The 288,358-nt window shown below is 40.5% G+C and overlaps 11 protein-coding genes and 3 long non-coding RNA genes across 29 annotated transcripts in view; 8 read left to right on the forward strand and 6 right to left on the reverse strand.

Moving 5' to 3' along the window:
- Positions 1 to 7,076: 7,076 nt before the first annotated feature.
- On the forward strand, positions 7,077 to 19,471 carry znf831 (zinc finger protein 831). Its single transcript, XM_034703661.1, has 5 exons — positions 7,077 to 7,093; positions 7,393 to 7,549; positions 9,115 to 13,369; positions 15,844 to 16,109; positions 16,936 to 19,471. Exons 3-5 carry the CDS (start codon positions 9,163 to 9,165, stop codon positions 17,773 to 17,775), a joined length of 5,313 nt encoding a protein of 1,770 aa, XP_034559552.1. The 5' UTR covers positions 7,077 to 7,093; positions 7,393 to 7,549; positions 9,115 to 9,162; the 3' UTR covers positions 17,776 to 19,471.
- Positions 19,472 to 50,536: 31,065 nt separating this feature from the next.
- LOC117815291 (endothelin-3) lies at positions 50,537 to 60,835 on the forward strand. Of its 2 annotated transcripts, none has more exons than XM_034686926.1 (4): positions 50,537 to 50,864; positions 52,091 to 52,334; positions 58,110 to 58,262; positions 59,614 to 60,835. In XM_034686926.1, exons 1-4 carry the CDS (start codon positions 50,795 to 50,797, stop codon positions 59,669 to 59,671), a joined length of 525 nt encoding a protein of 174 aa, XP_034542817.1. In that variant the 5' UTR covers positions 50,537 to 50,794; the 3' UTR covers positions 59,672 to 60,835. The 2 variants fall into 2 exon arrangements, with proteins under 2 accessions (XP_034542817.1, XP_034542822.1); XM_034686931.1 differs by having other exon boundaries at positions 59,617 to 60,835.
- Positions 60,836 to 62,967: 2,132 nt separating this feature from the next.
- LOC117823107 lies at positions 62,968 to 67,855 on the forward strand. 5 transcript variants are annotated; one of them, XR_004633318.1, is made up of 3 exons: positions 62,975 to 65,982; positions 66,102 to 66,256; positions 67,268 to 67,855. It is a non-coding gene; the product is annotated as an uncharacterized LOC117823107 (long non-coding RNA). The 5 variants fall into 5 exon arrangements; XR_004633316.1 differs by having other exon boundaries at positions 62,990 to 64,305; positions 64,726 to 66,256; XR_004633320.1 differs by having other exon boundaries at positions 62,990 to 63,250; positions 63,469 to 66,256.
- A 19,998-nt stretch (positions 67,856 to 87,853) lies between these two features.
- LOC117820124 lies at positions 87,854 to 88,556 on the reverse strand. The gene is made up of 2 exons (XR_004632701.1): positions 88,358 to 88,556; positions 87,854 to 87,924 (listed from the first exon to the last, which is right to left on the reverse strand). It is a non-coding gene; the product is annotated as an uncharacterized LOC117820124 (long non-coding RNA).
- Positions 88,557 to 104,771: 16,215 nt separating this feature from the next.
- LOC117819492 (adhesion G protein-coupled receptor E1-like) lies at positions 104,772 to 114,348 on the forward strand. Its single transcript, XM_034692886.1, has 18 exons — positions 104,772 to 104,787; positions 104,926 to 105,054; positions 105,829 to 105,975; positions 106,076 to 106,204; positions 106,727 to 106,736; positions 106,820 to 106,873; positions 106,978 to 107,015; positions 107,165 to 107,347; positions 107,438 to 107,551; positions 109,632 to 109,807; positions 109,880 to 110,092; positions 110,228 to 110,431; positions 110,515 to 110,756; positions 110,838 to 110,904; positions 111,496 to 111,587; positions 113,116 to 113,275; positions 113,422 to 113,484; positions 114,080 to 114,348. Exons 1-18 carry the CDS (start codon positions 104,772 to 104,774, stop codon positions 114,137 to 114,139), a joined length of 2,097 nt encoding a protein of 698 aa, XP_034548777.1. The 3' UTR covers positions 114,140 to 114,348.
- Positions 114,349 to 127,052: 12,704 nt separating this feature from the next.
- On the reverse strand, positions 127,053 to 132,797 carry pdrg1 (p53 and DNA-damage regulated 1). The gene is made up of 5 exons (XM_034687076.1): positions 132,666 to 132,797; positions 131,203 to 131,278; positions 130,749 to 130,823; positions 130,543 to 130,623; positions 127,053 to 127,392 (listed from the first exon to the last, which is right to left on the reverse strand). The coding sequence occupies exons 1-5, from the start codon at positions 132,747 to 132,749 to the stop codon at positions 127,310 to 127,312; spliced, it is 399 nt and encodes a 132-aa protein (XP_034542967.1). The 5' UTR covers positions 132,750 to 132,797; the 3' UTR covers positions 127,053 to 127,309.
- Positions 132,798 to 134,937: 2,140 nt separating this feature from the next.
- si:ch211-266k22.6 lies at positions 134,938 to 139,105 on the reverse strand. Of its 4 annotated transcripts, none has more exons than XM_034676528.1 (4): positions 138,815 to 139,105; positions 138,450 to 138,528; positions 137,071 to 137,138; positions 134,938 to 136,996 (listed from the first exon to the last, which is right to left on the reverse strand). In XM_034676528.1, exons 1-4 carry the CDS (start codon positions 138,928 to 138,930, stop codon positions 135,652 to 135,654), a joined length of 1,608 nt encoding a protein of 535 aa, XP_034532419.1. In that variant the 5' UTR covers positions 138,931 to 139,105; the 3' UTR covers positions 134,938 to 135,651. The 4 variants fall into 4 exon arrangements, with proteins under 4 accessions (XP_034532419.1, XP_034564469.1, XP_034535783.1 ...); XM_034708578.1 differs by having other exon boundaries at positions 138,450 to 138,534; positions 138,815 to 139,104; XM_034679892.1 differs by having other exon boundaries at positions 137,071 to 137,145; positions 138,450 to 138,534; positions 138,815 to 138,924.
- A 1,734-nt stretch (positions 139,106 to 140,839) lies between these two features.
- svbp (small vasohibin binding protein) lies at positions 140,840 to 142,983 on the forward strand. Its single transcript, XM_034684690.1, has 3 exons — positions 140,840 to 140,979; positions 141,323 to 141,453; positions 142,453 to 142,983. The coding sequence occupies exons 2-3, from the start codon at positions 141,340 to 141,342 to the stop codon at positions 142,537 to 142,539; spliced, it is 201 nt and encodes a 66-aa protein (XP_034540581.1). The 5' UTR covers positions 140,840 to 140,979; positions 141,323 to 141,339; the 3' UTR covers positions 142,540 to 142,983.
- Positions 142,984 to 147,164: 4,181 nt separating this feature from the next.
- fbxo2 (F-box protein 2) lies at positions 147,165 to 156,649 on the reverse strand. 4 transcript variants are annotated; one of them, XM_034684700.1, is made up of 7 exons: positions 156,520 to 156,649; positions 155,474 to 155,539; positions 152,426 to 152,509; positions 151,883 to 152,009; positions 151,321 to 151,413; positions 151,100 to 151,238; positions 147,165 to 148,257 (listed from the first exon to the last, which is right to left on the reverse strand). In XM_034684700.1, exons 2-7 carry the CDS (start codon positions 155,508 to 155,510, stop codon positions 148,123 to 148,125), a joined length of 615 nt encoding a protein of 204 aa, XP_034540591.1. In that variant the 5' UTR covers positions 155,511 to 155,539; positions 156,520 to 156,649; the 3' UTR covers positions 147,165 to 148,122. The 4 variants fall into 4 exon arrangements, with proteins under 4 accessions (XP_034540591.1, XP_034540605.1, XP_034540597.1 ...); XM_034684706.1 differs by lacking the exon at positions 152,426 to 152,509 and having other exon boundaries at positions 147,742 to 148,257; positions 156,520 to 156,648; XM_034684724.1 differs by lacking the exons at positions 155,474 to 155,539; positions 156,520 to 156,649 and adding an exon at positions 152,596 to 152,718 and having other exon boundaries at positions 147,742 to 148,257.
- Positions 156,650 to 159,534: 2,885 nt separating this feature from the next.
- LOC117818473 (integrin alpha-5-like) lies at positions 159,535 to 220,623 on the reverse strand. Its single transcript, XM_034691373.1, has 30 exons — positions 220,262 to 220,623; positions 211,926 to 212,050; positions 209,915 to 210,015; positions 206,510 to 206,633; positions 206,050 to 206,111; positions 205,843 to 205,888; positions 205,515 to 205,640; positions 203,506 to 203,550; positions 203,171 to 203,214; positions 202,953 to 203,009; positions 198,441 to 198,493; positions 196,536 to 196,744; positions 196,155 to 196,346; positions 196,023 to 196,068; positions 195,816 to 195,929; positions 194,785 to 194,840; positions 194,057 to 194,214; positions 187,709 to 187,846; positions 181,646 to 181,713; positions 172,999 to 173,149; positions 172,459 to 172,551; positions 169,857 to 169,936; positions 169,610 to 169,690; positions 169,398 to 169,503; positions 168,396 to 168,554; positions 168,160 to 168,267; positions 165,093 to 165,206; positions 163,394 to 163,495; positions 163,187 to 163,309; positions 159,535 to 161,190 (listed from the first exon to the last, which is right to left on the reverse strand). Exons 1-30 carry the CDS (start codon positions 220,459 to 220,461, stop codon positions 161,107 to 161,109), a joined length of 3,165 nt encoding a protein of 1,054 aa, XP_034547264.1. The 5' UTR covers positions 220,462 to 220,623; the 3' UTR covers positions 159,535 to 161,106.
- Positions 175,817 to 176,304, forward strand: LOC117818478. The gene is made up of 2 exons (XR_004632367.1): positions 175,817 to 175,966; positions 176,111 to 176,304. It is a non-coding gene; the product is annotated as an uncharacterized LOC117818478 (long non-coding RNA).
- A 15,819-nt stretch (positions 220,624 to 236,442) lies between the features above and the next one.
- bin2b (bridging integrator 2b) lies at positions 236,443 to 254,380 on the reverse strand. Of its 4 annotated transcripts, none has more exons than XM_034684522.1 (13): positions 254,356 to 254,380; positions 253,730 to 253,929; positions 247,442 to 247,522; positions 246,009 to 246,063; positions 245,445 to 245,539; positions 244,414 to 244,509; positions 244,177 to 244,284; positions 243,994 to 244,079; positions 241,583 to 241,658; positions 241,394 to 241,476; positions 239,789 to 240,470; positions 239,029 to 239,121; positions 236,443 to 236,914 (listed from the first exon to the last, which is right to left on the reverse strand). In XM_034684522.1, the coding sequence occupies exons 2-13, from the start codon at positions 253,829 to 253,831 to the stop codon at positions 236,801 to 236,803; spliced, it is 1,671 nt and encodes a 556-aa protein (XP_034540413.1). In that variant the 5' UTR covers positions 253,832 to 253,929; positions 254,356 to 254,380; the 3' UTR covers positions 236,443 to 236,800. The 4 variants fall into 4 exon arrangements, with proteins under 4 accessions (XP_034540413.1, XP_034540407.1, XP_034540421.1 ...); XM_034684516.1 differs by lacking the exon at positions 254,356 to 254,380 and adding an exon at positions 254,168 to 254,340; XM_034684530.1 differs by lacking the exon at positions 254,356 to 254,380 and adding an exon at positions 254,123 to 254,340 and having other exon boundaries at positions 236,443 to 236,911.
- Positions 254,381 to 259,814: 5,434 nt separating this feature from the next.
- LOC117820170 lies at positions 259,815 to 261,789 on the forward strand. Its single transcript, XM_034693857.1, has 5 exons — positions 259,815 to 259,923; positions 260,235 to 260,397; positions 260,583 to 260,655; positions 260,927 to 261,140; positions 261,401 to 261,789. The coding sequence occupies exons 1-5, from the start codon at positions 259,877 to 259,879 to the stop codon at positions 261,507 to 261,509; spliced, it is 606 nt and encodes a 201-aa protein (XP_034549748.1). The 5' UTR covers positions 259,815 to 259,876; the 3' UTR covers positions 261,510 to 261,789.
- A 5,999-nt stretch (positions 261,790 to 267,788) lies between these two features.
- The window catches only part of txnrd3 (thioredoxin reductase 3), a 21,955-nt gene continuing 1,385 nt past the window's right edge, over positions 267,789 to 288,358 (forward strand). The window contains exons 1-15 of one of the 2 annotated variants that reach the window (XM_034681955.1): positions 267,789 to 268,156; positions 268,698 to 268,758; positions 271,223 to 271,332; positions 275,682 to 275,789; positions 276,011 to 276,083; positions 276,181 to 276,363; positions 276,438 to 276,580; positions 278,392 to 278,507; positions 278,873 to 279,098; positions 279,321 to 279,413; positions 281,809 to 281,885; positions 283,355 to 283,511; positions 284,997 to 285,104; positions 286,192 to 286,287; positions 286,385 to 286,519. In XM_034681955.1, the coding sequence (XP_034537846.1) occupies positions 268,040 to 268,156; positions 268,698 to 268,758; positions 271,223 to 271,332; positions 275,682 to 275,789; positions 276,011 to 276,083; positions 276,181 to 276,363; positions 276,438 to 276,580; positions 278,392 to 278,507; positions 278,873 to 279,098; positions 279,321 to 279,413; positions 281,809 to 281,885; positions 283,355 to 283,511; positions 284,997 to 285,104; positions 286,192 to 286,287; positions 286,385 to 286,519 (1,803 nt within the window). In that variant the 5' untranslated portion in view covers positions 267,789 to 268,039. The remainder of the gene's footprint in view (positions 268,157 to 268,697; positions 268,759 to 271,222; positions 271,333 to 275,681; positions 275,790 to 276,010; positions 276,084 to 276,180; positions 276,364 to 276,437; positions 276,581 to 278,391; positions 278,508 to 278,872; positions 279,099 to 279,320; positions 279,414 to 281,808; positions 281,886 to 283,354; positions 283,512 to 284,996; positions 285,105 to 286,191; positions 286,288 to 286,384; positions 286,520 to 288,358) is intronic. The other variant, XM_034681963.1, reaches the window with a different exon arrangement.

A 288,358-nucleotide genomic window follows, 5' to 3' on the forward strand; every position in this document is an offset into this window, starting at 1 on the left:
AGTACTTTGAATACTTCAGTATTTTTAAAAGCAAGTACTCCAGCAGCCTGTTGCACCAGCTGTGTGTAAGTTGAGTCCTAAGTTAGGGTGCAAAGTCCACCCTAAACCAAACAGTGAAACTAGTTAGTTTGTAACTTAAGTTGTGTCATTGTTTGGTTGCACCACAGAGACGTAAGGTTCATCTTAACTAGTGGGCCGTACTGTCCAAACTAACCAAAACATTGTCGCAGATATGAAGTTTACACTTCCAACAGCCAATCAGAGGAAAGCACCAATTCTGATGCAGGGATTATATGTGTTATTTTTCATGCCTAATCTTCTTGGAATTGACCAACAGCTGAATCGAACTAGAGTAAAGTGATAACTATAGCCTAAATCCTTAATCTGCAGTGTCTATAATAACAGTGACATCGAGTGGTAAAATTATCAACTACAACATATGTTAATACTCAGGAGCGCAAATCTTGGTCATCATATTTTTCCAAAGGATGTAATCTCTCTCTCTTGGATATTGTGTTGCAGACATAATATAGCTGGGAGAACCCTCTGTATCTCCTCATCCTCCAAACCATCCCACCTTTCAAAACGACGCGCCATGTCAGCCGGTACTCTACGGAGGACTTTACACCTACTAGGAGCCAAATGTAAGAATTAAGTTGTAATTTAGGCTTACGTTGGAACTATCTCAGCTGGTGCAATGCCCAAAATATTAATAGAGTGTAAACTTCATCCTAAATGAGAAATTATGTTCAAACTAGGCTACGTTTGAACTTACCCACAGTGGGGCAAAAAAGTATTTAGTCAGCCACTGATTTTGCAAGTTCTCCCACTTAGAAAGACGAAAGAGGTCTGTAATTTTCATCAGAGGTACACTTCAACTATGAGACAAAATGAGAAAAAAAAATCCAGGAAATCACATAGTAGGATTTTTAAAGAATTTATTTGTAAATTATGGTGAAAAATAAGTATTTGGTCACCCACAAACAAGCAAGATTTCTGGCTCTCACAGACCTGTAACTTCTTCTTTAAGAAGCTCTTCTGTCTTCCACTCATTACCTGTATTAATGGCTCCTGTTTGAACTGGTTATCTGTATAAAAGACACCTGTCCACAGCCTCAAACAGTCAGACTCCAAACTCAACCATGGCCAAGACCAAAGAGCTGTCCAAGGACACCAGGAAGAAAATTGTGGACATGCACCAGGCTGGGAAGAGTGATTTACAATAGGCAAGCAGGTTGGTGTGAATAAATCATCTGTGGGAGCAATTGTCAGGAAATGGAAGCGATACAAGACCATTGATCATCTCCCTCGATCTGGGGCCCCACGCAAGATCTCATCCCATGGGGTCAAAATGATGATGAGAACAGTGAGCAAAAATCCCAGAACTACACGGAGGGACCTGATGAATGACCTGCAGAGAGCTGGGACCAAAGTAACAAAGGCTACCATCAGTAACACATTACGCTGAGAGGGACTCAAATCCTGCAGCGCCAGGTATGTCCCCCTGCTTAAGCCAGTACATGTCCAGGCCCGTCTGAAGTTTGCCACAGAGCATATGGATGATCCAGAAGAGGATTGGGAGAATATCATGTGGTCAGATGAAACCAAAATAGAACTTTTTGGTAAAAACTCAACTCGTCGTGTTTGGAGGAAGAAGAATGCTGAGTTGCATCCCAAGAACACCATACCTACTGTGAAGCATGGGGGTGGAAACCTCATGCTTTAGGGCTGTTTTTCTGCAAAGGGGACAGGACGACTGATCCATGTTAAGGGAAGAATGAACGGGGCCATGTATCGTCAGATTTTAAGCCAAAACCTCCTTCCATCAGTGAGAGCATTGAAGATGGAACGTGGCTGGGTCTTCCAGCATGACAATGATCCCAAACACACCGCTCGGGCAATGAAGGAGTGGCTCCGTAAAAAGCATTTCAAGGTCCTGGAGTGGCCTAGCCAGTCTCCAGACCTCAACCCCATAGAAAATTTGTGGAGGGAGTTGAAAGTCTGTGTTGCCCAGCGACAGCCCCAAAACATCACTGCTCTAGAGGAGATCTGCATGGAGGAATGGGCCAAAATACCAGCTACAGTGTGTGCAAACCTGGTGAAGACTTACAGGAAACGTTTGACCTCTGTCATTGCCAACAAAGGTTATGTTACAAAGTATTTAGTTGAACTTTTTTTATTGACCAAATACTTATTTTCCACCATAATTTACAAATAAATTCTTTAAAAACCCTACAATGTGATTTCCTGGATTTTTGTCCTCATTTTGTCTCTCATAGTTGAAGTGTACCTCTGATGAAAATGACAGAACTCTCTCATCTTTCTAAGTGGGAGAACTTCAAAATCAGTGGCTGACTAAATACTTTTTTGCCCCACTGTATATTGGAGTAATGTTTGACCAGGAGGATCTATACTTGGTCCACCACTGCTTTAATTGCAGTGATGATGAATTTCTAAAACACAACTTCAGATTTGTAGACCAACACTCATAACCCAGCAGAGGGTGCACATGTGCAGCATGTCAACGCTGCATAATGAACAGATCACCAAATAATGCATTCTAGAGTTTTCCTATATGCTCATTAGGAACCTTTTTTATGCCTTAACTTTGTTCAGGATTGGTTGTTTATGTGGAATACGAGAAACACCATACCTCTATTTACATCAACATGATCACCAGTGTTTTTTAGAGACAAAGCATGTTCTGAAACCAGGTTTGGTGCTTAAATTGCACAGTAGTCAATCATTTTTATCAGAAGATTTCAGGAGGCATAATCATCTTGGTTTCTGAAATGGGATATAAAGATTACAAATGCATCACATAATCAGTATACTTGAAAAAATCCATTATTACTAAGAGTGCAAATGTAAACCCACTCATGGTGGACTATTGTGGTTCATAGTGTGATACTTCCAGGTACATCGTCAGTTCTTGGCAGTAGGAAGTAGTGGTGTAATCTGTAGTGGTGCTGAGGACAAAAGTGGGGCATGAGACTGCTATTCTTTAGCTTCAGAAAAGGCACAGAAGAACATACAAGTGGATAGAGGCCTCAAGCATTTAGCACCCACCCACACACAGTCTCTCAGCTGCCACCTCCTGCAATGTGGCTCATCAGTTCAAATGCTGGCAAAAAAAAAGACAGAAGTGTAGTATAATACATGCAGATGAATGGTAGAGAAATAAACCTTTTCAAATCATACATCTGTTCTTCATCATTTCATGTGGGAAAGATGCAGCAGGGGACTCATTCAGACACTAATGAAGGGAGCTTGATGTTGCTCTGGAGGGCCATCAATCTAGAGCCTTAACCTGAAAAAGTGTGTCAGAGAGAAGAGTGAGGCAACTTGTTTTAAGACAATAAGGTATAATTTGAGAGTTAAAGTTACTTCTGTATGCAGACATCAGCTTTTAGAGCCTTGTTGAGATTTATCTGCAGATTCTGAAGTTGTGTTAGCTCTGAATGTGTCTGATAATCTCATCCCACACTGTCAAGAAGAATGCAAAAACATCTGTATTAACACGAAGGAAATCAGAATCAGAAATACTTTATTTAGGGTCATTTGGTCATTACAGAGCTCTTATAAACAGTATGTAACCAAAGTCAAAATATTAATAAAAGAAGAAATAAAACAAGATCAAATAAATTCAAATAAAATAAGATAAGATCAAATAAATTCAAATAAATTAAATTAAATTAGAATAAAATAAAATAAGATCAATATTTTTTTGAATAAAATAAGATAAAAAAATTAAAATTAAAATAAGATGAGATAAAATAATAATATGTACAGAAGCGCAGAATAGTTTGAATTACCTATGTACAAATGTGCAGGGAAGATGACATGATGACTCCAAAAAAGTCTTTAAACAATGTGGAGAAATTGTGAGGTCAGGCGGTGAAGCACAACACATTCTCCTGCTCTCCGGTCGCACCCCAATATCAGCTGTGAAACATGACATAACCTTGTATCCTGGTTATCAGGGTAAAATTGCCAAAACATCATCTATCAGCAGCATCATGCGCTGGCTCACTTTTTAAAGAGAACATCTGTAAGAACTCATGTAGTTTACACATTTTACCCTCACTGTGATCTTAAACATGTGATCTAAACCAGCCTTTAAACATGCAGTATGTCTGATGTATGCTCTCCCCCCCTGCAGGACTGGGATCTGTCTGTGGACGGTATGAAACGTGTGTGGTAGGAGGTGTCTTGTTACCATGTCAACAGAAAGCATGCTCTCAGTCAGCCTGCAGTTGCCTTGGAGACCAGCTTGAGTCTCACAGTGAAATGAAATAAAAACTATTTGTTTTCTTTCAGCAGATGTCATCCGATGATTGCACGCTCAATCCCAAACAATGACACACAGTTTGATAAGTGAATAAGAGTCTGGAACACATCACTCAATAGGAATGATCCAATGGTTCATCCTCTACTTGGATTAAAAGGGGACAGGTTACTTATTTTAATAAACTATAGGTAATGATGTTTCAGATTAAATGATGAGTCTGTGCTCAGATGTATGACAGTGGTTGTATTGACCGTGATAAATATCTTTTCTTTGCACATGTTCTCAGTTTCATGGAGCGTTTTAGCTTCTTGTCGTTCATTGTTTGTTTTGGTTCAGTCTCAATTCCCTCATCAGCACTATTTCCAGCTGCAGAAGGCAGATTATCTCTTTCCACACAGAAGAACAAAACTCTCTGTACTCAAAGAGCAGAAAAACAATCGAATCAACTTGCATATAGCCACCCAAGAGACATAGATGTGATCTAAGGAGTTGAGACCAAAACAGAGCAAAAAAAGAGTAAAATGTGAATCAAATATTTGTAAAGGTGCATCTCGACCAAGAGTTCCAGGGTCTTTGAGCCCCCAGAACTACTTTACCCTGAACTAAAAGGTTCCTGTACCCCCATTGTTGTCTGCGTTTCGACCACAGGCTGAAGTCCTGGGTAGTTTGTGCAAATCCGGCCAGTGACGTATGGAGGGGAAACAAAGTAAATGCACTACACCACCGGACCAGTAGAGGGCAGTACAACAAAGATGAATGCCATTCATCACAGATGACACCATAGAAGCAGACGGACAGGCAGGTATCATTATGAGCAATACAACAGTTAGCCTGTTAGCATGAAGAGACTCAGCTGGCGCTGTTTTAGATGGTGCTATATTTCATCACAGATGGATTCACTGAATCAACACGTGAGAGGAGATAAGCGCGAGTAGCAAAGACGTTTCAACACGGCTTTAAAATCCTTTTGAACTCAAAAAGCCGTGGAGGAGATCGGCCGGTGTTTTGGTTTAAACAGCGACCCTGTTAACTGGAGACTTTCAGCCGGATGCATCCCTCATAAACGTCTTTAGACGATCATTTAATATCTGATGAGGATATTTTGAAATCTTAATAAAAACTAAACTAGTTTGCATTCCCAGGAACTCCCTCTGTGTTTCAACAGCTGTGTAAACTCCACAAACACTGACACGTTCAGCTGAAGGTCTCCAGTTTACAGGGTCACTTTTAAAACCGTAACACCGGGGGAGACGCATTCACGATTGGCTGAGAGAAGACTACTGTTACAAGCTGCTAAATCAAGAGAATCACAGCTTCTTCTTTTGACAAGTACACACACATACAAAAAAGATAGAACAAATTAAAACTAATGAAAGAAAGAGAAATCAAGTGAATCACAGATGTGTGTGATGTTATTGTGGACTGCGGGCGGAATAAAAATACTGAGGTTAATCTACCAATCAGACACGTTCAGCATTGCAGACCCTGCCCCCCTCCAAAAGTCCTGGGACCTTTGACATGTACTACCCCCCTAGCAGGGGCTTTTTAGGGGGGAGATTATCTAACCCTGAACTAAATTCAGACCCTGGGTCCACCGGTCGAAACACAGGGGTAGTTCAGGGGTAAAGTCCCTGCGGACAAAAAATGCCATAAGGTGCTCGAAAACACCCCAAAAAATAATTTCAAATGTGACCAATAATCTGCCTGAAAGGTGGCAGCTTTTCTTAACAGGGAGGCATCAGCTTTGAAAGGTCATAAAATGTCAAGTTGGTGTATTCAGCTTCATGTGCAGTTTTTTTGGTTAGGGCTCTAAAAATGTAATCTGATGCAGTTATGGTTTGTATAAACCAAAGGTATGATAAATCTTTCCTAGCTAATATATCCCCTCAGTGTCTTTAGCTAGGTTCATACAAGGTCCAAAGTGAGTCACAGGCACTGAGATTGCTCATGTGGCTGCATGAGGACATACATTTGGTGCATATGTGAGATGGATCTGTTTGTGTTTCTTTGCTGCCTTAAATAATAAAAGGATTACTCGTGTGATATTCCGATTTACTGTCTGTCAAAAAGTTAGTTTGCCATGAAGATGTAGCATCACATTTTGCCTCATGTGATGACATTTTGGAGTTGGGAAATCATTGATATTCTTAATTCTCCTTCTTACTGGTGAAGTGTTTTTGTCTGGGTGGACACAGATGGATGTACATGTGAGAAGTATGTGTAGCATTTGTCTTTTCATGCTGTCATGAGCTGTAAAAACAAAATATATATGGTTAATGTTTCTCTTTATTATTCTCTTTGACATGTTAAGCCAAGCAGCCACTCTGAATAGATATTTTTATTCAATATTTTTTATACATTAGTGTTCTGAGTTCTCTGTGGTACATTTTCTGCACTTGAAATTCACAAATTTGAACAAAGAAATATAAGAACAAATGAGACATCTTCATCTAAAACGGCATGTGTGTTAGTGCACAAGCATGCAGGGTGTTAACTGGTCCACCACTACAAAATAATAATAACTGTAATGGGAGCTGTGGCTGGAGGTGGGAAATTCACTCCAGCCACTCACAACTCATCCATTTGTTCTCTTCCTGAGAGAGTGAGAGCGGTGCACGTGCAGCCAGGCGGCCACATCAACATTAGCTGTGCTGCACCCTTGTCTATGTGGGTGTATGAAATACAGCGTGTGGGAGGAAGTAGGTAGGTGGGGGAGCGAGAATATAAGAGAGCCAGAAGTCAGGTACTGCATCAAACTGTTGTTGGTAAAAGCCAGTCAGTCAGCCAATGAGACTGTTGGAGGTAAGCTTGTCTCTGTCACTGCACTTCCTCTGCCAAGCGGTCACTTTCACTTCTGCACAACACTTTGTATCAGTCTTAAATCTCTCCATTTGTGCTCAGGGCCTGTCTGCTCTCCGCTCTTGATTTTCACTAATCTAGTTTTTTTCTTCCAACTTGTTCTTTGTTTGACAGCCACACACCCACCCAGACAGCCAGCCCTTCTCCTCCTTCTCTCACTCTCCTCCTCTCTGCCTCACCACTTTCATAGTGCATCTTCTCTCTCATTTGCATGTGTTCCGCTTCCTCGTGACAAGTAACAGTTCATGTCAAAGAGCTGTGCAAGGAAATCAGACTGGAGAGGAGCACACAGGACCTGGAGCTCAGTGAAATGTGCAGGTATGCTGAAGAACGTGCTGTTCAGAGCTGGAGACTGCCTGAAGAGGATAATTGTTACTGACTGAAGCGCAAAGCAAGAGGGTGAGTGACTCCTGACTTCCCTTTTCTTGTGCTTTTCTTCTCTTAACTGTTGCGCCTGAGTTTTGGCCTAGTTACATTATGTTCTTGTTTCCTGTAGTGAATTCTTACCTTCAGTGTTCTGTGGCAACACCAGCAACTAATCCCCTTTTTGAACATGTTATCTTTGAAGTCAGATCATTGAGATTAAAAGAGATACAAGGGACTTTCATACTGTCATAGAGCATCGTAGAAAAGTTAAAACTCTTCATTATTATACATCTTTTATGATTCCTATTTTGGCTAATACTTGCTCTTTTAATAATCAGGAGCTGTGTTCAAACACCGCTCAGCTGAGTTATAAAAATGTTTGTTTTTTTCTGCATTTCATCCAGGACACAATTTCAAACTGAAAACTAGAGTTTGCAGGGAGATAAATTAACTTATTGAATTATTCTTGATGTTATCTGTTCTATAAAGCTGCAGCATGTGTAGCAATATGACATATTTGCATAGCTGTAAGGAAGTGAAAGCACAATACAGTATAGAGGTTTCTCTCACCAAGTTACAGAGTCAGCAATCTTTAAAATTAAAACACACACACATGGAGAGCCTTCTTTGATTTCTATGGAGATGTCACCAGAGTACAAACAGAAGCAAACTTTCCTCAGTTCTCAGCAGCACAGAAAGTCAAACGTAGGCGTCCTCATGCTGCACGGCTAACAAAGAGTGCGCTCTATGCCAGCTGTACCTCTGTGGCTGAATTATGCAAAATCACAATACATGCAGAAGCAGCTTCACAGCAACGGGAAATGAAATTTGCATGACTTATTATGAATCTGTCTTTTCCTGTAGGTGGATTTGCACTTTGATTAGATTGCTACACAAATGTTGCAGTCTGTCAGGAGACAAAGCGCCCGCATTACTTCTGTGAACATCAAGGTTAAGGCGTTTAATTGATGCCGACTGGTGACAGAGACAACAGCTAATGTCAGCAGACACGTTTTATTTGAGGAGATAAAAGCCTCTGCTGCACTGTATGAGTACCTGATCTCATTCCCTCACCCCACTCCTGAAGTGAGTCACTCTCCTACATCACCCCCTGTTTCTCTCTATTTGTACACATGCATTTCTCCAAATGTTTTATCTCCACTGCCCACAGACCACTTCTTAATGTTGTCTTCCTGCGCCACCTGCTATGGAAATCAAATGGCACAGATTCAGATGCCTCTACTTTCTTCTTTCTTCTGTGAGCACGGGTATTTTTGCTCGTCACTGATCCATTGTTCCCTTCGGTGCCGAAGACTTCCTCGGATTTTATTACCCTGCAAAACCGAGACTGGATTAATTTCTTTATTGGCCATCTGTCCTGAGGAGAACTGCATATCTGTCATCATAAGATGATTTGGTATTTTTATTCATTGCCATGCCCTTCTTCTCTGTTCCAGCTGGTGCAATAACAAATTATTCACCAGGAGAAAACTCTCCCTGTGTTCTTTAAAAGCAAGAGACACATCCACTTAAACAGACAAGCTGAGTTTAATCTGAAGAAAAGCAGAGGTCTAATGCAAACTGTTCTTATCTTACAGGTAATTAGAGACCTGGCACTGGTACATCACGACAGCAGCAGTGTTACCATGGAGACTGGCAAGCCAGGATTGGCGAACGCTCTAGTGCACAGCAACTCCGTCGCAGCGCAGACAGAGAGAAGAATGGACATCCAGGCCCCGCTGACGGCTGTTTACATCCACACAGGGCCCTCTCTCCCAGCACAGCCATACCCACAGCCTCCCGCAACCACCCACTCGCCAGCCACACTCCATCTGGCCATGCCGCCGCTTTACTCCAAGGAGACGCTTCCCTTTCTGACGTTCCATATTGCTGGTGGATTGCAGGCTCAGCCAGGATTGAGTTTGGCAGCAGCTGCTCCTGCAGTCAAACCCAAGTCAGCAGGAAAGCACATGTGTCCTCATTGTGGACGGGACTGCATGAAGCCCAGTGTGCTTGAGAAGCATCTCCGCTGCCACACCGGGGAGCGGCCTTACCCCTGCACCACTTGTGGAGTTTCTTTCAAGACACAGAGCAACCTCTACAAACACAGGAGGACTCAGGCTCATGCCCGCCTCTGGTCTGAATCAGAGCAAAGCAGCCTGAGTAGCCTGGACAGCTCAAGGGAAACTTGTACCTCCAGTTTGTCTCTGGATGAGCGGAACGATGGCTCAGGCAGCACTGAAAAGAAAGCTGCCGAGATCACCTGTTTAACTGCACAGGTCTGCTCTGAACAGACGCAAGGCTCTGTCAGTGCACGGACTGAGTTGACCCCTGTGGGTCATCAGACAGATTCAAATCCAAGTACAACAATAACACCAAAAGAGGAAAACCAGAGGAGGGAAAATGAAAAACCTCCCCTGACAGCCAGTCGACATCTTACTCTTCAGAGGCAGGAGGCGACTCTGTTCTCCAAGCAGTGGGAGAGTTCTGTATCCAGAGGGAAATCCCAGAGCCATGAGAGCACTGACTCAGGCTTCAGTGAGAGCAGTGACCATTACCCGAGCCCTGGCAGTGTCTTACCTGAACACAGCATGGACTCCCTCACAGAATCCACCAAAGAGCATCTTGAAGAAACCAGCGACACACAAATACAATCAAAACCAGGTCAAGGTGGACAGGAACCTAACGATTCTTCAAGGAAGCAGGAGCAGAAGATGCTAGAGGAGCGTATCTCCAAGCTGATTTCAGAGAACTCAGCTGTTGTGGAGGACAAACAGCTGGAGCACGTGAGGCCACGGAAAACAGTTCTATCAAAGCAGGGGAGCATCGACCTCCCCATGCCGTACACGTACAAGGACTCCTTTCACTTCGACATGAGGATCAGTAAGACTCCTAATGTTGGATTACAAGGAAACAGGAATCATGGCCTCTACAGTTCTGTGCCCACTCAGCGCTCCAACACCATGGATCATGCCCCCCTAACTCGCAGCAACTCCCTCCCCTTCAGCGTGACCCTCCTGCAGCCAGAGAACAGCAGCCAAGCCTCCTCCTATCAGAGCGATTATGTAACGCTCATTCGGAGGGGAAGCTCAGGCCAGATCAATCCAGCAGGTTTCGCAATGAAGCCTGTGAACCAGCAGTCATCCACCCACCGCCCACTGGTACGGCAGACTGCCGTAGACTGTAACCACGCAACAGACGGTCTCTTCATGAATTCATCAGTGGAGGAGGCCTACACTGGCAGTCTCAGCTGTGATGGGGATGGCGGTGACATTTGTGGTGAGCCAAGCAACAGAAAGTTCCGGAGGAAGAAAGCACAAAAGTTTGCCTACAATAAGTGGTACATGTACGGGGGAGGGACTTTTAGGAAGCTGTATAATGCTGAAAAAGGTGGCGATGAGGGTGTTGTGAAAGGCAGGAAATGCCTGACACACCCAGAGCAGGAGGTCATTCAGGGCTTACAGAAAAGGTTGTCAGCAGTGAACAAGGAGACAAAACCAGCAACAGAATCCACGGTCAACTTCACAAGTGCAACAGTTTGTCATCCAGGCGGCCCTCCTGCCAAAGTCTCCCTCGTCTCTGCTCTGGACTTCAACCAGAAACACAACAAGCTTCCTTCCTCCTGCAGCTCTCTCAAGACTCCACTGCAGAGGAATCTGTCTTTGTCAGTTCTACCATTACCTCCCATTGGATCCTTAGTTAGCCACAAAATAGACAGCATCAGCAGGGCAGAGGCTGAGAGACTGTTCAATGTGGATAAACATACTGACTCCAGCTCAAAGCTCTCTGGAGCCGCGGCTCCCTCGGACAGGAAAAAGCAGAAAACTGATGACAAAATAATTTGCCCTCTGGAGATGGAGACTGACCCAAACATGCTGACTCATCCTCCGCCCTCTGTCACTGGCAGCGCTGCTCAGCAGGATACAAATCTCACTTATATCAGCCTTCAACAGAATCAAAAACATACACAGCTCAAAGGAGTTCTCTTCCAGCCATGCATAATCAATGCAAATGCACCATCTGCTCACACCTCGCCAGCAACCTCCACCCACTCTCCTGCCAAGACCAGCTTTCTGCCCAAGTACCAGCTCAAGTTACCCAGTACTGCTGAGCCTGATTCAGACCCTTCACCACGTGTTGTGGATCACCCGACAGGAGCTGATGGCGTTCATTTCACCTCTGCTCCGTCGTCACATGCAGAGCGGGCGACACACTCGGTCACAACTTCTGTAAAGAAATGCAGCAGCCATCCTGTTGCTTCACCATTAACGCAGAACTCTGACATCCAAAAGTTATATTCTACCAGCTCCACACCAGGACAGCTCATCTTACCCTGCAGAGCTTCACACCTTTGTCAAGCTGAGACATCAAGACTTAAATATGTGACGTCAAGTGTCGCTGTAGCGCACAGGCAATTTGCAGAAACCACGACAACCACAACATGCCTTCGAGATAATCCTGCTAGGTTGTGCAGCACTTTAGTACAGCCTACGAAACCTGCAGGTGCATCAGAATCTATGCATTCAACCAGATCTGCTCCATCGATGCTCACCAACTCACCTGTCACAGCTACAATAACCACAGCAAACAGTCAGATATCTACTGCAGCAATTACAGCTCTGCCTCAACCTCGTCAACCTGACCACAAGCCTGCTCTCTCACACACACAACTCTGTCCCCTATCAGACCCGTCAGGACCTATCACCGGCTCAAACACACCAGTAGTACCCTGTCATATCGTACCACTGGACCAGTCGCAGTCAGCTGCTCAGAATGTGTTTCATGTCCACACAGCAGATCTGCAGATTTGCCTCCAGATCATATCTGACGAGCAGTTAGCTCTCATGGAGCCCCAGATCGAGAGGCAGGTAGCAAGTGCCCCAGAAGTGATTCAGAGTGAAGCCCAAAGTCCTGGTAGTAGCCGTGTCGAAAGGGACCATCAACAGTCAGGGTTTGGACAGGACTCACACCAAAGTAAGCCTTTACCCGTGGATACAGTGAAATCTCAACTATCTGTACAATCTGTGGAGACAGAGTCAAAACTGACTGAACTCAGTAACTCCACTCATGCCGGAGCATTAGCCGAATCAAAGCCTCCTAAAGCTCCAGATTCATCGCAAAACCCACGCAATTACATTCCTGTAAACACAGTCACAGAGACTCAGAGCTCTACAGGCAATGTTATGTCAACTGCAGCTTCACATGTAGGTGTAAAGTCAGGACGGAGCCAAACTTCACAAAAGGAACATGACCTCTCTCTGAACTGTTGTGGCGAGGGGCAACTTTCACCGGATATCAGGGTCAGCCAAGGTGGACTATTCTCTCAACAACTCTCAGGCCAACACAATCTCAGCGTGACCTCTCTCTCTCACAGCACGGCGAATCAGAAAAGCTTGAAAAGTGGAATCCTGGAAAAAGAAATCCAACAAACATGTATATGGAATGTAGACACAGGAAACACTGCTGCACACACAAACAGCAGCTTAGAAAGTGAAAGCCAGCAGCTTCCCCAGGATGTGCTCGCTCAGGCCTCCACTGCTGCAAGTGTGACTGAACACTCTGGTTCAGTTTTGACTTTTTCTGTTAATAAATGCAAAACCTCAATACAGTTGAACCCTCAAGCGTCGGTCCACTTCAGTGATCCAGTGGAGTCCACATTACCAGTGGCTGAGAGTTCATCCAAACATGCAATCCTGGGATGTGAAAGGGTGGGTCCTCCTGAGAAAATGAGCCTAACTGAATCAAAGAATGTAATCAGCTCAGCTCAATGTGGTACGATTCCCTCTAACACCAAGACGGAAACACTCAGAGACAACCAGGCTGTGCTGACAGGCATCCAAAGCCCCCCTGAAGGTATATGTAACCCCTTATTGTTCTATAATGTTCCCTCCTGCATGAAAGTTAAAGTTTTACAGTGCAGTGTGTGTTTATCTTAGATAGGACCCTCTGATTCAAACTTTCATTTATAGTCCCTACATTTTGGCAGCAGCTGAAAGTTCACTCCATGGACTTCACTGCCCTCAGAGCCTCAGTTCACTGGTTATTTGGGCCTTTGAATATTCCCTCTGTTTGATAAAACAATGAGGCTTAATAAGCAAAAGAGCCTTATGTCAAAACCAGGATTATATGGGGCGCTGTTTGTAAAGTTGCGCAAACTGAAAATAACAGCAACATTTCTCCACATTTAGTTCAAAAACATCATAAAAACGTAGTGTGAATTTTAAAAAGTCACTTTTTTTTAATCACATTTAGAGGAATATTTGTGATCTTTTTCACAATATATTTTGTTGTGACACATATATTTAAGTTAAAATCATTGTTAAATCTAAATGCTAAATATAAATCTTAATGCTAAATTTAAATGTTAAAAGTTAAATCCTAATGTTAAATTATAAATCTAAATGGGGCGCCGACGGGTTCCAGTCCAGCCTGCGTCCTCTCTCCTGCATGTCATTCCCCGACTCTCTCCACATTTCCTACACTATCAACTGGCCTCTCCTCTATAAGATAAAGGTGTAAAAGCCCCAAAAATATAACTTAAAAAAAACAAATAAATACAAATTATAAATCTAAGTGTTAAATGTTAAATCCAAATGTTAGGTTATAAATCTAAGTGTTAAATATAAATCTGATTGTTAAATGTTCAATCTAAATGTTGAATGTTCAATCTAAATGTTAAATATAAATATACAGATTAAATGTTACATATAAATGTTGACTGTTAAACATAAATGATGATGCTTAATGAAGCATTTATTTTGGTACTTCGACTAGGTGTGAATTTGCATATTAGCTAAATATTTAGGATCACAGAGCAACATTTAACATTTAGATTTAACATTTAACATTTATATTCACCTTTTACATTGATATTCATATTTAGCATTTAGATTCATCAGTGATTGTAATTTGAACATATTGGTCATAACAAAACTAAATGTGATCACAAATATTGCTCTAAATGTGACTCATAAAAATTCACTCTACATTCTAATGACGTTTTGGAGCTAAATGTGGAGAATTGTTGATTTATTTTCAGTGTGCACAACTTTACAAACGGCAGCCCATAGGTTGAAGTATCTATATTTCACACTATATTGATGTGGTGAATGTTGCAATACAAATTAGAGGACAGGGGAAGTGAAGCTTGTTGTCCTTGAGGTGTCAACACTGTGGCTCACATCACTTTTCCCTCGTGGCCTTGAGTACATTCAGTCCTGTGAAGACTTTCTGATTTGATTTAATCCCCTTTATTAGAAAAAAATAAGAGAATTAAAAAAGGCTAAATTCATGGAAACTCTAAGGTGGATGTGCAAAGCTGCATTAATACTTTTTGTCATGGATAACAGAATCAACAAAACGATACTGCATTTGCTTTCAGTAATAGATTTAGATTCAAGCACAGGAATCAGAAAGGGACCAGTTTCACCACAAGGTGGCAGTATAAGTCCAACAATGGGTAGAGTTGAGGCCCTGCTTGTTTGTCCTCTTTAAAGCCACTTTGTGTCGCCTTAATGAGAAACAAAACAACCTTCTGGTAGCTTGCTTTACAATCCAAGCAATGAAATGAGATTTCTGGTCCATGTGTGTTCCATTTTCACCTTTGTTTTCCTTCGTACTGGGATGTGAGCTGGCCCCAGCCCACACAGGGAACTCTCTTCTTTAAAACTGTCACTTGATCCTCCTCCCAGCACACGACTCCAATTAACTAAAAATGAGAGTTGAAGGAGCTTCAGTGATTACAGACAAAGAGGAAGTTCAAAGGCCGTCCTGGGGGGCACGGGGTCAACAGATGAGTTAGCCGTCTGGCTGAGGTGGAACAACAAACATAGAGACTTATCACTGAGACTAGACTCCAGACGCGTCATGGAACTGACAATATATTCACTTTAAATCCAATTGTTCTGCACATTAGCGTTTCTAATGCCAGGGACATTCCTCTGCCCCTTGTTTGCAGGAGCATTAAAGTGGCAGTGATGGGAAACTTTGAGTGGATGGGACAGAGGAGAAGGAAGAGCAAAGAAAAATCTGCAGAACCCATTTGTTTTTTCATAAAGACATAGACTGTTCTACCCTCTCCTTATATTACATCACATTTATTAAAATAATGTGACTTCTCTATAAGAAAAAAGGTCACGTTATGAGCTGGTCGTGTGCCATTAGCTTGACTCTTATATTAAATATATACATATATAAATATAAATATATATATATATATAAATATTTACAGCATAATCCCCTCCCTCGTTTCCAGGTGAATTAAACTGACTGAAGAGAGTTAACACTGTTGATTCACTTTACTAAAGATAATGTTTTCCTTTCCAAAGAGCTTATGGAGGGAGCCCCTCTGACAGGATCGGCGGCCATGGAGGGGTCACACACTCGGGGACAAGGAGAGGCCTCTGCCAGCACAGATGAGAGACTGCAGCAGAGAGAGGAGGCTGAAGAGACAAAGCAGCGATGCCTGAAAGAACAGGGGGTGATGGAAGAGGATGAAAGAGGAGTGATCGAGAAGGATGAACAGGAAGAAGAGCAGGGCGAGGCCGAGGCTGACCCCAGGTACACATGTTTACGAGAATCAACGACGCCAGAGGTGAGACTAATGACTTGTTACCACATTTAAAAGTACAGTCCAAACACACGAGATGACTCATTTTAAGATCCTAAAGATTAGTAACTGTGCAGCTGCTTCGTCCATCTGACCTCACACCTGTTTATTCTCACACACTATACAAATAAACACAAAGCTCTCCTAAAAGAGCACAAGCAACAGAGTTATGAAGCAGAATTTTCCCAAAGCAGACTCTAACAGTTCAGGACTCTCTCCAATCCAGCATTCCTTCTAAATACTCTTTTATTGATATTCTCAACTCCTCATAATCTCCATAAATCCCTCACTGCCAGATTTATTCAGATTGCTCTGATCGGAGAATCAAGTGGAAGCAGGTTGCAGGCTTATCTGAGTCGCTCCGACGTGGGTCTGTTTATCATTTTTGAAGACTTTTTCCAAAAGAAAGAATTAGACGTACACACAAGAAGTTCTGTCAAATACAGAATGTATCAACGAGCCACACACAGAGACAAGTCAGAGACAAATGACAAGGATCTATGAGTGTGTTACCAAAGTTTGACACATCAGTTATCAACAGCAGCTGACAGATGTTACTTTATCAGAAATGTGTTGAATTTATGAAGAAATATCATGGTTGAGGTTTAGCTGAAAAACAGTGCTGGTGCTCCACTAATCAGACGTGTCCCCGAGGGTGAGTCATCATAACTCCTACTCTCAGAGATATGACACATTAAGCTTTGTGGTATTTGAGCAATGCTGGAAGTTTACAAGAACCTTTGATGGAGGGATGACAATGATTGAATTCTTCATGACAATAATATTCCTCCTCATTTTCTGCTCTTATCAGAAAGGCAACAGAAAGGTCGAGGAGGATTCTTTCAGAGACTCTTCACTAACCAAGCAGCATCCTCAGGATCTTTCCCAGACGCACTCAGGAATGTCTGAATATCCTTCACCGCACGCTCAGCGAGCTTCAAGCGTCTCAAATGACTTTAATTTACCTGCAAGCTGCAGTCAGACGAGACCTCTTAGTTATCCGCAGCTCCCATTGGACACAAACAACTTCTACTTCTCGCAACAACACTGGGACAGCAATGCCATTCATAACCTTCAAACGCAGAACGTATGCAAATCAAATTCACGTCAGCATATCAAAGCACAGGTTCAATTCATGGACACACAGGACGCTTTGTCACAAAGTGAGACACATCTCCCGCAAAGTCAAACGTTTTCACAACAGGACCAAAAACAGGGAAACACCACTGCAGGTAACACCACAGAGGTCAGCTGTTGTTCACAGTTAACTCCAGAGAGTCACAAAAGTTCCACAACATCATCATCCACACAACCCAGCCAAGAGTGTGTTTCTGCTCAGGTCAGCAGAGCTACAGCTGGACTGACAGTGGACACCCAGGTGTCACACAACAATGTGCTGGATAGTAACACTGCACACCCTGTGACACATCCTGAGGATTACACAGCACTACAGGACCACATGAGTCAGAGCAGTCACTGCGAGAGATCAGACAGTACCAACAAATACCAGTCTTTCTTCTTGGCCGGCCAGATTCACGGCTACCAGCCAGAGTGTGTGACCGGCGGAGTGAGGCCGGTGCAGAGCTGCCAGGACTACACAGAGGACACCAGCAGCAGTGACGACGAGGGGAAGCTGATCATTGAACTTTGAGTGAACATACAGGCAATGCAACTTGGGTTTATTTCTGATGTACAGAAGTGTTTAAAGGCAAATTTGCTCTGGAGGCAGGAATAATAACAGTGGCTGAGGAAGAGGAAGGTGCACCGAGTCAGAATATGGATCAAAAACTTACTTTTCCCCCTTTTTCACATAGCTAGCAAGGAGAACATGACCTTATATTAGATTCATCCCTTTCCAAAAACCCTTCTCTTGTCATCCTCCAAGGTTTAGCTTTTACTTTCACATTGAGTCCATTATGATTATCAATAATGGTAATCTGATTTAATCTGATCTGATGGAAAATTGTGTAAATCAGTCTTTCTCTCAGTTTATCGGTGTCACCATAAAGTCAGCGATGTGTTAATCATGTGTGATTAACGTGGGAACATCCTGAGCTGGAATAATTGGAGGTGTTTTCATTCTTGCTGTTACGCCAACTTGGTAAGAATGAGACATGTAGGGACCTGCCCTAAAGATGGAAACCCCCAGAGAAATGCTCAAGGCATGTTTGTGAACACTGATTATTAATTTTAAAATATACACTACCAGTCAAAAGTTTGGAAACACCTTCTCATTCAAAGGTTTTTATTTATTTTAATTATTTGAAACACTGTAGATTAATACCAAAGACATCAAAACTATGAAAGAACATATGTGGAATTATTGAATGAACAAAAAAGTGTTAAACAAAGCAGAATATGTTTTATATTTTAGATTCTGTAAAGTAGCCCCCTTTTTCCTTCATGACAGCTTTGCACACTCTTGGTGTTCTCTCAGTCTGCTTCACAAGCAGAGTGGTTTACAAATATAGCTGCAAGCAGGTTTGGGAATCTCACTCATCCCTGTTTGCATAATCTAAACCAGGGCCCCATGTTTTAAATGCATCAAGGTCAAATAGCTGGTTTAAAATCTAAAATGAGCTGACATTGACATATTATTGCTCTGTTAGCAGGCAGCTTCACTCATGACAGGATTCCTCCTCTTTGACCTCTTCTTTTTTAACTACTCCGATGACTGTTTGCAGCCGCAGTGTGACTCCTGCTCTTGAACACACCCACTGAGATTACTCCTGCCCCAGAGAAATGTTGTACCATTTCCGTTCTGCTTACACATGCTTAATTTGCCATATTTATGTCTACCAACCCACACTCACTCTCGCTCATAAATTGCACTTTGTAACCTCTCCAGACAGCACCTGCGTGTGTGAATCACGCACACATGCTGCCAAAGACCCATTAAGTTGATCTCTGCTGCCAATCAGATCACACAGGTGAAGCAGGCTCTGGCTGGGGGGACGTGACCCTTTTCTAAGTCTGGCTTTTTGTAATGAGTCATCAGCTCTACCAGAGATCACAGCAGCAGGAAATGTGTGTATGTAACCCTATATGTACATACCCACAGCTATAGCTCCATGCTGACTTGCTTGTCAATCCTCAGCAAATTAGTGGTGATAAAGCTTTATGGACACGAGGGGTGGACGTGTTCATGTGTTCAGGCCTGTTTGACATGTTAGATAAGTTAATACTGATGTTTGACTCAGAGGGAAGTAAGAGCACAAAAATGTGAACATGTTTACTTCAAAAGCTGATAAATTATTGTGTTACAAATTAAATTGTTTTAATTTGATGTTTTTTTCATTTTCTAGTTTTATATCACTGCTCTATATTAAATGTACAAATAGTTTACAAAACAAATGAATCTTTCTTCATTTTTTTGCAGAAAGTTTAGTTTTAATCCATGCAAACAAAGAAAAAACATCAAACCAAACAAACTGAAAAACATTGTACCCTGAAATCATACACTGTCAAAACAAAAAAGCTGTGAAAACTCAAAATTTTAAGGCAATTGTCTGCACTAGATTTTTGAGTTTTGAGGCTAACTAGAAATCTTACATCTTACTTTGAGTCAGCTGATTAGTTTTTGTTGAGATAACTTATTCACATGTAGTTTAACTTAAAGTATTGAGTTCTACATACTAAGAAGGGAAAGTTGTGCCAACTTATTATTGTTTGTTCAGAAGATGTCCCTTTGTTACTGACCGTTACTGCACCATTTTCACACTTGCAAGGTAGCGAGCTAATGGTCAAGGCGGCTAACTATTGGTAATGACCATGCCTTATTAAACTAACTAAACAAATTAAAGTTACATTAACCGGTAATCAACTCACCATCAACTGACCAACTGTAAAGCTAGAGTTTCAATACAATACTCAAACCAAATACTCACCTTTAGGGCGATAACATCCACACAGGACAGGAGAGATGGCGCCACATGTGGGGAAAGTGTGGAAGACCCCTGGAGATTTGAGTTGGAGACCCCGTTCTTTGCCTGAAGCATACTCAAATAATTTAGCCGAGCCTCAAACCCATAATTTCAAGTTTTGCCAACCTAACTTATGAAATGAGACCAATTTTACACAATAAACTTCATACAGGTAGTTGAGATAACTACTTTGATGTAGCTAGAAACAAAATGGAACATTTTTAGTTTACTTAACCAAAAAAATCATTTTCCGGCCAACAATTTTAAGTTTACATTTTTACAGTGCAGCATGAGTCTGCTTCACAGTTAAACTACTGAATATTTTAATAAACAATAAAGTAATATCTACTTAAAATAGAAATTAATGACTCTCACAGAATATACAGTCATGGCCTTGGATGTTTGTAGGTTTATCCATCACATGCTACCATTAAAATGAAATTACAGTGAAATCTAACTCAATGGTTCCCTCCAAAAACAAAAAAAAACAGCATTCGAGTTACCAGTCTGTGATGGCCCTGTCATACCTTGACGATTTAGCCAGCGCTTGCCAGAGTATAAAAAAATTGGCGAGTACGCTGGCGTACGTTGCATAAGTTATAGGTAAGTTTTGTATAAGTTAAGAGCATGCAAAGCACGCTGGTATACATTGAGTACATCAACGTTTGGATTATACGTCCGGCACACGCCTGCCATAAGTTGTAGGTAAATTCTGCGATGGTTGACACACATTCACACATGTAGAACTGTGTGTCTGCGTGTGTGTGAGTGTGAGAGTGAGAAGCCTTGAAGCCCTCACTCAGTGTCAAACAGCAGAGCCTCTGAAACAGAAGCTGAAGCCAGCATGTCGGAGTCTGCCGGTGTTCAACGATAAATCTGATGTTGTTGAATTAAACAGTTCAAAATGTGATGTTTTTGAAAGCGCAGTCAACAAGTGTAACTTCCTGTAAAGAGCAGAGGCTGTGTTCCTGCTGGTTTCACTCCTCTGAAACTCTCCGTGGCTCTTACAAAGAGAGACTGCAGAGTTTTTAATAACACACACCTTTTTTAATCACCAATGAAGAGCATCTCATTTCAAAACATATACATCATCATTAACGAGCGGCAGCCTTTTATACACTTTGTCGGCATTATTACACTGCAGCGCGCTTTGCACAAGTGGACTTTAGTTGGGCATAAGTTATGAATATGCTTGAATATGCTATGTATACACCCAAAACTGGAAAAAACATCAGCGTATGTTAGTGTTTTGGAGGCATTTTGATACGTCAGGAAAACACTGGCTAAATCGTCAAGCTGTGACAGGGCCATTAGGTTGGATCTTTTTTTTTTTAAGTTATATTTTTTGGGCATTATTGCCTTTGTTTGATAGGACAGCTGAAGAGACACCGGAAATGAGGTGAGCAGAGAGCGGGGGAAGACATGCAGCAAAGGCCGGGAGTTAAACCTGCGATTGCTGCAATGAGGGCTATAGCCTCTGTATGCTTAGACTGCTAGACCAACAACGCCCCAAGGTTGGGTCTTTTTAAAGCCACATAGAGGCCTCAACCTTTTTCCTCTCTCCTGTCAGATCAGTATAAAAACAGGTTTAAAAGGCTGAATGGTGCCTTCAAGTTTGCTGGATAGTGCCTTGTTAAAAATGCTGTCACATCAAATGTTACGTCCATTTTAAGATAAGATATTATTTTATTGATCCCAGTGGGGAAATTCAGTTGATGCAGCAGCCCAGTACAATCGAGAATAAGTTAAAATAAGTAAAAGTAAAATAAGTAAAAAATAAAAATAGATAAATAAAAGAATACAGATTTAAGATATATACAAATGTTACAAATAGTAGTAATTTCAGGCAGTATTATAAATGATTCAGTAGTGAAGGTTGACATGGTGAGATTATGGTTTGGTTATGACAGATTAAGCAATAGAATAAATAGATATGTAAGGGATAATGTATGGTTAGTAGGTTGTTATGGAAAAAAGAATCCCGAAAGGGTAATAAGCGGGTGGTCAAGACCCACTTATTACTCGGCTTCTAACTTAAAATATAAACACGTTGGTAAAAACATTGATTAAAGATTATTTTATTGATTTAAATGATTTATGTTTACAGTTTTTAAAAATAGTCCCAGTGATTCCTCATCAGTGATAGTTCCATGGTGATGGATTCTTCTCTGCCTGTTGCGGTGGATTGAACATGAAACTGTCCTCATTCAGCTCTCCTTCTTCTCTGAGCTCTACGGTTCACACACCTTTAAAAAGAAACTAATGTCACAACTTTGAACCCTGCTGCTATCATCACCACCGCTCATGGTTTAAGTTTCTTTGTAGAGATCGCTAACCTAAAGTTTCTCTTGCCTGCTCCGCTCCTTGATCATATTGATGGACAGGATCCAATATGAAAACAGACTTAGCCTGCTGATTTAGCATGCTAACCGAAGCTAACGTTTTACCTCACCTCACCTATGGTGTGAACAAGCAGAAGCTCTTTTCCGCGGATTGATTTGACATGACGTGTGATCAGTTTGCCTCTGGTGTCGCTCATGTTAGTGAAAGTTAGTAACCGCTGTCAAGGGGTTTTGCAGTCAGCAGTCAGCATGATGCAGTCTGTGGTCTCCATTGCTGTTTAAAAATCTGATGGCGGTGGGCACAAAGGAGCACCTGACGTGTTCAGTCTTGCCCCGTGGTGGGATAATACGTTGACTGAAGGAGCTCCCCATCAGCCACAGCTTATCATGGTGAGGGTGAGAGGGGTTGTCCAGGATGGCTCGCAGTTTGTCCCTTATCCTCCTCTCAGCCACGGACTCCACACTGTCCAGTTCTAGTCCAGCCACAGAGCGGGCCTTCTTTACCAGCTTGTTGAGCTTGTTGGCCTCACCTGTCTTGATGCCTCCCCCCCAAGCACGCCACAGCAAAGAACAGAGCACTGGCCACCATAGACAGTTAGAAGGTCTTTAGAAGCTCGCTGCAGACACTGAAGGATCTGAGTCTCCTTAGGAAGAACAGTCTGCTCTGTCCTATCATGTAGAACAGGGGTTCTCAAACTTTTCAGCCAGTGACCCCCAAAATATAGGTGCCAAAGACTTGCGACCCAAACTGTCCCTCAAAGTGATAAATTGTTTCACTTCTTTGAGCTGGTCTGAAGAAAATTAGTCTACCTACATGCACATATGACTGTTTCCTGTGCTGCTGTGAATCAACCTGCTGTTACTGATGTTTTTGTTAATTAATTGCCAACTAACCCTAACCATAACCTTAACCTTAGGAGTAATCTTGCAACAAAAGTGCATTTTTAATATATGGGTAAAATCTGCAATTTTTGATTACTGAAACCAAATATAAATTCTGGTTTTCAGAGGACCATAAAGACAACATGAATGGGGAGAGGAGGAGGAGAATCCTTGATTCAGTAATTACAGCGTGAAAACCTCGGTCACATGACTCCAGCTGTCAAGCGGTCCTGCTCTGTGTTGCGTTCCGAAAATGCAACCAGGGGGTCATGACCCATACTTTGATAACCACAGCTGTAAATGGCATCAGTGGTGGTGGACCAGTCCAGTTTGTTGTTGATTTGGACCCCAAGGTACTTGTATGAGTCCACCCTCTCCACTTCCTCCCCCTGGATGAGGACTGGGGCTGGGGGGCTTCTGTATCCTTTAAGGGTAAACCCCTGAGTTTTATGACTCCATTACTTCTCTGTAATTCCTGACATACAGCTTTAAGTGTGCTGCGTGGAGAGAATATTATGATCTGCTTGTGTCACTATACCACTGGGATATCAGGCGAGGATAATTTTGACACACCGATCCCTACAAAGTATATCTGCCAGCTTGTGTTGGCAGAACACTTGAAGATGAGGCCAAGTTTTTATGAAACAGGAAGCAAAGCTGCAAACAATTCACCGGAGCCCGATTCACACTAACATAAACATCCCCAAAATACCCTGGGTGAGCTGCATGTGTGAACGCAAACATCCACATTTCTCACCCTGACTTTACCTAAATTGGTCCTGCCGGTACAATTTCAGGGCAAAGTCAGGGTGAGCTCGTAGGACTATGCAGGAGGAAATCTTCTGGGATATTCACTGTGAACAAGTGGGCAGGGGTGGATGTTTATAACATGCAGCCAAGTGTTCTGTCTACTTCTCCTGCTTGGTCGAAAAACAAGACTAAGTGTTAACTGATGATAGAGGCTGTGTTTGCTGAGGCTGTGTTTATGAATGTTTATTGATCACAAACCAGGCGGTGTGTACTGTAAGAATAAATCAAGCATGTTTCATACCCTAATATGAAATTTAATCAAAGATCTCACGAGACTTCATATCACACAACTACTTTCTCCATGTGCATCATCAGAGCAAGAGGAGCATGTTTTGATACTCTTTTACTAAATCCTTTAATTAGATTTCAGAAGAGGTGATGGACTGATATCCTCAATCAGATAAAAGTTAGAGAGGTGATAAGCGTCCAGGACTCTGTCATGCACAGAGCTGCATGGTGGCAAATCGTTCTTGGAACCACTATTTGATAGAACAGCCTGCGCCTCTTGAGCCTGGAGCGTGACATGTACCATGATGAAAAAACATCAACACAACGTGAGACTGTCATGACCCGGCTCAAGAGGTCACAACAGAGGTCACAACAAAAGAGGGGGAATAACAATGTTCAAATCAGAATCAGAATCAGAATCAGCTTTATTGGCCAGGTATGCTTGAACACACAAGGAATTTGACTTGGTAAACTGTGCTCTCTTCGTACAAGGCATAAGAATAAGACATACAAATAAAAATAAAAATATAATAACAATAACATCAGCTATAAATACAAAACATCAGCTATAAATACAAAAATAATACTTTATTAAACCAAATTGCAATTCCAAATGAAGTACATAGAGTGTGGTGTGGTGTGTGAGCACAGGAAAGCAGAGATAGTGGCTGTTTTTGAAACCACCTGCTGCATACTACCTTCAAACACAGTTCCTATTGCATACAGTGTTTGAAGGCAGCAGTTCGTATTGCATCTCAGCGGAGAGAGGAGAGACATGCAGGAGAAGTTCTTCATTCATTCAAACATTGATTGTTGCTTTGTTGGTTGAGGTGGTCACGGCCGACAGTGACCGGTTAGTAAAGATCAACGTGTTCACGAATCGGCTCATCATCCTTACAGTGTCTGGACAGATGTTACAATACATATACATTTTCTGTAGGACTCACTGAAAGTCATTAATTCTTTCGCTTGTCAGAGCCCCCGTGAGAGATTTTTAGACTCTGATCCGGACTACAGTCCTGAGCAAAGCACCTCATCGGGTCAGAGGGGACAGGCCCGAGGTCGAGTGAGAGGGCAGGGTTCCCACTCTATTCCAGAGATCATTTTCCAGGACATTTTCAGTGATGATCAAGCTGGTATGACAGTCTAAATTTAGTTTCTAATTTAGGTCCTAAATAGTCTAATATGTTCCTCTCAGCGGAAGTCTACACGGAAAGACATGTAGTCTATGGCTATCAATGAAATCATCTCTTACATACTTAAAAATTATGGCAAATTGATAATAGAATAATGCAACCACAGCTGTACAGCACTTTATTAGTGCAACCAAGTAACAATGATGGGCAACATCTCAGCTTTCTCTTTTCTCAAAAAATATAAAATGAGCTAAGAAAAAAACAAAAGAGCCTGCAAAGGAATCAGGAAGCTGCCTTACTGAAATAATTAAATAATAATAATGATCAGAGGATCAGTGCATTAATGACCTAAATAGAACTGAATGACAAAAATGGCTGCAAATGTTTCTCAACTCAACTCAGACTCAATATATACCTGCTTAATCCTGATATTCATCCTGCTAAGTAGTCGATATAAAACAAAGCAAATGTCAGGTTTTTTTATTTGAGTTACCGTAAACTCTGAAAAATTGGCCCCGGTGTAAAGACGCACTCTGTATTTGAAGATCTCTCAGAGATTTAAAAAATGTAAACTGTCTTCCTGCATGGCGATGTCTATTAGGATCAGCGATGTCTACATCGTGGAGCTGTGTCGCTCTTTTTGTTCTGTTTTTTTTCACTATCGGGATTTGGACTCCTACTAGCTAGAGAAGGGGTTCTCAAACTGTGTATCCTGGCTTCATCTGTTCCTTCACAGAGAGTCTTCTTGAAGACCGGGCAAATACTCACTGAGAGGAGAAATCGGATCAGCCAATCCAAGCTGACGCATCGTTTTTTTCTCAATGCCAACCTGAGGACATTAATAATGTTTGCTCCAGTTTGGTTCTGTTAGCATGAGTTTGGTTCTGGTTCTGTTGCCGAAATTTGGTTCTGGTTCTGTTTGCTTGAGTTTGGTTCTGGTTCTGGTTCTGTTTGCTTGAGTTTGGTTCTGGTTCGGTTCTGGTTCTAGTTCGGTTCTGATTCTAGTTCAGTTCTGGTACGGTTCGGTTCTGGTTCGGTTCTGGTTTAGTTCTGGTACGGTTCTAGCACGGGTCTGGTTCAGTTCTGGTTCTGTTTGCTTGAGTTTGGTTCTTGTTCTGTTTGCTTGAGTTCGGTTCTGGTACGGTTACGGTTCTGGTTCGGTTCTGGTATGGTTCGGTAATGGTTCGGTTCTGGTTCGGTTCTGGTACGGTTCTGATACGGGTCTGGTTCGGTTCTGGTTGGCTTTGCTTGAGTTTGGTTCTGGTTCTGTTTCCTTGAGTTCGGGTCTGGTTCGGTTCTGGTACGGTTCTGATACGGGTCTGGTTCGGTTCTGGTTGGCTTTGCTTGAGTTTAGTTCTGGTTCTGTTTCCTTGAGTTCGGGTCCGGTTCGGTTCTGGTTCGGTTCTGGTACGGTTCTGGTTAGGGTCTGGTTTGGTTCTGGTTGGCTTTGCTTGAGTTTGGTTCTGGTTCTGTTTCCTTGAGTACGGTTCCGGTTCGGTTCTGGTACGGTTCTGGTTATGGTTAGGTTCTGGTACGGTTCTGGTTCGGTTCTGGTTCGGTTCTGGTTCGGTTCTGGTTGGCTTTGCTTGAGTTTGGTTCTGGTTCTGGTTCTGTTTCCTTGAGTTCGGGTCCAGTTCGGTTCTGGTTTGGTTCTGGTTTTGTTCTGGTACGGTTCTGTTACGGGTCTGGTTCGGTTCTGGTTGGCTTTGCTTGAATTTGTTCTGGTTCTGTTTCCTTGAGTTCAGTTCTGGTACGGTTCTGGTTTGGTTCTGGTTTGGTTCTGGTACGCTTCTGTTACGGGTCTGGTTCGGTTCTGGTTGGCTTTGCTTGAGTTTTGTTCTGGTTCTGTTTCCTTGAGTTCAGTTCTGGTACGGTTCTGGTTCGGTTCTGGTTTGGTTCTGGTACGCTTCTGTTACGGGTCTGGTTCGGTTCTGGTTGGCTTTGCTTAAGTTTAGTTCTGGTTCTAACCCTAACCCTAACCCTAAGAATAACCCTAATCCTAATCCTAACCCTAACCCTAATCATAACCCTAACCCTAACCCTAACCCTAATCATAACCCTAACCCTAACCCTAACCCTAATCCTAATCCTAACCCTAGTCACAACCCTAACCCTAACCCTAATCCTTACCCTAACCCTAATCCTAACCCTAACCCTAACCCTAATCCTAATCCTAACCCTAATCCTAACCCTAACCCTAATCCTAACCCTAACCCTAACCCTAACCCTAATCCTAATCCTAACCCTAACCCTAACCCTAATCCTAACCCTAACCCTAATCCTAATCCTAACCCTAGTCACAACCCTAACCCTAACCCTAACCCTAACCCTAACCCTAATCCTTATCCTAACCCTAACCCTAATCCTAACCCTAACCCCTAATTACAACCCTAACCCTAATCACAACCCTAGGATCAGGGTGAGAATGGTTTTGTAACAGAATAAATGCACACAATTGGTTAATTATAAGTCTTCTCATAAAAACACTGTTAAAGGGTTTTCAACACAAACCATTATTTTTGCAAAGTTAAGGTAAAATATACGGCTACAAAAGATCCTAAATTAAGAGCCGTTCGGGAGTCGAAAGAGCCGGCTCTTCTTTTGGAGTCGAGTTGAAAGAGCCGGCTCTCTGAAAAGAGCTGAACTTCCCATCACTAAAGCACATGCTTACTACCATTTGCACTCTTAGTTGCCCTTGGAACTATTAGTATTGTAAAACGTATCAATGTAAATACTTCGGACCTGTACCATAGTGATAAACAGATAACACTTCAATTTGAATCAAGTAAATACCACTTGTATCCTTTAAAACAGAGGGTCATTTCATTCCTCGTGGACTCAACATGACAACATTTATACTTTTCAAGTAATTCATCTTAAACACTTTCAGAAAATTAACAGTAGCAAGACTCACATATCCCTTCGAGCCACCAAATGGTATCATAACAATGGTGTATATGCTGTTTTGTAATGACCAGGACCCCACTTTGAGAACAACTGAGCTAGAGTACGGTAATTGAGCTCTCAGCCTGCAGAGAAAGTTGTGAGGCACAGACCCCCAAGCTCTCTGCACGACTCCACTGGTCACACTATAACTTAAATATAAGACTCTTTGAATCAAAAGAGCACTCTACAAGGTTCATATACCATAAAACATAAACAATATACCCCTGTTTTCTGTGAATGCATGATTATGAAGTGAAGGACGTAAGATGTGAAAAAAGTTGCACAGTGTTGCTGCCTTTTCCAGCACAGCGTGAACTCAACTTTCAATGAATTGGGATGTGTTTAGTTAATCAGGTCAGGTCGCACGCAGCCATGTTGGAATAATTTTCTAGGACTATCTGTGATTTTCCAGGACATTTTACTTTTTCTCCCATTTTCCAGGTGTTTTCCAGTCCTGGAAAACTGGTCAACTGTTTTCCAGGTTTTCCAGGACGCGTGGGAACCCTGAGAGGGGCAGTAAATAGAGTCAGGGGAAGCAGAGGCAGGAGACGGGGAGTGCACGCTTGGGAAATGTACGTGCAGGAGGCGGGCAGAACGGCAGGACAGGATTTGATTGGTTTAAAATTTTAGATAGCAGCCTTTTTTTCACTCTTTTTTAAGAACACATTATGTATTGATTGCAATCGGGACATAAAGATCATTTTAACCAGTATAACAAAAAGTGTATCTAAATCTGACTACTAACCCCAGCTTTAACAACAGTCCCTCTAGACCTTCCAACTCCCGTCTGCTCCCGTTAACTTTTTATCCTGTACCGTCCCAATCACGTGATTAATAGCAAATTTGACTCCCATCCCACGGGAATCCTGTGACCCATGGGATTACCGGAAAAATGTCACCCTCTAATCCAGGTAGTTTTGGCATTTTGCTCTTGTTCACATACTACATACTGAATTTTAGCCAAATCATTACTTACTGCTAGTATAGTTGGCGGTCTGAAAACTGCAGGAGTTGAAGTAACTCAGCACTCTGGGCCCAGGTGCGAAGGAGAAGCACGTTAGACACACCTCCAAGATGACATCACTATAATCCATGACCCTACAGGGGCATCACACTGTTACTCACATCTGCCCTCTACTTGGTTCCTCTTCACTCATTTGTTGATACATGGACACGTTCAATTACTCAAAAGCATTGATATAAGAAAAAGACGTTGTCAAAGTGTGTAACCATGTTGTTTTGTCTGCCCACTTCTTCAAAGTAGCTTTATTGCAATCATTGACGACAACACAGCAGCAGTTTAAATCTTGGATAAAGTCATAAAACATGAAATTATGAGTACCGCAGATTATATGACATCATACCCAGCCCCAGACCCCTCCCACGTCCATCCAACAGTGAAGAGTTCTGCTGTGAAGAGATGTGTGAACAGTAAACTCAGGCAGAACTCCTGAAATTTGTGTGTCTGAAAACAGCTTAGGAACTGCAGGCACAGAGGTTTTTCCTCCAACCTTTAGCACAAGGTAAGCTAGCAGGATGCTAGGTAGAGACATCCCTTGTCACTGACAGCAGGCAGACAATTTGCCCTCAGTGTGTCCTCCCATGCTGAGGCGGATTCAAAATTGGTTGCAGGAGTGGTCTTGCTTGTCAGTGTGGTCAGCTGATGTCCTCTTGTTTATGTCCATGATGTTAAGATGGGCACATTTAAAATTAAGGCCAGAACAGAATCAAAGAAGGAGAGGTTACACAATGTCACAGAGCGTATAGTCACATTTCATCTTTGTCCAATATGTAACCAGTATTTGCAGAAATGAACACTCAGAGAACAACTTTAACAGTGCAAATAGACATGCAACATGACAGGTCTATGCACGGTGGAGTGTTTGTCTCTTTAATATCTTGATGATTTTAGAGATACTAATCTTAAAACATGCAGAAGTGAATGATTGGATCTGTATTGAGACATTAAAGGTTTGAATTATACTGACTTTAACAGACAACCAATATAAATATCCTTTAAATGTTGTAAAAGTTTCCTGTTTGATTTGTCTATGGTCATATTGTACCAGCCGTCCCAAGGTCCACAGATTGATTTCTAAGAGGAATGGAAATGGCATGACTGAAAACAGATGTCAATGAAACATGGCGCATCAGGTTGTGATTTTAGTCGGAACTTGTTTTGCACTCTTGTAACCGTCCCTAATCTAATAAAACAAGCGCACACTTAACATGAGCAGACTACACTGACCAAATCCCAAAGGGAGTATTGCTAGACAATATTTTAGCCTTTCAATACTTCAACTAATATTTGTTGCTGAGCATACAGGAACTACTTAAGAAAATGATTGAAGATGCTGGCCAGAAATACAAGAAAAAACTGCCTAGCAAAAGTTTCTATCATTTATGGTTCCCCGAGGTAATAAAAACTATCTGAGAGTTTGTTATTGAATACCAAAATTATTTGAAACCACTTCAAGGCACTGTGACAAACTTTCATTTGTGTTGAATCTGGTGACCCATTTTACCAGGATGAAGACTGCATTTCCCATGAGCTCCACCACCCACTGAGGCACAGATGTGAATGTCACCAAAGCGTCCATTTGCTGTGGAAGCAAAAGGCGACCAGGTATACCGGTTTAACGTTACCTGTCACAGTCCAGGGGTCATAATGTGTGCTCCAATGTCCCTTCAATGTAATAAAAATACACATGCGCACGGTTTAACTCTTATGCAAAATTACAATCTGATTTTACTATGTAGGTTATGAGGATGTATCAGTACAGTGTTAGCTTCTCTACATTGGCTCCCCATAAAATCTAGACTAGAATGTATAATCCTTCTTCTGACCTACAAAGCTCTGAATGATCAGACACATTCGTTTCTTAAACAGCTCATAGTGCCCTATTACCCCTCTAGAACACTATGCTGTTCCCAACATGCAGGCCTGCTCATTGTACCTAAAGTCTCTAAAAGTAGTATGGGAGGTAGAGCCTTCAGTTATCAGGCCCCTCTCTTTTGGAATCATCTACCAGTCAGGGTCCAGGAGGCAGACACCCTCTCTACTTTTAAGAGTAGGCTTCAAACTTTCCTTTTTGATAAAGCTTATAGTTAGAGCTGGATCAGGCTGGGGCAAGCTCTTAGTTATGCTGCTATAGGCTTAGAGTGCCGGGGGAACTGGCGCACTGATGCACTAGGATCTTGTCTTTCTCTCCCTCTCTCTCCTCTGTCTGCATGTCACTTGCTTTAACTCTCCCTGTCCAATTAAAGTTACTAACCATTGACCTTTCTGGAGTCCCTGAGCTCCCTTGTCTCGTAGGTTCCTCTGGATCTCTGCTGCTGTGGAGGTGCCAGACTCCAGCTGCTACAACTACTACTATCCGTCTTACCACTATCATCTCTCTCTCTCTTCATCTCCCTCAATCCCTCTCTCCAACACGGTCTCAGCAGACCATAAAGTATACCTGCTGGGGGGATGGTCCTCTTTATATTTAGTAGGACTTTCAAGACTAATCACTCTGATTGGTCAATTAGTTCCAGTCTTAAAACACTGGCTGTGAAGTAAGTGAATTGATGGATCATAGGCTGTCCCTCTCTGGTGTACGTAGTAGCAACAACAAACTCTGATTTTTGGAAGCTACAGTGAGAGAGAGAAACACCAGTCAGCTGATAAAACTACCCAAAACTTATTAAACTGGATTACAGTTAAAATGATCCTCAATTAAAGGAAACAAATGGTGAACAAGTTAACAATTGTTTTTTATTTTAATAAAATCACTCAATGCTTTGGCAATGAAGGTATATTCTTTGTGTTTGTGTAATCCTAGCTGACTTACCTTGCACTGGGCAAAGTATCTCAGGTGTTCATAGCACCTGCTGTATAGTTTTATTTTGCAGCCTGTTGAAAGTGCACTCAGACTCGCAGAGCTCTGTAGCTGTCCTTTCCTGAGTTCTTATGTATTCTACTTTATCTCTTATTGGCCTCATGATGTTTTCAATCCATATCAAAGCTCTACCGCAACTCTAAATCCAGTACAGTTAAGAACACAGGGGGGAGAGATGGAGACAGTTTTACTCCTTTACAGTGTGGTTGCTTGTATTGGATTTAATGTATTTTATTGAAGCTGATAGAGATCCAAGGGGCTCTACATGTAGTTTACGCTCTGTCTCTTACTCTAGATCTCTTCCTGAACTGTTAAGTGCATCATATCTTTGCACATAGTTTGACATACTTCAGTGGTATGCACGTTTCTCAATAAGGATAGGGGTTTTTTTTGGACAAGCACTCCTGGTAAGGCTCTCTGTCTCCCAACCTATGATCTCTAATCTACACCAGCACGACCTCAGGTGTGCAGGTGAATAACCAAAAACAACAAGCTTATTGTTGTTTCTCATTCCCTCTGTGAAGATCACTGATGTATGGAGCTGGATGTTATTCAAACTCAGTGACACTGTGTTAACTTTAATTGAGGAGGAAAATAATTTTTTTTCAGGTGTGGTTCAGTTGCCGGTTCAGACGAGTATTATTTCACTGTGGAAGGTTCAGGAGAGAGTGTGGAAGAAAATTAAGACCAGGGAAGAGAACTGAAAACATGAGGAGTAAGATTTTTTTTATATGCCTTTCAAGAAAAAAGTCAAAATGCTAAACTAAAGTCAGAATTTTGAGTAGATAGTCAAAAGAGAAACTCATGGCTTATATTTAGCACTTAGGTGGGTCAAAGCACATTTTCGAATATGCTGTAGTTTTATGTTCATTGATTTTTTGAACAGGTCAGAGTCTTTAAATACCCTTGTTAGTATTTTTTCCTGTTACAGTTTATCAAGACAGTCCAGCTGCAGACCTCCACCCTCAACTGACTCTCTTGCAGGCTCCACTCTGAGATCCCCTCCACCGTCAGAAGGAAGTGATGTCAGGTTTAAGCCGGCTGAGAGTGGAGGTCTGCAGCTGGACCCCTCTTGGTTTGATTACCTTGGTTAACCTGATTCCTCAATAGTGTCACATTGAAAAAAACAATGTATAAAATGCACGTCATCACTAACACAGTATCCGTTTGGTGTAATGATCTCGACCGTTTTCATTTCCTCCAGAGAAACACATTTGTTTGATTTGCGCTCCAGTCCCATCACAGCCTCTGTGTTTACATTCATTGTTGTTTTAACCATAAAACGGCGATAGAGGTAAGATCAATTCAAGGTTTAAAGATTCACAGCAATATGATTCACTTCATATTATACGAAACACATGAAGGTAAAATATGTTCATTGAAGTCAGTTTCATGATAGGGGAGAGTGGGGTAATGTGAGACATCGGGTAATGTGAGACACCCCCTGTATCTAGGCAACGGAACACATATGTGGTCATGTGACCATTATGTTTTCAAGACCCTCCCATTTCCCCTTGGCCATGAAGGAGAGGACGTCATGGTGCTGTGGTAAGCATGTTTTTACACAAAAATATTTTTTTGCATATAAAAGTAAATTGTCTTGCTGTCAACTTGATCAACTGTTGTGCCAAAGCACATTGATTCAGGTAGAAAAACTTATATCATACATGTTGATGAACTACCAACATTTAAAACCATGTGATGATGCTAGCTGAAGATTAGCCTGAATTGCTAAGAGAGGTCGTTTTTGCTAAAATTGTGGCAGTGGGGTAAAGTGAGACAAATGATGTGGGGTAAAGTGAGACAGTGTCTCACTTTACCCCACTATGAGGCACAAGTTACGTTTAGTCTTAAACGTATTTGAATTTAATATTACATTACATATGTTTTATTTTTTATATCATAAACATTGTAGAAAAGCCATCATGCCAAGGCAATACACCAGGAAGACAACCTGGGGCAAAACACCCCTTGAGGAGATGGAGAGTGCAGCCGCTGAGGTCAAGGAAGGAAAGGAGTCTATAAGAGCAGCTGCAAGGGATAGAAATATTGTCAAGTCAAGCCTCCTAAGATTCATAAAGAAAAAAAGAGAAAGGAGAAGTAAAATTAGTAGCCTGGGGTGCAGTAGCTGAGGCAAAGAGAATATTTACAGATGAGATGGAGAAGGAGCTTACCAAAAACTTGAAACAGCTAGCTGAACAGTTCCATGGCCTTCCTCCAGTTAAGTGCCGTCAACTGGCATTTGAATACGCAGAAAAAAACAATATCCCTGTCCCTGCCAATTGGACAAAGACACAATGTGCAGGTAGGCTAGGGTGTGCAAGAGATCACATGATTATGTAGGTTAACTAAGGCCAACTGATCTTGCCAAAAACCTAAATCTAATAATAATGAATTGTCTACTTTAGGTGAAGATTGGTTTGGCAGCTTCCTAGCACGTCGCCATCTCTCTTTCTTCTAATCCAGGTGGGTCTAGTCCTGGGTTTTGAGTCCCAGGCTGTTCTAGCTGGTTCTGATTGTCCTTTGCTCTGACCCCCAGAGACTAACTGGCCCTAAGGGTCCTGTGTTCTGACCCCCAGACTGCGTTCTAATCTAACAGGTTCTGTCTGTCATTTGAATGTTAATTAAAACATTTTGAATTATATTACATTGTATTTGATTTTGTTCAGAGTTACTTTCAAGTGTTTAGAAAAAAATGTACTTAATTGACCAAACCCCATGATTCTGTTACTAGTCCGGCATTAGTTCTGTAATGTGTGGTTGTCAAGATAGCTGTCAGGATTCTAATTGTTACAACATGTGTTATTAGGTTGTTTCAGAGTGGAAAAAGGAAGTGGATCAGTTAACCCCCTTGATTTCTCTGGCCTGTCTCAGTTTACCCCTAAGCTGGGGTAAAGTGAGACACAAGACCACTTTTTAAAAAACAATCTTATTTTCACTGCCCTTCGTCCTGAATACATTCTCATAATTTCCATTGTTAGGAGACATCCTGAATTCCACATAAGAAACACTAGAGATCACTGGAGGGAGAAACATTCAGGTAAGATTCAGAATGAACTGACAACCAAGGAAGGAAACAAGGTAACTGAATCCACAGAGGCTAATCTAACACAGGTGTGACGCAAGGCACAGGTGAACTTAATTAAGGTGCAATCAAAACTGGAGGGAAACACAAGGGCAGGAGGTAAAGATCTTAGCACAGCATTCAAAACAATTGACCATGAAATTTAATGAACAGACATGAGTCTCTCTGATCGTGTTTTATCCTGGTTTAGGTCTCATCCTTTTTAACAGACAGTTGTTTATCAGCCTCGGTGCTTGTGTGTCAGAGACACATGATTTTCAACATGGCATCCCTCAAGGAAGCATTCCTGCCTAATTCATTTTCCCTGTACGCATTTCCACTTGGAAATATCACTGCACATCTTCATGTCAGTTATCACTTATATGCTGTTGACACATATCTGTACATATCCATCTCACCACATGACCCAAAAGCTCTTCAGTCTCTTGTGTCCTGTCTCACTGACAGCAATGTCTGGATGAGCAAATCTTTTTAAAACTAACCAGGGAATAAAAAGAAATACTTTCAGCAGCCAGTGACTCTCAGTGCTGGGAGAGTTTAACAAGCAAATTGACACAAACAAATTTGGGAGCGGCTTCAGATTCAGTTTTTAATTTCAATCCTCATTTTGACAAGGTCATAGGAACTTCATTTTATCATCTTTGAATATTGCTAAAGTCAGAACTCCAAGAAAGACGGATACATTCTAATCAAGCGGCAACCTCCTGTATAAAAATATGAGTCCAATGCAGAAGTTTTTAAAACTGCAGTTCATCGAGGATCCGCTTGAGGCTGGTTCCGAAAGTAATTCAAAGAAGCTGATCTTTACAGCAGAAATAAACATGTTTACAGCCTGGTACAAAAGACGAGTGTAGCCTGGATAGCTCATTTCTCGATCGGCACATACTGTATGGGGGGTGAATTTTTTTCTAACGCAGCAATTTCGAAGATATTGAGATTAGAATCTTCCAATGAGAGGCACAGCTGACTTGATTGACAGGCGGGAACACTGTAGCTGTTGGCGAGGAGGCTCAAAGCCCGCCTCTTTAAGTCACAATCGCTCGACAGCAACAATATTGCTCCTGCCGACGATTGGCCTCAAAGCAGTGCTTAAGAAACAGATGGGTGACGTCATGGATGCTACGTCCATTTAATATATGCTTTTATCTCCAGCCACATAGACTAATGTAACTCGCTTTTACTGATTACCACAAAAAAGCTCTCAAAAAACTACAGCTATTCAGATTGCTGCTGTCAGAGTTTAAACATGGAAAATGAAAACAGATCACATCACTCCACTGGCTACATATTAGTTCTTCTCCATGTTTTTGAAGCTCTACACGGCATTGCTCCTCCTTACATTGCAGATCTTCTTTCATGTTATGTTCATGTCACTGAGGTCCTGGAAGGATTTCCCTTCTGAATGATCCTCATGTGTCCCTCACACCTCTCACCAGAGAGAGCTTTCTGCTTTTATGCACCAAAACTGTAGAACACTCTGCCTTTGGACGTTAAGACAGAAAGCTCTCTGTGTTTTAAAGACCGTTTTAATCTGGCTTTCAACTCGGCCTGATTTAAGGCTTTAGGCATAGTTTTCATTACTTACAATATTTACTTACAATTGCTTTTTTATTTTGTTTTATTCAAATTGTTTTGGTTTTAATTGATTCTATTTATTCAAGTGTTTTACTCTATTTATTTTGATATTTTATTTAGAATATTCTATTAAAATTATTTTTAAATTATTCATGTTTTTTATTTTAACTGTTGCTGTCCATTTATCCTTTTTTCTCTCTTTTGTTGTGAAGCACTTCGGGCTGCAAGCTTCTGTGTATGAGACCTTGTATGTACCTTTGGATAAAAGCGTCTGCTAAATGACATTGTAACATTGTAACATTGTATGAAAGGTTCTGTATGAATAAAGTTGAGTTAGCATGATGCTATGGGTGAATCTGTAAACGTGTCATAAGATACATAGTTGAAGAGTAAATGATTACAGCTCACACAGTGTGTGCCCAGTTCTTCTCCCTCTGCTGATGTGATTTACTGCATACATGTACCGTTATCAAACCGAGGAGGGGCTGCTGTATCTCAGCCAGCTGCTACAAAAATGTGCTAAATTTCAAGAGCAGAGCAACAACACAGAAAAAGACGGACTGAATAACGGCAGCTTTGTTTTTGTGAATGACCGATATTAGCCCAGATGGTATTAGCAGAGCTAGCATCTTGTGCTAGTTCAAACCTGAACAGTGTCTCATGTATGACTGTGCAGATGAGAAGATGTCATGTTGCATATCTACATGCTTACCATGTGTTTTGACCTATAAACAGCCTCCCAGTCGGAGGATCACATGCTGCTCAGATGTTTATAGGAGTAGTTTAAAAGGTTGTAAAGTTCTATAAGTGACATCTTACTCTTTCATCACAACCGACTAGAAAATGCTTTCATAATCCTCTCTAAAGTGTGTCGAACTTACATGGACATGAAACTCATCAAGACGAGATGGGCTGGGAAAGCTTTTGCCGCAGCAGTGAGTCAAACCCTTTTTTATAATCAAGACGAGTCATTATGAAAGACTCTGAAAATGTAGAATGGTAAAACTGTTTGTAATTAAAGTTGATAGTCTTGTTGAGCACTTTTGAAAGGAAACAATCTAACTATTAAAACCCTTGCATAAGACAAAGCTCGTGTTGTATTGGACCATTTTAAGACTGTGTAGGTGTGCCAGCCGTTCTGATTGACATCTTCTTTGTTTTGATGGACATCTCTCTGTCTCTACTCTCATAAAAATCACATAAGAGACAATTAATGTTGTGCATGCCTCTCAACACCCACTGTGAAAATGTGTCATCAATGGCCCACACTGAAATCCTGCAGCCAGAAAAGAACAGCTGCAGTTAACACGTATCTGTAAATACTGTGCACACCACCGATCAATTATGGACTCTCATACCGGGAGCAACATGCCAAAGAGATGCTGTGTAACTTTTCTTATGAATGGTTTGACAAATATACGGTTTTGGGATAAATCCTCAAACTTAACTACTCCAAATATAAACCCATTACCAAAAAAGTTTGCAGAGACCTTAACAACAATTTTCAACTTGGAATGAAACCAACTTTATGACATTACTGATGCTTGTGGCCCACAGAAAGGATTCCAGGTTTTCACCCAGGCGGCCCAGGTTCGACTCCCAGTATGGGAACAATATGTTGGGGTGGCAGTAGCTCAGTCCATAGGGATTTGGATTGGGAACTGGAGGGTATGGCCGAAGTTTGGCAAGTGGAGAGGTGCTGGTGCATTTGCCTGGGCACTGCTGAGCAAGGCACTGGACCCCTCCTCACTCTGACATCTCTCCATTTGTGCATATCTATAGCATGTTTGTGCATGACTGTATGTGTATATATCAAACTAGGTGTAATGAGCGAAAAAAATGTATTTCCCCTGTGGAGATTAATAGTGTGCTTACATTACCTTATTATGTGCACAAGGTCATATTTAGTTAGCAGACAATTCATTATTTGGATTTCTTGTGGCTTTAATTCAGATGGTAGTATGGCAAAATCTTGGAAACATGAATACTGACATGAGCATAAAAGAATGGGTGTTTCTTTTTTCATTATTTCACAAAACATGATCTTTTCTGTATCTTCCAAAAAGGGTTAAATTTGTTACACCTTAATGGATGCAGAATGCATGACTCAGCATCTATCTCCCCTACCTTTGATATCTGCAAGGTACAGGAACAGGAACATAGAACTTAGTAATGCACAAATGACGTGCAATGTCTCAGACAGTGTTGTCAGATCATATCTTCGACTTCTACTCTGTTCCTCGTGGCTCCTGTTGGTTACCAGGGTCAGACCGGGATAATGATTCAGGCTGGGAGTTGAACTTGATCCCAGGCCACCCTGTTTCGATGAAACCATTAAATGTGTATGCAATCTGTTTCCCTGTTGGTCTACATTTTACTTCTTTTTTAGAAATAAATCTTGTTTTTCACTGAAAGTCAGAAAACATCTAATCACCACAACTTTTTTACCCTTGTTGGATTATGGAGACCTGCTTTTTATAAATGCTCCTGCTCAGTTTTTAAAGAAATTAGCTACTGTATATCACTGTGCTTTGCGTTTTATTACTGGCTGCAGCTATCATGTACATCACTGTTCCTTATACGCTGCCGCACACTGTCTGCCTTTGTCTGGTCGTAGACTCTCTCACTGGCTGATCTTTATTTATAAATGTATTCTCGGACTTCTCCCTACTTATTTGTGTGTACACATGTGTAGAAACCTCAGCCGATATGGCCTGCACTCTCAGGACATCATAGTGTTGCAGGTCCCGAGAGTCAGAACTGAACTGGGCAAAAAGGCTTTTAAATTTTCAGCCCCGTTTACCTGGAATGATGTGCAGAAGGACTTGAAACTGACACATCTTGTAACTCTGGGGGAATTCAAGTCACTCATAAAAGACAGAGAAACAAGCTCCATTGGATCCTGTGATTGCACTGTGTAATCATATAACCATGTGAAACTGTGACCGTATTCTATTTGTGTTGTTTTGTGTGCTTGTATGTTGTAACCTATTTTGTGCTGCCTTCTTGGCCAGGTCACTCTTGAAAAAGAGGTTTTAAATCTCAATGAGTCTTTTACCTGGTTAAATAAATAAAGAAGAAGAAGAAGTTAAAACAGTTGCTGAAATACACCTGCTATACGATCACATTAGGTGCATTTCGACCAAGAGTTCCGGGGTCTTTCAGCCCCCAGAACTACTTTACCCTGAACTGAAAGGTTCCTGTGCCCCAATTGTTGTCTGCATTTCGGCCGCAGGGCCCGAAGCCCCGGGTGGATTGTGCGAATCAGGCCAGTGACGTATGGAGGGAAAAAAAGTTAATGCAGTACACCACTTGACCAGTAGAGGGCGGTAAAACAAAGACGAATGCCATTCATCACAGATGACACCATAGAAGAACAGGGACCGGCAGGTATCACAACAGTTAGCCTGTTAGCATGGAGAGACTCCGCTGGCGCTGTTTTAGATGGTGCTATATTTCATCACAGATGGATTCACTGAATCAACACGTGAGAGGAGATAAGCACGAGGAGCAAAGACGTTTCAACACGGCTTTAAAATCCTTTTTAACTCAAAAAGCCGTGGCAGAGATCACCGGGGTTTTGGTTTAAACAGCGACCCTGTTAACTGGAGACTCTCAGCCGGATGTATCACTCATAAACGTCTTTAGACGATCATTAAATACTTATCTGATGAGGATATTGAATCTTAAAACTCCGTTTGTGTTACAACAGCTGTGTAAAATCCACAAACACTGACAAGGTCAGCTGAAGGTCTCCAGTTTACTACCCCCCTAGCAGAGGCTTTTTAGGGGGGAGATTATCTACCCCTGAACTAAATTTAGACCCTAGTTCCACCGGTTGAAACGCACGTAGTTCGGGGGTAAAGTCCCTGGTTCCGGGGTAAAGTTCCTCTGGTCGAAAAAACGCGTTTTGTTGCACTTCTTATTGCTATGAATTGATTCCTCCACACAGAGACGTTTTTACAGTGTAGCCTTAACAGGCTGTTTCGTTGCATGGTAATTAGCATGGCTGGGTGTGTTCAGACTAGCTGCTCCTTTAAGCCTGGTTTATACTTCTGCGTTGACCCTACACAGCAGTGGCCAACACAGAAGTGAGCATTACATCATTGTCGGTCGATGTGTCAACATAGCTCTGGAGTACTCCCCCGAAACACCAGAGTGCAGTGTGGTCTCTCTGATAGTCGGATCGTCTGCTTCTGGCCCCGCTACATTTTCTGTTTACTTTTCCACAGAGAGTCAGAGCGTGTTATGTTAATTTAGAGCTGATACATGTTGCTGTTTATCATACAGACATGATTAGAGAGGAGGCGTTTGAGGAGATGAAATGGACAACCGATGTAAGGCGATTCCGTAAGTGCTGTAAATGCAGGAAATACAATGCTGTGAAGCAGACCAATCACAGGGCTTGCAGACCGCATTGTTTCAACGCTTTGTTACATTTTGGAGGAGGTGCACGTCAGGTGAACGTGTCACTTTTTTAACTGCGTGTTTGTAATTCTTTCCTTCTCTGCTCGACCTTTCCATTTCACCTGCTGATAATACTGAGAAGCAGCAAGCAGACAGTGGTTATGTGAATCGCAATGGATGCTTTGACGTCATATTTTGCAGAAGGCAGCCACGCATCTGGCTGAGAACAACCACGAAAGTCTAACTCCCATAAGATGAAGCATAAATTCAGAGATGTCTATTCTTCACACATTGTTGCTCACAGCAGGTTAAACAGACGCTCAGGCCGCCGGTGCTCCAGACGTACAATCTACAACTGTTGTCAGCTCTGGTTTCTAGCTTTTAGGGTAAAGGGAAACACAGAAAAACAACTTCATTCAATGTATTTCTTCTTTTGAAATCCAAGAAAAAATAAAATCCAGCAAGTTATAATCTACTGAATGTAACAAAATATCTCGTTCCTTTTCAGAGTCAATCATCGCAGGGATCATCCAAAAGCCATCACTAACTGACAAGAGTAATTACATCACTTTGAAGACAGCCTTTCAACTGATTACAAACCACAATCTGAGAGTGATTTCACAACTCAGGTTTTTATTAAAACATCCATTGAAACCCCAGACAGCAGAACAAGTCTGGATAACCACCAACTGGCACAACTGAGCGGAGCCGGGCTCTCAGCCAATGGGAATAAGAGAGACGGGCGGACTCATAGAGTCCTTCTAGCTGATGAGAAATATCCAATGGTTCTAATCCCCGTCCCTAAGGTGACAAATATTCCATGATTTAAGAGAACCAGGCAGTCTTTCGTTCAGATCGCTGTTTGGACATGTGTGCTGGTTCCCAAGGATATATATGACTAACATAAAGAACCCAATAAAGACTAGATCCAACCCAACGCATGATATCATGTTCATCCAAACTTTATTCAGATGGATGGATGGATGGATGGATGGATAGATACAGTAGATAGATAGATAGATAGATAGATAGAGTGAGTGAGTGAGTGAGTGAGTGAGTGAGTGAGTGAGTGAGTGAGTGAGTGAGTGAGTGAGTGAGTGAGTGAGTGAGTGAGTGAGTGAGTGAGTGAGTGAGTGAGTGAGTGAGTGAGTGAGTGCAGACCACTCCAGGACCTTGGTTTTGGTGTCCTTTAAGAACTGTTGGAATCATTTTGACGTATGCCTTGGGTCATTGTCTTGTTGGAAGACCCAGTGCCAACCTAAGCCTAGACTAAGAGCAGAGTTCTTCATATTATCCCTCAAAATGTCAACATAAAAAGAAAAAAGACTCCTTGTGCCTGAGGCTGCAAAACAGCCCCACAGTACGATGCTCCCTCCACCATGTTTAACTGTGAGAACAGTGTTCTGAGGGGTGAAGGCCTCTCCCTTTCCTCACCAAACATAATCAACATCCATGTGCCCAAAAAGTTCCATTAGACCAAAGGATGGACTTCCAAAACTCATCTTTACTTTTCAAATGTTTACGGGTAAACCTCAGTTTGGCTCTGATGTGCTGCTCTTTGAGTAAAGGGGTTCTTCTGGGACGATGCTTCCTGAAGCCCACTACGATAAAGATCCCTCACAACTGTGTTCCTTCAAACATCAACTCCAGAGGAGGTCAAGTCAGCAACAATCATCTTGGCAGATGTCTGGGGCTTTTTGCTGACATCTTTGACTGTTTTTCCTCTCCAGGGTTCTTGAAATCTTGTGTTTTCTACCATGCCAGATTTGTTTCTTACCAAATTTGACTCCTTGTATTTGTATAAGATGATGACATCCTGTACTCATATGTTGTACGTATTAGTAGATATTACTTCATAATCCAAAATCAATTATTGAACAAATTGACAGACAGGGAAAACAAGCTCTTTTGGCCCTTCAGAGGAATAGTTGATGTGTTTGGCGCTCTGTTCTGATAATGCAGGTTCACACCCAGTTCTGTAATTACACACAGACCTATTTGATTTTCTCTGAGTATTAATTGATCTAATTCCTGACTGTCTGATCCTGATCCATGTTGCTTTCTCTGTGCCAGAGCCAGATGGTTCATTCTGCGTTGAGTGGAGTGATCCAGCTTGTGTTTACAGAGACCGTGAAAAGAAAGCACTTTTGGGGAGGCATATGAGCCAAGAGGTGATACTACTACAGCGACAGCAGAGTAATTTATTGACGCTTGGAGGCTGAGAAATGTAGTAACTTCTCAGAGCGAGCTGATTTGTGTTTGGGTGACACCCTGGCTCAGTGAGTAGTGCTTCTGTATTATTGCAAAACTAGTCTGGAACTGGTTTCGTGTTTGGGTTCTCCAGTTTTCTCCCACAGTTTAAGACATGTGAGTTATTTGAATTAGAAATTCCACATTGCCTGCAGGTGTGCATTTGTTTGTTGCTTACAATAGACAGCCTGAGTGAAACCTGCCTCTTACTCAACGCCAGCTGGGAGAGGCTACAGTTTGGATGATTTAAACATGAAACACTCTGAATTCAGCTGGACGTGTGCTCCCTCAGCTCTGATTTCTAGATAACCAAACTAGTTTACTTGTACTTTAAAGTAATATATTGAGTTTCTTATATACTCCTGGGTCCTCAGCTCACTTACAGCAGGGCTGTCAGAGAAAAGAGAGGAGGGCCGGAACTGTATTTACTGCAAAAGCAAACAGCATGTGCCCAAGAGGCCCATGGACTGAATGGTGCTTATTTAGCAGCTTGACTAGCTCTGAGACAAAATCTTTAGTTTCCACATACATCATGATGGCTGGCAAGGAGCCATCTTGGCCATTAGAGACATTTAGCCTTGAAACAGCAGGCGACAGCACTGTTGAAGGTGTTGTTCAAATTCTCTGTACGTTCAGATGGCCTTCACTAAACAATGACTTCTCCTTAGAGACAACCAAACTAAATAAACCTGATACCTGAGCGTGCACGGCCTGTAACGAGCCAGTCCTATCATCTTGTTTGGATTGAAGTGTTTCCTTCCTGAGCACACCTACAAGCCGTCTTATGGGTGCCAATGAAAGGAGTTTTCCACAAGCTAAAGCTAACAGCTAATCCTGCAAGAATTGCAGAGTAAGGAATTATTCCCTCATAAAGTTGTGAGCTCCAACTTGTAAATAAGCAATTTTTCTGTTTGTCTATTTACAGCCATCACTGTGACTTGTTAAAGAAGAAACAGGTGTTACTTCCAGGATTTACAAAGGCTCCGATCTAACTTTGACACAAAGCCAGCATTTACAATCCCATCATCCTAAAGTGGAGCCGGATTTTTCTGTCGGCGTATTTACAGCCATCACTGAGGTGTAAAAGGAGGAGCAGGTGTTACTTTTAAGATTTACAAAGGTACATGATCTGTTCGTCTCTTTGACAGAAAGCCGGCACACACAACACCGTCATCCTGAAGTGAAGCAGTGGAATGACAGTCAGCTGTTCGTTTATTATAGCTTTTCATGTAGTGGACACAGAGGAATGCCATGTAGGTCCGGAGTTATTTCTTTGTTTACCTACTCTTTGGATTTCACACCCCTGATTGTCTTAGAAAAACTACTCGCTCTAAGTTGCACATTTTACTCTACCTGCTATTGGCTGGTTCATTGTCTTTCTGCATTCATGTTAGGAGTTGCACAGCTCAAGTTCTTGAGCATCTGCAGTCTTTTTTTCTTCTACTGTCGATTAAAAGTAGTCCCTTGATGAATATCTTCTTGTGAACATCACACAGCCCATAAAGTGACGTATTTATTAGTTAAAAATACAAATATGTTGAAAGTAGGTCCATACACTTGATGTCAACTATCGCTGGAGAAATGCTTTGGAGGAATGTTGTCCAAAAAAAATCCTTTCCATCCTCTCTCAACTCTGAAATAAAGAAGTAATTGAAATTGAAAGACTTCGTTGTGTTTTCAGTAATGTTGGTTTTATAGCCATATTTTCATCCGCTGAAAAAAAAGTCACAATCAGGTGTAATATGTTCAGACTTGATTTCAACCTCAAACTTGTTTCACCCGAACTTCAAAACGGAGATGTCAGCGAGTGCTCACTGGGATGTTTTTTGGTCTGTTTGCATTGTTTTTACCAAACCCAAACTATTAAATTAATCCACAAGATTAAAAAGTCAGAACATGGTGTTATTATTTAACAGGTTCATTATACCAACATGGAGGTGGTTTCAATCTAAGTCTGAGCAAAATGTCTAACAATGTTTGGTTTTTTTTTCAAAGAGGCGTGCATGATCATTGATCATGAGCAAGTCAACTTCAGTTTCCACCGTCTACATGAACACATCTGAAAAATGGATTTGTTTGAGATAAAGAGTTATTGGCATGATAGTATAATCTAAATCATTATTTTGACTCAGGTCGTGCTGAAGTCAGCTGAATGCCGGGGCTATAAAACTCTACATAACTCCCTCTTTGATCCTTCATTGATGAGTTGTTGTTTGTGGTGTGAAGTCGCAGAGTGATTAATGCTTATACTGCTAACACATCATTCCTCACCGTGACTGTGCAACGACTTCTACTCACGAGAAATGAAGGTGAAAATAACTTGACTGTTAATCACTGTAAAGTGTGTTGAGTGATGGCAGGATCTGACTCAGGAAAAATCACAGCAGTCTGGCTTATATGGTAAAATGCATTTTTTATAGCCCATCATGACACTGCTGAGTATCCGCTTACATATCACTGCGTAAAAATACAAGTGATGTTGTGTTTGTGAAAGAAAACAAAACAGACAGCTCATTAGGACGAGATAAGATCAACACAACTGTGATCAAAGCTATGATTAATGTGGAAATGAAAATTACTAACCAAAACTATTTAACATCAATGATATGTAGACACATATGGGATATAAACCTTCTATAAAAAAAGGAAGAAAAGCCACACTAAATGTCCTTTTTGTAGTCTTTGTGTGGTCGTGCACCTGAAGGGAGTTTATTGTTAGAGGGTGCTCCTTTTAATACCTTTGATCTAAAGTGTCTATTACTATGTGAGCTCAACATGGATACAGAAGTGCCACAAAGAAAGAAACACTGCTGTATCTACCAAACAACCATATGAGCGCAGTGATTCTGTGAGGTACCTCTCATGCATCTATCAGTTCATTCAGCAAATTATTTTTTATTTTTCATTTATTTATTATTACATATACTGTATTCTTAACCTTACATATGGATTGTTGGGTGGGTTTGGGGGTTGGGCCAAGCGACAAACTCCAGTCTCAAAATATGAAGCCCATGTCGAAGTGCTAAAAACTGCAGTTCATGGAGCGTCCACTTGAGGCTGGCTGCAGAAACACCAGAAACCACATACACACCCATTCAAAGAAGACGATCTTCCGTTAAAAAACGACTTGTCTCTATGTAGCTAATCTCTCTATCGGCACACGCTGTACGGGGGTGAATTTTTTTCTCATGCGACCGTTCAGAAGATATTAAGATTACTATTTTTTCCGAAATAAAGACATGACTGACATGACTGAAAGGTGGGAACACATAGCTGTTGGCGAGGAGACTCAAACCCTGCCTCTTTTCGTCACACTCTTTTGGATGAGTTCAGCATTTCAAATATGGCTGCCTCCAACGATTGGCTTCAAAACAGCGCTCAGGAACAGATGGGTGATGTCAGGGATATTACGTCCATTATTTATACAGTCTATTCTTTTTATGTACAGCACTTTGTGTTACTGTATCATTTTATGAAAAGTGCTTTACAAATAAAGTCTGATTGGTTGATTGATTGATTGATTGATTGATTGACTGATTGATTGACTGATTGATTGATTGATTGATTGATTGATTGATTGATTGATTGATTGATTGATTGATTGATTGATCCAAACACAAACTGTGTGTGTTTCACGACTAAGCGAGTCCAACCTTGTGATGAATACTGAGTAGTCCATTGCTGTGACTTCACTGTGGCTGTGTGTCATTTAAATATACACTATATGACAACTGCTTCAATCAAGTATTTCAAACTTCTAACCTATCAGAGTCAAACCCCGGTTAATAGTTGGGGAGGTCTTGGTGGGCCCCATTTCAAGTATTTAGCCAAGATTATTTCCCTGTGGATCTATGTGGAATGGGGCTTCTAATTGCAGGTCATGGATTCCCAGGCTTTTAAAGGTAACCTGTGAAAGACATTCCACCCAGATCAGCTGCACTTCAAACATCATTACTCCCATGTGTTTTTTGACAAAATACCAGGGAGCCCTAAGGAAGGACCCCAGCCGACAGAAAACTAATGGAACTGAAGATTGGATCTACAAATCCCCCATTAGTGAAAGTTTGCTCTTAAATGATGATTTACAGAGTATTGTATCATGCATTGAACGCAGAGCCGGCTGGGAACCAGCTGGGAGTTTGAGCTAACACTTTAAATTCACTTCTGTGCTTGAAGCACAGTTAAAAGTTAATTCACAAAATTTCAACACAGAGTACTGATGGCTCTTAAAAGGTGTTGTGAAGTGTTTGAGAACACCCCATCATGAAACACTTCTGGTTCCCATTACTCACCGTCTTTTGGACACCATTATCCACTACAGACAGACTGCATGCCATTTCAGGCTCGTAACATCCACTTGAGATTTGGACAGTCAAACACATTCCCGGGTTTCCCTGATGTCTTTGAAACTCTTCATTTGAAACAAGCAACTCTCAAAACTAATGATTCAGACTTCAGTTTGAAGATAAAACAAGCTTCTCTTTATGATCCCACTGGTGAAACACTTTCTGTGCTCCATCCTGCAGCTCCACAGGACCAGAGGCTGTGTGTCAGCAGTGCCAGACACAGCAAATAAGGGGCCAGGGCAAAATATCACAAATCAGATCAAGTGTTCGAGGCATGACACATGGAAACTTAATATTAGTCATACATTAAGTAGATTTATTCTAAGTATGCCACTGAATTTCAACAAGACCCAAGGCTTAACCTTGTTTCCTCTGAATACAACTCATCATCATCTGAAGCTTTTAGGGAAATGTTCGCTTTCCACCTGTCTCCCAGTTTTTCCTGTGACTTCTGACATGTGGCCGGCCCTTTGAGACCATTAGTGAACCTGCTTTTAGGGACATCTTTATGAGTGTCTGTCATATACGTTACTTTACTAGGAATTGTGTGTGTGTGTGTGTGTGTGTGTGTGCGCGTGCGTGCGTGCGTGCGTGCGTGCGTGCGTGCGTGCGTGCGTGCGTGCGTGCGTGCGTGCGTGTGTTTTCCTAAGTTTCCCCAGGTGAATTTGAGTAGCTCGCTAACAGACAGACTTTTAGTCCTGTCTTCTGATTTCATAATATAATATAATCAGTCTGGTCACATATTTCTGACCCAGTGACCTGTTGTATTGGAGGGCTTTGTCTTGGCCCTGTGGTCCACATCATTCACCCTGAGGTCTTGTGTTTGATCCTAACTGGGCATTTTTTCTGTATCTCCAACTTTTTATTTCTAAGGTTCCATTAGTTGTAATGGTTGTCATTTTGATAACAGAGTAACAAGAGACACATTGATGAGATTATGCTAGCTTTATTTCATCATTAGAGATTAGATCTTAAGTTTGATTCTGACCTTACTACTGTCGGTCAGGTTTTTGGACCCACCAGGAGTTGGAGCGTGGATACCTCTGGATTTGGTTGGAGATCTGTGAACTCAATTGCATGCAGAAGATTGGTTCTGTGGTTTGGTGCTCATGCAGCGGAAGAACACAGGTCTGCGAGGTGCGTCCGATAATAGTGCCAAAACATAGGGGGTTTCTGATGGCAAACTGAATAGCTGAATTTTTTTCTACTGTTGCATGCATTTGCACCATGATGAGTGCCTGGACCATATTTTCTTAACTTAAGCGAAATTACGCGAAATAAGTGTCCCCATCCTCAGGGAATTGTAGCCTAGCCTGCCTGCCGGTCAACTGGGAATTTTCTCATTAAAGGGGAAGAGCTCACCGGCACTCATCGGGGCTAGCAGGAGCACTAGTGTAATGTAACTCATACGACCCGGTCCAAAAAAACTGAAATATCCCTTTAAGCTAACCTTAAAGGGTTACACTTTACTTTGTCAACTGTTAGTAAAAACATAAAGAGACATGCCATAGCTTTGTGTGATCAATAAAAGGCTGTAATAAAAGACAATTAGCTTAACACATAATATATTAGCAAGAGGAAACAGCAGCTTTTTACTGATAGTAGCCTGTTTCTATTGCATCTTTATGGCTTTGTCCTTAACATAGGCTATGTTTATCTTTCCTGACATGGAGTCAGGACTTCGCCTGTGCGGTGAGAGAGAATAAATGAAAGAAAGTGGTTCACAATGTGAACGGTGTTGAGTGAGATTTTTATATTATGAAACTGTTACTGAGCTCACCACAGTTTGAAACGCAGCCTGCTGGAGACCACATCACATTGAACTACTTGAAGTCAATTTTGAATTAAAAGCTCTTGAGACCCAAACCTCAAGCTCTCGTTGAGGTGAAATTGATGATAAACATATTCTTGAGGTTGATTTACTTTCACACATATTGCTGGCTGGCTGAATCAGGAAGCAGTCTCTGAGTGAAAATAAACAGTTCGGGTAATAGACAGTCAGGGATGACTCACCTTCTCTCTGAGACATGCCACCAAAAAAGGTAAACAACACTGGAAGAACTGGAGGTCTTAACCTGGATTGTTTTTTTCATGTATTTCTTATATTAAATTTTAAATTGAATTGAGCATTTTTTTTCTTCTTGGATAAACAATCTTGGACTGAAAGGACCTTTAATATATTTAAACCTTCCAGGACTTGAAGGAACCACAGACCGCACTGCTCTGTAACTCATCTTCTTTTTCTTTCCTGTAAATGTGAAGTCAAATGATGTCACATCATTTCCCCCCTCTGTTAATATGTCAACATTAATATCGGCCTTAAATTGGTCACTTATGTAGTCCATACGTTGGAATGATTCAGCTTCAATAAATGGTTTTAGTTGTATTATTTTGAAAATCACAATTAAATAAAGTAAATTAATTATTTTGTAAATTTAATTTTGACGGTGACACAACCAGGGTAATTTCTTGATGGACCGGAAGCCAGCAGCAAAATGTAAATCCGGACAGACGCCTAAAGCTGATATTGGAACAAAAGACTTTTATTCTGAAAGTCCCGTCAGGAAATGAGCGTGATACCACTGCTGACTTGTTGCCGAGAAGACAGTTCTTAACAAGCCCGGGTCAGGGAGGCAATCAGTCACAGCATCGCATCTGTACAGCCGGAGCTTTTAGATTCAGTGTCAGGATCCTGACCTCTCAGAGACCACACCGACACGGACCAGCAGACGCATCTGGAGTTCACTTTACCTTCTTCTTACCACAGTGACTTTTTTCTTTTTGAGTTTTTAAAACTTTTGTGGTTTTGAAACTTATTTTTTCTTTCATTTGATTTTAATTTCTAACGATTCTTGACTGATGGCGAACATGTCATCGGCTGATATTGGAGTCCTGTTTCTGGTCGTGGTGGCTGCATCTTTGTTGAACGGTGAGTTGCTGTCACATATCATGTCATCATTAAAGACAGGTTGTCTTTTATCCTACAGTAGAATACATCATAGATCAGCTATATGTTCACATGATGATGTAAAGATATGTGTAAAAATGGGTAAGAAGATGCAAATATTGAAAATGTTGAATAATTTCAATGTATGAAAAACACCTGTTAGTGGGTCATAACGATGCTGGAGTAATCAAGGATCCAGGACTTGACAAATCTCTAAGAAGAAAGAGTTTTTAGCAACAGACTATTAATTCTGATGAACATTAATCCAGCCATCAATCAATCAATCAATCAATCAATCAATCAATCATACTTTATTTATAAAGCGTTTTCCATACAATGACATTGTAACACAAAGTGCTGTACATAAAAACAACTTAAAATAGAATAAATTAAGAAAAAGCTATATATAAAAATAAAAATAAAAAGACCCCCCCATCCTAATCCCACCCCCAGCCCCAGCCCCGACCCCAAACCGACCCAAAAATCCTAAGTTTAAGAATACAATATATACAACAAAAAAATAAAAACAATAAAAGTCAAATAAATTAGTAAAAAATAAATAAAAAAGAAGTTGCTGAATGAACTGAGGAATCGCTCTCATGATATCTTAATGAGGAAACACTGAAGATAATATAAGATATTATAACTCAACACAGGCAATTAAAATCCCCAAAATAAAATACATTTCTAAGATAATAAAACACTAAAATATTAAAACATTAAAAGAAAATAAGATGTTATACTTAAGAAATAAAATAAATAAGTACATAAATAAATAAAATAGAATAAAAGTGACTAAAATTGGAACTAGATAATAGATAAATAAATAAATGAATAAATAAAACTGTTACAAGAGTGAAACTCAGTTAAAAGCGTGACTAGCGAGCCATGTCTGTTTAAAAGATAATATGGTATAATAGAACCATTAGTTATTGTATGGGCTAAGATTATGATCAATGCCCATCTCAGCTGGTGTCTCTACAATGATTAAAACCCAGAGCTAATAAATAATGATGTTAAATTATATATAAGCAATAAATGTATTGCAAACTATTTTTTAATAATGTTGAAATGAGTCTTGGTGCCATTGGTTATCTTACTTGTTCTTCTCTAGATAAAGTAGCACCAGTCCTACTCTCCTCACATGTATAATCTGTAACATCCAAACACGCCATAGAAGATGCATTATAATTGATTTTGTTCTCTAGGTTCCTCGTCCAGTAAAGATGTGAACCAGAGGAGGGAGTTGGAGGCCATTAAGCTGAGCACGCTCCTTCCCAGCGAGGTGGATGACCCCTCTGCTGCATCTTCAGCCACTGAAGCTCTTCTCTGCTCCTCCTGTGAGCTGCCAAGAGCCAGGAGGCGTGCGAAGAGATGCACATGTTACAGTTATAAAGACAAGGAATGTGTGTATTACTGCCACCTGGACATCATCTGGATCAACACACCAGAGTAAGAGTCTGTCTCCTAACATCCTCCTCTCTCCTCAGATATTCAATCAGACAGTTGGATGGAATACAGCTGCCATACTTTAATATTTACATGTTAGCATGTTTGCCAATCTGGGGTTTATTGTGACAGCAGTCTGCCATGTACTGCTGCTGTATCCTTAATGCTTATATCAGTATTATTCTTAAGTTCACTCCAGCGCAGCTAAGACAAGGTTTCTTCTTCCCTTTTAAATCACTGTGACAGTGTTTGACCCCTCATGTTACGGGAGGCACGTCATGTTAGTACACCTGTAGGAGGCACAAGTACGTGAGGACACAAAGATCCTTTAACTTTGTGTCAAATAAATACCCTTCATGACTTTAGCTGGGAAAGGATTTTGAGCTTCATTTCTCCAGTATTTCCCGTGACTTTTTGAACTGTTAAGATTTGATGTGATCTGAGGCGGGCCAGACCCAGAGCTCTCAGGTATTTTAATTCCACCTAGGATTTCAGGCTGTGGCCAACAGGCAGTGGAGAGCCCACCTCTTTGACATCTGAGACACTTCAATTAGTTCTGGTTAGCCTAAAAAATGTGTAAAGAAAGAAATACTGCACTTTCCTTTTTCTCTGATGCCAAGTCTGGATGTAAAGAATCCTGATAATAGCAACAGAACTTCATTCGACCGTAAAGGCAACACATCAAACGGCCCCGGCTTGGTTTGTCCAGCCAAGACATCTATTTTTCTTCATCTGCTATTCACTCGTTCAACATTCTCATTCAAGTTTCTGTTATTAATTCTATCAAAGAAATGCAAATCTGCAAATTTGAAACCTCATAATGTTGCACTAAATTTGCCACAGGTCGAAACTGAAGGTTGAACTTCATTTGGATCATGAAAAAAGAAAACCACACAAGTTAATAATCCACTTTCCTTGGTAGACATCAACTGATGCTTATCTTGAACATCAGACTGCATCCGACAGATTTATCTCTCTCCTTGTTGACTCAACACAACGAGCCTCATGGGGGCTCCTGTTTTATTAGGTTCTCAAAGAAAGTGTCAACAGCTTTCAGACAGTCAGTTTATCAAAATATGACCAAGCATGAATGAAAGAGGAAGTATGGGGAGGCTGTGGTGAACCTTCTGCCCTCAGCTCCTCAATTAAAGTAATGTAAACTATAAATCAGAGTAAGGCAGAGCCACACGTTTGCTGCAGCAGAGACCAGTGCAACAACTGTGAAGTGTTCCTACATACACATGCAAGAACTTCACTTGGCTTGGGGTCATTTGAAGCCGTGTTTGTTGTGCAGGAAGCTGTCTTTAGTGTAAACCTAGAAACACTGCTCAGCTTTTTAACACCTGACTCAAACAACCCTCGAAGGAGGTGAGATCAAGGAAGCTGAGCTGTGATAGGTATTTTCTCATAGTAAGTCCTGAAGCTTAAAGGTGCAGTGTGTGGAATATTCAGGAATACCAAAAAAATATTTCAACGGCCGCATGCACAATTGCAAATAATTGGCAAATTAACTGCCAATTGCGCCATGAAAGCGAGGCTGGTGCAAAACATCATATGTCCAGGGAACCTCCTGGAAAACCCCTATCCAACAAATTCAAATTGCGCATGCCTACTACACATAAACAAGAATAAACATGGCGAGCAGTACCAGTGTGACTGAGAGAAGATCAAGAAAATACAAGTTTTCAGAGGAAGAAGAAATGGACATTTTATTACTAGAATATTGAATGAACAAACAGATATTATCAGCAAGTCAATCCTCAAAGATAACAAACAAGGAGAAAGGGAAAGTTTGGCTTAAGATCTTGAACCCGGTTAATGCTGATTAAACTCTAACTTAATCATACTCATGAATATTATATTCCAATTATACCAAGTCTATCCTGCTAAATACTGCTAAATACTACACACTGTACCTTTAAAAATGGCCCTCTAAAAGTATCCTGCTGTATCACGTCACTGGTTTGCTGTCAGTAATTGCATGGGGCATTACTTATCAGCGTTATCTCTGCCATATGTTGTCAGATAAATATTCTCCAATGATATTAAGGTGAAATAGTATTCAGGCTCGCATGTGAGTGCGATGCGCTTTAATCATGTGTTGTAGGGATTTATAAGCACCTCCATCCTCTGCAGCTTGAACTCTACTCCAAACCCTCTGAACTCAAAGTGATGAGCTTTGATGGTCAGATCTTTTTAACTGGTCATGGTGGAGCCCAGATTCCCATGATACCAGTTTTAATGCATCTGCACCAGCTTCTGTTCTGTTTTAAAGGTCAGCTGTTTTATGAACTGTGATCCCATATTGTACAAATTTACTGTAATTGAACAGTCTTTGGACCCATATGGTCTCTATACTCATCCTTTGATGTTAGGAATTTGAGGATTTTTCTCAATATATCATCACCTGTCTTAAACCAGTGGTTTAAAGTTGAAGATATTTTGGGAGAAATGAATGGACATTATACACCAGCTGCAGTTTGTGATTTAACGTTCACACGGGAGTATGTAGGTATAAATATTACCTGAGGTTTTTGATTGCTAGTAGAACACATCGTGCTGAGTAGTGATTTAGTACCTTCAGCTGTTAGAAAAGCTTGACCTTTTGACTTTATTTTTTTCAGCATTATTTGATTATTTGTTGAAAATGTAGTCAGCACTGCTATCTCCATTGTCTCTCACTCGCATATCCTCCCCCAGAAGAGGGAACTTCATCTCCAGAGCTACTTCCCTCAGCCCGAAGTGTGCATGGACACTCAGCAAACAGCTGGTGATCACACAAGCTTTATGGAGCTTCAGGAATCTGACCTGTTGCTCTGATACATGAATCATCTATCCTTTAACTGTGTCTATCTCCAGTTTGGGGCTGAGCAGATGCACTCTACTGGTTGATCAGGGCTTATCATTTTAACTTTGGGGCTGGAAGTGTTAGCCGATGATGTTGCCTGAGGCTGATGAGATGACTGTAAGACTAGGTTGAAGAAGGAGAGATAGCTAATATTTAGATAGCTAATGAATATTGATATATTTGAATATTTGTTCACTTTGTAAAAATCAAAGAGTTACTTTGAATATATTCTCATTTTAAAAGTACAATTTTTGTCCCGTTAGAAGAAAGGAGGAGGAGGACCCAGTTGCAGATTCAGAATAAAAAGGACTTAATAAACTTAAAATGAGATAAAACAAAAACCTTCTTCAAACAACAAAAACTCAAGAAACACAGGAAACACTAGAACACAGGAAACAACACTGAAGACCACAGACAAACACATGTCACAAGCACAGAAGTACAATGAACAGGCACAGAAGGGAGGAAACACAGAGACTAAATAGACACACTGGGTAACGAGTAAGGACACGCAGGTGAGGACAACAAAGCGAAGGTGAAGACAATTGCAAAGGCAGGAAAACACAGGCTGTAACACAAAACTTAACACAAGAATATTCTAAAAAATAAAACACTGAAAACCAACTCAAGACCACAGCAAAACACAGGAAGCAACACAACAAGACACTAAACACACAAGAATTGCAACAGACAAAACACAGAACATGAATCAAAGAAACACACAAAGTGAAACCAGAATTAAAAGCTATGACACCACAAAGAAAAGACAAAACAAAAGCAACCCATGACAATTTTTCATTGCCTGGTTATCATACGGTATTCCCGCCAGACAGTGGCTACAGAGCGTCTTAAAGGCGTTTGCTAACCGCATTAAATAACAGAAGAAGAATAATGTTAACTGCATTAAATAGCAAAAGAAGGAAGTAACATAAGCGACTGTGAAGGTGATTTTCTCCGTTTCTGAATCTCACACTACTACACATGTATTTCCAGAGACTGAGCATGGCTGTAAAATGTAAACACACACGCCATGCTGAGTCACAGAAACACGGACATAAAGATCGAGACAGACGCTGCCAGTGCCCGCTTCTAGCAGCACCTCGTCCTGCAGCTGGTTAACGAGACTGCCACCCAAACGGACTGTTAATGGGACAGGTGTGTGTGTGTGTTTGTGTGTGTGTGTTTGTGTGTGTGTGTGTGCGTGTGTGTGGTGGGGATGATTATTTGGATAATCATCGAATAGATGCCAATGGTTATCAAATTGTATTTTGGCTTGAAATGCCCATCCCTAATAGCTAACTGTGTTGTCTGAGGCTGATGAGATGATGAAGATGTGCAGACTTGGTGGGGATTGGTCATGTGTAAAAATGGCATGAATGAACTGGAGGAGGAGAAACAGTATTTAACAAAGACAGCAGAGATGTTAAATAGATGAAACCAGGTGATGACCACAGGGAAACATGAGTGAGCATGTGTGGAAGAGTGAACGCTACAGAAGCAACAGATGGAGCATCTTTACCTCTTCAACATGTTATAGATTTACAAGTGAAACTCTAATAATATACTTGCAACTGGTACTAACTGTACCTGCATGTACCAGGGGGAGGCTGAAGGAGATGAATACAAAACCCACAGTCTACCATCATGCAAATGCATCTCATGTGTCTGTAAAGTGAAGTAGCAGACTGTAACACTGTGCCCAGGAGGGACTCTTCTTTAGCCGAGGTATCCAAAGGAACAACTTTAAAATTTATTAGATCCTCACTTATTCAATTAAAGCAGGGTTTTTATTACGTCTGAAAATCCTGCTCCAAAAAGAGAGGACACTTTGGCTCTGTGCTCAAAAGAAGAAATGACAGAAGAGGAAAGCATAAAGGATTTGTTATGTGAGTTCAGGTTTGTACCTATATTAACAAAATGCAAATTCATCTCATCTCTGAATCCACTCAGTCTTTCTTTATATGTAGTCAGACTCAGGCAAAGTTAATCCACGCATGCAGATCTTCAAGATATTAAAGTTCATTTGACAGTTTAACAAATGGAGACAGCTCTGCTGGTTTGTGAGTTAAAGGTTCATTCACCTTAAAATGCATTTCTTCATACTGCCTTCATGCCTCGCCCTGTTGAGACAACGATGAACACGAGAGGATTCATACAGTAGTTGTGTTTGAGATCACTATTGGATAGAGAGCTCAGTCCTGTGGGGGCAGACTGTCCCCCCAACAGGAAGTCAGGGATCAGAGGATCAAAGGTTTTTAAGGAGAGTCTGGTTCCCATAAAGGGAGGCGGGTGAGGTTTCATATCTTCATATCAAGGATTTCATGCCCAAATTGTGTGAAAAACAGTGCTTCAGGAACAGAAGGGTGAAGTCACAGATACTACGTCCATTTGTTATACAGTCTATGGTAACAACCTCTCAAGCGAAGCTTATTCAAAATCAGTCCAAACAACAACTGGACCTGGTGGAACATGTTTTTTCTTTTATCGAAATGTGATGACCTTGCATTCATCTTCTATGAGTGATGGAAACCTTTACAGTGATGTGTGTAAAGATTAAGTCGTTGAAGAGAGTATAGAGGTTTGACGTGGTCACTCTGCAGGCTGCAGTCTGTGGTGTGGTTGCACATGCCTGATTTACTTTAAAAAGGTTTTATATGCTCTGTCCTCAGGATGTGTCCCATTGGTGCAGGACAGAAAATTTAAACCATCACTCAGTAAAATGAAGTCCAGTACAATCCTGCCGCTGATGACAGCCTCTTAAATCACTGTGGATGAACAAGTTGCTCTCTGAAACAGGCTCAGGACAGCGTGGTGTTTGTGAAACAGGATACCACTGCCTCATGTCGTGACATTGGGTAATGTGGATTTTAAATGTGCAGGGCTTCCTCTGTCTGGTCACTTATTGTACTTTATATGGTTGTTGTTTTCAGGCACACTGTACCGTATGGTATGTCCAGTTACCAGGGCTCCCTGCGGAAAAGGCGCTCTGCCGGGACTCGGCAGGTGAAGAAGGGAACGGCGGCCCAGCGCTGTGCGTGTACGCTGCAGAGCGACTCCAGCTGCAGCAACTTCTGCATACACAGGTGAATATACCACTGGAAAGAAATGACAGTATAGGTCTGTAGCTGACAGACCGAAAGATTTATTCATAAATCAGATAAGAGTGTTCACTATGGGATATACAAACAGTGAATACAAAACTATATGCTCCTGAAAAATCACACCTTCTATTGTCTTGAAGGTGTCCATCAAAAACTGCTGCACTTATACTGTAACCGCACAATATGTTTACTGAAAGGTGACATTAGCAACAATTCTTATTCTCAGTGTTTATCATCATCAGCTAAATGATGATTTTTAAGTTGCTCAGGTCTTTAGACAACATGTCCTGACATACTTAAACAAAAGTTGTCGATCCAAGTTACAGACAAAAAATTGATTTATTAAATTATAATGTGTAAAAGCAAAACTCAGAAAACTTATTTACAAGAGTTCAAAACGAAATATGTGAAGAACAAGTGGCAGAAATAAACCTGTTTACAGCCTGGTTTAAAAAACAGTTTAGGTCTGAATAGCTCATTTCTGTATCAGCACACATTGTACGGGGGGACTTTTTTATAATTCTGTATTTTCAAAGATATTACAATTGTGAGTTTGGCCCAAATAAGGGCATGGCTGACTTGATTGACAGGTATGACGTCATGGATACTATGTCCATTTATTATACAGTCTATGGTTAACACTCACTCACTGATGCAGAAGGGAGGAAACACAGAGACTGAATACACATGAGATAATCAGACACAGGTGAAATAATGAGGTGCAATCAAAGTGGAGGGAAACACACACACAAGGGCAGGTGGTAAAACTAAATCAGATTTACAGGAAGCACTAAAGACTTCACTGAAAAACACAAGGGAGAATATATACACAAGGAATACAAGACATGAAACACAAGACAAATAACTACAAAACAACACAGGTTGTCAACAGGTACATTATAAACAGTAGACATGCTATAACTCCTTTACTCAGGTTGATTTGATATGTGTGACATCATTGTTGACTTTGCTACTCAGTAAATAACCCTTCTCAAGGAGCTGTGATCAATCAGAACCAATAAACACTAACACATCATGCTGATTAGTAAGAATGCTAGGTAATAAACTGCACTATATCAAGCTGAAATAGATGGTGCCTCATTAAAACGTATGCAAAATTTGAAAAAAGTAAATTCAGTCTTTTCATTCCCCATCTGAACAACAAATGAAAACAGTAACATTCAGTCTCTGTGCTGTTCAAATGTAGGAAAAATAAAAGTAATGGAGGAATGTGTATTTTTTAATGGTGTTCATTACTGCATTGTGACTTCTTGCTAAATTAGCCACATCTAATTCAAAGTGTGTCTAAGCATCTGTGTTTCTTGTCTACCAGCAGAAAGAGGAGGCCGCCCTCGGGAGCAGCAGAAGAGGACAAGAAGATAGCAACTTAGCACGGTGTCATTGCCATCAAATGAACTCACAAGTGACGTGCTGAGTATCTGGAAGTTGGACATGTAGTGTCTTTACATAAAAGGCATCCTTTTATTATAAAAGCCAGCAAGTACATCTGCATTTATGTGGAAGGATGTGTGTGTCATCAGACTGATGAATAATCACAAAGCTGCTTGCACAAATGCTAAAACAGCAGGGATGCTAATGGGGTGCATGCCGTTAAGCCCTCTTAGTCTGTGTCTGTGCAGCAGGTGTGGACAATGGTTTGTATTACGCTGTCACAAATAAGAATGCCTCACATGGATTGTTTGTTTCGACCATAAAAGACTTCGGTGGAGCACGTTGCTCACACATGACTGCCTGTCGGTGAAGCGGCTGCCATCGGACTCCAACAACTTAACACTAACAGATGAATTATCACGAGGAGGACCGTAATCTTGTTTTCTCCACGGGATCAATCATCAATCAAACATTCAGCCTGTGGACATATGCTCGAAGCCCGCTGATACGCCAGCAGGCTTTATTCTATTGACTAACAACGAGTCACAGAAACATGAGCATGTTTGTTTGGTTATCAGGAGTTTGACTTATTAACGTAGAATTTGATGGTTTTGGTTACAAAATGCACATTTTCCTTATATACGGTTTTCTCTGATATCGGAACTAAGAGCTCCTCCTGAAGTATTCCATCTGTTAAACCGATTCATGCCAAAGCCAAGTAGACATATAACATGTTTCATATACATTTTATTTTTGTACAAACTCCTTTATAAACAATAAAGGTGTATAACAAGCCATTCATTGTAAAAACAAACATAGCTACAGAGTTAATTTCTGGTTTGCTTTATTTATCATCTGTTTGTTCTTTGACACACGGTCGACAACTGACAGAGGATTAGTCAGAACTGGACCTTTGTTGTAAGTCCAACATTTCTATTTCTCCCTCTGTCTGTGTTTTGAAGGTTTTCCAAGAGAAGTAACAACAAGTATTCAATTTAAGACTGACAAAAGGAAGACGTGGATTCCTTGCTTTATGATTCTGGATAATTTAATGTACATCCTGCTTTATTTAAGAATAGACTGGAAGAGTGGTAAATTATCTCTTGTTGTCAGTGGTGCAATGTAATGAACTATAAACATTTTTAAAGTACTTTATTTGTGCACCTTTCACTTTACTGAAGACTTTTCATTTCATGCCAGCTTCTGCTTCTTCTCCGCAACATATCTCAGAGGAATCTTCTTTCATTAAACACAAATACTTTGAGTCACATCAAACTGTAGGGGTTGTAGTGGTCTTCAGGCGTGTAGTGCATCTGGTTTAATTATATATGGTGCCTTCATATGAGGTCATGTTTATCATGCCCCCCCCCCCACATCTAAACGTACTCACGACATCATAAGATGGAATTTTCTGAAAGCATTGCTCTCATCACGACAATACAGACACAGGGAAGTTCTTTGAAACGGGTGTTTAATTCCAAGACGCCCTGAGAACTGCAATTAGCAGAAACAAAGTCACTGTCCTACTAAGCATAGGAGTTAACTCTAGACTGTCAATAATGGACACAGTATCCGAGACGTCACCCATCTGTTCCTGAGCGCCTCAAGTGGACACTAAAGGAACTGCAGTTCATAACACTTCTGCAGTCCTTCCTTAAACTCCGTCATAGCGGAACCAAAAACACAGAACTATAGTTCCACTTTAAATCGTAAATGTTTAGAGCTTACAACCTTTTACATATTTTTTCATTCACTTTTATTTATCTATTTATTTATTTATTTATTTATTAACTCATTCAAAACATGAAATTATTGATAACCACCAAATATGGAATAAATCAAAGTAACTACACTTACAAGTATTGACATGTCTGATGACGTTTACAGAAATGGTGAAAAACCATGGACTCCAGTTTCACTCAAATACATTAAGTCATTATGTAACTGATGGGGTCTGTGGTTAGAGGAGTGAAATTAGCTAACGTTAGCGAGAGCAAAGCTTGTACAACGTGGCTTGATTAACATTAGCCACATACAGGACCAAAGGAGCCATTGCAAGTGTTAATCTAGATCCTTAACTTTGTTGACTTTTGATTTTACGCTCTGCACGGCATTTTAGCATGAAAAAATGGGTATATTAGCATTTCCACTTTTGGAAATTGAACAATTGAACTTTTGGCCTTCATGTAGCCATTGGCAAGCAATGGTGTTACCACTAGAACGCCAAGTCACTCATTCACACGACTCTATGGCTGTTTCCGAAACGGCCTGCTACATACTACTTACTAATGTAGTAGGCAGTAGGTATTGCCTACTACATACTGCGTTTGAATTTAGTATGTAGTATGACTGTTCTGTCCGATCTGTCATGCAGCATGCTGAGCCAGACTTCGCTGGATTTCCGGTTTCGGAAAGCGGAAGTAAACAACGGCGAAGCCGATAAATAAAATGCTTATTTAGCATCCATTTATGATTTAAAAAGTTAGGAAGTGGTTTATATGTAATTTGATAACTTTCACAGCACCCAAAAACGGATTTCCTCCCGTCAAAAAATGAGGAAAAAGAAAAAGCAGAACGAGCGCTGTGCATTGTGGGAAACAGTACGTGAGGCAGACTGGTCCGATGCATACTGAGATATTTTCCCGAATCAGTAGACATCCGGGGAGTTTTGGCATACTGCAGATTTTGCTCTTGTTCACATACTACTTACTACATACTGAATTTTGTACATATCAGTACGTACTGCTAGTATAGTAGGCAATTTCGGAAACAGCCTATGACTGTATGAGTTCGCAAACACCAGATCTGTTTACACAATCTGGCTCTGTTGATTGTCTCTTTGGACATACCTGGCGACAGGTATCTCCAAATGTGTTGTAATTGGTAGCAAACCTTCTAAAGTAGCACCGAAGGAATGGAGATATTTTCTTAGCAGTTAAATTTGAATATCAACAAACTTTCTGCCTGTCAGACCACACCTAAATGTCTGCTTTTTGAGTAAAACCACCAATTTTTCAACTAATCTAACCCAAGTGCTCAGTTGCCCAACCTTCTCTTTTATGCCATAACCACAATCACAGCCATGCTTCAGCTGCTTTCACAGACTTTGAAGAAAAAACAGAGAATCTATGATATATTTGCATTTCACAGAGGATAATAATCCATAACATTGCAAACCTCAATAGAGGTTTACTGTTTTGTTCAGCATGGCAGATTTTCCATAAAATGAGTCTTCCTGTCTCTTCATGATTCTGGGACTGATTCAAGAATGTTTCAAATAAATTCTCATGTACCCACTTTTACCACAAGTGGCTGTAAAGGAATGGGACCAATAGTGTCATGGACACTGCTGGAGCAGCCTGCTCCTCCTAGCCCCACCCCCTCTGCTCTCTCCTAATCACACACACCTGCAACCTGTTGGTAATCACTCCCTGGTATATAAGCCAGCCAGTACCTTTGCTGGTTGCCAGATTGTTATGTGTGCTCCTGCCTGTTTGTGTTTTGGCCTGCTGTGTGTTCTTTTGTCTCCTTGGAAATTCGCCCACTGCCTGTTGACCTGTTTTTTGGATTTGCCTGCCGTGAGTAAATCCACTTTCTTCCTTAAATCTGCTCTTGGGTCCTTCCTGAACTGTGACAGTACAGTAGTATCTGGCCACCATTATGGATCCAGCAGAATTTCAACACCTCTGTGCAGTAGTGGATAAGCAAGGCTCTGCCCTCAACTCCCACCAGCAGGAGATGGCCCAGGTAAGTCAGCACCTGCAGACACTTTCTAATATTGTCAATCTTCTGTTAGCTCAACCACAGCAGGCTCAGGCAGCAGCTCCACCCAGTGCAGCTACTACTTCCTCCTCCACAACATCACCAGGCCTTCCCACGCACCCCAGCGCTGAACCACGCCTGCCTCCTCCCAGTCGTTACAGTGGTGAACCCGGCTTATGCCGTTCCTTTTTTGTCACAATGCTCACTGATTTTTGAACTGCAACCTTCCACCTTCCCCTCTGATCGCTCCCGTGTTGCATACATCGTCACTCTCCTGGAGGGCAGAGCAAGGGAGTGGGGAACATCTATGTGGGAGGCCAATTCTCCTGTTTGTGCCTCACTGATAAGTTTCACACAGGAAATGAGAAAGGTGTTTGACCGATCTGTCAGTGGGAGAGAGGCTGCACGGGTCTTGCTACAAGCACATCAAGGAATGAGGTCAGTCTCTGATTACGCTATTGATTTCCGCACATTGGCTGCTAATTGTTCCTGGAATGTGGATGCCCTGTTTGATGCCTTTTCTTAATGGACTTTCTGAGACTATTAAGGATGAGCTAGCCACCTGTGAATTACCAGCTACGCTAGACTCATTGATTGACCTAGCCATCCAAATGGATACCAGGCTATCTCAGAGGCATAAGGAGAGGCTAGCCAGGTGCCCTCAGTTTTCTCCTCACAGGTCACCAGCCGCAGAGTCGTCACCAAATCCTTCAGACCCTGAGCCCATGCAGCTGGATAGGACCTAGTTGGCCCCGGCAGAGAGACAACGCCGGCTGGTCACAGGTTCCTGTCTCTACTGTGGTCAACCTGGACACTACATTGCCTCCTGCCCTTTAAAAGCCAATGCTCGCCAGTAGGACGGGAGTTACTGGTGAGTGTTTTCCCTTTTTCTAAATCTCCTGTTAAACGTTCTTTGCTAACTGCCACCCTCCAGTGGAGAGACCAGCAAATGGAGGTTGCTGTGCTGGTGGATTCCGGTGCCGATGAAAGTATGATTTGATACAGCACTGGTCAGACAGCTTAGCATTCCCACCAAGGAGCTACCTGAAACCTTGCAGGCTAGTGCTCTCAACGGCAAGCCCCTTGCCAAGGTTAATTACGTCACTGAACCTGTTTCTCTCCTGATCTCTGGCAATCACTGTGAAAAGATTCCCTTGCACCTTATTGACTCTCCTCAGGTCCCTATAATATTGGGATATCCCTGGCTGGTTAAACATAACCCCACTATTGACTGGGCTAGCAACACCATTTTGGGCTGGAGCACTCAATGTATGTCAGTGTCTTTCCTCAGCCTTGACACCAGGTGGTGTCTCTCATCCGCTGGAGGATTTTACAGACCTTTCTGGGGTGCCTGAGGAATATATGGACCTAAAACCTGTGTTCAGCAAGTCACGTGCCACGTCTCTTCCTCCGCACCATCCTTACGACTGTGCGATTGATCTTTTGCCTGGAACCTCGCCACCCAAGGGTAGGCTCTACTCTCTGTCCCTGAAATTGAGGCCATGAACAAGTACATTCATGAAGCTCTGTCTGCCGGCATTATCCGGCCATCCTCTCCAGCAGGCGCAGGCTTCTTCTTCGTGGAGAAGAAGGATCTTTCACTCAGGCCTTGTATTGACTACCGGGGTGTTAATGACATTACCGTTAAGAACCGCTATCCACTGCCACTAATGTCTTCTGCTTTTGAGAACTTGCAGGGAGCAACTATCTTCTCGAAACTGGATCTCCGCAATGCATACCACCTTGTGCGTATTCGAGAAGGAGATGAGTGGATGACGGCTTTTAATACACCCAGTGGACACTACGAGTACTCGGTAATGCCGTTCGGGTTAACTATTGCCCCTGCATTCTTCCAAGCCCTTGTCAATGATGTGTTGCGGGATATGGTCAATAAGTTTGTCTATGTATACCTGGATGACATTCTGATATTCTCTAAGTCACTGCAGGAGCATGTACAGCATGTGAGGAAGGTCCTGCAACGGCTACTAGAGAATCAACTGTTTGTGAAGGCCGAAAAATGTGACTTTCATCGTGACAGTGTCTTTTTTGGGCTTTAAGGTATCAGGTCGGAGGTTGGAGATAGACTCTGCAAAGGTCAAAGCAGTGCTGGATTGGCCTCAACCCACTACTCGGAGGGAGCTACAAAGGTTCCTGGGGTTTTCGAACTTCTATAGGAGGTTCATTCGCAGCTACAGCTCCATAGCTGCCCCACTAACTGCTCTTACCACTTCTAAGGTTTCATTTTCCTGGTAGGCTGCTGCAGAGGGGGCTTTCAGGACACTGAAGGAAGCCTTCACCTCAGCTCCCATCCTTGTCACCCCTGATTCTGAGCTCCAATTTGTGGTTGAGGTGTATGCTTCCGATGTGGGAGTTGGGGCTATCCTCTCTCAGCGGTCCCCTAAGGATAAGTTGCATCCCTGTGCCTTTTTCTCATCGTCTGTCTTCCACAGAAAGGAACTATGGCACTGTAAACCAGGAGCTGTTGGCTGTAAAGATGGCATTGGAGGAGTGGAGACACTGGTTGGGGGGAGCAAGGACTCCGTTCTTGGTTTGGACTGACCATAAGAATCTTGAATAAATCGAGACAGCGAAGCGTCTCAAGGCAAGCAAGGTGGGCACTTTTTTTTCTCCCGTCTCAACTTCACTCTCTCATCGCCCTGATTCCAGAAACGTGAAGCCAGATGCCTTGTCACGGCAGTTTTCCAAAGAAGCTGAATCCTCTGACCCCGGAACCATCCTGCCTAGCCATTGTATCCTTGCTACTGCCCAGTTTCGTGTTGAGCAAGGGGTACTGGAGGCCCTCCGTCAGCATCCATCTCCAGGTAATGAACCTAGGGGAAAGTTATTTGTCCCTGTGTCTGCTCGCTCCCTGGTTCTCCAGTGGGCTCATGCCTCCAGACTCTCCTGCCACCCAGGGGTCCAACGCACTTTGGCTAGTCTCCGCCAGAGATTTTGGTGGCCTCACATGCAGAAAAAGGTTGAGTATGTGGCCGCCTGTCCCAACTGTGCCCAGGGGAAGCCAGCCAACTGCCCTCCGGCGGGATTACTACATCCACTGCCAATTCCAAGTCGCCCCTGGTCTCACATAGGCCTGGATTTCATCACTGGTCTCCCAGCCTCCGATGGAACACTGTGGTCCTTACAGTTGATAGATTCTCTAAGTCTGTGCATTACATTCCTTTGCCTAAACTGCCATCCGCTAAAGAGACTGCTCAGCTCCTCATACAACATGTTTTTAGGATACACGGCCTACCTACTTCTGTAGTGTCTGACAGAGGCCCTCAATTAACCTCATTTTTGGAAAGCTTTCTGTACCTCCCATAGGTGCAACAGTTCAGCTGTCTTCAGGCTTCCATCCACAGACCAACGGCCAGACTGAAAGGGCCAATCGGCACCTGGAGACTGCCCTCCGTTGCATGGTTAGCCAGAACCCAACCTCCTGGAGCCAGCTCCTTCCATGGGTTGAGTATGCACACAACTCTTTGCCAGTCATCTCTACAGGGTTTTCACCATTTCAAGTCTGTTATGGTTATCAACCCCCACTGTTCCCCTCCCAAGAAGAGGAGACACTTGTGCCTTCTGCCCAGGCTTTTGTACTTAGATGTCACCGTGTTTGGCGCCAGGCCTGAGTCCAACTCCTCCGATCTTCAGCTCGGCAAAAGGAACAGGCTGACCGCAAACGTTCTGCTGCCCCTCAGTACTGTATAGGACAAAGGGTGTGGCTGTCATCCAGGAACCTACCACTTCGGACTGTTTCAAGGAAGCTGATGCCGAGGTTTGTGGGTCCTTTCCCTGTGTCCAAAGTGATTAATCCCTCTGCTGTCCGTCTACAGTTGCCAAGTACCCTTCAGAGAATCCACCCCACATTCCACGTCTCCTGCATCAAACCAGCACACTCCTCCCGCCCGCCAAACCTCCTCCTCGGCTCATCGATGGTGTGGAGGTCTTCACTGTCAGGAAGCTTGTGAGGTCTCATCGCCGGGGGAGGGGCATGCAGTATCTCGTGGACTGGGAGGGCTATGGCACTGAGGAAAGGTCTTGGGTACCTGCCAGTGACATTTTTGACCTTGCTCTCATCCGGAAGTTCCATCGTCTGCACCCAGACCAGCCCTGTAGGACGCCTGGTGGTGTCCGTGGAGGGGGGGGGTACTGTCATGGACACTGCTGGAGCAGCCTGCTCCTCCTAGCCCCACCCCCTCTGCTCTCTCCTAATCACACACACCTGCAACCTGTTGGTAATCACTCCCTGGTATATAAGCCAGCCAGTACCTTTGCTGGTTGCCAGATTGTTATGTGTGCTCCTGCCTGTTTGTGTTTTGGCCTGCTGTGTGTTCTTTTGTCTCCTTGGAAATTTGACCACTGCCTGTTGGCCTGTTTTTTTGGATTTGCTTGCTGTGAATAAATCCACTTTCTTCCTGAAATCTGCTCTTGGGTCCTTCCTGAACTGTGACACAATAGTTCTGTTACAAAGCAAATTAAACAACCCTGTGAATAAAAAAAGTACTCTTTGCGGTAACTCCGCAAATATTATTATTATTTACTACAACTGAACTGATCATGTCACTCTCTTTACAGTACTTTTTTCACTCTTCATCTTTGTATTTTACGTATATCCCACATACACTACCAGTCAAAAGTTTGGACACCTTCTCATTCAATGGTTTTTATTTATTTCAATTATTGTAAACACTGTAGGTTAATACTGAAGACATCAAAACTATGAAACAACTTATATGGAATTAATGAACAAAAAAGTGTTAAAGCAGAATATGTTTTATATTTTAGATTCTGTTAAGTACCCCCCTTTTTCCTTCATGACAGTTTTGCATACTCTTGGTATTCTCTCAGTCTGCTTCATGAAGTGGTCTTCTGGAATGGTTTCTAATTAACATGAGCCTTGTCAAGAGTTCATTTGTAGAATGACTTGCCTTGTGTTTGAGACCATCAGTTGTGTTGTTCAGAGGTAGGGTTAGTACACAATGGATAGTCCTATTTGACTACTGTTGTAATCCAGATTATGGCAAAATCAGATTATTTCATAGTTTTGATGTCTTCAGTATTAATCTACAATGTTGAAAATAATTGAAATAAATAAAAACCATTGAATGAGAAGGTGTGTCCAAACTTTTGACTGGTAGTGTATATCTATTTATATTGCATACTGCACCTTAAAGCTGCTGTTGGAAGTCACAGAGTAAACATCTGTTCAGAGAGAGGGACTACGAATGTCAATATTCCTCTCAACCAGATTTCCTCTTAGCCCCCCAACACAGATCGGCGTGTGCAGTCATGATAGTGCCGGAATCATAACCAATTGGAGGACATAGTAGGGACCGCCCCTTAACCAATCAGGACAGAGGATTGGAGATTAGCTATGATTGGTCTGTCATAATGGGAACGAGGGGAATAATAAAGCTTGAATCAAAGGCATTGGAAAACGCAGAGATTTTGCAATAGTCTCAAATTACTTCACTTACTGATGATTACCAATGGGCATTATGACCTTATCTCCAAACCCAGAAGAAAAAAAAGTAACGTTTTTTACACCATTCCTACCAACAACAGCTTTAAAAGTACCTCTATTTGTGCTCTATATTCTTGCTTCTATGTCTGTGTTGCAGCAACAAACTATTTCCTCCGCAGATCAATAAAGTAATATCTTATCTTAAACAAAGTTATGAGTTGTATATATTCCATTTCTACCAAATCTGTCCTACTACAGCTGGTAATTACCACACACTGAACCTCTAACCACATTCACATTCAGCAATCTCAAGCTTCATTTCAATCTCCACATAACACTGTAATCTTTGTGCTCTGGAGATATAATGGTCATGGTATTTCTCACCATGAGGAATGTAACCTAAAAAAAGAGAGAAGTTCTGGAGAGCAGGAACACAGACTGTGCTCTCCAGGAAAACTGCACATGCGCTCACACTGAGAATAAACTATAAACACTTTCACCACAGACCAGATTGTGTTTGCATCATTACTCAATTAGAAATGATGTGGTATGGAAAGCTGGCATATGCTTAGTGTGATCCTTAAATTGCTTTTAATACTTGATTATATACTGCCTCACTTTAACATTCATTTTGTTGATTTTATGCTGTGAAACCTATTTAAACCTTTTTCATGAGGACCAGTGTCAAAGCAGTTCAAAACTTTGGCTTTTTATGTAGAGTGTTGGCAAAACATGTCTACGCTCAGCACTTTAACAAATAGCTTGTTATAAACCTTGTAGCACTCGGCCACTCAACAGGAATCAACCAACATTGGTTTGAAAGTGCCATAAATATCTAACGATGCATTTCGACCAAGAGTTCCGGGGTCTTTTAACCCCCAGAACTACTTTACCCTGAACTGAAAGGTTCCTGTGCCCCCATTGTTGTCTGTGTTTCGACCGCGGGCTGAAGTCCCGGTTAGATTTTGCAAATCAGGCCAGTGATGTATGGAGGAAATAAAAGTAAATGCACTACACCACCAGACCAATAGAGGGCAGTAAAACAAAGACGAATGCCATTCATCACAGATGACACCATAGAAGCAGACGGACAGGCAGGTATCATTATGAGCAGCACAACAGTTAGCCTGTTAGCATGGAGGATACTCAGCTGGCGCTGTTTTAGATGGTGCTATATTTCATCACAGATGGATTCACTGAATCAACACGTGAGAGGAGATAAGCGCGAGGAGCAAAGACGTTTCAACACAACTTTAAAATCCATTTGAACTCAAAAAGCCGTGGCAGAGATCGGCCAGTGTTTTGGTTTAAACAGCGACCCTGTTAACTGGAGACTTTCAGCCGGATGCATCCCTCATAAACGTCTTTAGACGATCATTAAATATCTGATGAGGATATTTCGAAATCTTTTTTTTTTTTTTTTAAAGTTATATTTTTGGCCTTTTGCCTTTATTTGAGAGGACAGCTGAAGAGAGACAGGAAATGTGGGGAGCAGAGAGTGGGGGACGACATGCAGGAAATGGTTGACCGGCCGGGAATCGAACCGGCAACCCCTGCGACGAGGACTATAGCCTCTGTATGTGGGGCGCTTAGACCGCTAGGCCACCAGCGCCTCGATATTTCGAAATCTTAATAAAAACTAAACTAGTTTGCATTCCCAGGAACTCCCTCTGTGTTTCAACAGCTGTGTAAACTCCACAAACACTGACACGTTCAGCTGAAGGTCTCCAGTTTACAGGGTCACTTTTAAAACCGTAACACGGGGAGAGACGCATTCACGATTGGCTGAGAGAAGACTACTGTTACAAGCTGCTAAATCAAGAGAATCACAGCTTCTTCTTTTGAAAAGTACACACACATACAAAAAAGATAGAACAAATTAAAACTAATGAAAAAAGAGAAATCAAGTGAATCACAGATGTGTGTGATGTTGTGGACGGTGGGCGGAATAAAAACACTGTGGTTAATCTACCAATCAGACATGTTCAGCATTGCAGGCCCTGCCCCCTGAAAGTCCCAGGACCTTTGAAAAGTACTAGCCCCCTAGCAGGGGCTTTTTAGGGGGGAGATTATCTACCCCTGAACTAAATTTAGACCCTGGGCCCACCGGTCAAAAGGCACATAGTTCCGGAGTAAAGTTCCTCCGGTCGAGAAACGCCTTAAGACAGTTTAATGAGAAAACATGTCACCCTAAAAGAACTTCCATCACTGTATGTACTTAATTATCCATAAACAAATAAATAAATAAAAATCAACATATGTTTTTTGTAACTGACATGTTTTGGGTATTGGGAATGAAAGAAATGCAAATCATGGCTGTTTATATTACAGACCTCGTTTAAGAAATGAGCTACATGTGCAGCTGCATAACTCACATTTCTACATCTGGGTTGTCTGTCACTGACGGCACAGAGAGGTCTGCTCAGCTCTCGTCTCTTTGTGGGCTGTGTTATTATATCCTTTGCAGAAGCTCAGAGGTCAGCTCAGGTCTTCTGTGTGGGAACATCTTTACAGTCCTATAAATGACAACGTCGGGGAAATATAAATTCCTGCAGTAAAAAAAAACATGTTCATGGTTGGTCTTATGGCTTTTTGTGGATGCTCTGATTTCCATCAGACAGAAATAATGTCACATGTTACCTGAGGCCAAAATGATTAAATGGAACACAATGTGTACGGTGATTAGAAAAATTAGAATGAAAAAGGGATGTCACATTTGAGGCACATCTCCACTTTCCGTCTTTTTTGTGTTGTTTTGAATATTTTCGAATATATTTTAAATAGTTGAACTTTTATTACCATGCTGGGGAAAATCTTTCATCTAAAGCTGCTGCCTTAGAGATGAAATAAAGCAAAGGGAAAGAGAGAGGGATGTGACATTTGTTAACTCGGGCCACCACATCGTTTCCATTTCTGCAGTCTTTTCATCATTTGATTGAGAACTGGCTCAGCTTTAGATTTGCTCTTTGTGGTTATTATATTTTATTTTTTATTCTATAACCATAATGTTTCACAAACACACACTCATGAATGATTGAAATGTTAACATTTAACACAGTTGTACAACAGTGGGAGAAAAAACTCTGTAACACCTAAAACAATTTCAGCGCTGTTGCACTTCAAATGTTTGAAAGTAGAAGATTGGAACAGCTTTCAGCTTTCACACATATATCCTTTCACAATGCATTTATTCAAGTCTGATATATTTGTCCTGTCTACAGTGTAATATCATTTTGTGTCAAAAGCTCCTGCTACCCATCTCAGATCTATTTTCTACATGTGGTAGGAACAGTTCTGTGTGTTGTGAGCTGAAACCTTCTGGGTTGAAAGTTAACTACAGTTCCTCAAGTGGCCACTAGAGGCTTCCTCCGAAATCAGGTCAATTCCCATCAGACCCTGTGTTAAAATGCCACAATTTAAAGGAAGATTGAACATGTCAATAGCCTGGTCTCACATCAAACTTCCATCAGATCTGTGTCCGATCCGCTTCGGGTCCGGCTCTGTGCTCTCTCTTCTGTCAACACCCACCAGCTGCGTTTTCAGAATGGAGGTTTTCCCACAGAAATTACTGAATCAAGGATTCTCCTCCTCCTCTCCTCATCCATGTTGTCTTTATGGTCCTCTGAAAACCTCTGACTTGTTGACTCCAGGCCTGGCTCCGCTCATCATTACGGTTTGTAGTTGTATCCATCCATCCATCCATTTTCTTCCGCTTATCCGGGTCCGGGGGCAGCAGCCTCAGCAGGGAAGCCCAGACACTCCTCTCCCCGGCCACTTCCACCAGCTCTTCTGGGAGGATACTGAGACTCTCCCAGGCCAGCTGAGAAACATAGTCTCGCCAGCGTGTCCTGGGCCTTCCCCGTTGCCTCCTCCCAGTTGGACATGCCCGAAACACCTCCCCAGGGAGACGTCCGGGAGGCATCCTAGCCAGATGCCTGAACCACCTTATCTGGCTCCTCTCGATCCGGAGGAGCAGCGGCTCTACTTTGAGCCTCTCCCGGATGTCTGAGCTCCTGACCCTATCTCTAAGGCTGAGCCCAGCCACCCTGCAGATAGAAAGCTCATTTCGGCCGCTTGTATTCGCGATCTTGTTCTTTCGGTCACTACCCACAGCTCGTGACCATAGGTGAGGGTCGGAACGTAGATTGACCGGTAAATTGAGAGCCTTGCCTTCTGGCTCAGCTCTCTCTTCACCAGGACAGACCGGTACAGCGCCCACATCACCGCAGACGCCGCCACGATCCGTCTGTCAATCTCCCGCTCCCTTTTCCCCTCACTCGTGAACAAGACCCCGAGATACTTAAACTCCTCCACCTGGGGCAAAGACTCCCCTCCGACCCGGAGTGGGCAAACCACCCTTTTCTGACTGAGTACCATGGCCTCAGACTTGGAGGTGCTGATCCCCATCCCCGCTGCTTCACACTCAGCTGCAAACTGTCCCAGTGCGAGCTGGAGGTCACCGTTTGATGAAGCCAATAGGACGACATCATCTGCAAAGAGCAGAGATGGGATCCCAAGGCCACCGAACCGGAAACCCTCCGCCACTTGGCTGCGCCTAGAAATTCTGTCCATAAAAGTTATGAACAGAACCGGTGACAAAGGGCAGCCCTGGCGGAGTCCAACCCCCACCGGGAACGAATTCGACTTACTGCCGGCAATGCGACCAGACTCAGGCTCCGACAATACAGAGACTGAATGGCCTACTTTGTAATCATGACAGCAGCTGCCTGTTTCACCTGATGGATTTTCCCAGGCTCGTAGTGTTGGCTCTGAGAGACGGTGTTTGGATCTGTTGAGTGTTAACTTAGCTTATTCATTTACTTAACCTTACCTCTTGGCCAAGTGTTGGTGTTTCTGCCTTTTGGAGGATTAATCTTATAAATCAGAAAAATGTATGGCATGCTGGGAAGTTTATTGTACCATAAGGAAGGCCAAGAAGTCTCCCTCCTCCCTCTTTCAAAGTCAAATTCTGGCGTGTATTTATTTATTCTGGCACATGTATTGGTCTACACTCATGACACTTGGCCTGTTTGGTTCTGTGTTTCTCAGACGTGGATTATTTGTGGTAGCCTGTGCTGGTATACTCTCCTGATGGTCAAACAGCTGCTCTCTGTGTGCTGTGGTGATCTGACGGGCTGAATAGACTGTGTAAGTCTTATAAATGGATGTTTTTGAGTCATTACTTAATCACATCTCTGCTGTCTGAGTGCTCTGTACTGTGTGATGTAAATGTCCAGGTGAGCGTCATACTGTGATGGTTTTATTGGAGAAGAGGCCTGGATGCTGCCATGGATGTGACATCTTAACTGAGAATTACACTCATCATTGAAACACAGAGCACTTAAGTCAAATCTGGAGTCTGAAAGGGACATTTTCCAACGCACTTCTGGAAGAAATAAAAAAATCAATCAAACTTTGAAAATTTGCTCAAACTTATCAATAAAGACTGTTTAAATGTTTGTGTTAGATATTTCTATAAGGCCAAAACAATTTATCCACTTCAGAGTAAAGGCTGATTCATACTTCTGTGTCGCCCTAATAGGCAGCAGGGGCTGACCCGACCGGACCAGGGGTCTCATTTATAAAGATTGCTTACGCACAAAGCGAGGCCTGAACCTGGCATACACCAGTTTTCATGTCAAGTTTGTGATTTATAAAAAACAAACTTGACGTGAAAATGTGACTAATGGTAAGCAAACTCTGACCCAGGCGTACGTACATTTTAGAGGCAGGGGGGCGACGCAGTTGGTGAGAGGGAGAACTGGAGTCAGTTTATATTTTAATGCCTTTCACACATTTCATTTCATTGAATAACAACATTAACAGACCCGCGTCATCATAATCACCAAAATCTGCATAATCTATTTGGCCAAGCCGGCTGTGATAAAACTAAATGCTTTGCATTGACCGTATGTGGTTGAATGTGGGCGTGGAAAGGGCAGAATACGAGTCTGAAGCACATGAGCATATCTCCAGGTGGTTTATGATTTATAAACGGAACATTGCGTAAAGTTTGTGTGTGAACGGTTTTATAAATCAGAATTATTTTGGGCGCACGCCATTTCTGGGTTTTCAGAGTACGTATACTTTTAGTAGGGATTTTACGCACTCTTTTATAAATGAGACCCCAGCTGACTTCAGACCTGAATCAGACTCCAAGTTTGGTAACTCAACTACAACACTCATAAGGTATCGTTTTCAGGCTTGCACTCAAAGTCAAGGAGTCAATAACACAAATTTTGTCACATTGGGCAAAACTTGAGGACCCATGTGCAAAAAAAAGTAAGGTTGCAATGATATAAGAACAAAAAGGTGCACACAAAACTTACTAAAATGTCTACAAAACTAAATCCAAAAAAGTCACGTATAAAACAAAGGGAACACAGGAGAGACGTACAACGATCCAACACAGGACATCGGAAACAGAGGAACTAAATCCACAGAGTGATTAACACAGGTGTGAACACAGGACACAGGTGAAACTAATCAGGTTAATCAACAAGCAGGGAAACACAAGGACAGGAAGTAACACTAAACTGGAAACACAGAGACCAAGAACTACAAAATAAAACAGACTAAAACACAAGAATACAACACAAGACATGGATCACTAATAACAAGAGGAAGACAAAGGATAACTAATAACTAACAGAATACACAAAAGGCAGTCCCTCCAGGATTTCTCATTTTTTTGTGTGATTGTTGCGGCCCAAAAAGCCGGATTTTGCGACAGCTTTTTGAAAAATTGCAGTGAAAGTTGAATTTATTATTATTTTTTCTCCCAATAACATCTCAGGGGCAAGTAAATACGCTAAAGTACAGTTGTTTTTAGAAAACATTCTTGATGTGAACACTGTGACTGTATTTTGATTCTCTTGATTCACAGAAAAATGCCATGAAAGGGCTGTATTGCACATTTACGATGGTCCTAGAATGCACCTGCAGTCAGCTCACTGCACTCTGAAATGCATCAGCACCTTCAAACAGACGTCCCCTGGTTGTGTCTTTGTCACTAATGCACACCAGGGGTATAAATCATCAATGAAAATGAGACAGATGCATGGAGGTGAGGAGAGCTGGTTCATAAAGCACACCTGCTGCAGGTAGGTGACCAAGCGAGCACCGAGCCCTTCAAATAATAACTCTAGTATCTATAAATAACAATGTTGTCATCGTCACTTGTCCTGCCTGCTGTCCTCGCTTTTCACCCGTTCGTGTTTTGTTGTTAAAAAGTGCAGATCAAGTAAGGACTTACGTTTATGTTACAAGGAAGTGAAATTGATGATGAAACTGATGACGTACAGGGGTTGAGGTTAAGGTAATTAGTCAAATTTGCAGGAAAGTTGTGGTGATTGTATAAAATTGCAAGGCTGTATGATAGTTGCGATCATGAAATCGCAACTTCCTGGAGGGACTGAAAAGGAGTAACCAAGGCATGAAACACAAGGGAATCTACAAAATAGAACTGATAAAACACGAGGAAAATACAGACAGGTACTCCCTGTTTTCATAAGTTTTTTTTTTTTTTTTTCAACTGATTCAACTGAGTTTTTAAGCCATCTGTGGTTGATTTTATAAAACCTGTCAGGTACTCACAGCATTACAAATCCAAGCTTTTGGCACAAGATCACTATCTTAGCTCCCAAGAGAGCGAACAAACGTGCAACTGCTGTCTGAGTAGAGATAAACTGCTGCATATCTATCAGTAATTGTTTACACCTACAATACTTTAATATGTACTGTAATATTGTCCTCATGATGTGTTTTTGGAGAGATGTTGAAAGAGCCATCATGGGCCCACATTTCATCTAGAGAAGTTACTAAAGATCTCAGCAGTTCCCTTTGGTTTAGAATCTTGTGATTTTTTTAAATACTATTCCCTTGTAACGTTTTCTTTTATCAAATAATTACTTACACATTTTTGAGAAAGTTCTCTGACATCTTACATATTTAGCAAATTGTAAGAGTTTTGTTCTGACTTCCTCTTGTGTGCAGGATTATTAAGAGCATAGCTTCAACCTAAATCCAAGAGGATCAGGCCCAAACCCTGTTCTGACATCACTTCCAGGAAGGGCTGAGTCTCGACTGAAACCACATGTATGCATCTACATGGGAGCATTGGGATTTTGCATGACATGTTAATATAATATGGCATTTATCTAACTAATGAATTCCTCCTGGAAATCAAGTTTTTGTTGCATGAAGAATGCATTCGTTGGAGGTAAACATAAAAACAAGGACATCTAATTTCCCATAGATACAATGTGCATTTTTATGTAGAATGCTTGTTTGTGGCTTCTGGTTTACTCTTAAAACTCTGCTGTTTATTTTGTGGGAAGCTGACCGCATTTTTATGAGATCGAGTGTCCAGAGCACATTTGTTTAAGTAAATAGCCATAACTGTTTATAATAAAATCTCACCACTACTGCAAATGAGGTCAAGTTCACCCTTTAAAAGCTGATTGACATGTTGCCTGAGAGCAGGAAGCATTGTGTTGATCCTGTCTCCCCCAACACCCCACCCGGACCCTGAAGTGTTAATCCAATCTTATCCATGTCCTGTTTCTTATTTTCTTGAGTTTTCCAACTTGAATCTGTAACTTTTCCCAGGGTCAGAAATATAACACACAGCAACTAGATCCTGTAGGGAAAACAAGTCTTGTGGAAGTATTTTTGTAACAGCTTTTACAAAATTGGATGTTTAGTGACAGATAACAAAATGCAGCTTCAAAATTCAAAAATATTGTCCTTTTTTGTAGTGGTTTAAAAAAAAACATTTTTATTACAACCCCAATACCAAAAAAGTTGAGTCACTGTAAAAAATGTTTTTAAAAACACAGTTTGGTGGTTTGCAAATCATTTAAACACTATTTATTTAGACTAGTGCAAAGACAACACATGTTGAAACTGGAAAATGCTTTCTGAAAAAATATTTTAAATTTGATGACAACAACATATTTCAAAAAGGTTGGGATAGGGACAACAGAACACTGAAAAGTTGCTAAAAAAAATGAAACAGCTGGGGGAACATTTTTCTGAGGTACATTTTTAATAGGTAAGCAACACGAGTAGGTAAACAGCAGCCATGTTTGTTTGTGTTTTTAACTTTTACTATGATAATGTTTTGGTGAGGACCGGTTTTGAATCAGTCACCATCATATGTTCGCGGGGGCTTCGTTTTGGAGGAGGTGTGAGGGGAGGGGGAGGGGTTAGACGGAGTCCTGAGGAAATGCTACATTCAAACTCATGCCAGTTTTCTGTGACTACCAACCCTAGCTTTAAGTCATGAAGACGTGTACTTTGCCCACCACTGGGTATAAATAGGGCATTGCAGAAAGTCTGAGTCTCCCAGAACTCAAGATGGGAAGAGGTTCAGCACTATGTGAGAGACTGCGTGAGCAAATAGGACCCTAACCCTAACCCAGTTTCAGAATAATGCATAGACAATCCGGAAGAATAGCTCCACAGAAGGGAAAGGGCTGAAAACCAGTATCAAATGGTCCAAGGCTGCACTGCATTAGAAATTTAATCATTGCACTGGCTCAAAATCCATTGTCTGTTTGTTGCTACATGCATAAATGGGGGTTAAAACTGCACTATGCAAAGAGGAAACCATATACAGTATAAACCAGATCCATATCCAGCATTCATTAGGTGCGAGCCAACCTAAGATGGACTGAGATATAGTGGAAAACTGTCCTGTGGTCTGATGAATCAAAGTCTGACATTCTTTTTGAAAACCATGGACACAGTGTCCTCCACTCTAGAAAGATGGACTAACCAAATGTTATCACAGTTGGTATGGGGATCATAAGAGTTTGTGGCATGGGTAGCTTAAGCTAATATTTGGAAAATACAACAAAAAAAACAACAGCTCACTTTAAACTCCAGAAGCTGGTCTCCTGAGGTTACAGAACAGTTACAGAAGAGGGGATTCACTTCCAAGGTTAACATGTTTCTGTCCCAGATTTCCTGATACCAATTTCTGACATCAAGTTTAAAATGATCTTATTGTGGCTAGCTGATGAGTAGAGTTGTGGCCAGAGTCAGAGCTTTTCATTGATTTAGTTGTTACGGTACGATATGCAGCAGAAGCACCTTCACTGTGAACCACAGAATGAACACTGATCAGAGGTCCCCATATGTGACCTGTATGCTAAATCTGACTGACCATCTTTGAGTATATACAGTATTTGAGAAAAACCCCACTAGAAACCCTGGAGATCACAGGGGAATATGCAACAAACTGACGAAGGCGGGCAAAAACAGAGAAACTAACAAGCCACAGGTGAGCATGAAAGACACAGGTGAAACTAATGAGGGTAATCCAGCTGGAGGTAAAACACACAAGGACAGGAAGTATAAAACAAAGCATGACACACTCAAGCAAGTGAGGCTTTTTGCAAAGTTTCAGGAGCAGGACCACACCTCTACAGCACCCCTCCATCCTTCCATTTTATTTCTATTTCTTTATTTCCTTGTATACTAAGGGCCCTATAGGGAGTTCGTCGTGCCCAGGGCTATGGCTGATCCGCCTGAAAAGCTTCCCCAAATCAGCAACAGTGAGAAGTTCAAATCCAAAACTGCTTCAATTACTTCAAAACTTGATCCAAAGAGGCAACTGGACTGGTAGAAATTCTTGAAGATGTCACACCTCTCCTCTGAAGACTAGTGGATGGGTCGTTCAAGCTCAACATAGAGGGCACTTCTTTCAAACCAAGGGCCCTCCCTTTCCAAGAGAAGATACGATTTTGGACAGAGAACACTTCATTTGAAAGAGGTATCAAGGAAGCCAGCTTATGTTAAGTTTGAAGAGCCTTCCCTGATAGGTGTTGGCTTAAGACATCACTTATATCCAACACTCACACCAACAACCCAAAGACAACAGATGGCCTGAACGACTCTCAGGACTTATGTCAACTACTCTCAAAAACTATGACTCACACTATCTCACACATGTTCCAGTGAAGACAATAAATCATTGTCAAACTGCAGCATGTTGATGGGGTGGTCCCTGCTAGTGAATAACTTATAAAATCCAACAGGGAACACCAAGGACATGGCGTTCAACTATGAACACACACAAGGAGTTCAAGAACATAAGGGTAATAATGGAGAAAATAATAACACATGACAACTGAACCACAACGATACAAGGAGAATAAAAACAAGAACATCTCATGGCTAGAAAAGACAGGAAAACAGGACATAAACAAAAGGTATGGACTACAAAATAAAGCAGGAAGTGATAAGAATATAACAAGGTGTGACTATAACTCCTGACACAGGTAGCAGGATACAGACACGAATCATTGTTTCTGAGTATTTGATTTGCTGACACGCCATCTCAGTCACGCTTCAAAGAAAAGGACTACTTATGTCTCTTAACACACACTTCCTTCTTCCTTCCCTCTCCTGCCTCTCTCCATGCAATGCCATTTGGATGCAATTTATAAGACTTTGGATCCAGCGAGTATCTCATCCTCGTCTGATTCTCTGTATATTTTATGCACAGTACGTTTGTGTATCAGATTAGCAGGTTTAAAGAGAAACTGTCTGTAAATCAAATGATGGTGTGTTTTAAGAATGGTGTCGCTGACAGCGACCGTAATGCAAACAGAGAGTGATCATATGTTTTCAGTTTCTCTCAGCTTTAAAGTTCAGCAGCTGATTGTTGTGGCTTTTTTACAGCGTACAGTTTTACTGCTTTGGTCCAGTCTCTCTCCTCTCATCAAACTGTGACTTTAATGCTGTTCTGTGTTTGCTTAGATACTTCCCAGCAAGAAGGATTTTAAAAGCTTGACAAACTCTACATAAAATTTCAATATTTCCACTCCCACAGTCAGAAATCCGTATTGTAAGCCCAGCCTGATGTCTTCCATGAGCTGTGTTCCTGTCTTTGCATTTAAGAGTACAGACGAGGATTGTCAACAATTAATCGAAGAACCCCTTTTTTTGCTTTGATTTTCTATCACGTGGAACAAACATCACGTGGTCTCATATTTTGTTCAGCTATCAGGGAGGTGTTTTAAGTTTAAAGAATGTTTCCATGTGATAAGCTGAAGGAAGGTGTTGTACACAAGCGGCAACCTTTGGTTTAAAAATATGAGTCCAATGCGGAAGTGCTGAAAACTGCAGTTCATCGAGGATCCTCTTGAGGCTGGCTCCAGAGTACGGGAAACTACATACACACCAATTAAAAAAAGACAATCTTTACAGCAGAAACAAACATGTTTACAGCCTGGTTCAAAAGACAAGTGTGGTCTGGATTGCTAATTTCTCGATCGGCATACACTGTACAGGGTGAATTTTTCTAACGCGGCAATTTTGAAGATATTGAGATTACGAGTCTTCCAATGAGAGGAAAAGCTGACTTGATTGACAGGCGGGAACACTGTAGCTGTTGGCTAGGAGGCTCAAAGCCCGCCTCTTCACGGATATTATGTCCATATTTTATACAGTCTATGGTTGAGCACAGTGGAGACGCTCAGCTGGGGGCTGCAGCTGAGTAACAGGTCTCCACGAGCGTTTTTTTCCTCCGCCGTCTGACTGATTATGACCCGGTTGCACTCCCGGCTGACACCTGACCACGAACTGATGCTTATTTTCTCAATAAAAAAGAGTAGACAGAATATTGGACACTGTGAGTCTGAAATATGTTTCTGTTCAGTTGTCCTGTTGAAGTCTGAGCCTTCACTTTTATGACTGTACGTCCGCAGAGATTATGAGCCTGCTCCACACGTTGATATTCATCATGTTTAACATTTTGTATGCCTCAATATGATCCGTAGCTATTCAATACTGTCAGTTATATACATTGTGTCAAACGCATTTGGCATTGTTTTTGACATGGAAAATGTTTACGTTTTTTTAATGATTAACCGATAGTTGATCGTTAACATTTCCAAAAATCAATCACGGAAAATACTTGAAATTCACATTCCTAGTACAAACAGAAGAGTGTCCCTGACTTTCTAGAACTCTCCTTTTGTTACAACGAGGGTTTTGCTGCAAGCTTGACTGTTGTTAATTTATAATTGATTCAGGAAAGTTTGAGTTTACCGTCTCAGTTACTTGACTCTTCTAATCTCACTTTGTCTGTATCCTGTGACACTGAGAAAATCTTAGTCTATCCTTGAACAATAACCAAATACGACTTCTTTTGTTTGCTTCAAGGGGAATAATAATCAGAAGCTCTTTTCAACTAAAGCAGCTCTTGAAGGATGTTGAATTCCATCAACCCCACACCGTGATGTTTATTTCTTATTGATTTGTTCCACTTTTTCAAAGGAATGTCTCACAAAAGACGATTGTCCTGGAAAAAGGCACGTGTTATGTAGATTAGCACAGTTTGAACGACAATAAGGTTACATTTATATGACCCTTTGTAATCGTCAAAGAGTTACATGCTATTCCTTTTATAGTGAGGCAAACAAAATACCTAATTATGAATCATACTATTCAAGGATTCAGCATATCTGTGTCAAGTTAAAGCTGCTGGCATGAGTTTAAACCATATTTGTAATGCAATTAAACCATGCTGCTGGTCACATTCTTCTTCTTGGCTTTGTTGCTTTGAGAAGACATCACATGGGACTGCAGCTCTCTAACAGATATGACGAGTTGGATAAAAATTATCCAGCTGCAGGTTTAACAACGCAGACATTGAGAAAATTGACCAAAGATATGCGTGTCTGTTGCCTTCAGGAGGACATCAAAGACTCTGCAGGAAGCCTTTAATGACAACAGTCCCACCTGGTGCTGCTTCCTGTCATTATTCTAACTCTAGAGCTTCATAATGTTGTGTGTCGACTGCAAAAGAGCGGTCAATAGACCCACAGTGGCCATGCTTCTGTGATGTCATGGTCAGAGTGGGAAGCTTAAGTAAGGGATCATATATGGTTAGCAGATGGTTATGGGAAATAGAGTCACGACAGGGTGAGACAAGACCCCCGACCAGACCTCGACAAGGCCCCTGAGAAGACCCCGCTTATTACCCAGCTGGACATGACCCCTCAGCTTCCCTGTCTGGATTCTATTTCCCATAACTACCCATTAACCATACATTATCCCGCTTAGTACCCGGCTACTAACTTAAAATACAAACTCGTTTGTATAAACATTGATTAAAGATTATTTTATTGATTTAAATGATTTATGTTTACAGTTTTTAAAAATAGTCCCAGTGATTCCTCGTCAGTTATCGTTCCATGGTGTTGGATTCTTCTCTGCCTGTTGCGGTGGATTGAACATGAAACTGTCCTCATTCAGCTTTCCTTCTTCTCTGAGCTCTGCGGTTCACACACCTTTAAGAATAAACTAATGTCACAACTTTGAACCCTGCTGCTAACATCACCACCGCTCATGGTTTAAGTTTCTTTGTAGAGATCGCTAACCTAGAGTTTCTCTCACCTGCTCCGCTCCTTGATCATATTGATGGACAGGATCCAAGTTGAAAATGCCCGTAGCCTGCTGATTTAGCATGCTAACCGAAGCTAACGTTTTAGCCACATTGCTTTGTGCCCACCGCCATCAGACTGTTAAACAGTAACGGAGGCCACAGACTGCACCACGCTGACCCCCCCACCATAAACAGATCCACACCATCCCTGCATTGTCTGTCACACTCCCTCATCTCGTACTGACTCTCTGACTGCTGATGACATTATACTGCATATTACATTATATTATATAATTATCTTTGTTATATTATATTATGTTATATTACATTATTATTGTTTACTGCAACTCATGGTCATATTACATACCCATATTTATTTTATGTATTGCTTAATCTGTCATTACCAACCATTGTAACATTGTATATATCTAAATTGTATTCTATCTTTATTAACCTATTTTTAATTTTACTTATTTTATTTTACTTATTGAAACTCCTTCTTGATTGTACTTATGTCTGGGTTGCTGTAACAACTGAATTCCCCCCCCCCCCCCCCCAGGGGATCAATAAAGTAATATCTTATGCTAACAGAAGCGAACGGTTTCCCCTCTGTGGTGTCAACAAGCAGAAGCTAAATGTGTCTGAACTCTTTTCTGTGGATTGATTTGACATGACGTGTGATCAGTTTGTCTCTGATGTTGCTCATGTTAGTGAAAGTTATAACTGTCGTCATGGGGTTGTCAAGGGGTTTTGACCAATCAGAATCAAGCCTCTTGCACAACCGGGAGATCGGTAAGAAAGCCGGGTAATAATAGGAATGAACAGCTTGAAATGAATTAGTGTGTGCAATGTGTCGTCATACTCAAGAGCTAACTTGAAAAGAAACTTCTTTGTTGTGGGGTCTGACAACTCTCTGAAGAGTGCTGACAACACTCAACTCATACATGCTCCTCTGCTGTTGTCTGAGACCAGGAGTTATTCTGGGATGGATGCACACTATTTTCTCCAGATTGTAAGAAAATAAGATGATAAAGTCTTTTAAAAGTGAGTCACAGGTGAACATAAGACCCTTTCCATTACTCTCTGAATCCCACCTTCTAAACAGGTTCCTGTCTATGAATCTGGTCCCGCTCAAAATCGGCGCCTGGTCGAAGGAAGTCTTTTTACTTACCTCTGTTTCTTAGTGCTGCTCCTTGATTGGTTCATGTTGGGTCTCTCTACAAAGAGGACAGTTTAGACCTGTATCATATGTAGCGACATAACAAAACTTGTGAGAAAGTTGTGATTTGGTTCCATCTAAATAAAGACCGAAATGATCGATTGACTCATGTAGGCTCAATTTGTGGATTTTACCGTTCTATGGTGCATCACTGTCTCCATCCTCAACATGCTGTGGTGTCATCAGTCAGTCCAGTTGTCCTGATCCTCTCTGTGAAGTCAACATTGAGATGACATCTGCAGAGGAGTCTGGTGGATCTCTTCATCTATCTTTCATTGTTTTTAATATCTTACTTTGAGTTGTAAATAATGTCATTGTTTTTCGCCTTTCTGCAGCTGATTTCTCTACTCCTCTCGTCTCCTCATGTATTTCCCCTCTAAGCTGTTTCTTCTCCTTTCCTTGTCTCCTGTATCCTCCTCTCCTCACTATAATCATGTTTTCTTCTCACTAGTCTGTCAACACCTCTCCTCCTGCCCCACCCTGCTCTTTGCTTCTCTATCATCATTTCAGAACTGCTCCCTGTTGTCCAGTTGTTTCTGTACTGAGCGTTTTAAAACCCAGGACAGTTTTATGTTTTTATCCAGTTTTTTATTGTGAACATAGGCGGGCTGAGGGTAACCTCAAACTTCCAGCCACGGTTTCTATTGACAAATTTGTGGACAATCCTATTATATGTGTGGAGGAATAAGACTGGTGAGCCACTGTTCCCTGATCCACATGAGTAAACGTATCAGAGGTTGAACTTGATCTAAATTTACACTCTCTCATGTCAGTGAGCTTCTTGACTCTGTGCCAGAGCGCTCTGTGTGTGCGGTAGGTTGCTCACATTCTCTGGCAGCTCAGCAGGCTTTTGACAGCCGTGATAAAACCACAATGCTGATGTTACAAGTAAACCATATCCAGGCCTCCGTGAAACCCCTCTCTCCTACTGTTTTCAACCTTTTCATTATTTTTTTCCCGTTACTATCATCTCCTTATTTAACATCATGTATGTTTTCATGTAAGTACTACATTTTACACTAAGAACAGTTTCTGCTTTGATGCCTTTAGGTGTCATTTATTTTACATTTAAACAGACTGTTATTCTATTATTATTCTTTGGTCCCGTGCTCGCTGGGTTTGGTATCCAGCTTGAGCTCCAGATGTCAAAGGAATGTCTAGAGTAGTGGCCGGTGTGGCTCAGTGGTAATGTTTGTTGTTCTTGCAAAGAAACCATATTATTTCTCATGACACACGGTAAGTCAGGTCTTACTTTAAGGTCTAACATTCAGCAGAGTTAAGTCTTCTTTATCTGTAAGTCATTTCACTCCTCCAGGGCACTGAAATCATCTGTGTTCTTGAGTCATATGGTTTTAAAGAAGGTAAACTGATATCTGTTTTTTAAGTAATTCTTGATTTCTATGAGGAAGATCAAAAATGAATTCCAGTCGCCCTAAATAATTAAAATAATTACAAATAAAATAACTATGTCATGGTAAAACCAATATTATAAATACCTCTCACTGTAAGTGCAGCTAACACTGTGAACATACTGACTTAACAGTTAACAAGTTAAGGAGTCCGTCTTCTCCAGCCTCCTTTGAGTTACAATGCAAAGTTACAGAACTTGAAGGGGGAACCAGATACTGTAACGTTTACACACATGTGCCTCCATACTTATTTGAACAGCTAATTTTTCAGACTTAGCAGGCAAGGTTTGAGTGGTCTGTTATCATCAAGACACATCAATATTTTCTGAACAAAGGTAAATATGTGGATGAGTTTCTATGGATAATCCAAATGCAATGCATAGACTTATCCAATAAGACAACAAGTGAGTCCACCAACCTGGGGAGACCTCTCACAACAATGTCATCTTCAGTCACAACAGAAATGCTGTCAGGGTTGAACTGGATGATCCCAGTGGTGTTGTCACTCACTGGCCACAGTGAGGAGAGCAACAAGTGTGTCCACAATGTCTGGCTCATCATCCCACTGCAAAATACACACACAAAAAAAGATTATGTAGATTATTCCAATAGCCAGATTGCAAGTCCTGCACTGTATGGCTTAATATTTTCATGTCTTGACACAACACTTGTATGCAAACATGCATGTTAGCAGTCATTGGCAGCCACAATTATTTGTTCGGTATCTATTGGTTCTATAATCTCTGCTGAATATGACTCACTGTACAAGTGGAAGAACAAAATTCTCAGTCCTTATTCTGTTTTAAAATGCAGCCAGAAGTTTGTTAGAAAAACTCAGATAAATAATATCAAAGACGTTCTTTTGTCCTGCTCCGACCAGAAAATAAAACTATGTTTGAAGTCTGACTTTTGGAGCACCATATCAGCTTCAGCTTAACTAAACAGTGATTTTTTTATTTTGCATTAAACAAGGAGTGGAGATTTTTGTCCCATGGTTCTTAAGATTTGGCCTTGAAGGCCACATGAAAACAAAGAATGATAACAGTCATACCATTTCCCTAAAATGCAGAAAGTCTTACTTACATCAGTTTACTCTACAAAAAACAATCTTTACACTGTAGTCATTGATAATACTCTTTTTGTTAGTGCACTGAGTAGCTACATACATTGCAGGTCTTAAAGAACTAAGAGTCATCCTCTCGCAGGTACGGGGACAGGGCATTAAGCGCCAGACTGCGTCTCATGTGTACATCATGCTGTTCCAACATTAAAATAACGAGAAATAATTATCCTTGTATTTTTTTCAGTACATAAAGTCAAACAGTGTGTCAGTTCTGTCAATGCAGCAATTCAAAACCACACTTATGCAAAAACTGTGCTAAGTCTTCATACTGTTTTTTTTTATGTTTTAGAGGAGCCCCTCTAAAACATTTAAAAATATACACATTGGTGACATTATTTTGACTCTTGCTGGGACTGAGCTTCTTCTTCTTCTCTGCATTCAAAGGCGGATTGCATATCTCCACATATTGTGTATGAAGTTGACAGGCCTCACAATAAGTAACTGACAGCGGTTGGTTGTTTTTATCTGATAAAACTGTAGTATACAGAAAAGTTACATTTTCATTTTGGGACTGGTATATATTAAGCATCCCTAAACCTGTTATTGTTCACTTCTCTATGAAACTTTGATAGTCTTTTGATTAAGGGGCAATCTATGTTGTGGATATTTTTCAAAACGTTATAAATTCTGTGCGTTTTGACCTCTCTTCCACACATAAATGGAGCATTAGGTCATTTGAACCAAGGTTTTTGGAAACACCTTCCAAGGGGTAAATTTGTAAACACTCAGTTTTGTCTGTATAGGTGTGGAGAGTGAATACAGAGTGTAGCATCCCCGGTCGAATGATGAGCTTACTCTCCAACTGATGGTTCACATAGTTTTATTTAGAATTTTTCCTTCCACATCCATGAACATAGTGAACACACCGTAAGAGCTAAAACAAGATAAAAGAAGAAATATATCAATACTTTTGTACACATTAAATAATTATTTAGCTCCTTACAATTACGTGTTCAATTATATCAACAATAACGTATTTTAAACCTTTAAACATAAATTATGCTTTTTATCCTTATGAACTGTTTTACCTTTTTAACTAAATGACAACTTCAATAAAACAGAGTGCCTTAACTAGTAATTATTAGTCTTTTAAATGATGTTAAGTTGCTTCCTTTTAAACAAAATAACAAACTGCATTCTTCTGCAAACTCTCATACATCACAGGCAATACACACACACTGAAATAGCATGGTCAGGATCGTAGCATCTTTGCTAACCAAAACACCGACACATAAACTCGACAAAAGGAAAAGAGGTCATAAAGATGCATATTATTAATCTGCACAAGAAACGGAGTAAATACAAACCTTATGCCTCCTTCAACCAGGTGCTTCATTTACTTGTAATAAAATAAAGACGTTCATTCATTCAGCCTTCACCTGCCTTCGAACCTTTCAACTTCCGGTTTGTAACTTTCAAAAATAAAAGCATTGATCTTTAAAGGAAACAAAAAAATCGGAAAGATACCTTCAAAATAAAGTTAACATGACAGACAATGAATTTGAGTTACTTACACAGAGGTTTTTGGAAAACACTGACATCATTGCCTCAACTTGCGCAAGGCAATTGTTTAAATGAATTGTGTATGCAATAAGATTTGTTTACATCCACTTGGCTCTAATTGCAGGTTTAGACAGATAAATAATCAAAAACAACTCTTGTGGGGACAGAATTTATTTTTAAATGCAGCAATACAATCATTTTTTAGAAATATCTGTGTACATGTGGACGTAGCTTTAATTAAGTGACTCTTCACTCGTCATTACTTCTCACTCCTAAAAGAAAAAATAATAGAACCGGAAAGTCAAGAGGGCAGGAACATTTTTTCAGCTCAAGTGAGGAATGATCAGAATGGGAATTAGGATGTACTCATATAATATGTAAACGCCCCTATACAACCAGCGAGTGGGAAGATTTATCATGTTCCTCAAAGCAGAGATAGGGGAATAGGAAACTCGTGATCGTTAACAGGAACTATTTTCCTTGTCAAGCAAGGAATGATTACATAGAGGAACTGGAACACACACACACACACACACACACACACACACACACACACACACACACACACACACAGTACCAAGGTATTGAATGATTTGTAATGTTTTCAGTTTCTACAGTATCTGTGTTTGGAACATGCATAAATCAAGTCCACTTTCCAAAACACTCCCATTCACCCCCGTGACTCAACACCCTTACATTAAGCTGTGGTCCTTACAAGACTTACTGCCTGCACAGGCACAAAGCAGTCAGTCAACAGACATCATGAGGGCCTAAGCAGTAATACGCACATTTTATGAACACACACTTAAAGAACTGTTAAACTATTGCCATCCTTTAAAGACGTTAGTTCATGATTTTTCTCAAACAGTTCAAGGACAGTTCAATCAGATCATCAAGACACCTGTTCCCAGTGCAGAGCGATGGTACCTGTCCTTGTGAACCCAAGGTGTTTTTTACAATAGAGTTAAATGCTTTCATCAGCTGACAGCAAATAAACCCAGAGTTACATAACTGTTCATTGTTTTGCCCTTATCAGAGTCTCTTTGTTTATACTTTATCTGGACCTCTTCCCATAGAGACAAGGAATAAAGATTTGAATGGCCGCTTATTCATCATATGGTGCAAAAGCGTAAGTTCAGTCAGGAAGACTCTACCCTGCATGCTATTTCATTGTTCATTTCACTTCATTCATTGTACTCACTCTTCCACACATGCTCACTCTTATTTCCCATCAGTTGTTCTCATCACCTGATCATATCTATCTAACAGCACTGAAGCACACCCTCGTTGTTAGCCTGTCATTTTGCTGTTGCCCATTTTAAATATGGGTCTCTCATCCTTCAGTCATTCATTCATTTGATGCATGCGACCCTCCACCTCTCCTCCACCACCCAGTTTGACAGCTTCATCAGCCCTGGACAACTTCATCAACCATCTCCCGATCAGAGCCTAGTCTTTGCAATTTGGATCAGCTCCTTTATTTCATCAGCCTCCGACATCTTCACTGGCAACACCTCCACCACCAGAGTCTGAACTCCAATGAGGGGGCACACCCTTCGATCACCCTACCTCCCTGTAGAGTTGGTGTGCCAAACAAACTCTGACGAGAATTGAATATCAGTCAATCTTTGTAAAATAAGTATCATCTTCACTTCACTGACTTGTCTCTCATGATTGAACTGTACCAGTGTGTCAACTTATCTTGATTTAAAACATGGTGTCAAAGACATCGTAATGTTCCCACTAACCCCACTCTCACGTTCAGAAACACATTGATGTAGTGTACAATGCATGGGGATGTAGTCACTGTTTGAGCATTAGCTGTTCACGCTTTGTTCAACCCGTGTTGCCAAAGCCAAAGCCATTTGTCTAAAGCCTCTTTCACATGCAGGACTGATATTTTTGAGAAGTTTTCAAAAGCGCTACTCTGGAAACTTTCCAAAGTTGCTCCTTCTCCTATTATCCTTGAGGTTAGTTTGAACCCGTTCAATGTTTAACGTCTCTAGATTAATGATTAACATCATTTTTTTGGCTTCATATTTAATGACTTGTCCTAATTTCATGGGACAACTGGGAAACAAAAAATTTAAATGTTGATTTGTTCCAATTTCCTGTAATCCCCCCCCCCCCAAAAAAAACTCATCAGTGTTCCTTGGGTTCAATTTGTTTTAGCTTTATAAAACCATAGACTGTATATAAAATGGACGTCATCTCGCTCGGCTCGAAGTGAGGCCACCACAAAAACTGCTCCCCTGGTGGCTGGTTGCAGCATAGGTGAAAAACTCCCCCATTCATTTGAATGGGGCTGCGGTCAAACTTTAAAAAATAAATACACGTCGTACGAATGTTTCTCACGTCTGTATGCTGTGGTGATATGTAGTTATTATTTGACTGTTTTGTGTTCAAGGCCTCTTTTTTCTGAAAAGTTTCTTTTTGGTTAGTTATTAGAGATTTAAAAAACAGGGTTTTACATCCGGTTTTACGTTGATTGACAGCTGCCTTAAGGCTGATTTATACTTCTGCGTTGAATCAACGGCGTACCCTACGCCGGGGGTCCGCGTAGCTCCCGTACCTACGCCGTGGCCTACGCACGTAGCTGACGTGACACTCCTCCAAAATGTAACTCCCCGTAGAGCCGACGCGGACCGCAAGCTCTGTGATTGGTCCGCTCAGTGGCTTTGTCTTTCCCGCATTTACAACACTTCCGGGATCCCGGACATCGGCCGCACATCGGCCATGTATTTCATCTCCTCCTCTCTATTCTTCATGTAATCATGTCTGTATGATAAACAGCAACATGTATCAGCTGTAGATTAACATAACACGCTCTGAATCTCTGTGGAAAAGTAAACAGAGATCGTAGCGGGACCGGAAGCAGGCGGCCGGCTATCAGAGAGACCGGACTGCCCTCAGGCGTTTCAGCGGAGAATTGCTGCGCGACACAGACACACCGACGCACAAGTATGTGGGGCTTATGTCCGCGTCAACCCCTGCTGCGTAGGGGAGACGCAGAAGTATAAATCAGCCTTTAGAGGGAAACTCCGTAGGACCTCGGGACAGTATGGTGTAGGGCGGAGCTCGTTACCATGGAAACACACAAATGCCCTATGGCGCAGACTCTGGCTGCAGAAAATTTTCAAGGTGTCAGCATTCTGGAATGGGATATTTTGGCTTCAAAACAGTACAACGGGAAAAGGCGGAGCAACACTGTCCATTATATATACTGAATATGAATATATAATAAATATCAACATTTTACACACATTTGTTTTAGTTGTTTTGGATGATATTGAGGTCACTATAACATACAATTTATAACCTAAAAAAGCCTCCCTCTGCTTTAGAGCTCTAACCTGATGTAACCATACCAATAGTACTGCGAGAACCACTGATAGTTACACAACATGGGGGAGGGGGAAAATGTCTTTCCCAGGAGAACTTTGATATTTCCCATGCCATAGGGTGGGAAAATAATGGTTCATGTGAAGACATTGATAGTTCACACAACATCATGGTGGAGCTAACGTATAAAAGCTAGCATAGCCGCTTTCTAAACAGTTTCTTTCTCATTCACACCACATTCACTCGCTGATGGTAGAGAATGCTTTAGTAAGAGGCCATCAGTGTTAGCTAATCTCATTCATACAAATTCACACCACTGAACAACAGAGGGAGCAGTTTGGGGTTTAGTGTCTTGCTCAAGGACACTTCGGCATGTGACTGTAGGAGCTGGGATCGAACCGCCAACCTTCAGATTGAGATATAATATTTCCATCCGCCATGTTTCTAAAGACATTCAATGATGAGTCCCGTGTCATACATTTTAGTAACATAGAAACAAGGCAGAGTCGATGAGAGCATGACAAACTTGCAGCAGTTTGAAGTTCTGTTTTACAAATAAAGTCCTTCTGATTGCTTTAAATAATGTATATGCTTGAAATATATTTTACATAAAGGCTATTTAGGTAGACAACAAAGAAACATAAAGTACCTGACACATAAACCTGGGTGACAATCAGTTTCTGGGTCTGTGGTCTCTTTGAGAGACAGGACATGATATAAAGCATGCTGCTGAAGCCACAGTGTAACTTTTACAAGATGATGGCAGAAGGAGCAACAGGATCCTATGGTGACATTTTCTGCTTTTATTTCAATGCTTCATGTAAACTTACATATGTGCATACACATTTACTCTCCTTGAAAATAACCTTTATTGCAGCTTCCTGCCATAAAGTAGGACAGAAACGGAAACAGCACCAAAGCTTCTGTGATTTTCCGTCTTGTGTTGACAAAATAAAAAAAAAATACAAAAATGAGTAAAGGGTTACTTTATGAAAATAGTTACTATAACAAATTACTGTGTTATGTTACTTGTTATAACAAAAAATAATCTGAGTACTCCGGCCGATTACGACACCGACACTGAACGTCAGCAGGTGTCTTTAAAACACTGGTTTCTGCTGCGCTCTGGGAGGATCTATGATATATATTAAGATGATATATACAGTGTCAGCTGTTAGTAGTTCTTTTGTTAAACACACTGCCAATGAACGTGGAAGTGGAAGCATGTTGCCTGGCTCAGAGAAATGTACCTGCCTGAAAGCAGACTTCTAAATCTTCAAGATAGAGGTCTGGACTAAGTTTATGATTTTGGATAGAGAGTGGCAGTATTTGAATATACTGGGTGAGATGTAAGTAATTGTCACTAGGTATTCTATCTGAGATGTTGCACATGATCAATCACAAATATTGAGATCAAATTATCACCTGTATTTCCTTCTTCTGACCTACAAAGCTCTTCATGGTCAGACACCTATGCATCTTAAAGAGCTCATAGTGCCCTATTACCCCTCTAGAACACTACACTCCCAACATGCAGGCCTGCTGGTCGTACCTAGAGTCTCTGAAAGTAGTATGGGAGGTAGAGCCTTCAGTTATCAGGCCCCTCTCCTTTGGAATCATCTACCAGTCAGGGTCCGGGGGGCAGACACCCTCTCTACTTTTAAGAGTAGGCTTCAAACTTTCCTTTAAGATAAAGCTTATAGTTAGAGCTGGATCAGACCAGACCCCAGCTGCTACAACTACTACTATCCTTCTCTCCACTATCATTTCCCTCTCTTCATCTCCCTCCATTCCTCTCTCCAACACGATCTTAGCAGATGTGTGTCTAACATGAGTCTGCTCGAGGTTTCTGGCAGTTGCAGTTTCCTTGTATGAACAAAAATAAATGTTCAATTTAACTTAATTGTGGTTTATGTTGTTCCAAAAGAAGCGCATATGGAGGCGTTTATCAACTAAACCTACTTCAAACCATATAATGTTCTAATCTAACATTATATATGTAACATGTATTGGGTATTCAAAGAGCCCCATTTGTTTTATGCACAATGATGTTTGAGACAATAGTGACCTCAACACTTCTAAAAAATGCACGAGGAAGGCCTGTCCAGTTCAAGCAGAAACCCAGAAACACGGGGGGGAGGAACCCAAACACAGACCAATGAGACAGTGACAGAGCAGCTCAATCACTCCTGACAAAACTCTCAGTAAAAAGTTTTCTCTGAAGCAAAACAAGCAAGGATCAAACAAGACGACATTCCATCACGCAAGAACAAATCTGTTCAGCATCAGACAGAAAATCTAGTGAAAATACAGGCAAGGTCCAACAGATGGTCCAAGATACACCACAGCTTCATACTGGAAGAGAGTGCAACACTTGACACACAGTTCACACCCGTGGAAGAAAAAATACAGACTGCATACATACCAAACGCGTGTGAATTAGCATGAATACAGACCAAGCGACAACATCCGGTCTAAAAAGATGAGTCCAATGCGGAAGTGTTATAAACTGCAGTTCATCGAGGATCCGCTTGAGGCTGGCTCCTGGAGTACCGGAAACCACATACACATGAATGGGAAAAAGCTGATCTTTACAGCAGAAATAAACATGTTTACAGCCTGGTACAAAAGACGAGTGTAGTCTGGATAGCTCATTTCTCGATCGCCACACACTGTACGGGGATGAATTATTTTCTAACGTGGTACTTTCAAAGATATTGAGATTACAAGTCTTCCAATGAGAGGCACAGCTGACTTGATTGACAGGCGGGAACACTGTAACTGTTGGCTAGGAGGCTCAAACGCCTCTTTTCGTCACCATCGCTTAACAACAGCAATATGGTTCCCGCTGACAACTGGCCTTTAAAGCAGCGCTTCAGAAACAGGTGGGTGACGTCACAGATCCTACGTCCATATTTTATACAGTCTATGATACAGATACGAGAATGTTTTGTGTTAACTCACTCAATTCGCGCGAATGACTTGCGTGTACTTGTAGTGCCCAAGATGCAATTTTTTTGCGAGAGGGAGGGGAGGTTCCCAGGCATCACTAGTCTGTTGTTATCAAACAAGGTTGAGCTTGCAGATATTGAATAGGGAAGCCGGTTATGCTAAAGGAGGCAGAGCTTACTTCATACTACAACCGATAGCTAACAGACAAATTTTTTCACAACTCAGCAGATAATCCTCCTCACTCTCTGTCCTCACAGTGAGCTCCTGTTTATTCCTGATCCCATAACAAGTAGGTAGAGTCACAGAGTTTGGGGAAGCCATACATACAAAAATATAATCAATGTGTCCCATATATATATATATATTCCAGATGAATGCATCTCCGCTGGTCCATACGTCACACAACACACGTCATTGGGTGATCTGCACGCTGATTGGCTATCGCGCTGCATTAGATTCACTGGAGTTCAGATATTTCAACTCTCGCAAATGAATTTGCTTCTACTCGCGTCTCTACATTGACTTTACATGTAATTCATTTGCGCAAATGATTTTATTCGCATTTGGTGTGAACACACCATAACACCCCGTCAAGAGTTCATGAGGTCTTTAATTCAATCAGAGGAGAAATGGGAAACACCATTCACCTGAAACATTAAAGGTCAAAAGAGAATATTATACATATAAATATTATCTAGAAGATACATTACAATGTGCAGCAGTGGGTATAAATGTGCACTTACAGATAAATTCAGTGGCTTACTCCTCCACTACACTGACCACGTTTAGGTTCTGTGTGTTCAGTGGGAAGCTGAAAGGAAATGTTATGTCATCACTTGCATCTTTGAAAAGTTTGCTTTTGAACCTAGCAGTGTAGAGGAACCCTCACACACACACACGTGCACACACACACACACACACACACACACACACACACACACACACACACACACACACACACACACAGCTTTTCTTACCACTCAGCAGGATGCAACTGGGACTTAATGAATCTAAGGTTCCACATATTCAGCACAGATCAGCTATTCACTTCCTGGTATTGTTTGCTGTGTCGTTTTACATGTCTTAAATATTAACAGAAATGGGTTCATTAACATCTGGAGCGCAGAAAACTCATTCCATTTCCATGGAGACAGTGTCCCGCTGAGTTCTGTCACACATAATTTGGCTCTTGACAGATTCATGTTTCCTTGAAGCAGTGAAGCAGAGCAGACATTAGTCTCATGAACTTCAAACAACACAAAGCATAACAAAGTATAATTCATGTCTTCACACACCTTGGACACAATAAGTCATTATATGCTGTCAGAGGACCCTGTGGATTAGCACATTCAAAGAATACGCTGGCATCACACTGAAGGTTACAGACTATAGTAGAGACGGGGTTCCTTAGAAAAACATGGGAAACGTGAACTTCTGAAAAACAAATAATCCATCTTCCTTCCTCTTCTTTCTTTTACTCTTTTTAACTGAATATTATTCCAAAAGTAAAGAAAAACAATGTTCCCAGAAGGAATGCTTGGCAGAGAGAGTCTCACCTGCCGGTCGAACAGCTCCAACACAGGAAGAGGTTTGGAGATTAATTTTAAGTTGAGAGGATATTGAAACAACATTTCAGATGCTATCCTTTATTATTATTATTATTATTATTATTATTATTGTTATTGTTATTATTATTATTATTATTATTATCATGTCTTCTTTTCTTGTTTAAAAATGTTCTTTCCATTGAGTTTTCTACAACATGAATAATTCCTTTACCTTTTAAGTCCTCCACAAAAAAAAGACAAGAAGCATGTGTATTCAGGGGGAGCATGGAGGTCCAGTCTGAAGGACTGCTGGAGGGAAATGGAAAGCATTTGATTTAACTCCAGAGAGAGATAAAAGGAGATTGTTCTTCACCCACATATGTCTGTATTGACCTAACCATCTACTCAGACCTCCCTGAAAAGATTTAGATAAACAAATAGCAGGACCAGACTCATGTTAGACACACATCTGCTGAGACCGTGTTGGAGAGAGGGACAGAGGGAGATGAAGAGAGAGAGAGATGATAGTGGTGAGGCAGATAGTAGTAGTTGTAGCAGCTGTAGTCTGGCACATCCACAGCAGCAGAGATCCAGAGGAACCTACAAGACAAGGGAGTTCAGGGACTCCAGAAAGGTCTATAGTATGGACTTGAGGGAAAGACAGGATCCCAGTGTGTCAGTTCCCCTGTGCAGTCTAAGCCTATAACAGCATAACAAAGGGCTTGTCCAAGCCAATATCTAAACGGAAAGTTTGAAGCCTACTCTTAAAAGTAGAGAGAATGTCTGCCTCCCTGACCCTGACTGGTAGATGATTCCAAAGGAGAGGTGCCTGATAACCGATGGTTCTACCTCCCATACTACTATTAGAGATCCATACACTGGCTTCCTGTCTGTCAGAGAATAGACTTTAAAATCCTGCTGACGGTTTATAAAGCAATGAATGGTTTAGGCCCAAAATACATTGCTGATCTGATGCTACTGTATGAACCATCTGGACCTCTGAGGTCATCAGGTACTGGTCTGCTTTCAGTCCCTAGAGTCAGAACGAAACATGGTGAAGCAGTGTTTAGTCATTATGCACCACATATCTGGAACACACTCCCTGAAAGCTGTAGGACCGCTCCAACTCTCACCTCTTTTAAATCAAGACTAAGACTTTCTTATTTGCCACTGCCTTCGCTTACTTTAAAGCTAGGGTTGGTAGTCTCGGAAAACTAGCATGAATTTGAATGTAGCATTTCCTCATGACTCTGTCTAACCCCTCCCCTCCTCCCTCGGAGCTCCTTCAAAACGACGCCCCCACCGCTCACATGCACAAGCGCCGCTGACTTGCGACCATATGATCGTGACTGATTCAAAAACTGTCCTCACCAAAACATTATCATAGTAAAAGTTAAAAACACAAACAAACATGGCTGCTGTTAGTACTCACAACTGTCATGCTAGCATTATCCAGTTGTACTGGTGACACAATATCAGGAGAAAAGTTATAATACATAAAATAGTGTAACAGCTCTACTGTTTGTTAAACGTGTTCAGTGTAGATGATCTTAATTCCTACAGTGTTGACGGTCAGTGAAGGCATCAGGAGAGGTGTAGAGAGTGCAAGCGGGAGAGAGGAGAGACAAGAGGAGAAGTTTTTCATTCATTCAAACATTGATTGTTGCTTTGTTGGTTGGCGTGATCACGGCCGACAGTGACCGGCTATTAAAGATCAACGTGTTCACGAATCAGCTCGTCATCCCTACAGCGTCTGGACGGACGCTACAGTACATCTAGATTTTCTGTAGGACTTACTAAATGTCATTAATTCTTTTGCTTGTCAGAGCCCCGTGGTGAGAGCTTTTTATACTCTGATCCGGACTACAGTCCTGAGCAAAGTGCCTCATCGGGTCAGAGGGGACAGGCCTGAGGTCGAGCGAGAGGGCAGTCAGTAGAGTCAGGGGAAGCAGAGGCAGGAGACGGGGACGAGGAGTACACGCCAGGGAAATGAACGTGCAGGAGGCAGGCAGAACGGCAGGACAGGATTTGAATGGTTTAAAATTTTGGCACCCAAAAAACGGTGATTGGTTGGTTTTTTCCCAGGTTTACTCCGGCTGTAGATAGCAGCTTTTCTTCGCTCTTTTTTAAGAACACATTATGTATTGATTGCCATCAGGACATAAAGATCATTTTAACCAGTATAACAAAAAGTGTATCTAAATCTGACTACCAACCCCAACTTTAATGATGGCTTTAAATGCAAATTTTAATTTAATTTTTTTATATATTTGTAATTTTCCTTTTCTTTTCTTTGTTTTATTATATTTGTCATTTTAATTGTGCTCTTTTATGCTTGTCTGAATGTTTCCAATGCTTATAATGTTTTAATGTAAAGCACATTGAGTTGCCCTCGTGTATGAAATGTGCTATACAAATAAAGCTGCCTTGCCTTTAGAGACTTTAGGTACGACAAGCAGGCCTGCATGCTGCATTATCAACCACTGAACTGAATACAGTCATTAACAACACTATTTCAAGAATTGTTGAATAATAGTCACATAATTAAAGTTACTTATACTCAGAAGGATTGAGGAAAAGATGTTCTGCAGAATGAAACTTTACAGTCACCATTTAAAGCTGCTCTGGTGGATCTTCTGCAGCTCTGTAGTCTCTTTATGTGTCTGCTGAAAGGTAGAGGGGCAAGTCCATTTAAGCATTTGAACACAGATTTTACATGATGGAGATCCATAAAATTATATAAAACGTAAAACTTTGTATTTACTTAAAACAGTAGTGGTGTCTAATAGTTTTTTATTCATTGCCGATTGTAAAGGCTCTCTAAGGATTTGCCCTTGTGATGCTGGGGCAGAAAGAAGAAGGGGAAAGAACACACCTCACATTGACTCCTACAACATCTTATCAAATGTAGTTCAGGCTCCCTGAAAATATACTTTAGCTCTTGTTTTTTTTTGGTTGGATAACTTCCATGAACTTCAGTGTTTTTATGAAACACATCATTAATGTGCTGCGCTGAAATCATTGAGAGGTGTCTCTGTTTAGTCTCGGGCTGTGGCTTAACTCCAGCTGAGTGGAAGGAGCAGAATAACTTTGGGATCAGGGGAAAAAAGTCAGTTTTAATAATTATCAATCTTTATTTATATAATTCTGTAGCAGCTGGATTCTGCCACGTCCACAGCAGCAGGCTGTCTACAGCAGAGATCCAGAGGAACCTACGAGACAAGGGAGCTCAGGGACTCCAGAAAGGTCTATGGTTAGTAACTTTAATGGGACAGGAAGAGTTAAAGCAAGTGACAGGCAGACAGAGGAGAGAGAGGGGAAGATATGATCCCAGTGTGTTAGTTCCCCCAGCAGTCTAAGCCTACAGCAGCATAACTAAGAGCTGGTCCAAGCCTGAGCCAGCTCTAACTTTAAGCTTTATCAAAAAGGAAAGTTTGAAGAGAGGGTGTCTGCCTCCCGGACCCTGACTGGTAGATGATTCCAAAGGAGAGGGGCCTGATGACTGAAGGCTCTACCTCCCATACTACTTTTACAGGATTCTAAGATCAGAGTCACAACTCCAAGATCTAAGTCAGAATTCAGAGATCAAAGTCAGAATTCTAAAATTATAGTAAGAATTCTAATATCAAAGTCAGAAATCAGAGATCAAAGTCAGAATTCTCAAATTATAGTCCTAAGATCAGAGTCAGAATTCTAAGATCAAAGTCAGAATTCTAAGATCAAAGTCAGAATTCTAAAATTATGGTCAGAATTCTAAGATCAAAGTCAGAATTCAGAGATTACATAAAGAATTCTGAATCAGACTTCTTACTTTGTTATCAAAATTTAGACAAGAAGTCAGAAGTCAGATGTTTTTAAAAAATGTTTTTCTTTACCTGTCAGTGGCCCTTATCTTCCTCCTTCAGTACACAGATACAATCCACAGCCACTGCATTTCACATACAGTATGCAGTGTAAGGACTTGTTATGTACTAACTCTCGCTAAAGTGGAGTTAATACTAGAGTGAAGGGGCTGTGGTATTGTTTGAAGATTGTTTGATGAAGATGAAAACAACTCTGACTTTGACTTTTCCAAAGCAGGAAGGAGTATTTGATTGACATTACATCTCGCACTGTAAACTACAGCTCATAAGCCACCTTACATGTACTCTTGAGATTATTTATTCTCAGATAATTTACCTTTAATGAGCTGCGAGATGTTGTTATTTATTACAGAGATGCTCTTCCCTCTGAAGATACTAGGATTTCTCTGAGTTATGTAAATATTTTGCATCGTGCCTGTCTTTGTCGCCTCCCTGAGCCCTGATTTGAGCAGTGTTACTCAGTGTTAACATTTACCTCTCACAAGTGGCATGAGAGGGAATTTGCATCATCTTTGCATCGCTGGATGTTGGAAAAACAGTTTTTGGATAATGTGCAAATTTCTCATATATGTACCTTAAAGTAACGATCACTCATCATGACGGGCCTCTGTGCCTTTTCAATTCTTCTGGGTGAGTCAATCTATAATTTAATAAGTGATTTATTGTATTCTGCTTAAATCTAGTGACAGTAGAGAGTTTCTTTTAAGCTAACATAAGTCCTCCGAGGCTATATACCCTGAGTCACTAAAATACAAACATAATGAACCACAGGATTTATTTATTTTACTTGCCTATGAAAAATCTATTTCTCACCATCACCATCATCATGTGCACCAGTTCAACACTCAGCAGATTTCTACATTTCCCTCCAATTCAGCCACATTTTAAACCTTGTCTTTTTTTGATTATTTAAAGATGTGTGCTGCGAAGCAAATTCAACGGATGTGTTACTTTGTTGACTTTTGGGGGACCGGGATTGGTTGTCACACTTTTTACTTATTAGTCGTGATTAAACATCTTAAGGTGGTCATTCTTAGATGACACAGAAGATTGAGGTCTTTTGTTGAAATGGATATCCTTTTATTCTTGTAAATTAATTTAGCATCAGGTTATTAACCAAAAAAGACACCCTGACAATTATGAATGCAATTTGATTAAAATTAAAAGAAGAAAAAAATGTTTTGTTGTTTAAGCTAGTGACACCAAATTAGTTTTAAAGTCAATGAAATCTCTAAAACGCTCTTCATTAGCCTTTGCATGTGTCTGTTTGTTTGTTTTATCCTTTTTATCACATGAAATGAAGGTTTTTAGTGTTTCAACATGTAAAATGTTGCAAAATTAAGGAATTATAAGTTAATTTATTTGTGGGAGGGAGCTCGTATTTTACCCAAAGCATTTGAGACCATATGAACTGTTACAGAGACTCTTTCTACGCCAACTGTCTTCCTTAAACGATTTAACAAAAATCTAACCAGCTAACAAAAAATGTGTGTCCAAAATGTCCAAAATTTCTTTTTAACAAGTAGCACAACTTAAGTAAGTGTGAGACAACCAGCCGTTCATGAACTACCACACAGCTTTAGCTAGGTGGTTGAAACTAGGCTCAAATTAAACAAGTTCCACTTTCTAATAAATGTTTGAATGTAAAAAAACAAATTAGCTTGAAACTTAATGAACGAAAACAACATCTAGGCTACTTGAAAAATAACTTTGACTTCTAAAAATCACAAAATGTCCTCTCACCTCGACGTTTTGTGTTTAACAACCTACGGAAGCCCTAAAAGGACATCATTAAATACATTTGGTAACACTTTAGATTAACTACACACTTTTAAGCATTAATTAATGCTTAACTCATCATCTGTAAAGCATTGTTCATACATAATACTCATTTATATATCATGTACAAACACAGTTATAATGTTTTATTATTCATGAATATGACTCTCTATAATGTGTTAACTAACTCTTTGTTCATACTTTATAAATGATGGATTCACCAATTACAAATGGGCTATTATGGTCATTATAAACCAGTTATAAACACATTTACAGGTTATGATTCTAACATTTAGTTAGGGTTAGTGAACACCTTATTACATAGCAAATTATGATTAATCAAGGTAGTCACAAAGGACTTATAAGCTGCTTGTTCATGGTTTTGTGAGCTGATCTAAAGTGAGGACTTTTTATGCTTTACAAAGCATTCATTAATGAGATTTAAGACCAGCAGCATCTTAAAACACAGAAGTCACAGATATTGTTCAGTTTTGCAGCTGCATTTTAACTTGTGTTTACAAATGGTTTTATACAGACATAGTTTAAACGTTACTGTGTCTTTTTATATATTTGATATGTCATATTTTATTTGAGCTTTTCCACTGTGAGCACTTTAAGTTTGAGAGATTTTCTTTTTCAGTTGCAGAGTATTTTAAGTTCATATGAAGAGTTATTTTGATAAACGCGGTTTTATACAGAGGTTGTTTCCTTTTAATGAATAAAAGTTTAAGTACATGTGGTGTGTCTGTTTCCTTATTCTGTTGAATCAATATCTGATCAGCTGACAAATGTGAGTGTGTTTATAACTGGTTTATAATTACCATAATAGCTCATTTGAATTGGTGAATCCATCATTTATAAAGTATGAACAAAGAGTTAGTTAACACATTATAGAGAGTCATATTCATGAATAATAAAACATTTATAACTGTGTTTGTACATGATATATAAATGAGTATTAATGTATGAACAATGCTTTACAGATGATGAGTTAAGTATTAATTAATGCTTTTTTAATGCTTAACTAATGCTTAAAAGTGTGTAGTTAATATAAAGTGTTACCCATACATTTTAATTGATCTGTTTTCTCGATATGACGAGTTAATTTCACTTGTTTTCTCAAGATAAAAAGCTTTGATTTCTTGAGTTGACTAGAAAAGTAAGACGAGATCTTGAGAAAACAGAGAAAATAATATGTATTTAATCATGTCCTTTAAGGGCTGCCGTTAAAACCAACCCCGGTCTCACTACTTTTTTAAAAGATAGAGAGGAGAGAGCAGGGGAAGACATTTAGCAGACGGCTGTGGACAGGAGTCCAGCCAGCGACCGCTGCCACGAGGGCTTCAGCCTCTGTTCACGGGCTCATGCTGAAACCATGGGGTACATACCAATATGTTGATAGTAAATAACTTAATAATAATAACTTTATTTGTATAGCACCTTTAAAAACAAATGTTAACAAAGTGCTTTGACAAACAAAGCATGGCAGGATTCGGGTGACAAAGTGTTGAGACAGTAGATCATTAAGTCATTGTTAAAGAGGTCTTTCAAAAATAAGTAAATAAATAAATAAAAGTATTTTAGGACAATACAAAGATTTTAAGAAGAAGACGAAATCACATCAGAGAAAATAGAAAATGGAAAGGATAAATTAGGAACACTAAAATGATAAATGAAAAAATGTATAATAAAACAATAAATAATCAAATAAAATGATCAAACAAAATTTAAAACAATTAAGTAGTTGGATAAAAATTAATAATAAATAGAAATAAATAGCAGTTAAAAAGATGAAGTCACATAAAAGCAAGTCTGTAAAAATGGGTCTTAAGAAGAGTTTTAAAATATGCCACTGACTCTGCAAGCCTTATCTCCTCAGGGAGGTCATTCCAAAATTGAGGCTCTCTGACAGAGAAAGCCCGATCCCCTTTGGATCTGAGTCTCGACTTTGGAACAACCAAAAGTGCCCCACCCGAGGATCTAGAGGAAGATTCGGCACTCTAAATAAATTTCCCTTCATCTTGACTCCTCACATCACTACTCGATGAGTCCTTGCTGTGGTGCTAATCACATTTGTCCTGTGCTTGACCTTTTCAGGGTCTGTCAGGATGTATCATTGCATGTTTTGCAGGTTATTAATTATTGCAGTATCACTGTATCAGGATACTATCCTTATTGTGGGCAATGTATCTGGTATCTTATTACAAGTTTCTCTGCGTTCTAATACTCCCCTCTTCTTTGTCTCTACAGGCTCTCTCCTCGCCTGTGGCCACTGTGTGTTTCCTCCTGGTATGGATGAAGTCCACTTTGAAACACCAGCTTCTGTTTATAATAACTCTTGTACCTTTGTTACTGACGTTCAGCTTTTGTTGTTCTGTGCAGGTTCTTGTGATAACTACAACAACATAACTGAACCTTGGCGCAACTCTAAGTTTAGATCCACTTCCTTTCCTGGCTTTCCAAAGGATGATGCACATCTTGTTGGGAAGTGGTCGCGTTTCACTGGGGTTGGTGGAGACAGAGTAGTTGAATCATGCAGGATTGGTCCAGGAGCTGGAAGCAAACACAGGATTTTCATCAGTTCTGAGCATCCTTTAAGTCATTCTGAAACAGCAACAAAAGCTTTAGCATATGGTCCTGATACCTCCTGCTTAAGTCATTCTATGAAAATTGAAATTGTCTACTGTCCTGGAAAATTCTACATTTACAGACCATTGAGTCAAAGTCATAGCAGTATGACTTATGGTACAAGTAAGTACCATATTGTATTGTATGTATTGTCATCATGCTTTGTACTTTTTCTAAAATATACTTTTGACATGTCACGGACACCTTCCTTTAATTCTTTATCATGGCCTTGTTTTGTTTCTGCGTGCTATCTCTGTTTAGACCATATTTCATGTAACCCAGACTCCTGCGGACCACTCGCACAGTGTAAAGGTACTGGCTGTATATGTACTCCTGGTTATGAAATACCCCCTGAACACCTTCCCACTGGAGATTCCTATGGATGTGTTGGTAAGTCTGAAGACTCTTTCCAAACAGGGCAGGTCTAGACTGTACACTATGTTCTATTATTAACAAAGACCCAACATCAAGACAGGATAAGATCAGAGCAGAGCACTTTGCAGCATTTAGTAATTTACAGTGGCAAGGACAAACTTCCTTTAACAGGCAGAAACCTCCAGCAGGACCAGACTCATGTTAGACACACATCTGCTGAGACCATGTTGGAGAGAGGGATTGAGGGAGATGAAGAGAGAAGAGAGAGATGATAGTGGTGAGACAGATAGTAGTAGTTGTAGCAGCTGGAGTCTGGCACGTCCACAGCAGCAGAGATCCATAGGAACCTACGAGACAAGGGAGCTCAGGGACTCCAGAAAGGCCTCTGTTTAGTAACTTTAATGGGACAGGAAGAGTTAAAGAAAGTGACAGGCAGAGAGAGCGGAGAGAGGGGAACATATGATCCCAGTGTGTCAGGACCCACGGCAGTCTAAGCCTATAGCAGCATAACTAAGAGCTGGTCCAAGCCTGATCCAGCTCTAACTATAAGCTTTATCAAAAAGGAAAGTTTGAAGCCTTCTCTTAAAAGTAGAGAGGGTGTCTGGGTCCCGGACCCTGACTGGTAGATGATTCCAAAGGAGAGGGGCCTGATGACTGAAGGTCTTACCTCCCATACTACTTTTAGAGACTTTAGGTACAATGAGCAGTCCTGCACGCTGGGAGCGTCCATCTGAAGGATCGTTATTTATGCACTTATTTCTGTTTTTGCTTTGTTGCATCTCTTTGCAGACATCAACGAGTGTCAGACGACTGAGGTACTGTGCGATCCTCTATCAAACTGCATTAACACTCCTGGATCTTACCTCTGTGTCTGTTTTGAGGGATACGAAGCAACATATCCATCATCGCCTGCCAGTTTGTCCAACATATGCAAAGGTAGAAACTAAAGCCCATATGACTGCAGATCTCAAGCTGCAATGATGTTTCTGTGTTCAGACTGATGTACCTGCTAAGTATCCTGTTCTTTTCCTTGTAGATATCAATGAATGCCTTGACCCAAACATCTGTGGTGATCACGGGGTGTGTGTTAATCATCCTGGAAGCTACGTGTGCGAATGCGATCAAGGCTACGACAATAAACAAGACCCGTTGTCAGTGTGCCAAGGTCTGTTAACAGTCACGTCACATGTTGAATACAAGATAACTTCTTCTCTTCATGTTCTCTAAATTATGAGCAAGTCAAGCTCTTATTGTGGCACTGCATCTTTCAAATATAGGGGAAAATTCTCAAATGTGTCACAGTCGTGAACTGATGGCACTTTGTCTTTGCTGTCACAAGCAGACAGGACACTCAGATGTAACCTTTCATATGATAAATGAAGGAGAATTTGGCTACACTTTATCAGTGCTACCACTGATCTTCCGGCAGTGTAAGATGCTTGATTCTGATTGGTCAAAACCATTAACGTTCACTAACATTAGCAACGCCAGAGGCAAACTGATCACACATCATGTCAAATCAATCTGTGGAAAAGTGCACAGGTTTGTGACCATCTTCAAAGTGTACAACTGAGAAGTTCTAAGTTCTGATGACAGGGGCCGGCAGTCTGTGGTGATGTGAAAGGACCTGAATGTGCAGGTTTAGCCCTGATATGATTTCTGTGTTATCCTCTTTGCTCCTCTACAGATATAGACGAGTGCAGTGAGACACCTGGTATCTGTGGGAAAAAAACTGTCTGTACGAACATGAAAGGGAAGTTCGACTGTTCCTGCCCCGAAGGATTTTTCCCTACAACGGGGATTTTGTGGACACAAGGGGTCTCATATTGTCAAGGTTAGCTCTTCAGTGTGCTACAGTATAAACAGCCCACCTTTACTTGATGTGCTGATTAACTGCTACATGTTTTTGTTTTCATTTCCTCTACACCAACTAAACAGATCTTCAGGAAATGTTGGATGCAATAAAACCCTCAGAGGTAAACTATCAAACTATTAAGAAAAAACTGTTTTATTAATAAACCTAGTAAGCATGAGCACAGGTCGTATATTTAACAAACAGCAGCGATAATAAGGTGTCCACTAACGATGATTTTTACACTTTTTTGTCTGCTACTTTTTATCTCAGCACTCTCAGTTGAAAAACAGTTCAACTTTTACGTTGGACGTCGCGTCAAGTCGGTTAATGTGAGCAGCACAGGAGATGGGGAGACTGCCGGTGTGATCCTGAAAATCACAGAGCTTTTAGTGTCGGCACTAATGGGCCAAGATCTGAACCAGACAGGAAAGACTCTGAAGAGTCCATCAGTGGGTAAGAAGGGTTCATCTTCCTCTAATGTAAATACATAATGTTTACAGGGTTGATGAAATAATTCAGCTGTTGAATGATTTTCTGTTTTAGATTTAAGTGTCAAAACTTTTGGGCCTGGAAGCAGCAATTCACAGACCTCAGCTCTCTCAGCAAACACAAACACAATGGACATCAACCTGGAGAGCCTGGCTCAAAACAACAACGGTAAGAAGTTGATGCAAACTACCAGAGGTTTATAAGAGCAGTTTTGCATTTGCCTGTTCTGCAAATTAGATTTGTTGATTACACAGTCGGGACCTACCTTTGTAAAGTTGTGCACACGGAAGATAACAGCAACGTTTCTCCACATTGAGCTGCAAAACATCATAAAATGTAGAGTGAATTTTTAAAAGACACTTTTTTTTATCACATTTAGAGGAATATTTGTGATCTTCTTCACATTTAATTTTGTTGTGAAAAATATATTAAATTAAAATCACTGTTAAATCCAAATGCTAAATATAAATATAAATGTTTAATGTTAAATCTAAATGTTAGATATAAATACAAATGTTAAATGTTAAATATTGCTCTGCAATCCATATGCAAATTCACACTGCCGCCTAGCGGAAATACCAAAATAAAAGCTTCGTAAAGCGAACCAGACTTATCAGTAGCAACTTAGCTTGTCCGTTCCATAGACTGGGTCAGTTCTGTCTCTGAGCGTTGTGAAACCCCTTTGTCGCCTCCAAAAACGGCTTCCAGCGACGGGCAGTCCGGCTATAACCCGGCGTAGGGGTCAGTGCTGACAGACTATGGCCGGGATATCTGTATCGCTTTATAATGCTTTTATTTTGGTACTTCCCCTAGGCGCCAATGTGAATTTGTATTGGGCACAGTTAGTACCAAAATAAAAGCATAATAAAGTGATAAAGATATCCCGGCCATAGTCCGTCAGTACTGACTCCTATAGGTTATAGCTGGACTGCCTGCTGTAAAAATGCAGGATAGGCCGTTTTGAAGGAATTAGCATATTAGCTAAATATTTAGGATCGCAGAGCAACATTTAACATTTAGATTTATATATCAAATTTAGATTTAGCATTTCAATTTAGATTTAAAAGAGGTGAGAGTTGGAGCGGACCTACAGCTTTCAGGGAGTGTGTTCCAGATATGTGGTGCATAATGACTAAACGCTGCTTCACCATGTTTCGTTCTGACTCTAGGGACTGAAAGAAGACCAGTACCTGATGACCTCAGAGGTCCAGGTGGTTCATACAGTAGCAGCAGATCAGCAATGTATTTTGGGCCTAAACCATTCAGTGCTTTATAAACCATCAGCAGGATTTTAAAGTCTATTCTCTGACAGACAGGAAGCCAGTGTAGAGATCTAAGAACTGGAGTGATGTGGTCTACTTTGTTGGTCCTTGTTAGGACTCGAGCAGCAGCATTCTGTATGAGCTGCAGTCAAGTTTTTCTGCAGAGATAGAGATAGAGATATAAGTCCTTTAATCCTTGATGTATTCTTAAGGTGATAATAGGCTGACTTGACTAATGTGGCTGCTGAAATTAAGGTCTGAGTCTAAGACTACACCAAGGTTTCTGGCTTGGTTTGAACATTTCATCATTGCAGATTGGAGCTGAGCAGTAACCTTTAACCTTTCTTCCTTGGCTCCAAAAACAATCATTTCAGTTTTTTCTTTGTTTAACTGAAAATTCTGGCTCATCCAGTCATTGATGTGTTTAATGCATTTACACAGTATTAAAACAAAAGTGACTTAAAATTTCACTCTTCATTTCACTGAAGTTTTGGAGCCAAATGTGGATAATTAAAAGCTGTTATTTTCAAAACACCACCCCACAGCAGACTGTATAAATAATGGACGTAGTATCTGTGACGTCACCCATCTGTTCCTGAACGCTGTTTTGAAGCCGATCATTGGCAGGTGTTATATTGGAAATGCTGAACTCAACCTGACTTCTGTCAAGCTAGTGTGAGGTACAGAGGCGGGCCTTTAGCCTTTTAGCTAACAGCTACAGGGTGCCCGCCTGTCAATCAACTCAGCCATGCCCATATTTGGGCAAAACTCTGAAGTTTAATACTTTAAATCCCTTCTTAAAACACACTTTCATCCAAGAGCCTTTCCTGATTTCACCTGATTATCAAGTCTTTAAAATATGTTTTATTTCTTGATCTTGCCTTCGTGTGATTTTAACACTTTGTAACCTGTTTTTCGAACCTATTGACGGTGACACTGGCAGTATTTAAACGTGTTGGTCATCTTCATCATACGTTCATTTTCAGGCTCTGCAGCAGTCGCCCTCGTGGTGTTAAACGGGATGGAGAGCCTCCTAATTCATGAATACTTTGAAACAGAAAACATGACAGAGATGTACTCTGATGTCATCACGGCGACCTTACCCTCAGTGAATAACACCAATCTCACCGAGCCGGTCAACTTCACCATCACTCACAAGAAGGTGCTGCTCAGTTCATTCATCCAGCTCGCTCTCATCCTTCATGTTTAAACACTTTTGTGTCTGTGCTTTCAGATGGTACCAGACTCTGGTTTGATGACATGTGTGTACTGGGAGGACAAAGCAGAAGACACAGGAGGAAGCGAAGGAGGAAGTAAAGGAGGAGAAAACAGCAAGATGATGCGTTGGTCAGTGGAGGGCTGTCATGTTTCATACACCAATGAAAACTTCACCGTGTGCAGCTGCTCTCATCTCTCCACGTTTGCCCTCATCATGCAGATAGGGGAGGTATCAGAGATCTGTGTGTTTGTGTGTGTGTGTGTGAGTGTGTGTGTGTGTGTGTGCAGGTGTGTGCAGGTGTGTGCAGGTGTTTCAGATGTCACGTCTGGTTTCTTACTTTTCCTGTGTATTGTGCTCTCTCAGCCTCCACCAGTGTATCCTTTCCTCGAGTGGCTCAACCGAATATGTGTGATTGTGGGACTCTTCTTCTTCGCTTTGGCCATCTTCACCTTCCTCTTGTGTAGCTGGAACCCAAAGGTCAACAACACAGCCCATCTCCACCTCTGCCTCAGCCTGGCCCTGTCCCATCTGCTGCTGCTGTGGAATGACAGATACACTGACCACAAGGTAAAGATGTGAGGCGTTAAATCTGACCTAACTGAAGCAAAGCGTTCTCTGCTGACAGTGTTACTCACTGTGTCTCTCCACAGCTGGCCTGCACCGTCATGGCAGGACTTCTCCACTTCTTAGTTGTTGCGAGTTTTGTGTGGATGGTGCTGGAAGCGCTGCAGCTCCACATGCTAGTCCAGAGGCTGTCCAAGGTGCAAGTCATCAGGAGAGACGGCCTTCCCAGACCACTTCTCTATGTTATCGGCTACGGAGTACCGTTTGTGATTGTGGGTGTTTCTGCACTGGTGTATTCTGATGGATACGGAGCCACTGAGGCAGATGTGTGAGTAAGACGAGCAGTGACACGCTCTTTATTCCTCTCTGCGTGTGTTTAAAGAACGTCACGAGTTTGATTCTGTTTCAGGTGCTGGCTGTCAACACGGCGCCGCTTCAACTGGGCTTTAACAGCTCCTGTGATTGCTGCCATTGGAGTGAGTAGCTTTGGAGCATTTGAATATTTCTCTGTTTGTAACTGATCTGGACCCAATTTAAAGATTAACTTTGCGAGCCATGTTAGATTTCTCTCTTAAGCTCTCTGATCCACTGATGGAGTCACCACCTCTACGTTTTTGCAGGATTAGAACTATTTGGCTTGTGATCGTGTGACATCAGACAACACTGAATACGTAGTGACACGATAAAGGAAGGGATTGAAAATAATTAAATTCATGCAAATGAAGGCAAATTTGCTGGGACACTGCATTAAAGTTTCCCTAACACATGAAGACTGGGGACATGATGCTTTCTTAGGACAGGAGCTGGTTAAGTCCTTCTTTGTGTGCAATTTGCCTTGAAAATTTAAACAAGTGCTGCTTTACTCAGAGTCACGTCATCGTTGTTGCCCCAATGTTTTCGACAGGACAGGGTCAGACTTTTCCAGCATCAGGCTTCTCTTTATTCCTCTCCAACACCATTTTGAACTAAAAGTATCACAGCCCTCTTTTGATTTCTGAGTGTTGTACTTCCTTTGCTAATCATATAATTCTCTGTACCAGCCCAGTTATGTGTTTTTATTCTTTCAGCTTAACTGGATGTTGTTCTGTGCCACTCTGTGGAGTCTGAGACCCACTTTGGCAAACATGAGAAGTAATGTTTCTCAATCCAATGACACAAGGTATGAAACAGAAGTGTTAAAGGTGACATATCATGCAAAATGGACTTTTTAATGGTTCTTTACCTGAAATATGTGTCCCTGGCATGTCTACAAACCCCCCGAGAATGAAAAAAATCCATTCTGCCCCTGTTTTGATTTCTACACCTTTCTGTAAATGTGTGTGAAATGAGCCGTTTCAGACTTCCGTGTTTTTGTTACGTAACAACAATATCCGGTCTGTCACGGAGTCAGAGCTCGGAGCTTGTTCAGCCCATAGACTGTATAAAATAATACTGAATCCCCCCTCCGTTTTTCATTACCTGCACAAATGTGTGCTAACAAGGAGCTTAGGAGGGAGGCATGCTAGTTGTAGGCTGTCTTAATAAACACAAAGGTCGGTTTTACTCCCCACGTCTGCAGATTTGAAGATCTAGTGGATGATTTTTATTTATCATGGATAAGTGCTAGCGCTAGTTAGCATAGCTACATAGCTACATGTCGTAGCTGTAGCTGTGTACCAAGACACACGTCGACATACTGACAAATAAAACAACAAGAAACACTAAATCTGTGACCAATCCTTCATAAAAGGTCCTGCTGCCTTTCTGGCAGAGGTCGGTTTTACTCCCCACGTCTGCAGATTTTAAGATCTAGTGGATGATTTTTATTTATCATGGATAAGTGCTAGCGCTAGTTAGCATAGCCACATAGCTACATGTTCGTAGCTGTGTCCCAAGACACACGTCTACATACTGATAAATAAAACAACAAGAAACACTAAATCCATGACCAATGGTTCAGAAAGGTCCTGCTACAGGCGCCTCTCTCCGTCAGGATCAGATTCTGGATCAGATTCAGAGGGTTGAAGTAACGTGATCTCTGAGCAGCCGTGTATATTCAGCCAACATGTAAACATTAGATCAACGTGCTGGAGAGCCGAGGCACATCCACTACCTGAGGGGGCGTGGTCAGAGTGAGTTTAATTCACTCTAAAGGCCGATACCGCTACTTGATCCTGCTATGTGCTTGTTGATCCAAACAGCTGATCGGCGTGTAACCGTGCTCATACAGCGGAAGAACCGCGGTCTGCGAGGTCTGCACGAAAAATAGTGTCAAAACAAAGGGGGCGGGCGGGGGGGTTCTGACGGCAAACTTAATAGCTCCAATTTTTTTTTACTGGTGCATCCATTTGCACCGTGATGAGTGCCTGGACCATATTTTCTTGACTTTGATGAAATTACGTGAAATAGGCAGCCCCATCCGCAGAGAATTGTAGCCTAGCTTGCCTGCCGGTCCTCTTGGAATTTTCTCATTAAAGGGAAAGAGCTCACCGGCACGCATTGCGGCTAGCAGGAGCAATAGTGTACTGTAACTCATACGACCCCACTTCAAAATAACTGAAATATCCCTTTAAAGGAGAGGTGAGGGTTAAATAACTTTATCTTTCATGAGTACTTTGAGTTTACTGAAAATTATCCAAAAGATAAAAATGTATTCAGCAGTTGTTTTAAGCGTTTTCATGTTATAACATTTTTTTGATTTCTTTCAGGTTGATTCTTTTCAAGATCTTGGCTCAGTTCATCATACTGGGCTGTACCTGGATTCTAGGACTGTACCAGACCAACCTTTTCTTTCAGTTCCTCTTCTTATTCCTGAACTCCCAGCAAGGCACCTTCCTTTTCATCGTCCACTGTGTGCTAAACAAGGAGGTACACATTTTACACAGACGACTCAGCTTTTTACGTATTTGGAGACAGATTTATGATTAAAAATCACAACCAATCAATACTGATCCATTCTTTTTGGTAGATGTAACATGTAACTTCAAGGAAGCTGCATTTTATTGTGTTTTCAGGTCAGAGAGGAATACATCAAATGGCTGACGTGCTCTTTCAATAAGCAGGGGAGAGGATCTATGGTAAGGCTCTAAAAACACACAATACCAAGAACCATTTCGTTATCAGTGAAATATTCAGGCATCATCATGAATCTGTGGCGGTTATAGGGCTTTCAAGATTATGATGACACTACATTTTGTACCAGAGACTGTATAAAACATGGACGTAGTCTCTGTGACGTCACCCAGTTGTTTCTGAAGGCAAGTTTTGAATCCTATCGTCGACGGCTGCCATATTGGAAATGCTGTCTCAACCTAGTTAAGGCGGGCTCTTTGCTAATTCTAATTTTGAGTTATAAAATAATGCAGCCCTGTACAGTGTGTGCCGACAGACCAAAACTGTTTTTTTGAACCAGTCTGTAAACATGTTTATTAATGCTGTACAGATCATCTCTGTGAATGGGTCTGTATGTGGTTTCTGATGCTTCTAAAGCCAGCCTCCAGTGGAAACTCTAGGAACTGCAGCAATCAATGAACAAATTTGAATCATCAAGTTTTCCTGCCTCTGATACTTTAATACCGTGCTTTCCGGTGTCTTTCTGTAGATGTGTGCGGTGAACTGATTTTAAACTTCTATTTTAAGGAAATTTTAAATGACTTAAAATATGTTTTTCAGCAGAAAGAAGTAACATCTGTCTCTGGGAACTTGGACAAGGCTGAAGAAAAGACAAAATGATGAATGAATGATTGACATAGGAGTGAATTATTATGTTAGATTAGTATAGAAGAGACAGAAGACAAAGAAGAAAGTCGTACCTCCTCTGACCCACCATTCTTTTCCTTCTAGTTTAGTATTCATATTTTTAACATTTAACCATGGATTTGTAACACGTAGTTGTTTTAGATATGATCACAGTGAAATATTGTCCTTTGGTACATGCATTAAAAGACTTTGAATAAATATTGTGTGTTTGATGTTTTCTTCTCAAGCACAGCAGAAACAATTTATATCCATACGGTGCACAAAATGCACAAAATCTCACAAAACCCACGCATCCCATTTCTATATTTTGGGGCTGTCATCCCAAAAATTCAAAAATCTGAAGGAGGCGCTATTGAGACATTTTTGGAACTTTTTTGCACGGGACCAAAAGAATATCAAATTAATTACCAGGCCTGATGAGTGTGTCAAGTTTGGTGAGTTTTGGTGCATGCTGAAGGCTCCAAAAGGGCAATTTACTTTGGTCGGTAGAAAGAAAAATCCTTTGGGTTCCAATAGGGCCTTCGCCCGGTGCTCGGGCCCTAAAAGGTCAAAAAACAATGGAGGAGGAAGTATTCAGACCTTTTAGATGCGCTACGGAGTCTTTCACGGGTTAATTGCCTTTATTGTGCATTACTTGAAATCAGTATATGCACCAATGTCACTTTGGTGCACCATGTTGCCTTTTTGTATAGAATTAGAGCACAGCCCTTCATCTATTGTAACTTGAAAACAATGCAGTAATATCATTTGTTTCTTTCATGTGTTTTTAAAGCATATTTTTTGTGGAAGTTAACCAGTTATATGTGTGTCTTCTTTCCGGCAGGATGTACACTGTACAGTGCGATGCTGTCCCCAGATACTAGATGGATGTCATGCAGTGCTTCAGCATTCAGAAATGTCAGTATATTTGAGTAAATTCTAGATTTGTATCAAGTATCAGTCAATCCAGTCTTGGATTATGGGGACGTAATCTACAGAAACGCACCATCCTCAAACCTCAAACGCCTTGACTCCATTTATCAGTCTATGATTTATAACAGGTGACCTCTTTCACACACATCACTGCATTCTGTATAATAAGGTTGGCTGGCCCTCTCTCCATGAAAGACGCAATATCCATTGGAATCTTTTTTATCTATAAAGCTGTTTTCGGAAAATGACCAACCTACCTTACTGAACTTCTTCATTACCCTGACCGTTTATATCAGACTCACAACTAAAACCAGCTGCATTTGCATGTTCCTCGAATTCAATCATAACTGGGAAAAACGTCCTTTTGTTTCTCTGCTCCGGACTCCTGGAACAAGTTGCAGCAACGTCTTGAATTAAATGCACTTTTGACTTTTAGACAATTCAGAATCTTAAGTTTTCACCCTTCAACCCCGCTCTGCAACTGTTTTAGCTTGGTTAACCTGTGTGTATTATTGTATCATTTTAAACACCGGCCCTTCCTATTTGAATGCTTTTATAGTCAATCCCCAAAACCTCCTTTTATTTTGTATTATTTTATTTGATCTTTTAATTGTTTTTATATCCAAATTTTAATAATAAAAAAAAAAAATCCTATTTGATGACTTTGATACTCTTGATGCATTGTTGCTTGTTTGCGCCAATTCACCACAACTTTTATCTCAAGACACTACAAAAAGAGCAGGTCAAGACCATACTCTATGTTATGTTATTAATAAAGACCCAACATCAAGACACGATAACATCCAGTCCCATTTTACAGGCAAGACCCAGTCTAATCTTAATCCACCATGAGCATTTAGTAAGTTACAGTGGCACGCCGGTTAAAAGTTCCTTCTAACAGGCAGAACCAGACTCATATTAGACAGCCATCTGCCTCGATGTGTTGGGGTTGGAAAGAGGGATGGATGGAGATACAGAAAGAGAGAGATGGACAGGAGCAAGTAACACTAACAACAATAAAATAGAACATTCAGACTCACAGATTCAGTACTAACAAGTAAACCAACATATAAAATCACACATTTGAATTGAATTGCTTGACATATTTATTTTCATTTGAGCTCACACACAATAAATCTACATTCACATTTCACTCCCATTGAGGGTTCACTTCTGAAGCATCTTATGCAGGGTGTTGTAGATGTCCGTCAGAAAGACCTCTTTTCCCCGGTTGGTGAAGTGCACCCCATCATCCAGGAAGAGGTCTTCTTTATGAAATCTTAGGAGGGGATGTTCAATGACATCCCCTCCAAATCTATCAACTGCCTCTCTGATGTGTTGGTTGACTGTCTTCCTGTCGTCGTTCATTTTCCACGGCTTTCCGTTTCTCCACACTATGCGCTCGTTGATGCAGGAAAATGCAATAAGCATAGAAGGGAACTCTTCATGGAGCTTTATCAAGTCTTCTTCCATTTTTGCTGCAAGCTCCTTAGCAGATCCCTGTCCCAGATCGTTGCCACCGGCATGAATGACTAAAATGTCTGGGGGGCTTTGTTGGGGAATCTCTGCATAGAAACGAGGAAGCACGCCCTTCCAGCCCATACCTCCTTTGCCAAACCATTCAACTTTGGCACAGAGTCCGAAATTATCTCCAAACATTTGATATGCAGCTTTCCGTCCTCGTTGAATGTAGCTGGACCCAATGATCCAGATTTGAGGTTCAGGGTCCTGATTCAAGTAAACAGGAACCCTTTTGGGGTCATGCATCTCACAGGAACGATTCTTTTTTGGGGTTCTTGGAGACTCTGTGTCATTTCTCTCTGTATCTTGGGTCAGCCTCCTCTTCTTCCTCTCTGGAGGAGAGATCTCTGGGATCCTTTTGATGTCTTGGTAAACTGCACCATATGGTCTTTTCAGAGGAGATCTTAAAATCTGAGGTGTTTTCACCTGAGTTTTCAATCTTAACTGTTGTAATCTCAGGAGAAATGTTGTCTTGGCCTTCTTTAAGGCCCTGACTCACAGTATCAGGACCCTCTTTTGGAGCCTGGATCACACAGGAACTATCCTTGTTTGGGGTTCTTGGAGACTTGGTGTCATTTCTCTCTGTACCTGAGGTCAGCCTAATCTTCTTTACCTCTGGAGGAGAGATCTCTGGGATCCTTTTGATGTCTGGGTAAACTGCACCATTTGGTCGTTTTAGTGGAGATCTTAAGATCTGAGGACTTTTCACCTGAGATTCTTCTCCATCGATCTTAGCTCTTTTCATCTCAGGAGATAAGTTGTCTTGTCTCTCTTTAAGGTCCTGACTCACATAAACAGGACCCTCTTTTGGAGCCTGGATCACACAGGAACGAACCTCTTTTGGGGTTGGGGACTTGGTACTATTTCTCCCAGTACCTGCAGTCATCCTCCTCTTCTTTGCCTCTGGAGGAGAGAACTCATGGAGTCTTTTAGTGCCCTGGTAAATTAAACCATATGGTCTTTTTAGTGGTGCTCTTAAGATCTGTGGACTTTTCACTTGAGATCCTTCTCCATCTATCTTGACCTTTTTCCTTTAATCGTGTACCAAGATTGATGATCACTTCTGCAGTGGCTTTGATGTTTGTTGCATTCCTGCAAAACGTCATCATAGGCTCTTCTTTCCAATTGTTTGCTGGAGATCAAGCAGGACTCATCCCCTTCAGAGACTTGCAGTTGCTTTTCTGGACTCTGAGCCTCAGAAGTGGATCTGGAAGATGGCTGATCAGGCACAGTCTCACCTTGCTTTTCTGGAATTTGAGTCTCAGAAGTGGATCCGGATGATGACTGATCAGACTCACCTTGATCAGAGCTTAGACTCTTAGACTTAGTACAACAGAAGTCCATCATAATAAAAGGGGCTGCTTTTGACTGATGACTTCCTGGTGTCTGCCGGATGATTTTAAGGTCATCCAGGGAGGTTAAATCACAGTAATTTTTGGAGGATAATATGTATAATATGTAATGAATATATATGTATATGTATAAATCTGTGCTTTGGCAACATGTCTTTCTTCATGTTATTTTGTTCTTGCCAATAAAGCAAATTGAATTGAATTGAATTATATAAGTTAAATAAGTATTCTTCTATCTTTTGCTGAATTAGGTGAAAAAAGGTGATTGAGCCTGAGGTTTAAACCGCTTACAGAAGCAATTCTCTTTGGCAGAGCAGACTATCTTGAATTAAATGCGCTTTTAACTTTTGGACAATTCAGAATCTTAAGTTTTGACCTTTCAACCCCGCTCTGCAACTGTTTTTACTTCAATAATTTTCAATGATTTTCACACATAAACAAATATACAAATGTACACAGAAAACTGCATGATGAGATCAGTTGGTTCTAACACAAAACCCATCCCTCATAACCCAACAGTCCCAATGTCCGTATAGGGGCCTAATAGTGCAAACATTTAGTAAAAAAAAAACAGTCCTGGAGTAAACAGCGTTCAAGTGCGGGAAGTCAGGTCTTCAGTTATTTTCAAGGATTACAAAGGTACTAGACATAACAATAATTGGGTGGGAATACATAGAATAAAGAGTGTAAACAAATACAAATAAGAAAAATAAAAAGACTATAGAGATGAAAATTGTAAGGTCAAAGACAGAGACAAAGAAGGAGGGTGCTTCTTAAATTGACTGAAGTTGCTGAAAGTGCTCCATGAAAGGTCCCCACATTTGATTAAACTTGTTACTGCAGCCAGTGACTGAATAGCAGATCTTTTCAAGGTTTAAGCAGGACATGATATCCTTCACTCACTGACTGTGGGTTGGGCGGGGCAGCATCCCTCCATCTCAGCAAAGCTGCACGCCTGGCTAAGAGCGATGAAAAAGCCAGGGTGCGACTTTTAAATGGAGTCAGACGCACATCATCCTCTCCAGTGGATCCAACCAGCAGTTAACCCCCCAATATGAGAGAATATGAACTCAGATCAGGTAGAGAAGAAAGAAAATGTTTGAAGAATTCCACATCATCTGCATTAGGTGCGTATACATTTGCAAGTATTACCAACAAATTGTATAGTCTGCCTGAAACAATCACGTAGTGCCCGTTCGTGTCTGATACTACACTGTGAGGTTCGAATGGAACATCCTGATTAATGAGAATTGAGACCCCTCTGGCCTTGGCCCGAAAAGTTGAAGACGTGAACTATCAGTACCTGGGATATATGTTTCTTGTAAGAAAGCGACTTCTGTTTTCAGTTGTTTGATGTGTGTAAGCACCCTCCTTCTTTTAACAGGATGGTTAAAACCTTTAACATTCCAGCTCAAGAAATTCAATGTGTTATCCATAGCACTTAGATGAAAGTGTAGGTTGATGAGCACACAAAATGGAGCGACGCCTGCGAGCAAGTTCAGGCAGACAACTCGAGCTGCAATGCCATACACGTCACATGTCCCACTATCATAACCATCATCCAATCCTGCCCTCTGCCTCTCAAATTGGCGGTCTATTTAAACTGGGGAAAAATCTCCCATCTCTCCCTCTGCCTGTCAACGCCTCTGCTGCTGCATGCCTATTGCTGATATTTTCTTCTTCCCCGCCGCCTCCCCAGCTTCCACCTGCAGGCTCCGGGGGTGTTTAGTATGTTTTGCTCATCACTCCTCAATGTCTGCATGTAACCTTATCTGCAGGGAGTGATGAGGCCGGAGCCTGGGCGCCAAACATGAATATGTATTTGCTGCTACAATAAACAATTTAAACGTGAGTTGTCTGACTAAAGTAACATAACTTCAGGTAACAGCATCTGATGTGAACAGTAAAATGATATGCACTGAGCCCATTAAGGTTATCACAATAACATCGGCATAGGATGCCCCAACCCCCCACCCCCCCACCCCATAACAAGACAGCCACCAGAAAACACGGCAGCAAGCTCTTTACATTCATCCACACCATTAACAGGACTTCTTCCAGTTGCATGAACCACTATCTACAGCTCATATAGTAACAGAACAGAGCTAATTATTACTCCAAAGTTCTTATACGCTTATTGAAAACACAACCTCAAAGAAAAGAGGGAAACATCCTGAGTTTGGATTCTTAATTTGCATCTGGCGACGTACACATTAACACCATTATGAAAATATAATATAAAGAACAACATGGAACACATTTTACTCAGTGTTATTTGTTGAAGGTAGTACTCACGCAAAATTTCCAAGTGTTTAGAATGTTTACCGCACCTGTCGCAGCGAGGACCAGATGGCTCTCGCCACTCCGTGCGCGTTAAATTGCGGTGAGAGAGACCGGTGCCAGACAAGAAAAGTCACCAAACAGTCGAATCACAAAGACTGAGAGGGTGAAGGAAGACCTCTGATGTACTCCCGTGCCTGGTCTGCTGAGCGCAGCCACGTCTTGTCTCCGCTGGATAAGGTGATGCGGAGCCGGGCAGGGTACAGCAGAGACGGCCTGAGCTCTCGCTTATACAGCTCAGTCATCACTTCTCTGTATTCGGTGCGCTGGCTCTGGACTTCAGGGCCGTAGTACTCGACCACACGGATCTGCTGACCACGATATTCTAGCTTCCCTAGCCGTCGGGCCTCGCGAATCAGAAGATCTTTAGTCTTGTAGCGTTGCAGTCGGAGTATCACCGGGCGTGGTCTCTGCCCTGGAGCCTGTTTGGCGGCCAACGAGCGGTGGGCTCTGTCGATCTCCGGTGGAGACGGGAGTGACTCCTTCCCAAACACCTCGCACAGCATGTCGGAAAAGAACTCCGAGGGGCGCACACCCTCTGTGGATTCCGCCAGGCCCAGGATCCGTAGGTTTTGCCTCCTGCTGCGGCCCTCCAGGTTGGTAACTTTGGTCAGTAGTTTAGAGTTGTTGTCTCGCAGGCTCCAACAGGTACTTTCTAACTCACTGACACGTTGGCTCAGGTCGTCAGAAGCGAGCTCGAGAGAAGCCAAGCGCTGACCATGATCCTCTACTTGAAACCGCACTTGGTCAAACTTGATCTCCAACAGGCCAAAAGAGGTTTTGAAGTCCGCAGCAAGAGCTTTGTGGTGCTGCTCGAGTAGTACTGTGATAGCATCAACAGTTAAGCTAGCTGCAGACAATGAATCGTCTTTCTTCGAAGATTTACCACCCTGTAGCCATTTTCGACAGATTACCCTTTTAAATTAAATGAACAATGGAAAACTATCCCTAGAGGTTGTAATATGTTGGTATAAGGAGTAAAAGATGAGAATGGGCAGGAGCGATGACAAGCTGCGTCTACTTCATGCGGCCAACAACCGGAAGTCCCGCTCTGCAACTGTTTTAGCTAGGTTTACCTGTGTATATTAGTCCCTCCAGGAAGTTGCGATTTCGCGATTGCAACTATCAACGTAAATTCAACCAATCAGCACGATTTTTTCGCGGCCCTGCAATTTTTTACAATCAGCGCAACTTTCCCGCAAATTTGACCAATTACCTCAATCTCAGCCCCTGTACGTCATCGGTTTTGTCATCAATTTGACTTCCTTGGAACATAAACGTAAGTCCTCACTTGATTGGCACTTTTCAGCAACAAAACACGCACAGAGAACAGGTGAAAAGAGAGGAAAGCAGGCAGGACAAGTGACCATGACAACGTTATTATTTATAGATTGAGGGGCTCAGTGTTAGCTTGGTCTCTACCTGCAGCAGGTGTGCTTTATGAACCAGCTCTCCTCACCTCCATGCATCTGTCTCATCTTCATTGATGATTTTTACCCCCGGTGTGCGTTAGTGACAAAGACACAACCGGGGGACGTCTGTTTACTATTTGATGTTTGACGTTGTTGCTGTGGTTACCGTAAAAAGCTCTGCATCTACAGCTTAATTTAATCCAGTTTGGTGAAACATCAGACACATTCAGTAAGTTTTGATCAACTCCTTGTCATCAAAGATGCAGATTCATTTCAGAGTGCCGTGAATTGACTGTGCATCAGTCGCAGCGAGGTGCATTCAGGGACCGTCGTAAATGTGAAACACAGCCCTTTAATGGCATTTTTCTTCGAATCAAGAGAATCAAAATATAGTCAGTGGCCACATCAAGAATGTTTTCTAAAAACAACTGTAATTTAGCATATTTACTTGCCCCTGAGATGTTATTGGGGGGAAAAAGCAAAAAAAAACAAAACGCAACTTTCACCGCAATTTTTAAAAAAAGCTGTCTCAAATTCAGGCTTTTTGGGCCGCAACACTCACAAAAAAATCCTGCGAAATCCTGGAGGGACTGGGTTATGTAACACGCTCACTATAATACTAATGCCTCTTTATGAGCTATAAAAATAAATCAGACCCATGGGGAGAAGACTGATGTCTTTAAATATATGGTTATTTTTATTGCCTTTTATTGCTGCCGCCAAGTCGGATTACAACAAGCACAGCACAGCACCCAGACCAGAAGAACTTCTGTTGTGTTTTATTAAGCGAGGTGTCACAGGAGGTGAAATATTAAACTGTGACGAGGAGGCAGGGCTGGATTATTTTTAAAGAATATCACACACACGTACAGGATCAAGAGAAAAGTCACTGCTTTATCCTTTGGGTCTTTACAGTAAAAACTAAATGTTCATTTCAGGGAGGTAGAGCTAAAACTACACTGTCAGATTGTTCTGGTGCACATAAAAAGTCTTCTGTCAAAATGTGTCAGTATGATTAGCGAGAGAGGAAAACGTAATCAAACCCTCATCATAGTCTGTTTCTACTCATGCAACCTTTAAAATGACTGTTATAGGACGGTTGTAGTTGGTTGGGGCGAACTCATTTCTTTAATATTTTGTGTTTAAAGGATTTTAAGGCAGCCGTGGTGCAGTGGTACAGTGGGTCGTCTCTAAGTTGGAAGGTTGGCGGTTCAATCCCAGCTCCTGCAGTCACATGCTGAAGTGTCCTTGGGCAGGACACTGAACCCCAAATTGCTCCCTCTGTTGTTCAGCAGTGTGTGAATGTGTATGAATGAGGTTAATATTAATGGTCCCTTACTATAGCAGCCTCTACCATCAGTCAGTGAATGTTGTGTGAATGGGTGAATGTGACGAGTAGAGTGAAAGAGCTTTGAGTGCTCAAAGAGAAAAGAGATATAAAAGTCCATTTACCATGTACAGTTGAGGCCAAAATGATTAGTCCCCCAGGAACTCTGGAACATTTAACTTAAATTCTTCCCGATGTTTGCGTCATTGATAAAACTTGATATAATAAAACATTCACCTGTGCTATTTAGTAGCTTAGGTACATTTTGGAATGCAAGATGTGTTTTTAGGTTTGCTGTATATCAAATATGAATTTTTGCTTTCAAAACACACCTGTGCAGTCAGCTGGTTTCCTAACAACCCCTGTAGGTCAATTGGCTTCCCAACAACACCTGAGCTTTCAATCAGCATTGACATTTACTTAAGGGACTCTAAACAGGACACTTGAACATATTATTGAGAGAGACTACTCTTACTATCCATGCCAAAGACAAAGGGAATCAGTCTTCACCCCTCAGAACACTGTTCTCACAGTTAAACATGGTGGAGGGAGCATCGTACTGTGGGGCTGTTTGCAGCCTCAGGCACAGGGAGCCGTGTTCGGCTGCATGGCATCATGAAAAATGAAAGTTATGTTGACATTTTGAGGGATAATATGAAGAAATCTGCTCTTAGTCTAGGCTTAGTCTGGCTCTGGATCTTCCAACAAGACAAAGACCCAAGGCATACGTCAAAATGATTCCAAAAGTTCTTAAAGGACACCAAAACCAAGGTCCTGGAGTGGCCCGTTCAGAGCCCAGATCTCAATCCTCTGGAGAATCTGTGGCGGGTACTCAAAGTGAATGTCTGTGCTCAGACACCCTGTACTTTGGACCAGCTGGAACAATTTGTATTGGAAGAGACATGTGCCAACCTTGTAAAGAACTACTTGAAGAGGTTGTTGTCAGGTGTGGCTCAGAAAGGGTGCACTATTGACTACTTATGACCAGGGGCCTAATCATTTTGGAAGTGTCATTTTTACCTTTTCTCGTTTCAATTAAGTGCATCAATATAATATCCTAATCAAACTTAGTGAACATTTTGACTTTGTAAATTTGGACACAAATAATCTATTTACACTAACACTTGTTAATGGTCATTTTAATGGAGAAATCAAGGGTTTTATATGATTTCACAAGGGGGCCTGGCCTTTCATTTTGGCCTTAACTGTATCATATTTCCCCTCCCTCATTTTCAGTATCTGACTTCATATGTGACTTCTGCAGCTTCGCAAAATTGTGCATATTCTGAAGTTTCTGCATACATAAACAGCCAATAAATCTTCATGCCAACTCTGAAGATTTGACAGTAGATGAGTGACGGCTAAATGAGATCTTTTCTCCACAAAGCTATAAAACAGCTTCGCAGCAGGAAGGAACCACAGCCACACACACACACACACACACACACACACACACACACACACACACACACACACACACACACACACACACACACACAGACACACACACACATGCCAAGGAAAACTGAAAACCTCTCCAGGCGGGTAGTTTAGAATTAGTTTTGTAATCAAATCACACATTTATTAAGGATCCCTCCCAAAGAGTGTTCACTGTTGAGGATGTCAGATCCACATCTTGTTCATCAAACTGTTTCTGCAGTACCAGTGTTTTCTGACACACACACTGGTGTCTGCCCTACAATCTGTGATTAACATGTCAATACAGCAGAAATCAGAGGCAGAGATTTGACCTTTGATACCTCTCAGAGCTCCGTCACACCCAGAACAATTAAATATATTTTATGGATTTGTTTTCATTCCTGTGGGTGTGAATAGTTTAGTTATCGTAGTCTTGTGCAGTGAAACAGCAGGGTTGTATAATCAATCATCACTTCACAATGTTTTGATTCAGTCTCACAGGTGGAAGACAAATGCTGAGCGTGCGTGTGTCACCTTTCTTAACATAACACTGTTGCATGCGTAGCATGGTATAATTGTCTTACATTTGAGACGATCAGCAGGTTCCCATCCTTTGACTCATAAATTCATCACTCAGAGCTGCTTCTTGGTCTGAGAGCTATGGCACGCAACCAAAGTCTAGAGAGAGTGAACCAAAACCACCACCACCCCCGCACACACACAAATAATCATACCTACCAAGTGACTGTCCCTGTCTCTCCCTTTCACCTGCTGCCTCAGGCCATTCATGTCTTTTCACGCTTCATGGCATGTCAGACCGAGGAATCACACTGAAACACACAGGTCTACAGTTTACTCCCCTCAGGACAACACACTGGTTGTTTATCGCACACAGTGTGACTGAGAGCGTATGGTATGTCTCATTCAAAGGAAAACAAAACAGACACAACAACACATATTGAACGAGGACAGTGAATAACTGGGAACACTTACAGTGCAAAAAAATACAGACACATTTAATTCATTTATTCTTTGAAAAAATAATAAAGGACCTTGAAAAGAAGTTCAACCAGATGAAAACTCCTCACATTGTGAACTGGCAAACACATCAGACATCTGCAGAGGAACTTATTGAACCTCCAAGAACCAACTCTGGTGCGTGTTACAGCAGCCATTATAAAACAACAGCAATAACTGGAGACCTGAAAATTTGTTAAGTGTTTAAAGGCGATGAGTTTGAGGGCTTTCTCTGCACTCTACTGCCCCCTTGTGGTTATTCACTAACAGTATCACCTACAGAGAACATGTCGAACAGTCCTAATGCACAGCTCAACAGAGCAACAGCAGAATATTAAAATGTTTAAAGAAAAACTACATTAATGCACAGTTGGGTTTTTCTCTTCAAACCTTTACATCAGGGGTTCCCAAAGTGTCTGTCGGGACCCCCTGGGGAGTCGCGAGACACAAATGGGGGGTCGTGAGATGTCTTCCAGAAGGATTTCTTTAATTTTCTAAAAATATTTATCATTATTTATTTTTGTTTATTTACCTTGTTTTCTTATGATTATTTTCATTTTTGTTTGTACTGTTATTATTATTTATGTATCATTATTTTTGTATTTGTATTAGTTCATTTTTTCTTCTCTTTGTTGGTTTTGTATAACTTATATATCATTTGTTAACTTGTGGTAAACAAAGAAATACTAAAAAAAAATGCAATAAAAAAGGTTGAATGACAACAGTTATCTAAACATAGTACATTTTACCAATTATAGTAAAAAATATCAATAAAAAGAGTAGCTAAACTTTTAATAAAACCATGAAAATAGAAAATGTAATGAGTTTTCTGCCTTTCTTTTTGTCAGATGACTCATAAGTTTAGGGTTAGTGAACAGTTAATTATCAAAAGCATCAGTAGCAGCAGGTTAATTCATAACAGCACAGGAAACACAGACACATGCTCATATAGGTAGGGTCATTTTCTGCAGACCAGCTAAATGAAGCCACATTAAATCACTTTGAGGGACAGTGGGGGTCCCAAGTCTTTGGCAGCTATATTCTGATGGTCGCGGGCTGAGAAGTTTGGGAACCTCTGCTCTACATGATGATACTGAACTCACCAGAGTTCACCTGACGGAGATGAGAACATCTGACTTCAAAACTGGTCAAGTTGTTAAAAACAAAACATACGCCGTTAATCAGACAGGCTGTTAAAAAGTGTGAAAATGTGTTACACCAGAAAGAGAAAACAAAAGCAGATGGTTCAACAACTAAAAGAAGCTGTCGATTGTTCAGATCCCTCCTCTTTGTTTTCTCGCTGCAGGTTCTCAGCTGAGGACAGGTCAGGGATTATCACTTTAAAGAAGTATCTATGCTTGTAATGCGTGTGTGCTTCTTTAGGCCTGTGTGGTTGACTGACTGCTGATGTGTTCACTTTGACCTCCGTGAGGAGCGTTTCACACTCTGGGAAAACCAAGATGTTTGGAGAGCAGTATGACTTTTGAGAATACAATGTTCCCATGACTGAAAACGAAAATAAAGGAGGTTTGGAAATTTAAAAAAATAAAGAGATTAGAACAAGGATGCAATGTCACTCCAACAGGTGAGAATTACAAAAAACACATTTTAATTAGCATTTTGTAGATACAAGAATTCAAAGGGGAGTTCTTTTGTTATTGTGTTATGAAGAAGTAAATCATAACTTATAGATTATCCACATGGTGCACAGTGTCAGAAGATCATCCTAAAGTGCCCGTATGACAGAACCACCGGCACAAATGAGAGCTGCAGCTGAGTTCTTTGGCTTCTTGTCAACATGGCGTCCTCGTCCGTATGTCCTCAGCGGAATGGAGAGGTGACGTCATCTCTTTATGAGGCTGTTCACAGCTTTGAGTTCATCAGCAGACAGAGGAGACAGATTGTAGCCTCGCAGCTCAGGTTTACCTAAAAGCAAACAGACACACATTCAAGTCACTGTTAGAGGAGAGGATGTGTTGGCAGATCAGATTTATTGTAAAGATGTGGTCCAGCAGATTTTCCAGCTGCTTTTCTGGGCCCCCTTACACCAAACATCCGGTCATCAGTAAAGAATCTTGGTGTAATATTTGATGACAGGTTAGTTCAGTTGTTAAAAACTGTTTTTATCATTTGAGGATTTTATCAAAAGTAAAGGGGTACCTGCCACAGAGAGATCTTGAGACTGTAATCCATTCTTTTATCAACACACGACTGGATTACTGCAACTCGCTGTATTTGGGCCTGGACCACTCCCTCTTGCACCGCTTGCAGCTGGTACAATACGCAGCTTCCCGTCTCCTCACTGGGTAATGCAAGCGTGACCACATACCCCTTGTCCTAGCTTCACTGCACTGGCTCCTGGTTGTTTTTATAGATTTTAAGATGTTATCGTTTGTTTTTAAAGCTCTTAATGGCCTAGCACCCCTGTACCTGACAGAGCTCCTCCATTACCATGTCCCTGCCAGAACACTGACATTGTCTGGCCAGTTGTTATTGGACACCCCCAAAACAAGGCTTAAAACCAAAGGTGCCCTGGCATATCCGCTCTGCGGGATCCATTGAGGTTTTTAAATCATCTCTAACTGGCCTTTAATCAAGGTTGAGTGGACATCTGGCAAAATCTGAGTTAAATTTTAAATGATTGTATTCTACCTTATTTTATTATATATTTGCACTGTGTTTATGGATGTAAGTATTGTATCTTTGTATCTCTGGCATTGTTTGGGTTATTTTGTCATTTGTGCTGCTTTTGATCTGTACAGCACTTTGGTCAACTCCAGTTGTTTTAAAAGTGTTCTATAAATAAAGTTTGAGTTGAGTTGAGTAAAGTGCTAAAGATGGTTGTTTACTTAAAGGAAGCAGCTGGAATGTGGATTTTCCCCTCTTTGACTTACCAGGGGAATAATCAGTGAAATGCTGCCCCTCCCTGTGTAGTCCACCACATCCACAATTATCTTACTGAAGGCAGGCTGGACTTGTTTCCAGAGCCTCTTCCAACAGATGAACCACTGGGATTCATTCAGAGTTTAACAACCCTTCAGCGTCACACTGAGAGCTGTCAGACAGTTCTTACACACACAAACACACTTCACTGAGAACAACACATTCTGCAAGTGAAGAGCAGAAATATTTCACACATTGCAGCGGTTCTCTTCAGGGATGAGAATCTCAAGCAAAAGTACTGTTTGATAGTCACTGCTGACTATTCAATCATTAATTCATCATTCAAATAATTGACCCCCCCCCCCCCCCCCCCCCCGATCTGAATCTGACCAACCACAGACCTGTTTGGATTACACCTATAAATACTGCAACCATTCAAACCAACACAAACTAATAATTCAGATTATGAGTAGTTTTAAATGTTCTCATTAATCTGTGTCAAACACATGGTTTAATTAATGTCTTTAATTAACGAGGCAGACACCCTCTCTACCTTTAAGAGTAGGCTTCAAACTTTCCTTTTTGATAAAGCTTATAGTTAGAGCTGGATCAGGCTTGGACCAGCTCTTAGTTATGCTGCTATAGGCTTAGACTGCCAGGGGAACTGAAACACTGGGATCCTGTCTTTCCCTCTCTATCCTCTGTCTGCCTTTCTCTTATCTTAACTCTTCCTGCCCCATTAAAGTTACTAACCATAGACCTTTCTGGAGTCCCTGAGCTCCCTTGTCTTGTAGGTTCCTCTGGATCTCTGCTGCTGAAGACGTGCCAGACTCCAGCTGCTACAACTACTACTATCTGTCTCACCACTATCATCTCTCTCTCCAACACGGTCTCAGCAGATGTGTGTCTAACCTGAGTCTGGTCCTGCTGGAGGTTTCTGCCTGTGAAAGGAAGTTTGTCCTTGCCACTGTAACTTGCTAAATGCTGCAAAGTGCTCTGCTCATGGTGGATTAAGATGAGATCAGACTGAGTCTTGTCTGTAAGATGGGACTGGATCTTCTCCTGTCTTGATGTTGGGTCTTTGTTAATCATAGAACATAGAGTACGGTCTAGACCTGCTCTGTTTGGAAAGAGTCTGAGGATAATGTTTGTTGGGATTTGGCACTTTATAAATAAAGATTGATTGATTGATTGATTGATTGATTGATTGATTGATTGATTGATTGATTGATTGATTGATTGATTGATTGATTGATAATGCCTTACTGATCTCCACCCTGGAAGAGTAAGAGTGGCCAACATGAAATTGAGATGAGAAGAGTTGACACCGTCCTGACTCCAGTGGTGTTAGAAGATAATAACAAAGCAGAAGTGTTAGACTGTTGTTGCCAAAGAAAACAGTTTTTCTGTTGTTACACTTTCTGACCCGGGCATCCTGACTGTATGAAGTGTGTCTGTGGTTTAGGACGCACAGAGGAGAGAGTTATGTCCGTTTTTTATTTAGTTCTCAAGAACTTTTCAGGGAGGTCCGAGTAGACGGTTAGGTCAATAAAGAGGTATGTGGGTGAACAATCTCCTTCTATCTCTCTCTGGAGTAACATCAAATGCTTTCCATTATATTTTATATTTTATTATTTTGGAGCAAATATGAAAGAAAGAAGAAGCTGTAAAACACCTCCATTACAAACCCTGATGAACAAATACCGTACACTACAACATAGAAACTGACTAAAACAGGTTTCAAGGACTTCAAAGTTCAAATGATTCATGTAAAAAGAAGGTGTTAGCTGTGTCCCTGGTAGAATGGAAAGCTAATCACAAAACTTTGTGAGAAATCCTAAACAAACATCAGTAAAGAAAGAAACCCTGCATGGTTCATCCTCCTGCTCGGCCCCTAAATGCAGAATGACTGTTGGTGGTCAGACAACCTTAAAGTGACAGCTGGGGAGCTTGTGTCCAGCAGACATGTCCATCTAACTCTCTATTAGGCCTCCAGTGTTTCACACATCTCTTTGTGGGCCATTTAAAACCTTCTTCTGTCTGTGAGCGAACTCCATCAGAGGAGCAGCTTTACATACAGATAGAAGAGTAGCCATCTTTTTCACTCTCAGCAAAAAGGTAAATAAGCCCATTTCACTAAAATTGTTCCTTTAAATATGTGTGTCTCATTGAACACCACACAGTTCTCCTCACCTTGGATCTCATTGAGATGATTGACTTTAGCTTTCAGTCCTTTGCGAAGGTCGTTGATCTCCTTGTCCAGCTGCTCTTGGTCTACAGGCGAGAGACAAAGACAGAAACAGTTCAATGAGATCTGTTTATAAATCTATTTATATTCAACATACAGGGAAATAATGTATTTCAAACATTCACATTAAGTCAAACTATTGGAGTTTTACCTCTTTGAATCATCTCTCTCGTCTTCAGATTGGGAAATTTGATGAAAATGTTTCCAAAGCAGACTTTCACTTTCTCTGAAAAAGACATCAAAGCTTAAAATCAGACAAAGTCACAACAACAAGCACAACCTTTAAATCTGAGTCCATCAGCTGTGGACTAGACTCATAGCCTGATACATCCAGAACAAATCAAGTCTGGAATAAAGATAACTTAACAAAACATTCTGTCACCTTTTTGTCCATTGAGAATTCCCTAAACACACACTCTGAAAAAGTTCCCAGGCCTACTCCCCCTGCTTCTAAGATCTAAACATCAGTTACCAGACTTCTATGGTTTTTAGACAGATTCGTATACGTAACAGTCTGAAGGCATCTAGGTATCTTCCCTTCTTAAGACGATGCATCATGATTCTGCTTCTTAAATGTTTGTCATGGTGTCAGGAGTGTCACTCACCTGTCTCTGACATCTCATTTTTCAGGGCGTTCAAAGCCTCTCTGTTCCTGTTCCTCTTTGAGTCCAGGTCCACGATCTGAAACATTTACAGGGGGCATCGGTTACAGCGTTATACAGTAGTTCAAGTTGTTGTTAATGCACTTATTTGCACTGTGTTGTATATCTGTGATAAACTGTGTTTTCATTGTCATGCTATCATGATGTAGTGTTTTCATCTGTTGTTCTGAACTCTGCTTTGACCTGCCGGGGACTATAGATGAACATTAGCCTTCTGGCTAGCTCTGACATATTTACATGGATGCTTTACTGAAATGAAACGCCACTCTGACTTTAACAGGCACAACCAAATACCAACACATCAGTGCTGTGCTCGCCAGCTTACATTGGTTTCCAGTTTTTTTATCGTATTGATTTTAAGATTTTATTGATTACTTTTAAAATTTTAGATGGACAGGCTCCAAACTATTTAAGAGACATTTTAACCCCACATGTGCCTGGGCGGCCCCTCAGATCTGTGGATTCAGCTCTGCTGGATGTACCGAGATCCCCCCTTAGAACAAAAGGTGACCGGGCTTTCTCAGTCAGAGCTCCAAGACTGTGGGACTCCTGACAGTCCACATCCATAGCTGCTTTTAAATCCTCACTCAAAACTTTTAAAGGTAACAAGGACTTTCTCAACCCCTGAATCCTGGCTATTGTTCTACCTTCTGATGTCCTGTTTGTTTATTTGCATTGTAATTTTCTGCTTTTTTTTTGCTGTGAAGCCCTTTGTAACTTTGTTAAGAAAATTGGTATAAAAATTAAGTCTATTATTATTAGTAGTAGTAGTAGTAGTAGTAGTAGTATATTAATATGCACTGTCCCTTTAATAAATGAATAAATGCATAAATAAATAAATAGTTGAGTCTTAAGTAGACATTTTATCTACCTCTTTGTCTGATGAAGATTATATATGTAAAGTATATTTTCAAACAGTTTTGACTGATGATAAAATATCAGAGTAATGCCTTCACTTTGCTCTAATTCAGTAATGAGTTAGCATTAGTTTGGACAGACACACATCTGTCTATAGGCCTGTCTTGAGGTCTCAACGCTGGCAGTGAGTATCAGAGCTTAGATCAAAGGTTAGAGAAACTTTATGTTACATTTTATGAAGCAAATATTCAAGAATGCAGCCATGATAGTGTTTACTTCCTTTACTTTAACACAACATTTATTCATACTGCCTGGACCGTTATTACATCTTGTTCTTGAGGGATTGTGTTAATTCAATTTAATGCTTTACAAAGTAATTTTTCTGGACTCTGGTTTTTAGTTGATTATGAGAGCAGCAGTCTGTTTGTTTGGCTAGTTAGCTGGTTAGCGGCTAAAATGCTTACAAAGTGTACGTCCGGCGTCATTTCCGTCCTGTAGAGTTTCTCAGTTTATAAACAGCTCGTTATTATCACTGAGGTGTTCATTACCTGCTGTTTGGTGGTGAGAACATCCTCTGCTGCCTCCTCTACCTCTGTCAGATACTCTAAAACACGCAGCGATACAGCCTCCATGGTGGCTGACTGTGGTGCTACACAAAAATACGACCGATTAGAAACAACGACTGACACCTAAATGGACCGCGTGATTAACAGAGAGCAGAATAACGAGAATAACCTATCAGAGATTAATCCAGAGACTGTATAAATAGGATTAATCAGACAAACACGAAGGTTCGGGTTTGAAATATACCGCATTAGACAAGCTAAGAACTACTAGGCCCTAGTATTTATACTCCATTGTTATTTCTGTTGCTATCATTATATATTTTTTAATTATTTTTAAAATAATTTATTATTATTATTATTATTATTATTATTATTATTATTATTATTATTATTATTATTATTATTATTATTATCATTATTATTATTATTTATTCCTGCTATTATTTGTCTATTTATTTATTTTTATAATGTTTGGTCTTTTGGTGAATTATTCATAGCTTCCCCACCCCTAGATGTGTTTCTATTATTTTCTCCCATTCAGTTAATCTTAAACGACTGTCCAATTTGCTACAACAAACATAAAAACACACACATGCCCACAAACACATACCCACACACATTGTTAGTTCCAGTTAGTCTCACTTTTATCTCCTAAGTGTTCACTTCTTTTGTCTTTCTTTGTTTTGTATTTTACATATTGTATTGACATGCCTCTCACCCGTCTTGTGTTGTTCTGCAACACTTCAATAAAAAATGATTATAATAATAATAAATATATAAAAAAAAAAAAAAAAAACTACTAGTCAAATTATGAGCATGAGTTGATGTAGGGGCAATTTGTTTATTTTTTGTATTTAGTTGTTTACTTAGTTAAGACAAATGGTCACTACAGTTGATATAAAAAAAGTCTGTTGGATTTATAAGACTGTTTGTGAATGTGTTTGCTTTAATGTGAACTTTTAATTCTTTCTTTAATTGATCACATTATGCACTCTGATAGAAGAAGTTTGCATTATAGTATAAACATCTTTCATTCTGTTCATCCCAAACTTCAGATTTCGTTAGTTATACAGAAATTAACTATATTACAAATTTGAATATTTACTTCCATCCTTAAAACCTCCCTTGAAAAAATATGAGCCAAGAGCAGCTTTTCCAGTACATTCATGTGCTTAGGTGAGAAAGTGTTCTGTGTGATCTGGAGGAAGTTGGAAATTAAATGCACTTTTTGTTATACTGTCAACTATATCACGATCGTAGACGTCATCTTTTCAACAAAGTGTTAGAAAATTGTCTTGATTAGTTTTCCATGTCTGATAAAGATAGACTTCAGTACCTCTTTACACACATCGTGTTTCAGTTTGCTCCATTTGTGTTAAATGCTGTTCAGCAGCATTGGAGCACACTGTATGTCTGATTTAGTTGTTGTCACTGTGAAATGTGTACCACTGTGTTTTTTACTTACTTTTGGGCATTGCTTTACATGTGCAGTAATTGAACTGCTCTTATTTTTTCTTTTTCTTCTAATGTTGTTAGTCCAATTCTGTTTTTTTTTTGTGGTGTCTTGTAAGTCCACATGGGCTGGGCACCTTTCCAGTGCATAACACGATTAAAGAACTAAACTAAACTAAACTAAAACAAAATAAACAAAAATAAATTAAATAAACAAAATAAACTGACATAAAATACATGAAACTGAAATAAAATAAAATAAACTGAAACAAAATAACCTAACTAAACTAAACACAAATAAAATAAACTAAATAATGTGAAATAAAATACAATAAACTGAAATAAATGAAACTGACACAAAATAAACTAAACTGCAATAAAATAAACTGAGTCAAACTTAACTAAACTAACTAAAATAAAATAAACAAAAATAGAATAAAATAAACTCAAATAAACAAAAATAAACTAAAATGAAATAAAATAAAATAAACTTAAATAAAATAAACATGTGCTTGAAAATGTGGTTGGTGACTTTGTATTTCGTATTTGAAACTATGTGCTCTTACAGTGATTTGCTATGTTTAATTTTTATTGACACTGATAGCTAAAAAAATGTAGGATTTTGTCGACCCAGTTCAGAGAGCTGGTTCATGGGCATTGGAGGGAAATTAAATGCAAGTCCTGCCACTTCATCTGTTGTTCTCTCAGACACATGTTTGTGTGTTTCATGTGCAGATTCACCTGTGCAGGTGTTCTTTCTTCAATTGTGGTTGTCATGTGAAAAGGTTTCAGCAGTAGTTCCATCAAGTTCTGTATTGCTCCAGGAAAAAATATTACTTTAAATTTAAACTATTTAAAGCTCTTATTACATCCCACTTGTAACACCACTGTACGTCTTACTCCAGGAGAAAAGTTTGACTTCTGTTGTTCTCATTAAGTGATAAAATAGTTCTTGTGGTTCTATGTTCTCAAATCTTGGTGATAAATTGATGAAGCAACAGGGTAATAGTCCTCCTTTCAACTTCCTCACACTTTTCCAATAACTCTGATGACTCCAATTGATCACTATCGTTTTGTAAACTTCATGAACTTTATCATGCATTTTTTTTTATTTGACAAACCTGAACAGAAGAACAGTAAAGAGCTGTTGTTGTGATAAATCATACAAATACAAATATGTTTAGAAAGTCTTTTGGTGACAACGTCTTTCTAGAAAAGACAAAAAGACTTTATTATAAATATCTATACATTCATTAAACTGATATATTACCAGTGTGTGGATAATCACTGCTGCATTAGCTTATCTGTCTGTAATCACAGCATTGGATTTCACATATAGTGTAAGTAAATAAGGTAAGAAACCATCCAGTGAAATATTAAGTCCTCTGATGAAAAACTACAATCCTGCAACACTTTGTTCAAATAAAGAGAAACATTTTAAGATATACGTTCCTAACTAAACTGTAAAAATAATACCTGTGGTGTTGTGATTACATGTACAGCTCTGGAGTTGCTCTCATGTAACAAACTCGACCTGTTTAGTTCTGTTTGATCTGTTTGGAGGAACATGTTTCCCGGGGAGATTATCCTTTATTGCAGTGACAGCGTCTGGTTTTATCGCCTGCTCCCTCAGGCCAGCTGCTCTCCTGCACTCAGATCCTCCTCTCCTACACTCAGAACCACTCCGTCTCTTCTCCGCTGCACCTTGAGCTCTTTCTACACCACTTCTTCTCTGCTCTGAGCCGCTCCTCTTCCTGAACCCCCCTGTCTCGTAGTCCCACACATCCCACAGAGCTCCGAAAGGGGCCCAAACACTGCAGTCCCTGGCAGTGGAATGAGGCTTCATGTTAGCACCTTGAGTCGGGTTGCGGATGTTTCCTGAGGCTTGCATTCTTCTCAGGTGGCTGTTGGTCCCTGTAGGGCTGCTGAACCGCTGAGATCGGGGTGCTGAGTTCCTCTCTGAAGAGTGCACCCGGCTCTCGCTGTAGCTCCTTTTAGGGAGCGATGGTGGCACCTTGTGCTCCAGCATTGGATTCAACCTGGACTGACGGTTGTGGCCGTATATGGAGCGACAGCACGATGTTCCACAAGAGGTAGAGTAGCGGATTCGGCAGAGAGTGCAGGCACAGCCAGAGAGCAGGGCAGAGTGGTTGGCCAAGGAGGAGAGGAAGGTGAGGGGGAAGGCACGCTGACACTGGAGGATGCACTTTGGAGAGCTGAGGCGTGACGTGGCAGCAGCAGCCGACCTGTGGCAGCTAGATGTAACATCTGACACAGCCGATTTCCCGCCCTCCTCCTGCACAGTCTGAATCTGACTCCACTCCAGCTGCAGCAGCCTCTCCAGGTACCTCTCTAAAGGACCCACAGCTCTGGGGCGAGAGTCCCCACAGCCCTCTGTGTTGTAGAAGACAGCCAGCTGACTGAGGTTCCAGGAGTTAAAAGGTGGAGGTAGGAAGTCAGGGAAGTCAAACCCACCATTGCTGCGTCCTCTTGGTCTATGGCTGCGAGAAAAGCAGGATTCCTCCTCTATGACCTCTGGCCTCAGGTCAAGCTGTGGAGGATCCCAACGAGAAGGGGACACAGGAAGTCTCTCAGACTCAGACAGGTCAGTGTCACTGTCGCCCTCTCCACGGCCTCTCAGACCTCCTACATCTGAGTTTGGAGACCCACTCTTAGGCAGATCTGGACTGGCCTCAGGCTGGCGATGGCAGGGAAAGGCTGGTGTGTGTCTGCTCCCTCTGTAACTGCTGTGCTTGTGTTCTCTACGACCGCTTCGCTGAGTGGCCAGCTGCACCTTCGGCTCCATCCTGTCCTCTCCAGGGGAAGGTGGATTTGACTCTGACTCTGAGGCTGCCAGAGCACTAGAAAGAAAAGTAAATTATATTACCGATGCAACGAGGAAAAACAGAATGAGTAGAACTCAAAGAAACCTCACCTGTGCAGGGAAGTTTTGTGTTTGGTGGAGGGGTTGTTGGGTTTGTGCTTTCTTCTTTGCTGCTGCTTCTGTGATCTCAGAGAAACAGAGTTACATTTCTATTTATAACTGATGCATTTTCACTATTAAGACACGTGATTATTTTACACAAGTGGAAAAACTTTCATTGGCTGTTAATCTCAAAATATGTATCAATAAAATAGTTTTAGAATGTCACCTGAAAGTTAAACTTGTATGCAGTGGTGGACAGTAACAGAGTAAATTTACTTGAGTACTGTACTTAAGTACATTTTTGAGTATCTGTACTTTACTTGAGTATTATTTTTGGGGGAAACTTATTACTTTTACTCCATTTAAAGACAAATATCACACTTTTGACTCCACTACATTTCTATCAGTGCTCTAGTTACTCACTACTTTAGCTTTGAAGTCAGCTCATGAATTTCCTTCTCTTTTCTGAAATCTGATCCCTAAGACTGTAAACTGTGTTTGTGGAGTCCTGTTTGTCTCAGTGGTTTAGTCGTACCTGTATATCGTGCGTCTCCACGGTTGAACGTGGAGCAAACACAGAGCAGATTTCACTCAGATCAGGCCGTTCATTTAGAGGTGATAATGATGGCTATAATTCTCCACCTGAGCACCCATGTCCATATCTTCAGGCCATGTTAGAGGTTTTTGAAATGAAGAATGATACGTATGGTTTGAAATGTTCTCCCTGTTTCCTACTCTGCCCAAACATACAAACATTCACTGTCCAACCTGAGAGAGCGTGTTGAGCTACGTAACATTTGTTTCATTCCAGAGGAACATTTCAAACTAAGGTGTCTGTGTTTGGAGGAACTTAGCTGCTGTTTTTATTCCATGGTATAGTTTTTACAGATTTTAAGTAATGGTTTCTAGATAAACATGATGTAACTGAATGTACTCCTATGTAGTCCTGACTGCATTTATGTATTTTGAAAATACAACGTTTTGAGATATTTTAAGAAGTACTTTGAATAATTCAGTATTTTTAAAAACAAGTACTCCAGGACTTTAACTCAAGTCATAATCTGACAGAGCAACTTTCACTTGTATTGGAGTAATATCTGACATGGAGGATCTATACTTTGACTGAAGTTATGAAGACATTTACTTTGTCCACCACTGCTTGTATGGGAAAGAAAAAAGCCTGATAATATCTCACATGAGAAGTTCACTTGCTCGGTCTTCCTGTAACTGAGACAATCATTCAACTCAATCTGAAGGCATAGGTTATGAACTGAAATAAGAGCTCTGATAAATGTTAGTTATTCCTGCTTCTAAATATTTCCAATAACCTCTTTAATTTCACGACATTGATGGGACATTGATGGTTTTAGCTTTCTACCTGAGCTCACCTTTTCATTCTTGTTCTCTTGAGTTGGGAATGAATACTGAGGCGGCGGGGGCTTCCTTTGTGACTGCCTCCTACCCATTCTGTTGCTTAGAGCAGGAGACAAAATATTAAATATTAATCATCACCAATGACCTAAATAAAATAGCAGTAAAAATCACAAATTATATGGTGAGGGAATAATAATTCTACCGCAACGACGTTTATATTTTGTTATTATACACATTACGCACAAAAGCAGAGTTTCATCGTGAGGGACACTCAGGTGCGCGTCCTCACGGGGTGAAAGTGCTGCCTTTACTCACACTCTGCATTATCTCTATCATCAATATTTCGTATTAGGTAGTAAGAAGTAATATTTCACGCTACCTGGCCACATTAGGCCTGTTGTTGCTCCACACCGCCTTCTTCTTCCATTCCCTCTCCCTGATGGAGACCCTCTCCTGGCATTGTTGTGGTACGCGCTCCAGCAGCACTGTGCCCATCCCCGCGCACAGCAGACACCAATAAAAAGGGAGAGTGGGTTGTTCACGCGGGACGAGGCAGTGGGAGCATAATGAGTGGGGGCCGAAAGGCTCAAAATGCCCTCTTTTTTTTATTACTAAAAAACATGTCGACGCTGTGACAGTTCAGCGTCCGACCAGCAGGGGGCAGTGCTACTTCATGCAGCGTGAGGAGCCTATCCTTTCATTTCACCAGGTCTTCTTTTTATTGAACATTTTATAATAATACATTTACAAACACTACAGACATGTGCTCAAACAATTACATATACCATAATAAATAAAGGAGAGAAGGAGAAAAAAACATGAATGGGACATGTAATAATGTCAATATCAGTCAATGTAAGGGTTTTTAAAGGTACAGTGTGTAGAATTAAGCAGTGTTTAGCAGAACAGACAGAGATGGAATATAATATGCATGAGCAAGTTTCAATGTGTGTGTAATCACCTTATTTTAAAAATGTATAAAATTAGTTAACTTTTTATTTACATACAGAGAAGGACCCCTTCCATGGAGGCCGCCATTTTACTCTGCAACATTTCTTTGGGAGCGTGCCCATGTTCTATGTTCCCACATTTTGACAGCTATAAGTTCTGCTTCAGCCAAAACCCTTTCCGATCAGCCTATTTTATTTTTTCTTGTAATGATAGTGATTGTGACGATTTCTGCTGCTGCTGATTGAAATTAAATTACTCATTCATTCATTGCTTAATTTACTATAAAGTGCTTCCAAAAATCTTGTGGGAGGATGGGGCCTAGATTGAAGGTAAATGTAGGAACACAAGACCTAATTTTGAAAATGTCATAGAAATGTGGGAACATAGGGATGACCCCATTTCTACTAGGGATGTAAACAATTATTCAAGTACACTGGAAAACTGACACACTGACACACTGGGTTCCTATCTCATCCCCTTCCCCTCAACCCACCATCACTTACTTTAACTCACCTGTCCCATTGAAAGTATCTAACCATAGCCCTTTCTGGAGTCCCTGAGCTCCCTTGTCTCATAGGTTCCTCTGGATCTCTGCCATAGACGGCCTGCTGTTGTGGACATGCAAGACTCCAGCTGATATGGACATGCTGGACTCCAGTGGCAACAGCTACTACTCGCCTCATCACTATCATCGCTCTTTCTCTCTCTCTCTTATTCTCCTCCATCACTCATTCCAACCCCAACTCGTTGCTGTCTAACATGAGTCTGGTCCTGCTGGAGGTTTCTGCCTGTTAAAGGAAGTTTGTCCTTGCCTCTGTAACTTGCTAAATGCTGCAAAGTTCTCTGCTCATGGTGGATTAAGATGAGATCAAACTGGATCTTATCCTGTCTTGATGTTGGGTCTTTATTAATAATAGAACATAGACTACGGTCTAGACCTGCTCTGTTTGTAAAAGTTTCTTGAGATGACATTTGTTGTGATTTGGCTCTTTATAAATACAAGTGGATTGATTGATTGAAGGAGAAGGGGGATCAACTGTGGGAGAAATGGGATCGCTATAACCACAAAGACTCTTAACTTTTTTCTGTTTGTCTGAATGCCTTTGTTGTGTACTGTACCTGTCTACTATGCTTCAGTTTCACTTTATTTTTTTACTGATTATAATGTAATGTCCTAGACCTCACTTGTTCAATATTATATGTCCATATAAAACCAAATAAAAAGAAAAGTTTAAAGAAAACATCTCAGAAGAACATGTGAGGGCTGGAAGGTTGTCTGCCTTTTATCTTATTTTAATGCAAGTATTTAACCATAAGACTCAATGTGGTTGTGAGTGCATAAAACATAGTGTGATGTGACACTAACTGTGTGACTGGTTTAACTTTCACCTTCATTAGGAACTCAAAGCGGCGGGGAAGCTTTGACGCAACGCCGGAACCTTTGTTCTGACGCTTTAGCCGTTAACCGGAATTATTTTGTGGTGACACACGGTGCAGCTGAAGAAACGAGCAGCTAGTTGTAGCCGGTTGTAGCTAACTTACAGGCTAACTTTAGGTTAATCAAAGTGCAGTTTTCCTCCCATAGTACCAGAGGTTAGTGTGTCAGGATCTGGAGTTATACAATCATGTGTTGTTTTTTTAAAAAAATTAGCTAAATATATCATAAGCTAGCTTTAATAATGTTGAGCTTCTTGACAAGCTAACGTTAAATGTACTAAAGATCTACTGTGGAAGTTTAGCTAGATCTCCGATTAAGAGACAGATTACCTTAATGTGACCTTTGTCCTTAATATAATCCCAGATGATTCTGCTATTAGCACATGTGACAACAGTAAACATCTATGACTTGAACTGTCAGGCTCACACTCATTAGCATAACTTATTGTACTGACATATACTCCCTACAGTTATTAAAGTATGAATGATGTGTTTTTAGGGTGAAGGACAGTCAACATGGAGCCAGCGTGCCGCAAAGACAAACCAAAGCTGAACTCGACTCCGACCAGAGGAGACCGAGCCAAGCAGAAGTCTGCACAACAAGAGCTGAAACAACGACAGAGAGCAGAGGTGACACACATCACTACTTTACATTTAACGCACCTTACAAGAGACTGAACACCTTTACTGTATCTAATGTGTATATTTTGAATTACTTACAGTGTTGGACAGTAACAAACACAATGTTTTAAGTATCTGTACTTTACTTGAGTATTATATTTTGGGGAACTTATTACTTTTACTCCATTTAAAGACAAATATCATCCTTTTGACTCCACTACATTTCTATCAGTGCTCTAGTTACTTACTACTTTATCTTTGACGTCAGCTGATGAATTTTTTTTTCTGAAATCAGATCCTAAAGACTGTAAACTGTTGGTGTCCTTGTGTTTGGTATGTCTCAGTGGTGTAGCCGTACCTCGGTTGAGTGTAGATCAAACGTTCTTCAGATCAGTGCGTTCATTTAGTCGTGGTGATGATGGCTATGACTGAGAAGGATGATGATTCTCTACCTGAGCACCACGGCCATATTTTAAACCCACGTTTGAGGTTTTGAAATAAAGAATGATTGTTTGTATTGTTGTAAATCTCTGATGTGTTTACCACACAAACTTCATCACAGCTTACAAAACATCAGCATCTAACCTGAGAAAGCATGTGGAGGTCTGTAGCTAACACACTGCTTTGATTCCAGATGAACAATTGAGACTTGTCTGTGCTTGTAGTAACTTAGTTTATATTTCATGGTTTACTTCTTAGATATGAAATCATGTTTTCTAGATAAACAGAACAGAGCAGATTGTACACCCATGCATTCTTGACTGCACTCATGCTTTGTGAAAATATGTTTAGAGATATTTTAAAAAGTACTTTGAATACTTCAGTATTTTTAAAAACAAGTACTCCAGGACTTTAACTGAAGTCATAATCTGACTGAACAACTTTCACTTGTATTGGAGTAATGTTTGACCAGGAGGATCTATACTTTGACTTAAGTTATGACAACGTGAAGTTTGTCCACCTCTGATCCCCTCTAACTCCTGTCTCCGTTTCCTTCTTTATTTACAGATCTATGCCTTGAACAAGGTGATGACAGAGTTGGAGCAGCAGCAGTTCGAAGCCTTTTGTAAACAGATGCAGTCACAAGGAGAATGACGAGTCCTACCTAGCCTGCCTTCCTTCATCTGGACCAGGACCTACTGTTACAGACTCACAACCACATGCTCTGATGTTTGAGGAGACAATTTTAATGACTCAGCTGTCTGACCTTGTTAGCTGTCTGACCTCATTACCTGTATGTGAGAGAGAGAGAGATACAGAAATAACTAAAAGCATGGTTTGGGAAAATTATTTAAAATGCAACCACCAGGAAGCAGACATGCATATATCCTATGAATACTTAGGTTACAACTTATACTTAGGTCAAACTTTTCAACATTAATTTTGTGCTAAAACTGAGCTTGTAAGCTCTTTTTTTGTACAGTCAAACTTTAGATTAGCGATGCACCGAAATGAAATTTTTTGGCCGAAACCGAAAACCAAAATGAGGGAACCAAGGCTGAAAACCAAGTAAACCAAAATACATTTTTATGCCAATTATTAGTACCATTGCATTTATGGCTCTGACTGCACTGACATCACTAAAATCAAGGATCTCATTGAACATGTCAGACAACGAGGGTGCATGCCCCTCATCTGGTTCAGAGAGACAAGTCCTTTTTTCTGTGCTCTGTTCTCCTTCTTGCGCTGCGTGCTTCTCCGTCTCCAAGCGGGTTCTCTGCGTCCATCGCAGCCTGGATCATTTCTCATGCTGGCCGTGTTGTTTCGATGCATCCCTACTTTAAAATGAACGTGTTAATGTAGATTTTGAGGTCAGGTCAAACCAATCAGTAGCTGATATGGCTTATGAAGGATAAAGATGAGATGTTCTTAGTTTTTCAGACACTTACCTCTTGAAAGAACATCATTGTACCTATTTGAGTATGACTCATTTCAGACTCAATATTTAACTTGAAGTATGAGATGCAGCGTAGACAGCTGAGATGGGAGCTAACGTCCCTTTTGTATTTGCTAGTGGAGGAGCTTGCTAGCGAAGCCTCAAGATTCTCACCTTTCTTCTTGTTTCTGCAGAAGGAATATAAACAGTGTTGTAACTTTGCATTCATGACATGAAGCCCTCAGAATCAGAACCAGGTTTACTGCTACGTGCTAAGTAGACTGAATCAAGGAACTGTGAAGTGAAAGAAGAGCTGCAAAAAGCTCCATAACATAACATAACATAACATGAATAGAGCAGCTAAAATGACTAACATTAAACCTGTGTCTAAATGTGATGACAGAGCTGTACAGATAATTAATGGTTTGGTATCAGAGCAGCTGTTTAAGGCTTCACCCTGCAGCACCTTGCTGACATCAGAGTGCGTTAGTTATCTGTGTGTGAGACATGAAACAATGATTGCATCTTATTTTATTAAATCTGGAATACTCTTTTTCAGAAGTGTTAAAGTAAGCACACATTTTATTATGCAATGCTACACTTAATACATGTGTCGCCCTTAAAGCCTTTATATATTTTTGTTGACAGGACGCGTGTGTTCACGATTCAGACTCAGTGTCTACTGTTTGATGATGTGCTTTAACTACACGGCTGAAATGTGAAATGTTTTAGATAAGTTGAATCACAGTGATTGGGAAATGTTACTCATTAATTTGTGTTAATCCACACTCATTTATCCCACCAATGTGCTTAACCCATTGTATATCATCCAGCAACAAAACTTTCTCCATGCAATCAGCAGTCAGTTGAAGCATTAGTGACATTTGAAGCTTTGACTGTCATCTATAAAGTTCATCTCCCCAAAAAGTGACACAACATGATGAAGCAATGCAAGAGACAGAAGTCAGAGACTGAGTTTGGACCTTGGGTGTAATCTGCTCATCACTTGTAGTTTTAAAAAGTCAGAAACACACTGTGAGCTCCTCCCAGCTTAGGATTCATAACTTCAAAACATTTGATACTGTAAAAAGGATTAGAGCTCTTCAGTGTTGAATTTGGGTCCCATGATTTGTTTTCGGTATCCAACACAGCCACAGACCTTAACTCTTAACAGAACTGACAGAACAAGAGGATTTTGTTTCATACTGAAGGTATTCTCAGTGTTTTATGTCAGGTTACATTGAGTATTAATCGCCTTGTAAGAGCAGCAGCACGATGTGATTAAAGGGCCTGTAAGACTAAATGAATAGTGAATGCTGTTCTCATCCCTGCACCTTGCCATGAGGGAGGCCTTTGATTTGTGAAACCCTCAATCATTAAACAATCACTAAATTTAAACCATGACTGGTTTTACACTAAGTGTCAAAAAGGAACAGAAATGGCAATCTAACTTCCAAACTCCCCTTTACCTTAAATGTAGCTTTAAACAGACTGTGCCCTCAGATATACCACTGTCACTTTGAACAAGTCACACACAGTCCCTTCTGGCCTGTAAGTGTCACATTTTACTTTAACATTTACAAGTTTTTTGTGGTCAAGTTCACTACTTTGATGTTTTCTTTGTGTGAAGTTTTTGTATGGTTTAGTGGACTCTGTCACCCACTTTGAGAATTATTTAAATTTGATTGATCAAAAATAAAGTGAATTGTTTTTTGCTCTTTTATTTGATGTGTGTTTGATTTATCCTTCATTAGTGAATGATGGCTGGATAGCATGTTAGATACTGATTGGGGTTATATCTATCTTGTGTATTCTTTATTCTTTATTGGGATCCCCATTAGTTTCCACAGTGTGGTTGCTAGTCTTCCTGGGGTCCACACAACAAAACAAAAATAAAAACAATTACTTAAAATCACACAGTATCCATAAAACAAAAATGCAATAGCAGCCAATTATAAAAATCAGAAATGAAATGCAAAATAAACGAAAGTGTCTGAGCGAATAAACGATGAGTAGCACTAAACGACAAAATAATAGAAACAAAAACAAAATTTTCACCAAAAATTAATAAAACAAAAAGTTTCAAAACAGTGATCATATAACGTCTATGAGAGATTCATCAGCATTTGATTTAGTGACTTTTTAAAAGTATGTTACTGTAGTACTGAAATGTGGCTTTACTTCTTGTGCTAAAGATTTGATCAGTAGCCATTGACTTTGACGCTGATGATCACTCAAGAAGATGTAAAAAGAAAACAATTGACCTGATACTCTACGTTTCTATGACTTAGAACCTGGAACCCAACGGAAAGGTATAATAGCATTTATTACCTGACTTTCTTACTGATCTTCTGGTTGTGTAAGAAGCTTGATTCTGATTGGTCAAAACCCCTTGACTACAGTTATTAACTTTCACTAACATGAGCAACACCAGAGTCAAACTGATCACACGTCATGTCAAATCAATCCACGGAAAAGAGTTCAGACACATTTAGCTTCTGTTTGTTGACACCATAGACCGTTAGCTTCAGTTAACATGCTAAATCAGCAGGCTACAGATGTTTACATATTAGATCCTGTCCATCAATATGATCAAGGAGCAGAGCAGGTAAGAGAAACTGTAGGTTAGCGATCTCTACAAAGAAACTTAAACCATGAGCGGTGGTGATGATAGCAGCAGGGTTCAAAGTTGTGACATTAGTTTCTTTTTAAAGGTGTGTGAACCGCAGAGCTCAGAGAAGAAGGAGAGCTGAATGAGGACAGTTTCATGTTCCGCTTAGTGTCGGGGTCTTGTCTCATCCTATTTCCCATAAGTACCTGCTAATCATACATTGTTCCTTACATAAATGTCACAGATTCAACTCAGTTATGGGGCATACAGATTCAGTGAGCCTGCTCATCTTGTCTACTTCACTACCAGTAGAAATGTTCAGTTCAAAAAAGTAATTTGAGGTAAGCTAGCTAATTCAGTTTAAAGCTCATGTGAGGAGTTTTTCTGAAACTGATGACCAATGAGAACTAACCCGACCATCAGTGTAAAGATTATTTCCCTACAGTCATTTTTAAAGGTGACATATTACACTCTTTTTCATCAATATATATTGGTCTAAGAAGTCCCCAAAACATGTCTTTAAAGTTTATGCTCAAAAAAACACTTTGAAATCAGATTTTGGCATGCCTGAAAAGCCCTCTTCTTCAGCCCTGCTCAGAACAGGCTGTTTTCTGTGTATGTCCCTTTAAATGTGAATGAGCCCTCTGACCACGCCCCCTCAGGAAGTGGATGTGCCCTCGGCTCTCCATCACGTTGATCTAATGTTTACATGTTTGCTGCATAGACATGGCTGCTCACAGACCCGCGTTACTTCATCCCTCTGAATTTGATCCAGATTTCTGAAGGATTGGTCACAGATTTTGTGTTTCTTGTTGTTTTATTTGTCAGTATGTCGACGTGTGTCTTGGTACACAGTTACGAACATGTAGCTATGTGGCTATGCTAACTAGTGCTAGCACTTTTCCATGAAAAATAAAAATCATCCACTAGATCTTCAAATCTGCAGACGTGGGGAGTAAAACCGACCTTTGTGTTTATTAAGACAGCCTACAACTAGCATGCCTCCCTCCTAAGCTCCTTGTTAGCACACGTGTGCAGGGAATGAAAAATGGAGGAGGGGTTGAGTCGTGTTTTATACAGTCTATGGGCTAAACAAGCTCCGAGCTCTGACTTCTGTCACAGACCAGATGTCGTTATGACGTAACAAAAACACTGGAAACTGAAACGGCTCGTTTCACACACATTTACAGAAAGGTGGAGAAATCAAAACAGGGGCAGAATGGATTTTTTTCATTTTCGGGGGGTTTGTAGACATGCCAGTGACACATATTTCAGGTAGAGAACCATTAAAAAGTTGATTTTGCATGATATGTCACCTTTAATGTCTGTAACCTCTGTGAGGGGTAGGGGTCAGGTGAGAGGATTAACAGCATGCTGCAGGAGAAGCCTTTGTTTACATTTCCATAGCAGAATGAGAGTTAGACTGACAGTGAATGAGAGCAGGATGGGATGCTTTTCTGTAGAAACACTTTTCTTTCATGCGCTCGAGCAAATCAGCAAACAGATAAGAGGCACTGCTTTGTCCACAGGGGGCGCCAACATTAACACATGACCAAAGTTCCTCTTTCCTTTTAAGAAACATTTTGTGGAGTATAATCTATATGTGCCTATAAGATAGTACTCAAATCAATTCAGTGCTTTTTCACCTCTACAGCAAAGCAAACACATGTCTGGGTAATAACAATGTTTGTCCTCTGCTGCAGATAATCAACATATCAATCATATAAAGAAACATAGAGCAGTGTGTTTTCTTCACCCTCGTCTAGTCACAAGAATCTTTGAACCACAATAAACAGAGTAAGACCAAATGAACCTTTTAGACTGTTTCCATCCTTTTTATTCCAACTTGAATGATGAAGAAATTGACTGTTTACAAAAGCTCCAACACGTCATTCAGTGTAACTCCGGGGTAAGTCACAGTGCAGGGGTAGTGGTTAGAGACCATGAATCAGGACTATTGCAAGCAGCTGTTTAAATATTGGGAAGTTAGTAAAGCACACATGCCGCTGTGGGGAGGTTTGTTTACTCTGTTACTACAGCCTTCATAGCAGCAATGTTTCCACAGCATCAACAGCACTGGGTAAGGTAAAGCTGGTCCTATAAACCATGAAACCTACTCTACTCTTTATCACTCATCTGTCCGTAGACCTAGCTCTGTAGCTTCCTTTACCTTCACTCCTTCCACTCCTGATCAGACATCCACAGTAACAGAGCTTCCAGTGACCCTAACTCCAAACCAACCGTCCCAGAAGTTTGAGTCTTGTCCTCCGTGTTCAAAGGAGATGAAACGCAGTCCAGGGCCGTAGTCAGAAAACGTGTGGCTGACCTGAAAATCAAAGAATGAGACAACTGCTGTTACGTGTGTGTGTCGATTAGACCATCCAGACTTTTACTTAGTAAGTTAAAATTATTAAGAGTGTTTAAAGTTTAAAGGATGGGTGTATATTCGGTATTTGGGAAACAGTGTGTGTGGTTCTGTTTTTTGTTTACTTGTCATTTCTTATATATTTGTTAAACGGTTTCTTGGTTTGTTACCCTCTGTCTTTGTCAACATACTATGTCTATGTTATATATGGGAGTGTATGTTCATGTAAGATGGAGTCTTTTTATTTCTTGTCTGAAAATCAATAAAAACTGTTGAACATATAAAAAGAGTGTTTAAAGTGAGATTGCAGCGCCTTCTTGGGACCAGCTGTGATGTTGTTATGGAGTAATGTGTAGGTCGGTGAGGTTGAGAGTTAATAAGCAGGTTCAGAAAAACATCAACAAACAAGATCCATCCCTAAGATACTGAAGAGCTTTGACTGTAACCATGAGAGTTAACCTGCACATTAACATCTAACCAAAAACACAACATTTCTCTAAACTCCTCCAGACTGACTTAGAACCTCTGTTAAAAACAGCCTCATTTAAAGAAGACTGGAGATGCTCACAGGGATTAAGATTAAATAATGCACGATCCTCTGAGGGCAAAGTTGATCCAGGCTCTTTTTTTGCTCAGGGGACGAATATGTTTTCTATTCTTAGCTGGTAAGCAGGACTTATTCCCATAGAGAAAACCCAGTTGAGGCCTTAGCTTTCCAACTAGGTTTGAAATGGGGGACCTAAAAGAAAGATCCTGCTCTAGCCAGATGCCCAAGTATTTAAAATGTTTCACATGTTCAGTTTAACATTTTTAAACATGGACGCACCTGCTTCTGCGTTAAAAGCATTGGATGCATTAAATCATAGCACTCTTTGCTTCATCACAGATCAAAGTTTTCGACTTTACTATTGGGACCTATATCACACCGTGGGCTGGTGTGATACAGGGCACTCATACATAAACTCCCTCTTGACTTGTCTAGTCTTTTCTCTCAAAACGTTTCAAACTATATAACTAGGGATGCAACGAATATTCGGCTACCGAAAATTTTGGAAGAAGTGCATTTTCAACACGGCCGAACAGAATTTTGTGATGACGCAAGCAAAAACCGCAGCCAGTATGCGCTTGTCTGGATAAGGGCCAACATGTCTGCCTCTGTTGTTCCTTTAATTGCAGCACTAAAGCGTCTTCTAAGCAAAGAGGTTGAGACGAACCACGGAGTGAAAACAATGAAAAGTACACTCTTAGAGTCTGTCAGCACACGTTTCTCTTAGATCGATTCGGATCCTCTGCACTTCATCGCAACTGTACTTGATCCGCATAAAGATCATTACTTGGATGTGGGAATAAAGCAGCATGCATGAGAAATGATTCAGGCCGCAATGGATGCGGAGAACCCACTTGGAGACGGAGAAGCGCATAGCGCAGGAAGACGGAGAACAGAGCACAGAAAAAAGGACTTGTCTCTCTGAACCAGATGAGGGGCATGCACCCTCGTCTGATATGTTCAATGAGATCCTTGATTTTAGTGAGGTTAGCACACAGTCACAGCCAAAAATGCAATGGTTGGGGAGACCGGGGACAGTTGTAACATTTTTGACATTTCTGTCTATAACTTTGAGATCTTTTAACCCAGGGTGTTCAAACTGCTATACAAACTAGCTGCAACTAAAATGAGCATATGCAGAGTGAATCAGGTGATTCCTAACTTGTTCCTGATTGGAGCAAGTGCACCCGTGTTACAACTGTACCCGGTCTCCCTACTAACAGTTGGCATAATAATTTATTTCAGTATTTCAGTTTTCGGCCTTGGTTTCCTCATTTCAATTTTCAGTTTTCGGCCGAGAATTTTAATTTCGTTGCATCCCTAAGTATAACCAGATCTCAGAACTGGATTACTTTATAAACATCAAGGTTCAGAATTGAATAAGGAAAGATTGATTTTGTTATTACTGCTCCCATGATGTGGAATAAATTTCAAATGACAGCTAAACTCCCCTCTCTGATATCTGATGATGTTTTTAAAGAGGTAGTGTCTGAGCTGCTTAAAGAAAGTAGCTGCAGTTGTTTTAAAACTTGAAAGCATTTAGAACAGTTTGGTTTGCAAGTATGAATGAATGAAGTTGATAGTGTATCTGTGACAATTTTCTATGTGTTTTTGTTTTGTTAGTTGTATTTATTTGTATTGCTGCAGGGCACCCCTGAAAAAGAGACCTCAGTCTCAGTGGGTTCTCCCTGATAAAATAAAGAATTATTTTTTTTTTTTTTAAATGCAGGACTCTTTTAATCCCCTTGTTCTTACTTGGAAGTTTTTGTAGCTCTGACTAAAGGCATCCCCCCCAACATCTAAAACATATTTATTCACAATTTTTTTTTTTGCATCAGACTTTGAAAGCGTGGACAAATAACTTTCATATTGTCAATGTGTCCTATAATTTGTCTCTAAGAGTGCAGGGACGAGCTAATCAGACCTGAACTGTTTTTGGAACCATGCTGTAAATATGTTTATTTCTGCTGTAAAGATCGTCTTCTTTGAATTGGTGTGTATGTGGTTTCTGGTGTTTTTGCAGCCAGCCTCAAGTGGACGCTCGATGAACTGCAGTTTAACACTTCTGCATGGGCTTCATATTTTAAGACCTGAGGTTGCCGCTTGGTATGTCCCTGTACTCTAAATGACAGTGTTGTAGTGCTGGAATCCAGAACTTGGACTTGAGCGCTTAGGACTTCTGACTCGAGGTTTTGTGACTTGGCTACATTCTGCTGTGCGACAGGACTCTTTCAGTGCATTCCTATCCCACTGTACCTGTTTCCAAGAGCAGTCGTCACAGTCGGGGTCGAGAGTCACTGGCTCAGGTTTGAACGACTGCATGACCTCCTGATCACCATCCAGCAGACAGACAGTCATTTGGTAAGAGCAGCCACAATCTGTCCTCCCACCGTACCTATACGAGGAGCCACAACACTCAATGACATCAGTGACCTACAAAATGTTCTCATGAGCACCTCAGTCTCCCCTTGTCTTACCAGTCCTCCACTGCGACAGCAGGCTGAGAGTCCAGCTGTTCGTCTGAGTAACCCCCCGCTGACAGGTCAATCACTTGTCTCTTCAGACAGAGCCTGGAACAACACAAAGTCTGTCAGAAAGAGATCTCACAAGACAGGGGAGAAAACAGGCAACTCAGCTTTATTTAATTTAAATTTCAATACAGGTAACAAAGTGCTGTACAGTGGGCGATTTAACATAAAGAAGTGCAAAGCAAAAAAAATCGAAACAAATAAAATGAAATAAAACTTAAAAACATACAAACTGAAAAAACAGAGCCTTAAAATCAGAGCTAAAATTAAATAAAATCAAACAATAAAAGCTTTCCTGTAAAAATATGTGTCTTGAGTAATGACATAAAACAAGGGACTGACTCTGCAGGTCTGATCTCCTCTGGCAGGCTGTTCCAGAGTGAAGAAACTATGACTGAAGAAACCCTGTCCCCTTTAGTTAGCAGAGCACTGCCAGAGGATCTCAGACTGAGACCAGGTTTGTAGGGGGGAGAAAATGACTTGACAACACATTGGAGCGACAAACACTTACTCAAAGGAGGTTGCAAAATACTTGGTCACACCATCATTGCAGAAGTCGAAGCCACAGTCTCCCGGCATGTCCTCCACCTTCCACCCACTCCCTCCGTTCTCCGTCAGCTCCCAGAACTCCAGCTGCTCTGAGATAGAAATGCACAGTTTGAGGATGATCTTATGGAAGTACTTAGTATCTCCTACCATTAATTATTTAAAGTCGGGTTTGATTCAAGTAGCCATTCAAGTTTGATAAGCAACTTAAAGGGCTTAGGATGTATCCAGCCTTGTCTTTAAAAAATGAAGAATGAAGGATAAATAAAGAAGAAACTCAGCTTCAAATATATTGAACTGTGCAGAAATGAAAGTGGTGAGTTGTAACAGTGAAATCACACAAAAGTGAACTATTAATTGTTAGGACAAAGGGATATCTGAAGCCTCCTCTTCTTTTCTTTTCTTTATATTGTTTGACTGGTTCTCATATGGGAAATTGGGATTGGTTTGTCACTGGTTTGTCTGACACTGTTAAACGCACCCATGAAATGGGCTTGTTTGTCGTCACCTGATTGAAGTGTTGAGCCGCAGCTGGGAAGCGAAGAGAACGCCAACTCATCAAGATGGGACTCAACCAGAGATGACCACAAACCTTCGGAGAGCCAACAGCACTTTTTAAAGACTTATCCCAACCAAACAAAACAACTATTAAACTCATAAGAAGACGCTTGGGCTCACCCCTCACCACCCACGCCGACCAGTATATTCCCCGGCAGACAGGTGCATGTGAGCGGACCCCTTTTCAGTTTCCCCTACTGAGAACCAGTCCTATCTTTTACTCTCGTTTGATCACTGTTCAGGTTAGGGCTGTTAGGTGGCATTCATACCTCTACTCGGGGAAGTCCGTAACATAACATACAAGTTTAAGTTCAAATTTTTCTATCAACATGTTAACATATGTTCTGAAGCATCGGGTAACTGTGAACAAACATACTGAATGAACTGCTTTGGTTTTTATTCTGTAAACCTGGAGCTTGGTCATCCCAGCCTCTGATTGGATGGTTCTGTGACATGTGATTGAGTAACCAGGAAGTGTTTTGATGAAGTGGCTGACAGACTGCTGAGAAAGTTATCCGTCTCCATCCTGCTGTGATTCAACTACCACACATCAAATCTGCACGTCACAGTGGTGTTAATCTGCTCTCATAATCCAGGGCAATGAATATGTAGAAGTAAATAAATACAGTTCAAGGTCAAATATTCCTTTAAGCAGATCAGATGTGTTTGTAGCTTTGTTTGAAAAATTCAGTCAGTGATATTTATATCATAGCTCAACTGTTATCAGTCTCTGTTTGTATGAAGACTTCTCTGATCCAGGTGCTGGATGGATGTTAGCCAGACTGATATTTGATACATCAGTTTTTGAGATCTCTACATCATCAGTGTGATATATTTTTTCAGGAAAAAAATGAGGTATCCAATCAGATTCATGCAGTGCACGGATAATCCACCAGGTGTGAGTAACTCATGCACAAGAAGGACGTCACTTGAGACATTCAAAATGGCAGCTGTGGATCAGAGACCCACTCAAGGTTTTTCAGGGATATTTTTACAAAGTTTGAAAAGTTTGGATGAAAAAAACTTTCAAATTGTTACTGAAACTTCAAGAGGAATATTTACTGGATTGATGCAATGTAAAACTAATTAATATTTCATTACTTCATTTATAGTCAAATCATGTTGAAAATGTGTGTATCAAAACTAATACAGCAGGTATATAAGGTCATTTATTTACAAATCTGTCAATCATCATTTTATTATATTTCATACATTATGCATTCCATAAAGCAACATACAGTCTTTTTATTATTTAAGAACATGTTTAAATGACATAATGAGGAATATTTAGAGTAGAAATTGAGATATTTATAATGTATATTGTATTTTTATATATGTAACCTTCTGTATCATGATGATTGAGGACTGGTTGAATGTTACCATGGCTCCCTAGTAAATAATTATCTTTTGCTCATTGATTTCAACTAAAAACTGAACAATTCAGAGAAGAAATATACAATAAACTAGGTTTTTTGATACAGAGTATGTATGACGTTGTCGTGCAATATGAAAAAAAAAATTCTGTTTGAAATTACTGGGGGGAAAATGTGAAGGAAACTCAAAGTTTAATAGGCCAAAAATGTTGTTTTTATATGTTTTAGTTTTTTTTTTAAAGAAGAAACTTTGAGCAAAAAAAAAAAAAATGCACCAAAATGCCTAATGTATAACATATGATACAAATTAAAACTCATATATGAAAATTTCTATTTAATTATTATTATTTATTTTTTTGTCAGAAGGTCCAACAAACACTCCATTTTCAAAGAATTAGAATTTTCTGGCAATTATTTGATGGTTCAGGCTTTACAGGGTGAAGCCTGTGAGATATTTCTGAAAGCCCTTTTCAAAATCCTCTAAACTGTGAAGGACATGATTCGAATGCCTTCTAGTTCTGTTCGGTTACCTCTACATAACACAGCTGCAGCTGCAGCATTGTGGAGTAAAACTGCAGTAAATGATGCAGGTATAAATGGCATCCTGTCATAGCTTTAACTTCATAAGGGAATATGATGTGTTTGTGGAATAAGACGGTATGAACAGATCAGATGTGTTTAAATAAGAAACAGATTTCTTGCTAATATTCTAAAAATCCAAGTTTTCTTTTTTTTAACTTCAGTTTTGTAAACAGCAGAGTCACTTCTGTTGTGTTCACTTGAAACTGCATGTGTGCTTTAGTGCAGGGGTTCCCAAAGTGTGGGTCAGGACCCCCTGGGGGGTCGCGAGACACAAATGGGGGGTCAGGAGATGTCTTCCAGAATGATTTTTTAAAAGTTATCTAAAAATATGTATTATTATTATTATTATTATTATTATTATTATTATTATTATTATTATTATTATTTATGTATTTTTGTTTATTTCCCTTGTTTTCCTATCATTTTTGTATTTTTTTGTATTTTATTCTTCTCTTTGTTTGTTTTGTATTACTTATATATATTCTGTTAACTTGTGGTAAACAAAGAATTACAGAAATAATGCAATAAAAAAAGTTGATTGACAAAATGTATCTAAAAATAGTAAATTTTACCCATTATAGTAAAAAGTATCAACAAAAATAGTAGCTAAACATGAAATAAAACCTTGAAAATAGAACATGTAAAGAGTTTTCTGCCTTTCTTTTTGCCGAATGACTCCTAAGTTTAGGGTTAGTGAACAGTTAATTATCAAAAGCATCAGTAGCAGTAGGTTAATTTATAACAGCACAGGAAACAGCCACATGCTCATATAGGTAGGCTAATTTTCTGCAGACCAGCGAAATGAAGCCACATTGAATCACTTTGAGGGACATTGGGGGTCGCGAGTCTTTGGCACCTATATTTTGGGGGTCATGGGCTGAAAAGTTTGGGAACACCTGCTTTAGAGGGTAAACATTCTCTGTATTTCTTGCTAGTTTCATACTTTTGAAAATTTGGGGAGGGGAAACCTGGAGTCCAGCAGGAGACACACCCCTGATCCTCTAATTTAGCTGCAGATGCTGAATGAAGAAGAGACATCTTACCTTCCCCACTGGGATTCTTCAGCAGGTTTATTGCCATGATTGCAGATTCTCCAGTAGAGGCAGGGTCTGAACCGGAGGAACAGGAAACACACATTGATCAATAAGTGTTTCTGCTGCAGTATCATTTATACACTCTCCAGAAGCAAGCTGCCATTCCTTAATATACGTCTATAACCTGCACAGAGATGCAGCCACTGTCCAAGAAGGAAGGCATGAGGTGTTTGGTCTGAAGTGTTTGTGACAGATCCTGATCTTTGAATGGCATTCAACTCAGTGTGACACACTAATGTGTTGCTAAGTGACAAACAAAGAGCTAGGTCCAGTGTACCAGATCAAAAATAAAGGACCCAGTGAGGCTGGGCCAGGCCGGGTTCTGCACAGATTCCAAACCCAAACAGTAATACCCTGTGTGCTGACTCACAGCACAACTGATGGGGCAAAGCCTTTCACTTTAACATGCTGAATAGGAGGTATCAAAGAGGATCAGCCTGTCATCAAACCAACATCAGTCAGCAGGAAAACAATCTATGATTGAGTGCTGCTGTCTGCTAAAGGTCGGTTTGTAGAGGAATGAACACTGCAGTATCATTTTTACTCACTTGAACTACTTTTAATTCTCGTACTTTCTCGTTGATTCAGCAAAGAAATCTCCTTATTGCAAATATAGTTAGCTAAACTTACATCAATGTCAAATCTGTGTGTGCAAGATGTGTGTGTCTCTGATCTGTTACAGCAATAACAACACACACAATGAGAACTAGAAACTTTAAGAAAAGTATCTGTCTTTGCTCTGTGTTACAGACGTATCAACAGAGGTGTCCTTTTTCTCAGGTTCAGAGAACAGAAGACGCTTTGTGTGCATCACACACCATGGAGCTGCGTATTTATCCTGCATTTTCATGGCTCACTGAGGCATCAAACAAGTACAGCTGAGTCATCTGCGCCTGCAGACTATAAGTCAGACGAGTTAAAGATGCAGTACACACATGGAGTATAAAGGACACCAGCTTCTCTGAATAACAACATAAGACAGAAAGTATACTCACAGCCTGGAAGGGCAAGGAAGTGCTGTCTTCTTTTACGTCTGTTTCTCTGGCTTACACTTGAGCTCCACTGCAGAAGAGTGCCCTCATGCCTGTGTGGCTTTCACAGCCAGATAGTGTGTGCCCTACACACACACACACACACACACACACACACACACACACACACACACACACACACACACACACACACACACACACACACACACACACACAGTGTGCAATGAGAAAGAGGGAGGGGAGGAGGGACACCGAACACCCAGTTTGCAAGGTGGGAGGGAGCATCCACACAGTGGAACTCAGCAGAAACACGCAGGCACACACTCAGCACAAATGTCGGTCAGTGCAAAAACATGAAGAGCAGAGATACAGAAAATCATTTGCTGCTTTTTAAAGAACAGAGAGTATTGGAACAAGAAAAACGTATGTAGAGTGGATATCAAAAGTCCACACACCCCTGTTAAAATGCCAGGTTTTGTGATGTAAAAAAATGAGGCCAAGACAAATGATGTCAGAACTTTTTTCACCTTTAATGTGACCTATAACATGAACAATTCAATTGAAAAAAAATTAAAATCTTTTAGGGGGAAGAATGAAAACGTTTATTTTTTTTCAATTGAATTGTTCATGTTATAGGTCACATTAAATAACAACAATAATAACTGGTATTTATATAGCGCCTTTCAAGAAACCCAAGGTCGCTTCACAGGGTCAGGTAGGGGGTCTGGGGGGCAGGTGGGGATAACACTATCTAACGGGGAAAGGCCTTGAGAAAAAGATGCGTTTTGACTGCTTTTTAAAACTGTCCAGGTTTGGGGCACTGCGGATGTCGGGAGGGAGAGAGTTCCACAGAGTGGGGGCTGCCACACTGAATGCTCTGTCCCTAAAAGTCTGAAGCTTAGTCCGGGGATGGAGAGGAGACCTAGGTCCGAAGACCGTAGGTTCCGGGATGGAGTGTGTTGGTGGAGGAGGTCAGCCAGGTATTAGGGGGCAAGGGCATGCAGGGATTTGTAAGTGAGGAGGAGGAGTTTATAAGAGATGAGGTACTTAACAGGGAGCCAGTGGAGGCGCATGAGAGTGGGGGTGATGTGCTGCCAGGGCTTAGTATGCATGAGAACCCTAGCAGCCGAGTTCTGCACATATTGGAGCCTGTCCAGGACATTGCTGGGTACCCCGAACAGGTCTCCATTGGATGGTGAGGTGCTGAGATAGAGCTGAGTATCATCAGCGTAACAGTGGAAATTAAGACCGTAGTGACGAATGATCTGACCGAGTGGGAGCATGTAGATGGTGAAGAGAAGGGGACCGAGCACAGAGCCTTGGGGGACTCCTTGGTTGACAGGGGATGAGCCGCTGATGCTGACAAACTGAGTCCTGTGTGAAAGATATGATTGGAACCATGAAAGAGCTGTACCTGTGATGCCGAGATTGTCTGATAGGCTTTCAGAAGGACTGCGTGGGAAAACTGTGTCAAAGGGAGCAAAAAGGTTGAGGAGGATGAGAATACTGATGTGTCCAGAGGTGGAAAAAGTTCTGACATGATTTATCCTGGTCTCAATTTTTAAATCACAAAACCTGGCATTTGAACAGGGATGTGTAGACTTTTGATATCCAAATGATGTTCTTCTTTCCAGCCTAAGTGGTAGTCACCTCCTGGTCCCTTTTTCACCTTCACACACTCAAATTTAGTTCAACACACACTCAAATTTAGTTCAATCAGCAGCTGAAATGAGAACTTCCGCCGCTGTTGAGCAATAAAACTGTGCTGTGAAAATTAGCAGATGGCTATCTTTACTGTGAGATTGGGAGATATTTATATATTCGAACAAATGTATACGTATACTCTGAAGAAAATAAACCAAAATGACATGAAAGAATTTACTAAAACATACAATCCAGGAGGTCAAATCTGATTAAAAGGAAATATCATTTCAGCCTTTATAGGAGAGGCTGGGTGACATCTTGACTTGGTGCACATTGAACCATCACTTGGTCATTTGCTGCTCTCTCTTTGCACCTCCAACATGCCCCACTTACTCCTGCTGAAATTCCTGTCCCATTGTCTTCCTTTACATTTTATTGACATTTAAAACTCATTTGTTTCAGGATGAGATACATTACCAGTCAATAGTTTGAAAACACCTTCTCATTCAAAGGTGTGTTTATATTTTAATTATTGTAAACACTGTATATATTAATAACAAAGACATCAAAACTATGAAAAAACATATATGGAGTTTTTTAATGAACAAAAAGTGTTAAACAAAGCAGAATATGCTTATATTTTAGATTCTGTAAAGTAGCCCCCTTTTTCCTTCATGACAGCTTTGCACACTCTTGGTATTCTCTCAGTCTGCTTCATGAAGTGGTCTCCTGGAATGGTTTCTAATTAACATGAGCCTTGTCAAGAGTTCATTTGTAAAATGACTTGCCTTCTTAATGTGTTTGAGACCATCAGTTGTGTTGTTCAGAGGTAGGGTTAGTACACAATGGATAGCTCTATTTGACTACTGTTGTAATCCAGATTATGGCAAAACCAGATTATTTCATAGTTTTAATGTCTTCAGTATTGATCTACACAGTTGAAAATAATCAAAATAAATAAAAACCATGGAATGAGGTGTGTCAAAACTTTGGATTGGTAGTGTACATGTTATTACCTTCAGCCTAACAGATCAATACATTTTGACATGAGCCCATGTGTCCCTAACATCGCAAACATGTTGTTAATGCATCAGGTACAAAATATTATCACTACTTTGAGGACCTTTTGTCAATATTCACTAATATGTGGGATGACATTTTGAAGGCCTCTCAGACAGGCTCTTAACAGTTGTAATACTACATCTCACCAGCAGAGGGAAGTAACGTCCTCTGACACATTTGGCTGAGGTGTGTAAAGCAGTCTGTTATTGACCGGGACGTATGATCTGTCTCTTTTTGTCAATAATGTAAAACTGCAAATAAAATAATTTAATTTTGTTGACTTGCAACTTTCTCATAAAAGAACCTGTCGGATGGATATACAAAATAAGGCTTTATTCTGGACACCAGTGGGTCAAAGCACAATAAACATTACATAACAGACACAAATACCTCCCAATATGGGAGAGGAAGAATTCAAGTTAAACATTGCAGTTTCATCATTGTCCTGCAGACAACACAAAATTCAACAACTAAGAGCAATAACACTGTGCCATAAATAACAAGTGGTGTATAAATCATACAAAAGCAGGAGTTTTGGAAATATGAAATGTCCACATTGCAAACACAGTTTTGAACAACGTTTGAGAGAGAAGACATTTGGAAGCTTGAGTGCCTTTTGTTTGTGGTCACATACTGGCGGGATGCAAGACTGCTCTTAACCAGGGAAAATACAGATGTCACGACAAGGTCCTCTGTGCACTGGCCGACACCTTGGAGCGAGAGGGACTGAAAAAGCGGCAGACCAATGAGAGACCTACACCATCCATACAGTTCATCAGGAAAGTAGGGAAGGGCAGAAACCCCCAGCCCCCAAGAAGATCAAGAAGGGCCTTCTCCAAGCAGCACAATCGTGGAAGATGAGAGTGGACCTGGGAAGGAGACTAGTCTTCCCCCGGTTTGTGCAAACATCATTGTGGCCCGACTTGGTCTTATGGTCAGAGGAGTCAAAAAAGATCATCCTTATCGAACTGACGGTCCCGTGGGAAGATGGTTGTGAGGAGGCGTATGGGAGGCCTCCAAGTACCAGGACCTTGTCCAGCATTGCAGGGACAAGGGATGGCAGGCCTGGCTATTCCCAGTTGAGGTCAGGTGCAGGGGTTTCCCGGCACAGTCTGTGTGGAAGACACTCAGCGCTGGGAGTAGCAGGAGGGGAGAGGAAGACAGCTGTCCGCAGGTTGGGAAAGAGCATCTTGTTGGCTCTGGAATAGGAGGAAGGAGTTGAGCTGGGGGCCAGGAGAAGATGGGCAGTGACTGTCCATCACTGCTGGACCCGCCAACTGGATGGCGTTGTGGTTTAGGGTCGAAACGCCCAGTGAAGGTTGGACACCACCTGAAGATATCTTCTCCAGGCTGAAAGCCACAGCCATGCAGTCATGACTGAAGTATGTAGCATCATCAAAGATGTATTCAACAGTGGTGTATAAATCATACAGAAGCAGGAGTTTTGGAAATATGAAATGCCACAGTTTTGAACAAACGTTTGAGAGAGACAACATTTTGAAGCTTGAGTGCCTTTTGTTTGAGGTTCAGTTTTGATCCTGTATCAGCTGTGACGTCCATTTTTCCCAGATTAACAGAAACTGATATTCAAGTTGAAGCAGTTCTCAACATAGATGGGCTTCAGAGGAGAGCTTCTGCCTCATGTTTGTCGCTCTGATTGTACAAATGCATGTCTCTAACAGCAGTGCATATTCAACTGCATGATCCTTGCAGTCCTTTCTGCTTTGGCGTTTTAGTGCAGCACCAGATTTTGTGTATTCCAGTGATACAGCATCCCATATCTGTCCCTTCATAAATGGGTTGCCTGTTGATCATTTGCAAGTTTCCTTGTTTGTTTGGGATAATTCCAGTTTTGTAGGACAGCTGCAGGGAGGAGGCTTGGGTCTACGCCTCGGAGGACGCCTGGGGTTTGAGCTGGGCCTTCTCCATGGTCGTACCGTATGGATCTGACCGTTTAAAAAAGCCCATCTGGAGAGAAACAAGCAGAGGAATACCAAAGCAATTAGTCTCTTTCACACAAGCACATCTGACATTTGTAAGTCATTGTCAGGAGAGCTGTCCCTCCAAATGTTGAGGTTTGTTGTGTCTCCACATGTGAGCAGGAGGCAGGTGATGAGTGCCTTCTGCAAAAGCAAAGGCCACATGGCGGTAGAATTAACTATGATGACAGTTTTTGCATTACTATCAATGCTACATGTAAACGAACAGATGTGCAGACATCTTCATCGTTCTCTTCTTGAAAACAGATCTTCCTCTTCAATCTCAGATGTATGGTACAAACTGTTACATGTTGTTCTTCTGGTTTTGCAGTCAACCAATTTTAAAACCTCTGCCTACTTAGGCAAAATTCATTTTAATGATACTTACTTCTGCAATCTCACATCAGCTCATCACAACTATTTGCTGATATCTAACCGGGGGGCTGGCAGGAAGAATCATGGATAAAGTTACTAACCATAGATCTTTCCGGAGACCCTGAGCCCCCTTGTCTCGTAGGTTCCTCTGGATCTCTGCTGCTGTGGACGTGCCAGACTCCAGCTGCTACAACTACTACTATCCGTCTCACCACTATCATCTCTCTCTCTCTCTCTTCAGCTCCCTCTATCCCTCTCTCCAACACGGTCTCAGCAGATGTGTGTCTAACATGAGTCTGGTCCTGCTGGAGGTTTCTGCCTGTTAAAGGAAGTTTGTCCTTGTCACTGTAACTTGCTAAATGCTGCAAAGTGCTCTGCTCATGGTGGATTAAGATGAGATCAGACTGAGTCCTGTCTGTAAGATGGGACTGGATCTTATCCTGTCTTGATGTTGGGTCTTTGTTAATAATAGAACATAGAGTATGGTCTAGACCTGCTCTGTTTGTAATGTTTGTTGGGATTTGGTGCTATATAAATAAAGATTGATTGATTGATAGTCAGGGTGAAATCACAGATGAGAACCACCCAAAGAATCTCAGGAAGTTTTCAGGAGTTTTGTACATGAGTTAAAACATAATAATATCAAGGATGTAAGAGTGAGATATTTAATCAAAGCCTATCTTTTATTGGTTTTTGCACTAAGAGGTTTCTTGCGTACAGAAACCTCCCCCTCCCACATAGAGCCAAACATGCAGATTAAAAAGAGACACAGATTGTTTCTATTGCAGTTGTTGGTGTATTTTTCACTGTGCACACTTCATTTAGACCTTTCTAGAGTGCCTGAGCTCCTTTGTCTCGTAGGTTCCTATGAGCTGCAGTAGACGTCCTCCTGCTGTGGACGTTCCAGACTCCAGCTGATACGGACATGCTGGACTCCAAGCGACAACAGCTTCTACCACTCGTCTCATCACTGTCACAGCTCCCTCTGTCTCTTATTCTCCTCTATCCCTCTTTCCAGACCCAACATGGTTTCAGCAGATGTGTGTCTAACATGAGTCTAGTTCTGCTTGAGGTTTCTGCCTTCTAAAGGAAGTTTGTCCTCGCCGCTTTAACTAGCTAAATACTGTGAGGTGCTCTGCTCATGGTGGATTAAGGTGTAGGTGTTGGGTCTCTGTTCATAATTTGACATAGAGTGGTCTGGACCTGCTCTGTTTGTAAAAGGGTCTTGAGATAACGTTGTTGGCGCTATACAAATAAAGATTGATTGATTGATTTATCTTCTGTTGGTTTGTGTCTCTTGCGTTGTTTCTGGTGTGTTTGTAACAGTTAGAAACGTTACGTGGTGAATTTTGTCTGACGGTGTTTTGTGGCTGTTTGAGGTAACAACAAAAACATTTAATCAGGAGTGTTTGAGCAAGGTAGGTCATTTCAGGAAACCCTCTAAGCCTTGTTATTCTACTGAACATGTGCATGGGAAGTGGTGTTCATATAGCAGCCTGGTAGCTGTAGTCACACTAACCAAACACGACTTCAACTTCTCCTAAGATGTCCTGATATTAATTCATTTATAAACAGTATTATTTATAATGTGATGGTGAAATAAACGTTACCTTGTATAGTAGATATATGAGCAAGGAGAGTAACAGCAGCCCAGCTAGAATGGCCAGGATGATGATCCACACTGGAACATAAAACAAACTGTCCGGCTTGTTCCACATCACGGCCGTCACCACCTGAATCACAGGAACACACAGAGTTCAGATCAGACCACTCAATAACACCCACCTGAATCAATCCAATACATATCAGATAATTACCATCTGGGACCCGGACGGCTTGACCTTGGGAGGAATAGAATAAGGCATCTTGTTGACGTTGTACTGAACGGAGCACTCCAGAACATACTGCTTGTAAACCCTCTGAGGACGAACAAAGACAAGAAGAATAGCAAATATTTAGAAAAAGGCGAAGATATGCTATAAACATACCTGATGATCTGACACAGCACACTCTGCAACATTAACACACCGGACTGAAACACAGGGGATCCAGATGTCTTCACTCAAATTTCATTCATGCCAGTTAAAACTAAAACCTTGGATCTAATTCTAAATTTAATTCTGCCCAAGTTTTGAGTCTGTGGTGTGTTCGTGCTCTCGGGTCAGTTCGAAAAGGTCATGAAAATGTGCACGTGACTTATTTGTGATACCTGGATGGACACTGTAGTGGCTGTTTTCAAACCGCCTACTATACTAGCAGTACGTAATGATTCGACCTAAATTCAGTATGTAGTATGTGAACAAGAGCAAAATCTGCAGTATGACAAAACTACCCGGATGTTGTCCTGATTCAGGAACATGTCTCAGTCTGCATCGGACCAGTCTCCCTCGCGTACTGTTTCCCACAATGCACAGCGCAAATTTTTCCTTCTTCTGTATATGGCGGGGGCACTTAGTTTTTAGGTGCTGTGAAAATTATTAAATTCCATATAAACCACTTCTTAACTTTTTAACCCTCCTGTTATGTTACATTTTAAAGTTCAAAGATTGGGAAAAAAAATGTTTAAAGTATTTTTTCAGTATGAAACCTCTTCTGCCTGGCTTAATTAGAGTAATCAACATATAAAATGTAAATGGTTAATTTCACATATTTGCAACCCCCCTGCATGTTTATATTACATAGATACTGTTCGTGGGTCAATTTGACCCGGCAGTACAGGGGTCAGAAGTGTCAAATACTAAATGTTTCTTTGCAACTGTGTGACATGTTTCACCCCAATCACACACGTACACACACATTGGGATTTTTGGAGGCTCTTACACTTTTGGATAATTAAATATGCCCCAGATCAAGTTGACCGAGGAACATTATTGCTGTCCCTAAGAAACAAACATAATAGGAGGGTAAAAGCATAAGTGATAATTAAGAAGCAGTTTATCTATCAGCTTGGTCGTTGTTTACTTCCACTTTCTGAAACCAGAAATCCAGCAACGCCTGACCCAGTATCCTGCAGACCAGATCCAACAGAACAGTCAGACTACAGAATACCTTCAAACGCAGCATGCAGGATGTAATGCACACTGCATTTGTAGGTAGTGTGTAGCAGGCGGTTTCAAAAACAGCCAGTTTCTTGTTACGAAGCGATTTCTAATGAAATTGAGGAGCTTCACACAGCTGGAAATAAATATGTTATGATGACTATAAAAAGAAATCTGCTGTTTGCCTTGTTGTTGTTGTTGTTGTTGTTGTTGTTGTTGTTGTAAAAAGACAGAACCTATCAGAGTTTGTTTTTTCTCGTAATAAATGCATCATGCACTTTTATTTATTTTTATTCTAACAGGTAAGATATATTTGAAAGTGTTCTGCGTGTTAAGTTGTTCAGTGAGCTGCCACCAGAGGGCAGTATAAGAACACAGATTGTTTGACTTGTTTCTTTTCTGATATGTTTTCCTCTTTAAGTTTCCTGCTCTGATATGATAAGTCAACAATGAGGAGCAGTTTTTCTTGCACTCTTACCTCGATGAAGGTCTCAGCCCACAGTCTGGAGCGCACAGTCAGGATGACACTGGATCCTCTCCCCAGCAGCCCCACGTCACACTGCAGCTGCCAGCACTCCACTGTGGAGCAGGTCTACGGAGGGACAGGAACAGGGTCACACACAACCACTAAACATAGGTCATGTTGCATTCAACAACATCACGTTGTGATGACTGATATTGGACTTTAATTATCACAAACGAAGATTTGCTGTGGCGCATTGAAGAATTAGTCTTTTATATCTTAAACAAACAAACATTTATCATAAGAGATCTACTGACAGACATTATAAGACTCATTTTTAAAAGAGAATCCCGCATCTGTATAATGTAACATAATTTATACATACCAGTCAAAAGTTTGGACACACCTTCTCATTCAATGGTTTTTATTTATTTTAATTATTTTTAACATTGTAGATTAATACTGAAGACATCAAAACTATGAAATAATCTGGTTTGGCCATAATATGGATTACAACAGTGGTCAAATAGGAATATCCATTGTGTACTAACCCTACCTCTGAACAACACAACTGATGGTCTCAAACACATTAAGAAGGCAAGTCATTCTACAAATGAACTCTTGACAAGGCTCATGTTAATTAGAAACCATTCCAGGAGACCACTTCATGAAGCAGACTGAGAGAATACCAAGAGTGTGCAAAGCTGTCATGAAGGAAAAAGGGGGCTACTTTACAGAATCTAAAATATAAAACATATTCTGCTTTGTTTAACACTTTTTGTTCATTCAATAATTCCATACATCTTCTTTCATAGTTTTGATGTATTTGGTATTGATCTACAGTGTTTACAATAATTACAATAAACACAAACCCTTGAATGAGAAGGTGTTTCCAAACTTTTGACTGGTAGTGTACATATCTACATAAAGCCAGTGTGGAGTTCAGTGGAATAAAATGTGACAGTACATTGTTAGAGATTAGAACGATTGATATTTAACAATGTTGTTTTTCTTTTTTACTTTTGTAATGCATTTTACTGCTATTTTTCAACTCGTTGCCCTAAAGAGTGTTGCTAAAATAAAGTTGCTAATAGTTGTGTTACATCCATTCTTATATCCATCACAGTGTTTCCTAAGCTGACAGACAACATCCTTCTGGTTCCTTCTAGACAAGAGCTGCTCAGCTTTTAGTGTCTGTGGGCAGATCCATTTGTTTCATGTCACCGTTCCTTATATATATTTAATTTTACTCAAAGAGGTGGTATCGTGCTTATTTTCATACTTAAAAAAAAAATATATATATATATATATATATAAAATGTTGGTTTTCTTTCTAAACATGGGCAATGTTACAAATTGCTTCAAAGTGATCGAGTCTTGGAGGAATCACCAGATGAGACTGCAGGCTGCTCTGAACAGCTTTTTCAAAAAGTCATGAGACTTCAACAAGATCAATGCAAGATTTGCTCAAATTGGGATATCACTAGTTATTACCCGGCTCTCTTACTGATCTTCCGGTTGTGTAAGAAGCTTGATTCTGATTGGTCAAAACCCCTTAACAACGGTTATTAACTTTCACTAACATGAGCAACACCAGAGACAAACTGATCACACGTCATGTCAAATCAATCAGCAGAAAAGAGTTCAGACACATTTAGCTTCTGCTTTGTTGACACCATAGACCGTAAGGTGAGGTAAAACCATTAGCTTCTGTTAATGTCATGTTGGTAAAAAAGTGGCTTAAAAGTTAGCTTCAGTTAGCATGCTAAATCAGCAGGCTACAGATGTTTTCATATTGGATCCTGTCCATCAATATGATCAAGGAGTGGAGAAGGTGAGAGAAACTTTAGGTTAGCGATCTCTACAAAGAAACTTAAACCATGAGCGGTGGTGATGATAGCAGCAGGGTTCAAAGTTGTGACATTAGTTTCTTTTTAAAGGTGTGTGAGACAGATGCTGAAATTATGTGTTTCAGATAGAGGCTGAAATGAGGGGTTTGAAAGACACCAGCCTGAGATCATGTAACTTCAAAGCTATCAGAGGGTCAATGAAAAGTTGTTGAAAAAATCTATCTAAATATCTGAAACCAGACTATGCTGTTTCTCTGTTCACACATGAAGCATTTCATAAATAAACCCAACAGGTTTTCATATAAGGCTTGGCTCAAAGTATGTCAGGGATGTTGGCCCAAGCAGACTGCAACCATTTGGATGTTTGTCTCTTATATGAAGATGGAGATAGCAATTAAAAGTGATCAATAACAATTTAAGAAGCAATTTAAACTACTGAGAATGGCATTAAACTTTGAACATTAATAACACTTAGGCAACATCTTCAACATGTGGCTGATACTCCGATTTATAGAAACATCTGAGTGACACAAAGCAAAACAGCAAACCAGAGAGATAATTAACTTAATTTCACAAACAATTACAGCGAGCAGTGGGAGAGGCTGCACAGCTCTCATTATATAATTTCCATTTCCTCTTTTGAATGAAATAATCTAATTTAAATCTTAACCTTTTGGAGCCCGGAGGACAGAGCTAACCTGAAATCCTACTGCTTTATTTTTGGCATGAGTGTACTAACATGAGTGTGGAATCCCTCTCGTGTGTAACTTCAGTAAAGAGCATAAATGAAAGAGCACTCCCATAAGAAACCCAGAGAGACTGAACACTCAACATGAGAGCCACTGACTTAATTTAAGAGCGTCTGTTGTGGTGTGTGTGGAGTGAACAGATCCACAGACTTGCGTCACCATGATTCCCTCCACATGCTGAGTCAAGCAGCTCAGAGAAGGAGAAAAACAAACACCTCCTGGGTTCCTCTGGGACACACGGAGGGAACTGTTCTATTCTGATTAGAAGAGGGAGATGGACTAGGACTCAAATTTAATAATTCATCAATTGAATCAAAGTTGTTTTAACAGCTTCAAGAATATAAGTTAGTCTGGCTACCTTAATGTATTATTTTATGTCCTGCAGTTTATTTCTAAATAAGGGGGTTTATATAGGCAGTAGATCATTATTTTATGTATATACAACTTTTGAGAAACAGATTGTCTCATTTCCATGTTTCTCACCAGGTTTCCTTGTTCAGACAGAGCGTCTCTGTTCACCTCCCTCCTGTGGATTTGGTGCTCAGTGTTGGATTTCAGTAAACTGGGACCGTCTTCTACTGGAGGCTGGAGCTGCAAACATAATGACATTAACAGGGTCATTAAGGGACACAATCAAATCTTCCAGACCACAAACAGACCAAGATAATGGTCTCACCATGCCAACAAAGCTGTGTGTGTGTTTGAGCGTGTGTCCTCACCTTGAGTTGCAGTGCGTTTAACGTAAGCTTGGAGGAGCAGCTCAGCGGCCCCTCAGTGATCACTTGCACAGGGTAGAGCAGCTCCTGGCCTTGAGCCCTCAGAGGACAGCTCACCTTTAAGGTGGACTGGCTGACCGCACTGGGACCGTTATTCAACAACTGAAACAGAGTTAGTTTGAAAGTATATTAAAGACCTTTGTGTCATGAGTTGCTTTTGTTTTGTTTTAGTCTAGCCTTGTGTCTCCAGTTTAGTTTTACGTCATGCCCTTCTTCTTCTTCTTCTCTTGATTTACAGGCGGATTGCAACCAAATTAAAAAAGGTGCATACCGCCACCTACTGCACCAGAGTGTGTAACTTCAGGGTGTTGTACTTCAGGTCACATTCTACATCATGCAAACATAAAAACAAATAACCAAATAACTTCAAATCAACACATGGTCTCATCTCTGCATCTTACAAAAGTTGAGTTGAACAAAGAAAAGAGCTTCCACAACAAATGCACAATTTTGCAAGAGCCACATTTTTAAGACAGTGGGTGATGGTGCTCATGGGAAATGCAGTCTTTATCCCGGAAAACCACTACAGATTTCATCTAAGGGGGTCACCAGGATCAACATGGCATGAAAACTCCTCGCAGGCATTAAGAATTAAGACATGATTAAACGATTAAAACTCTTATCATGTTGGTTCACTATCATTTTGCATTGAGCATTGTGGATGTTTATTTATATTCATTAACAGAAATGTCACATTTTTTAAGGCAGTTTTTTTTTTTATCATTGCTCCATGACCTCTCAGTTTCATTCTGGCTCTTTGGTTAATCTAAGAGATAAAGTCCATGAATGACTTCTCCCCCTTATATTTTGGACTGATCTAAGACTAATCTTACTCCCATCCCTCCTCTTTTAATTTTAAACCACACTGACAAAACCAGAGGAGCAGAAAGAGCTGTAAAAATACTTCATTATGTAGGACAGGGTCTGTAAGAAATCTCCTCACACCTCATAGACCTGCAGGATCTCAGGGCCGACGTCCTGCTCCTCCCTCAGACTCTGACTGACAGCCCAGTTTGGAGGAGGAAAAAACACTTTGTCTGGACGAGAAACACTGCAGAGGAAAAACACAGAGGTTGGCATTCACCTTGGCGATGATAAGAAGGATTATATAATGATATAGTAATGACGTAGTGGAAGAGTTGGCAATGAACCCTCACCCCTGCAGAATGACATCAGCCATCGGAGCCACCTCCAGCTCCAACAGCACAACTTCACTCTCTGAGTTATTCGCATTTTTACTACAAGAGACAAAGCAGATTAAAAAAGCTCAGCTTAAGAAAAACTCATTTCTTTTAGGAGGGGTAGAAATTACTCTTCTTGATACTTACCAATATCTAATTAAAAAAAACATGAAACAAACTGATTTTAAGAGATAAACAGAACAAAAGTTCAAAAGCTGCTTACCTCCGTATCTGGAGCTCGAACTGTACGGTGCTCTCAGTGTCCTTGAGTCTGGGGACGGTGAATCGAAGGCCTGCCAACAACTAGAAAATAATAACAAAAGAAAATGATGATTACAAAGAATCCAAGGAACATAAAAAATGTATAATATGATAGAAGATGTCTTTGGTTAAGAAAATATTATCCGCCTAATATCGTAATCCGCAGATAAAAGCTTGAATTTTCAATATTAGCAGGTCTGAAAATATCTGCCATTGAGTGAGGCCACAAGTTGGCTCATCAGTTATATGCTCGCAATGACAACTTAAGATGGCCAATAACAAGCCTCAGCATGTTGGCTGTATGAAAGTATTTTGAAGTGTCTGAAACAGAGAAACAGCTGTTTGCTTGTGAAGCACAACTGAGGAGCAAAACAACACTCCTTTGACTCCACCAATTTAACTGTGCATCTCAAGAGCTGTCACCCCAAACAGCACCAAGAGTTTCTGAACAGTAAGAGCCATAAAGCTTTGCCTCTACTTCAGTCATTCAACATAAAGGAGCAAAAAAAGGCATTGAACTTATTGCTCTCAATAACCAGCCTTTAAGGGAGGAAGAGGTGGGCCTTTGCAGGCTGATGACGAGCCTGTCCTGAACTTCAGAGCGTTGTCTTCTTTCTTATAGAGGGCTCCTCTCTAATGCAACTTATTACCTGGCTTAACTTTCACTAACACGAGCAACACCAGAGACAAACTGATCACACGTCATGTCAAATCAATCCACGGAAAAGAGTTCAGACACATTTAGCTTCTGCTTGTTGACACCATAGACCGTAAGGTAAAACCGTTAGCTTCCATTAGCATCAAAACAATGTGGCTAAAAAGCTAGTTTTGATTAGCATGCTAAATCGGCAGGTTACGGACATTTTCCTATAGGATCCTGTCCATCAATATGATCAAGGAGAGGAGCAATAAACCATGAGCAGTGGTGATGATACATACATTATCCCTTACTTATGAGCTAACGCTATTATTAGCTTCCCCACAGACTCCTGGAGATTGGGTGTAAGTCCTGTCGGCATGTTGAGCCTCACTGTCCAGTGGATTGATGACATGTAGTCTACAGGAACCTTCTTTTTCATTACTGAATGACTATATCTGAAAAATAATGATCAGGTCGAATCAAACTCTGTTTGTCTTGTTTATGTCTATTCCTTAAACAAATATGCTGTGTTTATTTATCAGTATCGACAATGAAAAGCCCCCCCCCCCCCCCATCACTTACTTTAACTCTTCCTGTCCCATTAAAGTTACTAACCATAGACCTTTCTGGAGTCCCTGAGCTCCCTTGTCTCGTAGGTTCCTCTGGATCTCTGCTACTGTGGCCGTGCCAGACTCCAGCTGCTGCAACTACTCTCTCTCTCTCTCTCTCTCTCTCTCTCTCTCTCTCTCTCTCTCTCTCTCTCTCTCTCTCTCTCTCTCTCTCTCTCTCTCTCTTCATCTCCCTCTTCCTCTCTCCAACACGGTCTCAGCAGATGTGTGTCTAACATGAGTCTGGTCCTGCTGGAGGTTTCTGCCTGTTAAAGGAAGTTTGTCCTTGCCACTGTAACTTGCTAAATGCTGCAAAGTGCTCTGCTCATGGTGGATTAAGATGAGATCAGACTGAGTCCTGTCTGTAAGATGGGACTGGATCTTATCCTATCTTTATTCCTGTTTTATTGAATCGCTTTTAACCTTTTCAATGGTGTCTTGGTATGGGTCAACGAGTCTAAAAAACAAAAACAGACTGCAGGCCATAGTCAAGATATGCAGCAGGGTTGCGGGCACACCCCTGCCTGACATGTCAAGCCTCCACCGAGCCAGGACCCTCAGCAAGGCCTGGTCCATCGTGGCTGACCCATACCATCCCCTTTTTCTTGAATTTCGCCGGCTTCCCTCAGGCCGAAGATTCGCGATGCCGAATAGCAGGACGAATAGGAAGAGGAACTCTTTTGTACCGACAGCAGCTAGTCTGCTTAACAATGCCGCATAACTGTTGTTTCCAGTTGTTACTGTTGTTGTTGTTACCGTTTGAATGTTTTGATGTTGGTGTTGTACGGTTTTGTTTGTGTCACCGCTGACTGAAAGACAAATTGCTATAATAAAGAAACCTTGAACCTTGAACCTTGATCTTGATGTTGGGTCTTTGTTAATAATAGAATAGAGTACGGTCTAGACCTGCTCTGTTTGGAAAGAATATGAGGATGACGTTTGTTGGGTTTTTGTTGCTACAGAAATAAAGATTGATTGAAGGATCGGTACTGGCCAATATGAGTCTGAAAATATCAGCAAATCAGATACTTGCAAAAAATCTAAGACCATGCATCCCTAGTTAAAAATGACTTACACTATATGTATATATACAGTATATATATGAATATATATTGCAGAGCCTGGACACCAATGTCTCTGCTTAGAAAAAGCAGATTTTTAGATGAGAGTGTGTTTTTAATGCTGAATGGGCTAAAAGAAAAGATGTTTAAAGTTAGTGTGTGAAGAACTCTATTTCAGAACAACATGAATAAACAGTTCTGAGACACGACAATGAAAAAGGCCAAAGACAACATGTGGGCTTTGTTGGTTCTTACACTGGTCCCAGACTTCATGGGGTTTCCCAGATCACACACAAGATAGCGGGTCTGGTTTTCTGCTTCATAGCTGCACGTCAGCTCAGTCAAGCTCTGGTGAGGACACAAAAAACACAAATTAAAAACTTATTTTAGAAAAAACAAACATAAACTAAATCACTTTGCATCGTTTTACATAAGGCATCACTCTAACGTTATAATATGAAGACAAGGTTTATGATATAATTCCTTGCATAAGTTTACTCCTGTTTTTAACGCCGTGTTTCTATTTTTCTTCGACTCTGATAAAATCTCTGTAAAGTTTTTCTTCTTCATAGAAGTTACCGTAAAGCGCTGAATTTAAGTACTTTGTTTGAAGATGAAACAAATCTCAAATGATAAGACAACATGCTGTATAGTGACACCCTGTGATTTATTATTACTGCTTAAATTGAAGAATAATGACAACTTAATTCAGTTTAGAAGTATTGTTCTGAATACCAGCATTTATACAAACACAAAAACATACTAAGAGCTGGTTTCCGGGACAGTTTGTCTCACCACATTGTTGCGTGCGATCCCGCTGTAGTCAGCCTGTGGGGGGAGCACCACATAGAGCTCTGCCTCGTACGCCCCTCCCTCTCCCTCGTTTCTGGCACTGAAGGTCAGACTCAAGGAGTTCTCATCTTCCAGGTAGACCTCATGTCTGTCACTGTGAGAGGGAAACTATATCAATACTGAGGTTTGTACAGCTTCTTAGAAGAAAGAAGGCATTCCTGTTTTCTAAAACAAAAAGTGTAGCTAGCAGATAACGACAGAAAGTTTATTAAGCTTGTTTTATCAAAAGAAACAGAAAATATTACATGTCTTTTAGCCCCCAGAACTACTTTCCTGTGCCCCCATTGTTGTCTGCGTTTCGACTGCGGGCAGAAGTCCCTGGTAGATTGTGGTCTAAACAGCGACCCTGTTAACTGGAGACTTTCAGCCGGATGCATCCCTTATAAATGTTTTTAGACGATCATTAAATATCTGATAAGGATATTTTGAAATCTTAATAAAAACTAAACTAGTTTGCACAGGAGCTCCCTGTGTTTCAACAGCTGTGTAAACTCCACAAACACTGACACGTTCAGCTGAAGTTCTCCAGTTTACAGGGTCACTTTGAAACTGTAACACCGGTAGAGACGCATTCGCGGTGTACTGAGACAAGACTACTGTTACAAGCTGTCACTCCAGTCGAAACTTACATAGTTCTGGGTAAAGTTCCTGCAGTCGAAAAACGCCTCATGAAATTGCAGGTCAACTGTACCCATATAACTCAAAGTGCCTCGCGCTGCAGAACATTCCTGCCAAAGCCCAGCCTTGAACAGCTAACTGAGGTTGTCTGAGGACACCTTGACATGTTGACATGATGGATCTGGAGAGCAGACCTCCCTGTCCTTCAGATTAGTGATAGACCTGCCTGCTCTATGAGTCACTCTACATGTAGGGATTCATTTTTTTATCTACACTGTTAAACCAACACTCAGTGAAGTCTGGCTCAAGTCGACAATGCAATGAGCTCTAAACTGAGTTTTATATGTGTGTTTACTTTATAAACTTGTATTTAGACACAGAAGAAATAGCATTGTAAGTTTACCTAACAAATGAAGAAACTCCATTAGTATACATTAGAAAGTCCTCAGATGTTGAAGACATCAAGCTGAATCTAGCTGAATACAACAACAAGGTCTGCAAGTTGGGTCAGTCGAGTAAAGAAGAAGACCTGCCAGTTGTTGACCGAACAATGGAGCCAGCAGCTAAACCAAAATCACTCTGCCAGGTTGAAATCTTCTCGGCAACCTCAGTCTTAAAATATAAATACGCCCGTGCAGAAGTGCTAAAACTGCAGTTCATAGAGCGTCCACTTGAGGCTGGCTGCAGAAACACCAGAAACCACATACACACCAATTCAAAGAGAATATCTTTACAGCAGAAATAAACATGTTTACAGCCTGGTACAAAAAACAGAACAGACGGGTGACGTCCCGGATACTACGTCCATTATTTATACAGTATATGTGGAGGACACTGGCAAGACTGCTTCCATCAATGCTTGTAAGATCAACGGTCTCTGTACCCCAGTCTGTGTGGAGACACCTCGGGATGCAGATGAGGAGAACACTTGTGCATAATTATTCTTTGGAATTACTGAGGCAAAGGGACTGTAGTCTATACACCCCAAATCCTCCAGTAACAACAGGGCCACAGAGGAATTTATCAGTCAAGCAAATGTTCCATTATTTCTTATAGCTTAAAAAAATCTGCAGCATTCATCAGAAGAACCCACAACAACAGAAGAAGTAACTGAACCCATTTCTGCTTCGTAGTCTGGAAAGTCCCTGAGGCCAGACGGCTCCTGTCTGATTCTCACACCATGCACCGGCCTTCAGTTCTGTCTGAGTTTGCACTTAGAGAAGGCTTATTATGGCCTCCTGCCTGCTTATAAACTAGGCCATCATGGCCTTCATTCCTAAAAAGCAGAAGGACCTATCTGACAGTTTCTCCTGTTGGACCATTTCATTGTTGAAGAAAACAATCGTACCACCAAAATCAAACAGGCTTCAGATACACTGATTATTTTTAAAGGTGCATCACCAGAAACATGTTTTATTCAATCTTGACTGTATGTTGCAATTTTGATTGTGAAAGAGGCTTTTGAGAGGGTAGAATTGACTTTCTTATATTTGGATTTTGAAAAAGGTGGACAACTCTTAATAGTTCCCCTTCTTCCCCCTTACTTTCATTCCAACAAAACCAACACAACCTCTTTTACACTACCTAATGGGAATTACATTGTGATGTCCATGATACTCCCTGTTATTGACTGAGCATTTGGAAAAATAGTAATCACCTACCACAGTTTCAACCACTGGCCAGGAAATAGAAGTTGGGGTATTAAACATAAAGTGTTGCTTTATGCTGATGCTTTGCGACTATATGCTTCTGATATACAGGACAACTTATATAAGAGTTAATAGTTTCCAATTAATGAAGACACCTGAGAACTATAAGCAGAACAGCTTGAGACTGAACCCGAGCCTGGTGGCACTTCCTTTACGACTGCTCTGGTTCACTCTGAAACATTGTGATGCCTTTTGTTAGGACAAAGGGGTACCTTAAGCCTCCTCTTCTTTTCCTTTCTTTATTTTTGCTTGACTGGTTCTCATGTGGGAAATTGGGATTGGGTTCGGTTGTCACTGGTTTGTCCGACACTGTTAAACGCACCATGTTCCGGAGGTGCCACCCAGGAAAGGTGCTTGGGCCTGTTTGTATGACGTCACCTGATTGAGGTGATGAGCCGCAGCTGGGATGCCAGCAGATACCTACGAGACTCAACCACAGAGACGTTCGCAAATCCTTGGAGAACCAAGAAGGCTTTGAAGCTTAACCCAACCAAACAAAAATAACTATTGAACTCATAGAAGAAGCTTGGGCTCGCCACTCACCACCCACGCCGTCCAGTATACTACGGCAGACCGGCACGCAGGTGAGCTGACCCATTTCAGTTTCCAATACTGAGAACCAGTCCTTTCATTTGCTCTTGTTTAATATCACTGTTCATGTTAGAGCTGTGTTAGTTTTACTTATACCTCTACTCATTGAAGTCCATAACACTTTGTTTTTCTTCCAGTGACACCTAATGACAGCCCCTCATCTTCACTTCTGATTCATTTCCATTGTTTTAGCAAAGTTTGCAATGTTAACAGCGAGAATGTGGTACTATACCTGCTAAACATTTATATGTGAGCACTGTCACTGCCTTGAAAAGTTGCTCACATATCTATGACTCTGACACCCATGCCGGATTGAAGCTGATGCAAACAAGCAAGGGAGCTGACACCAGTCTGTTTCAGTTTGAGCATGATGAGGATGTCCAAATCCTGAAAATCTCATCTCCTCTGAAGCACTGCAGTAGAGCTCATAGTACATTTATACCTCTGCTGCAGTCTCTGCTCACTTTCATTTAGGAATCAGTGTTGTAGCAGGCTGTGTGTGAAATCAATAACTTTATACCACTCACTACCAAACATACAGGGGGTTCTTCGTTGGGACGGTACAAAGTCTGGACATGACCTGATCTTTGTCTCTGCGCTGTTCATCAGGTCACTGCTGTCTTTTATCCTTTAGCTCATCTTGTTTGTTACCATCATGGACTGTTTTACCTCTATGTATTCAGAAAGGGCTATAAAGTAGCACACAGTGTTTGGTTCACTGTGTAGTCACTCATTTCTTTTTGCTTCTTCATGTGGTATATCTCTTAAGTCTTCTCTTAAACAGACATTTTTCCCTGTTGTAAAACGTGACTGAAAACAGCAGTCTCCATTTGAAGTCTCTGTTCCCTTTGTGTTACCTCTGCAGCAGTGTTCATATGAAGTGACTCTGTGCAGGGCATGACTAACATGCCTGAAAAGTGACTGTAAAAAAGTAATGAAGTAATGAAAAACAGGTACATGGAGTCTTTCCAGACAATGCATTCCTGTTTTACACATTTCCCAAAGGCCCTCTTCTTCTGCATATCTGTCCATGACTGACGTGGGAAATGACCCAAATCTGATCACTGTGATTTGTTTCAGGAAACTGACCCCCTCCTTGTTCAGCATGCTCACAGTGACGCCCCTGTGAGCAAACACTTTCCGCGTGTTGATAAATCTTCAGACTCCGACACCCTGCTACTCCAGCCCTCCCCCAGCCGCTCGGCCTGAGGTAGTAAATTCATGTTTCTATTGAGCAGAAAGCAGAGAAAGGAGTCTGGTTGAGGGTCACAATCAGGGTTTTTCTTTCATTCCACATTTCCTCCCCTCCCCCGTCTTTTGAGGGTCTGGACGCAGTGACCCTGCAAGGTAAGACATCCACCAGATGAATTTAATTAGGCCGGGACAAGTTTAGCGAATGCAGAGGAAGCAACACTGAGCAGATGCTGAGGAGGGACAGAAGTCTGCGATGTAAAGCTGAGATCTTAACTCCCCTGTGTTTCATGTTTGTTATACTTGCGAGAGGATCATAAAGCTCATAAAAGAATAATCAAAGCAGTGACAGTCCCCTGGGTTCGGATTGTTAAACATCCCAGTATTTGCACATTCTTGGCTTGCAAGAGAAAAGTGCTGCGTCTCATTATTAGCAGCAGACGCTCTGTTCAGTGAAAGTGCTGAATCCGTTGAGTTCTGTCCTTCAGTACCTGCAAATGCAGATCTTTCAGTTTTCATGGGAGACTTTTTGCACTGATTGTAATTCTGCAGCTAAGAGAATTCACATGGCCATGTAATGAAAAACAGTCCTGAAAACAGAGCTGGCTTGAAGAGTCTGAGAAATAGCTCCCTTTGTGAATGGACTGAGACAGAGACGGTATCTGGCAGAGGCTCATTCACAAACAGGAACACATGATCAATTAGTAATATATGTGAGGGTGCCAAGAGTCGTCAATCTCTCCTCTGATTCTGCGCTCCAGTATGAGTGTTATGAGCCGTAAACAAGGCCTCACGCTCCAGGTTTTTTTCATTCTTCGACTTCTTCTCTCTGATTTCTTCTCACATAACTCTCTCTCTCTCTCTCTCTCTCTCTCTCTCTCTCTCTCTCTCTCTCTCTCTATCTATCTCTCTGCAGATAAGCCACACATGTTATTCCCTGTCACTATCACTGTAAGTGTTCAGTGTCTTGAATTTAAAGAACACTGGGGAATGAATTTCCTCTCACATTAAAGCGTATTTCTAATATTTTCAAGCCTGTATTTTATTGCCATAATGATCAGTGTTATGATGAGAAAGTGTGTGCACTTAATATTACAAATCTGTGACCAGTTATGAAGAAACTAATGATTAAACATGTTAAAGAGACGATACATTGACAGCATTTGTGTCATGAGTCGATGTATAGTTCAGTTTTTTCCTTGTGTTTCATGCCTTGGTTCCTCCCCATGTTTATTCTGTGCTAGTTATTCTTTGTGTTCCTTGTGTGTTTTGTGATCCATGTCTCTTTTTGTACTTTCTTGTGTTTCTTAGTCTAGCCTTGTGTTCTCTGTTTTGTAGTTCTGAATCCTTATGTCTCTAGTTGTTTTATGTCATGCCCTTGTGCATTTCCCTCCTCTTGTGATTCCCCTCATTAGTCTCACCAGTGTCCTGTGTTCACACCTGTGTTGACTCTGTGTATTTAGTTAACCTGTTTCCCTGTCCCTTGTTGGGTCATTGGCTGTTCACAAAGCAGCCTGATACATACTACCAAAGAATGTAGTAGTCAGCAGGTACTGCCTGCTACATACTGAATTTGAATTTGGTATGTAGTATGACTGTTCTGTTCGATCTGTGTTGCAGTATGCTAGGAAGTGGTTTATATGTAATTTAATAATTTTCACAGCACCTAAAAATTGAGTTCCCCTGTCAAAAAAGAAGAGAAAAGAAAAAGCTGAACCAGCGCTGTGCATTATGGGAAACGATGTCCAATGCATACTGTGAAATTTTCCTGAATCAGTTGGGGAATCGGGTAGTTTCGGCATACTGCAGATTTTTCTGTTCACATACTACATACTGAATTTAGGTCAAATCTGTAAGTACTTCGTGTATAGTAGGCGGTTTCGAAAACAGCCTTTGTTCTTCCCTGTGTTTGTCTTTCCTGTGTTCTGTCTTCCCTGCGTTCCTAGTGCTCTTGTTTTTCTGTGGATTTGTTTATAGTAAGTTTTAGTTTGTCTATCCTGGGTTTTTGTTATTAAATCAGTTTTATTTTTAAGTCTGCATCTTGGGTCCTCCTCTTTCGTTTCTCCACACCTTGACAGAATGATCCAACTTTTTTTTTTCTTCTCACGGTATGGAGAAAAGAAGGAGGACCCAAGATGCAGTCTTAAAAAAACGGATTTAATAATAAAAGAACAAAAGGTATGAACAAACTTACCTAAATGTCCAAAAAACTGAATTCAAAAGAAAACACTAGAAACACAGAGATAAGGGAACACAAGGAAGACTGTGGCTGTTTTCGAAATTGGCCTGCTACATACTATCTACTAATTTAGTAGGCAGTAGGTATTGCTTACTACATACTGCATTTGAATTTAGTCTGTAGTCTGACTGTTCTGTTGGATCTGTGTTGCAGTACGCTGAGCCAGACGTCACTGAATTTCCGGTTTCAGAATGCGGAAGTAAACAACGTCCAAGCTGATAGATAAACTGCTTCTTTAGCATCACTTATGATTTAAAAAGTTAAGAAGTGGTTTATATGGAATTCAATCATTTCACAGCACCTAAAAACTGAGTGCTCTCGTCAAAAAAAAAAGGAATGAAAAAGCGGAAACGAGCGCTGTGCATTGTGGGAAACAGTACGCGAGGCAGACTGGTCCGACGCATACTGTGAAATTTTCCTGAATCAGTAGACATCCGGGGAGTTTTGGCATACTGCAGATTTTGCTCTTTTTCACATACTACATACTGAATTTTGGCCAAATCAGTATGTATTGTTAGTATAGTAGGCGGTTTCGAAAACAGCCATTGACACTAAACACAAGTAAGACAAACAATGATCCAACAAGGGAAAGGGGGAACAGAGGAACTAAATACACAGAATCATCAACACAGGTGTGAACACAGGACACAGGTGAGACTAATGAGGAGAATCACAAGAGGAGGGAAACACACAAGGACATGACTTAAAACTAAACTTGAGACAAGGATTCAGAACTACAAAACATAGAACACAAGACTAGACTAAAAAAACAACAAGAGACATGGATCACTAAACACTCAAGAGAGACAAAGGATAACTAATACAGAATAAACACTGGGAGGAACCAAGGCATGAAACACAAGGAACAAACTAAACTAAACATCGACTCATGAAAATTTGGAGAGAGAGAGAGAGAGAGAGAGAGAGAGAGAGAGAGAGAGAGAGAGAGAGAATAACTGTGTTTTCTTCATTATGTTGTATTATTTTTTAAATTAAAGACAAGAGGACTAACCTGGTAGGCACATTACAATAAGTGCAACATTCACAGTTTGATTCTGGTCTGGGGCATGTGTTGTTGTATATAACTATCAAAAAATCATCTAAAAATGTTGCTATAATAAGTATCCTGGTTATATTCAACACTTTTTTCTATTTCCATATCTTATATGTTTATAATATAATCATATCAGACATTGTGATGGGGGGTCAGCTTTAGCACTGAACTTTACTTATTGAATGACCAGACATGACGTAAAAATAGATGTTGATGCAACTCTATGTTTGATGAATTTTCTGTCAGCTAGCATGTTAGGCTGATTTTTGTAAGAGTAAGAAGTATAAACACAGTATAAACAAAGTGCGCCGAATTGACGGTGTAGCCTATGCCGGAGGTCTGCGTAGCTCCCGTACTTACGCAGAGGCCTACGCACCTAGCTGACGTGCACCTCCTCCAAAATCTAACTGCCCGTAGGACGGACACGGACCACAAGCCCTGTGATTGGTCTGCTCAGCGGCATTGTATTTTTCACATTTACAGCACTTTCGGGATCCCGGACATAGACCCTGTATTTCATCTCCTGCTCTCTGTTCTTCATGTAATCATGTCTGTATGATAAACAGCAACATGTATCAGCTGTAGATTAACATAACACGCTCTGAATCTCTGTGGAAAAGGAAACAGAGATCGTAGCGGGGCAGGAAGCAGGTGACCAATCTATCAGAGAGACCACACTGCCCTTAAGCGTTCTGGCGGAGAATTGCTGCGCGACACGGACACATCGATGCATAAATATGTGGTGCTCATGTCCACGCTAGCCCCTGCTGCTAAGGGGGAGACACAGAAGTATAAATCCCTCTTTAGACCGGCTTTTCATGAGGAGGCAAAGAATAGTGCTCTAAACCCAGCCGGTGCTGAGGCAATTTTTATTTTCCCATCAGTGATTGTGTTGATTTTGTCAGTCCAGCAAAAGACTGCAAAGAGTGCTATGCTAGCTGTGCGGTGTGTTCCTGAGTTCATCCTGCACTGACCAGAAACATAAAATGCATCACTTCACACGCAGCAGATGAAAGAGCCTCCAGCACATGGTTAATGTTAGAACTTTCCTCTGTAAAGGTTGAATCTCTGTTGTGTCTTATCAGTCACAGAAGGAAAAAGCTGTGGCACATTAGCATTGCATGACTGCAGGGCTTAAGTTGTGTTTGTTGAATCAGGTAAAGTAATTGAAAGGTGACTTCCTCTCACCCATAAACAGCCAGCTTGAGGTCAGGGACGCAGATGTTGTCCTCTCCGCAATCGAGCTGAATCTGGGCCTGAGAAAGAAAGCAGGATAGAGATGAATGGAGGAGGAAGAAGGAGGAGCGAGGGACGGTTAGGATGGGTGAAAGACAGAGGGGTATCAAGGGAGCAGAGTCCTGAGGTTTGCAGAGAGAAAGGCTCTTGAGGAAGTGGATGTTTACACAGAGAGCCTTCTAGATTCAGGATTTAATAAAAGGATAAAAAAGGATATAGACTATACATATCCTCCGTGCAGAAAACTGTAACAAAATTTGCAACAACCAGATGGCAAGAAGTTTTGTGGGAGCCGTATTCTTTCATGTCTGCAGGATCAAAGACATGTGTGCTTATAAGTGGGAATGGAGAAAAGGGGGAACCGATGGTAGAGGTTCAGGAGAAAGAAAAGACGATGAATTCTGTCCAAACAAGTATTACATTTTTGTGAAGGAGCCACAATCAAAAGGAGTGAAACCTCATTTTGAAAGAGAATGGGATTTAATGTGGCCTTTAGTCTCTCTGACTGATGACTTGGCAGAAAACCACAGTCGGGGATGAATGAGAGTTAATTCAATGGAATTGTCTTCTCCAGTGTCCCTGGAGCTTTCTGCTTCAGTCTCTCTCTCCCTCTGTTCTCCGGTCTCTACACTTTCTCTCATGCAGCTCCACATTGTCATTGTTGCCTTAGCCTGGTCTCTCTGGCACATGGGAAACATTATGATCCAAAAGAATGCTACAGAGGGCTGCAGAGAGCGAAGGACCAGCCTGGCAATGGTTAACGCTGTCTCAGTGGAGTCACTGGTTGTGTATCTATTCAAGGTGTTATCAGACCTTTAACACCAAGCAGGCAGGGACACGCGCTCTTTGTTATTGACTCAGATCGAGTGATTTGTTGTTGTTTTCCCATTCATGTCTTAGCCATATTGGTAATGTTAAACTCATCTTAACTGCTTTTGAGCAAGTGTGACGTGAAGAGGCGGGCTTTGAGCCTCCTGGCCAACAGCTACAGTGCTCCCACCTGTCAGTCAGCTGTGCCTCTTGTAAAGGAAAACTCATAATCTAAATATCTTCGAAATTGACGCGTTATGAAAAAATCCACCCCCCGTACAGTGTGTGCCGATCAAGTAATGAGCTGTCCAGACTACATTCATTTTTTGAACCAGGCTGCAAACATGTTTATTTCTGCTGTAAAGATCGTCATCTTTGAATTTACACACAAATGCACACACTGATCACACAGTCCTCTTCAAAACTCACTAATACCCAGTGGTGGACAGTGACAAAGTAAATGTACTTGAGTACTCTACTTAAGTACATTTTTGGAGTATCTGTACTTTCCTTGAGTATTATTTTTGGGGGAACTTATTACTTTTACTCCACTACATTCAGACGACAATTATTGTACTTTTGACACTACATTTCTATCAGCGCTCTAGTTACTCACTACTTTATCTTTGAAGTCAGCTGATGAAAGTCCTTCTCTTTTTCTGAAATCTGATCCTAAGACAGTAAACTGTGTTTGTGTAGTCCTGTTTGTCTCAGTGGTTTAGTCGTACCTGTGTATCGTGCGTCTCCACGGTTGAACGTGGAGCAAACACAGAGCACCACTCAGATCAGGCAGTTCATGTAGAGGTGGTAATGATGGCTATAATTCTCCACCTGAGCACCCATGGTCATATCTTCAGCCCATGTTAGAGGTTTTTGAAATGAAGAATGATACGTATGGTTTGAAATGTTCTCCCTGTTTCCCACTCTGCCCAAACATACAAACATTCACTGTCCAACCTGAGAGAGTGTGTTGAGCTACGTAACATTTGTTTCCTTCCAGATGAACATTTCAAACTAAGGTGTCTGTGTTTGGAGGAACTTAGTGTCTGTTTTTATTCCATGGTATAGTTTTTAGAGATTTAAAGTAATGGTTTTTAGATAAACATGATGTAGCAGAATAACTCCTATGTATTCTTGACTGCACTCATGCTTTGTGAAAATATAAAGTTTTTAGATATTTTTAAAAGTACTTTGAATACTTCAGTATTTTTGAAAGCAAGTACTCCAGGACTTTAACTCAAGTCATAATCTGACAGAGCAACTTTCACTTGTGTTGGGGTAATATTTGACCAGGAGTATCTATACTTTGTCCACCACTGCTACCTCGTCCCTGTTTCCCTCATGATTTAACATTTAATGTTCTTAGCCTCTGCCCAACAAAATAAGGTGATGCATATTTCTTCTATCTGGATAATTAAAAGTCTAAAGAAGTAAGGGTGAAGCACAAAGGCTCAGTTGATTCTGTATTGTTGGACACTTTGTGATTTTCCACCTCAAAGATTGTAAACCATTAAAGGAATAATTCTCAAAACCTGTCAAACATTACAGAATAACATCAGCCCACTTTCTCCATTTATAAACATTTAAAGATGTTAATAACAGGTGTATGGGGGAAAGAGTTATACAGTATATGCTGGAAAAGTTAACGTCAGTCAGAGACAATCAAAATACAGTTCAGAGAGTCTGTGGAGTAATTCCATTAAACGGCTAATGGTGAAAATCCACTCAGAGGGTGAATAATAACAAAACCTGTACACTAGTTTTAAGGTGAATAACTTCATCAGTATGAAAACATTTAGAAGCCTGACTTCAGAAGTCTCTGATTTTCTGTTTCCTCTTTGTCCCTGTATGACTAACTCTTTAGTGACATGATTCATGTCTCCCACTGAAAACAGCCACTTACAAGTATATGATGTACACCCTCCCACGCCCACATCACACACTCAATTCACCTTATATCACTCACATAAACGTGCACGTTTTCAGGCTCTGGCTGGTGCCTGGTGGAAGAGACCACTGGCAACATACATAAACAAACCACAACCAGATGTCTGAGAACCGAGCGCCGCCCCACCCGAAAAAGAGCTGTCAGCCCTCCCTCTGTGTTTTTGCAGAGCCATGACTCGCCAGTCCTCCATGGACCTTCTAACTCTTCATATAGGAAAGTAAAATCACTGCCAGCAGAGACCGGAGTGATCAGCTCTCACTCTATCAGGGCCGACCCTCAACCTTTAACCATATGAGGCTTGACAGCATAGAGGGGCCTTACAGCTGATGTCTGTTTCAAACCCCGGTCTGTGACCTCGGTCTTAACCATTCAACACGTCTTTAAAACAAAACTGAATCAGAGCCAAGGTTATTTTAGTTTTGAGTTTTTCATTAGTTTTTATTTTTATTTCGTTTTGACTTTTTGTTTTCAATTTCAGTTTAGTTTTAATTAGTTTTTGAAGCGGTTTGCTAGTTTGGTTAAGTTTTTAGTTTTTGAAAATGCTTAATTTTAGTTGAGTTTTTATTAGTTTCAGTATTAGTTTTTGGTCTATGAGTTAGTTTACTTACTCCCATCAGAGACAGTCATATTCAAAGTAATCCCAAATGCGGCTCTGCTGCTTTCTCCCCTCTTTCGCTGCCATTAAAAATGTTTTTTTCAACTCTTGTTTTCATTATTTCATTAGTTTTCCTAAACAATAACCTTACTTAGAGCTGGAGTAAAATTTACAGATCGCATAGATCTTCAAAACGTCATACATGATTGATATTGTTAGCACAGTTTTATGTAAAAAAAGTTCACAATGCCATCTGTCATGCTCACTCTCTTGTAATTGTAGTGGTGACTGTGAGTTATGTTCACAAAGTGTGTGTGGTTATATATAAGACAAAGTTATGCTGAAATTAAGGCAGTTCCTGACTTTGATACATCATGTGATTAAAACTGAAAATGTTATTTATCAAACTTACAATGGAATTTGTAGTGAACTTGACTTGGACTAAAGGAACAGATGGAGTCTGCTAATAAATGACACCTATTATTTAAATCATCTATTTATCTGCCTTTAAGATTTTGATTGTTTTATCATCATTAAAGCTGGGGTTGGTAGTCAGATTTAGATACACTTTTTGTTATACTGGTTAAAATGATCTTTAAGTCCCGATGGCAATCAATACATAATGTGTTCTTAAAAAAGAGTGAAAAAAAGACTCTATCTACAGCCGGAATACACCTGGGAAAACACTAACCAATCCCTGCCATCAGGAGCCAAATGATGAAACCAATCAAATCCTGTCCTGCCGTTCTGCCCGCCTCCTGTAAAGCGTACATTTCGTTTGTTTGTGTTTTTAACTTTCACTATGAGAATGTTTTGGTGTTTTCTTACCGCTGAGTGAGACATGAGTTGACGCAGTGCAAGGGGGGGTTAGACGGAGTCCTGAGGAAATGCTACATTCAGCTTTAATCTGGAAGTTGAGTTTTCTATGAGAGGTGTAACCGAGCGGTGCTTTTCAGGGTACTCAGGAAGTGGAGATTTGTTGACCCGGGGGATTTTGATAGTTCCAAATTAAGACAGTTCCTGACATTGATACATCTTTGATTAAAACTACAGATGTTACTTATCAAACTTACAATGAAATTTGTAGATTTTTCTAAATGTCAATCATTTTTCATTATGCTAGGGTGCATCAGAGACAGTTTAAGGCTACATAAAGAACTGATCTTTTCAGTTTTCCTCATTGTGCATCATAATAAAGTTTAACCACATTCATTCATACATCAGGACATTTTGAGTTCCTGTATCACCACAGGCTGGAGTCTGCTCATTACTAATAGCAACACTGAAGTGGATGAAAAAGTAAAAGAATCAAGCATTAGTGGACTTCTGATAATTATACTACACACTTATTAAATGGGTCATAAAAGCACAAACTACTATATGCAATGAAAATCATCCACAGGATAAGACAAGGTGCTCTGTTTTTAAAAATGTGAGACCTGTTGACACTGACAGAACAAACTGCATGAATATTTTTGTTCCCTTGTAAACGTTCCTCACAAAGGGAGAGAGCTTTCTGTTTTTATGCCCCTAAACTCTGAATTCTCTGCCTCTGTACATTAAAACAGTGAGCTCTCTGAGTGTTTTTAAAAGTAAACTACAGACATACCCTTTTAATCTGGCTTTTAAATTGGAGTAATTTTGTTTTAGCCCTGGACTGCATTATCAACATTATGACCATTGTTTTAACATCATTTTATTTAGTTTATTTTATCCTATTTTATTATATTATAAAATAATTAGTTTTTCTATAATTTAAATTGTATTCTATCTTATTATATTATATTATATTATATTTTGTATTATTCTATTTCTGATATTTCTGATTTTATTTTATTGATTTTATTGTAATTGTATTGTTTCATTTTTTCTATCTTATTTTATTATATTTTATTTTGTATTATTGTATTTTTCTGTTATTTCTCTGATTTTATTTTATTGATTTCATTGTAATTATACTATTTTATTGTATTCTATCTTATTATATTATATTATATTATATTATATTATATTATATTATATTATATTTTGTATTATTTTATTTTTGATATTTCTCTGATTTTATTTTATTGATTTTATTGTAATTATATTATTTCATTTTTCTATCTTATTATAATATACTTTATTTTGTATTATTGTATTTTTCTGTTACTTCTCTTATTTGATTTTATTGATTTTATTGTAATTATACTATTTTATTGTATTTTATCTTATTATATAAAATTGTGTTTTTATATTATTTTATTTTACTCTACCGTATTACATTATATTTTGGTTTTATATTATTTGATTGTATTCTATCTTATTATATTATATTTCATTTTGTATTATTTTATTTCTGATATTTCTCTGATTTTATTTTATTGATTTTATTGTAATTATATTATTAAATCTTTTCTATCTTATTATATTATATATTTTTTTTTTTATTACTTTATTTTTCAGTTACTTCTCTGATTTTAATTTATTGATTTGATCGTAATAATTTAAGTACTCTATATCACTTTCCTTTCCTCTTTTACCTCTTGCTGTTTTCTGTGTCTCTGTTCTTTTGTGAAGCACTTTGGGCTGCATGCTTGAAAAGTGATATATTAATAAAAATGAGTTGAGTTATGTGGGTATGCTTTTATAAGAGATTTTGTACATGATTTAATATACACACCTTTTGCTCTATAGGCTGTTCAGTCTGATAATTCAGGACTGGTCTGAGACCGTGCTGGTCCACAGAAGCATGGGGATCCAGACTGAAGGTCAGGCTGATGAAAATGGGAGAGAGTTTATCCCTGAACTCATCTTCACCCTGCAACAAAGAAAAATGCATTAATGTGATTATTTTGTCATTTACAGAAATTCACATGGTATCCATCTGTCTCTGCTGGTGTTTTCAAACAGGGTTACTCGTATTTATTTGCTGTTTGGCATGTTCTTAGTATTTTTAGTGAGCTGGAACTTCAGTCAGGGGCAAAATATGGTTAGAAGTTTGCTGCCAGTGTTGAAATCTCCATCATTTAGTGCTGGAAATGAAACAAAATGAGAAGCAGATGTTCAGGAACTACTGGTTCAAAAGTAGGGTTTAATCTGTTTGAAGTTACTCTTATGAATCCTGCTCTGAGCCACAGTGATGTTCCCCCTTCTGAAAGAGACAAAGGTAAAACTGGTGTGTGAGCAGATAAACGTTGACAGACAGGTGACTGGATGTCTGGCAGACTCTATTCAAACTGTCTTTAATCCCTCACAGAGCAAAACACTCAGATCATTACGTCCTGACAGAGAACATCTACACACATGACTTCAGTGTCACTTTGATCAGTTCATTGGTGAGTGACGGGAAGATTGGTACTGTAGTTTCACCCCCAAATACCACTTCAAACAGCAACTTCAAACTCGGACCATTAGGAAATGACGTTAACCTCTGTGCCAGCAACAACATAATAACATTCACCTGGCCCTGCAGGTGCAGAGCGGTCTCTGATTGAATGGTTCAAATGAAAACCAGATCCAGCTCCAGGAACAGATCATTGAACCAGAATATTAGGCGCAGCTCAAAAAACTTGAATATCCTGAAGAAGTTTATTTTGTCTTTAGTTCATTCAAAAAGATCAACTTTCAAAAATTCTACATTCAGTACATGTAAAGTTAAATATTTGAATCCATTGTGTTTCATTCTAATGATCATAGCTCTGAGTTCATGAATATGGAGAAATCCAGTTTATCATGTGATTATTTTATTTGTGTATGTGGCATGGAGGCGACCAGTCTGGTGCATTGCTGAGGTCTTATTGAAGGTCTTATTGAAGGTCTTATTGAAGGTCTTATTGAAGGTCTTATTGAAGGTCTTATTGAAGGTCTTATTGAAGGTCTTATTGAAGGTCTTATTGAAGGTCTTATTGAGGCTTTGATAGCAGCCTCCAGCTGGTCTGTCTTTTTGGGTGCGGTGTATCTAATCTTCCTCTTCCTCTTGACAAAAAGCTCATAGATTCTCTTTAGGGTTCACATCAGACGAGTTAACTGGCCAATCTAGAACAGCAATCTCATGGTCAGCAATCTATTAGTTGGTAGTTTTGGCGATGTGGGCAGGTGCAAAGTCCTGCTGGGTAAGGAAATCAGATTCTCCACAGAGCTTGTCAGTGGATGGATGCATGATGTGCTCCAAAATCTCCTGGTAGACGCTGTATTGACTCTGGACTTGATAAAACAAAGGGGACCAACAACAGCAGATGACATCATCACAGCCACACTGAACTTCAAACGTATTGGATTCTGCCTCTCCTCTCTTCCTCCAGACTCTAGGTCCTTGATTTTTAAATGAAATGCAAAATGTACTTTCATCTGAGAAGATTACTTTGGACCACTGAGCCAGAGTCCAGTTACTTTTCTGCTTAGCCCAGTTACCACACTTCTGTCGTCGTCTCTGGTTCAGGAATGGCTTCATATTAGGAGTGCGACAGTTGTAGCCCCTTACTAGACGTCTGGGTGTGGTGGCTCTTGATGCTCTGACAAAAACCTTAGTCCACTCCTTCTGAATGTCTTCAAAGATCTTGAATTAACTTTTTTTTTTACACTCGTATAAAGGCTGCAGTCTTCCCTGTTGCTTGTGCCCCCTTCCAGTCACAGGGCTCTCAAGTCTCACGCATTGGGTGTGGGACACACGCATTTCAACCTGTTCACACGCTCATACATACATACATACATACGCCACACCTTGTATTTCTCATACAGAATAATTACGAGGACAACGCCCACCAAGTTGCGCTGCTTTTCTTTAAACTGTGGAACAAGTAGGAATCAAGTGGGTAATCATAAAAGAGAAAGAAATATAGCTACCCAACAGCCAACCAAAAAATTGCTTCATTTTATCCGGGTAAAAAAATGCAAGAACATGACGTTCCAAAGAAAAGGATGCACATGAGCAATTGCAGACTGAACAACACAGGTTGGAAGACGCGGGAGCCCCGTAACAAATGTGTACAGGAAGTCATCCCATTAATTGATTTCGTTGGCTAATTACTGAACAACATTACTACTTTTTCACAAAAATAAAGAGAGCTAGGGAGAGAGTAAGAGAGAGGGCAGTCAAAATTGTTAAGGCAAAGGAACAAAATACAGCTGGATAATGAGAGGACACAATACACTGCCAAAATTTCACTCTGAACTGAGTTCAAAACCTAAGAGCCTTGCATTCAACTTTCATTGAATATGCTTCGATACAGCACTTTGCAAACAGCTAGCTTTTTCACAATGACCTGCTCTGGCTGCTCTTGTGGAAGCTGTCCATGACTGCCTTTTAGAGAAATGCCAAGTCAGCAGTCTTCCACATGATTGTTATTGCATGTGCTGAACTAGACCTGTTTCTGTGCAGAATAGTAATTTAGTCCAACTTGGAATTAAATATTCGAAAAGTCTGAGATTTAATTTTTTGAGCTGTATTGATATTCAATATTGAGTATCATTAAATATCCGGGATCCTTAAAAACGGATTAAAAATATTACAATTTTTACAATATTCTTGTTTTTTTTAGTTGTACCTGTAAACAGCAACAGCTTGAGTATTTTTTAAAATTAAAACACAATCCTTCTTTTTTTCATCGTCACATATCAGCATAACATCTGGCTGAACAAATTGGGAATTCATTTTATTTCTCCAAGGAACAATTACATGCACTGTTTCTCAGTATTTATGGTATTATTAGTGTAGCCCGGTGGAAAATAAAGGGTTAAAAGTTTGAATGTCCTGCATGTAATGTTCTCATAAATGTTATGGTTATATATATATATATATATATATATATATATATATATATATATATATATATATATATATATATATATATATGTAAAAGAAAATAGGAATAAAAAGTGAAGAAAAGTCATAAAAAAGGGATTTATCATAAAACAAATGTATTCTAAGTATTGTTGTGAAAAAGAGGTAAAGTAACAAAGTGTCGCGAGAGTGGACACGTCAGGTTGTTCTGTTTTGTGATTGGTCAGAGGAAACGCTCAGATCAAGGCTAACAGTGACGAGTAGAGGAAAATGGTGGACAGCAGCGAAGCAGAGAGATGTTAGCTGTTAGTTGGTTTAACAAGTTTATTGTGTAGTTGTAAGCTTGAAGAACTTGAAGCATCGTTACGAGTATGATGCGACACACATTTTTCATTTAGCCTGAAGTTAGTGGAGTTGTGTGTGTTCTAAAAGACTGTAACTTAAACCGAGCCGGAGGTCCGACGTCGGAGCTGCGACGACGGAGCCGCTGACCGAGAAGGATGAAGAGGATTTTCCATTAGAGTCGCACGCTGTTTCTGTGTGTTTTGTTTCCATGAGGACCAGCGAGCGTTGATTCTGTGAACTGTGAACTGTTAGTTTCCCACGGACTGGACACCTGCTCTGCGATCGAGAGGACGTTTTAGTGCCGCGGTGAGCCACCTGCACGTTTTTTTCCCTTGCCTGAGAGGAGGAGACTGAACCAACTCAGCCGCGATTCCTGCCGCGATCCTGCCGTGGAGAGAGGATCGTTCCCGCGTCTGTGAGTTTGTTTTTTCCCCTGGACTATTACTGAGCAAAGAGGAGAATCCCGGAGTTGAGGGTATGTGATTTCGCTCATCATTACTGGAGTAAGGAGTCACATCGGCCGCAACGCGTCCGAGAATCACAGGCCTGCAACGGGGTTTTTCTTTGAGTGTGTGTGGGTGTATGAGCGAGTGTATGGGGCCCATGTGTGCATGTTCAGAGTGTAAAGGATTCATTCAAGTCGTCAGTAAGAGTTTCAGGTACAGTTATTATTCAACCTGTGAGAGTTTACGTGTTTGAATACATTTCTGATGGTAATAAACAGGTATTGAGCTCATGTGAGATTTGTTTAGAGCTAAAAACATAGGTTTAAAAAGAGTATTTAAAGGTTGAGTCATTTGAAAGAAGAGATTCGGGTTAACGAAGCTCTCGGTTGATATTTTCTGTTGTTTGCAAATATAAAAAAACTGTCATGCAGAATCTTTAAGTAAACTTTACTATTTTCTGCTATAAAACTGTTGTCTGGGGTCAGTTTATTTTAGTTAAGTGAACAAAAAACACAGTGCAGGGTTTAAAGTTTATTTCATGTGATTGATGTATGAGTACTTTAACCTGTCATATAGGTAAACCTTTGGGTAGCTACCTTTTAACCAAAATAATCGAACCCTACCTCCCATCGTTCTAATAAGATACTATTTCACATCTCAAACAAACAGAGTGGTGGGAAGGCTACATTAGAAATCATCCTTCAGTAGTCTGAGTGTGTAATACTGGGGTTTTGTAAGGACATCTGAACTAGTTCTGTTTGCTCAGTCATGGTCCCCCCAGCATGATTTTTTATGTTTTTGATCCTTAAGATTTTGGGGAATTCTTTGCGTTTTTATTAGATAGGCAGCAGAGAGACAGGAAATGTGGGGATATGAGAATGACATGCAGTAAAGGGTTGGCCGGGAGTTGAACCAGAGACTGCTGTGGTATGGACTCTAGCCTCGGTACATGGAGAGCTCGCTTAAACCCCTCGGCCAACTGACGCCCCACTTAAAATGAATTTGGGAACATCAGCATTAAATATTTAAAATAGTCGAACACTTTGGTAAAGGACAACACAGAAGAAATCAATCATCATTGGTCATTGACTTGCATACCTGTAATGGTAACAATGGCCCAACAATTCTCCTTATACATTTTACCACTCAGACACATTATCTCCAGCTATCATATCAGTTAGCATTTCTACACAGACGACACCCAACTATACATCTCTGTCTCACCCCATCACCCAAACCCTCTTCACTCCCTCACTGCCTGCCTTTCTGACATCAATGTATGGATAAGCAAGAACTTTTTAAATTTCACAGAAGATAAAACTGAAATTATTTTAATAGGACCCAAAGCAGCCAGAGAACAACTCCAAACTACTCTGAGAGATTTTAACAGGCACATTAAATCAAAGGTCACAAACCTGGGAGTGGTTTTAGATTCAGATTTTAATTTTAATCCTCATTTTAATAAGGTAGTAAGTACTTCATTTTATCATCTCAGAAACAGTGCAAAAGTCAGACCTTCCTTATTGCAGAAAGACGCCAACATTTTAATATATGCTTTTATTACAAGCCGCATTGACTACTGCAACTCCCTTTTTACTGGTTTGCCCAAAAAGACTCAAGAAACTGCAGCTTGTTCAGAACACTACTGCTAGAGTTTTGACAAGGAAAAAGAAAACTGATCACATAACCCCTCTTTTAAAAACTCTGCAGTGGCTCCCTGTTTTTTTTAAGAATTGATTTTAAAGTACTTTTACTTGTTTTTAAAGCTCTTAACAGCCTTGCTCCTCCATCATACATCACTGATCCGTCATTTTATGTTCCAGCTCATTCACTTAGGTCGTCGAATGCTTAATTTTAAATGTTCCTCGTGTGTCTCACACAAGCGCAGGCCAGAGAGCTTTCTGTTTTTATGCCCCTGAACTCTGAACTCTCTCCCTTTGGACATCAGAACAGCAAGCTCTCTGGGTGTTTTTAAAAGTAAACTTAAGACTTATCTTTTTAATTATTTTAATTTGGAGTAATTTGTTTTTTGCCCTGGACTGTATTATCATTATTCGAATCATTGCTTTAACATTTATTTATCTTATTTAATTATTTATGTATCTATTTATTTATTGTATTCATTTGATCTTGTTAATGCTACCTTATGTTTAACTTTTCTTTCCACTCTTACTTATTTTATTAGTTTTACTGTATTGATTTGATTTGATTTAGAATCATGCCTTTTATAATTTTGACATTGCTGTTGTTTTCTGTCTCTCTGTTATTTTGTGAAGCACTTTGGCCTGCATGTTTATATGTATGAAAGGTGATAAATAAATAAAGTTGAGTTGAGTGTAAATAGTCAGGATGCTGATGTGAATCTTAAACTCATTCTCACAAAGCTTCTCTTGTCTTGTGTAAATCTTGTCAATATACTTTATCTCTAAACATTTGTAAAACAACCAACAGGACTGACCCGCAGGTAGATCTTTGCTTCATGGCACGAGCGGTCTCCAACGGCGAGTTTAAAGGTCTTCAGCAGGCTGCTCTGCTGGCTGTCTAAGAACAGAGTCCTCCTGATGGACTCTTTCTGGTTCTGCTTCCCACTGTCCAACTGAACCTCCACCATGAAGCCTGGGAAACATGCAGACACATAAAGAGACACATTAGGCAGAAATACAGCCTGCATTAAACACAGAGACACATGAAAATGTTTGTATATGCACAAAGAAACACAGACTTGCACCGACACATTACATGACTGCTGAGCCACATGCAAATATACACGCACAGTGGTTAGCATGCTCGTGGTGAAGAGCCTTCATGTGTTGCAGCACAGTATGTAAAAACACACTGAGGGCATTACTCCGGCCCACATGGCAGCAACTATGCACAGAACACAGACAATACACACCCACACACTTTAAATAAACACACACACACTTTTCTAAACTGCTGGAGCCCACCACCTTCCCCTCTATTTACATGATTGTTCTTTTATCTTGATCTTAACTGCAGAATTGACCACAGTGAGGTCCAACATAGTTGTGGCAACACAGAGAAAGCAAGGTAATAGGGACCATGTGTGTGTGTTTCTGTGAGTATGTGTGTGTGAGAGAAGGACAGAGAGAGAGAGAGAGAGAGAGAGAGGGAGAGAGAGAGAGAGAGAGAGAGAGAGAGAGAGAGTGTGTGTGTCTGCCTCACCTAGATCAGAGGGGAGGTGCTTCCCATTAGCCTGCAGGCAGAACCCGATGCTGACACTGGAGGTTGAACACAGAACCAAAAAATGAAAAAGAAACGTCTTGTGTTGTGTGCATCAGAAAAGACGTAAGTGGTGAAGGTTAATACTGACTCAAAAACCATAAGTTCATTTGGCTTCATTGTAAAAAGGTTCTCCAGTTTCTCTTCCCATGCAGTGTTTGCTGAAGTATCAGACCACACAAACCGTTTCCATAGCCACGTGTGTTTACGATCCGAAAGATGACCACTTCAGAGCATTGTATGCTTGATTTATAAGTGGTCACATGGAGTTAATATTGTGTAGGTGCATGAAGCGTCACAAAAAGGGAGGGTACACTTAAAGCTGTCTTCATTTCTGCCAACCCTAAACCGCTTCTTATTCACTTCGGGAAAGTTACAACCTTTTTCCAACCTTTAAATAATTATTACGGCACTTGTCTTTCCATGTAGCGACTCCACCTTTCTCCCACTTCCTCTTCTCCTCTGCTCAACTTGTCTTCCCCTTGTTTCCACAGCAGCAAAAACACCAATAACCACGAAAACAAGTCTCCTCCTATCAACCTACAGGGCAGAAACTACAACACCAGCCGGGTTTGGCACACGTCTCTCTCGTCAGTCTGAAAATGTTCCACATTTAATACGTTGTTTAAAGTGAGCTTGTGGAAAGAGCTTCATTGAAGTTGGGAGTAAGATGAGTTCCCCCTTTCTTCTCTCTGGATCCCAGCACACCGTGTGGAGCTCAGAGCAGCTTGGAAAGGGAACTGGTAAACATGAAGTCATTTGACATTCTCGCGGGGCACAAGTTTGGAAAGCTGAAATTGAACTAAGATGTTTCTTACATAACATAAGCAAGAGTTTCCATGTTCTGTTATTTTCAGAGAGTGCTCTGACCACTTCTAGGCTTTACAAGATCTTTCCCCTACAATGACAAATACTGTATGTTACATCAAACAGCCTATAATCTTCCCATTAACACAGAAGACTGATGTCCTCACCAGGACACAGCAATGGTCCCAGTCTCTGTGAACAGCTCACACGTCTTCTCCTCCTGGTTGAACATGGTGGGCTGCACGGTAAGAGAGGCACTGGCGCTCACTATTGGCCGAGCCCTGGAGAGAGGCACAGACCAGGAGAGAATAATAACAAACCCAACACTACACAAAGTTGTTATTCATTGTCATTCTATATGAACTAATACATACCTGTATAACACAGCTTTATCAACCCCAAACGCACCAACAATCAGATCTACAAGAACAGAGGAGAAATGAAATATGAGACGATATAAAAAATAAGAGAATATAAAAGAAGCCAGAGGAATGTTTCTGCAGCACCTGGGTATCCATTCTGATCCAGGTCTCTGTTTCCTCTCAGAGCATATCCAAAGCTGGCAGGGAAGGAGCTGGAAGCCCATTGGCCGGACAGAGTCTGAGTGGGTGTGTCCATCAAACCTCCTGTGTGACCGTTGTAAATAAGAACCACCCCGTGTTGGTTGTCTCCTCCGTAGGGACAGCCGATAGCCATGTCTGAATGAGTTTATCAAAAACACACAACATCTCAAAATCTGTAAGCCATAGATGTGAAGTATGGATGCCAGTATTTCTGTCTGTAGCACATAGAGGAGATAAAAGTCCAACACAACATGCTTATGTTCCTGGACCAGCAAAATTATAAACAAGGTTTGTGAGGGAACAGTTGAGGTAGCATATACTCACCATTGAATCCATCCTGGTTGAGATCACCCAGAGGAGCCAGCGAGGAGCCAAACCAGCTATAGGCCTGTTGACCCAGGAGGTGGGACCGACCGGGCTCCAGCAGAAGAGGTTCTCTCTGAAGATATACATACACCTTACCCAGCTCCTCCAGGCGCCCACTGGACCCTCGGCGCATGAACATTGGAGCTCCCACCACAAGGTCATCCAAACTGAGGAGGTAAATAATGAGTGGTTTGTTCATTCTGATCTATGTTAAAACCAAGGAGAAACATGTGGTAGAAAGAAAGGATGCAGATGCAGAAGTGCTAAAAACTGCAGTTCTTCAAGTGTCCACTTGAGGCTGGCTGCAAAAGCCCCGGAAGCCACAAACACACCTATTCCAAAAAGCCGATCTTTACAGCGGAAATAAACATGTTTACAGCCTGGTGCAAAAATACGGTTTGGGTCTGAATAGCTCATGTCCCTGTTCGTACACACTGGACGGAGATCAGAATTTTTTATTACTGGTTAGTTTTGGAGATATTAAGGTTACAAGTTTCACTAATGAATGTCATGGCTGACAGGCAGGAACACTGTAGAAGTTAGCAAGGAGGCTAAAGACCCGTCTCAACTCCAATTATTTTTCCCATGCCAGGTTGACCGATAGTTAGGATGAGTCAGCATTTCCAATATGGCCACCGCCAACGATTGGCTTCAAAATTCTGTTACAGAAACCGATGGATGACGCAACTACATCTGTGTTTTAAGCAGTCTGTGGTAGAAACATGGACTCCTTGGAAAAGACTAGCTGTCTCCTTTTGCTGTCTCAGAAATTGGTGTCTTCAGTTGATTATACCTTATTGAACACTTTAAAGCAGCTAATGGTTTAAAAAATGATCTTACTTCACACTGTTGGGTAAAAGCTGGATGTAGTGAGGATCTGTCAAGGCTTATTGACCTGTATTTGTATTTACAGTATCATACACCTCGTGTTGACTCAAACCTTGTTCTGCAGCACCACATTAATCTGTCACTGGTATGGCAGTAGGACTTAACATTGAATCTCATATCATGGTTGAAAAAAGGCAAAGAGGCAGGAAAGTAATTAATAAGCAGTGGCCATTGTTGAAAGAAGTAGGTTCTCATGAAGTGCCTCTGTCATGGTTATTAATGTGAAAAATGGAGAACTGAGGAAAACTATACACAGAACGAGAGTACGCAGTGTTTCAGAAATACTTCATGACATATTAGAGAGTGACAGGGTGACTGAACAAGCGTGGGAAACTTCCACAAAGTCACAGTGAGTCACAGTCACAGCTTCTATTACTCTCTTATTTAAAGCTAGGGTTGGTAGTCACGGAAAACTAGCATGAATTTGAATGTAGCATTTCCTCCGGACTCCGTCTAACCCCTCCCTCCCTCCCCTCGGAGCTCCTCCAAAACGACGTCCCTGCTCACATGCACGAGCGCCGCTGATTCACGACCATATGACGGTGACTCATTCAAAACCGGTCCTCAGCACATCATTTGTGTTCCGCAGAAAAAAGAAAACACCAAAACATTATCATAGTGAAAGTTAAAAACACAAACAAACATGAAATGTACGCGCAGGAGGCGGGCAGAACGGCAGGACGGGATTTGATTGGTTTCATCATTTGGCTCCTGATGGCAGGGATTGGTTAGTGTTTTCCCAGGTTTACTCCGGCTGTAGATAGTGGCTTTTTTCACTCTTTTTTAAGAACACATTATGTATTGTTTGCCATCAGGACATGCAGATAATATTAACCAGTATAACAAAAAGTGTATCTAAATCTGACTACCAACCCCAGCTTTAACCTTATGCTTCCCTTTTCAGTTATTTCACCCACTCTGCCTCCTTTCCTTCACTTCTCCGTCATCTGTGTCACCATTTCTCCCCTCACTCACCCGTCGCTGTTGATGTCAGTGGATGCCACTGCATAGCCGAAGTAGGACCCCATCTGGAACACATTACAAACAAGACCCAGTTAGCCTGTAATCACACCACAGTGCAGAGATCCCTTTCTTTTCTTTCATTTTCTTTCTCCATGTCCTTTTTTTCTCTTCTGTAGCCTCCACCACCAACCCCAGAAGCTTTCCTCCTCAATCTCTCAATCCCACAATCCCCCGGGGTCTCTTCGGCTCCCTTTTCATGGAGCTCAGTGTTTGAGCTTCTGTAAGCTGGAGGAAAGGTAGGGGGTCTGAGGACCGGGGTCTCAAACTCATTTAACACTCACTCTGAGAAAATACTCATTGGGCTTAGGTTTTTCCGGTTTAATTTCATACCATGTATGACAAATTAGGGTCATGTTACATCCCCGGCAGACTCTCACTTCAAAGTAATTTGTAGTGCAGCTATAGAAGTGAGTTTGGAGACCCTTGTATAAAAGTGTTGGGGTTGACTTCTAGTATCACACATGCTAAACAGCTCATATCAACATAAATCTTACATAAATCTTAAAGTTACTCAGACACCCTAGAAAAGCACTGCTGTGCCAGACACACACGTACACACTCTAGGAAACGTGATCAGCACTTCCTGTTGCATTAAACCAAAGGAAACATTCAAAAAGCAAGGACATGTCAAACACAGATCAACTTCACAGTCATGAGATATCTTTCATGGGAATCCTCCTCTAGTAGTAGTATCAGTATATAAGCAGCAGAAGTTATTTAAATATCAAAAACTGTGCCACAACACATCAGGCTGTTAGCAACATCACCGTCCATTTAAGGTTGTGTCTAACGCCTGGTGTGAACAACGACATCTGATATTTACTTGACTTAATGCTTAAAAAGGTTAACTGTTTACAAACTGATGGGCCAAATAAAGTTTAATATATGAAAATATATCAACAGAGTGGCCGAATCAATACGTCACTGCAGCTTGATTTACCTGATTGTAATAAACTTTACAGAAACCTTTAACCTGAACATCTAATATTATTCAATTTATCTTTAGTTAATACCCGGCTCTCTTCCTGATCTTCCAGTTGTGAAAGATGCTTGATTCTGATTGGTCAAAACCCCTTGACAACGGTTATTAACTTTCACTAACATAAGCAACACCAGAGACAAACTGATCGCACGTCATGTCAAATCAATCAGCGGAAAAGAGTTCAGACACTTTTAGCTTCTGCTTGTTGACACCATAGAGTAGACCTTATGGTGAGGTAAAACCGTTAGCTTCCGTTAGCATCAAAACAATGTGGCTAAAACGTTAGCTTTGGTTAGTATGCTAAATCAGCACGCTATGGATGTTTTCATATTGGATCCTGTCCAGCAGTATTATCAAGGAGTGGAGCAGGTGAGAGAAACTTTAGGTTAGCGATCTCTACAAAGAAACTTAAACCATGAGCGGTGGTGATGATAGCAGCAGGGTTCAAAGTTGTGACATTAGTTTATTTTTAAAGGTGTGTGAACCGCAGAGCTCAGAGAAGAAGGAGAGCTGAATGAGGACAGTTTCATGTTCAATCCACCACAACAGGCAGAGAAGAATCCATCACCATGGAACGATCACTGACGAGGAATCACTGGGACTATTTTTAAAAACTGTACACATAAATCATTTAAATCAATAAAATAAGCATCAATCAATGTTTTTAACAACGAGTTTGTGTCTTAAGTTAGTAGCGGGGTAATAAGTGGGATAATGTATGGTTAGCAGGTGGAAGCAGAGGGGTCTTGTCTCACCGATCAGGATTCTATTTCCCATAACAACCTGCTAACTGTACATTATCCCTTACATAAATACTTATTTTTCTCATTTTACTGTAGCATTTGTGTCACCAGAAAAACTACAAGCATACAACATCTTCTACTCTCAGTACTTGCAGCTAATTTCAAATCTCTCATAAACACCCCGAAAACAATTCAATAATAAAGACACTGGAAACAGAGAGGTTCAGATCATTGATTCCACCAGAGGAATCTAATCCCCACACATATTTGTCTCTAATATAACATCGTATGGACATCTGTAAGTTGGACACTGCATCATCATTGGCTGTTGAGCCTTTAAAACATGACCCAGCACAGAGATGTTGTTTATCCCCATAACAAATGACTTCTTGCACAAAGATCCTCTGGAGTGTTTTTGCAGCTGACTCTGCTGCACGGTCAGAGCCCCCCCACAGAGCGAGCAGCATTAGCTCACAGAGAGCACAGAGTCAATCAGCCTGGAGTTTACCTCAGATCACTCTCACTATGACTTAGCAGTTTACTCAGTGCCCTCTGACACTGATGACCTCCCACACTGAGAAACACACACATGCATGCTTTTCCATGTTTACACAGATCTCACAAAATCAAGCCCTGCTCTATTCACTTTGTTTTATTCCTTCAATAAAGATAAATGGATGATCTGTGTATATTTACTTTAAAAGGTATTTTTATTCATTCAATATTTCATATTTAGAAAGTGGGAATAGAGAAAGTTACAGCTGAGGCCCAAATGATTAGCACCCCAGGAATTATGGATCATTTTCTTAAGTTCTGCCCAATGTTTGCATCATTGATAATCAAACTTGATAATCAAACATTCATACATTTTGGAATGTAAAATAGATTTTTGGGCAAGCTTTATACCAAATATAGTGAAAAATGGGGTGGTCAAAAATATTAGCCCCCATGTGATTTTTTGCTTTCAAAACACAGTGTGCAGTCAGCTGATTTCCTAACAACACCTGTCGGTCAATTGGCTCCAAAACGAAGCATACATCAAAATTGGTCCAACAGTTCTTAAAAGGGCACCAAAATCAAGGTCCTGGAGTGGCCTACAAAGAGCCCAGCAGCCTGTTGCACCAGCTGTGCGTAAGTTGAGTCCTAAGTTAGGGTGTAAAGTCCACCCTAAACCATACAGTGAAACTAGTTAGTTTGTAACTTAAGTTGTGTCGTTGTTTGGTTTCACCACGGAGACGTAAGGTTCATCTTAACTAGTAGACCGTGAAGTCCAAACTAACCAAAACATTGTTGCAGATATGAAGTTTACACTTCCAGCAGCCAATCAGAGGAAAGCACCAATTTTGATGCATTGTTATCTTTCATACCTAATCGTCTCAGAACTGACCAACAGCTGAAACAAACTAAAGTAAGGTGATAACTATAGCCTAAAGCCTTAATCTAGGATGTGTATAATAACAGTGATATTGAGTGGAAAAAGGATCAACTACAACATATGTTAATACTCAGGAGCGCAAATCTTGGTCATCATATTTTTCCAAAGGATGTAATTTCTCCGGGATATCGCGTTGTCAACGTAATATAGCTGGGAGAACCCTCTGTATCTCCACATCCTCCAAATCATCCCACCTTTCAAAACCACGCCATGTCAGCCGGTACTCTACGAAGGACTTCACACCTACTTGGAGCCAAGTTTAAGAATTAAGCTGTAACCTTTGCTTACGTAGGCACTACCTCAGCTGGTGCAACGCCCAAAATGTTAGTCGAGGGTAAACTCATCCTAAATGAGAAATTATGTTCAAACTAGGCTGCGTTTGAACTTACACTCAGTTGGTGCAACAGGCTGCAGATCTCAATCCTCTGGAGAATCTGTGGCGGGTGCTCAAATTGAAAGTCCATGCTCAGAAACCATGTACTTTGGACCAGCTGGAACAATTTGCATTGGAAGAATTGGACAAAATCTCTCAAGAGACATGTGCCAACCTTGTATAAAACTACTTGAAGAGGTTGTTGTCAGGTGTGGCTCAGAAAGGATGCATCATGACTACTAATGACCAGGGCGCTAATAATTTTGGACTTGTCATTTTTACCTTTTCTTGTTTCACCTCATTGCATCAATAAGATATTCTAATAAAACTTAGAGAACATTTTGTCTTTGTTATTTTGGAAACAAATAAACTATAAACACTTGTTGTTAATGGTCATTTTCATGGAGAAATCAAGGGTTTTATCTGATTTTACAAGGGGGATAATCATTTTGGCCTAAACTGTAGATATGAGGTCAGTGGCACTTCAGGCCTTCAAGTACACAGGATGTGAATGATTCATTTACTCAGAGGAACATTTACAAAAATAAACCTGGCTGTTAAATTGAGCTAGTGACATTTTGTTTTAAAAATGTTTCATCTGTGGGTGACATTTAAAGCAATGTGACGTAAACCAACGCTTCTCCTCTTCCCCCTCACTTTCCATTTTAAGAGCACACACTGAATCAATACAGCGAGGACCGAACACCGCCCTGCTCTGCTGTTTCTGGGTTTCATTTACAGATTTTGGAAACCATAAGCTTTGCATACTGTAAGCTTGAACTCTGACCCTGGTAGGCCTCCTCTCCATGGGGCAAATTCCTTCATCTTCAACCCTTTTTTTTACACATGACACATTTAATATGTACCCACACATGAAAAAAACAAGGCAGCCAGGCTAGAACAGGAAATCTCCAACCAGATGTGCACATACCTGCTCTCCTGCCAAGTTGAACAGAGACGTCATATCTCCTCCATTTAATATGGACACCTAAATAAACACAGACACAATCATGATTAATACAACACGTGGTTTATAGTCAGTTTTATTACTTGTTTCTATAAATTAGCAGTGAGGGCCTGAGTATTCTGTATGTGTGTGCTTGATTTTTAAAGACATCTGTGTGTATAATTTAAATGCAGAGTCCTTACTACTCCATACAGCATGAGTCCTTTAGGAACGCCTGTGATGAAATCTGAAACAAGGGAAGCAAGGGGAGAACGGTCAGAGGAGGTGATACAAAGAAAAGTCTAAGAGCTACAAACTGAGATATGCTGGATGAACTTTGAGACCAACATTTGTGAGATTTATTCTTTTGTTTTTTTAAGCTCTTGACAGGTATAATGGTCCCACGTTCATCTAGATACCCTTTCAGTCCCAACAAACTCAAGTGTGTTCAAACGGAACAGTCAAATATTAGACCTAGATTTGGACCCTGATCTCAGCTGTGAATTTCAGCTCTGTGTACAGTAAATATGACCCTCACCTTCCTCATCATCCCCACTGAACTCGCCAGCAGCCACAGAGTAACCTGCAGGAGAGATAAGACGGTATCAGCATGGACATGTTAAAAGGTTTTATAACACAGGATACCTGAATGTGTCTCAGCTCAGCTCAGACTGGGTCAGAGAAATAATCAACTCATCCCCTGCACAGATACAGAAGACCAATGCTTATAGCATACCACACAGAAAACTGTGACCAAACTGGTTAATGTTGTAGATTATTTCAACGGCTTATGCTTTTTTACTGCACAGTTGACTACTTTTTGAATGCAATGCTAAAGCACTACAATGAAAGGTGAGTTAAGTAAGTTAACATCTTCCATAAACATCATATTCACTTCCACTGCTACGCGGATGACACCCAGCTCTACCTCTCCACTAAACCGGACTCCTCACTTCCACCTTCTTCCCTAACCGATTGTCTCCTTGAAATAAAATCTTGGTTCACCTCAAACTTCCTCAAATTAAACAGCAATAAAACTGAACTTCTTCTAATTGGCACAAAATCTACATTAAACAAACTCCATAACTTCTCTATCCCCATCGACAACTCGTCCCTCTTCCCCTCCCCTCAGGTTAAGAGTCTGGGTGTCATCCTCGACAGCACCCTCTCCTTCACCTCCCATATCAACCACGTCACCCGGTCCGCTACTTCCACCTCCGCAATATTAACCGTCTCCGTCCTTCACTCACTCCCCACTCCACCGCCATTCTTGTTCACAGCCTCGTCACCTCCCGTTTGGACTATTGCAACTCCCCTCTGTTTGGCCTCCCCCACAAAACCCTCCATAAACTTCAACTGGTTCAAAATTCAGCCGCCCGTATCATCAGACGCACCGCCTCCATCCACCACATCACACCCATCCTGCAACAGCTCCACTGGCTCCCCATCACACACCGGATCAACTACAAAATACTTCTCCTCACCTTCAAATCTATACACAACCTCGCCCCTCCATATCTCTCTGACCTCCTCCATACTGCCACACCTGTCCGCACCCTCAGATCCTCCTCCTCCATCCACCTCACTGTCCCCCCTGCTCGCCTTGTTACCATGGGGAGCAGAGCCTTCAGCCGCTCTGCTCCCCAGCTCTGGAACTCTCTCCCACCTGACCTCCGCAACACTGACTCACTCCCACATTTTAAATCCAAACTCAAAACCCATCTGTTAAACTGGCTTACCCCATCTGACCACAACTCCTCTGTCCATTCACTTAAAACTTTTTAAATTGTATTTTATTTACTGTTTGTTATTTAAACTCTGTTTGTTTTTAATGTTGTAAGGTGACCTTGAGTGCCAAGAAAGGCGCCTATAAATAAAATGCATTATTACTATTATTATTATTATTATTATTATTATTATTATTATTATTATTATTATTATTATTATTATTATTATTATTAAGTGACTAATAGACTGACATGTGTGGGTTGCAACATGCTGCAATGCCTTCAACAACCCACCAAAATGTCCATGCCAAAGGTGCTATGGTTCCACAGTATGTGGACCTAATGTCAGAGTTGTGTTAAATATAAAATGTGTGAAAATGTGAGGAGAGAGGGGGCGGGTTAAGCCTCATGGTTGAGTTGCGCGCCCACATAGATGGTGGCCTGGTTCCATTTCAGCCTTTCCCCCACTCTATCGATTTCCTGCCCACTGTCCTCTCTATAAATAAAGGTGTAAAAGCCAAACAATAAAACTTAAAAAGAAAGATTATGCCAAAGCTTACCCAACAATTTATGTTGAAATTACCACAACACTGAAATTTGCACACAAAAATTGTACATAGATTTTGAGACAGGCAATCAACATCCGAGTTTGAGCTTCATGTTGAAACCAAGCCAGCCACAAACTAGCTAACAGTCTAGCAGTCTTTTCTAAAGAACTGGTGCGATGCTGCAAAGCAAGCGATCATATTTGCCGTGGTCCATATCACTGGATCATTTAGTTAATATCTCTAACTTCAGGGTTAGAGGTGTTTGTCCTCACCCATGTAGCTGTCATCGTAGCTCCCCTGCACCTGTCGAGTCTGAATCTGTCCGTTGACTGACAGCAGAAAGTAAGAGGGGTAGTAGGCCTTAACAATCTCCTCTGTGGTGGCTGAGATCAGCTGACCTGCAGGATGAACAGATAACAAAGGGTTAAAAGTCAGATGTTAAAATAAGAACTGTACCTTTTGAACTCTTCCTCCTGAATTGTTTCATTGTCATTTGTTCACGTCTATAATGGTAAATTGATTTTCTCATTTGTTTAAAGGAAAAATCTTTGAAAGCAATCTCCAGAAGCCCAACGCTATTTCACATTCCTGTGAGCTCACCTTGCCAGTAAAAGCTGCCTGGTCCTCCAAGCACAACTCTCCCATCCTGTAACACAGAAGCCAGAGCTGAGGCGTCTGTGTGTCATCATGAGTTTCAAACAAACTCTGCAAATCTGATGTACACAGCGAAATCCTTCACGGATTACATCAGCCGAAACACAGAGACAGTGTGATTATATAGAAAACTCTTACAAATGTTTCTCTTACCTTTGTGAAGTCTGCACTAAATCCGCCCTGACAATAGCCCTGTCCAGCAGGTCCATGTCGTTCTGCAATGAACAGCAGCAAACAGGGGAAGTACTAATAAATGGTCTGTTAAAATTAAAACAAAAGAACTCTAGAACATTCTGTTCTGTCGCACTTCATGGGTTCATCAAATCAAAACCGGATTCCAGATTTAAAACTTTGAAACTGAAGAAAAAACAAAGCCTCAGGGGAGCTAATGTGCTTAGCTGAAACAGCTTTCTTTACAGTCAACTTCAATAACTTTATGTGATCCACTCCTCAAAACAGATATGAATATTACAAACATAGCTTTAACGTTATCTGGCAACTATTTCTGACTACTGAGCTAAAATAAAACACAAGAAAAAATCATATCCATCCCTTTTATAACTTAGTCTGATTCTGCACTCCTTGAAGGTTTGCCATCATTGCAGTAACTTACCTGTTCGGCAAGGGGCGTACTCAACAAACGTTTTAAGGCTGTCTACAGAGAGGTAGCAGGTTCCTGTCACATCAGCAAAGGGTGCGTCGTGTTCAGTCCTCCAGTAATACCCAGGAGCACAAGCCTGAAAAAACAGAAGCAGCTCAGTGACAAAACACCAACACTGTTTTCAGCTAAGGACTATTTCAATGACTAAACTCCTCAAACATCAGTTGTGCAACCATCGACTGAAACTGTGGTTGGTCACTTTGAAAAGAAAAACAGATTAAGGTGGATTTTTAAAGCATTCGACCTGAAACATCTCAAAGCCTTTCAAATCAAACACATGAAAGAGCTGTGCCTCATAAAGTGTGCAGGCAACTCCACGGCTAGATTTAAAGCTCTTAAATGATATTTCCTCAGTCCTTGGTCAAGCTGGAAGTAGTTACGGACCCGCCATGCTAAGGGCCGTCCCAAAGGTTTTATTGCCATTTGCAGGAGAGAGGATCGCAGAGAGAGGAGGGAAATCTGAGGGGCAATAATCGAGGATACACGAGAGCAGCCCTCACAAAACGACACACCCCCCCGTATCTGATATCAGTCACTGATTGCTGGAGCAGATCAGACTTTACTGAAGCTTCACAACATCAAAAGAGTTTAATAATGGAGAAAGACAGACTTATCAGCAAAAACATTGGTTATTTCTTTATACTGAATTTTGGTGCCTGTGTTCGGGTGGGATTTGAGGCAATCAAATCTTCTCTTCTATCTTATATCTCTAAAATCTTTCTTTACATTATTAAAGACACTCACACATTACACTCTTGCATTTTAATATTTGATTCTGTATGGGTTTGGGTTTGGGGTTGGGGCTGGAGGTTGGTATTTGGATGGGGGGACGGGGGTCTTCTTATTAATTTGAACACTTTTTGTTACAACAAAAATGAAAAGCGCTTTACAAATAAAGTCTGATTGATTTATGGATTTATTGATTTATTGATTGATTGATTGATTGATTGATTGATTGATTGGTTGATTGATTGATTGATTGATTGATTGATTGATTGATTGATTGATTGATTGATTGATTGATTGATTGATTGATTGATTGATTTTTTGATTGAAAAGTCGTGACTATACCCAGCACTTACCCAGACAGAACTTCTCTGGTAAGGTTTAGCAGTGAGCAGGCAGATTACTATTTTGTTAAGATAACTTTCTTTTTGTACATAATGTTTTGTACTCATGGCTTATACTGCAGCTGGATTAGCAAATACTAGCAATACTTTTTAATTGAAGTTTTGTATTAGACCAAGAAACACAACAACCAGGGCTTCGCTCAGTAGAGGACCATAACGGCTATGACCAGGATTAAATCTTTATCCTAGAATGTGAATGCTTCCCTGCTCTTTGAGGACAAAATAATTAAACTGTGTGCATATTTACATTATTCAGACTTTTATTAGGACACCGGATCACACGTCATGAAACCAGGGCTGTGACGGGTAACGTTAAACCAGTACTTCTGGTCCCCTTTTGTAAGTTAGCTCACGGTAATAAATCAGAGTTTACAAAGTTCTGCCGTTGTTACATTACAGTTCATTATCATGCGTAACTACCAAGCGGCAACCTCCTGTCTCAAAATATGAAGCCCATGCGGAAGTGTTATAAACTGCAGTTCATTGAGCGTCCACTTGAGGTTGGCTGCAGAAACACCAGAAACCACATACACACACATTCAAAGAAGACGATCTTTGCAGCAGAAATAAACATGTTTACAGCCTGGTTCAAAAAACGACTTGGCTATATGTCGCAAATTTCTATATCACACACGTACGGGGGTGAATTTTTTCTAACGCAACGGTTCAGAAGATATTAAGATTATGAGTTTTGCCCAAATAAGGACATGACTGACTTGACTGACAGGCGGGAACACATAGCTGTTGGCGAGGAGGCTCAAACCCCGCCTCTTAACCTCACACTAAGTTTGGTTGAGTTCAGCATTTCCTATATGGCTCCCGCCGACGATTGCCTTCAAAACAACTCTCAGGAACAGATGGGTGACGTCACAGATACTACGTCCATTATTTATACAGGATATGGTAGCTACATATTAATGCATGACCTCATCACTCTACAAAAAGTTGCCTTGAACAAAGAGCAGTATCAAAAGAAGATCTGTATTTAATCCATATTCTTCCACTACAAATTTAAGAGCCACTTTTGTACAACAGTGCTCATGGGAAATTCAGTACGACCTATTTTGTCCAAAGGGGTGACTAGAATCAACACAACATGAAAACTTCTCACATTGCCTTTGAAAAACTGTGATTAGCATTTATTTAGTCTCAAAAACCTGGTCCCCACAGTCACATAAATGACCCCTCACTGAGTCCCACACACCCTGTTATCAATGTATTGACACCATCTTTCTTGGCTGATCCTCTGCATGTCTATAATCCAGCTCGTGCACTGAGGTCAACCAACCAGCTGCTCCTGGATGTGCCTAAGAATCACCTAAAAACTAATGATGTGTCAATCGCGAATGATCCGGCTCTTTGAAGTGAACGACATGAGCCGGCTCCTGATGGGAGACGATTTTTTCTTATTTTTCTCATCTTTTTCTGTTAAAGCCTCACGTGATTGATCAAGACATGTGGTGGCGTCTTGACCAATCACGTGTCCACATTGAGCAGTATGGGGAGGGGAGGGGTTACAGACACACACAACACAGTGAACACACCAACAGGAAGGAGGGAGACGAGAGGAAGAACTGTTTATCCATCATTGCAATTGGAAGAATAAAGACATTCAAGGGAACCTGCTGTTAATGAATGTGTTTAAAAGTTTATAAATAATATACATTCAATCAGAGATTGGTTATTTGTGTCTCATTGAGATGGGTTTTGTTTTTGTTCTTTATCATACATTTGATATAATCTATGTTTTTTACATTGGTAATTCATTTTACATATAATTTTATATTATTTTAGGTAATATAAATTTAAACAAGAAAAAATCTGAGGAGCTGAAAGAGCCGGCACTTTGTAATGAGCTGAGCCAAAAGAACAGGCTCTCTAAAAAGAGCCAGAATTCCCATCACTAATAAAAAACTAGGATTGATTGAGCCTTTGCAATATTGGATCCAAGCTCTGGAAAAGCTTACCTCTTCAGATACAATCAGCCTGAACTACTGAATGTTTTAAACCATTGTTGAAGAGACATTTCTTCTCTTTGGCCATCTCCTCAAGATGAGAACATTAATATCCCAACTGATGATCCTTGTTTTTACTGGATTTTACTATTTTATATAAATATGTTGTGTTGTTTACTGTTGTCTTCTTATACTTTCAACTTGTAAAGCACCAACATTGGTTGTTTCGGGCCAACCAACAACCGACCCATTATATTTATATTATATCTTACCAGGACACTGTTGCCATGAGATCGCACAGTTGCTCCAAACCACTGATGGGACTTGAACTCAACCTGAGTATTCACATCATTTATATAAAAATATCGATCACCTGTGAGAACAGAGAGAAGAAAAACATGTTAAAGAGCAATAAAACAAAGATTTTCAGCTCTTCAATGATTCAGATTCACTCTGCTCCCTCATCTGAAGAACCGATGGTTTTATAACTGAGTCACAAATCCCACTGTCACTGGGGTTTGATATGTGTGCAGTAAGGGCTTCATCAGAGAGCGGTCTACATATGTTCTTGACATTTTACATGGATATTTTATGACCTTGTTCCTCAGGGTCTGCAGTCTTAATCCATCCTCCATGCTGAGGCAGACATCAAATAGCTCAAAGGTACTTGGACCTTGTTGTGACTGTAACCCACACGGCTGAAGCTCATTGTACCTCAGGTTGTGTTTTACGAAGAGGCCCTGGCAGAACGGAAGTGAATGGGGAACAGTGATGAGGGAGGGGCTGGCAGGCCGTGAGAAGTGTGTTTGTGTTAAAGTGTGGTTTCCTGCCAAACATTTCAGCTTTGCCACTTCAGCACTATTTCACTTTGTTATTTTGCCCTTTAATTAAAAGCTGTTAGAGTAAAGTGAGAAAACGTAACTAATTGCATTGCTTTTATTGGTCCAGAAAACGTTACCTTTCAGCCTGGTTGCGTTTACGACCTGTAGAACAGTTACGGCATGTTCCTGACCTGCTCCAGGTACTAAAAGTAAAGGTAATGTTGGGATTTGCTGTCAAATTCTGTCATTTTTCTGCAGAAACTTATTTTTTATCATGTTTGTTTGTTTGTTTTTTGCCACCCAGCATGTATTTGGTGAAGCCTGATGTCATCGATTCGCCCCCCAAAAAAAACAGTTAGGTCCTATTATTAGCTCAAAAAATGGAAAGTTATTTTCATGTGCCTGTAACTCAGTAAGCTTTGCTGTGGTATATTTCCTGATATATGTGCCGGCTGTCTGCAGCGGAGTGGTGACATTAAACTCTCCTGGCTGCCTGTTGGTTCGTGGAATCTGGGCTGTGTCCTCAAACACACCATGAATCCTGAGGCCTGTAATGGGAATTGCAAAGACCACTGAGTGTAAAAGCATTAGCATGTGTGTGCGTGTGTGTAAGAGAGTTTAAGTGTGGCTCTTTCTAGATGCATGTATCACATTTCATAGGCTGACAGCAGGGACAGTTTGTAAACAGTAAATGTGTATTTATGTGTGCAGAGTTTACACAGTCACAGCTCTCAGTCTGTGTAAACCAGTGTTTGATATCTGCATGTGAGACTGTGCGATAAGTCAGCCCCTGTGATCCTTAAACAGCGGTTCTTATCACTTCCTGCATCTCTGGTAGAGGTTCTTTTTTTTCTGGCAGAACTAGGGGCAGCCCGATCCTCTGGGGTCCTAGTTTCTCGTAATGACTCTGCCCTAATTAAAGAGGGCTCACAACACTGGGCCTGAGTCCAGCAGGAAATCAAAGCTCTATGAACACACTGCAAACACAGCACACAACCCAAAATGGAGACCTCACCAAGGGGTGGGTTGCAGTTAAGCCCGAGCCACCATTAAAACACAGGAGGGACATCAAAGCCTGGTTTCAATCACAACAGAGAGCTGCTGGATAAAGAGCTATAAGATGGCAGGGAGCTGCACTCCTGGCCTCAGGGGTCGAGCACAGCGGTGCTTAACTTGCGATGCTACCTATAGCTTCTCTCTGCCACTTTTATGGCTGGTTACAGACCGCTGAGAATTTACTGCACAGTGCTGTCTCAACTGTTTAACAGTACTGCGGGGGAAAGTGACATTTTAATGTCCCAGAATAATATGAGTTACTCACTACTGCTGAGATTATGATGCAGGTAAAATCCTCTCCCTTGGATTTTGAATACTGGGCTTGATTTTTCACAGAGTCCATTTTTATCTGTCCGAGAGTAAAAAGAGGCCGACCGTCAATTTGGATTTTAACAAGACATCCTACCTTGCTTGTCAAAGTTGATTAGGCTGCAGTTAGCTTGGCTCCAGGGGCACAGGTACACCGCTCCTCCTTCAGTGATGTTGGGCTGGCTGGTGTTAGCCTTCGGAGCCCCGATCAAAATACTGGTACTAGAGAGTAGAAAGAAGAAAACATTACATCGTGCTGAAGAGATTTGGTCTAAAGTCATGCATTTATTCTTTGTATTCACATGTCATACACACATACATATAATACATCGGAGCAGTATGCAGAGTAAAAAGGAGCTTAAAAATGTGTGTTCATGCACTGTAAACCTGAACAGTACTTCTAACTCATAGCCATTAAGGGTACAGCACTCAAAACCAGCTATTTAGTTGAACCAACAATTAATTATTGTGTTATCCAAAAGATTAATGTTGTTTTAATTATATATGGATCAATTTGATTTAGTTAATATTCATGTCCAAATAACTTTTGAGTGTACAGAGGGACGCTGCGTATGACGTCATCAACGTCACCACGTAAGTCTTCACACACTTGAAAAACCACAATGTCTGTGCTTCATGAAGCGGCAAGTAACGAGGAAAGACAACGCCAAACCGCTGTACCGGTACAGGGAAGACCAACAATGATCCAACAAGAGACAGGGGAGCAGAGGAACTAAATACACAGAGTCATCAACACAGGTGTGAACACAGGACACAGGTGAGACTAATGAGGAACTAAATACACAGAGTCATCAACACAGGTGTGAACACAGGACACAGGTGAGACTAATGAGGGGAATCACAAGAGGAGGGAAACACACAAGGACATGACGTAAAACTAAACTGGAGACACAAGGATTCAGAACTACAAAATAAAACAGGAAACACAAGACTAGACTAAGAAAACACAACAAGAGACATGGATCACTAAACACTCAAGGGACACAAAGGATAACTAACACAGAATAAACACGGGGAGGAACCAAGGCATTAAACACAAGAACTAAACTACCAAACCATGACATGGACTCAGTTTCATCTAGTATGTATGAATCAAACATATAAAAAATGTAACTAATAAATTTAAGTTGGGGAAACTTGAAAATCAAAAAAAAGAAAAGAATTGAGTAAACTGAAATCGTATTTTATCATTTCAGTTATCCTCAAAAATGTTATTTTTGCTACTTAAAAACTCTTATGTAATCAGTTACCACAAACACTTTGAGTCATTTCAACTTGTTCGGGTTTACAGTGTATGGAATAATTTTTGTCCTGAGAGTTGCAGGAGGGGGAGCAGGTTGTTGATTTTTTGTTTTTGATACCAAGCTCCAGGAGTTCACATGTCAAAGTACGCCTCGGCAAGACCTACCTCAAACTCCAGCTCTACCCCTGATAGGATCTAAAATCATTAAGTACAACCACAAAGAGGCAGTTGAGGCTGACCTTTCACTTATTTTCCAGGGTTCTTGATTATTTCGGTGACTGTAAAGTCAAAAGAATAGTTTCTAGTTAGTTTTAATCTGAGGATATCCAGTTCAGTTTCTCTAAATGGCTGTGTTTCTGTTGTCACTAACAGTTCATCAAGGAAGAACAACATCATGCATAACTAACCAGGAAGTGTAAAGTAAGTGAATATGACTTTGTTTGATTTGCTTAACATTTAGCCTTTGAGGTAACCAAAGCAGTGAGATAATAAATGCTTAGAAACACACGATAAAGAGTTCATGATGAGAGCTTTAAAAAGTTTCACAGTCACAGCTGCTTTTGCCCTGCTGCTGTGCCATCGTACAAGTCAGGTGAGTCACTCATTTCAGAATATCATCCCCTGAAAGATTCAAAAGAATACGCGGAGGGAAATAAAAAATAATCTGTGTGCATATATTCACTGGATATTGTGTAAGGGCACACAAATCACACCTTCACATCTCTGCACGTTCACATGGGTGTGTATGTGACTCTCATGCATGCACTCCCCCATGAAAATAAACATGTGCAAGTGTTTGTGTACGTGTCTCTGTATTACAAATGAGCCTGAAGGTATTCAGACAGCGCTGCTAAAAGGGCCGAGCCGTGAGCGAATGGGACAACTTAAGATGTTGGTGACTGATGACATTAGCAGGGATCAGACAGACTCATAACTCCCCCTCATCCCCCGAAGTGTCTGGAAAGCACAGGAGGAATATTTACATGGCTGGATGAGCTTCTCTTATAAACCATTCACTCCTCAGCCACTCAGCAGAGGGCGAAGGCTTTAAATGACCCGCTCTTTCAAAGCTGCAGGTCATTTAACCCACCACCACCGCCCCCTGGTTTGTCTGCACATTTAGATTATGAGATATAAGGAAGTTAAAAACACACATAATGAAAACACAACAGTGACTTTTGTAATGCACTTTTAACTGGTCCAGTCAGAGCTCCCTCCTTGGTTCAGACCGCCCCTGCTGGGTTTTAGCAAGTAACCAGTGGAACCAGTATACATCACTCCAGTGCTCATCCATTAACACTGGCTGTACAATTTTTGTTATGTAATTGATTGTATTGATTCATTCTAAAGTTTTAATTCACCGTGCCCTAAAATATGAGTGATTGCTTCACTTCTGATGTGCCTGGACACAGGGGCGCCATATGGGGGGGAGGGTTGGAACCATTCAAAGGCCATAACTGGTAGGGGCCCTAAAATCACATATCAGACCATTTGCAGCATTAGAGTGGTGGAGCCCAAAGAAATATTTCTTTCAAGGGGGTCAAAACCTCAGGCAGCACCCCTAGATATTCTGCATGACAAGCAGCAACCTCCGGTCTTAAAATTTGAAGCTTCTGTGGAAGTGCTAAAAACTACAGTTCATCAAGCGTCCACTTGAGGCTGGCTGCAGAAACACCGAAACCACATACACACCCATTCAAAGAAGACGATCTTTACAGCAGAAATAAACATGTTTACAGCCTGGTTCAAAAAACAGTTGAGGTCTGAGTAGCTCATTTCTCTATCAGTACACACTGTACAGGGTGAATTTTTGATAACTCAGTATTTTCTAAGATTAAACTTACGAGTTTTGGACATGGCTGACTTGACAGGTGGGAACACTGTAGCTGTTAGCGAGGAGGCTAAAGGCCCGCCTCTTTACCTCACACTAGCTCAACAGCAGTTATGTTGAGTTCAGCATTTCCAATATGGCACTCGCTGACGATAGGCTCCAAAACAGCGCTTCAGAGACAATTGGGGACGTCACGGATACTACGTCCATTTATTAATCAGACTATGATTGCACCTAAACCCTGACTTGTGACCAAAGGTGATCAGGCCTTTGCTGTCAGAGGGCACAGACTGTGGATCCCTCAGCCTGTTCCTGAGATAGTAAATCCTCTCTCCAGTATTTTATCGTATTTATTTTTTGTGAAGAAAAGTGCTGTGTAAATAAAGCTTATAAATATATTATCATTCAAAAAGTAGCCTCATTGTTAATCTGGTTGTTGGATGCTTCTGTTGGGACCTGAAAAAAGAGTCCTTTCTCTTAACTCATATTCAACATGAACATCTGCGAAGGACAACATGGCTTCAAGGCACAGCCGGTTAAAGATGTAATATATAATTTCTACTGAGGATTTATGAGCTCCAGTAAGTGCTTCAACTGCATCGCCACATTGTTCATACACAAACCATCTCCTAGTGACTGCTCTTACTCAGTTTCAGTGCTCATATCTGTGTCATAACTTAACCAAAACATCATTATTTGGGCTGATCTTCAGTGGAATATCTCATTGATTTAACATTTTAATTTTAATAAAGCAAGGGACAATGTCCTTAGCTGAACTCTGTCTGGTGTGTGTTGTGAACCACTGCATAGAAATTCATCCCTTCTTCCTTTGTAGTAATGAGCTCACTATATTTCCTGGAAAGTAACACAGCCTCTGTCCCCCACTAACCCTGTTCAGGTTTCTCAAGATTGTATCTGGGTTCTTATAATAAACAGGATATTATGGTTATATGAGCCAGAGCCCTGAATATCTGCTTTGTTTGGTTAACATGTAAATACACTCATTAACTCAATATGTGGGTGGCCCTGAATCATCTGGCACAATATTTAATTTCTGTGATTTCTTACTTTCTTTTGTCATCCGTGAGATGTTTCCTTAACCTCGTGAATAAAAACAACAGCTCAGATAAACTCAGTGCAGGATGGCATTGTTTGCTTTACCTGCATTAAGCTACATAGACCCAAATACAGGATGCAGAAAACGAGCCATGTTGTAGACTTTAGATGTGTTAAGTTTTTGGAATACAATCCTGACATCCGGATGAACACTTGTTGGCTTAAAAATGAGGATTAAGTCAAAGTGAAGCTGATAAGGCATGAGCTATGATTGGCCGCAGCTCACTTGTGCTCACAACATTTAGTGTTCTTAAAGGTACAATGTCATTCTATCAATCAATCTTTATTTATATAGCATCAATCCAAAAAATGTTATCCTCAGACTCTTTCCAAACAGAGCAGGTCTAGACCGTACCCTCTGTTCTATTATTAACAAAGACCAAACATCAAGACAGGATAAGATCCAGTCCCATCTTACAGACAGGACTGAGTCTGATCTCATCTTAATCCACCATGAGCAGAGCACTTTGCAGCATTTAGCAAGTTACAGTGGCAAGGACAAACTTCCTTTAACGGGCAGAAACCTCCAGCAGGACCAGACTCATGTTAGACACACATCTGCTGAGACTATGTTGGGGTTGATTGATTATGAACTCTGTTGTGAACTGCCAGGGACTACAGATGAATATAAGCGCTATGGCTAACTCTAGCATATTTACATGGATGCAACACTGAGATATTCATTAATATGCACTGTCCCTTTAAATAAATAAATAATAAATACAATTTCCATTATCTATATGGCCAATAGTATGGAAAAGCACCAAACGAATGAAAGAACAGATCGTCATAGTCATATTTACACTACCAGTCAAAAGTTTGGAAACACCTTCTCATTCAAGGGTTTGTATTTATTTTAATTATTGGAAACACTGTAGATTAATACTGAAGACATCAAAACTATGAAAGAACATATATGGAATTATTTAATGAACAAAAAAATGTTAAACAAAGCAGAATATGTTTTATATTTTAGATTCTGTAAAGTAGCCCCCTTTTTCCTTCATGACAGCTTTGCACACTCTTGGTATTCTCTCAGTCTGCTTCATGAAGTGGTCTCCTGGAATGGTTTCTAATTAACATGAGCCTTGTCAAGAGTTCATTTGTAGAATGACTTGCCTTCTTAATGTGTTTGAGACCATCAGTTGTGTTGTTCAGAGGTAGGGTTAGTCACAATGGATAGCCCTATTTGACTAATGTTGTAATCCAGATTATGGAAAAAACAGATTATTTCATAGTTTTGATGTCTTCAGTATTAATCTACAATGTTGAAAATAATTAAAATAAATAAAAACTATTGAATGAGAAGCTGTGTCCAAACTTTTGACTGGTAGTGTAAATCTGAAGATACTGAAAGCAAAAGAGAGACAGAGACATCTATGTAGAAATGCAGATTATCTTAATGTCTTCATATTTGCGAACTGACCTTGATTCTATTTTATTTCTTTCAAATTAAATAGCTTTGTTTGATTCAGAGAAGCTCTGTTCATTTTATGTTTTATTTAATTTTTGTTTCGTTGTTATTTTGTTGTTCCTCCATTTGTTAAACCTTGAGATACAGCCATACAGCTGTGAAAGTGGAAAATGATTAATGATAAAGCTGTATTTTTGTGGTTATAAACTTAATAAAAACACTATGGTAAAAATAAAATAAACAAACAAACTTTTAAGTCAAGACAGCTAAATTGAAGATTTGAGTTACTTTGGATACTGCAACTTGAGATTTTGGACATTTGTGTCTCTTACTTTGTTCCAGTACCAAACTCATAACCATTTAATATTTACATTAAATGTTTCTATTCCAAGTGTCATGCAGTTCCTCACACTGAACTTGCAGCAAAGTTCACGTGCTGAAATGAAACAGCCTCTTATTTCTGTCTGAGTTCTGATCATTTCAAAACAAGTCAGAGTGAACCACCTCTTCAAGCACACTTAATGCCGCCCTACCCACCATATAACTCAAACTGAACATGAGTGTGCAGAAAGTGAAAACAGAGATGGGATAGTGAGTCACAAGGACATCTTAATAAGGCTTCCTGCAGTCAGACAGGCCAGTAATTGTCATTCTGCATGACAACCAGCTGAAACCAAGCCCTCAGCAGAAAGAAAACATCTCAGACATTCAGGAAAGCATCTTCTTCCTGCTGCGTTGTTTACCCGACACAGAACAAGGACTGCTATTACACACAGATGTTCAACAGTCACTGTGAGGCACAGAGTCAGCAGCAATATGTGGTACGAGTCAATGTGTTCAAAACTTTGCAGGTCAGGGAGTCTGTACAGATTGATCTAAGTCAACATCTCAATGATTACTCAACAACACATCCCTTAAACTGCCAGGAGCTTAGCTAAGCAAACTTCAGAATCTTAACTAATTTCCTGACAGGAACATATTCACATCCATTAGACCAACACTGCTTTTAAAACTGGACAATGTAAGTGAGAGACGCTGAGACAGAGCTGATAAGGTGTATCTGGGATTTAAGTGGGTAGATCTGAGCTGACTTTTACACCAGCAACTTTATGTGGTGAATATCGTCTGTTACAGGCTGCTCTCAGCAGGCCGCCAGAAAGCAGATAAAACAGCTGATATGCCTAAGATTGCTGTCATCATCTATAGAGAGAGTCAAGGTGATGGGACACATCCCGTAGGATCCTCTGCTCTCGAGAAGCAGCAGCTGTGAACTGTTTTGGACAGAGCAGACAAAATATGTATACGGCTGTCCCAACAGAAGAATATGCACCGAGGATATTAACCAGGTCAAGTATGAAGAATAAGATGGATTCATAAATTGTTTTGGAATGGTAAATATATGATGTGCTATCTTGTCATCAGTCAGCTCAATGGATGTTGTCAAGGTGGAACTTCTTATAACTACAACATGTTGCTGGCAACAGAAAATAAATCCTAAGTGCTTCTGATTTTGAATAAACATCAGCAGTGTAATATTTGTAAATCATTGTTTAGCCCACTTTGCATGACAATTTTTCTGTGAACCTCAATTCAGAGAGGAGATTTTAGAGTCAACATCTGGGAGCAGCCTCAGAGTTGTAAATTCAAAGCCTTTTACTTGAATGCATATTCAGTCATTGCCCTGCAGAGAGAACTAACACAATGGTGTCTGAGCTTATGATCCACTGATGACAGCCCCTTGCTTTTGCAGCATTTTTAAAAGGTGTTGCAAATTGGGCCAAAGTTTCATTATTGGCTATACCTACATTATCGATATGATTAAAAGATCACAAGGTTCACATTCTCCAGAAAACCAGGAGCCAAGCTCTGTGACTCAAAGTGATGGTAAAACATTAAAGGCCTAAACAGTCAATGTGCAGCCGTTAACTGAGCACCATGAAGCCACCAGCCCGGGTTAATAAACTACAAACCTTGGTCATACCCAGGATACTTTGTGGATTTTCATCGTGTGTGTTCCACACTGAGTTTTCACAGAGTCCAAACAGGTGAAAGTACATGCTGTGTCTATAAACTTAAGGAGAAGAGTGTCTGATCTTTGACTTTATCTCACTCTGCAGGTCCTCATCTGTCAACAGAGAAACCAGCAGGAACGTCCTACTGTCCCCCAAGTCAATATTCAGAAAAGATTAGCATAGCTCTTACTTTGCTGTAGGTTAACCCCCTCCTCTCTGAATCACTCACACTCAGACTCCTGTGTCTGTTTCCAATCATATGTGGGCTGGAATTCAGTGTGTGTGCGTGTGTATGGGAGTGAGTGTGTGTGGGTTAGTGTGAGGGAGAGAGGGAGAGAGAGGAAGAAAGAGATGTATGCCTTTGTATTTAAACATTTTAAATACTCCAGTGTAGATTTAAAACCCTGTTATGTAGAGCTTTAAAGCAGACATTACATTAACTGAGGGCATGATATAAAAACAACTAACGTGGCAATGTCCCTTTAATCCAAATGTTGAATATAAGGCTGCACAACTTCTGCAGAAAATTAAGGTTTATCTGCAGAGGTGATATTACATTATATCCTATTAAAGGAACATTGTTGTATAAAGTTATAAAGAAGCCATAAAGAGGAGGGATGTTGAGGTTAGTGGGTCGCAGTCATACATTCAGAAGTGTCTTTGGGGTCACAGAAAGCCACTTTCAGAGAGATCCATTCAGCCCCTATGGTAACAGGCTGATATGCAGAGAAAGCTTCTGACTTTCTTGTGTTAGCTTTTTGAATTTCCAATCTCTGGTGATGCGTAAAGACTTTACCTGGATGAGTTACCGAAGAACTCCACAGAGTATCCGAAATAACTCCCCTGCGGTCCTGTGAAAACCACGCGTGACTCTGTGTCCAAGTTGAAAGCAGTGCAAAGCTGAACCACAGCCACCACTACAGGTACAGCCCACATGGAGTACCTACTACATTTCCCCCATAGCAGGGTAGGTAAAAGTCCAGCAGCGGTTCCCATCTCTTCTTCTGCGCGTCTCTTCTGTCATTGAACGGCTGAAGCGCAACACGCATCATCCGTGTTGTTCCTTACGCACGACAGCTCCGGTTGTTGTCATAAAGTCAGGAGTCCTTAGTAATCCCTTCAGATCTAACAGGTCCTCTGCACAGCTCCTGAGTGACTGCTGAGACGCAGAGGAGAGTCAGAGTCAGAGGAGAGAGGGAGTGGATGAGAGGGAGGGGGGATCATTGCAACCTCATTTTGGGTGGAGCTATAAATATTACCAGGCAGTCTGGTCCCTGACGAAAAACACTGAGGTAATGTTGACAAGACGGAATCAGAGAAACACAATTAAAGGTATAAAAGCACACTATGATTAATAAGTCAGATTCTAAGAAGAAGGGAAACTTTCAGCAGCAAAGTTTGGGAAACTCCAGATTTAAGTTCTCAGTAGTTTCCCACCAGTGACCTCAACAGTGACACCTTCCACATTTCTCTCTCAGTCATTTGTTTCATTGTTTTTACAAAAAACACATAGATATCCACTTTGAGATAATACTCTGCTGCAGCTTACCCAATGAATCCCAAACATAAATACTGAATTCAAACAGCTTCGTTATTTTGTCCTCCGGGGGCGATTTGTTTCTTCTTCAAATATTATCATGAATGGGATTTTTCTAACCTCAACCGAGGGCAACACCAATGATCCTGACTTTACTGGACTTAACCATTATGAATTTTAATTATTGATTTTGCTTCCTCAACAAAAGTTTTAAAAAATCACATCATCAACTAAATTAGATCACACAATGGTAGCCTACGCGCCAGCATCAACCGTTCAGGAGCAGGTTACACTCACCCATGTTTACTATGAGATAAACATGACCAGGACTTTGTATACATTTTTATAGGAAGAATATTTTTAATTAATGTTCTACCCGTAATAAAGGAAAATAGGGGCCCATCATTTACAACAGAGGTCATACAGCATTATTTTATCTAATGTATTTTTGAGTAATTTATTTTAAGCCTTGGACAGCATTATTACAATTATTAACATTGTTTAAGCATCATCTGTATTTATTTTTATTTTATTTTATTCTATCTTAATCTATTCTATTATTATATTACATTTTATTTGTACATTAATTGACCTTTTCTGTTTTTTCTTTGATTTTTTTTATTGATTTGATCGTAATTATTTTGTTTTTTAAAGTATTTTTAAGCCCTTTCCTTTCTACTTGTATCTATTTCTGTTATTTTCTGTCTCTTTTTTTGTGAAGCACTTTTGGCTGCACACTTTAATGTATTAAAGGTGCTATATAAATAAAAATGAGTTGAGTTGAGTTAAGTTGAGTTAAGTTGAGTTGAGTTGAGTTGAGTTAAGTTGAGTTAAGCATTCATTTACAGTAAAAACCTGACACCAACTCTCTCAGTTTCGTGCGTGTGACAGTTAGGACTCTCTTTTCAGAGCATCAGAATTAAAAGGCATCAGGAGTAGGCTCAGGGAGGTTATTCACCGGTTATACAGTAACCTTCACCTTAGACCACCAACATCTTTAAAATCCACCCATGGAGGGAAACTCATCATGCCTTCAGGCTTGTGACAGTAGTGGCCACAGTCATTCTGTTTTTCTGGTAGCCAGCTCATCTCTGGGGAACGTCTTCACATTTGACAAACATACTTGAAGTCATTCACACATAAACTCATGACATGTTCTAGATCTAGATAAAGTCAGGACATTCTGGCCCTGATGTTTTTCAGGAACTTGCTAATCCCACTTTACAGCAGGAGATTATTTTAGTCTGACAGGCTCTTATAAATCCATATACTCTGTTTGGTTTAAGTTTGGAAGAGGTACTGGAGGCATATCTGTGCAGGAGGAGAAGGAAGACTTATCAGCCATGCTAGTGACTGTTATGTTTAAACATCACTACACCACATATAAGGACACTTCTGCAATACAAGCACATTTAAAAAAGAAAATACTGACAGCTGGATTGAGGAGCAGAGAGTATAAAGCAAAGAAATTCCTCTTGAACAAGTTTCCTTTCTATTTTAATCAGCTGTGTTTGCACGCCGCCTCCCTCTGACTTATGCAGTAATCTTAAGAGCAGGCTGGTTGGAAAAATATGGGTGTTCACACTGAGTACATGCAGAGAAAGTCTGAATGTTTTCAGGAGTTTTCATCGTGTGTGAAAGGAGCCATGATCAGACTTTAGTGGCGTAGTTCTCCAGTCACATCCACAGCTGTCATTGAACATCTCCATCCATGTGTTCCTGAGATCATGCATCAGTTAAAGTGCAGTCACAGTGACATTAGACCTTTACTCATTTAGCTCCTCATTAAGATATTGTTTCCAGAGTTGAATATTTTTATTTCTTATATATATATTTATGATATTATGGGGCACCATTTGTAAAGTTGTGCACACTAAAAATAACAGCTTAATTTCTCAACATTTGGCTCCAAAATGTCCCAAAAACGTAATGCAAATTTTTTTAAGTCACTTTTTTTATCACATTTAGAACAATATATGTGATCTCCTTCACATTTAATTTGTTGTGAAAAATATATTTAAGTTATAATCACTGTTAAATCGAAATGCTAATTATAAATATAAATATAAATGTTCCAACATTTATCTTGATGTGTATCCCAGCAAATTTTGCACTATAGCACTGACATTAACCTTTGACTTTCAACAACCAGATCTTGAATCACACATCCATGGTGCTCTTGAGATGTACCACTCACTGTTGTCACAGATGTGTGTAGCAGCTCAGATTTGAATCTGTCTGATTGAAAAACCTTGATGGTGGTGTTGTATGAACTGGAGCAGAAGATGTATTTGTCTGTGCAGACCAGTGGGCTCAAACTGCTGATATCTCTTTCTTACTGATCTTCTGGCCGTGTAAGATGCTTGATTCTGATTGGTCAAAACCCCATGACGATGGTTATTAACTTTCACTAACATGAGCAACACCAGAGTCAAACTGATCACACGTCATGTCAAATCAATCCACGGAAAAGAGTTCAGACACATTTAGCTTCTGCCTGTTGACACCATAGACCGTAAGGTGAGGGGAAACCGTTAGCTTCCGTTAGCATCAAAACAATGTGGCTTAAACACTAGTTTCGATTAGCATTCTAAATCAGCAGGCTGCGGACGTTTACATATTGGATCCTGTCCATCAATATGATCAAGGAGCTGAGCAGGTGAGAGAAACTTTAGGTTAGCGATCTCTACAAAGAAACTTAAACCATGAGCGGTGGTGATGTTAGCAGCAGGGTTCAAAGTTGTGACATTAGTTTATTTTTAAAGGTGTGTGAACCGCAGAGCTCAGAGAAGAAGGAGAACTGAATGAGGACAGTTTCATGTTCAATCCACCACAACAGGCAGAGAAGAATCCATCACCATGGAACGATCACTGACGAGGAATCACTGGGACTATTTTTTAAAACTGTAAACATAAATCATTTAAAACAATAAAATAATCTTTAATCAATGTTTTTAACAACGTGTTTGTATCTTAAGTTAGTAGCCGGGTAATAAGCAAGATAATGTATGGTTAGCAGGTTGTTCTTGGAAAAATAATCCCGACAGGATGAGACATGACCCCGACTCGCAGCCTGACTTAGTGAATCTCCTTATTTTAAGTCAGTAGCTGAGTTATATGCTGGATAATGTATGGTTAGCAGGTAGTTACGGGAAATAGAACCCCTTCAGTATGAGACAAGACCCCTCCGTTTAGAATAGAATAGAATAGAACAGAATAGAATAGAATAGAATAGAATAGAATAGAATGTACTTTATTCATCCCTGAAGGGGTTCTATTCCCCATAACTACCTGATTACCATACATTATCCTGCTTATTATACTTGGATGTAAAGAGCTATGAAGTGTTCAAAAGGAGAAAGTGACATCCAAACATTTGGCTCACATTATCTCTTTTTGTTTTAGAAATATTTAAAGGAGGTGAACTTACTACTCTTGTAACTTTGCATGTTAAAAAATGATTTTAAAGACTTTAAAGACAAGTGTTTAATAGTCCTGAGTAACAACAGTGAAATCAAAGTTTGTGGGTCTTGTTCATGATGATATGGAGTTAGGTATACCTCTGCAGAAACAGCAAAGTGATGAATAATGATTCGACCACGGTTCATAATAACATTCAGAATCTCCTCAGGGACCTGGCTCATAGAAAGTTTTGGTTTAGCTCCACTCAACATGTCAGGACAGAATTCAGTGTGACTAAAGCTGGAAACTCCACAAACATCCATCCTCACTCCGTCTCTCATCACCCAGCTGGAAATGAACTTACGATCATGGATGACTGACAGGCAGGCAAGTGTACAGTACGTGATTATTGTGGATCTCCTCGCAGTTAAATGTGTGTGTGTGTGTGTGTGTGTGTGTGTGTGTGTGTGTGTGTGTAGCCTTTAGGAAAAGAGAAAAGAGGGCCCCACATTGGAGGAACTGTGAGTCAAGATGTGTTACCTGCCAAAGGCAACAGAAGTGAGACAAAGAGAGTGTTCTCTCAGTGAAAACACTCTCTGACGTGGCAGAGAGGCGGGACTCTGAGCCTCAAAGCATCTATTAATACAACACTTAGTTCTGCTCATGAATTTACTGAAGGATGACGTAATAAAGTGAAATGTGCTGGATGTTACTTTTCTAACAGTGCAGTTCATTCAGAGATTTAAATAACAATATTTACAACTTCATATATTTGACACTTCCTCACATCTCTGAATTTATATACACATTACAGATGTTTTCACAAACACATGTTAACTTAACTTCCTCATTCTTAAGTTGTGGTGCAGTCTGAATCGCCTCCAACGAAAACTCCACCAACCAAAAACTTCAGGACTCAAGGTTCGAGGCTACTAAACTCCTCAGAAAAAGTTTTGAAACTTTATTTTGGTCAATTATTTAATAAAACTAATTTGTGTTTTATTTTATACATTTGGAAAGCCTGATTAGTCACCTTTACAACAAGGTACAACTTGTGAGGATTGTGCATTCCTGAAATGAGCAACACAGCTAAACATGTGGGTAGCGCCCCTAAAAAATATTCCAAAAACCCCTGCAGTATTCTCCTGTTGGTCTTGTTTTGAGCTTCAAATCCTGCAAGGTGTGTAACAGTCACAGATGTACAACTGGCACCTGATACCTCCAGAACCTGGGCTCTAACTCTGGCCTCCAGGATGACAACGCTCCACCACAGAGCAGGCTTTCTCAGAGACTACCTCTAGAATTTCCATCACCTCCGCAACCCTCACCACACTCACTGACTGTCTTACCGAAATTAAAACCTGGATGCCAAAAAACTTCCTTCAACTAAACTGCGACAAATCAGATATCAATCATCATCGGACCCAAATCCCTCACCACAACCACCCAAAACTTCTCCCTCACATTTGATAACACCACTCTGTCTCCATCAACCCATATTAGAAACCTCAGTATAATTTTTGACACCAACCTCACCTTTGAAAACATGTCACTAACATCACCAAAACCATCTTCTTTCACCTGAAAAACATCGCCCGACTCCGCCCACTACTTTCCTTCGCTGCAGCTGAAACCCTGATCCATGCTTTCATCACCTCCAGAATTGACTACTATCACAGCATCTTATATGGTTCATCATCCAAAGTCCTCAATAAACTCCAGTACATCCAGAACTCAGCTGCCCGTCTACTCACTCACTCCCGTTCCCATGATCACATCACCCCTGTCCCCCAAAACCTCCACTGCCCAGAGGAAAATTTTACTGCTCAAAGCTTTCTCTTCTAAGTATCTGGAGACAAAATTGAGATTCTCACTTCAGCCTCATTCAAGTTTCAAAGTGTTCTCATTGGTTTCTCCTAAAATTCACTAGGAGAAATAGTTGAGACCATGACATGAGTCTTATTTGAGACTTAAATGAGAGATCTCATTAATGGCTAATTTTCTTCTCTTTTTTTAAATATATTTTTGGCCTTTTTGCCTTTATTTGACAGGACAGCTGAAGAGAGACAGGAAATGTGGGGAGTAGTGAGCGGGGGAAGACATGCAGGAAATGGACGACCGTCCGGGAATCAAACCGGCGACCCCTACGACGAGGACTGTAGCCTCTGTATGAGGGGCGCTTAGTCCGCTAGGCCACCAGACAATTGAGAGAGCTCCCTGACTTCTCCACCTGAGCTCAAAAGGAGTCACAAAACTTGAGAAATACCTGAGAATCATTTCAGATTTTGACGAGATCTCCTTTTGAACTGAAAGGGAGACTAAGCTGAGACTTTTTGCAACTTTTTTTCTGGAGGCAAGAATGAGAAACAGGAGACATAAGCTATAGTCTCATTTTGCTTTCAAACAGATCTCATTGTTGTCTAGGAGACAGAAGTGAAACACTTTTGAGATCTCCTCTCTAAATTTCTTTTCCTATGGGTGGCTTCCTGTCCCCCAACGCGTTCACTTCAAACTCCTCCTCCTGACTTACAAAGCCCTCCATCACCTGGCCCCCTCCTATCTCACTGACCTGCTTCACCCTCACAACCCCTCTCGTGCTCTCCGCTCCTCTGATGAAAACCTCCTCTCCCCACCGTGTAGGACCAAGCACCGAACCTGGGGCGACAGGGCTTACTCCATTGCTGTCCCCGCCCTCTGGAACTCCCTCCCCACACACATACGCAACTCCACTGACCTACAAACATTCAAATCCCACCTCAAAACTCACCTCTTCAGAACTGCTTTTAACTGTTAATGTTTTTATTTCCACTGTGTTTCTAACTTGTTTCTTTTATTGTGTCTTTTATTGTGTGCTATTTGTGAAGTGTCTTTGCGTTCTGTGAAAAGCGCTATATAAATAAAATGTATTATTATTATTATTATTATTATTTAGAATTTGGGAATAGCCTGCCTTGAGTCCAGACCCCATCCCTATTCAACACTGGTGGGATCAACTTGGGCATGCTGTTCGTACTAGAGTGACCAACATGACCACGCTGGTTGACCTTCAGCAGCTCCTGGATGAAGAATGGGATGCTATCCCACAGCTAAATATGACCAGCATGAGGAGGAGGAGGAGTCAGGCTGTTGTGGTTGTGGCTGTGTATGGATCTTCCACATGTTACTGAGGTCCCTGACAGTGTGACATGAATAAAGAGTGAAAATGGTGTTGTGTTGTTTATTCCTGATTACTGTGGGAGAGTGCAAACATACGATCCATCAAGCAACTCAAAACGAAAGAGTGAAGACCAACAGGAGAATACTGCAGGGGATTCTGGGACATTTTTTGGTTGCTACTCACACGCGTATAGCTGTGTTGCTCATTCAACAGAAGCATGATCCTTACAAGTTATACCTCATTGTAGAGGTGACTAATCAGGCTTTACAGTGTAATACAATACAACACCTATTAGTATCATCAAAGGTGAGAAATAATTGACCGAAATAATGTTCCCAAACTTTTTTCAACAAGTTTATATTTGTACCCACAGATGGATTTAGTTTGCAGTGGGTCAGACAAAGTTTGAAGAAGGAAATTATATTTATTACAATTTAACGAAAAATGAAACCGGTAGTCGAGTTTAAAAGACAACAGAAGAGTGATAGGCTGAGGATAAGGGTGTACTACTGAGCTATTGGATGACAGCCGCCGCTGATTAACCAACGACAGCCCCTGAGCATGCAGCTGGAAGAGGGTGAGCTACTGAGCGAGGGAGAGCTAAACTTCTTGAATAAACACTTGATTTTCTTTGTAAAGTTTGCTCATTTATTTTCATGGCAGACCTTACTGGAGGAGCCAGTGATAGAAACATTCAAATATTGGTACTGTCTAGAAAGTCCTGCAATGACTTTCATTTTAAAGGTACAATTCTCATCATTTCATGTACACTGGGTGATGAGATGTCATTTGAGAGGTGTGGAAGTCTCTCTCCTCTCTCTCTCTGGATTGTCTCAGCTTCTCTCTGCTCATTGTTTTGAGTTTATGTCCTCTGGCTTCACTTCTGTGGTTCACTCTCATCGCTCTCACCAACACAGTAAAAGCTTTGATAAAACTAAAGCATGCTGTCAGCTCAAGACAGTCAGACTTAGTAAGCAGTTATCTGAGTTTGAATGAATGTCGGTTTAAGTTAGTTTTGGTTACTTTTCAATGCGGCACCATAAATGTCCTTTTACAGCAAACAAATTAGATTCAATAAGAGCTGCAGGAATATGTCATGTGCTAACAGCATCTTAAAGCCTCTTGAAACGTATATGGAATATTTAAAATTCACATGTAAAATGTAATTTGTAATCAAGCTTCAACAAAAATCTGAGTGAAAATAAACATCCATAACTATGAAAAACTCTGTTCAAAAACAGCCCACTGTGTAGGCGCGGCCTGACTCTTTGAGTGACAGGTCAAGAAAGAGTTCACAGCCTGCATGTTTGAGCCGTCTGACTCTGAATCTAAAGACATAAAAACTTCAGAATCTGAAAATTATTCATTTCAAATGCTCTCTGAGTGCTGAGTCATAAAATACTTAAGACTTCGTAGTCTCCGGGGCATCATGACCATGGGACGCCTGGAGCAGAGGAGGCTGAAGTGTAGAATGTGCACGCAGAGGAGCTGGGCTCCGGGTGCCATACGGAGCTGTTTGTCTAAACTCTGAGCAGTTTGGGGAAAGTAAGTGAACCGGTCCTGGGGAAAGTTAGTGAACCGGTCCTGGGGAAAGTTAGTGAACCAGTCCTGGGGAAAGTTAGTGAACCAGTCCTGGGGAAAGTTAGTGAACCGGTCCTGGGGAAAGTTAGTGAACCAGTCCTGGGGAAAGTTAGTGAACTGGTCCTGAGGGAAGTTAGTGAACCGGTCCTGGGGAAAGTTAGTGAACCGGTCCTGGGGAAAGTTAGTGAACCGGTCCTGGGGAAAGTTAGTGAACCGGTCCTGGGGAAATTAAGTGGACCAGTCCTGGGGAAAGTTAGTGAACCAGTCCTGGGGAAAGTTAGTGAACCAGACCTGGGGAAAGTTAGTGAACCAGTCCTGGGGAAAGTTAGTGAACCAGACCTGGGGAAAGTTAGTGAACCAGACCTGGGGAAAGTTAGTGAAGCAGTCCTGGGGAAATGAGCCGAGCATATGTGGGACTGCTTTAGCCACTTGGCCGTGGCTCAACTCAACCACGTCCCGAAGTTTCCCCAAATCCACCGCAGTAAGGGAAATAGAAGAATGACAACAAGCTGTCATCTTCAGCGATGGATGTGCAGACAGGGACACACTAGCACAGCGGTGCAAAGAGCAGAGAGACAGCTTTACAGACAGATTACAGGCAGGACGTGATTAGCAAACATGCTAACAGCTAAGACAACACTGAGGGGAGCTGGCTGAGACGACAGGAGACGGTCTGAGCAGGAGCGGAGTAGTTTTGTTGAACATGTGTGGGCGTGACTCAGTGTTTCATTTCTGATTGGCTGGATATTCATTATGTAATAAATATCCCAGTTAACCCCTCCTTCTTTATCCTAGCGTTAGGTATCAAAAACTTAACCGATAATATTTCAAAAATTGATTAAAGTTCAGTTCCAATATTTTAGATATATATAATAGCATGTTAATGTGACTATGAATATCCTAGGTAGAACGTTTTTGTTGATTTGGGTTACCAGAGGCTTTAAACCTTGTTCTTCTTTCTCAATGACACTGACCATTGATTGAACTTTTGAGCCCTCTCTTTCTTCCTCATGTTTCAACATCCTGAGATAAGTCCGAAAACACTATCCATAATCCACATGACTTCAAAAACTGGCTGTAAATGAGGCTTCTTATCAGATAGAAATACTTTCACTGATGCACACTGAGAACCAGATTTTTTAGTTTTGTGGGGGCCGAGTTTAAAGGTGTATGAAGACAGCTGTTACCTCATAGAGGGTCAAATAGTTGAGCTAATCATTACGTCTGAAAGTGCTTAGCTTTGCACAAACCAAAGGTGGTTATTCAAGAGAGAATATTCACACCAGAAAAGTGCTAATATTACTGTCTGGTGCATCGACAACCTTGATCTGACTGGACTGTGTTGTTTTCTAAAGAAGCAAAAGAGGAAAAAGTTCACACAAGTTACCTTCACTGACTTGGCCCAAGACAGTGGAAAAGAAAATACAAGGAGCCTGCTGAAACTGCAGAAGCTAAAAGACCTGCTGCGCTTGTTACATGTGCAGGCTAATTGGAGCAGTCTGAGGAAAGAAGGACATTAAAACACCTATTTCAGCCTTCTGCAATGCTTCTGCAATACTGCATGCTTGTAAAGTATAAAGGGTTTCATTTTCCACCGGTCACCTCGCCAGCCATGTGGGGGATTTTATTTATGTCTTTTAGAGCCAAAATTACCCCCAACCCCCACACTCTCTCTCTCCCACACACACACACACACACACACACTCTGAGTCTGTCTGCATTATGTCAGCGCAGCAGGGATAAGAGACGTAACACACACCTACTAGGAACGTCTGCTGTTGACTTGAGCAATGAAAGATGGAGGTAGGAGCACTCTTTCCTCTGTGCACATGCATGCACAAGGCCACCTACACACACAGGAAGCCACTTGATTACCACAATTAAAACAACAACATGGCTGCTAATGTGTGCCTTCAAAGCTCCAGACTCCCACTCCTGACTTCCCACTTCAACGTTTGCTAACTAAAGTTATAGGTGTTGATGTCAGTGGATTAATACAAACGCTACAGGGCTAGATTTTACATGTATTCAGATAACCATTTACATTTTTCTATACTGAGTTAAAACAGGAAATATAAGCTGTCATAAACAAGGGGGAAGTGCAAAACCCTCACTTTTAAGATCCTCTGATCAGCCAAGAGTTATTATTATTATTATTCATTGTTTCTCACCAAAATTCAAAATTATTAAAAAAATGCTATATAACAGCTTGCATGTTATCTTCCCTGTCTGTAATGTAGCACCACTGCATAACCTGCATGGTGTATTGCTGCCACCTGTAGATCAGAGGTTAACAACATGGCAGGAACATGAATATATCACACAGCTGCACATCTTTCCTACTGGGCCTGTCATGATTAACAGAACAAGCGATTTCTCCTATAACATGTCTAAACCAAGGTCCAAACCTCTGACGGATTTAACCTAAATGGGACATATATGTAACTTTGAACATTAGCAGTGGTTCAACCTAAAGGCAATCAAATTAAATACGAATCATCAAATTATTTGGGGAATTTTAGCCCATATTTGGCCAATCTGGGAATAAATTCCTTAGCAAAAAAAATCTTCCCCAATGTGCTCATAAAGGTCTCTAATAACCCATATTAAAAGATTTCATCTCAATTCCTGTAGCAAAATCCGCAACAGCTGTTTAAAGTTTGGGTACCTGGAACCTTATTGGTGAAAATAGAGAATGTTTTATTCTGTCTTCAGCAGCTTGTGAGGGGTCATACTAACAATTCAGAAATTTGAACATACGAACTACATGGCTGGAAAAAACAGCAGCTTGTTGGTACGTGTGGTAGAGCATTCAAAAGTCAAAGAGCCAGGTTTTTTCCCCCGTAAGTTGGTGGAGATCAAAAACAAAGCTAATATAAGCAGCTATGTTTTTTTGTTAGAAAAAGGTCAGTCAAGAGTTGTAAACTGTAAGTCAATAACTTTATTGATAATCCAATACACTATCCTCGAGTGCCTAAAAATGAATGAAGGTTAAATCTGACAGCATTTCTTTCTTCCTCTGCCACATTCAACACCATCTAAAAAGTTTGTTTTCCCAAAGAGAGTTCAATGCACGCTCAGCAGGCAGAAACCTGAGGAGCACAGGATTACTAGAATACCTGCACTACCTCTCTTGTTTAGTCAAAACCAGATCCACGGATGTTTTAATGAGGCTGACCTCTGACCTTTCCCTGACCTCTAATCTTCCTGTGTGGTGAAGATCAGGAAAATAAATATCATTACAGGAAGACATTAAGATTAATGATTTCCTCTTTCCATGGAGTGGCCCTTCATTTTTCATTTTTCATGTCAGCGTCTCTTAAAATGTTGAGTGTATGGAAACAGTGAAAGTTTGGGAAAACTCTTTATGTTTTGAAAGATATGTGCATGAAGAAGGAGGGCGGTCAAGCACTGGTTGAATCTCCACTTCTCTCTAAAAACGTTATCAAAGTTCATCCATCATTCAGCTTGTCAACACAACACTACTTGATAATGGACCTGAGCTAACGCAGCAGTTAGGCCTGTGTAAACTTCATGCCTATTCCCAAAAGGAGCAAAGAGGAAAAACTCAACACCGCAAACAAGCAGAGCAGCACGAGGCCTGCAGAGAACCAACATGCCTGTGAGATGTTCTCGTTCAGATAAAGGCCCCTCATTGAGAAAAAGACAAGTAACAAAGCTTTCTATTTTTACTGGAGCAGAGCCCAGAGTCTTCCACTGTGAATATCACCTCGCAATATTAAACTTTCAGTGACGGAGAACACTATAAATAACATCATCTAAGAGACGGTGGATTTCTACATGAAGGCCCCCAATGTGATCTTTCTGAGAGTATTCCCTTAGACTGCAGGAAACATACTCCACTAAAAATATCTAGAGTAAGTCAAAGAAGTGTTGGTATCTATCCCTCAGTCACTGACCAAACCAGCCTGAAGAATGTTTTCGTAAGGCTGCTGAGGATGGCGTTTTCTTAGAGAGGAAATGCTTCATGAAGACTTTTAATCTGTTTTTCGTTAAAAGAAAAAACAAGGGGTGCCATTGGCCTAACGGTCTAATCGTGTGCCCCATGTACAGAAGCGATGGCCCTTGTCGTAGACGTCGCAGATTCGACTCCAGCCCCAGCCATCAACTGCATTTCCTCCCCACTCTCTGCTCCCCACATTTCCTGTCTCTCTTCAGCTGTCCCGTCTATTAAAGGGGATAATGACCCAAAAAATATACCTTTAAGAAGAAAAAAAGTAAAAAACAACACTTTCAAACAGCAACCATGCTTACATCAAATTTTTAAAAAAGACCCTCTTCTATTCGGTTGAAAAAGCATGAAACCTGTCGTTATCTGGGTGTTTTTTAACAAGAGATTAAAAAGAAACTACTACATCTTATGATCTTCCCCCAGGAATCAGGGGTGAAGGAGTCTAATCCAAGTCAGGCCGGTGTTTCAATCCCTGAGTCACTGTGGTGACTTCATTAAACAGGAATGGTGCAGAATGAGGTTTACTTCAATATCACAGACTGTGACAGAGCCATGCAGCAGAATACTCTCATCAGAAAGAGAGAGACACCAGGCATGCATCCATCCCCACCGTCACCCCTGCTCTACAAACAACTCCTCCAGCTTTGCATTAATCTTACTGACAACGCTGCCGCTGGGTGGAAATGAGTCTCATTCAAGAACATTCATTATCACAGACAAGGCTAATAGAAAGACATTTTCTTCACCTTACTTCCCCTTTACTATGCAACTGTGCTTGTTGGTGAATATAAATGTTTTTAAACCTGTTTGATCCAAAAAGCAAATGAGATTATTAGATGGGGTTATAATCTGCTGTGAGCTGTGTTGAAAATGGTTTGTTCAATCAGTAAAAACTTTTTCAGTTTACTTGGTACAAAATCCAGAGAAAGCCCTCTTCTGAAGGCAGAAAAGGTGGTTGTAGTATCTGCAGTAACCCCATGTTCAGCCCTGGAAGCAGCATGGCTCTATGGCAGTGTTGGTGCCGCCTGCCACTGTGGGCCAGACTGAAATATTCATCAACTACAGTGGATAGTCATGAAGTTCAAAGTAGATTTCCTCATAACATTTCTCATGTCAGAGGATAAAGCCTGCTGACTCTTCCTGTACGGTTACACTTGGATATTTATTTTGGGGTCTGGAGTGGTTGAATATCCATTAAATATTCCTCTCAGGATAAACTGTAGGATTCTTAAATTGAAGAGCCGTCATTAGACCAGCTCTTTCATTTTCTCAGAGCTAAATTTACAAAAAAAAAAAATTAGGGTTATAGCTCAGGCATCTTTTGAAGTCAGGACCCCCTCTCCAACTATATTCTTTATTCTTTAGCTTCCACAAAGTGGTCACTAGTCCTCCTGGGGTCCACACATAACAATAAAAAACAGTAATTTAAGGCCTCACAATTCAAAGCATCTTAAAAAGATATAATAAAATGTTGCTGAACATTAAACAAGCCATAACAACCCTGAGAAAAATAATCTAAAAAGAGAAATAGAAAATAATACAAAAGAATACAAAAACAGTCAGAATATCACAACAGATAATGATTGAATCTACCTCAAGCGTAAAACAAATCTTTTGAGGAATTTTTTAAATTACATTTTGTCCTTGAGTTTTCTGTTTGCGATGGGAAGCACATTCCAGGCAGTAAAACCTCTATCTAAAACAGTTCACATTAAGTATATCTGACCTTGGGCTTGGCAAGGCCAAGCGCTCTGAACTCACTTGACTCATAGTATGCTTGTATCACGAACCTATGTACACGAGTTTTTCTTGAAAAAAGATTTGAGTGTTTTTCCAGACTGTGTTATGCATGAAGTTCAGGATATTGTTTTTTTATTTTTATGACTTTGATGTGATGTTGTGGATGGCCTTGAATGTGTACAGGAGGATTTTGAAGGTGATTCTGAATTTGACCGGGAGCCAGTGAAGCTGCTGGAGGACGGGGTGATGTGGTGGACGGAGGGGGTTCTAGTGATGATGTGGGCTGCAGAGTTCTGGACCAGTTGAAGCTTATGGAGGGATTTGTGTGGGGCACTGAAGAGGAGTGAGTTACAGTAATCGATGCAGGAGGTGACGAGGCTGTGGACCAGGATAGCAGTGGTGTGAGGGGTGAGAGAGGGGCGGAGATAATTGATGTTGCATAGATGGAAATATGCACACCGGATTATGTTATTGATGTGAGAGTGGAAAGAAAGTGAGCTGTCGAGGATGACACCTAGAGTGGAGGGGGACACTGTTGAACTGTCTATGGTTAGGGAGAAACTGTCAGCTTTGGATAAGGTGGATTTTTAAGGAGGAGTTCTGTTTTATCACTGTTAATTGTAATGTGCATGTACAAATCTTAGCCTGTTTGCAGTCATAGTACTGTCTGTGTGCTTTACTTTAGCATAAAGTCAGTCTAAGACAGTCTAAGAGGTTGTGCTGAGCTTTATTAAAGAGGGACTAAATTGACTTCAATTTCAGCTTTCACATAATTTGTTGCTGAAGGTTTAGTTCTGGTTATAGGTGTATAACTTCAGTTGAAGTTGCATTAAAATGAAAACAACCTGTAAAGAAAATGATGTACTAAGAATGCATGTCTCTTTCACAATAAACCATCAGTGCTAACCAAAACCCTGAATACTGACTGAGAAGAGAGCTCACTACAGGGCTGCTAGTTCTGTGGTGCACTTCTCAGTCTTGTTCTCAGACTTCATGAGTTGTTTCAGGGCTTTAAATTTATGGGGATTGCATCTTAATGATCCCAGTGGGGTGAAAGAATGTGGATAGTCCCAGCTGTTTGACTTAACCATAACCACACCAAACCCAGGCAGAAACCCGATCAGTAAATCAATGCCACTGTTATAAAAACACATGATTTACCCGCTGCTGTTACCTGTATCCTCTTTTACCTCATTACCAGCTAGCTTCGTCTGTGTTTGTATAATCTGCTGAGCTATAAATTTGATCTCTGCACTCTGCACAGAAGAACTGCAAATCAAAAGGGAAGTGAATCCCATCTCAGTAGATTTTTATACCGGTCAGACCTTTCTGCCATGAGCTCTCCACAGTCCATCACTCCTTGTATCTGGGTTTCCAGGTCTTGACAGTATTTTCTCTTTCCATTCTTGTGAAACACCGTCATCCTCTCTCACGCTCGGGCTGTTTTTTTCTGTTTTTGCAGCAACAGTTTCCTTTATTTACAAACTGCAGATTACATTTATTGTGTGTCTACTCTTATCTGAAGTATTGATCCTTACTGTCTTGAAATCTGCAGAATTGCATCCAAAGAACAACATCAGCTTTTTATTTCTTTATAACTTTATTTGGAAAATTTACCAAAGATTAAAACATCAGTATAAAATGATTTTTTCACAGTGTTTCACAGCAAGTCATTGAAATTTTAAAAGAGAAAAATACTGTTACATTTACCCATCCAAGCATCTCTTACATAATGCTCTAAAAGTCACGTTTGTTCCACAAGTTGCAACATCCTAGCATGTGAGTGACCATGTGTTTGTCAGTCACATCATCTGTTTGTACAGCCTCTGCGCCTAAAACATATGGGTTCACTCCCTCCGTGTGTGGGTGTGTGTGTGAATGTGTGTGAGTCACCGAGCTCTTGATGGAGAGAGAGAGTGTTACAGGCTGAGGAGTGACTATTGCCTCACTCCGTCTGAACGGGCTCGATTAGTTTTTCCGAGAAGATCCCAGAGTGATTTTCTATGTCCTTGTGCTGCTTCCAGTTCTCCTCCTTTATCCCCTTCAGCAGGCCGTCCTGCTGAGGAACACAGACAGTAAACACATGTGAGGCGTTAGGGGAACAAATCCACCCTCTGATCAGACAGCTTAGAAATGCCTGTTAGTTTACTCTTGGTGTGATTTCCTGTTTTCTCAGGAACTAACAGAGAATATGACGGTCATAAGCACAGAAGAGTTCCAGCAAAGAGTTTTTCCTAAGAGTCAATAATGAAGCTACAGAGAGCAGCTGTTTCTCAGGGTCAGAGAGATGAGCTGAGGCAGGAGGGGAAACCCTGTTACTGAGGATGACCTCATGATCATGAACAAACTGCAATGATTGTTTGTCAGGTGATCAGCACATAGGAGCATGGCAAAGGACTAGATCTGTTTAAATTTATACAAATTCAATTAAATGATTTATAATAAATAAAATACATTAAACAGAAAATTCTTGATTGAACATTCAACTTAATCTTATATATACGCTGCCAGTCAAAAGTTTGGACACCTTCTCATTCAATGTTTTTTATTTATTTTAGTTATTTTCAACATGGTAGTTTACTATCTTCAGTATTAATCTACAGTGTTTCAAATAATTAAAATAAATACAAAGGCTTCAATGAGAAGGTGTTTCCAAACTTTTGACTGGTAATATAATCAAAGTTATATTAAGTTGTTAAAAGAAACTGAAATATTTCAAACTATTCTAAAAATTACAATTTTAAAAATGACATGAATTGTCCTTGAGTCTTTGAATATCAAACAGTCATTTAATAATCAATATTCAAACATATGTTTTAAACACATTTTTAAAAACTAGTAGTTTGATACCGATCTGTTCTGAATGACTCCAATTAATCCGTCTCCCCACTATCATCTCTCTCTCTCTTCATCTCCCTCTATCCCTCTCTCCAACACGGTCTCAGCAGATGTGTGTCTAACATGAGTCTGGTCCTGCTGGAGGTTTCTGCCTGTTAAAGGAAGTTTGTCCTTGCCACTGTAACTTGCTAAATGCTGCAAAGTGCTCTGCTCATGGTGGATTAAGATGAGATCAGACTGAGTCCTGTCTGTAAGATGGGACTGGATCTTATCCTGTCTTGATGTTGGGTCTTTGTTAAAGATAGAACATAGAGTACGGTCTAGACCTGCTCTGTTTGGAAAGAGTCTGAGGATAACATTTGTTGTGATTTGGAGCTTTATAAATAAAGATTGATTGATTGAATTAGACATTTAATACAGGGTATCCACTATGGACACAAAATCAGCTTGATTTATGTTTAATTTGATGATTGAATAGTTCAAATTCAATAATCTGACAAACACCCACTACCAGAAATTGCTTTTAGAGATTCACTTTCTTTTCCTTATTTTACAACAAACTAAAACACTAACATTAAGCAGGTCTCTGGTCTACCGCTCACTGATCTGAGATGAAGGAGCGACTCTAGATACTGTAATGTTTTTTGAGAAAATCTTATAACAACCTTAGCTTTATGATTTTATTAAGGTTGCAACCCTTGATGTGGAAATATCTACATGTGAAACCCTATGTTTCCCTCATCAGGAAAATGAAGACAAACTAGCCGGTAGCATACAATAGGGAGTCCCAAAGCGTGGGTCGGGAGACAAAAATGGGGAGTCATGAGATGTCTTCCAAAATGTTTTTTCTTTTAAGTTATCTAAAAATAGTACATTTTACACATTATAGTAGAGAATATTGACAAAAATAGTAGCAAACCTTGAAATAAAACCTTGAAAATAAAAAATGTAATGAGTTTTCTGCCTTTCTTTTTGCCGGTTGACTCCTAAGTTTAGGGTTAGGGAACAGTTAATCATAAAAAGCATCAGTAGCAGCAGGTTAATTCATAACAGCACTGGAAACACAGGCATGCTCATATAGGTAGGCTAATTTTCTGCAGCTAAATGAAGCCACATTAAATCACTTTGAGGGACAGTGGGGGTCCGGAGTCTTTGGCACCTATATTTTGGGGGTCGCGAACTGAAAAGTTTTGGAACCTCTGGCATACAAGACTTAAACTGAAACTCCAGACATGATACACTATCAAGAAACTGAGGAAGAGAAAACAGAGGTAGAGTTTACAGGAAAGTGTTGTGATCTCTTTGGTGAGCTCTGATTTATTAGAACACACAAACCTGTTGGTCGTCAGCGAGGACCAGGATGAAGTCTCCCTGTTCAAACTGGAGCAGGCCATCTTCAGACGCTTCATGGCTCTCTAACGCCACCCCCTGGTGTAAAACATATGTCACATCAATGCAAGCTTTAAACTCACCACCACAGGCTACACAGTTAAGTGAAGAAAAGCTTCCCGACATGGTAAATATCCATGTTTGAGGGTTTGATTTGTGGGATTTTTGTGTTGTGGTGTTTGAAACCAGAGAGGGACTTTATTTGTTTCCTCTGCATTGATGATGAAGCAGTAATCTCAGAGACGGATTTTTTAGATGCACAACAATTTGAACCCAGTTAATCCTCAAGGCCAGATACCAGATATAATAATGTTTATTTAGCCTCTTTGGCTCTAGAAGGACCTAAATCTGATGGACACAGACGGTTAGGGCCAGAGACCACACAGCTGAGAGGGAATGAAACTACGTGGTGAGGAGTAAAACTGTGCCTCTGTGTCCCACTTCTTGTTTCTGGTGGAGGCTGGTGGCTTGAGGCTACATTCTAACATTACACATGCAGCTGTCACAGAGTCAGCTGGATCTGCCACGCTAATATAGATCCAAGTGTCTGTGGTTTGTTTACATTGGGTTATGTAGGAACAAGGTTTTGACATGGGAGAGATCAGATTCTGCCTCGTTGTTTTAGTTGGCTGGTTTTCTTTAGTCTATGGAGGCTTAGACAGTAACACTTAACATCTGAAGTGTCTTTCAACGTTGAGTTTGGTACCTTGTAAAGGAATCCTGGAGGATTGTCAGAGCTGCAGTCTTCCCCTGAGCCGGCTTTCTCCTCATCCTCTGTTGCCTCCTCTGTCTCTTCCTCGGCGGGTGAAGTGACGTGTCTCTTTGAAGAGCGGAATGAGCGACGTGGGGCAGGGACTGGTCCAGGTTTTGGCTTTGCTTCTGATGGTGGATCAGCCACACTCTCCTGCTCTGGACTGTGAGGCGCTTCACTGTCTGGAGAATCAGAGGGAAGGCATGCCTCTTGACTTACAGCTTCAGACTTCGGTACTCCGACCCCAGAGTCGTCTGACTGGTCTGTAGTGAGGTCTGCTTCTGCCTCTGCTTCTGTCTCCACTGCTGTTGCCTCCGGCTCTTTGGGGCTCTGACTCCGTGTGCTCCTGTCGCTGCCGTCGTTGTCGCACACGGACTGCCTCTTGGGCGTGTTGGTCCCATTGGAGCTGAGATCAGAGTCTGATGAGTGGACGTCTTTGGATGAGACGCTACTTTCTTCTGCTTGGCTGGTGTCTTCAGAGGTGCTCTGAGGTCGCTCAGTGGTAGGAGAGTGCACGGCATCTTTTCCATTTTCAGTGGAAGAATGGAGGGAGACGTGGTCCGTTGGGAAGGCTGTATTGCAGGGGATGGGGTTTGAGATGACCAGGGATTTTCTCTTCTTTGACTTGCTCGTTGTGCTTTTGGAAGAAAATAGGCTTTTGTTACTTAAACGAAACATTTCATAACACAGTGTGAACCAGTCAGGGTCAGGGAGGCAGACACCCTCTCTACTTTTAAGAGTAGGCTTCAAACTTTTCTTTTTGATAAAGCTTATAGTTAGAGCTGGCTTAGGCTTGGACCAGCTCTTAGTTATGATGCTATAGGCTTAGACTGCCGAGGGAACTGGCGCACTGACACACTGGGATCCCATCTCCCTCCCTTCCCCCAAACCCCCTCAACACTTACTTTAACTCTGCCTGTCCCATTAAAGTTACTAACCATAGACCTTTCTGGAGTCCCTGAGCTCCCTTGTCTCGTATATTCCTCTGAGCTGCCGTAGACGTCCTCCTGCTGTGGATCTTCCAGACTCCAGCTGATACGGACATGCTGGACTCCAGCGGCAACAGCTACTACTACTCGTCTCATCACTATCACCTCTCCCTCGCTCTCTTATTCTCCTCTATCCCTCTTTCCAGACCCAACTCGGACAAGGCAGATGTCTGTCTAACATGAGTCTGGTTCTGCTCGAGGTTAAAGGAAGTTTGTCCTCGCCACTGTAACTAGCTAAATACTGCGAGGTGCAACGCTCATGGTGGATTAAGGTGGGGTAAGACTGAGTCCTGTCTTTGCGTTGGGTCTCTGTTCATAATTTGACATAGAGTGGTCTAGACCTGCTCTGTTTGTAAAAGCGCCTTGAGATAACGTTTGTTGTGATTTGGCGCTATACAAATAAAGATTGATTGTTGATTGATTGAGTGAGTGTCAAACAAAGTGCTGTTTTATTGCAGATCTAGCATAACAGAAGTGGTAACATTCAGGTATCTTTGTTATTCACTTACAAGTCAAGACAAGTATCGTTAAGAGCACTTAATCACAGATAGAAATCAACATGTTGCCATACCTGTTCAGACCCTTGATGATGAAAGCTTTTCCTGAGTGTTGATTCTCCAGTTTCTTCATCACATCGTACAGCTCGTGGTTCAGCTGCAACACATATTACTACATCATCTCACCATTGAAATACTTCACATAGGATTTAAAGATAAGTTTAAAGACTTTGTGCAACCAGAGGAGCCATGCCATATCTTACCACACTCATTTCCTTATAGAAGACATCCCGCAGGTTTGAGATGTTCTGGAAAACCGTCACGTAGCAACCTACACGGCTACAAAACAAACACAGCTCTCAGTTTGTGTTTCTGTTCATTCACATGATCATCCTGAATAAATAATAAGTCATATCCTGAATCCAACCTGTAAAACATACAGGTCCTGAATACACATCTACACATCTGAGCACTGAGATAGTTTCTTTCTTCCAGAATATATTCAGTTCTCAACTCAACTTTATTTATTCAGCACCTTTCATGCATCCCAAAGTGCTTCACAAAGAACAGACAGAAAACAACAGACATGGTGAAATTATAAAAGATGTGATCATAAATAAAATACTTAAAAATAATAAAAAATTAATACAGTGAAAATTAATAAAATGGGTGAGAAAGAAAAGTTAAAAATAAGTTAAATCTAAAAAAATCTGATCAATACAATAAATAAATAGATAGATAAATAAATAAATAAATAAATAAATAAATATTGCTAAAACAATGATTATAATAATGCAGTCAAGAGCTAAAAATAATAAATCGAAGTTAAAAGCCAGATTAAAAGGGTAAGTCTTAAGTTTACTTTTAAAAACACTCAGGGTGCTCGCTGTTTTAATATCCATGGGCAGAGAGTTCAAAGTTTAGGGGCATAAAGACAGAAAGCTCTCTCTTTGTGAGGAACACATGAGGAACATTTAAAAAGGGAAGCATTTGAGGACCTCAGTGATCGTGGTGGAACATAAAATGACAGGAGATCTGTGATGTGTGGAGGAGCGAGGCTGTTAAGTACTTTAAAATCAATTCTAAAAGAAACAGGTTACCAGTGCAGAGTTTTAAAAAGTGGAGCGATGCCGTTTTCTGAGAGATTTTCTGGGCAAACTAGTAAAAAGTTAAGAATAATATTTAATACAAAAAGGTATTACTAATACTGTTTTTCAGTGTTTGCCCTGCAAAATCTTGGGGTCCAAATGGGCCAGACTTTGAGTTTGGACCAGCATGTAAATGGTCCAGTTCGCTCTTCATTTCACCATTTAAGAAATGTTTCAAAACCAAGGCCCATCGTGTCAAAAGTTGAGCTTGAGATGATTGTTCATGCTTTTGTTTCATCTCGTTTAGACTACTGTGATTCTTTGTTCAATTGTCCCAGCAGCACGTCTTTGAACCGCCTACAAGTGGTCCAAAACGCTGCAGCTAAGCTCCCCACAAAATCATCCAGAAGGTCCCATCACACACCCATACTTGCGTCTTTACATTGGCTCCCCATTAAGTTCCGAATCCAGTTAAAACTCTTGTGACTGTTTATAAAGCAATACATGGTCAAGCTCCAGCATATATTGGAGAACTCCTGAAGCCGTATAAGTCCAGCAGGACTCTGAGGTCTTCTGAGGGTTTGCTGGCTGTCCCTCGCACCAGATTAAACACTGTGACTGTGCTTTTGAGGTTGTTGCTCCACAACTTTGGAACAGTATTCCACCAGAACTGAGAGCTCTGGATACTGTGGTCATTTTTAAAAAGCAGTTGAAAACCCATTTGTTTAGACAAGCCTCTGATTGACCTGTCTGTTTTTATGTCTGTTGTGTTTATGTATTTTGTCTCCTTTCAAATTGATTATTGCTATTTCTTGCTTGTTGTTTCCTATTCTGTTATTGTGAAGCACTTTGTGACGCCTGTTCTAGAAAGGTGGTACATAAATAAACTATATTATTATTATTAAATCAACAAACCTTGAGCTACTTTGGGCATGTAGAATCATGCCTTTCAACACTACTGACACTGAGACAAGACAAATGTTGAGGGACAGTTGGGTGACCTGGGCATAAAGCTCAATGCCATAAGCTGCAAAGTAAAAAAAGTGTCATAAAGTCTTCTTGATTAGTACTCTTAGTGTAAACAAGTCTTAGGGGTGGTGGTTTCACATGTATTCCCACTGAAATCTACTCCAAAGGTTCCGAGTGGTGTCTGAGTTAAGAGACTTGAACTGATATCATAATCCAAATATCCAGAGCGGGTCTTATAAGCTTTAAAACACCTACACTTTAACCTGTTTATTTTTAGACTGCTTTTGTACTTTAACCTCAAAAACTTTGAGTGTTATGACCCTTTTAATGCCCCTGTGAGAGACTGTTAGTGTCCGTTTTGGCGCTCTCTGTGGACACAGAGTGGTACATCTCAATTCTTAGCAGGTTCTGTACATGTCAAGGTTGTGTTTCTGACATGAAGTGTCACTTTACTGTTTTTTTGTGTATCACTCACTGAGAAACTAAGCTGTAGATAATGAGAAAAGGAAGTCGTTCTTCTTCAGCCTGATGTGAATTGTCCTTTCTGACACCTGCCCACTCACAATGATTAAAAACTTTCAGTCTGTGTCATCACAGCTAAAAATGGTAACCCATACCTCTGATAGAGGACAGGCAGCTCCTCTCTCAGCTCACTGTTGATTTCTTCAAAGACAGTCTGGGCTTTGTTGAACTCTTCCTCTGCCTGTAAAAGTGAATTCAGAAGTAGTTTATTCAAACATGAAGTTGAAACCACTCCTATGATGAATACTATCATCCGTGTACTCCAACACCAAAGCTACCTTTGTTATTTTGGCTTCATCCTTCTTCTTGGCGCTCTGCAGTGCTTCCAGGTGGTGTCGAGTTGAATCGTAGTCCACCAGCTTGCGACCACGTTTAGCTACTCGTTCCTGAAACACAAAGAAGTCACTTTGACTACTGTTATCTCTGGGTGTGTAACATATACTAAAGATGTTCAGCTATTCTAGTATTAGTGAAGTTACACAGGAACTGATTTCAGTCATGAAGCATCAGGTTACCTTGACCTCCGGGAACTGGCTCGTATAGTTCTCCATGGTACGGACAATCTGGTCACTTAATTTCTCTTCGAAGTCGTTCCAGAGTAAGTCTTCACTCTGACAGAAACATGGTTCATCAGTAATGAATCCACAGATGCAGTTTTGGTTTCACATTAATGCAACAATATCACATTCCTAAAGCTAGACATCATTAATGAAGCCACAAACGCCGTTTCAGCATGGACGCATATGAATCCTGTAGCACAAATGAAACTTGCCTCACTCACACTAACTGTACATTACTCTAATGCAACTGAAAGCATATAAGCTACACGGCCTTTCACGACCTGATCGATTTCTCAACACGTTAGGTAAGAGGACTTATGCATGGAAGCTAATGTGGAAATCTGGTAGTCACGGAAAACTAGCATGAATTTGAATGTAGCATTTCATCAGGACGCCGTCTAACCCCTCCCCTCCTCCCCTCGGAGCTCCTCCAAAACGACGCCCCCGCTCACATGCACAAGCGCCCCTGATTCGTGACCATATGATGGTGACTGATTAAAAACCGGTCCTCAGCACATTGTTTGTGTTCCGCACTACGTCAACTCATGTCTCACTCAGCGGTAAGAAAACACCAAAACATTCTCATAGTGAAAGTTAAAAACACAAACAAACATGAAATGTACGCTTTGCAGGCGGGCAGAACGGCAGGACGGGATTTGATTGGTTTCATAATTTGGCTCCTGATGGCAGGGATTGGTTGGTGTTTTCCCAGGTTTACTCCGGCTGTAGATAGCAGCTTTTTTCGCTCTTTTTTAAGAACACATTATGTATTGATTGCCATCGGGACAGAAAGATCATTATAACCATATAACAAAAAGTGTATCTAAATCTGACTACCAACCCCAGCTTTAACAAGCATGTATAATTTACAGCTCTGAGTTCTGTCCCTGTTTTCATGGTGAGATAGATTCAGCGTTGTTAAACCTGCTCATTTAACTGAGAACTGTTTTGTTGCGAAAAATCTCATAAATGTATCAAGAACATACTTCTGTGATGACAGCCAGACCCTCCACTCCGTTCCAGTCCGGTTCATAGACGTCTCGCAGCGTCTGAGACAGCCGTTTGGACGTATCATGCACGGCTGTGGAAAGGAGGCAGGAAATTGTGGGAGGACAAAAAAAAAGGCTTTTAATATAATGACTCCAAAAGAATCAAGTTATCATTTAGCATCAGCAGTACAGTGCATTGTTGTGGTGTTTTTTTTTAGGGTTTGCAGAAGCGTTGCTACACCCACCCAGAGAAGGTCAGAACAACACTGGTTTCCTGACTGGAGCTTACAATGCAGGAGCAAAAGCTGACACACAAAAAACATAACGGCTTATTGCACATGAGTCACACACGCAGTGCAGTGTTTGCTGTTAAATTGAGGGGCTTTATTTGCTCTTGTCCAACATGGCAACGCAGACAGAATTGCAAAAGTCAGTACAGAACCTAAGAATAGAAAAAAGGTTAGTTCCCTTTTATTCACCAACTCTGCAGAACAAAGAGAAGCCTTATGTAAAGACCTTGTTGGGGGGTCTGTATATATGGTTTGTGCTTTGAACACCTACCTTTGACTGCTGCATAGTAAGCTTTGACATCTTTAAACAACCTGCTTCCATCGATCTGTGTGCAGAACAAAACAACAAGTTAAATTCAGAGACATTAAGTGTGAGTACTTCTTCATCTGATCTGAGGCACTTATTGCTTCATCATTTCCTCAACACCCTTCAGTGATCAAATCATTATGCTCATGCTCGACTGCAGGCTGCTTGTTTTGCACAGTAACTGCTCTTGCCCCAAAGTTACAACAATTCACTTAAACCGAGTCCATGAATGTCAGGTTTTAACCATCCTACAATCACAACATTTCTGTTGGTGATGGTTGTGGTGAAGTGAAAGCAGCATGTCTTGTCAGCATGTAGTGGCTTCCTGTTGTTCTTCCTTGGTTTCCCTCCAAAATGTGCTGCTCTTTGTTGAACACTGAATGAACCTGAGTTAGGCTTTTGCTAACTTGTGTCACATCTTCCCAAAAGAAAAACGTTCTTTATATGCTTTCAGAGCTGAGATATCCATAAACATGTGGGTGACAGTAACATCAATCAATCAGACTTTATTTATAAAGCACTTTTCATACAATGACATTGTAACACAAAGTGCTGTACATAAAAACAACTTAGAATAGAATAAACTAAGTATTTGATATAAAAAAAGACCCCCCCATCAAAATCCCAACCCCAGCCGACTCCAAACCCACCCCACAATCCTAAGGTTAAGAACACAATATATGAAACAATATTAATAATACAAATAAAAATGAAAATGAATAAATAAAAAAATAAATAAGAAGTTGCTGAACGAACTGAGGAAATGCTCTCATGATATATTAATGAGGAAACACTGGAGGTAAAATAAGATGTTAAAACTCAACACAGGTAATTAAACTCACCAAAATAAAATACATTTCTGTGATAATAAAACACTAAAATATTAAACCATTAAAAGAAAATAAGATGCTTTACTTAAAAAATTTAATAAATAAATACATAACTAAATAACTAAAATAGAATTAAAGTGACTAAAATTTGAACTAAATAATAAATTAAATAATAAAACTGTTATAAGAATGAATGAAACTCAGTTGAAAGTGAGACTAAAAAGGTAGGTTCTGAGTTTGATTTAAAAATGTCATTCTGAACATCTTTCAGTATGAAGGGTAGTGCTTGAGAAGAGCTGTGTTCATACAAAACGGATAAACAAATGATAAAGAGATTCACCAAGCATTTCCTGTTTTCAAGGCCAAGCTGATTGTCTGAACTTGTGGGCTGGCATCTCAGCAGCAGCAGATTAAACTGTGCTCCATTTAACAGAGGATCTGTGGTAAATGGTGGGTTAACCAAGACGTTCCACTTCAACACTCTTAAGCGAAAACCTCTCCATGACCTCTAATACAAAAGGACTCGAGACACACTTTCACATGGAGAGAAGAGAAGTGTTTGTTTACCTGTTGTTTGTTGAGGCTCTGGCAGCAGAGCTCAAACTGCTCATCTTTGGTCTCCATGGTTTTGCCCAGTTTTTGAAGAACCTGAGAGAGGACAACAATAAGATTCAATGTTAACATCAGCCTTCACTACTGACACATCTACTATACTGTATCTAAAGGAGAACTCCGCAAATTTTACTCATTCACATGCAGTCTGTACATAGGTATGGGAAGGTACGAGCATTTAGAAAATAGATAATACAATTAAAAAGAGCAGGTTGTGTCTTCAGAAGTAACCATGTAAATCCTAATACATCCCCTATGAAGTGTTGTCACTTGAACCTGAGGGTTTCTGAAGTCTGAAGACCAAAAGGTTGAAAATGAAAGAAGTCTTGGGGAAAAGTGACGAGAAGTGGAGCTTCAAAAATCTAAGCCTTTTTCCATCTGTTTCAGGCCACTCACTCAAGACTACATCATCTACTCCCAACCATAGACTGTATAAATAATGGAAGTATTTGAGGTCAGTTGTAAGCGGCAGCCATATTGGATGTGTTGAAGTCAACATAACTGTCGAGCGATCGTGATATGAAGAGGCGGGCTTTGAGCCTCAAAGCCAACTGCTCTAGTGTTCCTGCCTGTCAATCAAGTCAGCTGTGCCTCTCATTGGAAGACTCGTAATCTCAATACCTTCTAAATTGCCGAGTTAGAAAAAAATTCACCACCCATACAGTTTGTGCTGATCGAGAAATGAGCTATCCAGACCTAAACTGTTTTTTGAACCAGGCTGTAAACATGTTTATTTCTGCTGTAAAGATCGTCTTCTTTGATTTGGTGTGTATGTGGTTTGCAGTACATCCTGAGCCAGCCTCAAGCGGACACTCGATGAACTACAGTTTTTAGCACTTCCGCATTGGCCTCAGTTCTCACGTCTGGAGGTTGCCACTTGCTCCCAACAAAACAAACTTGAACAAACTTCAGTTAGACTCTCAGGCCAACTGTCAGCAGCAATACTGCATTTGGGGGATAATGTTTGTACCAGAATTGAACAACCCCAAGACAGTCTCAGCAGATGTGTGTCTAACATGAGTCTGGTCCTGCTGGAGGTTTCTGCCTCTTAAAGGAAGTTTGTCTTGCCACTGTAACTTGCTAAGTGCTGTAAAGTGCTCTGCTCATGGTGGATTAAGATGAGATCAGACTGAGTCCTGTCTGTAAGATGGGACTGGATCTTATCCTGTCTTGATGTTGGGTCTTTGTTAATAATAGAACAAAGAGTACGGGCTAGACCTGATCTGTTTGGAAAGAGTCTGAGGATAACGTTTGTTGGGATTTGGTGCTATATAAATAAAGATTGATTGATTGATTGATTGATTGATTGATTGATTGATTGATTGATTACAGTGTAATGGAAGTGGTGAACTACTACGGCGTAATACTTCAACAAGGGACATACATACAGTGGGGCAAAAAAGTATTTAGTCAGCCACTGAATTTGCAAGTTCTCCCACTTAGAAAGATGAGAGAGGTCTGTAATTCTCATCAGAGGTACACTTCAACTATGAGAGACAAAATGAGGAAAAAAATCCAGGAAATCACATTGTAGGATTTTTGAAAAATTTATTTGTAAAATATGGTGGAATATAAGTATTTGGTCACCCACAAACAAGCAAGATTTCTGGCTCTCACAGACCTGTAACTTCTTCTTTAAGAAGCTCTTCTGTCCTCCACTCGTTACCTGTATTAATGGCACCTGTTTGAACTGGTTATCTGTATAAAAGACACCTGTCCTCAGCCTCAAACAGTCAGACTCCAAACTCAACCATGGCCAAGACCAAAGAGCTGTCCAAGGACACCAGGAAGAAAATTGTGGACCTGCACCAGGCTGGGAAGAGTGAATCTACCATAGGCAAGCAGGTTGGTGTGAATAAATCATCTGTGGGAGCAATTGTAAGAAAATGGAAGACATACAAGACCATTGATCATCTCCCTCGATCTGGGGCCCCACACAAGATCTCATCCCGTGGGGTCAAAATGATAGACCCCACGGGATAGAGAATGATGATGATGAGAACGGTGAGCAAAAATCCCATAACTACACGGAGGGACCTGATGAATGACCTGCAGAGAGCTGGGACCAAAGTAACAAAGGCTACCATCAGTAGAGAGGTACTCAAATCCTGCAGCGCCAGGCGTGTCCCCCTGCTTAAGCCAGTACATGTCCAGGCCCGTCTGAAGTTTGCCACAGAGCATATGGATGATCCAGAAGAGGATTGGGAGAATATCATGTGGTCAGATGAAACCAAAATAGAACTTTTTGGTAAAAACTCAACTCGTTGTGTTTGGAGGAAGAAGAATGCTGAGTTGCATCCCAAGAACACCATACCTACACTGTGAAGCATGGGGGTGGAAACCTCATGCTTTGGGGCTGTTTTTCTGCAAAGGGGACAGGACGACTGATCCGTGTTAAGGGAAGAATGAACGGGGCCATGTATCGTGAGATTTTAAGCCAAAACCTCCTTCCATCAGTGAGAGCATTGAAGATGGAACGTGGCTGGGTCTTCCAGCATGACAATGATCCCAAACACACCACTCGGGCAACGAAGGAGGGGCTCCGTAAAAAGCATTTCAAGGTCCTGGAGTGGCCTAGCCAGTCTCCAGACCTCAACCCCATAGAAAATTTGTGGAGGGAGTTGAAAGTCCGTGTTGCCCAGCGACAGCCCCATAACATCACTGCTCTAGAGGAGATCTGCATGGAGGAATGGGCCAAAGTACCAGCTACAGTGTGTGCAGACCTGGTGAAGACTTACAGGAAACGTTTGACCTCTGTCATTGCCAACAAAGGTTATGTTACAAAGTATTTAGTTGAACTTTTGTTATTGACCAAATACTTATTTTCCACCATAATTTACAAATAAATTCTTTTAAAATCCTACAATGTGATTTCCTGGATTTTTTTCCTAATTTTGTCTCTCATAGTTGAAGTGTACCTCTGATGAAAATTACAGACCTCTCTCATCTTTCTAAGTGGGAGAACTTCAAAATCAGTGGCTAACTAAATACTTTTTTGCCCCACTGTATAGTGTGATTCTTGAAATGCTCTCCTCATATCATGAAATACACATAACTTTTGGAACCCTTAAATCACGCTTAAAAGACCTCGGACTGCAGAGAAGGGCGGTTATTCTTCATGGAATGTCGTTAGGGGGGCAATATCATCAGAGCTGCTGGGACCTGGACACCTTTTTGGATCAAACTATATGTATGTCCCTTGTTGAAGTATTGCTCAAGCTCCTCTTCCATCCTGGTTAATGCTTGAAATGTCACACTGGCTCTGCTATGTATCCACTGTAAACAGGAAATGATAAATGAATGATGCCGGACAGACTTGGGTGTAGCCAATCACAAACAAGTACCATGGTCCTACCTTTTCCGGTTTCTTGAAATGTTTTTTGTGATCTGTGAAATGTATTTGTTTTTTTAAATGTTTCTGTGTTTTGTGAAATGTTTTTGTGTTTGGTAAAATATATTTTGGGCTCACTCTTTCAGAAATATTAGGCCGAAAACGTGACCCTAACCCTATTATTGCACTTTTTGGTATATCGGTTTCTCTACCATCTTTCACTTCATCCCAAAAAAATGTAATCACCTTCACAACTCTTCTGGCAAGGAGATTGATCCTGGTGAAGTGGAAATCTCCTACAACCCCCCTCCCATACACACTGGATTCGTGATGTACTATTTTATCTTAAACTAGAAAAAATTAGATTCTGTCTCTTAGGTAGGTCCAATAAGTTTGTAAAGGTCTGGGGCCCCTTTCTTGAATATGTTCAAAGATCTACGTTTTCAGATATTCCAAATTAGAGCAAGGTGAAATGAATGTGGAATGTAAGTAGTGTGGTAGGATGTGGCAGCATGGGCTCTTTATTGATTTTTAAAAATTTGGTTTAACTTAACTTATGATGTTTTTATATGGTTTGCTGTTTTCTTCTTTGTTTTAATTTGGACATTTTGAATGTTTGTATGTCTATATATTTTTGTATATATACATATTTCTGTTTGTGTATATGTATATTTTTATCAAACTTTTATCATTATTATTTTTTCACCTTTATTTATTCTTTAATTTTTTTTCCTCCTATTTTATGTTAAAGCTCCTGTAAGGAACTTTGTTTGTGTTGACTTTGGTGCCCCCCTGTGGACTAAGTGATCTTGCTTATTTTGTCCTGTACATGTGTAAATTATGTTATCTCCTCCTGCTTTCAACTAACAGTCAACTATTTCACTCATTTCACTCATTAAGAACATTTAATGCAGAAAAGGGTTTTTTCTTGACGTGCTGTCAATCACCTCATCTGACACCTACCCTCTCACAGCGATATCAGGCTTTAAAATAACAAAACAGAAATGATCAATACCTTTTCTAACAATCTTGTTTGCTTTTCTAGGTCATAAAGAGGCATCACTGTTCATTTCAGTCCATTTCATGACCACTCAAAAACTCCTCACAGGAGCTTTAAAGCTGTAAAAGAAAATTAAAAATTAAAAAATTAAAAAAAATTATATATATATATATATATATATATATATATATATATATTGGGCTGTTTGAATCAGGGTCACCGTAAACTACTCTTGGTTTGTTTTACTTAATTGGCAAGGCTAATGAATCTATCCATATCAGCTATCTGCTCATTTTCTATGCTGGTCACAATTTAAGAACGATTATAAACATGTGGTTTTTAATCAAGACAAACCGTGTAGAATAGAATAGAATAGAATAGAATAGAATGTACTTTATTAATCCCTAAGGCAATTTCAGTTGTTTGGCAGATACAATTATAAAAATCACATAGAAGTAAGTGATTCGGTGTCTGTTAGCTCATCTCCCATTTGCTAGAAAATTATGAAGCCTAATGTACTGAGCAGCTTATTCGGGGGTAGTTTTTTTTTCAGCTCTCAGTGAAGGACAACCCCAGAATCGATATTTCAGTTTTTAATTGATCTCTGTTCACGTATCAGCGTTTAAACGCAGATGAGACGAATCAAGCCTTTGATGTTGTTTCTCAACTCCAACTACATTTTTGGCTTTTAAGCTGCTGAGAGGACTGTAAACAAAGACCAGGGCACAGAGAGGGAAGTCTGGGCCAGGATATCCACTATCAATTAACACCATATCTGCTGTCTACACGATTTACAGATTTATACTCACACTGGTTTTTATTGGTACAATTCTCCCTCAGTGATTTACCTGCCTAGAGATATTAAAGTCTCATAATGCTCCATGTGCAGTTCCATGTTTCTATGAACTCAAACACCAGGCTGACTGCTACAGTGTCCTTCTCAGTCCTCTGCCTCAGCTGTTCGAGAGCCTGAATGCCACATAAAGTGACCTTTCTGCAACAAACCCTCTGATTATCCCGTCTGTCCTCCAGTGTGCATCATTAAAGAAATCCCAGACTGCCCAGAATAGGCCTTGGACAGCTTCTTACGGCACATGCAAACGTTGATAGATGCAGTTTTGAGGTGGAGCAGTAAAATCAAACAAGTTAACCACAAACACAGCAGTGAGAAAGTCCCAGCGAGAGCGAGAGGAAGTGCAGAGTCAGGAAGTGACAGCTTCTGTGTCCGCACACAGCTGCACAATACAGAACAACACCACCATGCTCAGGCGGGGACTCTGCTGCTTTATTCATGTTTTACTCATCAGGTTACTAACCAAGGGCCAATACCTCAAATCTAACCAATGCAACATGTCATGCAGTAGACGAGGCTGGAGCATGACGTGTGTAGTCTTCTGCATTATGTGGTCTGTGTAAAGAGCCTGCCCTTTACCTTCATGGTCAGTATCACATGCTCTCACATACAGTCCAGAAATGAGGTCTTGACATGCTTTTATCCTCTTACTCAGAGGCTTTGGAGACTCAGCAAGAACTCTGTACAAAGCTGAGAGTGTACCACAGACTGTAACATATTTCATTAACAACACTGCTGCCATTTAAACACTCATACATGTCCTATATTCTACCAGGGTGATCAATAACTTCATGTAGCTGCTCCTCTGAATGTGCTGCCTTTCAGTGCATGGAAGGCTTGCTGTAAATATTGTAGTTTCACATTCAGTTTTCAAAGAAGCACTTACTTCATGACCATAACTCTGAGCAGAAGTAAGGACTTTAAAGGAAAACGATAGCTGAGTGTGACTATGGGCTTTAAGAAGTGTGTCGTGGCGTATCCAGCTGATGGCAGAGGTTTTAGTACAGTTTGAAGTAAAAGAGAACAAATACGTTTAGAAAGTTGGTTTTCCTTGCTCACCTTCTCCTGAGCTCGGTTCAGAGATTTCTGGACCCGTTTGGCGAGGAATCCAGCCCCAGCCTGGAGGTTCGGGGCCATCTTATTCTCTTTATTCTCTGCCATCGTCAATATCAGTTTCTCCTCACTCAGTGACTTCTCCCGAGCTCGTCTGCTTCCTCTTGAGAAACGCTCCTGCGAGGCTGAACTGCCGCTTAAATCCACTACGGTGGAGGTGGAGCAACAACACCAGAGTCAAGACGCAGCGCTACACACACACACACACAAACACAGCCACACACACACACACACACAGCCTCTCACACTCACTCACTCACTCACACACACACACACACACACACACACACACACACACACACACACACACACAGAGAGAGAGAGAGAGAGAGAGAGTACCTCACACACACACAGGTCGGACCCAGCTGGGAATGAAGTCTTTACCACATCTCCCGCAGCTCCTCGACTCGTGTACAAACTTGTTAAAAGGAATTATTGAGAATTATTCCTGCGTGTTCTGATCTGTTGCAGTGTCATCGTGCACACTGTTGCAAAACAACTGGTCTGCTTCAGGTGGAAGTTAGTCAGCCAACAACACTCACCTGAACTATCTGGAGGTTGATTGCGCTTACCTGATGATGCGTACCTGATTCAGCGGCGTGACGTCAGCATGACAGCTGCAAATCAGCACAGTGATGCTGCCTTCAGAGGTACCTCAGAAGCTCAGGCTTTATAGTTCACATTAGAAGAAAGCACCATGGAGGGCTTCATGTGGTAAATCTAGTCAACGTGTTCTAAGATATAGAATCTTAGTGTTATTGATGAAGATGTCTCTTTGATTTTTTATTTCTGATTAGGATATATTAGGCCTTCATGACTCTCCGTACTGCCCTAGCAGGGGCGTGTCCAGACTTTTTAGAATGGGGTGGCCAAACTTTAAACTGGGATTGTTAGTCAGATTTATACACTTTTTATTATACTGGTTAAAATGATCTTTATGTCCTGATGGCAATCAATACATAATGTGTTCTTAAAAAAGAGTGAGAAAAGCTGCTATCTTAAGCCAGAGTAAACCGGGGAAAACACCAACCAATCCCTGCCATCAGGAGCCAAATTATGAAACCAATCAAATCCCGTCCTGCCGTTCTGCCCACCTCCTGCGCATACATTTCATGTTTGTTTGTGTTTTAGTTTTACTATGATAATATTTTGGTGTTTTACAGAAGGTAGGTTGAGGTCAGCATTTACAATATGGCACCCGCTGACAATCAGCTTCAAAACAGCGTTCAGAAACATATGGGTGACTTCACGGACGCTACCTTCATTTATTATACAGTCTGTGTTCCAAACTTAGGCACTTAGGCACTTAGGCACTTAGGCATTTACCCTCCCTGTCCTCACTATCTACTTCAACAACTATCAGTTATACATCACAAAGTTGTTATACTCCTGTGTGTAGACAAACATGACAGTGTTGACATATAAACCTTAAAATGTAATTCTTCATGGACTTGAAAAGAAGATGCCTGTCCAAATTCACAACTGAAAGCACTGACCAGACAAAATATGCCATAGTTGAATAGAGAGAAAGCTACACCAGCCTGTTACAACCATAGACTTTACAATCTGTGATGTTATCTATCTGTTCCTGAGGTGCTGCTTGAAGCAGATCGTCAGGGGTGCCATATTGGAAATGTTGAACTCAACCTAACTTCCGTAGAGCTAGTGTGAGGTAAAGAGGCAGGCCTTTAGCCTCCGCACTAACAGCTATGTGTTCCCGCCTGTCAATCAAGTCAGTCATGTCTTTAAATTGGCAAAAGTCGTTATCTTAATATCTTTGTAAAATAATTTACCCCCCATTTACAGTGTGTGCTGATAGAGAAATGATCTACTCAGACCTCAACTGTTTTTTGAACCAGGCTGTAAACATGTTTATTTCTTTGAATGGGAATGTATGTAGTTTCTGGTGTGTCTGCAGCCAGCCTCAAGTGGACACTTCAGGAACTGCAGTCTTGAGCACTTCAGCATGGGCCTCATATTTTAAGACCGGAGGTTGCCGCTTGGTTGCAGTGTAGCCTAAACAGTTGATTTCATGTAAGTCCTGTCTCTGACATGGTAACTACCCAATCATAGTTTAGGAGTTTGGGTGGCCAATCAGACTTTAGGGGGGCAGTGCCACCCCAGGCCTCTCCTCTGGACACCCCCCTGAGCCCTCGATGGCTAATGGTGACAAATCTGTTTTCTTTTGATGGTATGACTTGCTTCCATGTATTAGAAAAAATTGCTGGCCTGATTATAATGACTGGTATTCTGATGCAGGCTGCTTTTATTTATTCTAAAAGAAACAATCTGCAAACTTTTAAAGAGTTAGGTAAATTCATTGTTAATATTCATGACAAATACAGAATACAAAGTATGGAAAAGATTTAGAAATTGAGGTTTTACTGAATTGGCAAAAAACCAAGGGGCCAAAGGGGTCAGTTCCGTCCATGCAACAGGAAATTGCAATAAAGAAACAAAACAACTAGGAACAGAAAACCACAAAACAGAAACATGAAAACAGAAACATGCAGAAACAGCACAAAAGCATAGGACAAGATGTCAATTTACAACAAATACAAAGATCACTGGCCACAAATTATTATTTAATTTAATACTGAAAATTACCTTTCAAAGGGTCATCATTTTCACAAGAAATGTGTGTCACATTCTATAGTTTGTTATGGATTTTTAAGGTGAGCGAAGACATCACCAGGTCAATTCAAATGTAGAGATTTTGCTTTGTTAAAATAGTTCTAAAGGTTGAATTTTGTGTCTTGTAACTGTTCAAAGGGGGGAAAAAAGTCAAAGGTAAAGGTAAACGAGTGGCTCCATTCAGTTTCTAATTTTCTTATTCTAATGTAGAGGATGGTGATTTTCTTAAACCACACATTAACATGCAGATCAGTTTGTGTGTCAGGAGGAGGAGGAGTGTTTGTGGTGCTCATAAAAAGCTTCTGATTTCATTCTGTGGATTCTTCCTTTATCAGTCTGACCCCAGCACTCAACAGAATAGAGTTTAGGGAAGAGGTGTGAATGAGGTGTCATTCCACATGTTAGTACACGAAAGGGAACAAATTGTGGTAGACTACTCAGGTCTCAGTTAACAACACACAACCCTTTAAAAATGACTGAGTAGAAAAATGATCAACTCTGCATAAAATAAGTCTAAACAATGGGAATAATAAAAATAACAATAATAATTGTATTTGTAGAGCACTTTTCAAAAACCAAGTTACAAAGTGCTTCACATGGCAGCAAAATAAAACAGGCACTTCATAAAAACACACAAGTCAAACTACAGAAATAAAACATATTTTAAAAGACACAAAATTCCCCGTAAAGAATCTCTAAAGGAATACATTTATTTTAAATATATTTCTCAAGACGATTAAAATAAAATGAAATAAAACACAATTAGATTTAATTCAGACAAAATCACAAAAGGCTCTACGATAAAAGTATGTTTTCAGAAGGGGATTAAAAGAGCTCACTGACTCAGCAGACCTGATCTCCTCGGGCAGATGGGTCCAGAGTGTTGGACCCCTCACTGCAAATGCCCTGTCCCCTTTCAATGAACATGTTACCTTTCAGAATATTAAGGCTTTGAAATGGTCTAGCCTGATGAGGGGTGAGCCACAGGCATACCCAGCATCCCTGAACACTGTGTTTATATTTGTTTATGTTTATTTATTTGCACAATTAAAAAAAGACACACAAAGAGGAGCAAAGATAAATAATATACTGTGCAGAAAGAGGCAGAAAACTCAGAGAGCTTATTTGAGGCCTCCACCCAAATAATGTTCTAATATCAAAAATGTATTAAAAAATACCAAATTCACACAAAAAGACAATAGTTGATCTGAAAAATAAAATAACACAAAATATACAAAATTAACGATTCATATAAATACAGTTATTAAATCAGCAGAACTCAAAAGTAAAAAATATGAATATGATGTGTATGGATACCTGTCTATGAGTATGTGGTTGAGAATAATGAGTATAATTAAATAACAGTGGTCTAAAGTCTAAAGTCTGGTTTGTTTTTTTTTAACTCAAAACGTATTTATATAGGAATTTAGTAGTGTTGTGAATCAATGTTAATCAATCTTGATCCCAGCAGTTCAGCATAAAGTATTAAAAATCCTCAAATTGTGATGAAAATTTGTATAGCGAATGCCATCTACAGGTCGAAACCCTATATAAAAAACAAGTTTACCTAAGGGTACAAATAAAGTAGCCTGAACCTGAACCTGAACCTGAACCTAAACCTGAACCTGAACCTGAACCTGATACTAAATAAGAAAATAGGTGAGTTTTTGTCTTTTCCCTCACATATTTTACAGTTTTTGGTCATTAGCTATTTTATACAGTCTATCGTCATCAGCCATAAAGTATTATGCCATAGTTACGTGATTTACATCTGTTTGAAGAGAGCCTGATCTTTTAGCTACAATCCCTAATGATTAATCATTTGGTAAATATGAGGGGGCTTTCTGGGGTGTTCAACTTAACCCACAAACCTTGTGTGACAAGCAAACAAAATAAGGGTAAGTTACCAATAGGGCACGTTATCAACAGGGTATTTTATTCTCTAAAAAGGCATCAGACATTACTTTTTTACATTTAATCAGTGGTGGACAAAGTCCACGTCTTCCTTACTTCAGTCAAAGTTTAGATCCTCCTGGTCAAACATTACTCCAACACAAGTGAAAATTGTTCAGTCAGATTCTGACTTGAGTTAAAGTCCTGGAGTACTTGCTTTTAAAATTATTGAAGTATTCAAAGTACTTTTTAAAATATCTCTAAAAGTATTTTCACCAAGCATGAGTGCAGTCAAGAATGCATGGGTGTACATTCTGCTCCGTTCTGTTTATCTAGAAAACATGATTTCATATCTAAAAAGTCTACCATGAAATCTAAACTAAGTTACTACAAGCACAGACAGGTTTCAAATGTTCATCTGGAACCAAAGCAGTGGGTTTAAAATATGGCTGTGGTGCTCAGGTAGAGAATCATCATCCTTCTCAGTCATAGCCATCATCACCACGACTAAATGAACGCACTGATCTGAAGAACGTTTGATCTATGCTCAACCGAGGTACGGTTACACCAAGGCCTTTAGGATCTGATTTCAGAAAAGAGAATTCATCAGCTGACTTCAAAGCTAAAGTAGTGAGTAACTAGAGCACTGATAGAAATGTAGTGGAGTCAAAAGTTTGATATTTGTCTTTAAATGGAGTAAAAGTAATACGTTCCCCAAAGTACAGTACAGATGCTTAAAAACTTTACATAAGTATTTACTTTGTTGCTGTCCAACAATGTATTTAATCAAGTGGAGGAACAAACAGAAGGCACTTTATTACATTCAATTCACTGAAGAGACACTAGAGGGCACATTTTAACATTTTATCAAGGAGAGGAGCATCCAGAGGACATTGTATGTAGTGTTATCCATTGTAGGGGCATCCAGAGTACACGTCATTATTTCACTACAGTATTCTAGAGGTCATTTATTTTTACTTTTAATTCACTAGAAGGGCATCAGGAGTGCACTTTTTTATCCTCTGGCAGGGAAGCTAGAAAAACTATGTTCATGTGCTTTCCACTGAGAGGGCACCAGAGAAGGCCTTTTTGTAATGTATATCTACTGCAGCAGGGGTTCCCAAACTTTTCAGCCCGTGACCCCCAAAATATAGGTGCCAAAGACTCGCGACCCCCACTGTCAAAGTGATTTAATGTGGCTTTATTTAGCTGGTCTGCAGAAAATGACCCTACCTCTATGAGCATGTGGCTTTGTTTCCTGTGCTGTTATGAATTAACCTCCTGCTACTGATGCTTTTGATAATTAACTGTTCACTAACCCTAAACTTAGGAGTCATCTGGCAAAAAGAATGGCAGAAAACTCATTCCATGTTCTGTTTTCAAGGTTTTATTTCAAGTTTAGCTAATTAAGCTATTATTTGGAGTGGTCTGCTAGGAAAGCTGCAAAGTGGTCAGCATGGTGCAGTCTGTGGCCTCCATTACTGTTCAACAGTCTGATGGCAGTGGGCACAAAGGAGCACCTGAAGTGTTCAGTCTTGCACCGTGGTGGGATGATGCGTTGACTGAATGCAGGCAATACAGGCAGCCTTTCAGACAATTGTGGAGGGATGCAGGTAAGCTTTTGATCTTTTTTGTAATAGTGGTTTAATGTTACTTGTCTTAATAATAATAAAAAAGACTGCACTACATAATAAAATGGTTCACTTTGTGTGTTATGACTTATCTATGTTTTCTTTTTTCTTTTGCTGATCATTTCTAAAAATTTTACTTGAATATTGCTCAGACTTTGCAAATATATTTTGTTGTGAATATCTTGTCACATATATTCTTTAAAGGTCGATCCATCTACCTGACATAGATTTTATATTTCCATGTACTGCAGTGTAGTCTTTTAGCTTTAACTTTAGACTGTGCTTTTCCATAGGCTTCAAATCCTGCTCCCATGCCACAATAAACTTGTTGAGCCATCTCTCAGCACAACACAATCGTTGAGTGGAAACCTAGTGAAAAAACTGTTTCACCAGAAGTGCATTTATGTAAGACCTGACAAAGTCCTTTCGAAAGAGGATGGAGATGATGTCGAATCTGTAAGTATGACAAATTTAAACAGATGTATGACACTGATAATGGCAATACTTGAATTTAAAGTGGATATCTCAAACGCTGCTTTGTGTAGAATTCTCTGACATAATACAAACATACACTGTTTTTAATGTTGATGCAGTGCAATGAATTCACAAAGAATTTTGTATGCATCTGCTTCAATTTACAGGAATTTTCTGGTGGTGAAAGTAGCCTCACCAAAAGTTCTGATATCACAGACATTCAAGAAACAGATGAATGTGGTAAATATATTTATTTACATCTACAATGAAACTCATAATTATTTGAGTCTTGTGTTTTTGTGTACACTTAGTTGAGACTCTTAAAATCCCAATTATCATTTGCTTTCATATTTTACTACAGGAAAAAATCTATTTATTTATTTATTATTTTTAAAATATTTTCACATAAAAAAATCCCTGTGCAAGTTCAAAATGTCTGTTGTTCACTCATATAATTTCAGTCTTTTTCAAAAATGTAACATCAATCTATTGTGTTTCCTTTTTCTAACAGGAATTGGAGGTACTTCAGAAGAAGTTGCCTCAACCATTTCCACTGTTGAGCCCCAGTCCCTCTCCCATACTATGTCTTCCTTTTCTGATGGTGATGAGGTTATCTGGTGTGTTGGTCCCTCTGACACGCAAGATGTATCTACTGACAGTACCTCTATTCTTGCCCATGGTCCCACCCATCCTAGTGCATCTGGCTCATCTGATACATCCTACAGGTTTGTCCTCAATGCGTTTATGAATCTTTTCATGGTTCAGGCTAAGTAACAGTGGGCCTTCTTTACAGAACAGTTTTGTATTATACTAGTCTAACTAGATGCTGGATGATAATATCCTTAGCATTATTTACTAACTATACAAAAATTGAAATTATTAGACCATCAAGGAAGTTCTTACTGTAGGGTAAGACCAAAATGCTGATATTTTATATTTGTACATTAACTCTGATCATACAATTTTTCTGTCATTTTTCTTATAGTACATACCTTGGTCTGTTTGAGGAAGAATACCTCTCTGATGATCCTGATATTCAGGAAGAAATGTCAAGGTCTTTGGAATGTAATACGAGTGACTTTAATTACACCTGAATCTGTTTGTTTGGTTCAGCTGTAAGTAGGATTTCCCAAAAACTGCTGGCCAGATTTTAGCAGAATTTTTAGGACTGGAAAGTACCCATTCAATGTACTGTGAGTGTGATCAAACTCATTTCAGGTCACATGAGGAAATTAGTTGGGGATTTTATACAGCATATTTGTGTTTCTCATGGAATAATGTGCTGGTCTTAATCATGGTGATTCAGGCAACTGATTTCTACAAGTGTGTAGATCTTGTAATGGATCCAAATAAAAATCAGGATCTAGCACACTTTAACCTGTGTTATTGCGTAGTAGTTTTTTAGCTGCTGCACGGTAATGAATAGGGTTATAAATCAGATAAAACATACAATTTAACAACAAGCAGATGGACATCTACTACCATATATTGATTTTTATGGCTACTGAAAAAGAATTATAACACTAAATATGTTTAATGCTTTTCAGTACTTCACCCTATTTACCTCATTAGTAGCTTTGCTAATAACATTAAGAACCTTCTTCAAATTACAGTTTCATTTCAATAAAAGAAAAATAGTAAAGGTTTCAGGAAATGTAGCAAGGCAGCTAGGAACTGGTAACCTATTCTACATCACTTTGGTATTACTCCGATGGTTTAATTAATGACTATTTTAAAATACCAATATATGTTGTTATAATTTTATTGTGTTTCTGCCTTTTTACATCTTGCAGTTGAGAAGGGTGTCTGTCTGGAGGATATTCTTGTTTTCTTTACTGGATGTGACAGCATTCCAGCCCTGGGTTTCTCTGCAAAGCCAAGCCTTGAGTTCATTAACTATTCCAGATTTCCAGTGGCCAATACATGCGAAGACATTCTTCGCATACCAACTCACACAGTATACACTGCTTTCAAACATGACATGGATTTCGCCATACGCAATTCACCAGGATTTGGAAGAGCATGAGAGGTACTATGATGGATTGTTGCACATACTACGATGATGCTTTTTTTTCAGGCCTGTTCATGTTGTTATTCCCTAACGCATTTGAACGTAGGTTGAAGGGATTTCTTCATTGGCCTCACTTTTCAAAACCAAAAACTTCATCCATCTTTCATGTGCAGTCTCTTTGAGACCATTAAACTGTTCATAGTTTGTCAGATTTTGAGGTTTTAAGATGTTTCGGATTCACAGCCACTTTAAGGAATGTTCAGTTTGTTCTGACATTGTTCTATATATGTATAAGTAGTGTGTTCTAAATTATAAACATTTTGTCTAAAGTGCTCAGATGTATTGCTCACTGTGAAACAAGGCTTTGAACATGCCAGTCTTATTTGACACCTACCCCTAAACAGTGGTTACACTAATACATTACCACATTGAGACAGTATTGTGACTGAGTTTGAGTTCCTTTTGATGGTCACAAAGATGTGTTGCATTTCACACTTATAAACTTTATTATTATTATTATATATTATTATATATAGTTAAAATAACTGTACTTATATAAAGTTTTCATATTCAAGTAGAGAGGCTCAGCAAACATTTGGTCCAAAAATGAACAGGTATGTCCATATACTGTGGTCCATATCAATGAGTGTAGTAAAAGTGAATGAAGGTACATTAACTGACAATCTATTAAACAACAACTCACTAAATAAAGTCATAGTGACTCCATTATTAGTTAATGGTAAGAAACAAGAGCATGATACATGTTATATGAATTAATACATACAATAATCATAATCTTATATTACCTAAACATTGATTAATCATTGATTACATATGAAATTTGCCCCCTTATGTGTTACCATGAACTCCAACATTACTTAGCAGACTGAATATTAATTTGAAGCAGGTGACATGCTGTCAAAAAAAGTTCTATCCCATGATTTCCATCATCAATCAATGGATTAATTTGCCTCAACTCAGCATCATAGTGTAAGTGATAAGACTGCTGTTGCACATGATGAAGTAGTCTCTGATGTTCAGGAAGCAGGAGCATTCCAGCTGTCCATAACTGTAGTGGGGAGTTACTTTCTATTGTTCTTAAGCTGTGGTGGTTCCACTGGCCCACAAATTCATCCACAGACCTATTTATTCTTGGTAGGTAAACATGATGAAGGGCTCTAATGTGAACTCGGTCAGTGCTATCTAAAATTGCCACATTTTCCATGAAGAGGAAAAGATCTTTGAAAAATGCTGACACAACCCTGTTCAGTTCTACCCACAATCTCTCAATCCTTTGATTATGAACACTTCATCCAACCATAAAACTTCCTTTGTTTGCCCCTCGATTCTCGATTCTCGATCATAAACCTTGCAATGTCAACATTCTCCCTATCAGCATCACTGCTGACATGATGTGGGAGTCCAAATGTATCAACAGCACCCTGGAAGAGCTGCAAGGCAGTTGATGCTCTGTTGTCAGTGCAACATCTCATGTAGGTAATACAGTGACTGTAGCCATCAATTCCTCCATGAAATACAAATCCCCATGGATTCAGCTTGTGGTTAGTGTCAATATGCCTGGAAAAAGAATAAATATTATAAGTACAGGATGAGGATAAAAGGTATTCATAGTGGCTTTGTTGGCCTTTTTTTCCTGTTAAGACACCTGTTTTTATTTGATGACAAGAAATGTTATGTTTTGACATTGTTGACAGAAGCTGGAAAATCTTCACTTGCACAATGGTTGAATTCATCTTAATGTTAAACTAGATCCATTAATATATAATTTTTTTAAACTTTATGTTAAATTTTAGTGTTTGCTTTACATTTAAGCTTTTTTTTTTTAAGCATAGTTTTGGTCTTATCAAATCCTTACATCAGCCCACATGACATGTTTAATTAACAGCTATGGAATAATGATTGTAACAAAATGTTAAAACTACATACCACACTTGATTTGGGACAGAGACATCATAGACCCTCCGTTGAATGGCCCTTCATCCTCTTAAGGCTCTTCCCACTGGATCAACTATTCTCAAACGCTCTTGCACTCTCCATCGCTGAACTTTGATCCCTCTTCCTCTCAAACTACCAGTTAGTCTCTCCTGAGCCAGGGGTTTGCCTAAGTACCTCAGTGATCACACCATCAAGATCATCATTTGAAATGTTAGTAAAACTTCCATAGTCAACTAAACCAAGCTGTAGTCTGTGGTTGTATAGTGTTCGAATGTTTATGTACAACATTCGAGATATGGCCATCCAGCTAAATCCTAAGTCCTGCATGTGGGTCAGCTGAACAGCTGATATGTTGTACCTTAAAGAAAAAGACATTAAAAACATATGCATTAATTTATATGGTGTGATAAATTTCCAAACCTTGTATAATCTTGATACGACCAAGGAATAAATGGAGATTATGTATTTTTGGTCTGCATTAGACTCTTTTCTCTACAATTGTTATTCTTTTTTATCACTTACCTTGGCCTTCCTCTCTGAGATGCAGAATGTATCCCACCATCTTGGGCTGTAGCTTCTACTTGTAATGATATTTCAGCTAACATCACCCCAAGAGACTCAAACAATTCCCTCAAGAAGAATGCACAAAGTTTGCTCAGCAACATTTTGTTGAACATCACCAGCCATGAGCAACAAGAATGTTCCAATAATTGACCTGTGGTCCTCAAGGTGACGCAGTCTGCATTCCAAGCTGTTCAGATCATTTGGAGTATGACCAGCTGTTGCAAAAAAGTGTTCAAGTTCAACAAAATATTGGTGAATTTCAGGTGATGACATTTTGAAAATAAACAGCAAATTTAGCAGGGTGTCTCTTTGATGACAGCTACACAACAATACAACTATACGTGATGTTTTCTGAATACTTATTTGCACTCTCATTCAATATATTCAGACTTCATTCCATATATATCGAGTTTCATTCCATATATATCGAGTTTCATTCCATATATATCAAGTTTCATTCCATATATATCGAGTTTCATTCCATATATATCGAGTTTCATTCAATATATTCAGACTTCATTCCATATATATTAATTTCCTGAACGGCTTGCCATATATATATATGTATATATATATATATATGTTGTAAGATATGCTTATTTTTTACCTCTTTAATTTTAATTTTAATTGCTAATTACTTTTTAATAATTGTTACTTTATAGGCTCTTGTTTGCTTAAATATATATATATTTTTCACTGTCTACTTTGCTACTGTGACACTTGAATTTCCCCGTTCTGGAACGAGTAAAGGACTATCTTATCTTATCTTATCTTATTTTTGTCAATATTTTTAACTATAATGGGTAAAATGTACTATTTTCATAAAAAATAATAATAATTCTAGACATCTCGCGACCCCCCATGGGGTCCCGACCTACACTTTGGGAACCCTTGTACTACAGGGTAATCCAAGAGGGCACTTCAGCTGGGTCATTTTGGGACATGAGGGCACTGGCCACCCCTCTGTGGGTGCACCACCGGGTAGCTCCCATACAGTCTTTGGTAGCCCTCATGTGAAGTGCACCTGCTACTGGTCCTGGACTGCCTGAACCGGCAGATGGCGCTAGATACCCGGTTATCTGCTAATGCTACTCAGCCTCAGATGAAGAAATATAAAACGTTGAGCTGTGCTTCAACCATGCCTAATGTCTACAAAGACTCATGTTCACGGCTGTTAGTGCAGCAACGTCCCCTCTTTAACTATATCCACGTATTTCCTCTTCTTAGTCTTCAGCTGGTTGTTTCTATCAGGGGTGACTGTATCTAATGTTGTCCCTTGTGTTTTTAAAAGTATATCATTTATTAAATAACCCTGCGTCTCCACAGAACTTATGATTTAATTGAGGACTTGCTCCTTGCAGAATTTCCGGTGCTCCACACAGCATTTCTTTCTTTTATTGAGGAAACCTTTATTAAAGGTGTTGGATAAAAGTACATATATTATAAGAAACTTGCATATTTATAATCCAACATATTACAGTGCATTTACAGACAATAAAATAAATTACAGAGCTTTATCAAACATGACATTATAATTCTTTATGAGTATTGATACATGAAAAAGATAGAAAAATATAACTAATAAACTGAAATAAGATAAATATTTATTCTTTAAATAAATATTGTATTAAATATAAAGTGTGTGCATCACTTTGTTGTTTATACATTTTAAGCTCAGGTGAGATTTATTGAATTTGTATTTATGTATATAAAATGTATCGAGCAGTATTAAAAGGTGTATTAATTGTTGCAACTTCTTATTTTCACTTTCATAATATAAGATTATGTTTTAAGGAGTTTAATTAACATTGCAATTCACAAAATTGGCAACAAAATTCTTCACGTCTCCCCAGAATAATTAAGTTACTTGGCATTTGTAGAATAATCTTTTAAAATATTGTCTTCTTCCTTTTTGCAAAAATCACATTGGTTGCTAATTTCAGGCATTTTTGATATGTAAGAATTTGTGGGATATTTATTATGTGTTCTTTTATATTGTTATTCTTTAATTTCATTAGGGATCGTACATTTGTACACTAACTGACATGTATATTGCCATTCTATGTTAAAAAAGTAGGAATTACAAAAAAAGGTCTCTTGTGGAGTTATTTTCTATTTACTATGAATGTAATTTATTATTAGTAAACATGTAATATCTTCTCCATTTAAACTTTTTTGTTTTTTATTTTTGTCCATTTTCTGTTATATATATATATATATATATATATATATATATATATATATATATATATATATATATATATATATATATATATATATATATATAATTATTATTATTGTTATTATTATTATTATTTTTACAGAGTAATGGTATTTTATTTTTACATTTTTAATGTTTCTCAAAATAAAAAAAAGCATTTAAATATATATATATATATATGTATATATATATATATATATATATATATATATATATATATATATATATATATATATTTTACAGAGAGTAATGGTTTGTGTGTATATATAAATAATTCACATTTATTTTTGTAATATATATATATATATATATATATATATATATATATATATATATATATATATATGAAATATATATATATACATTTTTTTTATTATTTTGTTTAATTTAACATTTATTTTTGTCATATATGTATTATTAATAATAACATTTTTACAGCGAGTAATAGTTTTTTTACCGGTGCTCCACAGCACTAGACAACCCCGCGTCACCTGTGACGTTTTAAGTGAATGATTCGTTTTGATGTGCGGCACTGCTCAGATGGGCGGGGTTCACTCTGTTCACATTGATTGTAATAGAGTATGAGGTCGACGAAGGTGACCCGGATCAAGCGCACCCTCGGTCGTGAGACAAGAAATAGCCAAAGACGTTTGGCGCGGTTGGCGGAGAAGCTCCTGACAGCGGACGTAGACGGGCAGAGATATCTGAGCCACACTTGGTCTGTTTAATATCCTTCTCTTTCTGCGAGCACACCCCGGGACATAAAGAGAGAGACTTTACCCCTCAGGAGAGACCCGGTCTGATCTGTACTCATCAACCGGTGGCCGTCTATCGAAGCTTGCCCTGCGCAGGCGGACGGAAACAGCCTGAATATGCCTCCCATCGAGAACGACTCCGGGAAGAATGAAGTCAAAACTCGGATTCAGAAGCTCATCGACTCCAATCGAGTCATGGTTTTCAGCAAGAGCTTCTGCCCCTTTTGTCTTAAGGTAAAGTATTCACGCTGTCAAAGACCAGAAGCTCCAAACTTTCATTATCTCCCGCGAAGTGCTCGGGCTCCGTCTAAATGCTGGCGTGTCTTTTATGCAGCCTTTGAATGTAACACCAGAGACTTCACTGAGTAATCAATTTGATCAGTAAGTTTAATCAGAACACTCTGGTTTCATCAAGACCTGGACCTGTAAGCTGCTTATCTGAACCGGGACCACAACTGTTATAAAAGTTGGATAAGTTACGTAATTAATAGTTCATAGCTAACCTTACACTCAACGTGTGACGTCACGCCTCGCACATATTAGAGTAATAAGTTTCTTTACTTCTAACATACAGAAAACACACATCTGTTCACACAGGTGACCATGAACATGATCAGAAGATTATAATGGAGTAAATCAGGGTTATGTAACAGATGCTGAGTGTGTGGATGATTTACACTTTGGGGTTTATTGTAAAGTTGTTATAGTATATTCAGTATATTGTTGTATGTTGTTTAAGACGTGCATTTAAATCTTGTTGCATGTGTGATTGCAGGTGAAGGACCTGTTCAAAGAGCTGAAGGTGGAGTGTAATGTGGTGGAGCTGGATCTGATAGGTAAGATGAAGACTCAGTGTGATACCTACTGATGTGGGCTCTGTATGAGTTAAATTAAATAAGTGGCAGTTTATTATAGGAGTGTATGGTTTTATTGATTTATTTCCCCGCCCTATCAATAAACCCCATGTGTGGAGGACGAAGAACAAACATACAATCAAAGGGCATTTTTCATTTAAATGCCGGATCTGTTTAATACATTAAGATTGTATGAGGATAAGTGATACAACATATTAGTGTGTTTATATATGAAATAATCTAACCCTTTCTGCCGAGTCATGCTTTAATATTTCTGACATGAGATCACAGGGTGATGTGTTACCCCACACCGTGCTGCTGTCTTCCCTTTCGGCAGTTTCAAACCTGCTGAGTCACTCCCTGGTGATAACTTGGCCTTACGCCATACCTCAGTAAACCCCGACGCCTCCGCCGCTCAGTGCTGCTCAGTAATTTCCGTCTCAGCCTCTGCTGTTTGTTTAAGTCATGTAGAGACCTGATGATTAATGATTGAAATCAAATGTTTGAACCAGACTGCTCATTATAACTCAGGCAGGGGGACTGTTCATGAGACTGTGTGTCAGGGCTTCACCTGCAGCCTCAGCTGGGTTCACAGTGCTTGAACGCATTGAACAGAAATGTAAAATGAAAACGTAATTCAATAGAAGTCATGTCTTGTTGCTTGGACAGAAACGGTGTCACCTCTTCAAGTAGAGTGTGACCTGACCAAGAGGTTAATGTAGAGCTGGGCGATATTGAAAAAGATGTTATCATGATAACATTTTTCATATCAGTCGATATTGATAATTTTCACGATAAGTATCAAATCATTCTTTCATATCGTGAGTGAAAGTTGAAGAAACCAGACTATATGTTAGCTTGTATCTGGTAGGGGTGCAACGGATAAAACAAAACTCACGGTTCGGATCGGATCACGGTTTTGAGTCACGGATTGGATCATTTTTCGGATCAGCTAAAAAAAAAGAAAAAAGAAAGAAAGAAGACAAGACAAATATAACTTTGTCCTCCATTTATTTACACGTGTAAACGTTTGCCCATTAAATAAAAACAACCATCAACTCAAAATTTACTGCATGTGCAAAGCACCCTGTCTGTGGACCCAGTCCTGCCTCATTCACTGCATTTCATGGCATGGCAAGTGAAGGAGCAGAGGAACTTCAAAAGTTTACTCCATTCTTCTTTCAATCTCTGATTTTCACCGTCCACTTTTCTTTGAGCTGCAAACTGAACACACAGTTTTCGTGCATTCTAGGGTCCTACAGCTGGCAAAGTGCCAATATGCGAACCGCTCCATAAACGAAAGTGAAAGTTAAAAATTGCTCTCGCAGCATTGGACTCTAAGTGACCCAGTAACAGGCTGTCTGCGTATCGTTGACATGGAGACCAGTCCCGGTAAACACGCGGTGACCCAACCAAAACACAGAGTAAAGGAATAACAGTCCAGGGGTCACAAAGAGGCGGCTGGATGCGGCCCGTGTATTGACGGCCTCTGGTCTAGTGGGTGCGCAACGGAATTTCATAACGTAGCTCAAGTACATTCAGCATTCACTGTATCTCACAGGGAAACCAAAATGCTCCCATACATGTGACTTAAAAGATGCAGGAGGGTTTTCAAGTTCCTCTGCTCCTTCACTTGCCATGACTACGGCTGCGTTTGACGAGTGAGTGTGGATTCTACATGCGGTCATCACGTGAACACTCGCAACTTTTTTCATCAACTGATTCGCGGATCACGTCCGTGCTGAACCGTGGAGAGGCATCCGAACGGATCACAGATCAACGATGATCCGTTGCACCACTAGTATCTGGGATGTAGACGTTTAGGAAATAGCCAAAATATCTTAACTAATGAAGTTCAGTGGCCATTCTTGTTGAGCACTCTGCTTTGAGCTGGGAGGTTTCGCATTTTTTTCCATGTAGCTGTCGCTTGTTTCAGCTGTTTACATATCCCTTCAAACGTCTTTAAACCCGCCTACCTCTCACCCTGCGACATGATTGGCTGTTCCATGCTGACTTCTTCTTCATTCTAATGTTGGGTGGGAACTAGCGTTTAAGACACATTCCCTTTCCAGTGGTTGAGGGGTGTAATTACAGGTTTAAATATATCAACATTTTATCGTACACTTGTTATAATTGTAGTGAGAAAAATAATATCACGATAGGTATTGTTAGCGTTTTATCGCCCAGCCCTAGGTTAATGTCAGTTTGAGGATTCCAGTAGATAACAGTCAGTGGAGTAAAAGTAGTCGTGGTATAAGAAGTGAGAGACACTGTGAGGTTTGCTGATGAAGACAATGATTAACTGGGTAGATAAACATTTAGTGTCATGGCGTCGTGAGGGAAGTGATCTCTGGAAAGATGATAAAGTGATATTAAATCATCTCTGACTGAAGGAACTCGCATTTATATTAACTTACACTCTAACAACATTGATGCTTCTCTCCAGACGATGGACTCAACTACCAGCAGATGCTGCTCGAGATGACCGGACAGAAAACGGTTCCTAACGTCTTCGTCAACAAGACGCACCTCGGCGGCTGTGACAAAACATTGCAGGTGAGAAGCTAATGTGTCTGAATGTGTTGAAGGGTTCTCTGGTGCTGCAGTCAGTTAGCAGCTTCTTTAGATGCAGAAACAGTAAAAACATTCCTGCCATTTCAAGATGCTGTATTGACGCCCTTGTTGCTCCTCGTCTGCAATGTGTAACCAAACAACAGCCTCCTGTCTCAAAATATGAAGCCCATGAGGAAGTGTTAAAAACTGCAGTTCATCGAGCGTCCACCAGAGGCTGGCTGCAGAAACACCAGAAACCACATACACACCCGTTCAAAGAAGATGATATTTACAGCAGAAATAAACATGTTTACAGCCTGGTTTAAAAAAAAAAAAAAAGGTTAGGTCTGAAGAGCTAATTTCTCTGTCTGCACACACATGTTCAAACGACAGGCTAGGATTTCAACATTGACAAAACAGGCAGTTATCATTGAAATTCAAGCACTACACACCAAAACACCCTTTGTGTTTGACAAAGCAGGAGGTGCCACATATACACACTGAGAGATCAACACGTAGACTGGATTGGAGAAGCGGTTTCCTGTTTTTCTGTAACAGCTTTGACTTTTAGTTATTGTTATAGAGATAATAACCAAATAAACTTGACGTCAACACTTATAAGATGGTTCATAGCAGAAGAGGAAAACACTTTGTGCTACATTTTACTGCAGAGATAAAGTGTTTGATAGAAATCAAAACCAAAAGTGATAGGGAGAAAAATCCTGCTGTACGCTTAGTACCAGAGATAACTGGATTAGAGGCTACTTAGCACGACAGTGGAGTGAAATCTGGGGTCATTGCTGATCATTTGATCTGAGAGTGATACAGACAGAATCAAGCAACGGCTCAGATTTCCAATAATGTCGAGAGTTGGACTGAGAAGTTAAAGTTGAGTTTAAGTCAGCAGGTTTCCTTGCAAGATGCACTAAAGTACTGGCCGAGCGGCATCCTCCAGTCTCAAAATATAAAGCCCTTGATTAAGTGTTAAAACTGCAGTTCCCTGAGTGTCCACTTGAGGCTAGCTGCAGAAACACCAGAAACCACATACACACCAGTTCAAAAAAGACGATCTTTACAGCAGAAATAAACATGTTTACAGCCTGGTTCAAAAAACAATTTAGGTCTGGATAGCTCATTCTCTATCGGCACACACTGTACAGGGGGTGAATAATTTTATAACTCAGTATTTTTGAAGGTATTAAACTTAAAAGTTTTGCACCGATAAGGACATGGCTGATTTGACTGACAGGCGGGAACACTGTAGCTGTTAGCGAGGAGGCTCAAAGTCTGTCTCTTTACCCCCCCATTTGATCAGACGAAGTTAGGTTGAGTAAGCATTTCCAATATGGCTGCAGCCGTCGACTGGCTTCAAAACGGGGCTTCAGAAACAGATGGGTGACGTCACAGATACTGTGTCCATTTATTATACAGTCTGTGTGTAACATATAGAGGCATATCCTCTGATCCTCCCTCAGAGGTAGTAACAGGCAGATTGGGGGCGAAGAAAGTGGCAATGTGTAGCGTCAGCGTCCGTGTCTGTGTATGAGATGCCCCCACTTTGTGTTTAGAACTCAAGCTAATGCTAATGCTGCAATGCAATTTAATGTCACACACTGGAACAACATTATTCTGCCGTGATGGTGTGTTATGAGTAAACTTAAAGACGTAGTGATGGTGGAACTTTGGTCTGGCGCTGCTTCACTTATTAATCAATCAATCTTTATTTATAAAGCGCCAAATCCCGCCAAATGTTCTCCTCAGACTCTTTCCAAACAGAGCAGGTCTAGACCGTACTCTATGTTCTATTATTAACAAAGACCCAACATCAAGACAGGATAAGATCCAGTCCCATCTTACAGACAGGACTCAGTCTGATCTCATCTTAATCCACCATGAGCAGAGCACTTTGCAGCATTTAGCAAGTTACAGTGGCAAGGACAAACTTCCTTTAACAGGCAGAAACCTCCAGCAGGACCAGACTCATGTTAGACACACATCTGCTGAGACTGTGTTGGAGAGAGGGATAGAGGGCAATGAAGAGAGAGAGAGAGATATTAACTTGGCACACGATATGATCTGCAAACTTTACAGTCTGCCGTCACTACAGAAACATGTCAGATAAGAATTGGGTGGGACTAAACGTGTGTCGTGCCAAGAGGTAGGGTGAGGGAGGTATTCATGTTGAGAGGAAAAACCAGAACATGAGAAATGACTGATAAAACCCTCTCAGGTGTCGTGTTGCAGGATGATGGTAGACCTGATGGAGTCTGATCTTCTGCCTGCATATCAGCCGGGGTTATGGCTTTTAGAGGCTGTGATAAAATGTTGATTATTTTAACACAGGAAGTTATCTTCCACACCAAAACACCCTCTGTATGTCACAAAGCAGGGGGTGCCACATATACACCAAGCGGCAACCTCCGGTCTAAAAATATGAGTCAATGCGGAAGTGTTAAAAGCTGCAGTTCATCGAGGAAGTACCGGAAGTGACATACACATGAATGGGGAAAAGACGATCTTTACAGCAGAAATAAACATGTTTACAGCCTGGTAAAAAAGATGAGTGTAATCTGAATAGCTCATTTCTCCATGTCCTCTCACTGTGAGGGGGGTGAATTTTTTTCTAATTCGGTAATTTCAAAGTTATTGAGATTACTAGTCTTCCAATGAGAGGCACAGCTGCCTGCCGGAACACTGCAGCTGTTGGCTAGGAGGCTCAAAGCCCGCCTCTGTACGCCACATTGGCTCGACAGAAGCAATATGGCTGCCGCTCCCGATTGGCTTCAAAACAGCTTTCAGAAACAGATGGGTGACGTCACGGATACTACGTCCATATTTTATACAGTCTATGATATACACACTGAGAGATCAACGCGTAGACTGGATTGGAGAAGCGGTTTCCTGTTTTTCTGTAACAGGTTTGACTTTTAGTTATTGTTCTAGAGATAATAACCAAATAAACTTAACATCAACATTCATAAGAAGATTCATAGCAGAGGAAGAAAATACTTAATGCTGCATTTTTTCGTTTGCTGCTTCTGTAAAGTCAGCACTTAGACATTCTGCAGAGATAAAGGGTTTGATAGAAATCAAAACAACATGAGGTAGAGTTAGAACGACGGCTTTACACTCAAAACCAGAGATAATTGGATTAGAGGCTACTTAGCATGACAGTGGAGTGAAATATGGGGTCATTGCTGATCATTTGCTATCTGAGAGTGATACACACAGAATCAATCAATGGCTCAGATTTCTCATCATGTTGAGAGCTAGACTGAGAAGTTAAAGTTGAGTTTAAGTCAGCTGGTTTCAATGGAAGATGCACTTAAGTACTTGCCAAGCGGCAACCTCCGGTCTAAAAATATGAGGCAAATGCGGGAGTGCCAAAAACTGCAGTTCATCGAGGATCCGCTTCAGGCTTTCTCCAGAAGTACCAGTAACCACATACACATCAATTCAAAGAAGCCGATCTTTACAGCAGAAATAAACATGTTTACAGTCTGGTACAAAAGACGAGTGTAGTCTGGATAGCTCATTTCTCGATAGGCACACACTGTACGGGGGGTGAATTTTTTCATAACATGGCAATTTCGAAGATATTGAGATTACAAGTTTTCCATTATGAGAGGCACAGCTGACTTGATTGACAGGTTGGAACACTGTAGATTAGATTAGTTTGCGAAGAGTATTTTGGCTTGAAATGCCCATCCCTAGTCAGAATGTGTATAAAGAATGTTCCTCACAGACAGGTGTCCATCAGTCTGCTGAGAAGGAGGTATCTGCTGTAACCCTGAGCAGTGCTGAAGTGTAGTTTCAGAGGGAGTAAAACAAAAGCAGAACTGATGGTGATGACAATACCTTAAGTAATCAGCAGCTCATCTGTGGAAATCTGAGCAGGTCTGTTTTGTGTGTTGAACTTTTGGTGTGTGAGAAATTACATAGGAAGGAAGCCACTGTGAGAATGTTTCTATGCTGGAAATAAAGTCCAAAGCTTGAATACTTTTTTAATGTGACTTCTGCAGCTTGATTAATAATTGAAAACTGATTGAGCTGAAAAATGAGGCACGTTTTTGTCTTTCTGGAGCAGTCAGGAGGTGATGTCCGACTATAATCTGTCTCTTTAAAAAACAAAAGCCAATGGAGGCAGTATGTAACGTAATCAGCGTGTGCCACAGACAGTGTGCCACAGACAGTGTTCCACTGACGTACGCTGCAAGTCTGTCAGCGTGTGTTACATTTGAAATACAATGAACGCCAAACCAGCACCGCGCTCCTCCAGCACACACATTGTCTCTTTTCTGACTGTAGCAGACGTGTGAGATGATAACGGTGACACTGTGTTCATGTTTCAGGCTCATAAAGACGGGAGCCTGCAGCAGCTGCTGAGTGGAGACAATGAAGCTTATGACTATGACTTGATTGTCATCGGAGGAGGATCTGGAGGCCTCGCCTGCTCAAAGGTGAGAGAACTAAGTGCAACATATTCACAGCTGTTGAAGCTTTATGATGGGGGCTGTGGCTCTGTTGTGCAATCTTAGTTTTATTTAAATGAATAAGAGTGAAACTGAAGCTGATTTTATCACGTTGTTCTCGTTTAAGCCGTTTACTGTATTTTTAACAGAAGCTTCCTGTGTCATGTAAGAGTGTTATGTTGCTGTAACATTAGCTCTTTTTCTAACAGGAAGCTGCCATGTTGGGGAAGAAAGTCATGGTACTGGACTTTGTTGTCCCCACACCAAAGGGAACCAGCTGGGGTAAGATACTTCCCCTTTAAGAAACTTAGCTACATATGTGACTCAGCATTTATTTGAAGCTAATATACCTTATTTCTGTTTTTCCTGTGGTCTTAAGGTCTCGGTGGAACTTGTGTGAACGTGGGCTGCATCCCCAAGAAGCTGATGCACCAGACGGCCCTGCTGGGCACGGCCATGCAGGACGCACGCAAGTTCGGCTGGGAGTTTGAAGAGACAGGTGAGAGCTCAGAGCAGCGACCCCGGAGGTCCCGGCGGGGCGACATCACACCAGCTTGCCATGGTAAATCAGAGGCGAGCATCATGGGATGTTCTGTAGCGTTTTCTAACTGATGGATGTTCTCTGTGCGTCCTCAGTCAAACACAACTGGGAGACAATGAAGACGGCGGTGAACAACTACATCGGCTCGTTGAACTGGGGCTACAGGGTGGCTCTGCGAGACAAGGACGTCAACTATGTGAATGCCTATGCAGAGTTTGTTGAACCACACAAGATCAAGGTAAACAGATCCCACAATGCGCCTGGTTTGGCTTACGTAACCCTGTATTGTCACAATGAACGAGGTCTTCCTCCCTTCAAAGTTAACAACAAGTTTCCACACTAACACATTCCTAATGTCGATAAGCTGCCTGCCTTTACTTGTCGTTTAGCCTGTTGTGGAAACCGGTATTGTTTTATTTGTCTTGCACAAGCCCTGCTACAGTTGACCTCCCTGTTTGGCAGCCTCCCAGCTCTGTTGTTGTTAACTCTCCTACTTGTGATTTTGAGTCGATCACAATTAGGACTGGGCGATAATTCAATAACGATAATTAACGTGATATAATTTTCTATAAAAATTTGATATATTTAAACCTGTAATTACAACCCTCAACCACTACAGAGGGAGGGGGTGCTAATGAGCCTTAAACGCTAGTTGCCACCAAGCGGCAACCTCCGGTCTAAAAATATGAGTCAATGCGGAAGTGTTAGAAGCTGCAGTTCATCGAGGATCCGCTTGAGGCTGGCTCCGGAAGTACTGGAAGTGACATACACATGAATGGGGAAAAGACGATCTTTACAGCATTAATAAACATGTTTACAGCCTGGTACAAAAGACGAGTGTAGTCTGAATAGCTAATTTCTCGACGTCCTCTCACTGTGAGGGGGGTGAATTTTTTTCTAATTCGGCAATTTCAATGAGAGGCACAGCTGCCTGTGGGAACACTGCAGCTGTTGGCTAGGAGGCTCAAAGCCCGCCTCTTTACGTCACACTGGCTCGACAGAAGCAATATGGCTGCCGCAGCCGATTGGTCTCAAAACAGCGCTTCAGAAACAGATGGGTGACGTCACGGATCCTACGTCCATATTTTTTACAGTCTATGGTTGCCACCCAACATTAGACAGAAATAGAAGATGGCATTGAACAGCAAATCATGTTGCAGGGTAGAGGTAGGCGGGGCTTAAAGACTTTTGGAGCAGAATGTAAACACAGCTGACACCAGCAACACTGAAGATACCGAGCAACTCAAAGCAGAGCAGTTAGTCTAAAAATATGAGTCCAATGCGGAAATGCTAAAAACTGCAGTTCATCAGGATCCGCTTGAGGCTGGCTATGGAAGTACCGGAAACCACATACACACCAATTCAAAGAAGCCGATCTTTACAGCAGAAATAAACATGTTTACAGCCTGGTACAAAAAACGAGTGTAGTCTGGATAGCTAATTTTTTGATAGGCACACACTGTACGGGGGGTGAATTTTTCCATAACATGGCAATTTCGAAGATATTGAGATTACAAGTTTTCCATTATTAGAGGCACAGCTGACTTGATTGACAGGTGGGAACACTGCAGCTGTTGGCTAAGAGGCTCAAAGCCCGCCTCTTTACGTCACACTCGCTCCACAGCAGCAATGTGGTTCCCGCCGCCGATTGGCCTCAACACAGCCCTTCAGAAACAGATGGGTGACGTCCCGGATACTACGTCCATTATTTATACAGTCTATGATCGAATCTCATCTTACACTAAAGACCTGCTTCCTGTTAACATCGTCAAAAATGAGGGATTGAAGAAGATGATCAGAGAACGAAATCCAGCTACAAGCTAACAACTTTCACTCAGGAGCAAAAATCTGCCTTTACATATATGAAATCTTGATTTGATATTTACTGTGATAATTATCGATATCCACTGATATGAAAAAATTTAATGCAAAACAATTTTTATTAATATCACCCAGCTCTTGTTACAATGACACCTTGTAGCTCTCTGTTCTTCGTGGTACCTGCTTCTTAAAAACGACCTCACAGCTTCTGTCCGTGTCTTCTGACAGGCCACAAACAAACGAGGGAAGGAGACGTTTTACACGGCGGCAAAGTTTATCTTGGCCACAGGAGAGAGGCCGCGCTACCTGGGCATCCCTGGAGACAAAGAATACTGCATCACCAGGTGAGAGCACGCCGCCTTGAATGTGGTGCCTGTAGAAATCTGTTCTCATGACAAGCTGTGTTGCCCTGTCTAGAGCTTCACTTGAGACCAGAAGGTGTCGTGTGTTGCATCTGAAAATAAAACACAGGCTTTGTGATCCAGGTGTGTTCAACCTCTGCATGTGACCTCATTCATTCATTCATCCATCAGCTGTCTTAAATGTTGGATGAGCTTTGTGGTACAGAGAGCAAATATACCCAACACCAATGTTTTGTTGGACTTAAAAACTGCACCAGAAAAGAGTCTCTTATTTGAAACCAGGGATTCAATCACCGACAAGGACCCACCCCGTCTGATCTCCTCTCCTCTCTGTGTTTGTCCACCAGTGACGACCTCTTCTCATTGTCTTACTGCCCGGGGAAGACCCTGGTGATCGGGGCTTCGTACGTGGCTTTGGAGTGTGGAGGTTTTCTGGCCGGTCTCGGTCTCGACGTCACCGTCATGGTCCGGTCCATCCTGCTGAGGGGCTTCGACCAGGACATGGCCAACCGTGCTGGGGAGCACATGGAGGAGCACGGGGTCAAGTTCCTCCGGAAATATGTCCCTGTGAAGGTGAGTGTTCACCAGATCGCTCTGTCTAGTCAGTCTCTAAATACAGTTGCAAATGAAAACCTGGAGCCTGCGTCCGTCCAACCGGGCAGACTTTGGTTTCCATATAAGTTTGCAGCACCAGATTTCTCCTCACTTCATCTTGATTTATCTCTCATCTTGTAAAGAAGCTTGGTTATTTCTTTGTTTCTTTCACTCTGACTTTGGTGCATCTGTTTGTGTCAGATAGAGGAGCTGGAGGCCGGCACCCCTGGCAAGCTGAAAGTGACAGCCAAGTCCACAGAGACGGACGAGATCATCGAGGGAGAGTACAACACTGTATGTGATAATACATCCATCAGTTCATCCTCCCCTCAACCCCTCCTTCACCACACGCACGCACGCACGCACGAACACACACACACACACACACACTCGTACGTCACTGGTGTTACCACTGTCGTGACCACATTGGCTATTTATTGCATTCATTTCAGTAATAAGTAAATAAGAAATAATTTTTAAAAACAATCACATTAATAAATTAGAAAAAATAAACTTTAATCAAAGATTTGTATCATTTAAAAAATATTTTATTTAAATTACTTAATTATTAATACTATTAATTATTACTCTAACTTTTTTTGTCATTTTTTTAAATTCCAGACGTGTTGAACGATTTTATTTTAAAGTCTATCTGTGATGACGGTGGTGGTCTCACATATCACTTAGCTCTTCCTCTCTAAAGCTTATCAGCCTCATTCACTAATATCTTCTTCCTATGCTTCTTAAATTTACTCTTAAGAAGGTTTCTAAGAGAAGTCTACGTCAGATTCAGAATAGTTCTCACCTGTGTTCATAAATTGATGAATGCCATGTCCTCCTGCCAGTTTGAAGCCCATGCTCGATGTTCTTAATTAGCATACATATATGCCCAAATTAGGGCATGACATTGCAGGGCCACACACAGAAATCACACAGGCTCGTGAGAGGAAGAGGAGAGACATGATTGCGCTCTGGACTCCAAGTGAAACGTTGATTTAGTTTATCTGAAATGGAGGAAGAGCTTCTTGAAGTGACCACATTTTTTCAGAACAGTTGGTAAATGAGGACCAATGAGCTCTCAGCTCAACACCTGCTGCTAAAGATAGCCAGTTAGCTTCTCAGTACAGCAAAGAACGGCTTCTGCTGTGAATAACTGCACACACTAACTAAACCTCTCACATTTAAAGGCTTAAAAGTACTGCTGATGCAACCTACCTCTTTAGTTTGTTGCTGTGCAGGTTTGTGATGCTGAACTTAGACATATTAAAAAGAAAGAGTTTGTTTACTCCTGTTGGTCAGAGCTCACAGAGGGAGTGCCTCCGTAGAGAGTTTTTAACAATCTTCAAACTAAGACGCTAATGTCCCTTCTCTTGGTGCTTTGTAACCACCGCCCACTGGGCCTTTTTAAGTTAACAACAACAAAGAGATGTTGTGTAGTGTTTGTAGAATTTCTTCATCATTGCGGTCACTTCAGCTTACACAGACTGACTGGATCAATCTGGTGTTGGAGTTGGGAAACGGTCCTTCTTTGGAGATACTTTGCTTCAAGTGCTAGGCCAGTAACAATGCTGCTTTCATAGAACTGACATGAAATATAATGTTGCTAATGAGGTTTATACAGCATTGGAAAATGTACTATAACATAGAGAAAGACTTTAAAGATTGTAGTATTATTTTTTTTAACTGTTTATTTAGATTTTTCACAGCTTGACACACATTTTCTACATTACTTACATTCTATATAATGAGGAAAAAAAGGGGGAAGAAAATAAATACATAAACATATATATAGTATAATAATAATAATAATGAATGGTAAAAAATAAGAATAACACATAACCTGCTTGACACACATTTTCTACATTACTTACTATCTATATAATAAGAAAAAAATAAAAAGGAAATAAAATAAACACACATATATATATATATATATATATTATTAATAATAATAAATCATATAAAATAAGAATAACACATAACCTGCCTGACACAATTTCTACATTACTAACCATTTTTTGAGAAAAAAAGGAAAAAGTAAAATAAATTAAATATATATATATATATATATAAAATATAATAATAATAATAATAATAATAGCAATAAATGGTAAAAAATAAGAATAACACAATCTGCTTGACACACATTTCTACATTACTTACCATCTATATAATGCATATAAGTACATACATATAAATGTAATAGATATGTAATATAATAATGATAATGATAATAATAAAGCTAAATGGTTAAAAAATAAGAATAAAACATAACCTAATGACAGGCATTTCAGGCAGGGGTCAGGGCCACACGTACCAAAAATGGTATTTTAAAATAAATAAAAAATATATGATGGAACAAAGAAGTGACCTGAACAAGTTTTTTGGTTAAGACTTCATTGATACTATGAGGACGAATATGTGACGTTTTGACAAGATACTAAAGCAACTTTCAAATGTTTACCTGACAGGTCAAAGCTCATAGCTTACATCGAGTTCTGGTTCCAGTCTCAAAAAGCAGTTTCACAGAGCATCACTCAAACATGGCTGATAACTAACCGTGTGACAAACAGACATGTTTCCATACCTCCTTTTCTGACCTCTCCTTAAATAAAACTCTTATGACATTCCTGCAGGACTTATTCACGCACTTCCTTTAAACTGAACAAGACGTTTCTTTGTTCCTCAGGTGTTGATAGCAGTGGGCCGAGACGCGTGCACGGACAAGATTGGCCTGGACAAGGCAGGGGTGAAAGCCAACCCTAAGTACGTCTGTTGTCTTCACTCTTTCCTGTTGTTGACATATTGTCCCTTCAAACACATGCAGCCGCCTGTACCTTTAAGACTTGCGGCACAGTCACAGTGAGTCAGCAGTATTGCTCTCCCTCGGCTCTCTGCAGGGGTTGGGTGAGATTGCAGCGAGGGATTTAGTGGGGAGAGTGGAGGAGAGTCTTATTAGCATGGAGAGAGAGCCACTGTTCAGTGTAACAGTAGCTTTAATGGAGTGAATAATTTCTCATGCTGTCATTATGTCTCCTCGTTAGATTAGATTATCTTCTTTTAGAGTATTCCCCTCTTAAAGTTGAACCTCTGTAAGTTGTTTGTTTTAGAATCAGCTGTTAAAACATCAGAAGTTTGAGAAGTGTAGACTTTACTTTCTTATCTGTCTTCTGTTTTATGAATGACTGAGAAGCTCAGCCTTTGAATTGAACAGGGATTAAGACAGCATGAGGCTTAAAGGAGTGCTCAGTGAGTCATATGCCCCTGTCATATGACCCAAGTAGTATTCATATGAGGCCAACACAAAAGGACACCGGGTTCAGGGGCCTTCAGCAGGTCTGCTTGCTCTGCTGCTGTATTTCTGCTCTGTTACACCTTCACAGTCACAACCACAGTGCTGCTGTGTTCACTTCCCTCAGGTCTCGTCTACCTTTATATGCTTAAAGCCTCAGGAAACGTAAATGGAATATTTAAAATTCACATAGAATATCAAAATGTATTCTTTTCAAATGGTCTCTGAGTGCTGAGTCACAAAATACTTCAGAATCAGGACTTGTCATTTATTAGTTTTATCAGTCCGTAGTCTCCGGGGCATTAGGACCATGTGACGCCCGGAGCAGAGGAGGCTGAAGAGTAGTATGTGCACGCAGAGGAGCTAGGCTCCGGGTGTCACACGGAGCTGTTTGTCTAAACTCTGAGCTGTTTGGGGAAAGTTAGTGAACCGGTCCTGGGGAAATTTAGAGAACTGGTCCTGGGGAAATAAGCCTAGCATATGCGGGACTGCTTTAGCCACATGGCCGCGGCTCAACTCAACTGTGTCCCAGAGTTTCCCCAAATCCAGCGCAGTTAGAAAATAGAAGAATGACAACAAGCTGTCATCTTCAGCGGTGGATGTGCAGACAGGGACACACGAGCACAGCGGGGCAAAGAGCAGAGAGACAGCTATACAGACAGATTACAGGCAGTTCATGATTAGCAAACAAGCTAACAGCTAAGACAACACTGAGAGGATCTGGCTGAGACGTCGGGAGACGGTCTGAGCAGGAGCGGAGTAGTTCTGTTGAACATGTGTGCACGTGACTCAGTGTTTCATTTCTGATTGGTTGGATATTTATTACGTCATAAATATCAGGTTAGACCAGCCCCTTAAAACCCAGTGTGAAAACGTGGTAAAAAATGTAATTGAACATATTAATTTAAATGTTATGTTTTATTCTCTTTCTGTATTATTTCAGGAATGGAAAACTTCCAGTGAACGATGAAGAGCAAACCAACGTGCCTCACATCTACGCCATTGGAGACATCCTGGAGGGCAAGTGGGAGCTGACACCTGTAGCCATCCAGGCTGGCAAGCTGCTGGCACGACGCCTCTACGCAGGCGCCAAAGTCAAGGTACGTCTCTTTGAAGAGACAGTCAGATCGTAGAGCTGCGAGACTTAAGCTTCTTATATGTTCACAGGAGGGGGAAAGCTTTTATTGCAGCTACATTAAAGGCTAGGTACATGGGGCGCTGGTGGCCGAGCAGTCTAAGCGCCCCACATAGAGAAGCTACAGTCCTCGTCGCAGAGGTCGCCAGCTCGACTCCCATTTGCTGCATGTCTTCCCCATTCTCTACTCCCCACATCTCCTGTCTCTTTTCAGCTGTCCTGTCAAATAAAAGCAAAAAAGCTCAAAAATATAAGAAAACAAAAAAAGGTTGGGTACAATATACCTCAAGCTTCTCAGCCCGCGACTCCCAAAGTGTCAGAGTCAGAGACCAGTGACCCCCACTGTCCCACGAGGTGGTTAAGGTTCCCCATCTGGGGCAATATGCTATGAGACAAATCCAAAATCAGACCAAATAGAACAAACGAGGCCTTAGATATTTAATTTAGCTGGTGGATAGAAAGTTAGACATGTTGCTGTCTTTCCTGTGCTGCTGTAAAGGAACCTGCTGCAACTGACATTACGTGGAGAACTGATAAAACATTTTTATCTGCATGGTGTAATTTAAAATTTATCACTATTTTTAATAGTTTTGATGTCTTTGGTATTAATCTATAGTGTTTGAAATAATTACAAACCCTTGAATGAGGTGTTTCCAAAGTTTTGACTGGTAGTGTATGTATATACAGTATGTATTAAAATAGGGGGAAATTAATAAAAATACTCTCAAAACAAACAGACAAAAACATAAATTAACAGATTATTTACAGCAAGAAACAGAGTGAACATAGCAACTAGCCTAATGAGAGAAAAATATCATACACATATGCATATTCATGCACACATAAGTACATGTACATGTAGACATAAATTAGAAAATCTGGGTTCATATGAGGAGACAGTACAGCTTAGGCTCTGTCTTTGGGCATCATCAGAGAACAATGTGAGTGAGAGTCCCTAAAATCTTAGCAGAATGAGAAATTTGACTTTCATGCAGGAAGTAACAGACATGCATAATTTAAATACATTTCCCTTTTACAGAAATAAAAGAGATGTTTTCACGATAGATTGGTGCATTAAAAATCCACCTGAGCAATACAATATAACATGACAGACAGAGCTGGACCAGGCACTCTGCAGATTCTCTCCAAATGTGAAAGGGACCATCTGAAACTTGCATGAATGTAGCGCACAGAGTCAGATATGTAGACTCTGTTACAGATCATAACTAGAAAATAAAATCGTGGAAATATATTTGCATGCATCACTATCCACAGCAGATATATTTAGTGACTTTAATATCCATTATAATATTGTAACTATGGGATATGTTAGTAACATACAGAATACTCTGATTCATTCACTTCTGATGATTGTGACAGTGTTGTAGAAAGAGTTGTGTGACGTGTGATAACAGACGGCTCTCAGTGACTCCACTCTTTGTTTCCACAGTGTGACTACATCAACGTCCCCACCACTGTCTTCACCCCGCTGGAGTACGGCGCCTGTGGACTCTCAGAGGAGAGAGCCACTGAGCTCTACGGACTGGAAAACATCGAGGTAACAGACACACACATTAACACACACACATTTACACACACTTTAACACAGTCATTTTAATAAGTACAAGAGTAGACTTGAACAAGTTCCGTGGGATTTACCGTCATTAGTGACTTTAACTTGTAACCAAACAATGAACACGTCTGATCCATGTGTTGTTGGCTTTAAGGTGTTCATGTCAACTGAGGACATGTTACCATTTCACTGTTTCAGTTACAGAACAGGTTCAGTCACATTTGTTTGGTCTGCGGTTTCCTTCGAGTTGAAGCTTGAAAGCTATTTATTCCTGTTCCAGACGAATAGTTGGCATGCCACCAAATCTAACAACATGAGCTCCTCAGTACGCCCTCTGTATGCTCACTTCAGTCCTGATTACATTAACTGCACAATTTAACATGGCTTTTTTAATGTCAAGGGTTTCCGCCAATTTCCACCGGATCCGTGTCCGGTGTGTTAACTTCCACTGGATCCGCTCCGTTGCGTTTCGTCTGCGTCTCAGATCCGGCAGTTCGGAGCCCTTTAGGATCAAATATACAAGACTTCCAATTTTGCCTGATGCTGGAGCACGACGCATCAATCTCAACAGAGCAGATGGAGCAGGACAGGAAGTCAGGCACCAAAACAAAATGAAAACATCTGGTTCATTTTCAGATTAAAACACTCTGTGTTATCACCAGATCGTATTTCACTTAACTACAACAACAAACCGTCATGATGAGCGGAGCCAGACCTGGAGTCAACAGGTCAGAGGTTTTCAGAGGACCAGAAAGACAACATGGATGAGGAGAGGAGGAGGAGAATCCTCAATTCAGTGATTACTGCAGGAAAACCTCAGTCACATGACTCTAGCTGTCCGGCGGTCCTGCTCCTTGCTGCGTTCTGAAAACGCAATTGATGGGTGTTGACGGACGAGAGAGCACGGAGCCAGATGTGGTGGAAGCCTGATGTTAGAGAAAAAAAGTGCACACATGCTAGGTGTTTGTAAGCAGTGGGTCAGACATTTTTAGAATGACTGACTCATTATTACAGACAGAAGTGATGTTGTTCAGTGTGTCAGACTCTCACTGTACCTGCTCTCTGTGCTCAGGTCTTCCACAGTCTCCTCTGGCCTCTGGAGTTCACCGTGCCCGGCAGGGACAACAACAAATGCTACTCCAAGCTCATCTGCAACAAACTGGACAGCGTAAGATCACTGCTTAATCAGTCCTGATGCTTCAGCAACCTGAGACCTGTACCTCTGATTGTGACATGTAATAATCGTGTGACCTGTCCCTCTGTAGAACCGAGTCATTGGGTTCCACTATCTGGGTCCAAATGCTGGTGAAGTGACGCAGGGCTTTGGTGTTGCTATGAAATGCGGTGCCACCAAGGAGCAGCTGGACGGCACCATCGGCATCCATCCGACCTGTGCTGAGGTAAGACCACTTCATTATTTAGGTTGCTCCTTAATCCAGTGTGGATCAGTACTTCTTCAGTCTTATCAGCTGGTTTTAGGATTAGAGTTATGATGGTATCTTCTCTGCCTCGTGTTTTAAAGAGTTCACTGCCTCTGATTGTGGTTCCACTCGTGCTTCACTGGGTGTGTCTAGGGGAAAAATAAAAGAAGTGTAACTGTAGAGAAATGACTCATGCTTACAAAACAGTGTGGAAACATCAAGTCAGTTTGCTCTTTGGTTATCTTTTTCAAGCTCACAAACCTTTCTTCCTGCTGAAACATTTCCCGTCCCCTCAGTTGTCTGGACTGACTCTGAGGTAGTGTGTCAACACCAGAGGCAGGCGGTTCAGAACCATCACACAGAGAGCAGCATTAAGTGTTAACACATCTATCTGTCTCTGTAGTTTTTGATTGGGTTTGAGTCTTCTGCTGAATGAATAGTCTTTATTTCAGTCCACTGTGGTCCAGTCATTGAATTAATCCGCTGAATTAAAGGTCTCAGCATCACATCCAGTATGTTAATGTAGTACGCTGACCGTCGCAGCGCTTCAAGGAGCTCAGTCAGCTCCTCTCTTGATGTTTTAGATTCATTTCCATGTTGTGTCAAAGTTTCTCCCACATATCTTCATTTTAAATGAAAGCAGGAGTCATGTTAGTTCAACCATGTAATGCCAGCTTCATGAAACTACAGTTTTAAACATAACACCGTGATGTTGACAGGTTTGTCCTTTAGTTTTTATTGTGCAAGAAATGTGCTTTACAAGAAAAGGGTGACAAAGTGATAGTAGACAGAATAACAAGTAAACAAGGCACGAATATGGACAACAGAAAAAAAAACGGAAAAAAAGATGGTAAAAACAAAACAGCAACAACAAAACAAAATAACCTAACAAAGAAAAATAATTGATTTTAATAAAAAAAATAGAGCAGAAATAATATACAAAGTAAGCGATGATAGAGGGAGAAAAGAAATAACAATAATAATGATAATAATAATAAAAGTAATAATGACAATAATAATAATAATAATAATAATAATAATAATAATAATAATAGGAAAGTAAATAAATATATTATATCAATAATGATGATGAAACAGAAATGGCTGAATGACAGTTTCCTAATTATTAATTTAAAGGGGTTAATATTGAATACAAAAAACTAAAATAAATAGATGATATAAAAATAAACCATGAAAATACATAAATAAATAAGTAGGTAATATATATAAACATGTATAAATGTAAATAGATAATAATATATATAAACATGTATAAATGTAATTAGATAATCATATATGTATAAACATGTATACAAATAAATAAGTAAATAAATAAGTTGATAATATATAAATATAAATATATAAACATGTATAAAAATAATTAAATAAGTGAATAAAAAAGTTGATAATAATATATATATAAACATGTATAAAAATAATGAATTAAATAAGTAGATAATAATACATATTTAAACATGTATTAAAATAGATAAATAATTAGATAAGTAGATTATGATATATATATATAAACATGTATAAAAATAAATTAATTAATTAGATAATGATATATATAAACTTGTATAAAATTAAATAAATTAAGTAGATAATAATATCTATATAAACATTTTTTAAATGAATAAATAAACATTGTGTCTTGTGAGGGTTAATGTTTGTGTGGGAGGGCTGAGGGCTGAGGGTTTGAAGGTTAGTGAATATCTTCAGATGTATTCCAAATATAAGAAGGGTAAAGATTGATAAGATAATCAGGAGTAAGAAATATGTTTTATTACTTATTTATTGTTTTCTATTTATTGGTGC

This window comes from Notolabrus celidotus, chromosome 1 (assembly GCF_009762535.1).
Source record: "Notolabrus celidotus isolate fNotCel1 chromosome 1, fNotCel1.pri, whole genome shotgun sequence".
In the NCBI taxonomy this organism is placed as follows: Eukaryota; Metazoa; Chordata; class Actinopteri; order Labriformes; family Labridae; genus Notolabrus; species Notolabrus celidotus.

What these genes read in the sequence shown, in the direction of transcription:
- znf831 (XM_034703661.1), top strand. Translation starts at nt 9,163, where the DNA reads ATGGAGACTGGCAAGCCAGGATTGGCGAACGCTCTAGTGCACAGCAAC. An exon ending in CATCCAAAGCCCCCCTGAAG is followed by an intron (nt 13,370 to 15,843) that starts GTATATGTAACC and finishes TCCTTTCCAAAG; the next exon opens with AGCTTATGGAGGGAGCCCCT. An exon ending in GAGAATCAACGACGCCAGAG is followed by an intron (nt 16,110 to 16,935) that starts GTGAGACTAATG and finishes TGCTCTTATCAG; the next exon opens with AAAGGCAACAGAAAGGTCGA.
- LOC117815291 (XM_034686926.1), top strand. Translation starts at nt 50,795, where the DNA reads ATGGCGAACATGTCATCGGCTGATATTGGAGTCCTGTTTCTGGTCGTG. An exon ending in GGCTGCATCTTTGTTGAACG is followed by an intron (nt 50,865 to 52,090) that starts GTGAGTTGCTGT and finishes TTTGTTCTCTAG; the next exon opens with GTTCCTCGTCCAGTAAAGAT. An exon ending in AGCAACTTCTGCATACACAG is followed by an intron (nt 58,263 to 59,613) that starts GTGAATATACCA and finishes CTTGTCTACCAG; the next exon opens with CAGAAAGAGGAGGCCGCCCT.
- LOC117819492 (XM_034692886.1), top strand. An exon ending in TTTGTCCAACATATGCAAAG is followed by an intron (nt 105,976 to 106,075) that starts GTAGAAACTAAA and finishes TTTTCCTTGTAG; the next exon opens with ATATCAATGAATGCCTTGAC. An exon ending in ACTGTGTGCTAAACAAGGAG is followed by an intron (nt 113,276 to 113,421) that starts GTACACATTTTA and finishes TTGTGTTTTCAG; the next exon opens with GTCAGAGAGGAATACATCAA.
- pdrg1 (XM_034687076.1), bottom strand. Translation starts at nt 132,749, where the DNA reads ATGGAGGCTGTATCGCTGCGTGTTTTAGAGTATCTGACAGAGGTAGAG. An exon ending in TTCTCACCACCAAACAGCAG is followed by an intron (nt 131,279 to 132,665) that starts GTAATGAACACC and finishes TAAATGTTTCAG; the next exon opens with ATCGTGGACCTGGACTCAAA. An exon ending in GAGAGAGATGATTCAAAGAG is followed by an intron (nt 130,624 to 130,748) that starts GTAAAACTCCAA and finishes TCTCGCCTGTAG; the next exon opens with ACCAAGAGCAGCTGGACAAG.
- si:ch211-266k22.6 (XM_034708578.1), bottom strand. Translation starts at nt 138,930, where the DNA reads ATGGGCACAGTGCTGCTGGAGCGCGTACCACAACAATGCCAGGAGAGG. An exon ending in AACAGGCCTAATGTGGCCAG is followed by an intron (nt 138,535 to 138,814) that starts GTAGCGTGAAAT and finishes TCCTGCTCTAAG; the next exon opens with CAACAGAATGGGTAGGAGGC. An exon ending in AAGAGAACAAGAATGAAAAG is followed by an intron (nt 137,139 to 138,449) that starts GTGAGCTCAGGT and finishes CTGAGATCACAG; the next exon opens with AAGCAGCAGCAAAGAAGAAA.
- svbp (XM_034684690.1), top strand. Translation starts at nt 141,340, where the DNA reads ATGGAGCCAGCGTGCCGCAAAGACAAACCAAAGCTGAACTCGACTCCG. An exon ending in AACAACGACAGAGAGCAGAG is followed by an intron (nt 141,454 to 142,452) that starts GTGACACACATC and finishes CTTTATTTACAG; the next exon opens with ATCTATGCCTTGAACAAGGT.
- fbxo2 (XM_034684700.1), bottom strand. Translation starts at nt 155,510, where the DNA reads ATGGCAATAAACCTGCTGAAGAATCCCAGTGGGGAAG. An exon ending in GAAGAATCCCAGTGGGGAAG is followed by an intron (nt 152,510 to 155,473) that starts GTAAGATGTCTC and finishes GGCTCTCCGAAG; the next exon opens with GTTTGTGGTCATCTCTGGTT. An exon ending in ACGACTGCTCTTGGAAACAG is followed by an intron (nt 148,258 to 151,099) that starts GTACAGTGGGAT and finishes TTTGATTTTCAG; the next exon opens with GTCAGCCACACGTTTTCTGA.
- LOC117818473 (XM_034691373.1), bottom strand. Translation starts at nt 220,461, where the DNA reads ATGGGAACCGCTGCTGGACTTTTACCTACCCTGCTATGGGGGAAATGT. An exon ending in CTCAAGCTGGCTGTTTATGG is followed by an intron (nt 173,150 to 181,645) that starts GTGAGAGGAAGT and finishes TCCCTCTCACAG; the next exon opens with TGACAGACATGAGGTCTACC. An exon ending in GGGCTGAGACCTTCATCGAG is followed by an intron (nt 163,496 to 165,092) that starts GTAAGAGTGCAA and finishes GTTCGTCCTCAG; the next exon opens with AGGGTTTACAAGCAGTATGT.
- bin2b (XM_034684522.1), bottom strand. Translation starts at nt 253,831, where the DNA reads ATGGCAGAGAATAAAGAGAATAAGATGGCCCCGAACCTCCAGGCTGGG. An exon ending in TGAACCGAGCTCAGGAGAAG is followed by an intron (nt 247,523 to 253,729) that starts GTGAGCAAGGAA and finishes GTCCTCTCTCAG; the next exon opens with GTTCTTCAAAAACTGGGCAA. An exon ending in CTCCAGGATTCCTTTACAAG is followed by an intron (nt 239,122 to 239,788) that starts GTACCAAACTCA and finishes GTTTTACACCAG; the next exon opens with GGGGTGGCGTTAGAGAGCCA.
- LOC117820170 (XM_034693857.1), top strand. Translation starts at nt 259,877, where the DNA reads ATGCAGGCAATACAGGCAGCCTTTCAGACAATTGTGGAGGGATGCAG. An exon ending in ACAATTGTGGAGGGATGCAG is followed by an intron (nt 259,924 to 260,234) that starts GTAAGCTTTTGA and finishes GCTTTTCCATAG; the next exon opens with GCTTCAAATCCTGCTCCCAT. An exon ending in TCATCTGATACATCCTACAG is followed by an intron (nt 261,141 to 261,400) that starts GTTTGTCCTCAA and finishes TTTTTCTTATAG; the next exon opens with TACATACCTTGGTCTGTTTG.